The 288,358-nt window shown below is 38.7% G+C and overlaps 4 protein-coding genes and 2 long non-coding RNA genes across 7 annotated transcripts; 3 read left to right on the top strand and 3 right to left on the bottom strand.

The window, feature by feature from the left end:
- Positions 1 to 14,210: 14,210 nt before the first annotated feature.
- LOC309715178 (uncharacterized protein) lies at positions 14,211 to 22,435 on the bottom strand. Its single transcript, XM_082548068.1, has 2 exons — positions 21,761 to 22,435; positions 14,211 to 16,546 (listed from the first exon to the last, which is right to left on the bottom strand). The coding sequence occupies exon 2, from the start codon at positions 16,069 to 16,071 to the stop codon at positions 14,719 to 14,721; it is 1,353 nt and encodes a 450-aa protein (XP_082404194.1). The 5' UTR covers positions 16,072 to 16,546; positions 21,761 to 22,435; the 3' UTR covers positions 14,211 to 14,718.
- A 40,174-nt stretch (positions 22,436 to 62,609) lies between these two features.
- Positions 62,610 to 236,751, bottom strand: pcdh1a (protocadherin 1a). 2 transcript variants are annotated; one of them, XM_082547972.1, is made up of 6 exons: positions 236,560 to 236,751; positions 233,274 to 233,373; positions 167,076 to 167,890; positions 164,308 to 166,494; positions 91,288 to 91,507; positions 62,610 to 66,491 (listed from the first exon to the last, which is right to left on the bottom strand). In XM_082547972.1, exons 3-6 carry the CDS (start codon positions 167,868 to 167,870, stop codon positions 66,121 to 66,123), a joined length of 3,573 nt encoding a protein of 1,190 aa, XP_082404098.1. In that variant the 5' UTR covers positions 167,871 to 167,890; positions 233,274 to 233,373; positions 236,560 to 236,751; the 3' UTR covers positions 62,610 to 66,120. The 2 variants fall into 2 exon arrangements, with proteins under 2 accessions (XP_082404098.1, XP_082404097.1); XM_082547971.1 differs by lacking the exons at positions 233,274 to 233,373; positions 236,560 to 236,751 and adding an exon at positions 175,591 to 176,448.
- LOC309715466 (uncharacterized protein) lies at positions 108,976 to 113,739 on the top strand (the record flags this gene model as incomplete). Its single annotated transcript, XM_082548618.1, has 2 exons — positions 108,976 to 109,040; positions 109,358 to 113,739. The coding sequence occupies exon 2, from the start codon at positions 109,588 to 109,590 to the stop codon at positions 113,737 to 113,739; it is 4,152 nt and encodes a 1,383-aa protein (XP_082404744.1). The 5' UTR covers positions 108,976 to 109,040; positions 109,358 to 109,587.
- On the top strand, positions 115,188 to 117,629 carry LOC309716175 (uncharacterized protein). Its single transcript, XM_082549835.1, has 2 exons — positions 115,188 to 117,138; positions 117,456 to 117,629. Exon 1 carries the CDS (start codon positions 115,420 to 115,422, stop codon positions 116,803 to 116,805), a length of 1,386 nt encoding a protein of 461 aa, XP_082405961.1. The 5' UTR covers positions 115,188 to 115,419; the 3' UTR covers positions 116,806 to 117,138; positions 117,456 to 117,629.
- Positions 232,364 to 233,811, top strand: LOC309715129. The gene is made up of 3 exons (XR_014279153.1): positions 232,364 to 232,429; positions 233,284 to 233,512; positions 233,611 to 233,811. It is a non-coding gene; the product is annotated as an uncharacterized lncRNA (long non-coding RNA).
- Positions 236,752 to 276,122: 39,371 nt separating the features above from the next.
- Positions 276,123 to 283,482, bottom strand: LOC309716332. The gene is made up of 2 exons (XR_014279407.1): positions 282,889 to 283,482; positions 276,123 to 277,237 (listed from the first exon to the last, which is right to left on the bottom strand). It is a non-coding gene; the product is annotated as an uncharacterized lncRNA (long non-coding RNA).
- Between the last annotated feature and the right edge of the window lie 4,876 nt (positions 283,483 to 288,358).

Genomic DNA, 288,358 nt, shown 5'->3' with positions numbered 1-288,358 from the left:
GGCAATGAGTTTACTGTACTCTAGTTTCCACAGCATTGTTGGTGACTGGTCATTGTTGTTGGTTACTTGAAAAAAATAATTAGCAACTAATTACTGATTACTTCTCCAAAAAGTAATCCTGTTATTTTACTGATTACTTTTTCAAAAGTAATTAGTTACTTAGTTGCTTAGTTACTTTTAAAAAAACATGATACACAACCTCAATACGTAATAATGTAATAGACCTTTAGCCCAATTCTATTTTTCTCCATTATTCATCATATAAAAGGCAATCAAATGAATGTGTCTCTTTCTAAAACTTGTTTTCTTAGTTTTAATCTTTTAACTGTATGCACATTGCATCAAGCAAAAATAAAATTATATGCAACTGTCTTTGACTTGAAGAAATGTGTTTAACATTTAAACCTATTTTCTGCATATTCCAGCATAAAAAATAAAATATTTTTTTCTGTTTACACTCACTCTTTCAAATAGATGCAAGTAAAACACAGCAGAAAATAAATAAAATCAGCAGCACCGAGTCTTGTTGTGCTTAAATCTATTTTCATCAGTTTAGCAGAAGTGGAGCAGGCGGAGGTTTGCCCGGTGCCACAGTGGTCAGGTCAGTGGGCGAATCCAGGGGTTTCTCTGTGAATTTCACATTACTTGCTCAGAAGTTTGGGGGGGTTTGCTGTAGAAAGAAGTTTACTTCCCTTGCAGAGTGTACAGCAGACGCTAATATTATCACTTTAATATTAATATTATCACTTTATTCACTTGTTAAAGTAATATCAGTGCTTTCACTCTAAACACTGCAGGATCATACTCTATCCCACACTCTATATATTATCCATTGTTGTCTGTTAGGTTACCACGAACGTTGCACGTGCTTACTGCCCATCTCTGGTCTACAATCAACAGAGTTTAACCCAATATAGCACCTTTTGGATGCGGTTGAGGTGTAGATTTACATCATGAATCTCCAACCAATAAATCTGCAGCAACTGGGGTGATGCTGCCGTGTCAACAAAGTCCAAAATCTTGGAGGAATGTTTCCTGGACTCTTTTGAATCTATGCCACAAAGAATTAAGACGGTCCTGAGACCAACATTAGGTTGAACCAGCTACTCGCAAGGTGTACCTAATATAATGGCTGGTAACTGTATAACTAACAGCTTAGAGAAACAGACCAAAATGCATAAAAATGAGGCATTTAAGTCAACGTAAACTGTTAGTGTACTGAATTGACTCACACAGTCTTGACAGTCTTGAGAAATATTTTTGGCAAAGTGTCTCAGGCCTTTAAGAACACACACACCGTGAAGGCAAAATCCATTAATTCCAATAATTCTCGATTTTTAATGGAAGAGCCTCTGCCTTCACAAATGGAGGGCTAGATATTTTGTCTTTACTCAGAGCTTGAATTAGCTATAAAACTACATGTTTGAAAATTTCACTTTTTTTTTCTTCTGAACTAAAGCATTTTCACAGTCTTGCTTAGAATTACTTTGTATAATTATATGAGCCCAACCACCTCCAACAAAGAGGAAGCCACTAGAATATCTGCACACAGTCAATTATGGATGTCCTCTCTTAGATATACATTTTACTTTGAATACTAAAGTAGTAATCAGGATAATTGCACTCTTCACTGTCTTCAGTATTAAGTGACTGTGAAGTACAAACAATCTGTGCTCTGCCCTCTGGTTCAAGATAAAAAAAAAAAAAGGGTTTCTTTGATTGTATAAAGTTAATTTAATATAACTTGACAAACTGAAATATAAAAAGGAGATTGGGAAACTCTGTTATGGCTCCTTGAAGAATGTAATATATCTTCAATGTAGTACAAATCACGTATATGGATCTACTTTAATGCACTATGCACATCTCCAGTCAGATTCCCTGTTTACTCTTGCAGAACAACAGGAAACACATTAGCAGTATGAGCTGCTCACTGGGTTGGGCACAGAGCAGTGGAGAGGTAAAGTGTAAATTAGCTTTTCGTTACCAGTATGTGTTAGGCAGGCAGCCAAATATCTTTCTCAAGGTATTATCCTGAAATAATCTAATGCATATTGTGGAAACATGATTCTAATCTGACGTTATTATTTTATCATTACAATATTGCTACTCATTCTAACACCGCACATAGTGTTTTCCACTCTAATTAGCTTTCTCTGTTATTACTTTTAAACTATTTTACTATATTATTGACCATTAAAGAAATTAATCGTTCAGGTATCAATTTATTCTTATCATCATACTCACATTATTACCACATCATCACTGTGTTAAAAGGTTACCCACTATGACTTATTTACCAGAATATTTCTTGTTTCGTATAATCTGACTTAAACAATTGCCTGTTTAGGGTGTTTTTCCAATTTATTCAACAGCAAGAAGAATGGGAAACATGTCCTTGAAAAGGGTATTGATGTAAACTAAAGTAAACCAAATATTACTGGGTTCACTGTAGTTCACTTTACTCACACGGTAAAAAGGGAAAACGAATTAAATATTTGTACCTTTAAAAAAAAAAAAGATTCAAATGTAGTTTTCCAGCTAGATGAATATTTCAAGCAGAAAAGCTTTGATAGAGTGCATTTGAGAGTCGGTGCATGTTGTGTCTCTCTACAATGGGTTTGGCTCATGGCTCATGCTTAGAGCACTTTGGCTGCAGTGTGGCAGAGGGAGAATGGCCTCCGTCCAGCTGAGATAATGGAATTGGTGTGTTCTCCCTGAGCTGTGCTCCTGGCTGGAGTTAATTCTGTTAATAGCAGGAGCTTCCACAGTCAAACCCTTTCGCTGGCTCGGGCAGCGTTCAGAGAGCACAAGAGGTGGCTTCTGTAACATTGGTGATGGATGTATAATGGATTAACTGGAAAGTGGCACATGCAACTTGCAATTGTTCTCAAAGCTGCTAATGTGTAATCATAAAAAGGACTTGGCACTCTGTGTTTAAATATTCCATATTCACTCAATGCTGAATGCATTACAGCATTCCTGTATTCAGTGCATCTTTCTGAGCCCACCACTGTTAACATCAGGAGTCTCTTTTTGACAAGATAAGGCTATTTGTGGAATACAAAATTACATATTATACCTTCATGGGATTTTTAAATCCATTACACATGGGATCCACTCTTCTCTCTTTTATCTGTTTAATTTGTCATGGAATAACAAGGGAACAGCTCTCACCTGGCCATTAAAATCAGTTGTCACTCAATACTTCGATTACTTCAGAGCATCAGAGCAGTGCTTCTATTTAATCCCTTAAATTCATGCTGAAAATATGTGCTTTGATCATAATTTAAATATTAAGTGGCAACTTTAACAAAAGAAGAAAAAGAAAAGAAAACTAACTGTATATGTAGGTGGCAATCAGAGCTGTAAATGATCTACAACTCTCTATACTAATTTAATTATATTTATGAATTGATTTATAATGCCTGGTATGATATGATCAGTGATATCTGATGTGATAAAATAAAAATTAGCAATTTCAGCCCTCACTGTCTGCATGGACAGCTTAATTATGGAAAAAGGTAAAAGATTAAGCTAACACATTACTGTTTATATACTTTTCAAAATTACCCTTTCCACAAATGACGATAAAATGTTGTTTTTTTTTCTATTTAAAAATGCACATATATTTTACTAACCTGTGAACTACATTCTTCATAAACACATGCAAGTCTACAGATGAGCCAGCATACCAAACATGTCTGACAAAACAACAGCCTCACCATGACTACCTGAACATTGGCAGTCACAATCATAGGCTTCTTCTGTAGATGTGGTTCTTACAGGGACAATACAAATCCCTCGCTTTGTTCTCTTGCTTATGGTATAAAAGTGCATTGCCATGCACAGTACAGTTGCCATAAATATGTATCGATAACAAATGCCAGCTGGGGAGATTAATATGCAGTTTTGACTGCCGTCACACCCATTCGCTGTCAGTTGGAGTAGAAGCTGTAAATGAGGCTCATTGTTTTGGGCTTAGGTCAGAATATGAATTCTGCATGATGTGTACACACTAGAGAAGAAATCTCCCATAATCTTCACCTCGAGTTAATTACTGGAGACAAACATTATGGAGACCGGAGAGTCTTATCACTGGCTGTTTGAACACAGAGGAGAATTGCCCCACATCTGATATGATTTTAAACTAAATAATCATTGCAACAAAACAATCTGTTTGCCCTATTGTGAAATTTATCCCCTTTTTCATGAGTCGATCTGAAGGAGATAGATGTACATTCTCACTAATTACAGCAATTATTACTAGGTGATGATATAATAAGCTCTCAAACAATTACTCCTTCTCCCCTTACTCTTCTTCCCACATAGTCTCAGAAGAAGTATTTCATTGCACAAATATATGCTTGCCATTTATACTAGCTCATAAGGAAAACTACAAGCATATCATTCATTATTTTTGCATGCCAGCATGGAAACTAAACAAGGCCATCACCCGGGAGCCAAGTTACTTCCTGCTGAGCACAAGATGTTGAGATGGTGACACTCTCTATTCTGCAAATTTACAAGACTGCTGACTAAACTTGTGCTTATGGCTTACATACACAGAAAAATATAATGCCTGGAGTGCATCCACCTTTAAGGTATTGTAGAACTTTAGTGACTGTACCATCATAAACCAGAGTTCTTAGTCCTCTTAGTCCTGATTTAACAGTGTTTACTAAAAATGTTTGACTTTTTAAAGCAATAGCTGTGGAAAGAAGTTAGAGGTTATGTGAACCAGCACTCACAGCTGGGAGCTACCGTGTACAAACAAAAGAGCCTTGTCTTGTTGCCCTCAGAGCAGACGTACTACTGCAGTTTCTCCATGTCTTCTTCAGTGTCCTGCTCAGGGGCATTTCCGCTATGGTGGATGACAGCAGTGAGGTCACTGTATCAGATTCTTGACCATATTTGCTGCTATGGTACAAGCTTTATTTGCAGCACACGCTTGTTTTTAACTGTGACCAGTGTTGCACCATAGATGAATGAGTTTGTTTCTGTACTTTTCTATACGGCAGTACACTGCAAATTCCTTGTAGCTTGACAAGATTTATTGTCTTAATTTTAGCCAGATTATCTTGTCCATCTTGTTTTGAACATTACAAGCTAGTTTCCAGTCTCATGTGTTAGATGATTAGACTTGTTTCAAGTATATATTACTTTTTTTCCTTATTTAGTCTGTATATCTAAAAATGAACCATTTTACATTTATTTCAAGCAAAAATAGCTTTTAGATAGAGTGTAAAACAAAAATTATCTCAAAATAAGAAACATTCACCCTTTTCCTTGAAATAAGAAAGTCACTCATTGGAAGGTATTTATTTCAGGTTTTTAAAGAAAGGACATCTTCAAGGTTATATTTTGTCATAACATAGACACTGTTTCTGAAATTGACTGGGTAATATGACGTAAAATCAAGTAGGTCTTCAACATCAGTCAGTTCAGTTGCTTGGGCAAGGTTGGGAATTGCAATTTCATAGGCAAGAAAGTCTTTGTTGAAACCCAAGGTTTCATACACCTGGTATTCAAAACAATAAAGTACACTATTAACAATAAAAATGTTTTTTACAAGTCCAAAGATAGGGTTTAAACCATTTGCTGAAATGAGTATAAGAGACCTGTCACAGATGTATTTGTTTCCATGTAAAATAAGCCACTTTACTCTAACGGCATGATGTATAGCATCTTCAATCCCCAAAAAATCTACAACCTTTGATTGCAAATGGTCCATATTAGCAACCTCTGATACAGGACCTAGTTCTTTCTCATTTACAAATATCGGATGCTCAGTTCCTGCTTCACTTTGGCAACACTCCAGCAGCTGATTGTGGTTTACAAGAGACTTGCACACATTCTTAAAGTTTAATTTGGATGACCATTGTTTAAAAAAAACTGTGTTTAGACTCGAATCTCATGCACATATGACGTATTACAGGTCCCAGGGCAATAATTTGAGAGGGAAGATGCAGCATGTAATGTTGCTTTGGTATTACATTTTTTTCTGGGAATAGTTGCCTGAATTGTTTAAGATGATCTTCTATCATTTTTTTTAGTTTGGACACAGTTTGTAAAGACACAACTGGGGCAAAAAGTATTTTAACAATTTCAATTAAATCCAAAATAAACTGGATAAAGGGATTTTTCTCTACAACACTGTACAATAAGAATGGCAAAATCTTGATCAATATAAGCATTTGTCCAGAGGATTGTTTGAGTCTGTTGTCACTTGAAGCTAAAGTAGCAATACTAATTGGTGAAGGCTTGTCACGTATGTCCACTGATGATAAAGGAAAGTTCTGCATGGCAGAATTAAACAAGTCCAAATCCAAATTTCCAGATAAAACAAGGTATTTCAACACACACTTAATTTCCATTGGTGCCACTCCTTCAAGAATTACATGCATAATATCCTGTGGCATCTGCTCTATGAGATTAAAACCTGGGAAATCAACTAATTTGCTTTGTCTATTTATGCCAAAAGTCGTTTTGAGCGAGGATTTCAAAAATTCGGTAGTTGCCCTTTCTATTTCAATGCACTGCCTAATGTGTCCGTCCAATGTCCGTCTGGTGAAACTATGTTCATTGAAATTTTCTTGCATTTCATCAAAAGTACACTCACAATGACGACATTTGCTATACGCAAAACCAACTCCTTCCTTAAATCCTGCAAGCTCATGCTGGGCAAGAGTGTCTCCACACACAGCAACAACTGCTCCGTTTAAATAAAATTCCCCATTGACAGTGTTAATCATAACACCATCGTACAGTAACTTCAAGTCCTCATTGATTCTCCGCAGTATTATATCTACCCCACACTCATCTATGTTCCTAGACTTTGCGATTGCGAGAAGTCTGATGGAAGCCAACTTTGATCTAAACTTAGGGTCTATGTTGCCTAAGGTGTAATAAAACATTAGTAGTTTATTTACACTCGCACGTGACCCTAGGGGGTTACACATTTCTATCTCATCAGAATAGAGTATCAGTTGTAAAGCAGAGTTCTTCTTTGAAAACAGTGGGTGGGTTTTGAAAATAATTCCATCATTAATGTCATACAAAAAACTGGCGTTGGGGCAACTCTGAGGTCCAGCACTGAGCATGTCAAATAGTCTTGAATTGGATAAAAGCTGTTTCAAACTTTCAATCAAAGGAATGTAGTAGAAAGACTTGTTTTTGATTGCAAGAACTCTCGATTCTCCCTTTTTAACTCTACAGGCATAATTGAAAATGATGATCTCCTCAGGTGTGACAGGGTTGAAATGCATCTGTGTTACACGGTCCTGTAGGTTTGAAGCTGCACATATGGGAAAGGGATCCTGAAAGTTGTCCAGTGTTGAAAGAACTTCTTGTTGTAAAGGTCCATTGCTGTCAGGTTGCCTTTCAAGGATGGTCTTTATTTTTCCCCTCAAGGACGTCAGAAGAGCTGTTTGATACTGTTGGACACCAAGGACAATGTTGTTGACACTCCTCTGATGGAGGAAAAAAAAACACATCAGAGACATGAAAGCGTAAATAGAAAATATAACAGAAGCAAAATGCAACTCTATTTCTTTAGCTCAAATTAATGAGCCACTGAATGTTGTAATTTACCAGTGGAGCAGTAGAAGAAGAAATCAGCCAATAATTGGCATTGTTTTGCATGACATGCCACATGCATGACTCACGTGGCACAAACACATTGCACCGAGCAAGATGGAGGAGCATGAAAGGTTACAACAGAAAAAGTGAACAAATGATTGCCTCATTTATTTTTTTTATGTAATTCTACTTCATTTGTCTTTTATGCCTAAAAGTGAACACATTTTACACTGTTAAGCCTATTTTAAACTGTTGAGTGTGCCCAGAGTTACATACATTGCAGTGAACTGCACAACTCTTGTGCTTAACTTCTTCGTAATGTACATTTGTTCTTAATAACTTATATAGGTGAAAGTAATAGCTGAATAAAACCAGCGATGAAAAACAATCAATTAATTGCAAAGATAGTGGACAGATTATGAAAAAAAAATCATTAGTTGCAGCCTTACATTGAACCAGACTTATTAACAAGTTAACAATGACACCCCCATAATATCAGATGAAGCAGTACCTGTGATAGGTGGCATTGCTCCCGCACACCAATAGCAAATGCAGCTGCACATCTGGCAAGATCAAGTTTCTCTTTTACCCTACAGGACAAAAAGAAAAACAATTGTGTAAGAAAAATGACTCACTCAGAATGTGTTTCAAATTCCACCAGATGCAAAACAAAACAAAGAAATATTCCAAACTGTTGTACATTTTTGCTATTAAAAGATTCATACTACAATGGATAGCTAATGAAGCTGCAAATGTTATGAACAATTTAAGAGTTATTTAATGAAACTTAACCAATCTTTATGGAATCTACTCTGAAGTTAACTGAAAGAAAAATTTGAAAGCTGCTTGGTTCATGGAGCATCTAACAACAACCAAGGCAGGTACACAACACTGGTAAATAAGTTTATTTATTATGTTTAAGTATGGTAACTAAGCCTACATTGTTGTGCAAGCCTGAATTTCAGCGGATTCATGCATTTGAAATTCAGCACTGGCCTTCATACCTATTAAAATATTCTAATCAAGTAGTTTATCTTAGAAAACACATAACTTTAAAACTATAATTTTCACTTGAACTGAGTACATTTCTGAATTGGGGTAACTGTGCTTGGTTAAGGTTAAACAACACACATACATTTAAAAATTCGCGCGCGTACACACAGAAATACATAAAGTACATTACCTGATTCTGACGAGGTGTTTGAAGCTCAGCCGCGTCTTGCTCCATCACGTTCTGACTTTCCTGTCGCTCCTCCTCCAACACCTCCGATGTTACTGGGGGGTCTAGTGGTGGTGGCTCTACTTCAGTGCCATTGCCATTGCTAACAGTTTGTCTGGGTTCGGCAGTATAGTCGGCAAAAATGGCTGTACCAAAATTTTCGCCTCCTAATACATTTGGTGTGGTAGTAAAGTTATTTTGATTTTATTTGTCTACTTATTTTTTTAAACCTATTGTAGGCGTTGGGTGAGCTTCGCAGAATTTTGGATCCCCACAACAACAAGTTCATCAGTCAAGTAAAACTGAGATGGGAAGAATTCTGCTCCAGGGTAGAGTTCTACGGTGTGTCAAAGAAGGCAATGAATCCACCAATGACCATGGACAAAAGTAAGTTTTACCATTTGAATACAAAGTTCTCATCTTAAAATTTATGTTTATGAAGGTTTGTTTCTGCTTTGTCCAGCTGAAGCCCACCTTGCACTGATGAAGGCTCTTCCTCTTTCCCACACCTGCCCATCCACCAAAAAAGATGGGGAATGCTTCTGAAGCATTTCTACATGTCCTACATGTAAGTTTTATAAAATTTGCTTATAAAGATCTACAGAAAATTTGGCAAACAAAATATTTCGGTCAAACATGACTCAAAAATGCTTTTTCAGTTTCAGCCGAAAGACTTAAATCTATAATTTATTGTTTTCATTAATTTATAACGTATTTAATGTACACGAGTGTGGTCACATAAGGAGTCGCTTGATAAACCATAAGTCAAAACTACTATAAAATGTGTGTAACCAACAAAGAACAGGATAATGACATCTCCAACGTTATGACCAAATCCCAGCAAAAAAACATACAATTAACATAAGATGTTGACTGTCATGTCTTTTGTGTCTTGCAGCCTACAGAAGATCCAGATGCTGTCCTCCAGAAACGAAGCTTGTCATGTCCAGTAGTGATGTTCGATGGCTGCAAGTGTGTCATTGCTGTTGGTAATTTACCAGTTACAACATTTGACAAAGAAAAAATTGGTGAGGCTATGATATATGTGATGGCATACTTTTATGCACTCCATCTGACTTACCCCAAATGCGTGGCAACCCTGCTGTCTGTCATTCAGACAGAAGTTCTCCAGGATGCCATTCATGAGCATGACACTACATCATCTTACAGAAAAGCCCTGGCAGAATGGCATGCATTTATTGGAAAGTAGTGTGTAAATTTCAGATAAGATTAGGAGAGGGCACTTCTGTTTTGTTTTTGTTTGTTTTTTTTTTCAATCTGGGTCTTATTTCTAAAATGGAAAATGTTCATTTACTCACCCAGACAAGTTTTGTGGTATTTGGTGTCATTCGGAAGAAATTAGAATCTTTGTGGTCTTCCTATGTCACTCGTCAATTTTAATGGGGCAATGGCGAAACCTCTAAGGCTGTTGAAATGTTGAAACCACTTAAACTCATAATGTTGGACCTGTACTGTTCAATTGTATCTTTATTATCTGCAGGTTATTGTTAAAATGGACAAATAAAGATGGACACTTTTACTCTGTTTCAGTTTTGTTTTGTCCTTAATCAGCAATATAATCTTAAAGTAGTGTTTAGCTAAATTTAAAAAGAAGAAATATCTTTAAAATGATTTAATGTACTAGTTTTTAGATTATTTGCCTTGATTTGTTTGTTAGAATAAGTGTTTTATGCCTATTTTCAGATTTAATTTCTTCAACATTTTACTTAGAACAAGTGGTTAAAGCTTATTTTAGGTTTCAAGCCATGATTGGTTGCCTGGAATAAGTGTAAAAGACTTATTTTTAGCTTTATTATCTTTATTTGTGGCCTACAATCAGTGGTTAAAGCTTATTTTAAGTTTCAATTGTTCTAATTTGTTGCCTGTAATAAGTGTAAAAGACTTATTTTTAGCTTTATTATCTTATTTGTGGCCTACAATAAGTGGTTAAAGCTTATTTTAAGTTTCAATGTTCTGATTTGTTCCCTGGAATGAGTGTAAAATACTTATTTTTAGCTTTATTTAAATCTAGATATTGTTCTTATTTCAAGAAATCTTATTAAGAAAAAAACACTTACCCCATGGGCAGATAATTTCACTTCTTTTAAGCAAATCTTCACCAAAAATAAGTGTATTTTTCTAGTATTAAGGAGGTGGGTTTTTGCAGTGTATTATTAAACTTCAGCATGAAAATTGCTTAGAAAACAATATTGAAGAAGTGATTCCTCTCTAGGAATACTTGGAATCTCATCAAAGTTTTCTTCTCCACTCAGTCTCTGTCTCCAGCCAGGATTTTGTGTGCCACATGCCAGAGACTGTTGAGGACCCGTGGGGGAGTGAAAAGTGAGTACAATGGACAAAGGCATGTGTGGCACCTTACATCCATTTTTTCTCTACCTTGCAGCTATTATTGTATGAAAGTGCTGTCGACAGCTTTTGCACTGCACCATGACTTCTCAAACAATGGCAAACTTACCTTCCTTTTCTACATGGAAATAGTGATGCCTGCAAACCTAAAGAAAAGATCTTGATCACGTGCAATAAAGATGCCCCTGTATCTTGAAATTTACTTTCGCCACTCAAGAATTTAGGATTATGAAAAAAAATGCTTTTACAACAGCACTAAAATGTGCCAAAGTTGGGTCTGATGATTGCTCATGATTTTACTTCCTCATCACTACAGACAAGTATTGCTGCATGTCAGTTAAAATTAGCACGCAATAATAAATAAAGTCTAATAACTAAATAAATTGGTCCAGGAAAAAATAATAATAATGTAAAATGTACAGTACAGTACAACCAGTACAGTACGCAGAGAAATTTTAAAATAAACATAACCAAGGTGAAAACAATCTTGCTCCTTATAGGAATATGCTTCGTCCTATGAATAATCTCGCAGCGCTTACCGGGTAGCACTTGCTAATACAGCCTGTTAATAATATGGTACTACTGGTGTAATAAGGTAGAAACAGAGGGGTAATAATATGGAAACATAAAGTATATACTAATACCATATGATAATAGTATATGTCAAAATATCAACCAATATTACCTCATTAGGAGGTTACTACCACATAAGGTTATAAAAGTTCTAGTCCACAGTCAATACAATGCTATTGCTTGCAGGTTATTATATTGTTAACAATATGTTGCTATACTATTATTAATTGATTGCAGAATAATTTGTTATAGGCAAATATTATTACATTTTTGCCTTCATTTTCTGGCCTGTCATTACCCAGTTAAATAAATTTCAATGTAATATTACTCATCCATCCATTACTACTTGGCATCCATCCTCTAAATTACTGTCATTTTGCAGCTGCGCTTGGTTGCTGGATTGTAGCTTGACTACCAGACATTTAAACGGTTGTTTCTGTCATTTTCATGAGCATTTATATCTTTTTAAGAAAGGCTAGAAGCCTCATAAGCTGAGAAGGTAGCTGACTGTTTTGGCTGTTGTGCATGTGCATTGTGGATAAAGCTTTGAGAAACTATGCACATGCAGATGTTATGGGTCTATTCTTTTCACATTTTTTGTGCTTATATTCCAATCCATGCATGCATATTTAGGATTATTGTGAATAAAGAATACAGTATGCGCATTCAGACCAGATTATGTGCTAATGTAGTTCAAATCATGAACTCATCTAAATAAGCACATATGGATCTGTACACAAATTGTGATACAGATTCAGAATGACCATGGCTTACTTGGGTGTGATAATGGTTGTCACTGGCAACCATTATTTCAAATGTGATCTCTGTAAAATGTTTTGGGTTTGTTTTTTGTGTTTTTTTTGAAATTTTGAAAATACAATTTCGACAACCACAAATACTATTTATATATCATATTTGACATTCACTTTTGAGTGCATTCTCTCACTGAAGTGATGATGTGAAGCTCATCATTTCTGTTAATGTCACTGGAAACAACTAATTGCCTGGTCAACTTTTGTTGGTACTTAAGCTTCACTTAGGTTTGGACTTAATTTTATGTGGGAACAAAAAAGTAGCTTAGAAATGAGCAAAACAAAAACAATAACAAAAACCACTTTTCTTTTAGGCTTTTTTTTAAGGCACAAAGCACACTGCTGAGTCTCCAACTGTTGCAATGATACTAGCATTTTGATGGAGGTGATGATGGAGATTTAAGTTATCGACATCTGCTCATCCAGTGCTGAGTACTCCTGTTCTAGGATGACTGGCAAAAGAGTGGACTCACATCGATGAACAACTATCAAAATATTGGAATTGATGCTGAAGCCATTTTGCTGCAGTTTGATGGAGAGACACAGAATGCACTTCAAATGGTTGGAAAAACTACTTCATTTTATCTTGTCATCTGACATTTTGCTTTATGTGAGTGCTGCACATAGTTGATATTGTTTCCGTGTCCAGTTTTAATAATAGTGTTTCTGTTACATGCAGAAATTCTCCATATTAGCAAATTAGGTCAACTTTGAGAGGGGAGGATAGGTGCATTATGTGAATGGGTCCTGCTGACACCACTGGTGTGGACTAGCATTTAATAATTATTTTAGCACTTTAGGAAAGTCCTGACAGTGATGATGGCAACATCAACTCTTACCATGGGTTTTATTAAACAGGCAAGTTGAACATGTGCAGACTCCAGCAGACTTTTCAGATTAGACATATGAGAAATTAATTTAATTAACATAGGTAGATGATGCATTTAGCGTTTGTTTTAATTTATTGTGTTTCAAATGACATTCAAATAAAAATGGGCAATTTGATTTTAACAACAGTTTTGAACTGAAGCAAAGGAGCTCTACCCTCAACTAGATTAAAGATGGGGAAAAACTCCTGGGCTCTCTGGTAACTTCTGGCCCCACTAAACCAGTGAAAACCTTGATTCCACTGTACCAGGCCCAGCCCCATGCTTCAGATCCATGGATCACATGGGTGCCAAACTAAAGGTTCTACTAACAGAGCCCTGGACCACAGTCTGAAAAAGCAAGCACTGGAAAAAGTGTTCTAATTCCATCCCATGGTCCCAGAACAACCAGCGGCCAACAAATTCAGATAAAAAGTAGACTTCACTCCACTAAGAAGAACCCTTCAATCGTGTTCACAAAGCACTGCATGGAATTCAACTGGACCAGGCCCTTTTATAAAATTAATTATTTACGCACCAAATGTTTTTAAGGTGGTGGAGGTGAGTAGTTGTGAAACAGCTTGGGTGAACAACTGCAGAAGATTGATTTATTTGAAGCATTTCAGTCAAGATTTAGAGTTCACCATAGCACAGAAACAGACTTAGTGAAGGTTACCAATGATTTTTGTGGAACCAATTCCCAGTTTAAATTGAAAAGACAGACATAAAATGTTAAAGATATTCTATTATCAAAGTACTCAGATGCAATGAAATATCACTCAGACACTTAGAGCAGTTTTAAACGTGCACGGGTGAGAGACTCAGGGAGAGACTCACACACCTCCTTGGTGCAGTCTGGCTTTATTTATACACATCATGAAGCATACAAAAAAGGAAATATCATCCTTATCTTGTCAAGAAAACAGGTGTGGTTTATCAAAAAACTTTGTGTTCTCTACAAGGTTGTTTCTTACTCGTGGGTGGCGGTTTCCTGCTAGTGTGAAGGCAAACAGTGACAATGTGAAGGCAAAGACTGATAATGTGAAGGCAAGCAGTTTCCGTTATAAAGTAGGGAGCCAGCAATTAAAATATGCAGCTGGTTGAGTACAGAACAGAAATATAAACACTCTTAGCTGATTATTATATGAATAATAAAACCTTTAAAAGCAAAAATACTCTGACATTCCCTCCTGTTGTTTAGATTTCTCACATGACAGTACTGTTATTTTTGTCAGTTCATAACCTCTTGTCTAAACATTTTCGGTTTGAACGTCATAAAACAGTCCTGTGTTCAATTAAACTAAACATTACTGTATGGATCATCTTTCAAAATTTCTTCCATTTGAGACGTCATCACATAAGCATTGATAGAAGTTGTCACCATGTTTGATACCATTTTCTTCAGACAGGGTACTACACATGTTGTGAAAACACATAATAGTAAAAGCAAAAATGCTATTCCAACAAGTCCTTTAATCAGTAGGGACTTCCATGAACCACCTAGTAACCATGTCAACCAATCATCAGTGCTTGTGACATAGTCTTGTTGTTCAGCATCTTTAATCTTTCTCAAGGTGTTCAAAGCGTCGGTCATGTTTTGTGAGTGTATGTTGTCTGGGATGTATGTACAACATGTAGTGTCAAACAATACACACAAACCTCCTTTTTCAGCTAGAATCATGTCTAGTGCGACTCTGTGTTGCATCACTACAATGCGTATTGCGTCGATTTCTTCATTTTGCGCTTTGTTGATTTTCATTGAAGCATTTAGGAACAGTCCAAATCGATAGTCAAGTGTCTCGATCCTCAGCATGTTTTTCCCAACTCCTACCCAAGGGAACAAGGAGTGGAGGACTTTCTGACCATCAGTCCATAGTTTGAAGTTCTTGGGCACATCTGATCCATAGACTGAGTCATGTGGCATTACTTCAGTGACTTCAGCAACTTCACGTTTTGCTCTTGACGTGTGTGTCTCTGCTGTGATCTTGAAGGTGTGGTCTGAAATTAGTACTGGTGCACACAGACCGGTGGAGTTCGGTGGGAGCATGAAGTAGGTTTTAGGCCCGCAGGCCCAAGCGGCTCCCTGGACCCAGAAAGTTCCATTTTTGAAGGTGTGTATTCCTTTGGATTGGGTCAGGTCAAGTGTCTGTGTGCAGTTGCGGTTTCGTCCAAGTTTCCTGTTTCCATCGGAGAAGTTGAAACACATTGGGTGCTGTATGTCCGGCGGCAAAACTATGGCGAATGATTTGTTTTTTGTGTTGTTGGCTTTGACGTTTACCCAATGTTTTTCGTTGCAGGTGTAGTTCCAGTTCGTCAGATTGTAGGCACAAGGGGTTGTCTGTTCAATTAGAATACGTCGTTGTGAAAGTGGTTTCGTGACACGTTTGACGTCTGTGTCACTACACCATGGAATTAGGTCTTCTTTCTTTGTGCTTTGACCTTTTAGGGTCAGTCCTGTTGCCATCAAATCTCTGCGTGTGCAATTGCCAGTTGTTGCTTTGTTGAACACACACATCGCTTCGTCAAGTTCAGGTGCCTTTCCATATATTGTTGCGTGTACGGCTGTTGTTGGCATATGTGAACATACATAGCATTCCATGCTGTTGTCGGTGCGTGTTCTATCATACACATATCTATACCACGCGTTGTTCATCCATGGGTGGTTATGGTCTTGGTTCAGGTCACGTAGATGCGAATTATCATTGTGTCCATCTTTTTTGCAGGTGGTGTTGTTTATTTCCTCTCATCTGGGTGAGTGTTAGTAGGCTCACTAGGAGCGCAATGCTGGCCACTAGGAGGACAAGTGTCTTCATGATGACCAGGCACACCTAGACTTCTGGTGAGTAGACTATTGGCGAGAAGTAAAAAAGGGCGGGATATACCCAATCAGCCCTTCCCTTCACCAATAGATCACCTAGAAGCCAGGGGAGCCGGCGTCTAAGCGTCTGGATTGTCACTCACTTTTTTACAGTGGCTGTGGTGGATCCAAGATGGTCTTTCTGCTATTTTGCAGGCGGTGGGTGTGGTAAGTAGGACTTGGTATGGGCCCTCCCACCTTGGTGAACTCCAATTCCTTCTCTGGAGTACTTTGATCAGGATCCAATCACCTGGTTGTAACCTGCAAGACACTGGAGAGAAATCACTCGGCAGTTGGTTGTTTAACACAATCTCTTTATTTTCAAACAGTTTAGTCATCCATTCTGCTAGGGTAGTTTCCCTTATTGATTTATTAATAGGTTCACTGGTAATTGGCAATGGAAACGCTCTCCCGTGGATGATTTCAAAAGGTGTAAGTTTCTGAGAACCTTGTGTTATTCTCATCCACATCTTTACTAGGCCTAGACATTCAGGCCATGGTCTTCCTGTTTCTTCCATGCATTTTCTTAATCTCTGTTTTATTGTGCCGTTAGTTCTTTCCACTAATCCTGCGCTTTGTGGGTGATATGCACAGTGATGTTTGATGCTAAATCCTAGAGCTTCAGAGACTTTGCTGATGATGTCATTAACAAAATGTGTTCCATTGTCTGACCTTATCAGACTGGGAATGCCATATGTGGGGATGAAGTGATTGCATAAACACTTTGCCACTGATATTGCATCTGCTCTTTTTACTGGATAGATTTCTGGCCATTTTGAAAATACATCTATAATTACTAGAGCATATCTTGATGCTTGGCATTCGTTAAGTTCAATAAAATCCATGTGGATTGTATGGAAGGGGTGAGGTGGTGTGGGGAAATGACCTCTTTGTGGTCGGAGGTTCCCCTGTACATTATGTCTTTGGCAAATCATGCATGTTCTGATGAATTCCTTTGCTGAATTTTCAAAATTTTGAGTGTAGAAGTGTTTAGAGAGGACATTCATCATTCCACCCGTTGACAAATGCGTTAAGCCATGTGTCACTAATGCTGCTGTCTTGTGTAGAGATTTTGGCAGTATTGGTTTGCCATTACAGGTCATTAGGTCATTTTCTAGCTGTGCTCCACACCTTAACCATTTTTTCTGTTCTGTGATGGATGCAGCTTTCTGTTCATCTTTAAGTACATCAAGTGGTATTAACGTTGATGTTTCAGATATTAAAGTTTGTATATGTTGTTGTGCTGCCTTTTTTGCGGCTTGGTCTGCAAAGTTATTGCCTTTAGTAATTTCTGAGTTATCTTTTTGGTGTGCGGCACATTTGCACAATGCTAATTTTTTCGGCAGTGTTATCACTTCTAGCAGTTCTTTTAAAAGGTGTGCATGCTGTACTGGATTGCCAGTAGAAGTGACCATGCCTCTGTTCTGCCAAATCTTCGCGAAATGATGTACTGCTGCAAAGACATACTGACTGTCTGTGTGTATGTTTATGCTTTTTCCTTCATTCAGCTTACATGCTCTCACAACAGCTGTAAGTTCTGCACTTTGTGCAGAGTTAGAGGAAGTCAAAGGTCTTGCTTCCAGAACTGTGTCTACTGTGGTTACTGCATAACCGACGCAGTTGCGACCTAAGCTATTTTTAGAAGCTGATCCATCTACAAAAATGTCAGTGAAAGTTGGCTGTGGTGTGCTATATATATCGGCTCGTGGTTTTGTTTCTTCATCTAGCTTTTCCATACAGCAGTGTTTTTCACCATCTTCTGATGTGGGGAGAAGTGTGCTGGGATTTAGCTGACCACACTTCTCGATTGTAATGTGTGACTGTGATAACAAGATGCCTACGTATGAGAGCTGTCTTGCATGTGTGAGATAAGACAAGTTCGCCTGCAGTAAGATGGAGGTTACAGCGTGGGGAACTTTGACGATCAATGTGTGTCCTAAGACGATGTCAGCTGATTTCTTAACTGCCTCTGCTGCAGCTGCGCATGCCTGCACGCACGAGGGCAGTCCTGAGGCCACTGAATCTAGCTTACACGAATAAAATGCAAGAGGGCGTTGCTTTTCCCCAAAGGCTTGTGTTAGAACGGCCTTCATGTAGCCTGCACCTCCGTCTACATGCAAGTAAAAAGGTTTTTCATAGTCTGGCAATGCCAAAACTGTGCGCGTCTGCAGTGCAAGTTTTAGATCATTAAATGCTTTTTCTGCTTCTGGTGTCCATTCTATTTTATCTTTCAGTGCTAGATTTTTTCCATAAATTAAGTTTTGCAAAGGTTGAGCTAGCAGAGCATATTCAGGTATCCAGCATCTGCAAAAATTGCAGAGACCTAAATAACTCATCATTTGTTGTTTTGTGAGAGGCTTTGGAGCATTCTGTACTGCTAGTTTTCTGCTGTCTAACAGTGTTCTTCCCTCTCCTGTGAGTTTGTGGCCAAGGTATGTGACCTCTTGGCTCCACAGCTGTAACTTGTGCTGTGACACTTTATGGCCCTGCTGTGCTAAATGTTTCAACACAGTCATGGTGTTTTTTCTGCAGTTGTCTCGTGTATCTCCCGTGACGAGAATGTCATCAACGTACAGAAGAAATTGCCCTGTGGCAGGGAGCGTGCATAGTGACATAGATTTCTTTAATGCCTCTGCATACAGGGTGGGACTGTTCTGAAAACCCTGTGGCAGTCTTGTATAGGTATACTTTTCGTTATCAAAGGTGAAGCCAAACAGATTTTGTGAATCTGGGTGTAATGGCACCGAGAAGAACGCGTTTGACAGATCTATGACTGAGAACCATTGTTCTTTTTGCGTCACTTGATTTAAGATTGTGTGTGGATTTGCTACCACAGGTGGGATTTGTTCTGTTACTTCGTTTATTGCTCTGAGGTCATGCACTAGGCGATATTTTCCTGTGTTTGCTTTTTTCACTGGAAAAATTGGAGTGTTACAGGTTGCTTTAGTTGTTTTCACTAAAATACCTGCTTTTTCCATATCTGCAATTACTGGCCTGATCCCTGCTTTTGCTTCTGCCGTCAAGGGATATTGTGTTTTGACTGGCCTGTAGGTTGTAGTAGTTTTTACTACAACAGGATCTGCTCCTTTAATTAATCCTACATCTGTCGATCCTGTGGACCATAGTGTTGTGGGCAATTCTTGTAGTTCTGGGTGTAATTCTAATGAGAGTATATGTCAGTTTTCACTATCTTCCTGCACATGCAAATCAGTGCTGTCAGTCATGTATGTGGCTGGGTGGGTAGTGATCACCCACCCTAATGTGTATCTCATGCATCCCGTTCTGCGACCTTGTAGCCATCCTTCATGCGTGTCCTCAGTCTTTTCATATCTGTCTCTTTCAACTTGGGTGAGAATGCGGCCTAAATCTTTCCACTCAGTACTGTCATTGTGTGCTACTGACACATGTGGATTTGGCATCCTATTTACTCGTTGTACTGCCTCAGGCTGCAGCACAGAGCACACTGCATTACCACTTTGGGTGACATATAGGTGCTGTAATGTCAGCATTTGTGGTCCTAGCTTGTGTACTTCTCTCTCCTTTTCGCCCTCCTCCTGCCTTTCCTTTTCCTTTGTAGAGGCCTGGTTTATGTCTTCTGTATTCTCCAGAGAATGCCACCAATCCTGTTGCTGGATCTACAGTAAAGACGCCTCCTTTTTCTTTTTGCTTCTGTATTTTAACTGCGTGTTCGGCATATTGCAGTGCATCTGACAGACTTCCTGTATTTTGTGTGACCCAGTGTTTTTCTACGTGGGCCCTCACTTTTGGGAGGAGGCCGTTCAGAAATGCATTTTTTAGCTGTTGCTGAAATGGTGTTTGTGGCTCCTCCTGGTAATTTAAACCTGAATGTTGTCTGAAAACTGGGCGTAGGCGATCGAGGAAGTCAGAGGCAGTCTCAGCTTCCTTCTGCTTTATCTCGCCTATTTTGCCGTAATCTGCTCTTGGGGCTAGACGGACTCTAATCCTTTCATATAATCCTGCCAACTGAGCCCTTAGAGGCTCAGAGGTGGGGAGCAGGGCTATACCCTGGTCATCTGACCCCGTGAAGTCTCCCTTTACTGTTCCCATTTTTAGACCTAATAAGTCCTGAATTACCTGGAGCATTTCATGGCCATTCAAGTGCCAGTGTGTTCTAATTAACTCAACTGCCTCCCTCCATGGCTCAAAACCTTCATTTAACAGTGGAACGTCCTTTAAGACGTTAAATCTGTCAGTTTGGGACCATGCTCTGAAAACATATAGGAAAGGGTTGTTGTCTCTTTCATTATTATCGCCACCCGTTAGTTGGCCATATCTTGGGTTGGGCGTGGCTATCATTGGAAACAGACCTGACGGTCCTGGGGGGTCAATCTGTCCTCCCATATCCCTACCTGACGGGTCTTTCCCTATGTCTTCCTTATGGTGATTTGTTGTCATTAAATTTAATGCCTGTCTTGCTGAATCATATGGGCCTGGCGCGTCAGTGAAGGGGTTTTTTGATACTGGCTGATTAGACGGGCCGGGGGCAGGCACATATGGAGGAGGTGGTTTTGGGTGTTGTGGATCTTTTAGTTCACTACTTTGTTCATTTTTCTTTTTCTTTTTCTCTTCTCGCACCTTTGTGCGTTTATCATTTTCTGCCATCCAGGCTTTAAAATGTTGCCACTCTGTGAGACGTTTGGCTTTCTTTTTAAAGCTTTTTTCATTGTTTAGTTCCGCTTGGAGGGTCTCTTTTAAAGCAGTCACTGCAAAGGGAGTACATTGTCCCTCCCACGCAGGGCAGTTTAGTTTCTTTGGATTTCTCCATCTATTTGCGCTAATTAGTCCGGCGCCTGGACATTTTTTCTCTAGCCACTGCTCGTCAGCAGTGAGTTTTGTTGATTTATTACCCATTATTATTTTTTCCTCTTGTTATTATTATTTATTTATTTATAAATATATTTGCGTTTACACACACACATACACACCCGTGGTGCTTTCTCTGGCACGAGGAATGGGAGAGGCTATTGACACGGCCTTCTACTTTCAAGCTAGCCTTGAAAGCGGTGTCAATTTTATGTGATGAAACACAACCTTTTCCCGTTCCACCAGAACTCGAGCAACCAACGGTAAACAATTCGGTGGAGTAGTTCAGCCTCCTTAATGTGCTGTAAAATCAACTTACTCCACCAACAAAACAGTAAAACAACAGATTATACGCGTAATGAGTTTTTTATTCTGGGCAACACTGTGTCTTTCTACATTGCTCCAAGCCCTCTTTCAGGCGAGCTGCTTCGTAACCTCTACGAGTCCTTTTTCAGACGAGAATGTTACTATCCTGTCGTATTTTGACATTAAACTTGCTCCAAGCCCTCTTTCAGGCGAGCTGTAACCTCTACCAGTCCTTTTTCAGACGAGAATGTTACTTAATTAATCTGTCATACATTGACGGGAAACTATTTAATGTATAGACCACAGGTTGCCTCAGTCGTTTTGCGCAAGATGTGAGTGAGTGCTAAATATTCACCTGAGTTATTGTGTGGTTGCTTTGGTTTCCTTCATCAACCCCTGAAGTCGTGGACCTCTTATAAGAACGCTGGCCAGAACCCGAACGTCACGTCTCTGGACTTTATCCTCTGCCTGGAGAGGAGTCGACAGCGTGGGCTTCTCACGACGTCAGGACTTGACGAAGGTCTCCTATTGGAGCATTGAAAAAATATCAATGTCCACTCCGGCTCGAAGGACCAATTAAATGTTAAAGATATTCTATTATCAAAGTACTCAGATGCAATGAAATATCACTCAGACACTTAGAGCAGTTTTAAACGTGCACGGGTGAGAGACTCAGGGAGAGACTCACACACCTCCTTGGTGCAGTCTGGCTTTATTTATACACATCATGAAGCATACAAAAAAGGAAATATCATCCTTATCTTGTCAAGAAAACAGGTGTGGTTTATCAAAAAACTTTGTGTTCTCTACAAGGTTGTTTCTTACTCGTGGGTGGCGGTTTCCTGCTAGTGTGAAGGCAAACAGTGACAATGTGAAGGCAAAGACTGATAATGTGAAGGCAAGCAGTTTCCGTTATAAAGTAGGGAGCCAGCAATTAAAATATGCAGCTGGTTGAGTACAGAACAGAAATATAAACACTCTTAGCTGATTATTATATGAATAATAAAACCTTTAAAAGCAAAAATACTCTGACATAAAACTTTTCACTCTGATAAAACTAATAGTTTAAGGTTGGATCAGGTGACGCTGAGCCATTCTTTAGTAATACTATAGGCTCAGACTGTTGCAATGCAGAATGCAATTAGATTTCTGTTTGCTCTGTCACTTAATATGTGTTTTGTCCAAAGAGAGTTTGACACCCCTGCCTTAACACATTTGCACATTCATATTTAAAGCATATCTGTGATTTTAACAGATAGAGAGCATAAGAGTTTACTTAGAAACAGTATGAGTTATATAGATTTAGTAATGTCGGCATACTCAGCCGACATTACTAAATCTGCCGCCAGTATGTTTATTATAAAAGCCAATATAATAGCAAGTTGGACACACATTTTCTATGGCCTTTGGATGCCAAGATGTAAACTGCTGTCTAAGGCCTTGAGATTCACCTCCAGTCTAATCACACCATTAGTGTTTCCCTCCGTGCAAATGTGCCTGTTGATGGGCTGTCTAATGTGAGAACTGTGGCCAGGCCTGGAAGAAGTCATCCACTCGCCTCATTTGTTCGCTTCATTGCACTCTGGGAAATTTTTCATGAGGTCTAAGTGACTAAAACACGCAGTGAGCATTTTTTATCAGATCTTTATAATTTAATATGGTTGAGATATTTGAAAGTTTGAAGCTGAGTAAAGCAACTTACAAAGTCTTACACGAGCCTAGGTTTCCGTGTATTTTAAGAGCGTGTTACTGATAGTAACAATTAAAGCAAGACCCTGATATTGATACACAGTAAATGTCACCTCAAGGTTCTTTGTATTGTAAGGTTACTGAACCTACGATATTAGAGAGAAAACTCCAACAACAGATGGTTTTCTTTGAGCAGGCACTTGGCGACACTAGGAAGGAAGAACCTGACATGCAGTGGTGGTGTATAAACACTTGAGGAGCGAATAGAGGCAAATGGAGAAGAAAGCCTCAGTGCTGCTGGTTTTATGATGATTGTAGGGCCTAGGTTGTCATGTGGGGTGAAACTCAACTTGATAAATATCAGGTAAACAAAAAAACTGCTAATTTTTCCAGTAAAAAATGAAGTGAATTATAATAGAAACTCAAACGGCAATTTGGGTTACAAATCATTTGTTCTGAGAGCTCAAAATAATATGTCAGTCTTAGGCAAAAACTTAAGTACATAGATATATTAGACATATAGGCATATAGAGTCAAGGTTCCTGTATGCAGCCATTTGGGGAATAAGCTCAGGTGAACATGCCTTATTGGTAAACATTATGGTTTGACATTTAACAACTTTATACCTTTGCGATTTCAACTTTTCATCATATTAATGCTGTCCTTAGGGGGCTGGTGTGATTCACTGAAGCCATGGCTTGACGACCCTATTCACCAATCTTATCACCAAGGGAGCTACCCTTTACTGAAAAAAAAAATTGCATTGATATGATATATCATAGACTGCAGCCTTGGTTAGAAGCAAGTGTCTGGGCACAGTGTCAGGTAAGAAAGTCTGTAAGATATAATAAGAGACTTGTATTGCACAGTATGGCTCAGGCACGTAGACTCCCATAATACTATTCACAGGAATCTACTGTATATGCCAGTTGAGTCAGCAGATATCAGATGAACTCATGCGTTTTACAATTGTACAATAACAAAGAGGGCTCTCCACAAGCTCCTCATATTTAAGGGGCTATTAAACCACTTGGGTAAAGCATAAATGTTGAAGCAAGCCACTGATCACTGAGTGATCTTGCCAAATGATTCTTAGGCCGATTATGGATCAATTGCCTTGGACACAGACTGCAACATTGGAAATGAAAGGAACTTGAAGCTCCTTTTGGCTGCTTCTTTATTCACAAGGGGTTAGCACAGTGAGTAGCTGTGCATGTTTGATTTGGTAAACTTTTGCACTGGACACACTTCCTGGCACAACCCCAAAGGGACTTGTGTCTCCTCCCAGGAATGAACCAGGGATGTCTCACTTGTTAGGTGAATGTGCACACCACTTGAAATAACTATGAGAATAGCTGTACATGTTTAAGTAATATCTACACAATGTGTAAGTTATGCATTAAAAAAAAGAAAGAAAAAAAGTGAAACTTGTTGGGGAACTCTGACAGACCTCAAGTAAAATGGAAAAAACAAAAAGTGTTTCTTGAGCAAAGTCAAGCCATGGGGGATAGGTGTAGTTATTAAATGTGGAGCTTCAGTGCATGCTTTGGGTCTTTTCAGGCTGACTTTTTGACTTCTGCAGTCAACCAGATTTATACTTTCTTGTTTTTCGTTTTCTGTTTTTCAATTAACTCTTCAAGAGGTCATCGCGGTCAACAAAATTGTGTGTAACACAGTATGACTCAGCGTGCTGTTAAAATAACTGGTATTTATTCCAGTATTCCAGTGCACTTGTAGCCATAGTAATACAGTTTCTAATGGCCCAGCATTATTAACTGGTTTTCAGCTTAATTATCTTAAGACCATATCTGTGTTGTTAAGCCTGCACCTTTACACATTCATTTAATCTTCATTTCTGCAATGACCTGGAATGTGTGAATGTGTTAAATCAAAACTTTTCCACTTACCATCTTTGGTAAGTGGAAAAGTTACTGGAAAAGTTACTGGTGATGTAACTGGTTATTGTTATTATTATTATTATTATTATTATTATTATTATTATTATTATTATTATTATTATTATTATTATTATAATATAATGACACTTCATGAAGACTTCTAATAATATGATTAATAAAATTTTACTATTTGCCTTCTGTTGTGTGTGCCTTCCATCTAAGATTAAAGAGTTAGTCTGGTCCGTTTAAGAATTCTTTCAATATCTTAGCACTACTTTGTTTCATTTGACTTTTTTGTGTGTCATTTTATGGAACCCCAACAGAAGATGAATGAGTTGCTCCCACATGGATGAATTAGTGTCTGTTCTTTTCTGTTATGTAACTATCTGGCAGAATACCTAGTACTAGTACTCTTATGCATGAGGACCATAACATTGTTGTTTGGGTTGAGAGCCCAGATTTTGCAAAAAAAAAAAAAAAAAAAAATACATTATTCAACATTACACAAAACCTCATGTTTTGGATTTGCTGTTGATCTCAATGAGGACTTAAAAACACCATTTACTGAGATGTGCATTTATAGATGAATTTATGAAATGAGTTGTGTTTCAGTGTGTCAAGGCTATATAAATAATTATTTCACATCGTAATTCATGGTTAGGTTGGGCAGTTAGTTATACCTCAGTAAATACCGACATTCAATACCTATAATCAATCTAAAATCAAAACTTCAAAATACAACTTGAACACAGTACAGAATATGTGGACAATAAATCAATTTACCACTACAGTGCATCCGGAAAGTATTCGCAGCACTTCACTTGTTCCACATTTTGTCATGTTGCAGCCTTTTTCCAAAATGGTATAAAGTCCCTATGGCTGTACAGTGGAAAGGCCAGCATGGAAAGGCATGGTGGTTAGCACTGTGGTCTGTGTAAATCTGTTCTACCCCTGTTTGTATAGGTTCTCTCCAGGTACACCAGCAGTAGTACCCATGCTTCACTGTAGGGATGATACTGAACAAGTGATGAGTGGTGTATGGTTTTCTCTTTGGTAAGAGTTAAGTATTAGTTTCATCAGACAAGAGAAATGGAACAAGTGAAGCACAGTGAAAAATACTATATGCAAAGTATTAATTTGGTGTTGCAATTCTCAGACAGATTATTCTACCATTTTTTACATCAATGCAACTTCTTTTTTGCTTTTTAGCAAGTTTATCGTCACACTACAGTTATCTGCAGTCAGCAGTTACTATAGTATATTTTTGCTTTAATAAATTAAATGGAAATTTGACACATAAATTGCGGCTTTATTTGTTTTTAATGCAAGGTTACACTTGCTACCATTCACACTCTTGTCTGACTTACATTTCAATATTCTGCAAACCTTAAGTGAGTTGTGTTTGTATCTTGCATTAAGTATTTGCGTGATCTGTATCACTTTGTTCTTTGTCTATTTTCTTTTTCTCTTGTGAAATAACTGAGATTAGTTTGTCTAAAGGTTCTTCTGACCTTCTGAGTATGAAATAAGTATTGATACACTGGCAAACAACTAGCTCTTTTCATGTACAGTGTATCCAAAAATGTCAATGCATGCTCAATAAAGCAAGTGAAAAGATTCCTAGAAAGTTGACTCAATTCATTTGTATGCAACATTTCCATCACTGAACGGGCAGGGGGCCATGTACATTTCTAATCCTGTCCATTTTGGTCTCGCCCAATGAAAATCCCAGCATCTTCTTAGCATTGAGCTCTGCATCCTGTGTTTTTTTTAGTACCACCATCTCTAAACGAATGCATCATAGCCGGTATTACTGCCATCTTGTAAACCTTCCCTTTCACTTGCTGCTATCCTTTTGTCACAAATCACTTCTGACATTTGTCTCCTTCCACTTCACCTTGCATGCACTTTCCTCGTCACCCCTCTTGTGTACTGTTAATATGATATATAATTTAAATGGGGGAGGGGGGATAATTTGATTTATATCCGACTCAAAAGTATTGCCACTGTAGGTGGAAAAAGTTGGGTCAGAGTATCCCTGTTTTTTACACAAGGAGATGGGTCAGAGTAACCTGATCAGTCACCTGATCCAGACCCATCAAATGAAGAAAGCTTTTACCTTTGTTTTTTCTCATGGAGCTTTAGTATTAAGGAATTACAATATTCCAGCCTAGAAGGGAGAAGCGCAGATTATTTTTCAGCATCACTCTGACACAGGTGTTGCAGAGATGAAAGAATGCAGTCTTAATATTACGTTTAGAGGACGAGCTAAATGACAAGTTGTGTTCAAATGGATGCAAAAGGCAATCAGTGTGTTTAAATAAAGATAGCAGACTGCAGCCAGACTCGAAAGTTCAAAACTTCAAAACTTAGTTCAAAAACTAAGGTTTGTGATAAGTTTGTACAAAAGCAAGAATAGAACTTACTAGGGTTGGGTACTCTGTCTTCATTTAGATTAGATGGCTGCCCATCTTTCAGCTGTAAGGTTAGGCAACTGTTTCTGACCACAAGCTAACAGGTGACAATCATTTTGTATTTGTTTGCTGTAAAAGATGGGAGTGTCGCAAAACTGGCCCATGGTAATTCACAATCTGTGACTCTGGGATGTCAAACTCCAGTCCTCGAGGGCTGTTGTCCTGAAACTTTTAAATGTGTCATTGCTGAAACACACCTGAATAAAATGGCCACTGGTATTAGACCAGGGCTCACTCTGTATGCAGTTCCCTGACTTTTTTTTATAACAAAGTAGATCTTTCAGCTACTGTGCGCCTATACTAACCTGTGTGGTAGTTTTAGTCATAATATATAGTATTCAAGAAATAGGAATGTAATATCTAAAAGGTCTGTGCTCATCTGAGTCTCACAGCTATATTATACTGATAATAAATCAGATAAAATACTGCAAATAATTATTTCTGCATTTGTGTGATTGAAATGAATTGAAAATGTGTATGCAGTGACACCATTTGAAAGATTTGACCTAAGATTTTTCTACATATTCAAGCTATAATACATGTTTTTTTAAACATGTTATATGTGAGCTTATTAAGCAAGATTAACATTTATATCCATGTTCATAAACATGACTCACTATGCTTGATGAATGAGTGTACATGTTAGATTGTAATGACAAATGAGTTAAAGCGCCCGCCTTTCCCTTTAAGAAAAAACATGTTATCTGTTCAACGCCTTACATAGTGAAAATGTCACTTCGCCTTTGTAACAGCTGTCAAATCATTTATGTGTTCAGAAAGCAGAGAAGAATGTGCAATACTTTAATATTTTTATATAAATGTGCCCAATTATCAGATTGGCTTTTAAAATGGACAGTGGCTTTGAATATGTCAATCTCTATTCCTGGACTCTAATCTCCTTTGCTGCAGTAAATGATTTGGGGTAAGACAGCGTAGTCTCTTCAGTGTTCCTCCTGCATATTTCTACATGATGTAAGAAGAAAAAAATCAGTGTCAGAATTAAGGAAACAACAAAAAGAGCACTGTGCTGGTCTAATGTCAAATGCAATACTATTATACATTACTAAATGCAGTATGACACTGCAAGGTTCATCGCTTGGTATATCTGACTAGCATACAGCATGTGATTTCTAGTATCCAAGAAATCTGTGAATCAGATTTGGTAGCATTTAACTTCGGACTTATAGAGATTAACAAAAAAATATATTTTTTTGTAAGTTCCAATATAAATTCAATAGCAGACGGAACTGATCATAGGTCATTGTATAAAAAAACCTTTATCACGTCTAAGTGGATGTGTTGAAGAAAATATGTCTGTTCTTTTACACTGTCAAATGTCTACAAACAAACAAAAAAATTACCAAATTGTATGTAGTGACTCCCAAATGGACAAAAACATTTGAATTTCAAAAGTAGGACTTCAAGTTGTGGAGGGATACAGAACAAAAACAAACAAAATGTTGACATATTTTGAACAAAAAAGAAAATAAAATGAGTCCAGGCTGAGTTGTTTTGGATTTTTGCAAAGATTTCAATTTCATTGTTACAGCGCAGCCTATGAGTATGTTAGTTAGATAAAAGGACCAACATGAGAAATGTATTAAAATATTTTAGTCGCCGGCAAAACCCCAGTTTAATATATCCACTCGTAAGTTCGATATGTTTTATTGCCATACATCTAACATGTTTTATCCTGGTTTAGAAGCTGGAAATTCTATGTGTAATTCATTCATGACTGAAATACCTTTTTTATGTTCTGGTTTTAGATTAAACATTTTGTCTGTCCTTGACCAATTTTGAAAGACATCTCTGTTGGCAGTACATACTTCAGATTTTATCCTATTTAAATAATCCTTTTTCTGTCCGCTCATTGCACTTTTGTCTTTGTTATATGCTTGTTACATTTTTACTTTGGTGAGTGACTATTTTATATAAAAAATTATCAACAAAAAATTTGAATAAACTTTTGGACGTCTGTCCTTTACTGTACTCACTTGCCATTTTATGTAATAACTAGTACTTTTTGCAATATTTTGCAGAAATAGTGTATATTTCTGAGTAAAAAACACAAACTCTGCACAAAGTATCATCTTTATCATTTTCCCTACATTTAAGCTGTCTCCTTTACTTTTATGTCTTCTTGTCCCTTCTTCTTCTACGACATTTTTGTCCATTTTTCAATGCGACTTTAAATTAAGAATTAAAATTGCAAAATACGTGTAGTCCACATCAGAAAAATGTCCGTAACATAAATAATTGCAATATCACTTACAATACCATAATAATCTTAGAAATTGAGAGCTCTGATGGAACATGAAGAAAAAGTTGCAGAAAAAAGATAGCTTCAATGGGACATCATCCAATTTAAACAGCAGAAATGTGGGGCATTCATTACTGCAGTGCAGTGCTGGAATATGACTTTGATGTGTATATGATGTGCAACTAGAAAGGGAGAGAAGTGACAGTGGAACGGTAACTACTCTGATAGCAGAGCTGAAACCCTGTTGAGAGGCCATTGCTTTGTACACTCCAACTACATAACTCTCATGCGTGGCCATCATGAATCATAGAACAGATCATGATCCTTTAATGGAGACATTGAATTACTGACGAGTTGGGTTTGGTTGTTTTCTCATCCTGTTATTCTGTGCTCAGTGGTGTAAGGAATGGACCGAAATGATTTTTACTTATCACAACTGTGGTATGCAAAGTGAACTGAAGCAGAGGGAATTACGTTATGATTGAGCAAATGATTGCAGGACGAAGGGCAATGGTGATGTAAAAAAATCTGCTGAGAATGACATGGAAAGAAACTGGAGGGCATGTCAGTATTGTAAAATAGTCAACAGTGACATGTGACTGGTGTGTAAATGTCTTTATGTATATTGCACAAATAACTGCATGAAAAATATTCATTAGGGATTTGGTGGCTGCTCAGTCACCATATTTGTCGGCATATTAGGCAGAAGTATTTTTCAGCGGTTGTCTTTGTTGCCTCACAGCATGATGATCCTAGGTTTGAAATTGGCTGTTTCTTTTTTGTGTGTTGTTCATTTGCTCTGTGAGTTTCCCCGGGCTCTACTAGTTTCCTCCTATCCTCCAAAGAAAAGCAGCGCGGTTGAATTGGAAGTCAGTAACTGCGCATGTGTGAAAATAAGTGTGAATATGTTTGTCTATGTGTTATCCCTGCTATCGATTTGAACCCCTCCAGAGTGTTAAAATGTGCAAATCAATGCTTGAATGTCAATATCTTCAACCCTGATGTCTCTTTTTGACTAAAAATATCAATACCAGTATCATTTTTAACAAGTAATTTTAATGTTTTGCAAAGTCAAATGCACATCTGATGCTGAAGACAAAATGAAAAAATGATAAACGTGCCAATTACTGCACTGGAGAGAAGGAGCCTCTCATTCCATCAATAAATAAGGTTGTTTGTTGGTCCTTGCTAAATGCCTTGTATCTAGTGCTTCTCGTACAATATGGGAACAGGCAGTTATATAGAAATACTCACTGCATTTATTTAGACTGCACAAAGGTTTCTATAAACAACCTGTTTAAATTCCATATATATTAAAGCAATATTAAACAACTGATCATTTAAATCAGTTGTTTAAATATCAGAAATAGATATATTTCGATTAATATAAAAAATGTTCTGATTACCAATCACTTCAGCTATTGAAGTTATTATTATATAACAAGCTCTGGCTTATACATAAAGAATAATAAATTTGAACGTAGACTACTATGTTTGAATTCTGTTTTTATATTTAATCTTTACTCTCAAACCCTGAGAGAATAAAAGCCGAAGCTGCCATTCGCAAGTTATGCTCCGAGTTTTGGTTTAAAATTTTCTGGAAGCGCTGCTTTTTCATTTACTTTTTGACTTACAGCATGTTTTAAGTATAATATAGATTCTGGGAGGAAATGTTTGTTATATGCAAACTGTTAAGCTGTACTTTACTAAAACCACTGTCCATTGCATTTTCATGGAAATGTGCATGCATTAATTTGGTGATTTAGCAAAAAACGTATACAATGTTGTTACATTTGATACTAATCTGCTGCTAAGTGTCATGTTCCTGGGCCCGTGACCAGGGTTACAGAATCGGAGAAACTTTATTAATCCCAGAGGGAAATTTAGTTGTCATAGCAGCAAATATACAACAAACAACAAGAACTCATATAAAACGAGTGTAGAAACAGAGTTATGATATAATATATGATATAAATATTAAGATAAATCGATACATATAGAGATATATAAATATACATAAAAATATAAAAAGACAAGTATGTGTTCAAAAGTGACAGGGTGCACTGAAGTGTGATTAATTGTCTTCCACATGTGTGGACCTAACCCAAGTGGATGAGTTAAAGAGTCTGATAGCAGCAGGAAGGAACAACCTCCTGTAATGTTCCCTCAGACAGCGAGGTTCAGGGAACATGTTGCTGAAACTGCTCTTCAGATTGTCCAGTGTTTTATGGAGGGGGTGGGAGTCAGTGTCCATGATTGCCAGCAGTCTTGCCAGCATTCTGTCACTGATCACCTCCTTGGACGATTTGTTTCTGACTTATTTAATATTCTAAAGTTCAGTTGATGTTTCTGGTTTTGGTTCTTACTGTTGTGATTCTGCTCTGTGTAGTATTTGTACATTCTAGTGTTAGTTTTGTCATCTTGTCTTTCATTTTCTGTTTCCATGCCTCCCCTGTGTTCCACATTCCATGTCTGCCACTTTGTCTTCATGTTTGTTTATCTCTTGTGTGGGTTCTATGTTCCCTTCTGTCTCCCCAGTCTGTTGTGTCTCCTTGTCAGGTTACTCCCAGTCCTAGTCGTAAGTTCATGTGTCTTTATCTGTGTCTTGGCGTTGGTTCCTGTTTTACTTTGATAGTCTCCGCCTTGTGTGCATCAAGTTTAGTTTTGCTTCCCGTCTCGTCAGTCTGATTAGTGTCAGCTGTGTTCCCACCTGTGGCCCGTTTCCTCGTTATCCTTTGTGTGTATATATTGCCTGTGTTCCCCTCTGTTCTCTGCCATATTCTCCCTCATTGTAGGTAGTGGTTGTGTCTGTCTGTTTTCCTTCACTGAGTCAGTTTACTTTATGTTTTATAAAAATGTGGGACATGATACTAAAGAGGTAATTAACACTGTGGACATTGGGAGAAAGGGGAGGGATATGCTATCCATTCCTACATAAAATAGGATAATTTGTCACCCTTATCCCAACCATGTTTAATAATAAGAAACCAATCATTAACGAATCAGTAGATTTTTTTTTAAAATTTATATCCCATTGCTTGTTTACAGCAAAAATGTTAATAGCTATCAAATTCCATGATAGGAGACATGATCATGCCCCTAACCACTGATTAATCACCAAACTGCCTGCATTTTTTCATTCAAATAAGCAAAAAGTCCCCCCCAAGAAACCACTACACACACATTTTTAAAAAGTTTTTTCAACATATATACGCCTTAAGATTTGAAGCTTTTACCAAGCTTTTTGTAAAGGTCACATATCTCTTATCTGTGCTCCCTGAATTCCTTTTCACACTATTCTTATCTTCAGCTAAAAGAACATCCTTATATCATGACAGTTCTGTTTGTGTTAGATTCATTCCATTCAGGTTATCCTCATCTTAAATCCAAGCTGTGTGGTGTGTCATTTGTTTGAGTGATGTACTTTTGTGAATTACGTGGTCAGATCTGTACGCTGATGTGCTGCTTTTTGTCATCCTGACATCTCATTCCAAGCATGCAAATGTCACTGTGTAGAACTTTTTCCTTAAAAGGGAAAAAAACTGGAATTCAAGTCAAATCATTAGTTGGAGTGTTCCAAAAAATATTTCAGTGGCTAGAACTGTCAAAATTATTAACCTCTGCTGCATTCTGATTGGATGTGGAGTTTGATGTGGAGCAGATGTCTTCAGCTTCCGGTACTTTTATTTAATCTGCACTTTTAGTCAACAGCTTCCCTGCTGGAGGAGCCATCCAAGTTAAAACACAATGAAGCAAGTTTATTTTTATTTCTTCAAATACATCAAATCATACAGTATATTACATCCTCTCCACTTCAGTACAGATATACATGGTTCTCCCTCTCCACAACCCAATAAACGTGTTATGCCTCTCAGGAGGACTTCACTCCCATTAAGTTCACACACAGTTCACTTTTTAAGGAGATAAGGGAGTCCTTTGACAGGGGGTCATTCCACTCGCAACCACTCTCACTTCGAAAACATCAAGCACTGACATGTGAAATTGACTGTGGATTTGAAAAGCCTACACTGCATGTATGAAATTCACTCAAACTGAGAGGTATCTAATAAAACCAGGCAAATTGAGATGCAACCGAATTTTATGCTTAATTTAAGAAACATTAAAGCTGCACTATGCAGATATCCGTAAAAGGAAAAAGAAAGACAAATTTGAAAGCCCTTACCACCAGATGAGCATGGGCATACTAAAAATAAATCAATGCTGACTTTTGGCACTACTAAAGATCAGCTTTCCCAGGTGAAGGCCTCTGATTATCTCACTGTGCCTCTGTGACTTTTCTCAACGAGGACTTTGCTGCTTATTATATTATTTTATACTGCACGCCTTATCTGGTCTGAAAAGATCTGTGATTGGCTAAAGCCTCTCCTAATGGATTAAACTTTCCAATTCATGAAAACAGACCGCAGAGCAGATTTAGAAGTCTGGTTCGCAATATGCTGGAAATGCCAAACATGTTTACTACCCACTAACAAAATGCAGTAGAGCACTTTTGGACACTTTTTTTGGGGGGGGGTAGTTATGAGTGATATAAATTGACTTTTTTTTTTTTTTTTTGCCCTGGAATTTATGTCGCCATCTTTACTACTGTAGAATCCAGCTATAGATTTCAATGTAATATTCATCTAGGCTGCATAATGTCTCCGGAAGAGCGTACTTGTTCCTTTAGCTTGAAATACAGATGCAATTTTATTCCCACCGTCCAAAGACATGCAGCTTGTGGGGATAGGTTAATTGGATAATCCAAATTGTCACTAGGTGTGAATGTGCGAATGAATGTGAGTGCGAATGTTTGTCTGTCTTTGTGTGTTGGCCCTGCGACAGACTGGCGACCTGTCCAGGGTGTACCCCGCCTCTCGCCCTATGACAGCTGGGATAGGCTCCAGCGCCCCCCCCGCGACCCTGAAAAGGACAAGCGGAAGCGAATGGATGGATGGATGGATGGATGGATGGATGGATGGATGGAAGTCAATCTAATACTTTGTCAAACAGTAGAAGCATTTCTTCGCAGTTAAACAAACTGTTTCACCTCAAACTCTTGCTCTTTTTGTCTGTCAGTGTTTCTGAGAGTAAAAGTGCCAAGTCAAGTGTTGTGCCACTAACAGAATAAGATAAAAGGGTATAAGACAACAAGTTTGGACAACTTTGTGAAGCATGAGATTATTTTTGTCAGCAAAAGTATAATGCTGTAGCAAAAAAATAAAAAATAAAAAAAAATAAAAAATAATGGAAATAGAATGAACAGAACAAACTCCAAAGCCTGTACAAAGACATAAATCAGTTAGAATGTGTTGGGGATGATTCCCAAACGAATTCACCCCCAGACTGTTTATTTCTTTGTCATTCTTGCTTTTAAACATTTGTTTCCTGAGGTTTTTTTTTTTCCTTACAGTGCCCTGGAGGTGTGCATTTCTGTGTGTCTGTATATATCGACAATTTAGTATATTAGTGGTTTTGAATGGAGGAATCCGTTATGCACCGGTGACAGCATAAGACATGCAGTCAGCAAAACTGGCGAATCTTTTTTGTTAGTGTCATAAAATCTCCCAGACATTTTCAGGGTCACACAGCCACAGAAATAGAGTATATATTTTTTGGACAACTCATGCAAGTGAGGTAAATCAGTGTCTCTGTGAATCTGATGGCTGTAAGACTTGTATTGGCCGTGCATTTATTTATTTATTTAACATGTTCTAGTCATAAGCCACACTTTCTGGAAATAATTGCATCCTTTCAAAAACCAATGAGTGACGCATCGCAACAGCATCAGTGAGAGAAAACAAGATGTTCTTTAGTGACAACATTGCTGTCTGGCAGAAGAGTGGGATTACTTGAGCATCTCTCAAGGCTCAAAAATCAATATGTGGTGTTATTTGAGATGTTATTACTTGAAGAAAATTGCCAATAATTAATAACTTTTCCAGCCAAAATGTATTCTGTCTGCCTAAATGGTTAAGTAAAATTGGTGACTTGACTTAGTGTGCAGGAGAGCATCTCTTCCCAACTATTTCTGCAATCAGTATAGTGGATATTTCTTTAGCATGCTCCTCAATATGAAAAACAAATGTGATGCTTGTTGTTGCTCTCTCTGTTGCCTGTCTTAAAGACTTTTTTTTTGTGTTTACCACGGAAGGCACACCAGGAGCGGAGAGAGGAGATGTGTATAAGCTCCTTGACAGAACCATGTAATATTTCACAATTTACCTGTCAGCTGTCAGAGCTTTAGTAGACATCAGGGGGCCGCCGGTATACATGCATGCACAACTTTTCACTCAAAACGTGACTGACATTTTATTCAGAAAAGATTTTAGTGCAATAACCTGTTGGGTTCCAACAATATAAATTTTTTGTCATTCTGAAAAAAAATGTCAACATATTGCCACTTAAATACTACAGTTAATACACAAGTAACAATGAAAGGATATGTGTTGTCGATAAATATGGCTCAGATTACAGTATGCGATGGTTGTGCATGACACACAAAAGCCTTTCCAGTGTTAGAAGGTCCAGACCTTGGGTTTTGCATGTGTGCACAATCTTACTGTGACGGTTATGTATAACATGCGGCAATCTGGTGCAGAGAATGCATATTCTGCCTTTGCGCATACTTGTTTAGCCTTGAAACAACAGTATGATCTATTTTTCCCTTGAGGTCTATAAAAGCTGTTAAGAAAATCACAGTGCATGTAGTAGAAATAAAACAGAAGAAGATGATGCTGAACATATAAGATAAAGTAACCAAAGTTGTAATTTAAGTTTAAAGTGCATACTGACTATTCAATACAATAGCAAGTCAATATGAATACAGATATCTATTATATCAGTAATCCTATTATTTCTTTAGCTGAGATTCTGTTTTGTATGTGGCATTGGTATTACCTAGAAAGGTGTGATTGAGATCTATCTATCTATCTATCTATCTATCTATCTATCTATCTATCTATCTATCTATCTATCTATCTATCTATCTATCTATCTATCTATCTATCTATCTATCTATCACATAGATGAAGACAAAGTATTTGTGTACCAGCTTGTTGGTATCTCATCCATCTGTCTTATTCATTTTCAAGTACACTATATGAGTCTAAGCCTTTGTAAATAAATGACCTTCATTGTTCCAGCTCCTGCAGTCATTTGGGAGAACAGGATATACACCACCTTGCAAGCTTGCCTCGGGATGACTAGCAGTCATGCAAGTAACTTTTTACATGAGTTCTGAGTTAAACAGCAGCATGTTGCTCCATGTATAATGCAGAATGATTCTACAGTTTGATTATATTCCAATTTGGGTTAGTACTTGTTGTGAGTTACTCAGCCCTTTAGAACCGCTTTCACTCAGGAATGCTGCTGATTGGAATTTTGCACAGAAGAGCAAAATAGAGTAAAAATAGAGGCACAAAAATAGTGCAGAAAGTCTCTCAAAGAGATGTATTAGAGCACAGTGTTTCAAGAATTTGTTTTAGAACATCCACAAATTGAACACTTTGAAACACCTGTCAGCGATTCAGTACTTCTGCCTCAGGGAATCAAACTCTCAGTCTCAAGCTGAAAAGCTGACATTAAAGGAATAGTGTTCAACATTGTACACAGCAGACTAGTGAAGGCAAGAATGAGTGTTTAAAAAAACAGCTTGTTGACATATGTACACCCTCAACCTTAGGGGTGTTTATCAGTATAAAAAGTAAGTTGTCACAACACAATAAATTAGCATTTTTTGCCAAATGTCATATATATACTTTTTTCCCTTTCTTTTTTTTAAACTATGTATAAAAAGTGACACTGAACCTGCCCGTAAACTGTAAAGAATTCCTCACCCACGACACTTATACTGTTAAGAGGATTATTTTCAGGTGTGGTGAATGCGTTATTAACCATCTTTTGAGCTATGCTATTCTATATGAGTGAGCTTCTCCAGTCCTGCACATTGTGGGGAGGAGAGCATCATGGGGCTGCCTTGACAAGCTCATCCATCAGCACAGCATGTTCAAGTCCCCATCAAATGCCTGCACCGCTCCATAAAGTGGAGGAGGAGAGGTGTCACTCCCTAAACAGGATATATGGTCTCTCACTGAGACACAAATTAGACAGTAAATACATTACAGTAGAAGTAGCCACTTCCGTGGCAACATGTTTGTGCTGCCGCTGTGCCAAAAACAACACCGCAGGAATATTAGAGGTGGCTGCTTGCCTGCCAACAAGACATATGCATTTGCATTAGATTACCCCCAGTGTCTCACTCACATCAAGCTTCAATGACAGCTTTATCTATAAAGGAGAGACCACTATAAATTAGTGACTCACTTCATAAAATACACATACTCTGATTATTATTACCCTGGCACTGAAACGCAAGTAGAATTATTATTAATTTATTTATTTTTATTTTTTTCTAGTTTGTGTAATATCATAATTATCATCACTTTCAACTCTGAAACTGGAGGCACAGATGGCACCCAGCCCATTGCAAATTCCCAGTTTAGTATGGCCAATTCCCAGCAGTGTGAGTGCCTCTGCTGCTGGCCTGGAGAGGGTGTAGGCAGCCACACATATTTTTTTTTACATACAGTGTCACTGTTTGTAGCTGCTGTACCAGTGAGCAGCCCTAGCATGCATAACCCCTCAACCCCGCTCTACTATCGCATCCACCAAACAACACAAGCTATAAATACCAAAACCCTAATATTCTTAACATCACTACCTGTGCCAGGCATATTTTTCATCAGAGACCACAAATTTAAAAAAAAAATCAAGCAACAGAATGGTCCATGTAACACCTTGGAATTAAAAAAAAAAAAAAAAAGAAAAAAAAAACCCCTGAATAAATAAATGAATAAAGAGCTGACAAAGTAAGTGTATAATTGAAATGGGGCATTACCTGAAGGAGAGAATGGAGAAGTCATGTTTGCTTTTAGCGTTGCTCGGATTCTATGAAATGTGTGAGGACATTACCAGTTTCATGGCTGGTAAGGGAAATGTTTGTTGTAGAGCTGGCGAATAAAAGCAGAAGCAGTTTGTCTTTTCTATGTGTTGTAACAGAGAATTTCCATACCCCTAACATCTAAATGTAACACTGGAAGGACACAAACTGGGCATTCATGAATATGCATGCTGCAGTAAAAGGCACTTCAGACAAAACTGCCTTCACTAGGAGAGCCAAACGCAATAGGAAAGGTACAATTTTAGGAATTGGTTTACAAACCTTGATGCACATAAATAAACTTTTGAAAGTTTTACGAAACCATCTGCAGTCGACGCAAGAGAGAGTTTTCCAAAATACCGACACATAGAGCTGAATTAATTACAGTGGAACAGCCCACTGAGGACCAAGTTTGAATCTCTGGAGGCAAAGGAGTTTGCCCCTTTCATCTCAGACACAATACCACAACTCCGCCTTAAGGCTGCCTGCGTGCTGAGGATGTTTGGAAGCATCTATTTGTGTAAACAAATGTTCTCCGTGATGAGGTTCAACAATCATCTCGCATGTCCGCCTGACAGACAAGAGCAGGTATCTATTTTTTTTTTTCAAAGCTGTCTGTTGTCTCACTACAATGTATTATTTCAGTAACAGCTTTCACATTTTCACAGTTTTTTTTTCTTTCAAATGAGTGATCACAGTCAAGTCTATGCAGTCAAACTAGAAGGGCAGCAGATGCACAATGAGTTATATCAAACACACACACACACACACACACACACACACACACACACACACAGAATACTTGGAAATCATAACAAAAAAGCAGACAGTTTTATTGAATTACTACAGATAGGAAGAAATGGTGCAATGAGAGAGGCTTTGTCTTGATTGATTTGCAAGGAACAATACAAAACAATCTTTATTAAACTAAATATTGACAGCATGAGGCGCACTGTCAGAATGTATGAAATGAGAGAAAGGTCAAAAACATGATTTGGGTCTACATGTTCGACAAAAGGTTAGTGACTGTGTCAGAATAGTTACTATCTGTCAGTCTATAATAAAATAACTGGCCCATTTTAAAATGTCACAAACAGGCTTTATTATCCAGTGAGATTGCGCTCAGTAAAATATCATGCTTTTTATTTTAATATTTATTTTTTTGTGAGGCTTTTTGTTTGTCAATATTGAGTTGACAGTGCATACTCTGTGTGTATGTTTTGGTCTGCTGTGCCAGTCTGAGTCAAAAATATTCAGAGTATTCAGACAACAGTGTCAACATGTCGCTCCACACTCAAAACAGACACAGAGGAACCGAAATAGCCTCAAGATTATAATTAAAAAGAACCGACATCAATCGATGTAAAACACTGGAAATAGCAGGTGAGGAAACACCATGACTCAAAGCAACTCTGCCGGGCATTGTCATCTGACTTAACATTTTATTTTAGTACATTCCCTTTCACAGGCTATTTTTGTTATTTAAATGTAGATAGAGACAATAGTTATATAGTTTGGTTAACATGCAATATATGATCTTAAAACAAAAGACTATTGAATAATTGTAGCATTGTTGGGCTTGCAATGGATATTTTTAAAGGCTGAAAATCAATGCAGAAGAAGCCCATATATTGCCACCTTTTATTTTTTGCATTCATCTGCGTTATAGGATCTGTCGGCAACAGTTTCATTTGAGATTTGTACAAGCACATATTCACTGGAATTCACCTTAAGCTTCCTAACCATCATCCTCTTGTGTTTGGTGGTTCTCGTGCTGGTGGATACTGGACACTCATACAGTAGCAATTTCCCCATAACAGTACAGGCTGACCCTTAATCTTCCTTTTTTTTTTTTTTTTTTTTTTACTTTAACCAGGTCTATTATTTATTAAATTTACTGATTAAGATATGAAACACTCTATTCAGACAATAAACTCTTAGAAAATTATTTCCTGTATACTGTTGCTCTTTAAAATGAATACAGGTTTAGGACACTTGTTGACTGGCTGTGCTTTTCAGACACAGAAACTTGTCCGTGTCCATTTCTTATATACATTTCATATCAGTTTCATTTTAGCAATTCATCTACTCTCATTTTACCAGCTTCAGGCATAGATGAGTAGTGTGCTAAAGAGATCTGGTGAGCTCAACCCATTCTAATTCCACCCACCCACCCAACTGAGTCAGTACATCAGACTCCATGCGCATCCCTCTTTAGCCGCATAAACATTCACATATGCAATAGGTTTCACTGACTGAACAAAACCCAAGTCATAATTTTTGATAGCTTTATTCCCATCAAATCCAATGTGTGTGATAATAATTTAATGTTGCAACGGTATACTGTATTTAAATGCTATTGGCTTGTGAGAGAACACTGCTGTATTATTAAAACTTGCTGACGAAAGGGAGACTTTTATCACCATCTTTATGGTATGGCAGGCATTTGCTACTAAATCATAACACTGACTGGCGAATGGGGGGACTCAAAATTAAAAGTGACAAGTTGTGTGACAGTCTGATCAAGAAGAGAACAGACTGCAGCTTTATTAGTGTCATCCATCAATCAATTTGAGTAAAGCTTAACAGACATCTATATGACACAACAGACATTGTTGTGTTGTGATGGTGATGATTCATCAAACTTATTGAGCTATGCAGTTGGGTGTTTTCACTTGCAAAGATATGTTTCGTTCGCATTCAGTTTTGTGACAAACAATATATCTGAAATTATACTTTTTAAAAAGAAACAAAAAGCTGCTTAATATTGTGATGGATGATGTTACAGGATAAAGAAGGCAAATTAATCTAAACATCCAGGTGGATGTTTGACATGAGACAAGTCCTTCATGTTGAGGTGCGAACTGAGGTTGCAGCATCTAGACCAGTCATGGTCAGATTATGATATTGATAAAATGGAATAACACCTTTGGGGTGATGTGAATTATGTATTCAGTTCTAAAAAACAAAAATGCTCGTTAGATTAGAAATTAGAAAGCACTTTTGTTCTATTCTTTGCACAAATATCATTTACATGTATTTTTCTGTTAGTATTGAACGTGTAGGCAACGAAAAATTACAGCCGTTGTTTATTTTTTTATGAGCACATACAGCAGACTACATTTGAATGCATCTTTGCACATTCAATTGTTTGCTGTAGTTACTTAAATTAACTCATGTAATGTTATTTAATACCATTTGCTCACCTGTATGATAGAATAGAATAATAATCCTTTAATTGTGGATATAATATCAAAATATACACATGCAATGAATTATCAAACAAAATAATACTGCTGAAGAAAGAATATTTTGACAATATTTGAATATTTCTATCAAGTTTCTGATCATAATGGACTTAGTGCCAAAAATCCTGGCAAATTTCTTCTACATATAGAATACTATTTTTGCAAGTACTTAAAATTTGCACATGATTTTCTCAACTGCTCTCACAGAAGATGAGAGACTCTTTGTTGCAATACTAGAAAACACAGACAGATGATTGCATCTGGCTCGTCCTCCTCCGTTCTTTCACTGTATCCCCTCTGGCTACTGGAACAACACACCAACACGCAAAATTGAGAAGGAGGTCATTTTAACTTTAGCCCTTTGACAGAGTCACAGACCTTGAGCTAGAACATTTCATTATGAAGCTACAAACACTGTATTTGTCCTTTTAAACTATCTGAAGTAAAAAAAAAATAAAAAAAATAAAATGAAATAAAACTGAAAACTGTGGTTAACATGAGGCTAAACTAACATCTAGTATGAGTGGAAATTGCTTGCATCCTACACTTGTATGTGTTTTGATTTATTTCTCGTGTGGTGTTAAATAGGACAGTTCTGGAAGAGTTAAAATCTTATTTTATTGTAATACTTGCTTGCTTAGTTTTATTGTGATCACAATTATTTGGCATGGATGCTTTTTTTTTAACATTTCAGTGGATATTTTTGTACTATTCAGTGGTGCTTTTTTTTTTTTTTTTTTTTTTTTTTCCAGAAAACAGCTATTCACTCTCAATATGAATCTCATTTTGGCAGAGAGGCAACACAGCTTTGCATGATTGGCTGTACTGCTGTCCTCTCCCACTCCCACAGACATGCATTTGATTTGTCACCAGCATCCAAAGTCTTATCTAAACACTGCAAAGAATCTCTGAGTAAATGCTCCCTGTTGGCACACTTCAGCTGCACAGAAACCAGCTATTCTTCAGACAGATCCTCTAAGTACCTTTCTTTCGGAGGAAGATTAGAATGGCCTGCAAAATAAAGAAAATAAATGATGTGAAGATGACTTGGCATGTAAAATCATGCGGGGCATGGCACATTATTACCATATGATAAGAGGACTGTAGGAAGTTTTCATTCCGTACTTTCCTGTGAGAGGCGAATGAAAGAAAACAGGCAAAACTTAAGTAATTGGCTTCAGAAGTTGCAACTTTCTTGCCCTCCATTTCTAGGCTGCGAAGAAGAAACCTGCCATGCTTGTCAAATCTTCTTGACTGTTACTGTGATGGCCAAAGACTGTAAAAATGGCCTTCATCTCGTAAGAGTACGGAGGGGAAATACAGGTTTAGCCGAGTGTGAAAGAACGTCTCATTATGAAAGTGAAATATGTCCTATTGGCAGCTATGGAATTGACATTTTTGAAATTCACTACACTGTTAAACAACTTTCTAAACAACTAATCGTTGTGGCATATGGTGTTGATAATAACTTCATACTGTATAATAGGAGATCTTTCAAATTACAGTAAACGTGACAAGATTTGCACTGGATAAAAAATGTTCCCTCTGGCAGTGTGTCATGTAGCCCAACTCTAACAAGATCTGATTTATGGTCTGACAGCTGCAGAATTAGTTTAAGCACTGGTTTAAGAAAAGATCACAAATGAGTAGTTTCTGAGGAAAGATTACCTGCAGAGGGCTATGTTCCTTTTTCTTTCTTTCTTACTTCAGTCTTTAACTGATGCAATACAATAGAATGCTGTGTAGGGCGGAAAGCAACAGCAAAAGTGAAATGTTTGATCTCTTACAGGTAGAGTACAAAAGTCTTCACTGTTTTATTTATACATTTAAAAAGTTATATATATATATATATATATATATATATATATATATATATATATATATATATATATATATATATATATATATATATATATATATATATATATATATATATATATATATAATTATGGAATGCCCTTTAGGAAAATATTATATATATATATTCCAACCAAAGTCTGAATATATAGAGTGATCTTTTGAATATATAGAATGAAACTTGAATATATAGAATGATCTTTTGAATATATAGAATGAAACTTGAATATATAGAATGATCTTTTGAATTTATAACAATTATAACAATAAAACTTGTGGAAAAAAACCAACTCATTTTCCACTTTTTACAGATCAAGCTTGACATAATGGTTTGTTTTGTTTTGTTTTTTTGAAATAAAGCTATCATCTGTGCCTCCGAGCATCTTCACACTGTGCAAAAATCTCTTTCTGTCATTTTCTGTGCACATGTGTTTTGTATTTAAAGACGTTTTGCTCATTTTACAAACTTTCCGTCCGACTAAGAAGACGAGTGAATCTAAACAGCAAATTGTAATCCTAGTAAACAAAGCAGGTGTTGCAGTGAAATCTCTTCAACCACAATCACAATTCCTCCCAGTTTTAAGATTTCCTTAAATACTGTGTAATGAGTTATCATGACTAGATTTTGCTACCGCTAAGCACACACACGAATTCAAAATTCTTGTGTAACCTTCCAGAAATACTCACATGCTTGGCAATCAAATAAGTCTGGATGTCTTGAAACTCAGTGTTTGGCAAGCAGTGTCCCCAACTGTTCAACTTTTCTCGCTGCAGTCCATATTGCTTCTTTTGTAAATTTGCCTTCAGATACGCCGCATTCCCAAAGTTTTGAGAAAGTTCAATCAGAAAAAAAAGTTATCTTTCGATAAGTGGGCAAGCAAATACATTAGCAAAAACCTAATTCAGGCTCATTAGGCAGCACAAAATTAAAACATCTTCAATCTTAAATAGATCCATTGGGAGGAAACGTGAAGTTAAACATCGCACTTGGCAGCCAGATAGACTACATCAGTTTCCTCAGATACTTGCTGCTCAGTAGGAGATAAACAACCAGGCTCAAGGACGTGAGCAGCTGCTGCAGCCCAGCATTACATTCCAACTTCTCAAGCTACAGCTACCCCCGACCATGCCCCCAACACCTGCACAGCAGGAAGTGGAAACCTTGAGGGATTGCTTCTGAGTAAACAAGTAAAAGTTTAGTTGTGGTCAGAGGTGTGCATGTATTCACAAAGCCACTAAAGACACAACTTCTTTCATATACATATATATATCTTTTTTTAAACTAAAATGAAATTCAAAACAAAGCCAAATCCAGCCATGTTATCAAATACATTTTGGGGATAAGTGTTGCAGTTAAAATTGCAGTAAAAGTCACACATGCACACATTTATATTTGAGTAATAAAGAAAATATGGAGTCTATGGAGTCTTTGATAATGAAAACAAAATATGAAAACAGAATCGCTGACAACATCATTTGCATTTCTGTTGTTCCATAACCCTTTTAAATACATTGCATATGTGTTAGAAATATGTATCTTATGTTTCTGTTCCATTAAATCCCAAAAAAAATGGAAAGAGACATCATGCACAGTTAAAATTTGAGAATTTTACATATTGTGAAAAAAATGACGTGTTTTACATTTCTTGTGTTCTTTTAGAGGCTGTACAACGGGGGAAAACTATACAGAAGATGTAGTGCAGTTCAGTTTTCTTCATAGAACAGATTTGCGTCCCATATGTCTAAGGCAACAAAAGAGAGACCTCCTGAGACGCAACCAGAACCTTCTGCAGTGAAGCAGGAAACATATAAAATGTTCAAATCTTAAACATTCTGAAAAAGAACACTAGAGTTGCAGGGAGGAAGTAAACAAGTAAGAAAACCTTACTGGCTGAGAACTAAGGTGAGAAGTATGTTGAAGTAGCTTACTGCATGCTTAGAGCCTAAGGAGGGAGACAGTGATATTCAATTACAGATTTTCTAATTTACCAAAGACATGAAAGAAGAGGAATTGGGTTTATTTAGTTGGGAGCCGAACGAAAAGAAAGACTGAGACCTTTATTTGATGAGTACTAGACACAGGAGGTGAGGGGAAGAATGAGAGACCTTTAATTAGACAAGATTGACGGTGAGAGGTTGTGAAGTCTAATTAGGCATGTCTGAAAAAAACTATTTTGAAAGTGGGATCACTCAACTGAATGAGAGACTTCATTATAGCTGAAAGAAACCAGGAAAGCGATACATGGCCAGTGTACTTTTTAAAACCACTCTGGGCTACATTTTAGATAACAAGCGATTAGTTCTTTTGTCTATTTCATTAGTGAATGAATTTCCTGTCAGTTGAATTTCCATGATACCAATGTCCCTAATTTTGTCTCAGAACAGATGAAGCTCGGTGAACTTGTAAAGTGACAGTGTCTTCATGAAGAAGCAGGTATTTTCCAGTCGACACTTACTTGGTAATTTCACAGCTTTTCGTGACACTAGTATTAGCAAAATATGAGAAGAAGATGATAAAACTGACTATTATGTCTTAGCCACTGGCTGACAGTTTGTGGTGTTTTCTTAACTCCAGCTTAAAAACTCTTTGAAAACAATTATCTTTTTTATGCAAATATGGAAATAATAATGTTCTGCAGTGCCCTTTAAATGAGCTTTTCTTTCATCTGAAACAGTTGCGTAAACAGTCAAATAACCGCTTTATCATCTTCATTAAACATGCTGTTTTTGTGATTATATTTAATCGATCAAATACATTGATATGAAGAAAAAAATAGAAACAAACAAACAAAAAACCCCTAAAGAAACATAATTAGTGAAATGCTGGTTTAAACTACTTATGGTCAGTTGCTGACTTTAAGGCTACGTTCACACTGCAGGCGAAAGCGCATCAAATCCGATTTTTTGACCCTATGCGACCCATATCCGATCATGGTATGACAGTGTGAACGGCACAAATCCGATATTTTCAAATCCGATCTGGGTCACTTTGGCTACGTTCGCACTGCAGGTCTTAATGCTCAATTCCGATTTTTTTATCAAATCCGATTTTTTTGTCTGCTCGTTCACACTACAAATAAAATGCGACAGCAAACGCTCTCTAGTGTGAACGCTCAAAGCGGCCCGCATGCGCAAAAGAAGACGTCACACACAACGCGCTCTGTACACCCAGAGCAAACTATATTGTTTGACTGATGGGCCTTAATATAAAGACTTCGGACTTTACGTTTCCCAATTTTTGCTTTAAGTTTTGTTATTTACATAACAATGTAGATAACCTAATAATTATCTTTATTGCTGTTTTAGAGAGGAGCGGTGCTTCAAAGGATAGTTGCAGATTTCTGTCAGAATCTACAGATTATACAGTACATAAAATATACGTGAAAATAAAATGTTCACGTTTCCCCAACGTTGTCTTCCCAACAGTTTCACTAACATCTACACTTATTGGCCAGGAAGCGTTTGCGATGTCTTCTCCGGAGCTGATAATTGGCATCTGTCTTGTGTCGGTGGCGTAAAAGACGGATTTAATGCGACATGACCATTCACACAGCAGTCGCTTTCTAAAACATCGGATATGTATCGGAATCAGTACCAGATACGAAAGTGACCCAGATCGGATTTGAAAATATCGGATTTGTGCCGTTCACACTGTCACACCATGATCGGATATGGGTCGCATAGGGTCCAAAAAATCGGATTTGATGCGCTTTCGCCTGCAGTGTGAATGTAGCCTTTCGTATGTGGTACTGAATCCGATGCATATCCGATGTTTTAGAAAGCGACTGCTGTTTGAACGGTCATGTCGCATTAAATCCGTCTTTTACGTCACTGACACAAGACAGACGCTAATTATCATCGCCGGAGAAGACATCGCGAACGCTTCCTGGTCACCCAGGCCTGATCACTGTCAAAGCTGTAGAACTTTTTGGAAGGTTTGAGCCCGGTTACATCTGGTGTAAAACTAACAGCATTTCATAAAAAGAACCTTATAACAACAGTCAAACATGGTGGTAGTGTGATGACTTGGGCCTATTTTACTGCTGCAGGACCTGGAGAACTTCAAGTAGGAGAGTATTCGAGGCTGTGAAACACAAATGGTGAACTGTGACTAATGAAACTTGAATGACTTCTGTTCTTTACCAAAAGAATTCTGAAGGACTGTCTGGTCATCAGTTAATTCCCTGAAGCTTAAGCACACATGGGCTTATCTGAAACATACCAGCAAGTTTTGCCTCTAAATCATCTCCACAGCGATGTGAAAGACTCACTGAGAATTGTCACAAATGCGTAATTGCTGCCAAGGCATAACTACTTATTAGGTTTAGGGGCAATTCTTTTTTTTTTTTTTCTTTTTTTTACAAATACAAAGTGTGTTTGAATTTTTTTCATTTGAAAACTGCATTTTGGATTTACTTGGGTTATCTTTGTGTAATGTTAAAAAGTGTATGATGATCTGAAAAAATGTGTAAGAACAATGCAAAACAATAAGAATCAGAATGGGGTGAGTACTATTTCACAGCGCTGTGGGAATGTCACCAGAATATAGTCAGAATATAACTAGCTGAGTTGAGTTCCCTATTGCATAGGTGTGTATCGCAGAGATTAGTGCAGCCTGACTCAGAGTGCAATGTGTTGGCAGTTTTTTGTGTTTAAAAATCAGGCAGCAGTCATTTGCAAACCTTTGCCAACTTGTCCTACAGTCGTTGCAGTCAGTCTGAGGACTGCGAATGTTTGGGGACAGATTGCCTCCTACCAGACAACTGTGCAATCACCTTGTAATAGAAAACAATTGACACAACAATTTGCCTTGTCAACATAAAAAAAATTAATTAAATTTCATAGTCATAATGCATAATGTAACTATGCATTGTTTCTACGGCATGGTGAAAATAGCATAGTGTTTGCCTAAATAATAATGTAAGTTGTGTTAGCGTAATTGGTTTCCCGCTTATTATGAAAATAAATGCATAAATACGTACATCTAGGACTTTCAGTTATACTGGTTTTTGATGCTATAGGTTACTAGTAACAAAACCTGATGGTTCAAAACTAGCTTTTATCCACTATTCCTCTTCTTTCTTTCTTTCTTTCTTTCTTTCTTTCTTTCTTTATTTATTTAAAGCTTTTTCTTGGCTTCTACCATCCCGAGGGAAATGTCTTTCTCTTTATACTAAATGCTCCACTGTGTTCAGCACCTTTTATCTGACTTTGTCTCTCTGTTGTGTATTGCTTAGCTGGTTCTTCTCAGTGAAACAGATGCTTGCAGCACATGAAGCAAAACAGCAAAGTTTCAGATTTTTCAAAAAAAAGGCTAAAAAAGTATAACAATGCTCACAATGAACTGCAGTCTAATAATTCCATGTTGGCCCATCTCTCTGATCAGCCCCTTTCATGCTGCACAGTCATCCTTTCCTTTGCTATTAAATATTAATTATAGTAGCTTTAAACTAGCATCCAGCTGAACATAAGTGCTGCTTGACCTGTGTTGTCTCATGTGAATGTTAAGCATGGGCTGGGGTGTCAAACACAAAACTGGATGACTATCAGTATTATTGTATTACAGTGTTTTCAAACCAATCCTGAATGGTAACTATAAACCTATCATGGAGATGCTTTCTCAAATGGAGTTTAAACAGTGTGAGGCGTTCCATAGAATTGGTTAATGATTAAATGTGAAATGAATCCAGTTCTTCTCTCCCTTGAATACCATTTTGGTATTCAATAAGTTGAACCAATCATTATATGTAAATGAAAGACTGAAATCTTTCTCCAGGGTGATTTTAAAGCAGTGGGTTTAATAAACTTGTTTACTAAAAGAGAATAATATCCCATTACCAGTTGATCATTGTTTTTCCATAACACATGAATGCTGTGAGATTGAAATTTGGGTGATACCACCATCACCACTACCACGTTATACCCAAATTTCTGAAAATTTCAATAATATTTATACTGAATTGCTTTTTTCTCACATAGATTTCAAGATCAACCAAATTTTCTGTCAATATGGAAGCAACTACCTATTTCATTCTCTCCGTGAATAGAGCTGACTCAATCTGTCATGATCCCACTCGGCTCTTATGGCTCCATTCTGTATTGCACATGAAGATGTCTCTCCCAAATTAATTTTGCAACCAGAGCTTACTCACTGCAAAACAAACAAACAAGCAAAAAACAAGCAAAGGATAGTAAAAAAAAAAAAGAAAAAGAAAAAGAAAAGAAAGGCATGGCTTTATGTTCTGCTTTTCCATTTGTGTTTCACAGCCTCGAATACTCTCCTACTTGAAGGGACTTGCAGTATTGCAGGAGGATACAGAAATGCTTGTTTGCTGGCATGAAAGCAGAAAATCAGAAAATGTTCACATACCACACTCTTATAATATAACTCTAACTGTCTATATCTATATATATACACACAGAAAAAGAGAGAGAGTGCACGAGAGAGCGAGCACAAATGGGGTTTCTTTCTCCCTCATCCGTATGAATTTATGTCCGAAACACAATGTTTCCAGTGCATTAAGTAAGTCTAAGGCCAATTAATAAAATCAGCTGCAGTGCTACAAATCCACTGCAATGTCCTTGAGACCAGTCATAAACTACTGACTGCAGCACCAGAAATACATTTCTGATCATACGACCAGAAGTAAACAGCTGACTACACAACTGGAAACAAACAAGCTCCAATGAGACCAGAAATAAACGACTGATGCATGGAGCTGGAACTAAACTGGTGATCACAGGAGAGTAGATAGATGACCAATTATCAAACGGTGAGCCGGCAAAGCTCCGAGGGTTTGACATTCGTGAACTACATGCGAACCAACCCCCATCCAGGCATATCCCGAACAAGGCAGTGCCCTTTTGATGCCTCTTAAAAGACTTGGTCTCCGTGAATTTGCTGTCTGTGCTGACTGTTCCTGAGGAGATGGGTCAGTTCCTCCCAAAGGTTACATTTTGTCACTGTAGGGAAGAGGATGAGGGATTCATGAAGATAGCAGTCAGCTTGCCACCATTGTATGGCAGGGTTGTATGTGGGGAATGTGCAGAATGATGGAGTAAATTAGGCTCTGAATAGGTGAAAATACGTGTTTCACATGCTTTAACTGACAGAGTTACTTTTCACCTAAAATAGAAAAAGTATTAATATCTTTCTTTCTTTTCTTTAGGAGTAAAAGAAATACCCTGCGATAAGTAATATACATTTTGCTAGTATTTATTATTGATCACCTCTGAAAGAGCATCTCAGCACAGATAGCAACTAAAATGTTCAGAAACTATAAAATCCAAAGATTCGTGGACATTCTGCCCAATTACAAATAATGATATTATTTGGACTGTTTTAATAGCCACTTTCACTCTCATCATTGAATTACGAACAAAATCAGCAGTGTTTAAACAGTGCAGTATGTTAGTTATGAGGCTGGTAAGAACTCACAAATTAATTTGGCAATAAAACCCCTGGTGAAATAATAGGTTGCTGCAACCAAACAATGTTAAGCCTCACACAGAGAAAATATTGCGTTAGGATAATGAGCCAATCAATTATCGGGATCTGCTCAAGTTGACAGTTGGCTCTCACCAAAGTCAAACCACTGCCTGATAATGTCACTGAGTCTTTCTGTTTTGCACAAGATTCTGCCATCAATTAGACCAAAATACCCTGAGAGAGAAGAAGGCACAAAAAAGCAAAGAGGAACTACAACATCTCCCCGCTAGAAGAAAGTGAACCACAACCAATTATTCTATCACCTAGAGGCCTCTGTAGAAGGTTGACAGATTGTATGAGGACGGTGATTAGTTTTAAGTGTCAGATGATCGGGCTGTGAACTCTGCTCTTAAAGAACTGTTACAAGAACTAATATTAAAAAAGCTAATAATTCCTTGAAAAACTCCCTAACAAGCTTCCTCTTACTTTTTAGTTAAACATAATGAAACATTTAAAATGTTGAAACAGCCTCTGCTGTCAAATACCTAGAAACCTTACACTGTGCACTCAATGCACCACTGGCAATATTAAAAATACATATTTAGAAGCGAGAACTTCCGCTGTACTTTTATTTTGATAATGACTGTAATATTATGTCATGCTATTTGATTTTACTGAAGGTTTACTCAGATGCTGTGGATTACCAGGAAAGATTCTGCAAATTAGACTTAATATTTAATTACAAACCATGCGTATAAAAATATAATAGACCAAGACTACCTTCCAACAACAGACTATAATGTCCTCGGGCATTACAATGTTCCACACGTAGCTCCTCTTTAACATTTCATTGGTTGTAAGAGTCTTCTTTGAATATGTTATGTTATTTTATTTGCTGGTAATTCTCGAATCCGAGGGGAATACACTCTGAGGAATAACTGCACTCCTATTTCTGTTTCTTTTTTTCAACAATGAGCAATCTTTTTTGTGACTCTATAGCACTGTATTTGCATTAATATTTATGTGTGTGTGTCATTATCATTTGTCTACTTTATGCACATGTTCCCTGCCCTCATTTAACCCTTGCTTTGTTAAAAATAAATATTATTACAAGCCTCTTATAGTCCATTAAAATGTACGTTCTATTCCAGCGTGTACCTGTTTTGAACTGTGACATCAGTCTCAAAAATGTTTTTTCCTGTAATTGCACTTGACAAACAACCCAATGGCCCAAGTAACTGTTTATTGACTTGTCTCTGTACAGAGTGGTGCAGCTTCTCACGGTGCAGTGCCACTGTTTGAGACACATAAGGTGCTGGCTTTGCACCCATCCCTACACGAGTGCCACAGTGTGTAAATGCAATGATCAATTTCAAATTTCTTGAGAGCTGCAGGGAATGCCAATGGTCACACAAACTAATCCATAACCAGAGAATCCAAACTTCTTTGCCTGCAGCATTTTCACTGGGCAGTATCAGCTACTGTTTGTTCCCTCTGTGCTCACATATTCTATGTCCCCCTGGCAGCAAAAGCTAAAAAAAGCCTCATAAAAAGAAGAAAATTGCTGTTTGTATTTGAAAGCATGTGCAGTGTGTACTCTAGTGTGCCTGCCTACTCCAGATTAGTTCAGTTACATAAAACATGTTATTGATACCCCCATTAGTGTTTTTGGATAGTTTTCATGCGTTCACATGAAATAAAATATAAGCTGTTAATACAATGCAATCAATTTTCTAAGCATATATGGATGCAATAGGTTTTGGCGGATTTCTAACAGGATATGAAAAAAAAAATGAAGTGGGTACGTGGGAAAGGAGGAAAAAAAAAGAGATTTCCGCTGTGTCCTCTGATCTTGTTAATGCGAGAAGCCAGGCATCTGGTTATCTGAAAACATATATGTATTTGTTAATGTGTCTCAGGATAATGCAAACTGTGTTAATTCCATTTGGACCTGTAGCAGTGGCTTATTAGATTATTGCATAAATGTCATGTTTATCAGGTTTAGAGATGTAAATGGGAAGAATTAAATATATCCTTTAAGTCTACAAAGAGTTAGTGAACAAGCTCTCCCTGGCTAACAGAGAGCTTGTGTAGAGTTTGGAACAGAATTTGTGGCTGATTGCGACTGGCCCACGTGCCTTTGAGTGTGTGGGTGGTTTATATTAATCTAAGTGAATATTTGGTACTACAGTCATCTCAGAAAGTATTTGGACAATGAAATTGTGTTTGATACTTTGGCTCCATTCTCTTTCTACTTCAAATGTTCAACTAGATGATGCTAATGAGGTTAGTAGGTTTTTCATTTTAGAGTATCTTCAGTTTCAAATTAATATTCAATGAAGCACTCATTCTTTACTTTTTTATTTTATTGTTAGAGTCCTTATCTACCTAGAGGGACACAAGTGCCTCTCTATAAACAAGGGTCTTGTTATGAACAGGGGCCAGAAGCACCGAAGCGCCGCTCACCAGTTCAACCCAACAACCAACTGCACTCCTCTCTGCCCTGCCAAGCTACACCACAACCAGCTGGTGGCAATCTTCAATTACAACACCTGAACCGCATTAACTCGTCAGCCCCGACCCTGAAAGCCAGCAGGTGCTCGAGGGAGACTCGCAGGGGCTCACTGTTACCTGTGGACAAGTCTCAGTTCATGTCACAGGAAAGGGGAGTTGTTTTATTCATTCGCTGCCGTTAACAATGTGGAAATTTGAGATTTGCAGTGGAAAATGGAGCTCTAATCAAAAGACTGAGCCTTCCACCCTTGAATCATGCATGTGCCGAATATACCGTAATTGATTGTCTTTTAATGTGCCAATAAAGTCATAAGCCATTCATGTAATAGGAGTTCCTAGCTTTGTGCAAAATAATAATTCAGATATGATGCAATTCTCATTAAAGTAATAGATGCCATCCTATATTTATGTGTTTCACCCTGTTGGTGAAACATTGTTAAAATGCTTTGCCTTAAAAATATGTCTTCAATATTTCAGTACAATTTAAATTGGTTAAGATATTTGATGTCTAACAAAAAGGTTTTTAATTGTGTAGTTTTTATGCACTTTTGGTACCAGCAATGTTTTCTATCTATTTATATAACAAAAATGCTCATTAGGAAGTTATAATTTTAGTTTATTTTATCATATTTGGTTTAGATGATGAAATGATGAGCAGATGCAAGTTATATTCCCATTAGAATTCTTTGAAAGGCAACACACTTGGGAAGGATAAAAGACATTTGCTTTACAGTAATTGCACAGGAAGTGGACCTATTATCTGATTTAATGTGTACTTTTTCTTTTTTTTTTTTTAAAGAAACGATATCATTTTTAAAAGTGAACCTTCTATCATTCAGCCTCTCAGCCATTGCAAATTTTCCTTATGAAGCAAGTCATTATCACAAACTACAATTAATCTCACTCAGAGAATCTTAACATGTCTTCCATCTTGGTGGCAGAAAACCTCATCTTTTGAATTAATAAAAACGAAAACTGAAGCACTGGCTCTGTTTAGACAAGTAATTGTTCAGGTGAAAAAAATAATTTTTTTTTTCCAGATTTCAACCAGGGAACGTTTGAAATTACACAACTTTGAGGAATGTTAAAGTGGATTATATTTTGAGTGGCAGTAAGTAAATTTATCCTCTGTGTTATCATATAGCCATGTCTAAAGCTAGAGTTGGTGAGATTCTTCAAAGAGCAACAAAAGTGTTTAAAGAATTGTATTGGAGACAGATGTGCGATGGTTCATTTTTGCTAAAATAGCACTGAAATCAACTGCTTTAATTCTCCTTCACATAGAATTAACACGCTGGAAACATTGCTCAAAGATTTTGGTTAAATTTGGTGACTGTGAGGGCTATTTGAATACAGTGAACACACTGCCATGTTCAAGGAACCACTTTGGCTACATTCACACTGCAGGTCTTAAAGTTCAATTCCAATTTTTTGATCAAAACCGATTTTTTTTGTCTGGTTTTCACACTACAAATAAATTGTGACAGCAAATGCGCTCTAGTGTGAACGGTTCATGGCCCTCAAAGCGGCCCGCATGCGCAAAAGAAGACATCGCTCTGTTTACGGAAGTAAAAATGGCGGCTACAGAGTTAGTAGGTGTTGTTGCAGCAGTCTATCATTTCTCCCCATATGCTAATCAAGTCCAAAACCTCAGTTTCTGTCCATTCATGACCATTCAAACAGCAGTCGCTTTCTAAAACATCAGATATGTATCGGATTCAGTACCACATACGAAAGTGACTAGGTCGGATTTGAAAATATCGTATTTGTGCTGTTCAAACTGTCATACCATGATCGAGTATGGGTCGCATAGGGTCAAAAAAGTCGTATGTGATGCGCTTTCGCCTGCAGTGTGACCGTAGCCTTGGACATGTCGTGAGCTTTGTGACAGGTTGCTGGGCGTACTGTGGACATAAACACATGGAAATGGTCGGCAAAAATTCTAAGGTAGATTCTGGCATTCAAACAATGTTCAGGTGAGGGATGCAAAGCATGCCAAGAAAATATCCCCCACGCAATTACACCAACACCAACAGTCTGCACCATTTATATGAGGTAGGCTGCATCCATTCTTTCTTTTTAGTTAAGCCAAATTCTACTCTTCCCATCCAAATTTTGCAGCAGAAATCAAAACTCATCATAACAGGAAAGGTTGTGATGAGTTTTGAATGTCCAATTGTACAATTTTGGTGAGCCCATGTTAATTGAAGCTTTTACTGTTCTTAGCTGGCAGGAGTGGCATTGTAGTATATGCTATAGCCCATTTCCTTCAAGATTTGATGCATTGTGTGTTCAGAGAAAGCCTTCTGCATTTCTTGGCTGTAACAGGTGATTTTAGATACTGTTGCCTTCCTATCAGCTGTCTGGTCATTCTCCTCTGACCTCTAACATTAACAAAAAGCATTTCTGCCCAAAGAGCCGCAACTCACTGCATATTTTCTGACCAATGTCTATAAACCCCAAGAGATTGTTACCAAATGACAATCACACTAGAGCAGCAATGTCTGAAGCACTCAGATCTGAAATCAACAACTATATGGCATTCAAAGTCTCTTAAATCACATTTCTCCTCAATCTGATGCTCAGTTTGAACTTGGGTAGGTTGTCTTGACCATCTCTAGATTACACGTGACGGAGTGATTAATTATTTGCATTAACAGGCAGCTGAAAAGGTGTACTTAATGAAGTGCATGGTGAGGGTTTAATATTTTTTTTCTCTGTTTTTAGAACATGTGAGGAGCTGACGGGCAAGGTTAAATCAATGATGTTGTAGTACAAGAAACATACCAAGTGCACTTCTCCAGAGTACTTTTTCACTTAAAGCAAATGTCCCGTGATGATGATTCACTCTAATTTACTTCATCAATTTTAATGCAATAATAACCTGCTCAGTTAGTAAAAATGCTGGGAAGTAATATAAATTGGAGAGTTTGATCAGACTAAAAGACTTCATTAAGGACCGTCATTAATTCCACCTATATTTCAGTTATCAATCATTTATATAGCAATCGCCTTGAATGGATGAGCAAAAAAACTGCTGTGTGTTTCTGTCTGTACTTGAAATAGAAGTGTACACACATTGATGCAGATTTGCACTGATCATTCAGGCATTTTCTGCTCTTGTGAAATAACCGTGGTGTCTAGAACATTGTTTTGCCTATTTGAGCTTGAGCAAGAAAGGGAAAAACATCACTAGTTACAAGGCGATGTCTGATCCATATTACATTTGTATACACAGTACTAAAAGACAGATTTTTTTTTTTAAGTCATTCAATGGTATAGCAAGCATAGTGTAGACTTTTAGAAGCATAGCTCCCAGGTGCATGATTTATTATATGGAAAGCACATGTAGCTTGGAAAGAAAAACATTGCTATTTGAAAGTATTTAATTGGAGACTGCATTTCAAGACAGCCAGCCCTGCCGCTGGTTTTATTCTAATTGCCAGCAGCTACGCACTTAATGAAGCGAGTGGTGAAGAGTGTGGGTAAAAGAGTGAGAGTGACCAGGTTTCCAAGGCAACAGCAGCGGTAGCTGAGTAGTGTTTTCATCTTGAGGAAAAGGCTACAGGAGAGCAGTGTTTCCCGGCGGTGTTTCCTGCAGCTCCATAATGAATATCTATACAGTAATAGATATATTTGTGGAAATGTTGCAGAGTTGAAAGATGCATGCAAACCTGTAGAGTAAGGCCTTTACAATACACCAGAGAAACAATTTTCCTCCAAACTTCAGGATTAGACTTGAGTAGGACACTTCGCAAGTAGATTATAGCGTACAAGCTTTAAAGTAACTGCACTGGGCCAAAGCTTTGAAAGCCTTCTGTCTCATGGTTTTGAACAAAGAAATGGTCTAGTCATTTTTTTGCCCTGCTTATCTTACTGCTATATAGATCTGCAAACTCTTATGTATCCCTAATCAATTACAGATGTACACAATGGTTCACAATAGCGGTTCAAGTTTTTTTCTTTTCTTTTGCACTCCAGCCTAGGCTCATATAAAAGTTTGGTTATTTTAAAATATCATTTATGAAGAAATTGCTCTCTCTTCCTTTTTGCCAATGGTCCGCATCCATGTGTGTCATGTGTTCCAAGTAGGACACAATATGCCCAGCAGGAAAACAGAGAGATAGGCAGAGCGTAGCCGATGTGTTGCATTAGCCTAACGGTCAGTAATGGATGAAATAAAGCAAAAACTTGCTAAAGGGAATATCCCCAAATCCCCAGTGATTCAGGGATGGCTTTTTCACTGTTTGAATAATATGACCTTGTAATATCCATAATTATGGCTGTATACAGAACTGTCAAGATTTTTAAGAGAAGACACTTAGATTTTAAACAAGCCAGTGTGAGCAATGAGGCAATAATCAGCTTGATGTGAACTAAAACAATATCAAATCTGATTCACAATGTCATTAAGCGTCATAAAATCTCTCATTCAAACTAAATCTATGTGAGAATTAAGCTGCACTCATAATATATACAAATACGGTTTACACAACCCTATTAAAAGTATTCTTTTTTCAAAAGTATTATATATTGCAAAGATTTTTTTATTTCATAGAAAAACTGCATGAGGACATCTTGCAAAACAGCCTTGAGTTTGTATATATGTTTAAATTAGAGAAGAATTATAAGTATGCATCACAATACCCTCAACTTTCTACATTTCACCAGTAAAATACATGCTCCCTATACTTGTGGCCAAACATTACTAACTCATGCCCTGTCATTACTCAAATAAATCTTCTGTCAAATAAATAATTCTTATTAATGGTCATTGCTCAAATTCTTAAGATTTCTTGTGAGTTCCGAGCTTGGTATTCACACTTCTTTATCCCACAAACAACCTCAGATGTTACCACAGGTGAAGCTAGGCTGCTGGACTGTTAAGAGAATCTGATCTGTATAACTGAATTATAAGTCAGGCTGCTCATGAGATATGTATGGAGTTATTGATTCAATTTAACATCTTCAATTTATCATCTTCCTAGCCCCATCTTCATATGATTGTCAATTACCACATGGTCTCGGGTCTCTCCCGTCCAATTCAAGTTGACTTCCCTGAATAGAAAAACACTTCCATGAGTCAAAAAGCAGATAATAACCATAATACTGAGACAGCACATCCCTCAAGTAGGAGGGTCTCCAGTAGAACATAGACACATTATTAATTGATAGATAGATAGAAAGCCAGCATCGCCAGACAATTCTAAGAAGCTCAGTTCCTGCCACAGGAGAAATTTCCAGAAGCAAATAGGTCTTGAAGGTGGCAGTTATGTCATCTTTCACTACAACAGTGAAGGGAATGGCGAGCAGGTTTAATAGACTAATAAATTATAAAATGGAACCCTTACCCTGAGTCAGAATTCAGTGGAGAATGGAAATGTTGTAATGCCTGAGTAACAATTGAACCTGTGCTATTGAGATCACAAAACATCTGTGAAAGGTAAAAAAAAAAAAGCCGCACCAAGGATGTGGATTGTCTGGTTTGATGAAGTAGTTCTTAACTTATTGGTCTATCAAACACTGTGATGCAGTTTGTACATGCCTCATCAAAATGCTTCATTTTTTGAGTTTCTATTGCAGCAGTCCCTGTTGAGCTTTAAGGTTAGATGTTATTGATAATATTGGCTTTCTCTCACTCCCTGGGAAGCTGAGAGCTAAAATTAGCAGCAAGTTGAGCATGGCATCAGACCTGATAAACTCAGCAAAGTTACTCATGCAAGGTCTGTTTTGCACGGACGGTAAAAGAAGAGAATGTTGGAGTAAACAAATGCACATCATAAAACTCTTGCAAGAAAATAAGAAAAATGAGATGGGTGCAAGTTTTAGGTCACGTCAGGTTTGTGTGGGCTTTTTGCTTAATTCTGCATTTGTGTGAAGAAAGCAACTGCCCCACGAGGCACCACATATGCCCCGACACTTTGTCAGCAAGATACTCTTTTGTCAATATTGCATTGTGTTGAAAGGGCTCAGATGTGACTGTAGAAGTGTCCACCACAACAAATTGTGTATGTCAAAGCATTCTGTTAGGAGCTGTATGAATAAATATGCAATGTTGCTCAGAGTTTCCTCTAACTGTGGCGGTTCTTAAGACACCTTAAGACATGCCTTAAGACAAGGTCTTGTAAAATCAGAAACATGAATCCATCTCTTGCCATTAAATAAAAGGCTGTTAGATCTTTGCTTTCTTTGAGCTATGCCTTGTTAAAGCAGAACTCATACTTCATTCCAACATCCCTTGGAGTTTTCTCGAGTCCAGTACGATTTACTTTTCACTTTTAATTCTCCATCTTTGAGAAAAACTTACAATTATGCCTTGCACTTTCCAGAGCATGTAAGATTTCAAGGTCTCTATTAGACTTTATTTTGTGGTTCAAGTCAGGCCTTTCCCCCGTTTTCCAGTGTGCATTGTTCTCAACAATGCCCATATACCTCTGCCTCGGTTTTTGCTAAGCACTACTAGCGAGCTCCACGGGAGCAAAAAGGTTGAATCTACACCATATCCAAGAACATACAGTACACTGCATTCTCAAGAGACATGGACTTGTGATGGCCTGTAATGGTGTGTGTAAAAGGCTTAAAAACTCAAGACTTTAAGGCCCCTGCACAGTGTGTGTATATAGTGTGAATATTTTGAGAGTTTCTACATCTTGACATGGATATATCTTTCCACTTAAAGGCTAAAAGGTGAAAACGGAAGGAAGTAAAAGAGCGTTATGCTTCCCTTCCTTCGTAATTAGCCATTCAGTGCATCTAAAGTATTATACTCATTGTACCGGGTAAATGTGTTGCTTTTTTTTTATTAGATTATAGCATCGCATTCACATGGGTAGATCTAATGTTAAAGTGAATATGAAATTTTACTTGAAAAAGAAATATTTAGGAATGAAAACGGTGATCCTTAACACATCCAATTAAATGTGATTTTATGAAATCAGTGTCCCCCTTTTTTTCTTTTTAGCACAGTTCACTGAGATAATCTGTGAAAAACAAGAGTACAGTTATTCACTTAGCCATGTTAAATGATCTGTTTTTGCATACTGGGGGTGGGGGGCGCTTGTTCGCCAATATCCTCAGCCTCCTTCCCTCCCTACGCTGTGTACTGGAAAAGAGCTTAAAAGTGATGGTCATATCTGAGCTCTCAGAGGGGCAACACAGATTCTGTTGAGGCTGTAGAACAGTGGACCAGCTTTTTACTTTCTAACAAATGATCAAGGGGGCTGGAAGTCTGCCAGTCCAATTTACTTTGGATTGGTTTGCAGACTAAAAGAAGGCTTATGCCTGGGTTACCCAAGGGATTCCATAGCTCTTAAGGAGTAAGGGATGTTAAAACCACTTCTGCCAGCTGTTATATTTGCATTTTAGACAGGATAGGTGGCAAACTTTGCCATTGTCTCAACTCCATTGGTGTAGTTTTTCCAGATGTGATTTAAAGACATAGCTTGAGAAAAGCCAGGAGATCTGCTTTCCAGTGTTTTTCTGTGCCTCTTTCAGGAGGACCTCCAGTGCTTATTCGAATGATTTTCAGCTGAGTGTAATACATCTAAATTTGAAAGCCACTGTTCTGCTCTGCCAAAGGATAGCACTCTCCTTTCTAGTAAAGGGGAATCATATAACATAAAGTATCAAACATTTCTTAAAATACTTGGTCTCAGGGGAAATGACAGCAAGAAAGGATAATGAGACGGTGAGAGTTGGGTGCTGTACTGTGCCTTACTGGTAAAGAGGAAATGTAGAGGTAGTTGTGCCACAAGACAAAGGTCTTGATTTATCATTTGGTCTCAGTGTAAATGCAGTGAGTAGCCATTTGAGGGAGGTTCACCTGATGTGAGTGCCACTCACAGAAGTCTACTAAGAATAGCTAGCTGGGAAAAGGCTGACTAGGCTAGCAGCTGTTCTGGGTTTGGATGGCTATCCCCCTGGAGGAGTTGGGAGAAGTTGCTGAAGACTGACATTCATTGGGCGTCTGTCTCCTCCTTTGGTACCTAAAATGCACTGTGTAGTTTGAAGAGTGGATTCAGAGGATACAGTATTATAGCCTTACAGAGCTGTTGGCATTACTATGAACTATTTGGAGCTTTTCACTGTCTCATCTTTAGGGCAGTCTCTTGTCATCTATATCATCCAACCCCTCTGGTAAATTCAGTAGGATGTGGGCTTTCTGTTTTCAGGTGAAAAAACGCCCCAGAAGAGTAACTAAACAAACAAAACAGGGATTTTTTTGCTGTGCTGTTAGACACAATATTGTGTTTAAACCTTTCTCGATTAAATATGTTACGTTATTGTTGTTACCGCATAATTAACTAATATGTTTCAGATCAGCAGTTGTATTAAAGTAACATACACTGTAGGTACACATAAAGAAAAAGAAAAATAGGATAGTATATTTTTTTTAATATCTATTCTCTCTGACTTCAAGCCATGGCATTTAAATATCTTACAGTCACATGCATATTAAAAACACAGCAGCAACCTTGTTATCCTCGCACTAAATGTGTCGCAACAAGCAATTTGAATGAATGTTCCTTCCTAAGTGCATGACTGGGTCTGTGTACTTCTGGCACATTGTTTTTCTAGTTGAAGTAGTGAACACAGGTCCTGGGACTTTCCTACTTCAACCTCCGGAATGCTTCCCTCTCAACATTCAGAGGCTTCCTGACTGAGAAATAAGCCGCCTGTTCCCGCATGACAAGAATACTAGTTCTTCTTAATGAGCCCAGGTCCTGGAGTGAGATGCATTTTACACAATGTATCTCTAAGGCTGCAAAACCTTTTACGAAAAAGCAAAAAAAAAAAACAAACCCCAAACCCTAACATCCAAACACTTGTTTAGCTACCGGAAGTGATGAATAATGACGACAAACAAAGAAAACACTGACAGTGTTCATTTTTCCCTGAAGTGATTTTATTACAAAGTTCATGAGGACTTACAGTATTACAAGAGAATTTGTCAACATGCTGAAACAGAACAAAGCAGAACACAGGATTTAACAAACTGGTAAGATAAGACAATCCACTGTTCACGATAAACATAAAAACTGATTAAGTCCTCAGGAGGTGGGAGCCGGTGAATGACTACAGTGCAGGCATAGAACGGCCACATTCACACTGACTCAGCAAAGGTCAATCCAACCAAGGCAAGATGTGCACATCTCAAGAAAACATGTTACAATTTTTATATGCCATCGGCTTTTCTCAGTACTTTTAGAAAGCTTCACTTGTATGTACATAAAACTGTACAAAAACATGGCATCACAAGCATTTTATCCTATATAAATATACCAACAATTAGGATAACAACTAGATTCTCTCTTGCAAAGACGTATTTTCAAGGCAATTGTCTTTGTTCTAGTGAAAAAATGAAATGTTCAGATAATTTCAGTTCGTTTGGGAGAGGGCCTTCTGAATATGAACCAGCACTGACATTTCAGAAAGTTAAAAATAAAGAAAAAAGAGTAAACAGTATCTACCAATTATCTTTGGAATTCATGCTAAAATCATTGCCTGCCTGACAGCAGGCACAGCGTTGTGGAGATCTATGTACACTACACCACCAACAGACTTCTTTATTTTTTTCACACAACCAGTTTGCTAAGAGTCTTTGATCAGTAAGAAAAAGAAAAAAAATCTCTTGCCAATTTCAGAACGGTAATTTGTCCATCTGTCCACAGAAATGATCACCATACAATACACACTACAGATAGGCAAAAGATACTCAAGTGAATTCAACATTAAATCAATGTTAAGTACAAATTAAACATTATTCAACATAGTTTCGAGTGTATTTAGGTGCTCCGTGATGTCCTCTTACTTGGATCAAGGAGAACTGTTCTGTGTTTGAGAAAGAAGTAACCACAGTTCATTCAGCATGAGTTCAAAAGAAAGGTCAAACCTGGTGATGTATTGTTCCAGAAGTGAGTAGCAGGAGGTCATTATTGGCTGGAGCAAGAGAGTCCAACTTATCAAGAGAGTGGGAAAAGAAACCCAGGCTTGTTTTTATTTTGGACTTAAATCAAACTCTCGCCATCCATTCGGATCAGCAACCGACAGTTCTGACACATCTGCTAAAAGCCTATTTATTCCATATATATAGATATTTTTTTTGTGATCAAAGACACAAATCAAAACATGTATTCCAAATTTACATCGTGACACATAGGCTGGAGCTGAATCTGAATCCAGTCAATGCTTTTAGACAGATCGAGTTTTGACTGAAGCTATGTGACACTGATTTTATCCCTCATTGGTATCTTTCTCACTTGTTATTAATTCCAGGTCAGTGATCTTACCCGCTGTTTTCAGTTCATGAAGCAGCTAGCCACAGCTATGAGAGGGGAGCTCGGGAGAGCCGTGGGGGTTTAATCACAGTGTATCATGGCTGTTGTTTGAATTTTACGTAAGTCGCTAAATGGCTTTGAAAACAGCATAATGTGCTTTCTCCCCCTCAAGGCAGGATAATCGCCCACCTTATTTAATCATGGCCATGTCCAGTAATTTCCATATGTTTTTGCGTTAATTATTCTAAACGTGGCTTTCAATGGCAGCATGATGAGGTAAGTGCTGATAAAAAAATACCCCCTTTAACTGATTGTAGCTCTGTGGGTGGATTTGCATTATCTGGTGGGTGCCGTGTCCTGGGGTATGCTCACACATGCCCCAGCTCAGGACTTATTACTCACCCTAATTAGGAAATGTCCATTCCAGGCTCTTCCGCCCTTATTCAGAGACACAGTCTTACTGTGGAAATACTATACAGAGGTGAAAGGTATCTACAAATCTAATCAAATCAATGTTTAAATCAAAGACAACGACTAGCTCTTCGATGTTGTAAGGCAGGCTAGTGGAGTCATCATTAACACCCAATTACTGACTAATACATGGTGTCCTTCAGACACACAGTATCCTTCAGATTCACTTGGAAAATCTTTGCGAAGATAAATGAAGCCCATGGGCATGCCCTGTTTTTGTTCTCTACTCAATAGCCAGAGGAGGATAAATGCCTAATAACTTATTAAGCATGTTGTCCTCAATACAAGGAAATATATAATTAACAGGCAGTTGCGGCAAAATTGAGCCTTACTCCTACCACTGTCACTGTATTTGCAGGTATTCATTTACTGAAATGAATTACATATTTATTTCAGCTTTTATTGTTGGAATCTTTCATGTCAGACCAACATTGTTAAATCACTCACTTCAGTGTGTATTGAATTCACCTCTGCAGAAGCCTGTGTCCAGTGAGAGCTGACAATTAACATTGAAAATAGCACATACCACCTATCCAGTTCACATCATATTCACGCTCAATAAGTGCTCTATCTCTCTAGTGTCTCTCAACACTCAAGTGCCCTTTCCTGTAAATAATTCCTTAGGCCTTCATTAGATCAACACAAGTTCTCCTAAGCAGTATGAGTTTTAGAAAAAATGGACTGTGAATTACACAGAGAGCCCATCTGATTGTCACAACAGAGAAGAGCTTTCTCAACCGATACACTGGTATACTGTCATCAGCAGAGTAAAAAGCCAATCAGAACGTGTCTCGCGAGTACTCTGCGTTTGGTCATTGTGACTCTGGGGTACTGTGGCCAAGTCAACCGTTTTCATGATGAACGATAGGTCACAGTGCTGCGAGTCAGTGGGACATAATGTCAGTTTAAATGCTGCCACACAGCTCTCTCCACCAAGTGGAAGAGCTCTACAGGGAGCAGAGGTAAAGGCCATTCTACTATGATTAGGGGTCGAAGGGGGTGCGTGTGTGTGATTGTGTGAAGCGGATAAATGCCTTCCACAATATTGAGCTCCACTCCGGGAGATGGTTTTTAATCAAGTTTAAACAGCAGCATAAAGAAAAGCTTAAATATGCTAAAACTCTGAGGCATTTTTTTTTCAGCTTATGCCAGACAAAAATATATGTAGAACACACCATTCAAATGTATTTACAGCACTGTACATTAAGATAGACCATTTTATTTGATTGTTAGTCAAAAGTGTTAAGCCTTTTGATATGGCCTGACTGGCTGTCTATTAAATTAGATGTAGCAATGGCACAAGAGCACTGATCACAACTTTCAGTTTCAAGAGATCACTTCACAGAATGGGACTTTGCTAACTACAGTAATGATTAGGTTCAATCTGTGTTTCCTATTCATCTGACTGAATTGTATCCCATCAAGATTTCCAATAAATAAATGAGTGAGTGCATCAATTAACTTTGTGGAGTCACTCATAAATATGCTAATAAATTAATATTTTAAGGAGAAAATGAGAAAAGCAGTGATCGAATGGGTCACAGCCTATATTGTTAACTTCAGATTGGGCATTGGCTTCAATGTGTGGACAGCCTGTTTCTCCTTCTTGAGGGGAGTGTGTATTTTCTTTAATTGTGTATTGATCAGATGAATATGTTCCTCACAGGTAAATTTCTCTTTTTGGAGTGTGAGCAGAAGGAGAGGTGGGTGGAAACTCAGAGGCTACGCTCAGGGGCACCTCCTCTAAGGGGCAGTCCTGATTGGCATCATGACCACTGCTGGAATAGGCACTGCGGGAGGGCGGAAGGCGCGGCCGATGCTCCTCACCACCCAGCCTGGCGTTCCCATTAGCCAGGCGTCCCAGGCTCCCTCTGTCTTGGTAAGGCACGAAGGTGGAGAGTTTCGGGGGGTTCCTGGTCTTGCGTACAGGGGAGGGATGCCCAGGCATCCAGCAGGCGTCTGAATGGCCCAGTTCACTGCACTCGGTTGTGCAGTTTCCAGTCATTGCCACATCAGGGAGGGAGCGGATATCTGTGGGCAGGAGAGAGAAGAAAAGCACCATCAGAGGGAGTTTCACAGCGACAAACACTGGAGCAATTTTCATTTAAAAAAAAAAGTTGTAAAAAGGCATTTGTGAACAGAAATGGTGTCATTTGAAACACCCCGTGAAACCCACCCCCCTCCTTGAGATCTTTGCAGCTGTTGCTAAGCAGTAAGCAGCAGTTGCTATGTAGCTGTTGCTATGCACTGTGTAATGAGCACTACTGTGTGTGTGTGTGTAGCCCACGAGCTGATGTGATACATTCAAGAGACGGCATGCTGTGTCTATGTCATTTAGAAGTATCCAACAGCAGTTTGTCTGCTATGTTTGTAATATATCATCGTGTTGTTAACATGTTCAACAGCAGTGAGTTAATTTCTATTAGTTGTGATTTGCATGCTGCAACTGATGCTCCAAGCAGGTGTCAACATGAAAAAAAAAAATACTACAGGAATGGACATAATGGAACAGCCACACATACTGGGGAAGTACAGTGTTTGGTTACAGAGAGAATAGCTCGATCCCTCTGGGCAAAACCATTGCTGAATGAGTTATTGATTGACAGTACTGAAATGAGTTCCCCTGCCCTTGAATAAAAAATTGATGAGAATCAACTGTTCCTAATTAAATAAATGGGTCCACGACCCAGTGACCTCGTTTCACTGTGGAAGCTGTGAAATCTTCCAAAATAAGTTTGCTTCAGCTAGCTCTCACAACTCACATGTTTCTCTCATCCTTGTAAAAGCGACAAAGGCCCCATTTATTTATTCATCGCTAATGTTCAGGTGCCAGGCAGCAGACTGGTTAAGCAGACCACCTGTTGACAAACTAAACATACAGCCCATATTAAATTTAAATACCACTCAATTTATCTTTGTTATCCCTTCAGACTCAGCCTGAGATGGCCAGATCAATGTCTGAAGAGCAGACAGCTGAGATCCGCGTGTGCGTGCAATGTCGCTGATGTGTAAACTTTTGATTGCCGTGATAAATGCATTACTGCAAATGCCACAATAGTGACCACACCATCGAACGAGACATCCGTCGTGGGAGAGCTGTCTTGTTTTGCGGCTACAGGACGGCGCGCGAATGAGAGCAAATGTTCTTGTTGAGAAAGCAGAAAGTCCGCTGCTGAAAGAAGCTGGTGCATGTGAATGATGTAACCACAAGAGGTGACGTATTAGAGGCAGCGGTTCACAGCTAACAGAGAAAATGCCAGTTTGACTGTAAGCCTGTGAGACACAACATCAGTATTGTGCTCATGACCAGTGGCAAGATAATTATCTCACAAAAATGCCAGATCTCTGAGGCTACGGGAAAAAACACAGAGAAAAAAGCACAGCATCTGGTTCAACGAAAATTCAGTCAATCAAAGGCGAAAGTGGGAAAAGCTTGTGTGCTAAAGATGTTAAAAGCTCTGATGTTTACTAAAAATAAAAGCATGGCATTTAGCTTAATTCATTGTCCCTATTTGTGTCTAAAATATTCATTTCCCCTGGGTAAGCTACATACAATTACCTCTTTGTTTATTAAAATAATAATAATAATGATCGGGCATCTATTGTTGCAGTTAATCTCATTGTTCCTGTAATCCTAAACAGCTAGATGTTTAGGCTATTTAATACTTTCACTTCACAACTGAGCACTGTTCTTACTCATGCTTAATTACATCATTATGCTTAAGTGGCAAATTCCTATATCTGTTTAGTAGGTCAGTGTCAGCGAACTAATATTAATTTCATAAGAATGAACAACACTTTTATGGTTGATTAAGAACAAGGAGCTACAATAAATGAGGGATGCGAGCATGTACACGTTGAGGTGTGTGTGTGTGTGTTTATTGCCTCATGCAAGATGACTGGAGTTTCATTTTCTCAGTTCCGCTAAGAGCATTGTCTGTATGCATCGCTACAGCAAAGTGGACTCTTGCTACAAAAAGATGTTCATGGGAAGAGAGCTGGAGAGAGGGTTGAGGAGTCTGTTTCTAAGCGCAGGCACAGTTGTGTAGGAATCTACCCCAAAAGGATTTCACACTTGATTATAACCTCTCCACAGCTTCCAGGAGGTTTATGCCACACCAAGAGGGCCTCGTGTTAAAATCAGCACAGCTCCACATCTACGAATTACTGTACAGGAAAAAGGAAAGACTTCACTGTACTGGTTTCCGAGAGACTTCACATGCCACAACTGGGCATGTTCCTTATAAATTAGGCATTGCCATTATGTGTCTGCATATAGGACCGCAAACTCCTGAAATTCACAAATGTCCTGTTGGTCTGTTTAATTTATGATTTCTCTTTGAACTCAGTAGAGATAAATGCCATATAGGGGAACACTGAATACTGTGACGTCTTCACTCACTGTCAGGTTGGTTATTGACTTCAGGTCGGCTGTATTTTTTATTTTTTTTTACAAAATATAATGTGGAATTATTTAACTAAAAGAAAACATGTAATGTGAAATGATGCCATGCACCACTGACAGGAATTAGAGCACATTCTGAGCCACGCTCATCATCATCAAGGGCCAGAAAATCAGCAGTGACAGCTAAATACACGACTAGCTTGCCAAAGTCTGCCATTTTCTTCCGACGGTGCCAAAGTACATATCACACGTCATTAAGCGAGAACATACAGCAGATACTTTAATGTCAGATATTTTAGTAGGCCATTACCTTGACTGTTAGTGCTTTATCTAAATTTCATATGGTTTTATTTATAATCTAGCTTTGACATACAAGCTGTTCTTAATGCACAATTTAGCGAATAGCAGGGGTATATTCAACTTCAGCTCGCTGTGCTGCTGCATGCTGTCATTAGCACTCTGCAGTGCGTGTCATTCCCAGCCACCCATGTCAGCTCAAAACAGTTTTTAACGTGCAATAATAATGGATTAGTTATTGTGTAGTGATGACAGAATGTTATGATAGTGTGTCTCATTTGTGAAAGCACAAATTTTTACATTTGCTTCTACTGACCTTTCTGTCACACTCAAATCCATTTTCACACACACACACACACAAAATCAATATTGGTAATTATACTTTTGTGTCCGCCTTTTGCTGTGGCCATTAGCCATCTGTAGCTGTACTACAGTCCACTTACAGTGTGGCACAAAACTGTCCACTCTGTGCATCAAAACACACTCCCACGCTTAGCTGAAATGATCATTGTTTGAATATTTGGTGGACACAATGAAGCAAATGGGTCAACCACAGGTTGAAGGAGCAGCCAAAGGCGCAGTGGGAAAATAGGTATTTTCTCACCCACTCAAGCCTGTTTTCTGCTGTACCTATACCTGAAATAAATCTGCTCACAGTCTGGAACAAACCCTTTAGAGTTTATAGTCGTGTATGTCATGGATGGCGAGCCAAGGTGGACAATTGAGAACAGATGGGCAAACCACAGCACTATTATGCCAGTGGCTGAAACAGGCTGACTGGATTTAGAGAGCTTGCGATTTGGTTTTGAAGAGCAGTGACTCAATGACATTGCTTCCTTTCTGCACAGCAGAATCCTTTTCCTCTAGACTCACAGATAGATTGCACCTGTAGCGTTCTCCTTTTATAGTGGGTCAGTCCCATCTGCTTGCTTAAAGCAATATCATGGAAAAGAAAAACAGCAATTTCTACCTTCTCCCAAATTCAGAACCACATCAGCGACTTGAAGTGAACCTTAGCCAAGCTTCTAAAAGCACCTCAGCTGCAGTAGCATAACATGTACTCCACAGTGCAGTTACAGAGTGGGGGTACACACAGAGCTTAACCCCCTGGCTGACAGATACATGTGAGGGGTGGGTTTGCATGCTGCTTGCATCAGGGTGCCAGTGGGAGGTGTTGAGTGTCTGAGGCAGGCTTCCTCATCGTCTGATCCCCTGCCCACGGGTATGGGGGAAGCTGCCTCTTCCTGAGATTTCACACTGCTCCTCTCTGTTTGATTGCAAATGCTGCCTCTCCCCACCGGCTGCTTTCCAGCGTACGCGCCAGACCGCTATGATCGATGGTGAACAAATATGAGAGACCTACAGCTTACGGAGGGATAACAGTGGAAAAAACCCAGCTACAATCATTTGGGAGTGTGCAAGAGATATCAACGGTATATTTGTGGTACCTGCAAACAGTTTATGAGGTAAATGACTACAGAAGTTCCAACAAACAAAAGGAAGAAGAAGAAATATCCCAGATCACAGACGTTAGTGTGTGTGTGTGTGTGTGTGTGTGTGTGTGTGGTGGCTATCGGTATAATAACTGGGTGTGAATGCATAGTGTGGCTGTCATCCTCTGGGAAGAAAAACAAGAAACCAGGATTTTGTATTTCTTTAGCTATGACATGTCAAGCCTTGTTATTCAAGTGTTCTCAGTAAGCACAGTAAGCAGAAGCTACCAAAAACATTTTTTTCTCTCCAGAGGAGTACATTTTTAAAGGACTGAAACTTGCTACAAGTGCACAAACATAGTGTTGACATGCACATTTTCCTTGCTCATTGTAATGGAATCCAGAAGAACAAAAACAGAGTTTGTAACCTCAGACGTGCACTTTCACATCTTGCCAGCCTAACTAGAACATGCAGGCTTGTAAGCTTTGTCACCTTAACTACACAGAAACTGATGGGTGAGATAAAGCATGGTAAAGCTCTTTTTGTTATAATACTGTGGCTAAAGATGATGTAGATTTCTTAAAGCATCGTTTTTGTGGAACAACCCCCGCTTTCAAGATCAGTATGTTTTTCTTTCATGAAATGATGCTCTAAAGATGACGATGTTAAGCATAGTTTAGTTTCTGTTAACGAAAAACTTCAGTCTGTTTGAACTCTTAATGGTTGATTGTTTTGGTGGAGACAGGTTCAGCAATTCTCAGTGAAACTGTACAGAACATGATGGCAGGATAAGAATGTGTATTGAGTTTTAAAACGCATGTCAGAACCTCCTTCAAAGACTCTTTAAGATCTGAATTCTCAGCTTGCTGAGCGGGCTGGCCTCTCGCTGACAGAGGCTGATGAGTGGACATGTCGGCCAGCCGCACGTCAGGAAAATATGCTGTAGATGGTTCATTGGGTGATGGTACACCTCCTGTCAGTTCTCTCACCATCCACCATTTTGTCTTAGAGTTCCTTTATTTGAAAACTGCCTTTTGTGTCACTGCGTCTGACAAAGCCTTAGCACCTGCTGACAGATCACGCTATGCACCAGCTCCTCCAATTGAGAAGTTGATATGCGGTGTGATATGTCAACCAATACTAAGGCTTTGTCAAACTGTGACACATACGCAAGGCGTCTTCAGATAAAATAGATTCAAAACACAGGTGATAGGCTGGGAAAGATAGCAATACGCTTTGTTTCGTGAGTGATATAATTGTTTCTCTGTTAGTGCACAAACATGTGTTTGAAAAATGTGTGTGGAGAAAAGCTTCATGCTTCTGCTGACAGTTGTATGTTTGGCTTGCCGGCCAATTACGGACTGGAGATTGGATCCTGAAACTTGACAGCAAAAGTATTGATCTGGGGCCTGTACTACCGAGTAAGTTCAACATATCATTTCATTATCACGAAACTTAAATTCAAGCTATTGCATTCCTGTAACCAGCAACAAGGTCGCCAGAGACTGGGGAATCTGTTTAATATCAAATATTATTTGCAACTAAGGTCAAATGGATTTTGGAAGAAAGAAATAAAGTTAAAAAAAGGCTTAATCACCATGTTAACCAATCTCAATAAAGAGCTTGCAGAGAGTGACTCTTTGTAAACTGACTGGGGGCATATTTAGGTTAGGACAAAAGCATGATTATTATACCTTTATCTATGAGACATATTCAAAGGAGTAGCATGATATAGCATCTGAAGCAAATTTTGCCTCGTTGGACGTTGGAGTCTCTCATTTCCCTCCACAGTCCAAAAGCATGACTTAACAGATAATTTTAAGTTGGCTGTGAATGTGGATTTAAACATGAATGGCTATTTGTATCCCTGTGATAGATTATTTCTTTAGGCCAGGGTAAGCTAATGTTTCACAACAACTTCTCAGTATTAAAAGGTTGACAGGGATTGTTTAAAAAAAAAAAAAAAGGATTCTTGAGAATTTTATTTTATTTTATCATTACAAATAACCTTTGATTTAATCATTGTGCTTCATATGATAACACTAGAGAATAGCCCTAACCTCAGTCCTACTGAAGAGTTGCTGAATATGCTTAAAAAACAGGTCTGTGCCGAATAAATAAATAAATTAATTAATTAACTCTGCCAATTCTGCGAGAAAGAGCGGTCAGATATCCAGCCAGAAGTTTTGCCAGAAGCTTGCTGATGGCTACCACAAGCATCTGACTGAGGTGAAACTTGCTGAGGGACATTCAAACAAATATTAGTGGGGGTGAAAAAAGAAATGAAAAGAATCCTTAAAAGCCCAAACTTAGCATAAAGTTCATGTCCATATATATGTGGATGTGTCATGCTTGTTACTCTGCATGTTTTACGCTACTAAAGTAAAACTAATTACCTATATCACTTCACCTAAATCTTTTATTAAGGCAGTCAGCTTGGAAGCTTGGAGACTATAAACAGTATTACTCTGTATGCTGTATTCACTCTCATATTCATTCAGAGAGAGCTTCGGGGACAGAGTTGAATGTGCGCATTGAGTTTGAATCACATTAGTTAGACATCAGTGATCTACTGTAAATCTTGAAATTTGCATATGTTCTTCAGGCCAATGCAGGTATTTTATTAATGCTGTTCATTTAAATCTTTACTGTGGGCTGTGCCACATTTGATGAAGGATGTAATGCTAAGCAGGGAGACACTGATTGTGATTAAAATATACAGTTTCAGAAATATGTTAACTACGATGCTAAACACAGTTAAATACAATATAAAGGGACATGAATTATTTGTCACTGTCAATACAGTCGAAGAACATCTTAAATTAAATAAGAATTAAAATGATTACATACACATTTTAGCTTTGCAGGTTTTTTTGCCAGTGCTTTTTGCAGTCTTATAATATATTTATACTTGCATAATTATATTTAAACCCACTTTGCTTCTTCCGCGCTGTGGTTCTCTTACTCCTGAAATAGGAAACCTCAAATTTCCCATTCAGTTTTCCTTATAATTTAATTAGAAATACTCCTGGAGATGCAGACAAAATCCCTGTGGTGTTGGGTTGTGACTGAATGCTCAATAATCAAGTGTTCTTTTTTTTTCCTTGATACAACTATATAACATTGTGACTGTCATCAGCATATAAAAACTTGATTTCTAGCTAATAATCTGATCAACTGCTATCCTTTGTGCTCCTATGTGTCTGTCTGAAGTCAGTTGCTGGAGCAAATTAATTGATTATTAAAAGGCAAAATGGTGTAATGACTGGTGACAGTGCTGAGGTTGGAAGAGAAGATGAAGCCGAGAAATGTGACCACCAAAAATACCTTTTATGTGAAGTTTACGGTTGGGAAATATTGTCATGATAATTAAGCGGAGCGTTTCATCACCCAAGCCATTCTCTGATTACTGTGTGACATTTACTTCAAGAGTCACTTGTCTATTCCTGTCTCACACCCAAACGTTCTTTCTTCCTCTTGTCTGAATGTCTCTTTCTTAGTCCCTGCCTTTGAAGCTTTCCTTTCCTGCTTTAGGCCCTTTCTATGGCCCCTTTCAGAGTGGCAGCACTTCATGGCCACATACTAGCAGGTAGAAGATGTTTCATTTTGTAAATGCTGAAAAGAAAATCTAAACATTGAGTCCCCGGCCTGTTAGTGTTTGTCGAATTCAAGTTCCAAGAAGCACAATATACTTAATGAATATTAATGTTCTGCTTTTCAAATGACAGCAAAAAAAAAAAAAAAGTGGTTGCACTGGAAACATTTTTTCCCTCATCAATAAGAAAATCAAAGCCTTCCTTACATGTGATGTCCATGTCTAATTATCAAAGAGGAATTATTTCCTTCTCAGGATTTTCCCCTGGAGTATATTTCTATGCAGAACTTTGATGCTCACTATCTTTCGCTCATTGATCTTATTGACATGCAACACGGATGTATTCCATAATCCATTTGTTGTTCTTCCTCACCTTTCGATCAAGATGGTATCGCTTTGCTAATTCTGCCTTTGATCTCAGCAGTCTGCAATGTGAGACATGGTTAACTTGGGAGCACTAACATTAGCTGCTAATTAGCCTACACCTGCACAGGGCTTTGAATATAAAGAATAGAAATGATAAAGTCACACACAGAGACTATATCCAATCTGAGGTGATATATTTTTAGTAGGTTACAGAACCTCGCCTACGGCATGTTCCGTGATGACTTTTAACACCTAATCTTAATTCATATCCTTTAACCAGAAACCAATGTGGCACACTTGGATTTATAGCAGAGTATCTTTTCATCTACATGTACTGAAGGCCATGTATTGATGTGATATAAAGCTATTATGAAAAACTTTAAATAAAACATTAACAGGAGGTAAATAATTTCCACCACCAGTATGGACAAACATTGACATAATCTCACAAAATCCGATCTTTAGAATCGCGTAAGCCGCCCATGTGGCAGATAAATAATGACCCAGGAGAGGCAAAGCTTTATTCGACTATTTACTGTAGATAGTGTTGCTGCATGACTGACAATTCTCTGGAAAGTCAGCATACTAACGCAGTGAGATGGAAAGCTCTGTTACCACAATGCTCTCAACAATACAGCTATGTGTTTGGAGCAGGACAATTCAAATTTGTAGCACAGCGGAATATGAAAATTGCCTTTTGTGTAGCAGAAATTCTACAGGAAAAGAACAGCGGCAATCTCCCAGTGCTTCTCCACCCATTTATCCTCTTTTTTTTTTTTTTTTTTTTTTTTTGACAAGGCTTTGATTAGGGAAAGGGGAAAAATAACACATGGAATCAAAAACATGATTGAATATGTAATTATTAAAGGAAAATGAAAATTTCAGTTTTTAAATATGCACGAAGACGGCAGGGGGTCATCAAGCTTTTAACACCAGCTTGATTTGGCCCTCTCCTGTTGTTCTGATCTGTTGCGTTTAGCTGCTACTGTTTGACTTTTATGAAGCTTTTGTTTGGTGAAGAATAGTCAACTTTGATGTTTTTTTGACATTACTGAAGTAATCATCTAATACAATAACAAAATGAACTTAATATTTTCTCAGTGGAGAATCAGGAGTAGTTGTAATGTGGCCTGTCTGGGAGACTGAGTATTTTGGTTACTAGAATGAGGACCACACCTTCACTTAAGTAACATCTAATATATTAAAGGCACTTTTAAAGGAGCACCATTAATGTTTTATCAGCTTAAAATGTCATAAATGGCCAGGACATATACTTCATTATGAGATAATAAAATGAAAATTTAATGCACTGATGGGCAAATTGGGTCATGTACACAGCAGTCGTCTGGGTCTGTCTGTGACCCTGGGTGTGCATGGCATGCAGTCCCTGTTTGGCTAAAACATGTCTTTTTTTTCTTTTTTTTTTTTAGTGTTACATTTTAACTACCATGTAATTATGCTTAGTGGGAGGCAATCAAGTGCCATGGTAATAAAAATAACTAAGTGGTAAATCAATACCTGAAGGAAAAAAGCAAATACCAAAGGCACAACAAGAGTAAACATCTGAAGATTTTTCTTTTCATTAAAGTGTCTTCTCTCGCCATCTGTTTTCTCAGGGCCTGTGGCGGCTGTATGTTTGATGGGTACCTCATCTCCAGGCTAGATACTGTTTCAGTAGACAGCTCATCAAGATGAGTGACAAGTGTTGGGGCCTTGCACATGGCATGACCATCCAAGAGGAAGTTACCCAAAGGGAAATTGAAAAAAAAAAAAGGAAAGAAAAAGATATAATTTCTAAAGTTAAAAGAGGTTGCATGAAAACCAACAGTACATGTCTCTGTTCCAGCTCTGTAGTTGGGAACTAGAAAATATCAGTCACGATTAAACAGCAGAGTCAATACATGCTCTAATTAGACCGAAGATCTAACAGGAATCCATGGTGAGACCGAGCTGCGTAGTCATGCAATATTCTGTCAGAATTACTTTGCCTTGAAACAAGGACTATTTAGGGATAGTCCACTATATAATGTAGCTTTAAACAGAGTTTTGAAAGATCCAAAGAATTTAAGAATTGATTAAATAATCAGTGAGGTGCAACATGGATCAAAAACACGGGCAGGGCCCTGGAAATATCCTGATGATTTAGTTCAGTATGGAAGTAAAATGTCAGTGATGTCACCTTAAATGCACAACTGTATTATATTTGGCCATGAGGGTAAGCAAGACTAATTCAGGTCATTTTATTTAGCTCGAGGCATGTATGCTATTGACTGCCTGATATACCATGTTAACATAAAACTGCAAATTAAGAATTGATTCTTCCACCAGAGGAAAAAGCGAGAGAGATTAAAAAAAACGCACGGTTCCTTTTCATTCTGTGTTCAGAGGACAGTTTCAGTTTCACTGGATGCAGGCCTCATTGAGTTTGTATGGTCCCCGAACTGTAGTGAATTCTGCGATATCTGTAAGAAAGCCTTAAAGCGAGAGCGACTCTGTCCCTGTGAGACTCACTGGAAATAAGGAAATGCATGTCAGACCCATACAGTACAATTCCAGTCCCTCAAGTGCCATCCATCATTGAAGGGCAGAACACTAGTTAGAGGGAGGTTCAGCGGCTCTCAGTCCCCATCACAATATGATGGAAAGATGACCCCCGGGCTTACTCTGATGCCGGCCTGAGCTGCCCAACCAACTGAGGTTGAAGTGGAACTGGCCCCTAGCCAGCCTCTCCTCCCCCCCGATGCATAGCACTCTACCTGCTCTATGAATCACATAGACTGGGTAAGACCCAGTGAGAGCAACAGCGCTCTACCACCACTTTCTATTTCTGCCTCCATAACGATCCCTGAAGTTTCAAGTCAAGATCCCCTGGTTCTGCCGGTGGACACTCAGCTGAAAAGAAGCCACGAGCGACGCCAAGCTAATTAAGAAAACTTTCTTTATGTGCGTTTATAAACTTGTAGTTTTAAGCACAAATTTACACACACATCACCACCTCCAAACCTGCTGCTTCAGCACTCTGTTGCCCAGACTCACTGGCACGGCAAGAGCAGGCAGTGTGCTATCCAATTTTTGCCTAAGTATAGGGAGTTATCCACTTTTGTTAGAGTAATACATGAGCACATCTAAAGCTTAGGGATAGTGGCTTAGGCACACTGGCTCACTCATTCATTTTACAAGCTTAGTGCTAAAACCGGACAATTTCAGTGGCAGCATGGTGTAAAAAGCACTATTTATGGAGCCTAATGTGCGCTTATATGCATGTCCTCGCCTTTCAGCACATAATTCTAAACACTTATCTGGGTTTTCAGCCATGTTATATACATGTGGATAAGAGTTGAGTGGCTTGTGTAAATCATATTGAAGAGGGCAATGGACTTGTCCCTATGAAACAGAGACCTTCCACAAATTCTCATATTTATTTGCTTTCCTTTTTTTTTTTTTTTTTTTTTTTTTGCAAAACAAGCAATAAAACTGGACAAATATTACAATATTAAGAACTAAAGCCCAGATATATTCCAGGTTCTGATAAAAACATACTATTATAAGGGATGTTACCACAGCCTTTGAGTCAGCTGGTCACAATGATGAAACTGCAGAGAAATCACTTTTATGTGTAAAAGAAGGTAGTCTGAAATCAAATGCAAGGGCTAGATTTATTGGGATAATGGGACTTCTGTTCGGGTTCCATCTATTTCACATGTGGCTGCAATCTCTGGCACACAATAAGTCAGTTCACTCGAAGAGACAATAAGCCAACTCTGTACTTTGCTACAGTTAATGGTCTGAGATGTAATAACATGTCCCTTCTGTCACAAAGCCCCTTTCAAAGGTCTGCAGTCATTTGACAAATAGTCTAATATGTGTGGCCAAAGTTTGGGATGAGAGCACGGGGCTCATTGTTAGTGATCACACAAGCGAGAGCACATTTTCAAATTGGGCAAAGGAAAATCTAGACACATTCAAAACTGTGACGTGTTGACACATCATCAGTGCCATTTTGGATTCAGCTGTATTGTCCCATGAAGTCATTTGTAAAAGCGTTATAGTTTACCATTGTCCATGGTGTCAAAGCCACATTCAGGTTATTGAGTTTAATTCTGCTCCAGTTAGGCTCTTCCAGTGACCTATTTGCTCTGAAATAAACCTACAAACAATCAGGGGGTAACAAAATAGCAGCAGCTGATGTGAGCATAGTGTAATGCGTGTGCTAGAATGAGCTCAGGATTATAAGCGTATTACTCATGACAACATGCCTCAGGGGACCGCTTGTAAGGACTTTTTTTCTGCAGAAGCCTCCACAAACTTGCCAGTCCCATGACCTGCCCCTTCTCTGGGTGGTGGCAGTTCCAGCAGTGGCTGGCATAGGCCACAGTGCTGTTGTAGCCTGGCATACTCTAGTCCACTCAATAGTACAAACAGGCAGAGACACTGACAATGTATAATGGCATCAGTTGGAAGAAACTCACACCCCTGCATCAGCATGCTTTACTGGCACCTAGGCAGGAGCCCAAGCAGGCACTCATGGACAAATAGGCTCAGTTATTCCATCTTTCAGTTTTTTGTTTTTTTTCCGTACATCTTTATTTGCTAAATAATAATTTCCATAGATAGATAGATAGATAGAGATATATGGGATGGCTGGTTGAGCTGTCCCTGAATGTCCTCGAGGCGGGAGTAGGCTAAGGCGGAATGTTTAAAATGCCCAACTATTTTCCGTCCCACTGCTACAGCATCAGCTATGCTCCTCTGTGCTAATAAGCGTGGGGGCGGGCACTCAGCGCCTGTGATTAACCCCTTACATGCCGCTCAAACATAGACAGGTCTCAGACCGTGGTATCGGTCCTCGGTATCGGGGGACTTTTAATGAGTACGAGTACTTTAGAAAATGTGGTATCGAGGCCGATACTGGTATCGGTATCGTTGCACCCCTAAAATATACATATATATATATATATATATATATATATATTTTTAGGGGTGCAATGATACACAAAATTCACAGTTCGGTTCGATACTTTGGTGTCACGGTTCGATATTTTTTCGATACAAAAATTATTTTCATGCTTTTTAATTTGTCATTTATTAAAATTCTAAATATATATTTTAACTCAAAAGTACAGTTTTTAAATTTAATGTTGCTGAAACAACAAAGTAATAAAAATAAATAAATCTATCTGATCGAGAAATCACTCATCTTTGGAAAAGAGAGTTTATTACAGAGAAATGGCTCTTTCCAAAATAAAAGCTATACTATCCGCTTCTTCTGGGCTATATTCTCAGCAGCATATTAAACATATCAGGTCCCCATAAGGAGAATCATGTGCTAACGGCTGTCTAAATGACTCGGGTAAAGTTTGTAGCATGCGTGCTTGTTGTTTTTGTCTGCTTCCACTTGTCTTTACACTAGGATGATGTCGGAGTAAATGTGCAGTCATATTCGTTGTGTTCCCACTAGTGCTGTCAGCGTTAATCTCGTTGAAATAATAATAATAATAATAATAATAATAAATTTTATTTATGAGCGCCTTTCAAGTCACCCAAGGACACTTTACAATAGGATAAAACACTTAGTAAAACAATGGCAGAATAAGAACAATAAAATACAAGCACAAGATAAAATGAACAAACAGTGGATTCACAGTGAATATGCAGATTTGAACAGATGAGTTTTGAGTTGGGATTTAAACTGGGGGAGAGAACCAATATTTCTTATTTCAGGGGGCAGAGAGTTCCACAGCCTGGGAGCAGAGCAGCTGAAAGCTCTGCTTCCCATGGTGGTGAGGCGGAAGGAAGCTACAGTAAGCTGGATAGAAGAAGAAGAACGAAGTGAACGGGCAGAACAAGTGGTGGTTAACAGGTCAGAAAGGTAAGAAGGAGCGAGGTTATGAATGGCCTTGAAGGTGAGCAGAAGAAGTTTGAAAATTATCCAGAATTTCAAGGGGAGCCAGTGAAGTTCCTGAAGAACAGGGGTGATGTGCTGGTAGGAGGGGGTTCTGGTGATAATGCGAGCAGCAGAGTTCTGAATCAGTTGAAGCTTATGGAGGGATTTTTGGGGGAGACCATGCAGAAGAGAATTGCAGTAGTCAATACGGGAGGTAACAAGACTATGTACAAGAATGGACGTAGAGTGGGTGGAAAGAGAAGCAATCTGTTAATGTTACGTAGATGGAAGTAGGAAGAACGGGTGAGATTATTGATGTGAGATTTATAGGAAAGTGAACTGTCTAGGATGACACCAAGGCTCTTAACCTGAGGAGAAGGGAAAACTGTGGAGTTATCGATGGTGAGTGAGAAATGGCTTGCCTTCAAAAGGTTGGATTTGGTGCCAATAAGGAGGATCTCAGTTTTATCCTCATTGTGTCACAGTCTGGCGAAGGCAGACTGTAGGTGTTGGCAAAAAGGACCCAAACGCAACTCCATAAACTGAACGTGGCGTAGATTTTAACAGAAAATAAGCCGTTTATTGAGGCCAGCAAAAGGGGAGTACAAACAGCAGGACACAGGTGAACACTAAACCATAACCTAAACTGGGTGAACTAAAGCTAAACATGAAAAACCTTAAACGGGGTGAACTGACATAGACTGCTGAAGTGAGGGTATGGATGAGCAGACGACCTGACAAATGACATGCAAAAACAGAGGACTTAAATACACACATGAGGTGATCAGGGGAAGTGGAGACACATGAGGAAACAGCTGACTAACATGAACCTAATGACAGGAGCAGTGAAGCTAAATACAAAGAACCAAGAACACACGACTCCTTCCAAAATAAAACAGGAAACATAATGAAACGCAGACATGACAACCAGAACTTGACAACGTAAGACACAGACATGAAACACATGAAGAGCAGGGGAGACTTAACATGGGTTGGAAACACGAGGGGGAATTAATAAGAACTAAAATCACCTAGGCATGGTAACAAATGAACTTAGAAAACCTGAAGGGCTTAACATAAACTATAAACATCAAAATGAACTAAAACTCAAAACACTGGGTCATAAGACCCAGGACCGTGACACATTGAGCTTTAGAAAATTAGAGGTAAACCAGGATTTTAACTCGGATAGACATTCTGTAAGGGAAGAAGGTGGGAGGGAGGAATCAGGTTAGCAAGAGAGATATAACTGGGTGTCATCAGCAAAACAGTGAAACTGAAGATCAAATTTGCGGAAGATGGTACCTAGAGGGAGGATGTATATTATAAAGAGAAGAGGGCCTAAAACTGAGCCTTGGGGTACACCAGAGGTGACGGGGAATAGACGAGAGCGGAATGATCTTAGTTGAATAAACTGGGAGCGGTCGAGGAGATATGATTGAAACCAGACGAGGGGTTTGTCAGAGATGCCGAGAGAGGAAAGTCTGCTTAGAAGGACAGAGTGAGAAATGGTGTCAAAGGCTGAGCTCAGATCTAAAAGGACGAGAATGGTGAGAAGACCAGAGTCAGCTCCGATTAGAAGATCGTTAGTGACTTTAAGTAGAGCAGTTTCGGTACTGTGACATGAGCGAAAACCAGATTGAAATCTCTCGTAGATGTTATTATTAACCAGGTGTAAACGAAGTTGAGCTGCAACCACTTTTTCGAGTATCTTAGAAATGAAGGGTAGATTGGAAATCGGACGAAGGTTGTTAAAGTTGTTAGGATCTAAGGAAGGTTTTTTCAGTATAGGAGTGACTAGAGCAGTCTTCAATAAGGAGGGAACGATACTGGTGGTGAGAGAAGAGTGAAAGATAGCAGAAATGAGTGGGAGTAAAGGCTTTGATTTACATATTAACTAGGAAATATCAGATAAATCAAGAAGATGAAAAGTGGAAAACGGCTCAAAAAGGAGAAGAGGTTCTGGAGAGGGCGTAGACACAACATTTGATCTGAGTTGCTGGTGGATGTTATTGATTTTCGTAGTCCAGAACAGCATCAAGGAGTTGCATGTTTCAGAGGAATAGAAGTTCGGTGGTAAAGCGTTGGGGGGTTGAATTAGCTTGTTGAAAACTGAAAACAGAGTCCTTGCATTACCCTCATAAGAACTGATAATACCAGAGTAGAAGCTTTGTTTGGCCTTGTTAATGGAGTCTTTATACTGAAGTACGTGGTATTTATAGATTTCTGAATCAACAGTTAAACCAGATTTCTTATATTTATGCTCTAGCTGCCGAGCTTTGGCCTTCAGAGCTCGGAGGTCAGAGGTAAACCAGGGAGCAGAGCGAGCGAAGGAAACAGAGTTGGTTTTTACAGGAGCCAGAGAATCAAGGACAGTGCGTAGACAATTATTATAATATAACAACAAATCATCAGGAGTAGAATAGAAGTCCAGAATCTGAACATTGTCCAAACTGGTAGTGAGAATGTCCATATCAATGTTCTTGATGTTGCGGAACGAGATGAGACGGGTTGGCTTGGTAGAAGAGCAGCAGAGAGTGAGGTTAAATGAAAGGAGGAAGTGGTCAGTTATGGGGATTTCAGTAGCAGAAAGATTCGAGGGAGTAAGACCAGAACAGCAGACCAAGTCCAGGGTGTGTCCTTTAGAGTGAGTGGGAAAGTCGATAAATTGTTTAACTTCAGAGCCTTCGAGACAGGAGGAAAAGTCTCTGGTGAGCAGAAGGTCATTATTGTCCATGTGAATGTTGAAATCTCCCACCAAGATCACATTTGGGGATAGAGATGAAAGATGGGTTAGTAGATTAGCAAAGTCACTGAGGAAGACAGGGTTAGGTTTGGGGGGGCGGTATACAGTAGCTATGATAGTGGGAATGGGTCCAGTCAGCTCACATGCAAGGACCTCTAGAGAACTAAAGGTATCAACATTAACTGGCAGGACTTTCAAGTGCTGGCGAAAAAGGATCGCGAGACCACCCCCACGACCTGAGCAGCGGGGTTTAGAAAAGTAAACAAACCCCAGAGGAGCAGATTCGTTTAGCTGAGAAAAGTCATCAGGTTGTTGCCAGGTTTCAGTTAAGCAGAAAAAGTCAAACTTACGGTCAGATAGGAGGTCTTGGATGAGAGGTGCCTTACTTGTCAATGAATGAATGTTTAGAAGACCGAAGTTGAGTGGAGTATCTTCTTTTTTGCTAATCGCGGTGGGCGCCCTAGGCAGGTGGGCTAGAGATCGATGGTTGACAGCCCGATCAGGGTTCCTGCGAGGGCGGCGAGTAGCAGACCAGAACGATTTAGTTCCATTGGAGTTATGGAAAATCCTGCGGGACCCGCGATGGATGTATCTCCGGCGAGGCTGGAAAGTGATGCCCGGGTGGTAGTGGAGCTCCGCCGGCGACAGGAGCGATAGCTGCCCGCGAAGGCGCAGGATATAGCGGAACAGTCCAGCTGTAGGATGGTAGACGAGCGTCAGGAGAATCCAAAATAGTGCCGACCAGCTCAGGAACATCTTGGTCCGCATCTTCGATTGTGTGGAGGAAAAGGAGTCGAGCCGGCCGGAGCAACGAACAGGTAGGCTAAAATAGCTCAAACAGTTAAGCTAGTGCTGCTCACTGAGAAGAAGACGTGAGAACACATTCAGCTGAAATAACAGAAGTTGAGGACAAGCGTTGCAATTCAATCCCTGGCAGAGATCGATCTGGTCCTGAGTGTGAATGTCCCTGTTCATTCAAATCTGAATCCAAATAATCCAATTAATCCAAATAAATCCAAATAATCGAAAAATGAACCGGTGAGTAGCGGCAGCCAGACGCGCCAGCGTTCACTCAAGCCGAGAAATGACGTTAACGCCACAACACGGCAAATCTCCGTTAACGAGTTACCGCGGATCACCCCATGCGTGGGACTGGATGGCCAACACGTTAACGAGCTAACTGCGCTAACCACTAGTTCCCACCAATGTAATTGAGCATTGCGTGGCACATCTGACATACTGTTTTACTTTTGTCCATGATGCGCTTACCTTCAGGATCATGCTTCACATGAAAACCAAAATAGTTCCAAACGCCAGATCTGAATTAGGGTGGGGGAGGTTCAATTTGCCATGTTGCAAGGAGAGCTTAACTTCTGTCTCGCTAGCTTGCCCTGTGCTCAGTGAATCTGCGTTCGACTACTCCACCTAGGCTGCACTGTCGAGCGCTGATCCACTGAGCGCTCAACACAGACAGCATCGTCAGAAGGAAAGTTGATAAAATAAATTAAAAATTTTGTATTGTTTGATACATATGCGTACCGAACCGAAAGTACTGTATCGAACGGTTCAATATCGACCCCTAACATTTATATGTGTGTGTGTGTGTGTGTGTGTGTGTGTGTGTGTGTGTTTCAATGTCCTGAGTGAAGACTAGCAAAAACAGTAGTGCTGCCTGTGTGATACTGATATGGCAAGCAGAGGAAAGCAAAGGAAAGCCCCATGACAACAGTTCAAACGGAACAAATATATGACGCTTCATGCATTATCTGTGAGATCTAAGGCAGGGAAAATCAGACAGCATTTCTAAAGAACCTTATTATCATGCAAATGCCATTTTTCCCATTTTATCTCAACCTTCTCAATAGCCCATATGGCAGTGAGTCCGCACAGAGGAAGACACGGGGAGACCTCATGCTGGGCAAGCGGCCACATCAAAATTCCTCCATCTGTGGTCAATTGGGTTTGTGTGTGTGTGTGTGTGGGGGGGGGTGCGCATGTAAGTACCTGTCTGCAATCTACCTATGTCTGTGCTAGCCCTCATATCACAGCCAAGATCCCCATCCACTGATCCCTGGAAGAGTGATTATTGTCTAGGCTGGAGTGAACAAGGTGGGACTGATGGTCAAACCAGTGTCCCAAAAAGAGAGGAGGGCTTATCGTAGGTCCTGGGACTTATTACTCAGAGGTCTGGGATAGGTGAGCCTTTTTTATAGGTTGTATTATGTGACTCCAGCTGAAACACAATATATTTGTTTTGCTTAAGCTAATGTTGGCAAAAATGAACAAAAACTCCAGTCATTCATGTTTTTTCTCCTTATAGTATAAGTGATTGAAAGCAACTGAAGAAAAAACACTTTAAATTAAATCAAGTGAACTCAGGATTAAAGATGATTAAAGATGCCTGATGCTATCTCGTATAACTGAGAGTTTTTTGATACTGATGTCTGTTTATTTATCAAATCCCCAAAACGATGCATTTTCTTTTTGAGCCAATCAGTAATAAATACTGTAAATCACTCTGACATTACCACTAATCAAAATCTAATCAGTAATGTCTGATATAGAGTGGATGGACAGATGGGACAAACAGAGACCAGTCGTCAGTCTATCTGTGATTTCACTGTGGATGACAAATCATGCATCTTGACAGCAACCAGACATACAAGATAAGCAGTTTTCATGCTGTCTGAAGCAATCAATTTAAATGGAATTACAGAGCTCAGTGATTATGATGAGAGTCTATTAAAGTAAAATAGCACTGTAATCAAAATGATTTAGAGATTTAGAGCACGATGCAACACCCGCCACTGCAAACAAATACATCCATGTACTGTATTCAGGTGCACATGCGCACCCACCCATGCCCCCCACATGAGCACATGCATCCAATGGACATTGGATGCATGTGCTCATTTCTGATTAGATTAACAGTTGAGCAATGTGCATGCTACACTGTGAACGTAAGAGTGGAAAATGCACATGGGTAAACTGAAATGGAGTGCACTCTAACACAGCCGGGAGATAAGAATAAGAAAAAGTGGGAGGAGGGAGCAGCTGCTAAGGCATGGGGGGGGGGAGGAACTCCAGAAATTAATTTCTGCAGATCAGACAGCATAGATGTCATATAGCGGAATTTTTTATTACTCTACTTTGAATGAACTCTTAATACCAAAGCCAAGAATCATAACGGAATATGTTTATGCCCACTTGAGCGAAGCTGTTACAGACTACATACACACTTTCCTTTGAGCTACTCAGCCCAGTAAACCAAGGTCATATTACTTTAGTCTGCAAGAATCTTAGCAGACAGGGAAATTTTTTTTCTTTTGTTCATTTTAACTTTCAAAAGGCTTTTGATTGTATTTACACAGACACCTCTTTTAGATTTTTTTTTCTTCTTAAGTATTACATGGCTATGCAGCTGTTATGTTCCCCATGTACAAACTGATTACTCAGTACTCCCATTTAGTGCTGGGCGATATGGAAAGAATATTTATCATGATATGAATTATGGGATCTGCTTTGGTCCTTTTCATATTATCTTCCTTTTATTTTCGATGTTACTTGTTAAGCACCTTGGCATACCCTTGCTTTTAAGTGTGCTTTATAAATAAAGTTTTATTATTATTATTATAATTATTTATATCACGATAACGATATATATCACGATATACCACCTGACCTGCAGTCATCTGGAAAGTACGCGGTCTGTAAACAGCGAGCGGGGAGGGTCCAGTCTTTGTTAATGAAATGGATGGTTACGCTCATGTAGGGATGCATATCTCTGCTTGTCCATAGGTCAATCATCAAGGCATAATGCACGACACTGCAAACATCCTTCTCTACTTTGGCCCAGCACTAGATTAATAGATTCTTGAGTGTTCTTTTTTGTGGACCTTCTATAGGTGATAGATTTGTTGTGTTGCCATTGAGTGCAGGAATAGTTTTATAGCATAGCTTGCAAATGGGCGTCTTCTGCTCCATGTTGGTGCTGTTGAACCCAAAATGTAACCAAATCATAGACGTACCCCCTCTTTTCGGTAAAAGTGCTTTTTCTTGGGCTGCCTGTGTAGCTGTCTCTGCCTGTTGCATGTCCGGGCATGAAAATGCAAACTGTCGCACATCCATGGTTTTGAGTTACCGTAAAGCATGTCGCAAATCCGGGTGCACATAAAGCAGCATCATGTCACAAAACCACAAGATGGAGTTTCTTTCCGAAAAATATCATTTTTCATAATTTATTTTCTCTTGCTAAAGTTAAGAGTATGTATAGTGAGAATACAACACTAATATATTTGCCACAAGCTATTTAATGATATTTTTTATGTAATCATTTATAAAATTAGGTTCGAAACAATAGAAGACAAATGGCACGATAGACACTTTTCTATCGCCCACACGATATATATCTTCATATCACCCAGCACTACTCCCATTGCTGTTAACCAGATTAGGCTCTTGAAAGTAAGAAACTGTAAGTACACATTTGACAATTTAATTCTTGCCATTTTGCCATATGCAGATGATATTGTGCTTCTGTCAGAGGGAATGTGTTAAAATTCTGTTTAAGATGATGGAAATTGTCAGTCAAAGGTAAATGATTTATTTTAGGGAACAAATTTGGGACTGCAGCATGGGAATATACATAGAAACTAGCAGGATTGGTTTAGAGATCATTAGTTGGGTGCCAACACAATAGAAGGGTGTGAAAAAAATGATTACAAGCCCAACATAAATGATTTTTATATAAGCACTCTTTTGTGCTTGTCATTTGTAAAACTCTGTCCATACTCTCTGTCTAATAGTTCTTGTGTAGGTGGTAGAAGAGGTTCGTGGTGTTTGAGCCTGTTGTCATGACTGGCAGAATACAGTTTTCTGGTTTGTATCAGATTTTCACAGTCAAACCACATCCATGCTACAGAGGTAGAACTTCATTTAGGAACGAGCTCCTCGATTTGCCTTGTCTTGTCCGTTTCCTGTTCCGTCTCACCCTCACCAACCATGCTGTTATTCGCGTGTCCATCTGCATCCATGAGGTACCGTGTAAAATTGACATGGCATTTAAATGCTGAAATATATTGTCGTAAACAGTCGTGAGTGCATAATTTGGTCATCCAGTGTATATAGTCCTAACTGTATAAGTTTTGAAGCACATACAATTCAGTCAACAGCTTGATCGCCATATGTTTACTCATAGATGAATGAAAAGACAAATACAAACTTTGGAGGAGATGGGCATTCAAAAATTCAATGTACCTCACCTAAGATTCTTCCAGGAGTTTGCCTAAAAAGTGTCTGAGAGCATGAAGAATTTGCACATCTGCATAAGCACTAGCAGTGATGACCAGGGAAGCCTGGCTGAATGACAGGGCACCTGACAACATGGTGTTGGGTAGCCCTAGGACATCTACAGTAAACTGAGACCTCCAGCACAAGAGCACAGCAGTATTGGGGTCTGTGGTCCCACCAGGGAACAGTAGTGCAAATCAGCAGTAATATTAGAGATGATCTAAAATGCTATCCTTTTTGATAAAGCACAGCTGTACACCACCACAATGTCTTTCTACTCTTCCATTCAAGCTGCAGGCACCTACATTATTATTATTTTATTTCAGCACCATATTAAATTATGTTTTAGTGATAAGGGAATTAAAAAATCAGCCTAAAAGCAACAAGTCTTGGTTAACTCGCAAGCATTTAATCAATCAATCAATCAATAAAAAAGTACCACTAATTATAGATAAACCGAAAAGCTAATATACTTACCTCATAAATTATTTACAGCTTTAATAGCAGTGTTAAAATTAATAGCGACAAGCATAATAGTAATTTTTCTATGTGTAATTTTATTAGTAATAAAAGTGATTCTGTATTTCCAGTTTATTATAGGAATGAAAAACCTGACTACAATCAGAATTTCACTGAATTCCCAAACTGAAATGGACTACTGAACTACAAAGTTTGTAAAAATGTAGATTCGCCAGTGTCAGAGTTCAACTTGTATAATAAAACACACATCCATGTCGATATTTTCCAAGCCCGGTGATGCAAAGGCTGACAGTCTGGGGTTCATATATTGCGTTTTATCCAACTTAAATGGAGTGACACATTGTCCTCGCCTCCCCATTTTTTGCCTGTCAGTCATCTTTACTGCAATGAATAAAGCTCTGTACCAGTACAGCCTGTCACTCAAAATGCTTAAAAAAGACTTCATGTCACTATTCAGGTGAAGCTTGGGAGGAATTCCTCTGTCTCATTTGATTTTTCTGTCTAATCTTTCATTTTATGTAGGCTCCCTGTTATCTCCCTGGAGTGGAAATCACATTTTAATTAGGTCTTTCCTTGGTTAGCAGTTCATCTTCGCATCTCCCTGTCCTATGTGTTCATCCTGTGGGCTTTGCATCCTTGTCAGAGATTCCCTACACCCTGTCACAATCTAACGTTGTCCCCATCCTGTGCCACCTTTCCATTCTTTAACTGCTCTGTCTTCACTTGCCATCTTGCTCCCTTGCTGCTGAGAACAAAGGCAACATCACAAAAACATGTGTTTTCCAGATGGCAAAAATGCAACAAAGCCACAACAATCTAAAAAAGAAATCATACATATCCCATAACATAATTATGTGGGCAAGATAGAAATGTGTTAGTTGACTGCTGACTCCTGAACCCGCAAGAGCGAGACTGTATATGGGCTGACTTAATCTGATGTTTAGTAAACTTAGACCTGTGTAGAGGCAGAAGGAAGTGCAACATTTGGGAGACTTGTCCTTTTTTGCACAACCACTACTCCAGTCTTGAATTCCAATGTCACTAATTGACACCAACATTTGCAGCAGAGATGAATAAACTAACTAATGTGACCCAGCACAAGAAGAGGCAATGCATCACAATGCAAGACGCTTTACTAAAAATGGAACTTTATCATCTGCTGCTTTCAGGTGACAGTGACACATTTTAGCCTTTGATCCTGCAATGTTTTGTAACTTGGGAATGCTTGAGACTGAAATAGTCTTCCTTTTTTTCCCCCCTCTCATCACTTAATCTTTTTCCAACCGTGATGTATACTTGCACTGACAAAAGATGCATCTGGGTCTGTTTCACCCACAGTGTGACACCTTAACTGTCAGTGTTGATCAGCAATTCATCAAGTCCTCAATGATGCATTTGTCTTTTATGGGGCAGTCAAAGGTCTACCTTTAAAATCTATATGCTAACAGAGCTGAGCCCTCACTGCTTTTGAGATAAGACCACATTAATGAAGAAAGTTAACATTCTAGAAATGCAAGCAGGAGGGCGAGGTGTTGTAGGTCAGAAGTGAAATATCAGAATTTACAAGTGTAAGACCGGGCAGCACTGCAACACAAAATGCTACAATAATTGGAAATGCACCATATGTATCACTTATCATAGACATGTAATGGATTGTGTTTGGCAGCGTAAGGCAGCAAAATTGTTATTTTGATGCACTGCTCACAGATTTGCAGCTATGGCCTTAGCTATAAGTCTTTTTGTTTGTTTGTTTGTTTTGGGGGGTGTTCTTTGCAATATAAACCTAATAGTGAGGCCGTCAGTGTTCTGCTGGTGGATTGATTATTAAACCAAGAAATTATGGCACCTGCACGCCTTAGCTGCTGTGTAACTCGTGTCCGACTAGGAGCAAGGAACTGCTATGAGTAAACATAGTGTAGTCTGCACAGATGTCAAGGTTCAGATTTATTTAGAGGGCAAATGCTTCATTAGTTGGGCTTTTTAATTAGCACACTTGTGAGAGAGGGTCATTAAGGATGTCTGACAGAGGACCTGCTGATGAGGGGGATGGAGACACTGCTTACTCCAGCCTTGGTACACTCCCCACACACACATACACACGCACCCACGCAGCACAGATCTGCTCAAAAACCAATAACATTTCCACACAGTCATCAACAACCACAGCAAGTCAACGTCAAGCGTGCCACAACATTTTTGGGCTGAAATGGCCAGGGAGCACAAACAAACCTTCTACATAATGCATGTCTCAACCAAAGCCCGTTAGAGCCATCAACATTCAAATGCATATTCATAAAGAATATGCCAGAATAAAGAGGCTTGTCAGTGTACCATTTTCTGGGTGTTCAGTCTCTCCAATACTGCCATCTGGAGTGGTTCTCTCATAGTGGTCCTCAGGCAGGGTCAGGGGTCCAATGCGAGGACCAGACGATGACTTGCTGCTTGGAGTCTCAGATTCCTCCAGGCCGCTGTCATAGTAGCTGTGCTGAGAGGCATCCTGCAGGTCCTGCACAGGGTTGGTGGTGGAAAAGGTCACTCGCCGATGGGGATGCTAAAACACAGAGAGAAAACAAATGAATTTGTTCAGTATAAAGACACTTTTTTTTTAACCCCCTATAACCCTTTTTTTCTTTTTGTTTCCTTTTTGGTCTGCACAGTTACATTCACAGCTCAAAACACATCCATTTAGAATTATTCTGTAGATTGTGCTGGCCATATAAAGTTCACTAATAAAAAGTCAGAAAATAGTATTAAATATTAAAGACCTTTAAATATTAAATCGTTTTTTGGTCTATTATTATTCTGAAGATTGAATAGGTCAGAATTATATGAAAGGAGTGAAGATGGACTTCAATAACAAGGAACAGAAATGAATTAACTACCACAACATTCCAATATATTCTACAGTAGATTAATAGAGGCATCAAAGTGTGAATGGGGGGCATGCATTTAAATATTCTGACTGTTTATGGAAAGTGATTGAAATTAGTTTGCAACAAATAAGTGCCAATTCTCTTTCGTTTTTGCATCCTTGTAGTGCAAACTGTCAAAGTTTGATTTTCCTTGATATCCATGGACATGAAAGTAAACATTTTAAACAAACGTCTCATGGTGTCATAGAAATTGTAACCGCGATATGTACGATTATTGCTGTCACTGTCATTATTAGTCAGACAAAAGTTTCATTTTCTAAATCTGCCACTGCCAAATGAATTCTGATGACAATGATTGGTACACTAATCAGTAGCCCCAGTGAGCTACTTTCTATCTCCATATTTTAATATTTCTCTTTCCCCAGCTTTTGATGTTTAACTGAGTGGAAAGCTAGACAATATTTCCACAATCTAACTAAAAAGGAATCCAAAGAAGATCTAAATAAGGCTAACAACAAAAAGGGCACTGCAAATAAAGTTTGTGACACACATCAATTTGCCAGCATTAGAATATTTCATTAAATTTGCTTTCAGTGGTTTATGCTGATAAGATTTGATGAAAGATTGTAAAAAGTAAATGAATGAATGAAAATACTGATAGCTTGAAGAGGAGCAGAGCAACAAATGATAAATCATTTGAGATCACACCCTTTATCAAATTGAATGGCTTGTAAATAGAGTTAGGAGACCATTAAATTTCCTCTTCCAAAGATCAGTTTACTAATGGCTACCTACCCGCCGATCCACAACAGAAAGATGACTCCTTGCAGTGCACATGCAATCGTCCCCCACCCCCACACATGAGCACCTCTCGTAAAAGTCAGGAAAGCACTGATACAGCAGAACAGGCCTGCCAGTGCTGCACGAGTCAGCCCCGATCAATACCACGGGTCTGCGCTTTCTACCGTTCAACCACTTTTCTGGCAAACAAATCCATGCTAGAAATCATTCGAACCATCAGCTTTTAGTACATACACACACCAGATATTGAGAAATGCTTTTAGGGCTTAGGTAAGTGCTATCAACAGCATGTTAGCGGGCTCCAAAATGTTTCCAGAAACCTGTTCATCTCTCCATCATCCCAACCCATCATACTGTTTTTTCTCAGTGCACTGATGCATCTCGACTTTTATCTGAATAATGACTATGTGAGTTCGCTGGTGCCTCGTAGTTATTTTTTCTCTTTTTCCCTCTCAAGAAAGCTACAACAACACTACATCAATAAATTATAGTCTCATCTTGGATTCTATAGATTTATGTATATTATTATATACATAAGAAACATAAAAAAGACTTCTATGTCTTTTTTGTTTCAGATATAGTGTAAACAAATGAAGAAAAGGTGCTGGGAGGGTGGGGGTGGAGTTAGGGGGTGTTTGGGTTCTATTAAATGTGCTCTTTGATTGTACATAGACACATAAAATATTTTTAAGCTTCATTTGAAATTAAACATACAAAGCAAGAACACGCTGTTTATTATACCACTCAAACTTCAGCTGATCTAATTCAGTTCTGAAAATATTACTAGTATGAATCGTGGAAAGATCCCACACATGACAAACACACACAAATTCAAAATAGAGACTCCTCCATCACCCTGGCTGCTAAGGATTTTCACTTCTATGGTATTTTACAAACATGACTAGACAAACTATATATTCCAGTGGTGCATTCTTAAAATCCGATTGGTCATCTCTTCGGCTCCTTATATGTTTAAAGTGAGGGGGCGTTTAGTTGTTCAAATATGGATTCTTGCTTATTCTTGCTTACACGTCTCCTCAAGGCATCACTCCTGAGTATGATAACCAGCAAAGACTGCAGAGATGGGAAATAGATTCCCCTTTTAGTCAGAACAAAAATCCTTTGCCAGGCCTTGGGGGCTGCAGGGATGCGGCAAGACGGAAGGATGGAAGGGGAGGCTGAGCAGGAGTGGGGAGTTGGTCAGGCAGACACGGGCGGCGCTTTGGCTAGAGGGGACAAGCAGAAGGATTAGATTCTGGGAGACTGGAGGCGGGAGAGTACGATTGTTTGGGCATTGTTGTAGGAGTAAGAAGCTACAGGGCTGAGAATGAGAGACGGGACATTTATGATGACATCTAGAATTCATAACCCTATTTAGATTTTGCTAAAATGGCCTTGTTCATAATAATGTAGTCCCAAAGCAGATGGAAAGATATTGCATGATTCTGTCTTTATAAGAGGACCAAGATACATTTTTACATAAACAGCAATTGTCCACTGCTTAACTGCCCCCCTCCCCCCGGCATTCTTAGTCAGGCTGTCACAGAACAATTTCGAGCTAAACATGGTTATAACTGAATGAGTTTTAGCTGAACGTACATGCTGATTACTAGTAAGATGATGATGTTATTTCTTCATTTCTTTACAGTTTGCTGACATGACCATGTTCCACTCTTGTGAGAGCAGGCTGCCGTGTGCTTTCTTAAATAGGCTATTTAATTATACATTCATACAGTGCTCCTTTGCAAATACCATAATAACCAAGTGCTTTGTGATAAACACATAACAGATTAATAGCCTTTTCAGTGCATATATGACCTGACTGTAAGGCCTTGGACTATAGCTGAAAACTGCACTCCTTGTTCTTCTCTGCATGGAGTTGCTACTAAATATGAGCAACAGTGAGCTAAATGGCAGGAAACCACAAAACAGACATGAGCTGTCTCATTAGCAGCAAATGAACTTTCAAAATAAAAGCCAGGGAATTGTCCACAGGTAAACTGACTGTGACTGTGAATAACTGTGAGTCCCTTGACAAAATATGGAGTTTTTCCTTCCATCTGATTATTGGGGCTTTTTCTGTGATATTGTAGGATCTTTACCTTACGATATAAAGTGCCTTGAGGTGATTGCTCTTGTGATCTGAAGCTATATAAATAAAACTGAATTGAACTGAATGAATGCTAGAATGGTCATGTGATTTGAACTTTTACCATCTAAATATTTTGAAAAAATGTGTGACAAAGTGGCAAATAAATAAGGATTGTCACAGAAAAGGAAAAAAAAGGCTATTTTCGAAAGACTTTTTATGTGCTTGCATCTGAAGTTGTTATGCAAGCTGGAACTACTTATTTTAATTTACTATCTATTCAACTAATTTAAAAAAATTAATGAGGACTGCACCTTCTCTTTATCTCACCCTTTCATTGGTTTGTAGAAGCAAACATATAACACAGTGGGGACAAATCTATTAAGTTGAATTGCAAGGACCAGACTTTCATCTAAATACATCAAAATATCAAATCAACGGAATAACACAACATTATGTGATGTCTTGCCTGAAACAAGAACTGGTTACGTTCGAACTGATAAGGAGTGAAATAGTCTGGCGCAGATAATCACAAGTGATGATTTATGTGAGTTAAATCTTGAGTGTGAGGTTAAGGGAAGAGAAGCCTGCTGGTCTGAACTCAAGAGTGCATTTTAGGTTATGTTTAAACTGGCAGCCCATATTAAATTTTTGGCAGACTGAGATATCAGAACAAATATTTCATTTTTCAAATCAGATTTAATCCAAATTCCCGAGCGGGTTGCTATCTGATTTAAAAACTGGCTTTCAAATGATCCTTTACATCACTTTGTATTTGACAGACAGCAGTGACGTCACACCCAGAGAACTGCTAGCTCGGTGCGGACTGTCACTAAGGTTTTCTGGCGTGATCGAAGACTTGTGCACTGTGACTAGATATTGCTACAGTGTGAAGAGTGAGAGAATACATCTCCATTATTCACCCAGCTTGTGGCCTGCTGTTTTGTGTCTGCATTGGGAAAAGGCACTACCAGTTTGTGAATGTATTTACGCCTATGCCGTTTCCATAGCAACTGACGCAAATGGGTTATCGTCAATGGTTATATTGGAATAGCGTGGACAGTTTGTCCCAAGGATTAGTTTTGAAATAAAATAATAATAATGTAGGTGCCTGCAGCTTGAATGGAAGAGTAGAAAGACATTGTGGTGGTGTACAGCTGTGCTTTATCAAAAAGGATAGCATTTTAGATCATCTCTAATATTACTGCTAATTTGCACTACTGTTCCCTGGTGGGACCACAGACCCCAATACTGCTGTGCTCTTGTGCTGGAGGTCTCAGTTTACTGTAGATGTCCTAGGGCTACCCAACACCATGTTGTCAGGTGCCCTGTCATTCAGCCAGGCTTCCCTGGTCATCACTGCTAGTGCTTATGCAGATGTGCAAATTCTTCATGCTCTCAGACACTTTTTAGGCAAACTCCTGGAAGAATCTTAGGTGAGGTACATTGAATTTTTGAATGCCCATCTCCTCCAAAGTTTGTATTTGTCTTTTCATTCATCTATGAGTAAACATATGGCGATCAAGCTGTTGACTGAATTGTATGTGCTTCAAAACTTATACAGTTAGGACTATATACACTGGATGACCAAATTATGCACTCACGACTGTTTACGACAATATATTTCAGCATTTAAATGCCATGTCAATTTTACACGGTACCTCATGGATGCAGATGGACACGCGAATAACAGCATGGTTGGTGAGGGTGAGACGGAACAGGAAACGGACAAGACAAGGCAAATCGAGGAGCTCGTTCCTAAATGAAGTTCTACCTCTGTAGCATGGATGTGGTTTGACTGTGAAAATCTGATACAAACCAGAAAACTGTATTCTGCCAGTCATGACAACAGGCTCAAACACCACGAACCTCTTCTACCACCTACACAAGAACTATTAGACAGAGAGTATGGACAGAGTTTTACAAATGACAAGCACAAAAGAGTGCTTATATAAAAATCATTTATGTTGGGCTTGTAATCATTTTTTTAAACTGTTTTGTTTATTATGAATTAATATTTTAACATTTTAAATTAATGATTTGAGCTGACATTCTAAATAAAAAGATAAAAATAATCACATATGAACATGTATGATTCTTTTTTGAGCATGTCATTTAAAATGTTACAAAAAATACACTATTTTACACATTTTCTAAACTTGTGTATGCACTATGTCATGATGTATTGTTATTGGGATATGGGATGACTTATACTGGGATATGAGATTTTGGTCATAACACACAGCCCTATATACAATATGGAATTAATCCATTTTCTTCTACCTATCCAGTTCAGGGTCACAGTGAGTCTTACCGTGAACAGATCGCTAGTCTGTCTCAGGGCTCAGTGACAGGCAAACATTCACTCTATATTCACACCTACGGCCAGTTTAGAACCACCATTTAACCTAACCTACCAAATATAGATTTAAGATTTAGCCTGAGACTAGCATTTAATATAAGCCACATCAAAGTCTGAATTTGAAACCAAAGTGGTTTCAAAATTCTGCATCTGACTACTACCTCTATTTATACTACTCTGTAAGCTTGCTAAAACCTGTCTGGCTCATAGTCCCTTATTGTCTTTTTTAAAATGAATTTATGATAAACACAATCACTCAAGTTTTCATTTAATCCCAGTGATGACAGCAACTTGTACTAAATCAGTGTAGAACAATGAAAATAGATATGCCAAATGCAAGAAAAAGAATCAAAATTTGCCACTACAATTCACTGCCACATTGCAACAATGCTAAAAAAAACAAAAAAGTTCAATCTCTTCATTGCTTCCAAGTCCAATGGCTAACACTGTATTTGTCACAGTTAGTTTGATGCCAAATGTTTTCATTTAAATTTTTTATTACACAGTGGTATTGTTCAAGCTGAGTCACTGTGGCCAGAAAAACATGCTGAATATTCAGAATTTCACTTGGAGAAGCAGAGCACAACAAGAGCCCAAGTTTCATAACTTTGAACAAGACACATGAATGGGGATAATAATGAACTAAACACAATCACTACTGGTTAATAGCATCTCGGGTGCAATTCGAACGTGGAAAATATAGCTTTTGGAAAGATAATTAGGGAACAAGAAGGAGCACTTGTAATAAAAGTAAACTGGTTTAATAGGAGACTTCAGAAGGTAAAGAATGTGGACTATGTTTCACAAAAAGAGAGACGGAGAAAAAAAACAAGGACATTCTTTAGTTTACTGTTCTCAGCTGCATTTGAATAAAGCACCAAATCCACACTTTTAAGCTTAAATTTCAAAACTTATATTTTAACTACTGATTTTATCTAGTGTTCTGATTTTATCTACTGTTTTTTTAATCAATTTTAAATCATGCTTTTTATTGTTTTTGTTTTTTAATGTCTCTGTAAAGCACTTTGAATCACCTTGTTGTTGAATTGTGCTATATAAATAAACTTGCCTTGCCTTGCCTTACTGTGGCATGCTTTTAACCGGCTGTGAGGCCAAACAGCAATACTATACTCCACTAGAATACTCTCAACTTTTCAAGCTGCAGTAAACCTACAGTATGTGGCTCTGTTTATCAATCCTGAGTTGAGGTATATCGTGTGTGTACTGGTGCTGGCAGCCAGACTTTTCCTATTGAATCACAGTTATGTGTCTCTCTGATATTATGAAATGGGTTTTCTGCCCATGTTAAAGGAAACGGCTGATGTCTCAGTGCCCCTGTGATATGAAAAATTCAATTTAAAAGGATGAGAGAAAGAATGGTGCACGGCCTATTTTCATTCCCTCACACTGAGAGATATGAGAATGATGTTCTATTGTGTGGAGGAAATGATGCCAATCGTACTGCGGAGAAATTCCTTCATAATTCAATTCAATTTCTTCTAAATCCCAATGGCAAGCTCCTCTGCCAAAGAGAGGCAGAATGACAGAGACAAAAAGGGAGGGTTGGAGACTACGATGGAAAAAGAAGCACTAAAGACTGAGACTGAAACAATGAAGAAATGGAGACGAGTCAGAGAGAGCAGCCACACTTAGCGGAAGGTAAGAGGAGAAGACAGTAATACAAAGTGGAGGGGGAAGTGGATAGAAGAGAAATGTTTTAGTAATGATTTATTTTGATCACTGTGGCATTTTAAGTAAAGCCAACTAATTTTCTCTAATTACCTCTCAGCAGCATCTGACAGAAGCAGAAAAAGTCATTTCCTGTTGCGATCCAACAGGACAAACTTCTAATTTTGGTGAAGTGGTGTTCGGGGTGGTTCACAGTAAGCCTGCCGTATATGCGCGCCTGATTCTAAGTGTACCATTAGCTACAGAACGTGCATCATTGATAGCCCGGGAGAGCTCTCCTGGTGCGGGACCAAGAATTTTCATTTTGTTACCGTGTTTGTGAGTACATCCTGGCTCTGGCATTTTGGGCGTGTATGCAGGAATCAATGAGCTGCTGCCTCTGAAGGCACAGAAAAAATGAGCTGCACCAACAAATATGACAATGAAGAAGTGCACCTCTCAGTGTATGCAGCAAGCATAAAACCATAAAGACAGAAGCAGTTGCAAAGCAAATGCATATGGAACTGTTTTTATTTTCTATTCCTCCATTATGTCCTCCATTCTCATCCCATCTACTGCTCTTTCTTGCTCTCTTCCTCTCTCTTTCTGTCTCTCTTCACACACACACTCACACACACCCACACACACACAGTTGTTTTTGTAGGTGCAATAGCTCCGAGGCAAGCAGCGTGGAATTGGAGTCTTCAAAGAGTCTTGGATTATCAAAGAGACACAGCTACCAGAAAACTAGGGGACACGCTAGAGAGGGGGAGGGAAGAACATAAGCATGAGGCAGGGAGGGGGGGAGGGAGAGTGCAGAGGAGTCAGCATGGGTTTGGGTGGAGGATGAAGTGATCAGACAGGGTATGGGTGGGGGTGAGGAGTGGTTAAAGACCAGAAGTCCTTTTGTTCGCATACTGTAAGTGGAGAGGGGGGGAAGAAAGCTCAGTGAATGCATTAAAAAACAATCACATAGACCGTAATGGTCTTGATAGGCAAGACTGGATTTGCATTCTTCACTGTCTGTGCTGCTGCCTATTCTCTAGTAGTTTCTTTTCTTTCTTTCTTTTTTTTAATTCAACACAGAATTACATTTCAATGGGAGCACTGGCCTTGAAATACCATAATGTTGTCACAGTAAAACCAAGTATTACTGCAGCAGGACCCACCAAGTGTGAATATAGCTGCCACATCTAATGACAAATCTGACTGTTCATGCCATTCCATATGACAGGATGTGGGAGTGCTGGTGTGAATGCATCACCCTTCGATAAAAAGATCTCCGTCAGCCTCTCTGTCCCACAATGAGCTATGGATGTCTTTTTTTTCCCATTACAAGAACACTTCTTACTACTGAACACATTTCAAGTGAACCTACAAACCTGATTCTGGTAGCTTCGCTGCTGTCAGCCGCACGCCATCATCCAGCAATGATCTTGTCCAAGTGCCACAGCTAACATTAATACACACAAATACAAACCTCCCTCCATCTCTGACCTTATTTGAAGTTAATTACAACCATTTAGCGACATGAAAGATGCAAAATGCTGATAAACAAGTCAGTTTTAAAAAGTCATCTTTTCTTGTGAAACTAGGAACAGAAGTCTTGCCCCTGCTTGCACTCATTTGGTAATTCTGGTGCATGCTAAGACTGCTCTGGTGGTGCAGTCATTTGTTCTGACGGGAAGAGGAGAGCAGTAGAGAATAAGTTGTTGAACTCCTCTCCACACGCCACATGTATAGATGCTCTGCGCCGGTTTATTGCAGTCTATAAATAAATACACGCATTGTGTATGTGTTGGGCTTTCTTATGTGAGCATAGACCCTAAACTGCATAAAGATGGTCCAAAAAATTTAAACTTGACTTTTCCACTAAGCCACAGTTACAGATAAAATGATATTACTGTACAATACCAGCACGTTTGACTATTATATTCAATATTAACCTTCATCTTACCAATATATTTTACACAGAGGAACTGCCAGCTGGACCCTCAAGACTAAACTAACGTAGGAAGTAATCATAATAACAAAATACCACCACCACTAGCAATAATAAAAATAATGATAATAGCAAAACCTAATATCTTTAAGAATTATTAATCTTTTAATTATCTAACATCCATTAATTTCCTTCTCATTCCAATTCAGGGAGGACTGGAGCCTATCCCAGCAACTGTAGGGTGAGAGGTGGGGTGCACACTGGACAGGTCCCTAGCCTGGTGCAAAAAAAAAAAAAGGTTTTTCATGAATATTATTTTTTTGCAGTTTTACAATTAGGTTGATAATTTTATCCAATTGAAATCTATACTTGTCTTTAATACAATTTGCAACTTTCATCCCAAGTATGCTCCATATTGTTACTTATCCTTTATCTCCTAGGTACTATACAGGATGCCTGGAGTTAGTTTGTCATTTTGAATGTAAAATTTAAAAAAAAATCATCTTTCGCGCACTATTTGAATTTTCTCTCATACACCAAAATGGTTGAGGAGTTATGAAAATGTGATGCTCACATGGTAAAATCTGGGCAGAGCTGATTTTTCTGTCTGTATTCAAACAACAATACCTTGTGAATGCTTTGTGCTACCATGATGTACTAAACAACCCCCGTAGAGCTCGTCCTCTCTCCTTTTCAAGAGAATACTCTTGTATCTAGCACAAAACAGCAATGGCGTTACCATCATTTAAATAATAAAATCGGCCAGATGAAATGAATCTGCATCATTTCTATGTATAAAATCACTGAAATAAAGACAGAACTAGCCAGCCCAAAGATCCAGTATGTCCTGGATTTGCCCCGGGGCCTCCTCATCTCCTAGGACATGCCCAAAACACCTCACCTAGAAGAAGCCCAGGGGCATTCTGATCAACTGCCTGTACCACCTCAACTGGCTACTTTGGATGTGAAGGCATAGCAGTTCTTCTGTGAGTCCTTCCCAAATGACTGAGCTCCTCACCCTATTTCTAAGGGAGAGCCCAGACACGCTTCGCAGGAAGCTCATTTCTGCTCATATCCACAATCTCATTTTTTTTTCAATCACTACCCAGAGCTTGTTACCATACGTGAGGGGTAGAACATAGACCGACCTGTAAATCGACAGCTGCTGGGTCAGCTCTCTCTCCATCACAGCAGACTGGTACAGAGTCCACATTACTGTAGATGCTGCACCAATCCATCAGTCATCTTCCCCCTCCACTTTCCAGTCACTCATGAACAAGATCCCCAGATACTCTAGAAGAAGCTCAGGGGCATGCTGATCAACTGCGTGTACCACCTCAGCTGGCTACTTTAGATGTGAAGCTCTTCTGTGAGTGGGCCACTAACTCCTCCCTGACCTCAAGTGGGCACTCTACCCTTTTCCTGGCTGAGAACCACAGCGTCAGATTTGTAGGTGCTCATTCTCATCCTATCAGCTCAACTGTGAGTGGCCCAAGTGCAAGCTGGAAGATATCCCTCAAAGGATCCAGCAGAGCCACATCATCTGCATAAAGCATAGATGAGATCCCGAGTCATCAGACACAAAAGACAATTATAGGATGTTGGCATGTTAGCGGAGTAACAAACAGGTACTGCCTTCCTGTCTATGTTTCAGGAGTAAAGGTACCATCTTTGTTGAGCAGATCTTTCAGCTGAGCATTAGACAGTCAGCAGGCAGAGTTTTGCCCACTCCTAGGAGGGTTATTGCTGCTCAGACTGGAACATGTACTATAGCAGTATCAGGTCTCCTTTTCATGTGCGGCATGGCCAGTGCATAAAGCTATACTCTGAGCAGCAGGCATACCATTGCCTTGAAATAATCCTTTGTTGTGCCGTTTATGTCGCATACAAAATGACCTTATGAGACTTTCGGTTGCTTTGCCACGCAACTTATATGGTACTCGATTCCAATGAAAAATGACCAAAACCGAGTCGAGACGAGCCAAGTAGGTGTTACTGGAAAAGGGCTATATGTGTTACTTTAATGTAGGACCAGCAAGCAACTGCATAAAAAGTTGGACTGACAAAAAAAAGTACCTTTTGAAGAATTCAAGGAACACATTAAGTATGATGTTGGTTAATCAAATATTCAAACAATCCCTTTATTTGTAATTCAAGTCACATGGCAAACTATTTCTTTAACTTTGGGTGGGTTTAATATTAACGTTAATACTGATATATAAAAATCACAGTCAAAGCTTTGAACTGCAAGTTCTGACTATCACACAGACCGAGTTTATAATGCATATTATATTTGGTTAATTAGTATTTTTCTGACATAATGCCATAAGATGATGGAATGGGAAAGCACAAGTGGAATATTCTTTGGTGTCAGATTTGGAGACGGGGGGGATTAGCTTTGGGGAAGCCAGAGAAAGGATCAGTGTTGAAACTTAATTGGGAAGGGCACGGGATAAAAATTTTGATTGGTTTAGGGTTTAGATGGTGTTGTCTGACACACTCATTGTCTTAAACTTCAGAGATTAAATATGCTAATATTATATGGTAATATGATTGAGCTAATAGGAAATATAATGAAGGCAGCGTTTAGTGTTGCGCTTTTGCAAGGAAAATGCTACTATGCACTGGGAAAAAAATGCTCATAAAGGATGAAAAACCCAAAACAAGCGGACAGGTTAAAACACAGGGCACAGTGCAGAAAAGACAAGAGTGAAACGTAGAGATGTAAAGAGAGTCCAGAAGCTCTAGCTTGCCATGATTTTTTTTTCAAAATCTTGTATGTTTTATATTTAATTTTCTTCCACATTGTAATCTTTTGTTTCGAAATATCTGTTTAATGAGTCACGAGCTTGTGATCTCAAATGTGCCTTTATTCATTTGTCCATTGTTTGTGTTTTATTATCCAATACACCATAAGAAAGTGTTATATAACTTAAACATATTGTTTTATTTCCCTCATGTGAAGTTCTCATGGTCACACTGACTGCTCTGACTATTTAGATTTAAACTTTAATCAGGTTCTCTTTGAGTGATTAAGCTCAGTAAGACTGTCCGTTTTCTTGGACCCAGACATCTACACTCTTGAAGTGCACTTGCAACCTGAGTAATTTCCTCTAACGACCACTAATTTTGCATTTAGCCAAGAGCTGTTGTATTAAAGTGACTATATTGTGGCTAACTTGGAAGCCAGGAGAGCATGCGGGAAAGTAAGCAGCAGGGATCGCTTTTAAGTAGATAAATGATAGATGCCTGCACTATTTGCAGCTCGGCATATCTTGGTAATAAATAAATTCTGTCTGGAAATAGACCAGTTTGAAACGATAAATTACAGATGTATGTAAATTGGTTTAAAATAGTCTCAATGTCTATTTTAACCACTATCATATCAATATCATTACAATCCAAAGATTTCAGCTTTTTACATTTTTTGACAATTTCAAGTCAAATTTCAGAAACTTCATTTTCATCAACGGCTGTGAGAAACATTCAATAAGTGTATTCATCAGTGTATCCAGTTTTTCCTGTGCTTACCCAGGATCAGTGATTGTTCTTGCTAAATTTGGTCCAGTAGTTACAAAAAAATGCCACAACATCCATAATATATTCTTTATTTTATCAATGAAATACATCAGATAGTTGTTCAGTCTAGACCCCCCATGTTTTATAACACTGTTCAGTATTTCCCATAATCTTTTAATATTATTTCTACATTATCTAATTGGTCCTTATAGTATTCTTTTTTACTATAGCTTAGTATATTTATTAACTTATTTTTATATCTTTTGTATGTCATTTCAGCATCTTCAGTTCTCTTTCTTAAGAAATCTCTGTATAGTGCATTTTTCTTTTTACTTGAAGACCTTTTCTTATCCATGGACAGTCCATATATTTATGTTTCCTACTATATTGCTTTTTTGGAAGGTTTGTATTACACAATAATATAAATATTCTAAGGAATTCATCATACGTGCCATTAATGTCTTGTTTCTGATATATTTCACCCCACTTCTGTTTCATTAAAAATGTTTTAAATGCATTTATTCATTCCTCTGTTCTTACTCGTCTGTGCTCTTATTTACTGTCCACTTTATTAATCTTGTAATTCCTATCGTAGACTGTAAAAATTGGGAGATGGTCACTGATGTCGTTAATCACACGTACAATGTCATTTGTAATAATGGTGTCTATGAGAGCTGCACAATAATAATGTGATCCTGGTAGGTCTAGTAATGTTAGGGAATAGGTTCAAACAGTACATTGTGTTACTAAATTCCTCAGTGATTTTTATTTCATGGGGGTTTAGCAAATGATTATTGAGATCTCCACAAATGAAAGTTTTTTTGTGAGCTCTTTCTTTATCCAGTCTACTACTACCTGGAGCTCTGTATATAACGCTAATGATTACTTTTTTACTCTTTAAACATTTCAACTGTTATACATTACAGTACCTTATTCAATTGCTATCATCATCTTATCCACCACATTAAATTTCAGGGTTTTTTTTTTTCCATATTCAAGGCCACTCTTCCTCCACCTTGGTTTTGCCAAGTTATAAATGTGAATTAATAACTCTCCAGTTCAATGTCTATTCCTTTTTCCATATTGATCAAGTTTCCAATGAGGCAATGACACTAAGTGGATGTGAAAGCAAGACACAGCAACTTACAAACAACTGGCAAACAGGAAATGACAACGCACGTATAGATTCGCCACTTTCAGGTGAAACTATTTCAATGTTTCAAACCATTCCAAGGTTTTTAGGTCACCATTGATGAGGTTTCAAGAAGAAAATAAAAGACAGGTCTGAATGTTTGAAAATGTTTTGTAAAAATCCTGTAAAGATTAGATGAAAAATACTCAAAGGATCAATTAAGGTTGGTTTATTATTTTGTTAGATAAGTTGAAAAAAAGTTAAACAAGTAAATAGAGGAACAAGGTAAAAAGAGGTAAAAAAAAAATAAAAGGGGAGAGAGAGGAGCGAAACCCCCAAGAATCCCCTCTGAGCAAGCACTGGGCGACAGTGGGGAGGAACAATTGCCTTTAAACGGGCAGAACCAGGCTCAGGAGGGGGCAGTCAACTGCCGGGACTGCTTGGGGGTGAACAGAGGTGGAGGAAGTGGAAGTACTTTTTTTTTCCAGGATGAGAGTTTTCAACTTGTTTGTTTGTTGTCTGATTGTTTCTCTGTCTTGCTTCTCAAGTTTCTTGCATCTTTGTTCCACTTCTTCTAAAGTTACTTGTTTTTCTTCAAGCTTTTCTTTCACTTCTTTGTATGTTGCCTCCTGTGTTAACTTTGCCTTGTGCAGGTCTGCATTTCTCTGTTGTACTTCGTTGTGCATGTCTTCTAACTGCTGAGTTCTTCTCTGGATTTTTTGGAGCATACACTGCAGGTCTTCATGTATTTTGTCTTGTTGTTTCTTTTGCGCCTGCATTTCAGTATGTTCGTGCTTCAAATTGTTGACGGACAATAATACCCCCTTAATGAGCTCTGAGCTGTTTCTCGCCATTTGATTGATCATTTTCTCCATATGTGAACGTTGTTTTTCCAGTTTTTCCTTTTTGTCGTCCAGTTCAGTAGTTTTGTCCTTCAATTCAACAAAATTCTTGAAAAATTAGATTTTTTTTACTCTCAAAGTCCTGGAGAGTAAGTTTTTCTTCTTTCAGTCTTTCTTGCTGTTGCTCTTTCTCTTAAAGGTTCTTTATTTTTGCGCCATGTTTCATCCAAACTTTCAGCATTTTGTATTTTCCCTAAATGCCTTTGAGCTTGCACTGCATGTCTTTTTGCTTTATGTCCTGTTCTTCCATCTGTTTGAGGATTTCTTTAGTTTTTTCCAAAGCGTCATCGAGCTTTCCTTGGAGCACCTTATTCTTATGGTCCATGTATTGGAGATCCCATTGCTTCTTCTTAATAGTAGTTTTCCTGTCTTGAAGCTAGTCGGACATTTATTTTAGTTCAGCACTCTTTTCCTTGTTTTCTTTAATCAGGAACACAATCTGCTCTCGGGCTTGACCAAACTTTATTCCCCAGCCCTCATTAATAATTTTGATGTCGGGCTGGTATAGCTGTCTTTCTTCCAGGTGTTTATTTTGTGGTTCCATTCGTCTGCACTTCTCCTTCAGTTGAAGTTCCTCTTCTTCAATCTGTTTAATTTTGTTCTGGAGATGGTAGTTTTCCTTCCTATTTTTCTGTATTGCCCTTTGGAGGGATAAGACGCTATTTCGGGAAACTGGCCAGCTACGGCAGGAAGGAGAGGTGGCATAATCGTTTTGTCTTTCTTGGTGTTTTCTTGAAAACGTGTTTCTTGGAATTTGTATCCAATGACTCTGAAAAGGTTTCTAAATGTGGAAACATTTGAAGACTGTATGTTTTTTTTTAATTATCGTACTTATACTGTTTGTTTGTTAATTTATTTTGATTATGTAAAAAATACACAAAGTTCATTTAGCAAAGAAAAAAGATGGAAAATTGCTTTACAAAATAAAGCTAATACATTTCAACATTGCTTCAACTGTTGTGATTCAGTTACATATCAAAAAGGAAGGTGGGAAGAAGCACACACATATTTAATCCCAATCCTTTGTCATAAGTCATTGGTCAATATTTAGTCAGCTTCCTTACTGATATAATGCAGTAATAATAAGGAACCTATTTCTGATATAATATATACATCACATCATAAAATGTGCTAAACAGAGACATTCACTGAATTTCTGCATATTTCATGAAGATCATATCTTTATAACCCTTTTTGAACTGCTTTATGGTTGAACACTGCTTTAACTCCATCTTCAAGCTGTTCCAGAGCTTCACTGCATCCACAGAAACACAAAAGCTTTCTTCTGGTATGTGCCTTCACAGCTTTGAAGTTATAAAAACCCCTTAAATTACAGCTTCCTCCTCTTGCAAAAAAACAAAACAAAACAAAAAAAACAAACAACCTACTCTGAATATTAATTGGTAGTTCATTATTTTTTGCTTTGAACAGAATTTGTGGAGTTTGAAATCTCATTAGATCAGCAATTTTCAATATTTCAGATTGCAAGAATATTGAGTTTGTATGATCCCTATAACCTGCATTGTGGATGATTCAAACTGCTTTTTTTGAAGAGCAAAAAGTGAATGTAATGTACTTTTATAGTTATTGCCCCAGACCTTTGCCAATAGCTTAAATATAGTGAAACCAGTGAACAGTGGAGAATATAAAGTAATATCTCATTTAATACCTTCTTTTAGGATTGCAATGCTTCTTGATACTTTGAAATGAATATATCTTATGTGAGCTCTCCAGTTAAGTTTTTCATCTATTATTACCCCCAGAAATGTATTTTCACTGACTCTTTCAATATCAACATCATTTATTTGAATCTTAGCATTTGTACATACAGTAAACTACTATTTCCAAATACCATTATTTTAGTTTTATTAAAATTCAACGATAATTTGTTTTTATCAAGCTAGAACGTCACTTTACTTATTTTATTAGTCATTTCATCCAGTAAATGGTGCAGATCATGACCAGAGCAGTTTGTATAGTCAGCAAAGAGTACCATTTTTAATACTTTGACATTTTACAAATGTCATTGATGTATAAGTAAAAAAAAAAATGGGCCCAAAACTGACCCCTGGGTACACCACAAGCAGTGTCCATACATAAGGAGCAACAACCATTTAATTTCACAAACTGCTTCCTGTCACTTAAATAACTTTAAAACTACCCCTCTGAGCAAAAAGGAACCCAAATTTTACATAAATGTCTGGAATTGGCCCCAAATTTGGTCAGATCACATCTGGTCATAAACTATAATGTTGCTGAGCAGGAGCCCTGGCAGCATTGCAAATTGCAGTATCTGTGTGTGATTGGCTGTGGGTTCAGAGCCCTGTAATGGTCAACTGTAGCTGTATTTTTCATCTAAATAAATGTCCCTAGGGCAAGTTTCCAATTCAATCTCAAAGAGCTGTGGTGCTAAACAAAACTGAATTAAAGGCAAACAGAATTTAAAGGCAATACTTTAACAGAAAGACATGGAATGGAGTAAAGTCAAAGGCCTATTTTATATATATATATATATATATATATATATATATATATATATATATATATATATATATATATATATATGTATGTTCTGTCCCAAGTAAAAGTTTTAAAAAAATGGTTCATAATAATTTATTGATAAAATGTCATATTTCATCTGTGGTAATTTATGTTAAAAAAGAGAGTCATTTAGTTAAAAATATGTTCTATACAGTCAGCATTAGTTTTTCTGTATCTTATTTTGAAGGAGTATCTGTGTTTAAACTTCATCTCCTGTGGCCTGAATCTTTATATACACCATCGAAAGCAATGGCTGTAAGTTTATTATATGTTCTGGTTGTTTTATATGTTTATAAGAGCTGATTTAGAGATCGTTTTGTGAATGTGTTTGTGCCAGGAATTAGCCTTATCCCAGAAGCGGATTTTGCTTAGAGCATGGTCTATTAAAACATAGCAATGATGCTAGCGATCTAATTTGCATATCAGAGGATTGTTAAAACTATTGTTTATCATTACTTAGCAGCTAAGACTAACTTTGATACATGTTTTCTGTCACTAACTATTTCTTTTGTGCATTTATTTCACAATGTCAAAGAGCTAAAGGATATTTTATTTTCTGGTTTATTTTTTAGTTTCACTCAGCACTTTCATCGAGCTATTCAAGCCACAGTTGTAAAAGATTGTAAGCCGTCGAGAAGACTGTAATAAAGGAGCAAGACGCTCAGTTTCCTGGCTCATGAAAATTGAGTTTGGCTTGCTGTTGACCTGCGTTAACATACACAGTGTATCCAACACGTAGCGATAACAGTACAGTGAAAAGCCAGGTCAGCAGTTGGTGGAAGATAAAGTTTATGCCACAGCGATGGATGCCCACGGGGAGAAGGCAGAAGAAATGGCTAACTCAGGAGACAAAGCACCATCAGAGGCTAGCTCCCGATCCAAACACTCTGGCTCCAAGCGCTCATCTTCCAAGTTGTCCTCAAGGTCCAGTGTATTGGAAGCAGCCATCTTTGCAAGAGCTTCTGCTGAAGCTACAAACGCCAAAGCCTTGTACAGTAAGAGACAATTGGAAATTAAAAAGCAGCAAGCAAATCTGGAAATGGATTTACAGATGTTAGAGATAGAGAAAAAAGCTGCAGCTGCTACGGCAAAAGCAGAGGTTCTAGAAGCTGCCGCAGCTGTTGAACAAGAAAAAGGAGAAAGTTTAAAAAGTTCAGTCCCACCACAAGTTATCAGACAGAGAACTATGGAGTACGTGCAACATCAAACCCAGCTAAAGTCACATCCGGCTGAAGAAGGAACACCTCAAGTCAAACTGACAGCAAAGGCGCCATCATTCACTCCAAGGAAACCAACCTCCTCTCCACCTGTACTCTCAAAAATGTACGTAGAGGAGGAAACTTTTGACCCACCAAGAGAGTATGTCGAGCCGAACAGTCACCATGCTCCTCACAATAGTGATGCACCTATGGCTGACTTTGCTAGGTTCCTTGCACGCAGAGAGTTAATCACAACAGGGCTCTTTAAGTTTGATGACACCCCTGAAAATTTTAGAGCATGGCAGTCTTCATTCTTAAATGCAACTGGAGGCATTGATCTTACATACAGCCAGCAGTTAGATCTCCTAGTCAAGTGGCTCGGTAAAGAGTCCTCAGAGCATGTTAAAAGAATCAGGGCTGTTTATACCACTAACCCCAAAGCTGCCTTCCAGTTGTCATGGGATAGGCTGGAGGAGTGTTATGCTACACCCGAAGTAGTAGAGAATGCCCTGTTTAAAAAACTGGACAGTTTTCCTCGCCTTACAAACAGAGACAATGTTAAACTTAGGGAACTAGGAGATTTGCTCCTAGAGCTGCAGGTTGCTAAAGACGAAGCCTACCTCCCAGGCCTCGCTTACCTTGACACACCACGTGGGGTTAAGCCCATAGTGGAAAAGCTGCCTCCAGGCTTACAAGATAAATGGCTCCACACTGGTTCAAAATACAAACAAAAATATAATGTGACGTTCCCTCCATTCTCATACTTTGTAAAGTTTGTCCAAGAGGAGGCAAAAGCGAGAAACGATCCAAGTTTTGTGTCATGCAGCAGTCAACCCCTCAACAAAGGTGAGAGACCACCATTCAAACAAATTAGCTACAAATCACCTCTAACTGTAAACAGAACAGAGGTTGATACAAGTGCTTCTGCTAGTATCAGAGAGGATGATCTAACACGTTATTGTCCAGTCCACAAGAAAACGCATTCTCTAGCCAAATGTAGAGCTTTCCGGATCAAACCACTACAAGAAAGACGAAACATACTCAAAGAACACAAACGATGTTTTCGCTGTTGTTCTCCCATGCACACAATAAAGGACTGCGACCTGAAGGTCAAGTGTGAGGAGTGCCAAAGTGAAAGACATTGCTCTGCCATGCACCCTGACACGGGTCAAAAACCCCAGCCGGAAAATGCACCTGAACCAGAGCCTCAGCCTCAAGACAACACTCTACCCAAGGTAACGTCACGATGCACTGAGATCTGCGGTGAAGGCTGTCCTCCGCGTTCCTGCTCCAAGGTATGTCTAGTTCAAGTTTTCCCTAAAGGTCAACCAGAACGGTCTGTTAAGATGTACGCCATTCTTGATGATCAGAGCAATTGCTCGCTGGCGCGTCCTGAATTCTTCGAGCTATTTGGAATCAAGGATAGCCCTCTGACATACCATATGAGAACGTGTGCTGGTCTAACTCAAATGCTCGGCAGGAAAGCAGTGGGGTTCCAAATTGAGCCTGTAGGTGAAGGCCCACGTCTAGACCTTCCTCCTCTCATTGAATGTGATGAGATAGTATTTAACAGAGATGAAATACCTACACCTGAAGTCGCTCTTGCCCATGCCCACTTGAAACATCTGGCTCCTCTGATACCTAAGCACGACCCAGCTGCCCAGATTGCAGTTCTACTGGGCAGAGACATCATACAAGTCCACAAGGCACGACAACAAGTCAACGGACCCCACAATGCTCCCTTTGCTCAGCGCCTAGACCTAGGCTGGGTAATCGTGGGGGAAGTATGCCTCAATGCTCACAGGCCAACGGTCAATGCCTATAAAACCCACGTGCTCTCCAACGGACGTCCATCTCTCCTCACTCCTTGTCCTAACAGCATGAAGATCAAAGAAAAACCATGCTATGGCGGGGAGCACAAGAGTAGCTTCTTAAAACGCAGTTCGAAACCCAATGCAGCAGAAGAAAAGCTTGGAGAGAAAGTTTTTGAGCGCACAGAGTATGACAACCAGCATGCCCTGTCCTTTGAGGACGAGACCTTCCTTAAGATAATGGAAAAGGAAGTCCACCAAGATGGAAACAATAACTGGATTGCTCCTTTACCATTCAAGTCCCCTCGCTTGCCACTTCCAAATAACAGAGACCAAGCGCTGTCTAGACTCAACTCACTGAGACGCAACTTAACCAAAAACCCTCAAATGAAAGAGCAGTTCTCAGAATTTATGGACAAGCTGTTTAAAAACAACCATGCAGAGATTGCTCCACCCATTGATGATAACACTGAGTGCTGGTACCTGCCTATTTTCGGCGTATATCACCCCCAGAAGCCCGGTCAGATACGGGTGGTCTTTGACTCTAGTGCCGAGCAGTCTGGTGTGTCACTCAATTCAGTGTTATTAACAGGCCCTGATCTCAATAACACCCTCCTTGGTGTCCTGATTCGGTTTAGGAGAGAGCCCATTGCAACCACTGCTGACATTCAGCAGATGTTTTACGGGTTCCTGGTTAGACCAGACCACAGAGATTATTTGAGGTTCCTGTGGCACAAGGACAATGACTTGTCAAAAGAGGTGCAGGAGTACCACATGCGGGTACATGTTTTTGGTAATAGTCCGTCACCAGCGGTAGCCATCTATTGCCTTCGAAGAGCCATCCAGGAAGGTGAGGCAAAGTTTGGAGCAGACACAAGACACTTCGTCGAGAGACACTTCTACGTCGATGACGGGCTGATTTCGGTTCCCACAGAGTCTGCAGCCATCGATCTGCTCAGGCGCACATGTGCATCCTTAGCTGAGTCTAACCTCAAGCTCCACAAAATCGCCTCGAATAGTGTCTCAGTCATGCAAGCATTCAAGCCAGAGGATTTGGCCTCCGGTATTAAAGACTTGAGTCTCGGCGACGATGCTTTACCGGCCCAGAGAAGTCTAGGAATGTGCTGGGACATTAACACTGATTCATTTACCTTCAAGGTAGCCGTCAATGACAAACCCTATACCCGCCGTGGGGTTCTCTCAGTGATTAATAGCATCTTCGACCCCTTGGGACTAGCATCGCCAGTGACAATCAAAGGCAGACTCTTGTTACGCAAAATGTCAAATGGAGTCCAAGATTGGGATGCTTCTCTCCCCCAAGAGGAGATGGACGCATGGGAAACGTGGAAAATGTCCCTCCAAGATTTGAGCCGCCTAAGAGTGCCGCGCTGCTATGTACCAGCCTCCCTTTCCATGTCCACTTACACTGAACTGTGTGTCTTCAGTGATGCCTCAAGCTGGGCTATTGCAGCAGTAGCATATTTGAAAACAGTCAATGCAGAGGGACAATGTGAAGTCGGATTTGTGCTTGGCAAAGCAAAACTTTCACCCCAACCAGAACCGACAATACCTCGTCTTGAGCTTTGTGGAGCAGTTCTAGCGGTGGAGATGGCGGAGCTCATTCTGGATGAACTTTATCATAAACCAAACACTGTAAAATTCTACTGTGACAGCAGGGTGGTTCTTGGGTACATTTGCAACGATTCAAAGCGCTTTTATGTCTACGTACATAATCGAGTTCATCGTATACGCCAGTCCACATCCCCTGAACAGTGGCATTATGTTACATCAGAGCAAAACCCAGCTGATCTAGCAACCAGGTCAGTACCTGCATTGCAGCTCATGGACACTATGTGGTTTAAGGGATCAGACTTCCTTTACAAACTACATGAACCAGAGACGAATGAATCGTTTGAGCTAGGGCTGAACGATTATGGAAAATAATCTAATTGCGATTTTTTGCCCCAATATTGCGATTGCGATGCGATATGCGATTATTTTTTAAGGTATTTGTCTTCTGTATTATTAAACAAAGACAAGCAATACATCATATAGTATGGCCAATACTATATTACATTAATTTTAAACTGTTCTTTCCTGGAAGACAGACCTCTGTTATGATGACATGAGGTGATGCATGAATTGATGACTGACATTTTTATTTAACTTCTTCAATCACAACAGTATATTTGAACATACACAATAGTTTATTTTTAGCTTACAAACATCTGAGCATAAAGTGCTGACAAGGAACCCTGGTGTAAACATTAAAATGAAAGTCAGTACAATGTGCAGATTGCAGAAATATACATAAAAAAAATCAGTGGCTTTACCACACTCAGTTTTTCGACATCTGTGAACTACTAGACAGTCATTCAATTAAAAAATAATATTAAATAAATAAAACTAATAAATAAAAAATACACACATCTTACTGATCTCTGCAGTCAGTAACATTACACATAAAGTGCAAACATAATAGCAATTGTATAAACACACACACAAACACGCCTTTAAAGTTTAAAGGCGTGAAATTGGACGGTCTAGCCTTCTGATTAGCGTCACCGCTGTCTCGGTGGAGTTTAATAAACTCGGCCGTCTGCTTCTTGCTATCTAAAATGTAACCAGACACTGGCGTAAATTCTCGACTGTCTCATACTTCTGTTTAATAAGTTTTCTGTTTGACGTTTAGTCAGCTGTGTGAAAACCAAGGAGGAACCCACCCGGGGGATTAATAAAGTTTTATTTTATCTAATCTAATAACTTTAATCTCAGCCAAACCGATTTACTCACGAACAAACAAAACACTGAAAAAAGCCCAACAATAACATTTTTAGGTTGTCTAAGTGACTTATATATTACGTTTAACCCGAGCAGCGAAACTCCGCGGTGATCTGAAAATGATGTGCCTGGAGTTGTGCCGTTCTCGGCCGCATCAGTAACCCTCGAGCTCCCGGCTAGCTGTCGAGCTGGTGGGTAGCAGACGCCTCTGAAAACGTCGAAGCACTTTTGCAAATATGGGATATCTTGATAAACCGAGCAGATATTTGATGTTTACACAACTACTTTCTCGCCTGAAAATATGTTAAAAGTTTATTTTGTGACCCAGAAAGATTAGTATGAGTAATTTTAAAACTTAGTAGCGGCCGCCATTGCTGGAAACTGGAGTTTGGCTGGGCCGCGCTATGAATTCTGGGATATGGTAGTAATTTGGACAGCCTTCGGCGCGTCGCTGTGACGTAATCGGTCTACAAATGCGGCCTCAGGAGGATGCAGCCCATGAATTGTATAATATAATCGCAGTATAATCGCAGCCTTTGTGGTTAGAAAATTGCACTTGATCATGTCGCGATATTATCGCAAATGCGATATATCGTTCAGCCCTAGTTTGAGCTGATTGAACCTGAAGTGGATGCTGAAATCCGACAAGTTAGTACCTTTGTTACTCAGATTCAGAAGAGCGGATTCACACCAGAACGCTTCCAACGCTTTTCAAGCTGGACCTCACTGGTACGTGCCATTGCTTTCTTAATTCACCAAGCTCGTTCTCACTCATCAAGCAACTCGTCAAATCATTCATGCAGGGGCTGGCATAAATGCAGAGAACCACGCACTCCAGAGGAGATGGATGCGGCCAGTAACCTCATTCTCCAGTCTGTTCAAAGGGACGCTTTTCCTGATGAGTACGCTGCTCTACAAGCCAATCAAACCATCCACGCCTCTAGCCCCATTGTAGCCCTCGACCCATTCATGGGTGAAGACCTCATCAAAGTTGGAGGTCGCCTCAAACATGCTTCATTGGACCCATCGTTAAAGAATCCAAAAATTCTGCCAAGCAAGCATCATGTGTCAAAGTTGCTTGTCCTGCACTATCATGCTAAGGTTGTGCATCAAGGAAGGCAGTTCACAGAGAGTGCAGTTAGGCAAGCTGGACTGTGGATTGTAGGCTGCAAAAGACTGGTCTCATCCATTATCCACCGTTGCGTAACATGCAAGAAACTCAGGGGGAAACTAGAGACTCAAAAAATGGCAGATCTCCCGCCTGAAAGACTTGAAACATGCCCTCCATTTTCGTATGTTGGGTTGGACGTGTTTGGCCCATGGTCAGTGGTTACTCGACGCACACGAGGTGGCGCAGCACAAAGTAAGAGGTGGGCGATACTTTTTACGTGTATGACTACAAGAGGTGTACACATCGAAGTCATTGAATCTATGGACACTTGCAGCTGCATAAATGCAATACGCAGATTCTTTGCAATAAGAGGCCCAGCCAAACAAATGCGGTCAGACAGGGGCACCAACTTCATCGCAGCAAGCGTGGAGCTTGGCATGGCACAACCAAACAAGAACCCTCCCGACATTGTCAACCATCTTCATGCCAACGGTTGCACATGGGAGTTCAACCCCCCACATGCTTCTCACATGGGGGGCGTCTGGGAAAGGATGATTGGGGTAACTCGCCGAATATTGGATTCTATGCTCTTGCAGAACAAACACACCCGTCTCACACATGAGGTGCTTTGTACCCTAATGGCTGAGGTATCGTCTATAATCAATGCAAGGCCCTTGGTCCCTATTTCGACTGACCCTTCCTCACCATTCATACTCTGTCCTGCAATGATACTGACCCAAAAGCAGGGCGTTCCTTCTCCACCAGGAGACTTTTGTGGAAAAGACTTGCTCAAGAACCAATGGAAACAAGTGCAAGCACTCGCCAATGGTTTCTGGAGTCGCTGGAGAAACGAATATCTCAACACCCTCCAATCAAGGCGCAAGTGGCATGGAACACACCGCAATCTTCAGTCAGGCGACATTGTGTTGTTGAAACAAAATCAAGCACCCAGAAACGAATGGACAATGGCTATCATCACAGCCACCTTTCCAAGCAGTGATGGGAAGGTCAGAAAGGTCGAAGTGAGGACATCTTCCCAGGGAGTCTCAAAGACTTACCTGCGTCCCATTTCGGATGTTGTTGTGCTCTTAGAAAAGGAAGTGACTGATAAAAAGTAGTAGTGGCATCAGTAATGCCAGGCGGGGAGTGTTCTGTCCCAAGTAAAAGATTAAAAAAAATGGTTCATAATAATTTAGTGATAAAATGTCATATTTCATCTGTGGTAATTTATGTTAAAAAAGAGAGTCATTTAGTTAAAAATATGTTCTATACAGTCAGCATTAGTTTTTCTGTATCTTATTTTGAAGGAGTAATCTGTGTTCGCAATGCATTGTGGGAAGCAGACGCTGCAGTCAGTCGGGAAAAGCATTGTACAGAAAACCTGCCTATCTGTGTTTAAACTTCATCTCCTGTGGCCTGAATCTTTATATACACCATCGAAAGCAATGGCTGTAAGTTTATTATATGTTCTGGTTGTTTTATATGTTTATAAGAGCTGATTTAGAGATCGTTTTGTGAATGTGTTTGTGCCAGGAATTAGCCTTATCCCAGAAGCGGATTTTGCTTAGAGCATGGTCTATTAAAACATAGCAATGATGCTAGCGATCTAATTTGCATATCAGAGGATTGTTAAAACTATTGTTTATCATTACTTAGCAGCTAAGACTAACTTTGATACATGTTTTCTGTCACTAACTATTTCTTTTGTGCATTTATTTCACAATGTCAAAGAGCTAAAGGATATTTTATTTTCTGGTTTATTTTTTAGTTTCACTCAGCACTTTCATCGAGCTATTCAAGCCACAGTTGTAAAAGATTGTAAGCCGTCGAGAAGACTGTAATAAAGGAGCAAGACGCTCAGTTTCCTGGCTCATGAAAATTGAGTTTGGCTTGCTGTTGACCTGCGTTAACATACACAGTGTATCCAACACGTAGCGATAACAGTACAATATATATATATATATATATATATATTATATATATATATATATGTATGTGTGTGTGTGTGTGTGTGTGTGTGTAGAGAGAGAGAGAGCGAGAGAGACAGAGGGTATTTGAACACATTTAATTTGTGCCTTACCTATAATATACTGTAAAATATAAGTAACTTCCAAAGTGTCTCTGTGAAAGAAATATAGTTAATAGTGCAGGGAAGTAAAGACATACACTGAAGAGGATGGACTGATGACAGAAATAAAGTCAGAACCAAACATGAGAGAAATTAATCCTCAATATCCAGTCTCTGCTGGGTACCTTATTGCCTCTCAAACTTCCCATCTTCAGAGTTTATATCTCTATTGCTGCAGCATCTGGCTGAAAACCATGCATACACTTCCATTTGTTTGAACTGGAACATAATTGGATTTGGGAGTGGGAAAAAAAGCCTTCAACCATACTTAAAACTTCCCCTAATATGTGCACAAGGGGTGTGCAAGTTGGTATTTCAGCATGTGCAAGCTTGTGCATGGGCATCTATGTGTTGCTATAAATAGCATCTCTCATGGTCTCGCTTGCCTTGATTTGTTACCCCACATCCAAGATGTGCCGATTGGCAATACATTCCAAGAGCTAGGCGATTTCAGAAGTGTGTCTGCATCTCATGCTTGCACTAAAAGTAATCGTTCCAATGCAACTGGATGGGGAGCCCTCATGTTCTGCCATCTTATCAGGGAACTGAAAAATCATGGTTAATTAGATTCATAGTGACCTTTTTCATCTCTGGCTACAAACGCCCAGTCACTGCTGAAGCAGAATGTGTTCTCAACATTGATCTTTCTGCAGACTTGGGGATTGAGAAGACCATGGCGCAGTGAAACGAGGCAGAAAAACAACATATCAAAAATATCATCAGATGAAGAGATTACTCTGTTTGAGTGAGCTGCTCTCTTTTGAGGCCTTTAGGAGTTAGCACGTTTTTGTGAGAAGAGCTCTGTAATCCACCTACTGCATCTCAATCACTGTGCAAACAAACTCACACAAGTCCTGCCCTCTGTCTCAAGGCCCATTTGCCAGACATGCACATGTAATCCCACCGCATTTCTCATTATCAAATCCTATGTTCAATCTCTCTCTTTTGTATCCCTGCTGTCCACTATCCACAACAACAGTCTGCAACTGAGCATTGATCTTCCTGGAGGCTTCAAACAAAAGATGACTTACAACTTTCATCCAGACAAAAAAGCCCTTTTGATGATGCCCTGCTGATTTCCACACAGGAGAATGCTTGAGCTGTTCCAAAATTTCAACATACATACATCCAGGCAGCAAATATTACCAAAGCTTGGTAAAGTTCACAGTTATAAGAACAAACAAACAAATAAAAAAAAAACTGTTGAAAAGAGAGCTGCTAAAATTAATGCCTCAACTGCAGCAAAGGAGAAATCACATTTTAAAATCCTGAAAAATATAAACATATTTGTGTCACACCTTTACAGTTTTGGTAACACTGAGGAAGAACCCACTAGACTCTGTTGATACAGATATGGTATGATATTGATGACAGATTTGATTAATCTACTGATGAAATTTTGGCGGATTGCTCCACAATGGGGTTTAGACAGGGCCTCAAAGCAGAATATCTTGTATGAATACTCTATTGCCATATCCTTTCAGAGCTCATTTGAGTCATATCTGACATATTTATGGCTCATCATGTCATATCGTAGCCATCAGAGTACAAGCACCATGAACCACTTAAATACTGTGGGCCATGCTGTCATCTCCTGTTAGTAACATATGTCTGATAGATGCATAAGAAGAGGCACTCAACTTGATTCTTTCACTGTGTTGCAGAGGAGCTGGAGCCCAGGCTTGGCAAATTTACAGGCAGGAATGATTTCTGCAAGAAAGCCTATTTAGCTGAATATTTTTAAAAAAAAGGAGAGAGGAAAAAAAAGAAAAAGAAAGAGGGAACCTGACTGCTTTATATTGAACCGTATGCGAGAAGTGCACTGAAAGCATGGGGAAATGCAACAGAAGCCTTATCAGGATACAGAATGGTACAGTATATTTTAAAAGGAGTACAAGTTAACAGTTGCACCCCAGAAATCTATAATGATCCTTTGTGTGCACCTTAACAGAGTTGCCTGGCAACAGAACTAGAGCTCTGCAGTGAATTAAAGTGTCAAACGAAATACATTTGTAATCCAAAGGCAACATGGATTAAATTTTAGACAGTAGGAGTGCCTCTTGGACAAGATTTCAATAGGTAAGGTGGGCAAAGTGAATTGGGAAAGGCAAATAATTTTCTGCACTTTAATAACTTTCTGAACACTGACTGCTACCTGATATGGATGGCTGAATGAGCACAAAATAAGCACAACTAATTAACTGTACAGTTTTTAAATGGACCGTCTTAATGGAAGCTGTTATTCATCTGCCTTCAGCTAGAATCTATGAACAATCATGAGGGTGGGCGTGAAGCTGATAAATCAAAATAGTATATAGATCACTGTCACATATTTTTCTATGAAATTATTGATTAACTCATACGCAGAGCTGCTGTTTGAATAACACATTTCCTGTTTGCATCTGGCATTTGGCTTGATAAATATCATATCATGAACTGGTTCATGAAAAACAACGCGTCGAAAATGCTTTATGTATAAGCAAGATGAAAAATCTGAGAAACACTTTCTACCCCCCACACTCCGCTTCTCCTTCTCTCAAATGCAACACACACAAATAAGCAGACTGCTTATTTTCCAACAATGTTAAGCATTTAAACAAAGGGACCCAAATGAGCCACTGATTGAAGATAGAATCAGCACCCAAGCAACCCATCACAGAGCCTCTCAATCCCACATATGCATGATTAATACATCAAACAACATCAATTCTCCTTCCTTTTCCACTTGTCAATGAGTGCGCACGCACATACACGCCCACGTACACATTATAGGGGCAAACTTACGCACACATACATGCATATACACTCTCCCGCGCGCACAGACACAGTGTACCCAAATCCTTACAGGACTGCGTGCGAAAACACAGACACTGCCCCCTCCATCATGGTTAATACATCAAACAGCATTAGCTTCCTGGATTCCTGAAGCTTAGACAGACACGGTTCTGACAGCCCATGATTCCTCACTGGCTGCCTCCCCCTTCAGCTTCCCCACTTTCTTTATTCCCTATGAAGTCTGTTTGGGTGGTTACAGAACATGCTGCCAAAATAGATTCACTTACATATTACCTTTGCTTTTTGTAAGCTTGTATAATGTCATGTTTGAAAGCCATCTCTACAATAAGATGACACTGCTGAGGAGCTTTAGAAGCTTGGGAGACGTAACAATAATAACCACAAGCCCTGATCAACAAAATCTTTATTTTATAAGAGTTCCATAGGCTTCTGACATCAGCAGGTATTTATAACTGCACATATCCAAAAGCTGCTTCTGTACCAGCATTGGCTCATGAATGTCTTAGAACAGCACCTAAACCAACAGGCCATCAAATACAATCAAATCTAACCTTTATAATTCAAATATGTCCTGTTTTTAGCTGGTTATACTCTAACATCAGTGAATAGTCCTTAAATGGAGATAGCAGGTGGCTTATTGGATCATAGTCTAATAAAATGGACATTCATTATTATATCTTTAGCAAAGAGTACTGTGTAATTATCGTCAGTGCGGTTCTGCATATGATCTCCATTTGATTTTACAGTTCTTTTAGTGGGTTATTGATTTAAACATGATTTTAGAGATCTAAGCTTTAGTCTTTGCATAAATAAGTAAACAAGAGTCTTTATTTCAGTATCTCTTAATGAATCTCAACCACAAAGGAAGCAACTGAGATAGTTCGTCTCACCAAACACAATAAAGAAACAGTCACATTTTGTGATGCTTTCAACATCAAATGAATACACCTTCTGTTCGCTTTAATCTCCATCTGTTTTCATTCCCCTCTATACTAACACAAACACTATAGCAGTTTTCGTATTTCTGGGGAGAAGCCTTTAAATTTAAAGCTAAATATTTACCTCATTACTGTACAGACTAAAGCTTCTTTTCATCTAATCTGGTTTTCTTCTTTTCGTAAAGTGAACTAGTTATTTATGATTGGTTTTTTTATGTACAAAAGGCAGATGCAATTCTGATACTTCTTCCACAATACTTCCATTGGGCCGAAGTAGTAATGCTAGGGCACTTAGTAGATTGCTTTATAAATTTGAACAGTATCCAATGAGAATAGCTCCTCCATAAATGCAAAAAGATAAAAATTAATAGAAAAAAAATTAATAAACAAACAAAAAAATCAGAAGGGAAAGTGTTTTTATGGATACTCTACCAATCTGCTAAATAGTGTAGCTTAAGTGCAGGGAGACTCATATTGCTATACTGCAAATCCTCAAACAGAGGATAAAGAGGCTTTAAAATCACATTTACAGCATAGGAGCAGTATCCTGCTGATAAATACAGATCATGGTATTTGACCCTGTCCATAAGCACATGGAAAGGCTTCTACACTACAGAGTCAGAACCTTTGTCACTAATAGATAAAGGGCCACACTTCAATAACTCTAAATAATAGCTACGGTTTGCGAGACCTAAAGAGCAACAGGGGTGAAATTAACTATGAGTCCAGAATTTCCTGGTATCTTGCTCAGTTATCTGACCTTTTATTTGATCTATTAAATGAAAGCATGTTCTTCATTTTAACTCTCAGGCTTGCTTTCGAATTGACCAGAGGCCTGTTATGAAATATTTTGTATGTTACACAGATCAATAGGCTTCCTAAAAGCCAGCATGCCATATTTATTTGTTCCTTCATAACATTCAACAACAACCTTAAATGTCAATACTGATCACCATCTGCAAGGCATTTTCAGTACTACCTGAAAGGAATTAACTTCACAGGATTACAGGAATCCAGTAGTTACAAAACAAGGATATTACTTGTCTAGCCATGAACATATTGTTAATAATTTAGCCAATGACCTCCAGTAAGTTCTTTTGACATTGCAGTATGACCTTTAGTGAGTCAATCTATCACTTTTAGCTTTTAGTTAATGCTGTGAACAAGTCCTATCTTTTTTCACAAAAACTCTTTAATGATAGCTGGTGGAAAACATTTTTCTTCTTTCTGAATGATAATTTTAGCTCCATTTTCAGGGGGACAAACACACAAAGCCACAGTGAATAAAGTTAATGGGTTTAAAAGTGGTTTGGCTTTCATCAGACTTGACTTAGATTGGAACTATTTTATTGTCCTCACAATTTGATGTGAGTCAAGCTGTCTATAAACCCACTCACTTAAGACATAAATTTGTGTGATTTTGGCAAAAGAAACGGTGTTAAATAATCAATGCCACAACTCGAAGCATTTTCAGAATGAAGACATCAATGTGGGATAAAGTTTTTAGTATGGTTGGACAATAATCAAATTTTGGCTTCCTGCAATTAAATGAGCATGATTGAGCAATGTTTAAATTTCTTGGTCAACTATTTAAAACACAAAGCAATAGCAAATCAAGCACTTCCTAAATCATTGTCTCACATGCTTGCAGGAGCCAGCTGGTCCCTGCACTGGGTAGCTTGAAGCTTCCTGAACTAATTTGGATGAGTAATGGACAGATATTAAAAGAGAGATACATAACAAAAATCTAATCTAACAAAACAGAAAGTGAAGAGTTTGTCCTTCAAAACAAATCATCATCTGTTTTTTTGAAAATACTTTGGATTTAACACACATGTTAACTATAAGCAAATCAGATCCAAAGAGTGCTGTCTGTGCTGTAAAGCAACCACCTGAAAAGACACTGCAACCAGAGTCGGGGTCAGGAAAAAACAGTGCAGTTTGCCTTCAGCATGCCTCTGGATGTGCCAACGTGTCCATCCAGCTTATAAACATACAATGAAATGATCAACACAATCGTATTCAACTTGGCCAAAGATGTGTCCAACAAACAAAGTAATGAACATTTTAGGAAAATGGACAACATGCTGGACAAAAGATTTTTGATCCTATTGCAATTACTTTCACAAAGTGGCAAAACCTCTGCTGGATCCTAAACACTGCAGAGGAAATGCAAAGAAATCTTGGAGCTCTATTTAATTATTTATATAGCTATTTATATCTATTGCACCTATTTTTTTTTCCATTTTGTTTTGCAAAGACTAATTTGAAAAAGATTAATTAGCACAATGTAAAAGCGAAAGCAGTGTCCATTTTTGTTTAATGTTGTGTTAGATTTCTGTTAGACTTTTTTCTTCTTCTAAGAGAATGGAGGCCAATTTTATTTTGAGGTCTTTGAAAGTCTTTCACAGATCCAAAAGCAATATTCTATTTGCATGACAGTGCAAAAAAAAAACAACCCCTCACTAAAATCAATGAATAATCATGAAAAAAATTCATGAATAATCATGAAAAATCCTCCCAGGATTGAATGAAATAATCGTTTTGGCCACAATTGTGCAGCTCTAGATTTGAAATCTCTTCACAGGACACGGCTCCTGCAGTTCATATGACAGAGCTTGTCGTGCAAGAATTAAATAATTAAAGCAAATGCAGAAACATCATGCATAAGCTGACACTTTATATTTATTTGCTTATTTTTATTTTTTTATGTGACAGAGAACATTCACTGACCTGATGTCTAACTGTTGCGTTTACAAGCTATAGTTTGCAACTACACAAAAATCCATCTCTAATTTGAGTAGAGCTTGAAATAGAAGTGCCTGGGCTACACTTCAGAACTTTAGAAACAGTTTTAGATTTCCTTTGAATGTGAAAGCGAGTAATGTACTAACAAATATAACTACTGTTTAATTGCAGATTTTACGTGTTTGTCTCCAAAAGAGGAGAAGATGTGTGCCCAAACAAGAGTTGATATGGACTCATCTTTGGGTATTAATGTGACTAAAAACTACAAACACATTGCTCACTGTAAAAGCATAGCCACATTGAAATCACCCACTGCTTTTGGATTCTGCACACTCAAAAAAATGAAATTGGGTGGTTGCTACATGTACAAGATTCAAACTTGTAATTGGAACTAAATAATTTCATGTTTCTATGGTGAACGTAATTAAATCATGTAGCATCTGCATGAAATTCAGCAACTTAGTTTGTTCTTGTTGAGATGACATGATACAATCTAGTATTAGTTGTTAATTGCCTGGACTCATTAAATTCACAAGATCACATTAGACGTCAAACTGCAGGAAAATCGCTGGAGTTTTAAGAGGCAGACAATTACACCCACACCACGTGTATGCTATCGCTATTTATTGTGGTTTAACCTGTCAAGGACAAAAACGTACAGAAAAGTTTGCATCAAGCCTTGTAATCATAGCTTTCCTACTTTGGTTAAGCCTGGATTGACAGCTTGGTGGTGTGATGGTTAGTGCTGTTGTCTAACAGCAAGAAGGGCCTGGGTTCAAATCCACAATCTGGCTGGTTTGCAGTGTGTAATTAGAGTTGGGTTAATTGGTGATTCTAAATTATCCATGAATGTAAGTGCAAATGGTTGTTTGTCTCTATGAAATCATCAACCCCCATATTGGTTCATTAAGCAAGACTAGCAGTAATTGCCTTGATTGACAAAGTACTTGTTCAAACAACACGATTTCATTGTGTTTTCCTAAAGTTTTTAACTTGTGTAAAATGAATTAAAGCAAATTTCACTCTACATACTTAAATAAATCACTTCAAGTCAATGCAAGTATAATACGTTGATCCAACATAATCTGATTACATTAAACCACCAAATGCCAAACGTGTTGGTTTGACATGGTCAAAAATGGGTTATTGTACATGGATAAATCACTTGGAAAAAGGTGCCATGATTAAATTGTGTTCATCCAACAACAGATTTTTTTGAGTGCAGTTACCTTACATGGATAAAAGGATGGAGTGCAACTAACTGTTAGTAAGCCTTATTTTTAAAAACTACCGATGCAGTAGACACATATATACTGGATAATTAGCTCTCAGTAACGGACTAATAAAACACTACCTGTGTGGTCTGTACATTACAGTGATCCATCGTATTACTCAAATATAAATCAGAAATGCTCCAACAGACTAGAGCTGGGCGATAGAACGATAACGATATGTATCGCGATATAACTTTTACTCGATAGAGAAATTAAGCTATCGCGATAGACTTCGCCGCTCTTGTCCTCTTAAAATAAAAAATAAAAATAAAAAAAGGTCAGCCAATCCAAACTAAGTAGCGCAGAGCCGAACCAATCACAGCCGCAGCGTCACGTCGCGTGACTTGTTACATACAGCACAAGTGCCAAACCGCACGTGTGTTTGTTTGGGAAGCAGGCAGTGGGTAATAATAATAATAATAATAATAATAATAATAATAATAATGGATTGGATTTATATAGCGCTTTTCAAGGCACCCAAAGCGCTTTACAATGCCACTATTCATTCACTCTCACATTCATACACTGGTGGAGGCAAGCTACGGTTGTAGCCACAGCTGCCCTGGGTAATGGAGCCAGCGCGTAATGGAGGAAATGAGTGTGCCGACTAGAAAAATCTACCGAGCGTGACCGAAGAGAAAACAGATGACGGTTCCAATGCCGGAGAGATTGTCGAACGGAAGAGCCATAGAAGTTCCGTAGTGTGAAGGTATTTCGGCTATTTCAAGTCTGACAAAAAACAGAGTAGCGTGCACTGTAAATTGTGCCGAAAGCAAGTCTGGAAATACAATAAACTGGTGCATGTGTCACACTGTGCGCCACGTTATTGTTTCGGTGAAATGAATTTCTACAATACTGTTACTGTTAATTCTACTCTGCAGTGTTTAAATGCTTACATATACACACAGTTACTGTCCGTCCACACATACGACTCGGGTCTGCTTCTATGCCCCAGCTTTGTTTACTTTTTCCCACCGAGGCTTCTAGACTTCTGATTGGCCAACATTTCTGCACGGTTAGGAATCTAGCGCCACCTGCTGCTTTGGCATGTTCATAGCAGCGTTTTCCTTCATTTCTGCCTTTATGTGTGGACGGGATTATTTTTTAAAACGAAAACGGAAAATCTCCGTTTTCAAAAACACCCGTGTACGTGTGGACGTAGCCTCAGTCTCTGACTGGAAGCGCTAATTCGTCATTCGGCTTTTGTCAGACTAAAGTAACTGTTAAAACTGTTTGAAAAGCTCAGCTATACAACAAGGAGAGATTGAGAATTTCCTTTTAGTTCTCAGTTTATTTGATACTGACAAAAGTTAGTTTTGTCTGTTCTTCTGTAAAACAAACTAAGATTTATTTTTAGAATTAATATTTTGTTTCTAAGTGGAATTGACAATTTAGTCTGTTTTTGTTTGTTCTGTTTTGAAACTTAAACGCTTTAGCGGCTGCCTTTTGTGTAGTTTGCAATATTTGCCTTTATTTATCTGAAAAAGTCTCATGTTCCTTAAGTACATCTACCCTGTTGAACTTATTATGGGAAATAAATATTTAAATAAAAACAAGCTGCTGATTATTTCACATTTTACTTGTGAGCAACGGCACATTTAAATCTTACAAATATAGTTATTTGGCTTATATCGTGATAGATATCGTTATCACCTGAAATGAAAAAAACATATCGTGATATGAAAAAATCTCATATCGCCCAGCTCTACAACAGACACCAATATTCCACAAACACGCAGTGAAGAGGTCCCATCTTCCAGTAGCTGTAGACGAGCACAGTGGCCCTGAGAAGCCAAGCGCACAAAGAAAGAATCCTAGCACACACCAAATGGGTCGAGGTGTTATTATCAGGATAACTGTCAATCAAGGCAGTTAGCCACGCTAAATACAGTATCCAAGTGAAAAAGCTGCAAAAACAATTCACCCCTGTCAGTTCTTTGTTGATGGAGAAAACGATCCACTGAAAGCAAAACCATTAAAGAAAAATCTAAATCAACTTTTTCAATTTGTGAATGATTGCCTCCCTTTTAGATTCAGCCTCAACTGGCACATGGAGAACCTGCAGTGTTTTTTCCATGTTGGCTGTTGGATGCCCCTTAAATAAGACATGCTTTTTTTTCTGCAATTTGCAGTAAATTGTGTGTCGTAAATCACATTTGTTTGATTGATTTATATCAACCCTCCCACTCTGAAAGGGAAACGCATATGCAAATACATATGCAATAAGGCCAGCTGTAAAAGTAACTGTCCGTGCCTTTCAGTTAGAAAGCTGACTCTGCACCTCTTCACTAAAGACCGTCAGTAGTTTTTTGAATGCTTGGTGCAGAGCATAACAAATCCAGTCCTCAGCTTTTGTAGACCAGTTTGTATAGTTTCTTGCTCTTATACATGACAACAGATATATAAAAGAGCACTTTTACCTACAATAACATGTAGTTTCAGTTAAACTGAGAATTTACATTACTTTTGCTGCATATGTAAACAGTTTTTAAACAGTCTTACTGCCATTAAAGACCAAATTCCGCGCATTACCATTTCCATTTTATACGATAGAGATAAACAACTCCTTTTCCCTCAGATATTAGAGGTATTTGAGAAAAAATATTTCTGTTTCCCTGGTGGCATTTTAGTGACATTTCAATGTGAAGTACCTCTGTTGAGTACTTCACATCATAGTAGGCTACACACACACACACACACACACCCATATATATATATATATATATATATATATATATACATATTGGAGCGATCGTGGCTCAAGAGTTGGGCGTTCGCCTTGTAATCGGAAGGTTGCCAGTTCGAGCCCCGGCTTGGACAGTCTCGGTCGTTGTGTCCTTGGGCAAGACACTTCACCTGTTGCCTACTGGTGGTGGTCAGAGCCAGTGTTCGGCAGCCTCGCCTCTGTCAGTGCGCCCCAGGGTGGCTGTGGCTACAATGTAGCTTGCCATCACCAGTGTGTGGATGACTGGATGTGTAAAGCGCTTTGGGGTCCTTAGGGACTAGTAAAGCGCTATACAAATACAGGCCATTTACCATATATATAGATAGATAGATAGATAGATATTCAAAATGTTTTGTTAAAGTGTTCAATTGCTACATCCAAAATCCACATGAACACCCTCAATCAATAAAGGGAAACCTAATGTGTTTTTTGTGTCATTTTAATAGAGTTCCTCTCATAACTACAGTTTGTTTTCACATTCTGGCATTGGTGTCTAATACAGCTCCTGGGCTGATGGAAACGGTGGCAGTGAGGTTAAGTTTTCGAGTAAATACAGTCATGGCCAGTTTTCGTGAGTGTTCGAGGTGGTTTGTTGTGCTTTTCCCCTTTCCAAAACTGAATGAGAACAGACCTGGATGACTCATTGGCACTACAGTAGTAGGTTCCTGCTTTATTTATGAGAGTTGGTGGTTTTCTCCAGTGTGTCTCCTAGGCCCAGTGATTCATGAATGGACTAGACAGCCTGAGCCTGCAATTGTGGAGGTGCATTGGGAGCAGTGGGTATTGAGGATTAATTTCTTTCGTGTCAGACTGTTATTCCCAACCCCCATCAAATCCATCTCTCTTTTGCTCTCTATCTACAATGACTCACATTTCTTAGTTAAACGGGTGAAGCACAATTATTTGTCCTCAATCTGACAAATGGTCTGAATATTACGATAGAGCAGCCCTCTAATATACTGTAGGCTATATTATGTTGTTGTTGGTGGTAATGATTCAGACAGCACCAGTCAAATTCTAGCTTGTTTTTAAGCACATATAAGGTTCCATTACTTACACTGGGGACCAACACAAAGGGAATAGTAGGCCTATTATCCTGCAGGGTGATGCAATCAAGGGTTCAAAGAGTGAGTGAAACAGTATATCTGGCAGTGCTTAATGCAACAAAGCTCAATTATGTTCTATTGCATGCTTCTCCCCCCACCTTTTTTTTCTTTTGCCAATTAAACTGTTTAGTCCTGGTGGAAGAATGGGAATGCCCATCCATTCTATTGGCTTAAAGGACAAAGATCACGCCACATTCTGCCACAGATGGAGATATTAGATAGATCACTTGAAATATAGCTTGTATCTCCAGTTTCAGTGACACAGTAGGTGTCCAGAGAAATTTTTTGAAATAGATGAATATGTCCTGGTTTCAACAGTGTGTGTGTGTCCCAAGATATTCAGTTTTTGGCAGATTGTTAAATATTCCTTTCTAAGTAATGTTCTTCTGCATCCTGACCCACAAAAATCAAACCATAAAACAAACAGCTATAACCCCATGTGGGGTTATTTCTGCAGCTGTTGATGGTTGCTCAGCTGCTGGCATGCCAGTCAATCACAACAGAAATAGTTTGAACCGTCCTCCCGACATAGATTCAGAGGGAGCTCGTACTGTCTGACAGGAGAGACTGCTGACATTTTGCATTTCACCTCACCAAAGACAAAACAATTTATCTAGGGCCTCTGGTGTGAATACCTTTGTCATTTGCTCATACTTAGTAGTCTTAAGACAGGCAAAAAGAAAAACAAAAGTGGATTTTCAAAACACAGTGCATTGCCAGTTTAGTAGTAGTAGTAGTAGTAGTAGTATTTATTTATTGTCATTGTCAAGAACAATGAAATTGCGTTTGGGGCTTCCATACAACCCAAAAAAAAGAAGAAAATAATAAATACCCCTTAAAACCCAAGTGTACATATTTAACCCAGTGTGACTCCAATGCAATAAGACAATCCTTAGCAATAATGTTCGTAGAAATTCAGACAAAGACCTGAGAAACATGACAAAATACAACAATGCAACCCATTCAATATTATTGTACTGTGAGATATGATATCAGATATGATAGTTATCTATTTAAGAAAGAGGGGGGGGGGGGCAGGAGGGGGAAGAGAATAAAGATATGATGCACCAATGCAGACCAGTTCATTGCTATTAAGAAGTTGGATATGGTTATTGTCCGTGAGAGGGGGGCAGAGAGTTCAGGAGCCTCACAGCCTGTAGATACAGGCTGTTGGCCAGTCTGGATGTTCTGGCCTGTATAGACCTGTACCTTCTCCCTGAGGGCAGCAGATGGAAAAGGTGGCGCGCAGGGTGATGTTGGTCCCGCAGGATACTGTGCACCCTCCTCAGACAGCGAGTGGGGAAGATATTACTGGTCTCTGGCAGACTTGTTCCAATAATTCTGCCAGCTTCTTTCACCACTCGCTGGAGTGCTTGCTGATCGGCCTTGGTGCAGCTGGGGAACCACACTAGAAATCCATACGTCAGAACGCTGCTGATGGCACAGTTGTAGAAGTTCAACATCAGAGATCTGGGAATGTGTGCGCTCCGCAGTGTCCTCAGGTAGTAGAGGCGCTGTTGGGCCTTCCGTGCAACTGAGGTGATATGGTTGCCCCAGGACAGGTCCTCGGTCACAGTTACCCCCAAGAATTTAAAACTGCTCACCCTCTCCACCGCCTCACTGCCAATGAAGAGAGGCAGATGGTTGTTATGACCCCTCTTCCGGAAATCTACAATGATCTCCTTGGTCTTTTTGGTGTTTAAGACCAAGTTATTGTCGTGGCACCATGACTCTAGTTGTTGCACCTCTGTCCTATAGTTTGTCTCATCATTGTTGGATATAAGTCTGAGCACTGTAGTGTCATCTGCAAACTTAACAATGAGATTGGACGCGCAGGAGGAAATACAGTCATGGGTGAAGAGAGTGTATAGCAGAGGGCTCAGAACACACCCCTGAGGGGCACCGGTGTTGACCACAAGGGTGGAGGAGGTGTTCTTACCCACTCTGACACTCTGTCTACGGTTAGTGAGGAAGTCCACAATCCAGTTGCACAGAGAGGAGTTAAGTCCCAGTTGGTGGAGTTTGGGACGGAGTTTGTATGGCCGGATGGTATTAAAAGCCGAGCTGTAGTCTACAAAGAGGAGCCGTGCATAGGTGTTCCTGTGTTCCAAGTGCTTCAGTAATGTGTGCAGCACTGTGGCGATCGCATCCTCGGTTGACCGGTTCTCCCTGTATGCAAACTGGTGCGAGTCCAGGGATGGTGGAAAAGCAGCTCTGATGTGTTTAATGACCAGTCTCTCCAGGCATTTGGCGGGAATGGGGGTGAGTGCCACAGGTCTGAAATCGTTCAGACATGTGACATTTGACTGTTTTGGGATGGGAACGATGGTTGCTGCTTTGAAACAGGATGGTACCAGTGAACAGGACAACGAGGTGTTATATATAGAGGTGAAGACGTCCGCACAGTCTTTTAGCACCCGGCCCAGCACTCCATCTGGCCCGGCCGCCTTCCTGGTGTTAATGCTCCGGAACACACGCCTCAGCTCATGAGTACTCAGGACTGGAGCAGGATCGGTTGAGGGGAGAGGGGACAGGACAGGGTCGGTGTTCTCCCTATCAAAACGGGCATAAAAGAGATTTAGATCCTCAGCCAGAGTAGAACTGTCGGCTGAAGGTGATGGTGTTCTTCTTTTGTAGTCCGTGATAGCCCTGATGCCCTCCCAGACCTGCCTTGGGTTTGTGTTGTTCTCAAACCTGGCCTCGATACGCCTCCTGTGCTGCTGCTTGGCAGTCTTGATGCCTCTTCTCAGGTTGGCCCTGGCAGCACTGTATGCCTCCTGGTCCCCGGATTTGAAAGCGTTGTTCCTTGTTCGAATAAGTTGTTGAACTCCGTGTGTCATCCAGGGTGGATTATTAGGGAACACACGGAATCGTTTCCAAGTTGTTACATTGTCCACACAGAAACAGATGTAGTCCAAGACAGTGGAGGTGTAACTTTCCAATGCGACACGATTGTCAGTGTCCTGCACCTTGAATACATCCCAGTCTGTGCAGTGGAAACAGTCCTGAAGCATCGGAATAGCATCCTGCGGCCATGTTCTCACGGTTTTGGTTGTAATCCCAGTGCTCTTGATCTTTTGTGTGTATATTGGGTGTAGCAGAAGGGAGAGATGGTCTGACAGACCCAGGTGGGGATAAGCCTGGGCTCTGTACGCATTCGCCATGTTGGTGTACACCTGGTCCAACGTTCTATCTCCTCTGGTAGCACACTTCACATTACGGTGGAAATTGTGAAGTACAGATTTCAGGTCCGCGTGGTTAAAATCCCCAGCCGCAATAAAGACACTGTCCGGGTGTGCTACCAGGCTGTTATTGATGCTGCTGCTCAATTGTGCTAACGCTAGCTTAGCATTAGCATCTGGTGGAATGTAAACAGCGCAGATGTAAACGGCAGAAAATTCCCGAGGGAGATAGAATGGACGGCACTTTAACACCAACAGTTCTACCTCTGTACTGCACAGTCTTTCCGTTACCGTGACGTTCGTGCACCAAAAGTTGTTAATATAGATGCACAGCCCCCCGCCAGTCTTCTTACCCGAGTCCGCAGACCTGTCGGCTCGATAGGCGGTGCGGCCTGCTAGATCAATAGCCGCATCGGGAATGGCGTTGTCCAGCCAGGTTTCAGTGAAAATCATGCACGAACAGTTATTAAAAGTCCGTCGAGTGGCGATCTGCAGTCGTATTTCATCCAGTTTGTAACGGATTGAACGGGCGTTGGAGAGGAATATGATCGGGAGTGGTGGTTTAAACGGACTAGTCTTTAGCCGTGCCCACAGGCCTCCCCGCCTGCCTCTCTTCTGCCTCCGCTCGCAACGTCTCCTCCTGCGGCTTGCTGTTGCGGGTAGCCCCGGGGGTTGCTTAACGATCTCCGGGGGGATGAGATACTCGGATGTTAGTTGAAGATCTCCACGGCTTAGTTGTAGTAGATCATCTCTGTTGTATTGAAGTAACCCCAGACTGTGTGAAATAATACACAGTACCACCAAAAGTGCAAAAGTGTAGGAGCTCCGGGCCGCTGCGTCTGTGCGCGCCGCCATCTTGGTACAATATTGCTTGCTAGTTAATCCGTTTACTTGAATATGCTCCGTTTCACAAATTGTATAGTGTATTTTAGCGTGTTTTCTAAAGTATAACCACATGCAGTTAGTCTACAGTTAGTCTTCTGTAGTTCTGAAATCCACCAGCAAAAACCATTTCAATAAGGCCAAATGTGTATTTACATTAATTATGAAAGAAGCAAGTGCTGCAGACTTCAAATACTGAAGAGATATTTTCTCCTGGCCCCCTTTCTGTTGTTATTAGGCAGCTTCCTGGCTGATCAATGTGTTAATTTGATTTATAAAGAACAAGATGTATTGAACTTAGCAATTACTAAGGGTGGTACAAAATGACTGCAGATACGTTCTATGCACGCCCACAAAAACCCATTTTGTGCCTCAGTATAGCTTTGATCTATGAGAAAACGAATGCAGATCTGCACACATCCTTTACATTCTAATCCAGTTTCGTGGTATAATCTGTTCTCTCTCTTCACTGTTTCATAGTTCAGCTGTAATTGTTGAACCTCACTATTTTAACTCATGCCATATCGTGGGTCTGTCTCAAATTTCAGCAGTTCAAGGTTGTTCTCCTCAGCTTCAAAATGTGATTTTTGACGTCTTTGAAATGTCAAAAATGATTAACTGGCAACATTAATTTCACAACACTATAGGATTTGAAACTCAGTTATGAAATGGAGTATTCAGTCTTTCTGATACATTTCTCTTGGAGAATAAATATTATAAGATAAGGTAGAGCCTTGCAGGAGGCTGTAGGTAACAATCCTCCACAACAGCATATTAGAATGTGCTTCTTTTGTTATGATATCCTGGTGAAAATGAATTCAAAAGGGCTTTTTTGCTGGGATGCTTATTGCTCAAAATTGCAGAATCTTTCTACAACAGAGACTTAACCACTTAACCTTGTGATTGCTGCTATATTACACAACAACTTTTGATAGACAGATTTAATTTTCACAGTCACCACATTGGAAAGAAAAAAGCTGTGTCTGGGCAATATGTAGGCAATATTGCTAACAGACAAAGGGACTATGAGAAAGAGCTCTTAAGAGCAATGCCACCTTGAAAATGTTATATCTCTGACTTAATATTAAAACTGGGACTGCTGAATATTGGTTATTATTAAATGGATCACAGCTGTCTAGACTACTTTTATGAAAAATTATATTTTGTATAATTATGAGAGCGAGAGAGAGACAGGCAGACGAACTATCTGTCTGTCTGTCTTTATCTTGCTACCTTAGTTATTCAGATCCTGGGTGCTTTCTTTAGAGGGTCTCCATGTTCTCCGAATGTCCAGTTAAAAACGTGTGGATTAGGTTTAACTCTAGGGGTGAATGAGAGAGTGAATAGTGGTAAGTCTCTCTCTGTTGGCCTTGTGACAGATTGGCAGCCTGTCCGGGGTATAGCCTCATCTCGCCCTATGACAGCTGGGATAGGGTACAGCCTTGTAAGGCCATTCCTAAAGCCATGTCCTCAAGCCTAAAATTTGCAGATGATGCTTAAAACCTTGGTCCATGTCAGGAAACCAACCAGTTTAAATGAAATATTTCAGAAGCTTATTTCAGAAGCGAATGTATACTTCTGTCCCTGTGTGTAGTTTTTTCATTGCCAACTGAAGGCGTGTTGTGTGGCAATGTAGCATTTCAAAATAACGTCCGTGCTCAATTTCCTGTCAGCTTTTAATAGCTTTAATAGTGTCACTATCCGATGGCCCCGCCCCTCCCTGAGCCTGGTTCTGCCGGAGGTTTCTTCCTGTTGAAAGGGAGTTTTTCCTTCCCACTGTCACCAAAGTGCTTGCTCATAAGGGGTCATATAATTGTTGGGTTTTTCTCTGTATGTATTATTGTAGGGTCTACCTTACAATATAAAGCGCCTTGAGGCAACTGCTGTTGTGATTTGGCGCTATATAAATAAAATTGAATTAAATTGAATTGAACTATTGTCTTTTTACAGCCGAGTTGCAAATAATAAACCTAATGCCTTCCTTGGACTTTAAGATGTTGAAAGTTATGAGTCCCTGATTTGTTGTCATCTTATGGAATTTCCTTGTGTCCTTGTCCAAATACTTCAGCTTGACTGTGTATGGTAGTCATTCTCTAGCCCTGAGCACAGTTGTTAAGTCTTACTCAGTTCAAACCAACGCCTTTTATGACATGGCAATTTGCAGTGCTGTAGTTCCCAAAGATTCAGACTGACACATATTGACAATAGTTCAGCTAAAACAAATTCAAACTTCCCTAAGTATCTTGAAAAAGTATTTTTCATGTGCGTAAGATAACTCCTGAGAGAAAGAATAGATTTTTGTTATTTTCTTTTTTTTTTTCTTAGTCTGCAGTAGGCCTAACTAAATAGCCAGGAGGGTTATGATGAGAACAAAACCAACAGGACTTGGGTAGCCCTGGAGCTAACAGTGGGTTTATCATAAGATAAATATTAGAAGAAAGAGATGGAATAATTCCAAGCTTGATGGCAGCAGAACAATATGACCTAGCCACTCTTTCTCATCATGACATCTTCTTCTCTACAGCCAAGCAAATAATAAGAAAGCAGACATTTCCTTTCTTTTTCTTTCTTTGCCTCACTTTCCTGCCCTGGTGCTCCGTCACTCACTGTCTGCGGTCTGCTGGATGTAAGAGCATGTCTGACACATTTCCATTAGTGGGGAGACTATTCAATTACTATAGCTCAAGATATTTAAACTTTGCCAATTACTGAACATCTCCCCTTTAAATTATGCATACACAGAGCTGATAAGGTTGTGTGTAGTGATTTCTCCTTTTGACATGTTGCAGAGTGTTCTGCTGTGTCAGACTTGTTTCTTCAGAGAGAAATCTACCCATTTGTCTCAGTAACATGTCCATTCAGTGCTAGTGTATCACAATGATATCGGCCATCTCTGTGTACCAAAGCGAGTCCAAAAATGTTATACCTCTTACCTTAAAAAGAGTTGTTTTTTTTCTGTATAAAGTGTGTGAATGATCCAATGTGATAAACTTGGTAATAAACATGTTTTGTCTATGTTTTTAGGTGGTAAAATGCTGATTTTGCATTGGGCCTTGACATAGTCTAAAATCTAGTAGTCTTCTCCTGAATAAGTACTAATCATTGGCTCTATTTTTTATGCCAAATCCAGTCGACAAAATGCGTATGCTCTTCAAGACCATCTAATCTCTTTCCTTGTATCCTAGCAACCCCCCTACATTTCAAACAATACTGCAAAACTCACACATACTCCTACATAATCCCACGTACCTCTCGCTGCCTACTGTCTCTGCTCTTTGTACCCGACCCCATCCCCAGGTGAGTAGCTTCCTACGATTTCTTACTAGACTATTTCTTCACCTTTACCCTAACCCACTCATTTCAACAGAAACACATCTATGAAAGAATCAACAGGAACCTCAGTGCTCTCTTTTCTTTAATGCTACTATATACATAAACTGTACAGTTTTGCTTTATATCATCTTTGCAATCCGACAGTTAGAATTCATTATGGTATGTTCCTCTTAAGCTACCTCCCACTTACAGTAAATGGAGCCACTGTGATACCTCTGCTTCAGAAACATGTCTTTCTTTTTTACAACTAAAATTAGGGATCTCCATCATTTCTATCAATCATCTGTCATCTATCAATATGATGACAACACTGATTTATAGGATAATGTGCCTAAAAATGTAGTGAAACAAAAAGTTAGTATGGAGATAGTTCTGCTTTAAATTCAGATAATAAATCTGAACAAATTTTTAAGCTTTAGGGAAGCTGAATGATTATCTATCTATATATCTATATATCTATATATCTATATATATATATATATATATATATATATATATATATATAAATAATCAAAATTATATATCCTTGATCTTATCTCAAAGAAATTATATATCAAAAGATCATTTTGCAAGGATTACGTTGATGAAATGTTTTGTCTTGCATCAAATATTGTCATAAAGCCCTGACATCATTTTCACAGATTCTTTGAAAATATTCAAAGAGTGGTGAAGTCTTTACATAAGAGCGATGTTCATCAAGATGCAGATTAGAAGTGTCAAGATGTCTGGAACAGGGCTGTGGCATATTATTAAATAGATGTCAAATTCACACTGAAAGTGTGAAGTGAATTCTCCTTCCCAAACTATTCAGTTGTCCTCATTGTGACTGGCAGGAGGAAAACACTATAAAGGGGTTAAAAGGAAGCAAAATTGCAGTGCGCCTATTTTGTTGTTCTACAAATTACTGGACATGTTGTTAAAGAAACTAAAATCTCACCACAAACTCATAAATAATCTTGTATGACTGATTGAACAATGTCTCAGAGAAAGCAGAAAAAATGATAACATTACCCTTTTCTGAAAACCCTATGTCTTTTATAGAAACTGGGAAAATGAACTCCGTTATGCGTTATTACATGTGAAATGAAGGAAATTAATTGAATTATATTCAAGTCATAAGGGTAATTGTTTCTGAGTCAATAACTGTTTCCGACAGTGAAGCAGACAAGCTGAAAGACACAAACAAGCTCCCAGCTGGAGAGATACATGCACAAAATCATAGAATCAAGCAAACTGCAAATGGCTAAAATCAAATACATATTCTAACACTATAAAATCTCTCTGTGCTATACCTATCTCTTTTATCTGACAGATTTTTATCAGAAGCATAAACCAAATGGTCTATTATTACAACCAGACAGTGTGTCAATCTGTGAAACAAGTTGGCATTGAACAAGTTATCATTATAACTCTTGCTTTACCTTTCAGTAAACAAAAATGGACTTTGTAATTCCAAGCAAACAGCATAGCATACAGAGAAAAAATTAATTAAGATGGCTTAGGTGTTACACTACATATAGATTCAGTATGAGTTTATAAATAATTATATTTTATGACCATATGGCTGTATTCTTTGGTCAGACACAAATTTATCTGACCAAATACAACCGGCACAAAGATATAAGCACAATTGTACTTCACTGATTGTAACAAAATCTCTCTTGATAATATACTCAACTCAGTATAATGCTGCAGACAGATATCCTTAAGCTTCAAGTTAAATATGCAGTGTCAGGATCAAAAACATCCTGTTAAATTCAAGAAAGCAAACTAAAAGGGATGGGCTTATTAAACTCAAGTCTATAGTTTGTTTCTTTACTATGGCCCTCAATAATACTTTGCAGCACATAGGTTAAATACATATGCTATTTCTAACATATTTCTGAGGCTTTCACAAACAGATCTCTGTATATCAGAATCAGGTTTCTGATATATTACATTTGAGCTTATCCACTTCTACGGACAGTCTCCTACCCAGTTAACAAGGTGGGAAAAGTTTAAAGAAGTACACAAGGGAGCCAGAATATAGGCATCCTGATAACAAGCATATTGTTGTGAATATGAGTCACCTTTACACAAACACACACACTTTTTGTTATTAAACATTTAATACTGACCCATGAATCATTCAAGCATACAAAAGTTACCTAACTAAAGGAATGAACCAGTGTTGTGGCATGCCTAAAAAACTATCTGTACCTATCTGTAGTAGATTAACAGTGTCACACCCTGAATAAAATGATGAAAAAATTCTACTAATGCAGGACCTTAGTCAAACGCTGTTGTGACAGTGATGTACACTGTCTTTTTGGTATATGTATGATTTCTATACGTTGTACATCAGATAAAAACTTTGGTTGTAAGATTCAGATAATTATTTAATAAAAGCGAGACATTTTAAATGAGAATAAGAAAGAAAGGTATTTCTTTGTGCCCCCCTTTCACTGTTAATGCCCTACCTGGCCCCCTGGCAAAACTTTGCTAGACCCGCCCCTGCACAGTTGCCAGCTGTCAGCTACTTAGAAAAGGATCCTGGTGTTATTTGTCTCTCAGAAACAGTTCATAACTTCCCTTCAACTCATTCATGTCACCTAAAAGGTAAACCTATTTCTCCATCACCTGTTCAGCTCTGATGATTCAGTAAGGACATCTCCTGGTTTCATCTTCATGTTTCCCTCTCATCACATAACCAAACCGATATCATGACCAGCAGCTTTTACGGCTGTGGCTCCAGCAAACATCAGCTGATACTAGAAAGTAATATTAAATAAATTCTAACAACAGCTGATCAAGCTTAAACGTGCTGCTGTTGTTTAGCGCGACGTCCGCTGGTTTCCTCTTTCTGGCGCAAAGTCGGCGATAAACAAACATGAGAGAAAAGCCAATCAGCTGATCATTGATCAGTTTCATGATTGAAGGAGCAACAGGAGAGAGAGGGAGAGGGAATGAGAGAAGAAGAGGCAGCTGACAGAGTAAAGACAGAATAACTCCAGCTTTGTGTCTTTTTCCATCCTAGCTGAAGTACGGGACAAACTGTGTTCCTTTTCAGCTCAATAATATTTTCTCTGAATACGGGATGATTCCGTTTTTTATGGCACGGTTGGCAACTTTACTAACCAACCTTGTGAATAAAATAAAATTCACTATCAGTAACATCATAGCACCCACCCAGCTGTTTAGAAACTCTGTCATGCTAGCTAGTACGCAGTACGAGTTATTGTAACTGACTGTAAAAACTCAGCACAACCAAAATAAACTCCACCTAAACTTGGTTTATATCTGCCCCAGACAGACTGCAGGTCATAACTTCTTACCTGAAGTTCAGTTCACCTGACACTCGGACCGGCGGCCGCCTTGGGTCTCTCCTCCTGCCTCCCCTTTCTCTCATCCACCTGGCCTCTTGTGGCAGCTCCGCCATATTCCAAACACACTGCTCATGCAGTAAATGCAAACGTGGATAGAAAAAAAACCCCACAATAGAGCACTATCAGTCATGGATTGTCCTCCCCAAAGGCTGGACCCAAACATTACTGAAGCAGTGTGGGATCGTCTTGACAGAGAATGAAACAGATGGCAGCCAACATCCAGAGAAGAGCTTGGGAACGTCATTCAAGAAGCCTATTCCTGAAGACTATATAAAGTAGTAATCTTCAAGAACTGTGTTAGGCAAGAAAATTTCCTTAAGGCAATTTGGATTGTGCTGAAGAGTAAAGGTGATCCTGCCAAATATTAAATTTGAAGCTTGTTAGAATTGAATATTTCTATATATATATTTACAGATATGTGAATAAATTGCTGTACCTAATTCCGATTTTTTCCAGGCAAAAATATCAAGACTTTTTTTTCCCCATATCTTCACATATTCATATCCTGGGAAAGCATTTCTGGCTTCAGCAAAGTGCATGGGGAGAATAGCAAAGCCTGCTTATTTGTTCCTCTAGCCTGTGGAACCGTTCGATAACTTACCACCTGATGGTTGCTAAGACTTTCATGCCTTTGGTAATAACTACTGTGTGGTCCGTAGGGAGTCAGAATAGTCACACAACTGCAACTGATTAAAAAAACAATGTGGACCTGGTACGATGTGTTATGTCTAAGTTTGCTGTTTTCTGCTTCCTAAATTGTAAATGTCTTACATCACTGGTATTTTTGGAGATAACGGGTTTCAAAGCAGATGATGAAATGGCATGTTCCTTGGTTTTTCAGAGCTGTGCTGTTAAATTTTCAGTGAATTTAGTGTCCGAAGCATCAAATGTTTCAGATTTTTTTTTAACTCAAAAAAATTGTTGAATTGTTGAAGCCATAAACATCAATTGTAGGTGTTGATTGAACTGTATGGTCTACATTTGAAATATATAACAAATTAAATGAAGAAGCCTGTTACTTTTTTTTTTTGTTGCTTTTTTTTGCTAATTGAACCATATATATATATATATATTACAAGATGCAATTGAAAAACCTTTAGGCAAAAAAGACCACTTGAACAAAGAATACTGGAAATTTTCATGTTAAATGAAACTTTTATACACCAAACAGTTCATTTTATCCAGTAAATGGATTTTCCTTCTCCTGGTTCATCTCTCCTGTACTTGATTTTCTGGAAATATAAAATGCCTTATGTGAGTCTTAATATGTTTTGCTGGAGTTATAGGAATGGTATGCTTATTATGTTAACCCTTCAGCAGACACTGTCTGCATTTGACAACATGAGATGCATTCTCCTGTGACTGTATGCACAAAATCGTATCTTTTAGTATGCAACAGTGAATGCAGCTGCAATGGATGCATAGTGTCTGAACTGAAGTGGAAGCTGGACAATTGTCCTACTGTAGGATGCCCTGGAGCACACACTGTGCAGAAATGGAAATATCAAAGTGATGTGCAAAAGAAGCTTTAGACACAAACCTAATCCAGCTGTGCTACTGAACTGTTCAGCAGCTGGAACCCTGCATTCAAGACCTGTTTTCTCAGGCAAAACAAGGATAGTTTTTGAATGCATGAATTATACATTATAATTTGCAAAATAAAAAATGAAAAACAAAACAAAAAGATAGGGATTTGAACACCTACTGATCTCCAGTCTATGAACTAAGAGAATTCTACAGATATATTTATCACAGAAACATATCTGATCAGTGCTGTGATCAGAGGATTTTTTTCTTCATTGTCAAGCATAAAATGCAACTGCAAGCAAGACTTCAAAGGGAAAAAAGGAAACATTTCATCATTCTGGATGCTCACTAACTCGAATTACATTGAACTCTTATAATCAGGTCAGTAAAAGTTACAAAGGACAAGTGCCTAAGGGAATGCTCTAAAAATGATATTAAAAAATAAAATAAAACAGCACAGGTTTGCTAACATCTTATAATGAGAATATAGAGATAATAAAAAACAAGCTTGGAATTTGCTTGGCTCTGATATCAACACTGTGTTTAAATTCTTGGCCAATGACACGGTATAATCAGTTTAATAGTATAAGAAGGCTGCCAGTTATTCTGACCTCGAGACAGCAGAGCCTACAATAATTCGTCTGGCAAATAATTAGTTTTATCACACAATGACATGGGTCAGCCGTAAGGGCCTGATTTTAACAAGAGAACAATACAAGAAAATGTGCAGTTCAGTGAAGCTCTCAAAGGGGATTGCTTCTTCATATCTTGTCAAATTCCAGATGACATTTCATATGACTGCAAACCAGAAACAATCCTTCCCTGTATGAGCTGCTGCAGCCTCTGAGAGTCATTATGTTGAGAGCTGAAATTCCACACTGCAATGCTTTAGTCCTCAGTCTAAGTGTTTTGTTTGTACTGACACTTAGCACAAAGCAAGAAGAGGCAGAAATCAGTTTTGAAAATCAATGCCTATGTTAGGTTTGCTTGAGTAACACATGCAAAAGTATATAAATGTGAAAACAAAGTACTGAAATTGCATGACAGTGTTAATGCCAGCTTTGTTTATTATTAATCTTTACCACTAACTGATTGACAGCATTTATGTGAGGTTGTATTATTCATCACACTTTCCATTAACCGTGGCGAGCTGTTCTCTTAATAGCATTGCAAATTGTGCTTGCCCAAAGGAAATGGTATGGCAAACATGCACATTTTGCTATTTTATTTACTCTGTCTCCAATCTTTATGGTATTGACCATATGTTGAATAATATAGCCTACTATTTGTTATTCCAATTACATTCAGTGCACTGTATTTTTTAGCTGTGCCTGATGGATTTGCACTCATCTAACGTGTGCAGTGTACTGCTGCTTAACAGACTCAGAATTTGCATTATAATGATTTAGAACACCAATGCATTTTTAATGCTCATAAACAAGAGTGTGTACTGTGGCTTTTTTTTTTTCACAGAATATGTTTACGCCACCATTTAACTGTGTGCATGGTCGTAGTATTTTGTACCAACTCCTTGGTATGAAATTGCTCTTGCTTGTGCATCAGACTAATCACGACGAAAAATGTATTTTAGCAGAAATACAAAGATGACTGAGATGTGAGCTGCAGCACTAAATTACATGGACTTTGGTCATAGCCATGTAGAAAATGTGATATGTTTGTAAGCTTGCCTTTGAGAGAAATTAATAGTGTGTCTCTTATCACTGTCGAGTGGAACTGTTGTTTAGAAACTGATCAGCTTTCGACAGAACTTGAGGGAATTACCCATGTCACTGCTTTAAATTAGGTCAAGGGGGCGCTAAAGTACAGCACTTCTTCATTCCTCTAGAGTCACACATAATATCTCAGTTACTGGGAAATGAATTTTTTTAAATTAGAGAAATTATTCCTGACAAAACTGTGTTTGAGAATTTTTAGATGTAAACAGATTTGCCTGAAAGAAGTATCAGGCTTGCCATGTGATGCTCCCTATATTAATAACCTGCCACTGTCATACGCTACAGTTCCACAAATTGCACAAGGACGTAGTACGCATGATGCGTTTATCTTGCTATTAGTTACTATGCTATATCATTCATCAATACTATAATAGAACAACAATATAATTAATGTCGGGTACCTTACTACAATAGCAACGTGGCCACAATATGCTCATTACGAGTCAGTCAAACTGTTATTCAATCAGTAAGGAGATTATTCAGTCTATATAAGAAGCAGCAAATCATATAATAGAATGTTTTGACAAGGTGCAGTCCACGGTGTCAAACAGCACCGTGGGGCAACTTAACTCACACAATGCAACCACAATATTGCAAGACAGAAGAGTCTCTTAAGGTACTAGGGTGGCCCTAAGCCTTTATCTTATCAAGTTTCAGTCCAATACACATGGGATGGGGGCGGGGACAAAAGGAAACCAAGCAATTAATTGTCTTCTCTGCTTGGCATCTCATTTCAACACCCCAGAAGGTCTATTACAGGAGCAGGACAGTCATTAAATCTCAACAATAATCACTGCTGAGCTATGCCTTCATCCATTGTGCTACTTCAGTGTTTCTTCGTTAATGGCACTCAGCTATGACAATTCCACTCAAACGAAGTCACATTTTAATACATGGAATGCAATTTATAGTATATAAATGCTATGTTAGTTGGTGACATGAAACTGAAGCAGGGAAGTAATTATGGTGCGCTAGAATCAGTCTATCAATTATATGAACTAAATAATGCAGTAAGATTACTGCATAATAGAAGGCAGCAGGACCTCTTCAGATGCAAAAACCTCCAATACTTCTCAAGCAACAGAGCAAAAAGAGAATGGGGAAGGTAATGGTGGGAGAAGTGAAAGAGCATCGCTGGGAGAACAAAAGAAAAGTAAAAATGTAGGCCAGGGGAAAGTGAGGCAGAAAAAAAAGAGCATGGTAGGTGAGAATGAATAGAATAGGGGTTGAGGGCGCTCAAGAAGAAAATGGTGGTGGTGGTGGAGGGGGGGTACAGGGTAGAGACTGAGGGTGAGAAAGGAGTTTCAGAGACATAAAACTGGCAGTTGGGGAAGCGGAGATGGTTCATTTGTCACTGTCAGATCAGTTTGTTTCTCCTTCATAACTGCAAGGACGAGATCTGGCCCACAACGCAGCCCCGATCTTCCCCGTTCTTAAGCCAACCACCCATCACCATCTATCCTCCAACCTCTGCCAGCACCTGCCCTCTCTCCTATTACTGGTTGGAGGATATAAACTATGCTGCAGTGCACGCAGTATACACACAATTGTGTCTGCCTGTATGGACAAGCTCACTGAGCTTAATCAGTAGCAGTAACAACCTATAGCCTGCAGTAAAATCCTCAATCCATTGGCATGTCTAAAATATATGAGCTCTTCAGATCTTAATAAGTCCTGAGGTATAGCCATGCAACTGTAGTCTTCTATAAACGTCAGACTGTCTATAGAAGATGATTGTTTAATTTAAATGAAACATAATGCAAACGCAGAAGAGCCACTTGCAGCTCTTTTTGACCACAGTCCCTTTTTCTTCTTTATATGTACCTCCTGCAGTGCAATCGAGGCAGCATGCTGATATAGCACTCCTGGATGCATCACAGGCAGAATTCGACAACCCTTTATTGGCTGAGTGTCTACACCAACCTGGGCCTTGTAATGAGCACCATGGTGGTGCTTCCTCAGTAAAAATCTCTCAGTCGGAGGTTAAAAAACACTTTTCTTGGCTCAGAAAGCGTAATGTATTTGGCAATCATATTGCATGTTTAGTCCCCTGTGGGTAATGTGTCTACGCATCTTTCACCGGGTGTAATTAACCTGAACTGTTTGTGGCGTGTAGGTAACTCTGCAATTACTGCTCCTAACTGTGAGATGTTTCTGCTGCTCGTGTAGTTTCCTGACAAGCAGTTGAGTTTTAGAGGTAAAAAAAAAGTTCATGGCTGTTTCCATACGGATTCCATTTCTTACTTTTGACTCTTTATTTATTTATTAAAGGTTTCCTTCCAGCCCTCTCTGGCTTATCATAAACAACTTGTTTTTTCCCATTTGTTGTTTAGCTTTTCATCTTTCATATACATAATTACTTTAAAATCAGTAGGTGAGTGCTGTGTACCTTTATATATACCACATTAAATTGCTGAATTAGTAAAGCTACATATAACAGTTTCAATCCATGTCTGTGAGAAGATATTAGGTATGTAAAGGAATACACAACATGTTGTACATTTGGAGAATGTATTCTGTTTGATCAATACAGAGTATTATAAAATTGCATACCACTGAACTTATTCACTGCTTGTTCTACAACCAACCCTGTAGATCTTGGCATATATTGTATTATTCAGAACTGTAATAATCGCAGTTTGGTTTCATGACTGACAACTGCCGAGTAGTTAAATTAATATTTTTAGTACTACAAATTGTACTGCACTGTTTGACTGACAGAGGAATTGTGATCACAAACGCCAAGCAGCTACAGCTTTGGAGGTTTAAATAGTTGCTATACTATGCTATACTTACATACCAGCGTGGTCAGGAGATGGTTGTGCATTGCTGAAATTGCTGAGATATACTCACAGTATATCAGTTTTTTACACAAATGTCAATAGGAAGGGAAAGTTCTTGCAATAGATAAGTGAAAACGTTTTAGAAATGATATAGTTATAGTTATAGTTATGAAATAGTTTATGAGTGAATCAAGCAGCAAAGTCTCTAAACGCTAACAGAAATTGCATTGTCTTAAACATCTTGATTACAGTAATTTGTAAACTACTACTGACTGTGTATAAGAAACTTTGGATCCCTCAAGTAGACCTGTTGAGGTAAATTAAAGCAAATTGTAAAATCTCATCTAGCTATTAGAAAACCAACAGATTAATAAAAATAAATAAATAAAACATCCTTTTTTTTTAAATTAAAAGCTGTTTCCTGTTATCACATTTATGGGATCTGCTCTTACACTTCTCATGGCTTTTACAAAAGTTACTAACTAAATGGGACTGGAACTACTTACACCACTATCTGAATCTAAAATGAATAACTAATTACTTAATAGCTGTTGAAATATTCTCCAGTTAAAGTAAAAGATTGACATAATCAGACAGGACATGCAGATTCACAAATGTTAATTGGAAAGGCAAACTCGTTCCACTAATTAAGTGAAACCTTTATGAGAAATTCTGATGTAACATTGTTATTCATATTTAAATTCTGCACACATCAAAATTAATGACACTCTTTCCTTTTGTAAATGTTCATCCTCTGTCTTTTCTCCTTTCTGTTAAGAACCATATGACGAGTAAGGTGTCTAAGCACATAAATGGCATTGTTAGATTAGCCCTATTAACTAGCTTGCAGAGCTCTTTTAAACTGGTATTGATAATCACAAATCATGCTCGTGGATTACATGTTACGTGAGTTACACACTATTCAGTACAATATTTCTAGGGGTAGTCGTTATTATTCTTATATCAAAGGCTAAATACACATAAAAAAAATTAGTATTTTCTACAAACTCATCAACAGGCTTTTCCCCAATCAAATATGTATTATAAGTTACAACATGAATAAAGGTGTTGTAAATGCAAAGCAATAAGGCAGATAAAAAAGGTTTGAAAATATATATTACTTGCAAAAGACATTTTAAAAGACCTATCGGGTGTGCAGGAAAAGAAGTGAAACACCAGAAGAATATAATGTGTGTAAAGAGAAATTTGCTCAGTGGGATACTTTAGGCAGAGAAGTAATTTCCCTTATTATGCTGCTTATCTCAATTTCTCTGGCACTGTTGTAGAAATAAAACAACAATAACAAAAACTCTCAAATATATAACTATATACATAAAAGATGATGGATCTTTAATGGTGAATTTTCTTTTCATAGCAAACGCCATAGCTTGCCCCAACCCCACCTATATTAGGATTATCCTCCTGTGATCATCACTTTAAATAAGATTGTTGTGAGATTTTCATTAAATACAGGCACAACCAACAATAACCAATACTGCATAGCAGAAAGAATTGTTGATTCATTGATTATATGAGTGACAGAATTAACTGCCAACAATTTTAATTCTTGATGGATCATTTAAGTCACTAGTGCCCTACCTGTTCAGAACACGCCTGTTCGGATCAGGCTGATTGCGAATTGCAGTGAGCGATTGAAGTCATTTGGAGAAATAGGAAGTGTCAGCAAATGCACTGCTGCCAACATTTAACTGCAATGATTTAATAACGCTGGTCTTATCCGAACTGCATTGCAGATATATGACATTATCTAGATTGACATTATGTGCCTAGACACCATTTCATGTTACCTTGCAGAGTTTGTCTTGTGTGCGTTACTACGGTTATAAGGCACATGTCAGAGCGGGCACGTGTCTCTGTTAAAAGCTAAATTAATTACATAAATTATAAAATTATACTGCTAACTCTTCCTAGCCAAACAGAAAATCACTAAAAAATATGTAAAAGTGTCTCAGAACACAACCAAAATATGAACACCTGTCATAGTGACTTCATACTTGACATATGAATCCCCACATAGGAGAAAAGCAGATTAGACCCCAGTCATACACGCCTAGAGACTCGTTGGCAACTGCCTGGCAAACACTGGTTGCTTGGGAAAAATTTGCTTTCTTCAACTGATCGTGAGCGTTTGGGGGGGGGGGTTTACATATTAAGAAGTTTAATTATCAGTGAAAAACTGGTTGCAGCTTTACATGTATTCTAAATACCTTGATCTGAGCAAAGTTACAAACAATGAAGGTCTTAAAAATAGAATTAAACAACAGTCTACAGCAGATGGCACAGAAAATAGTAGTAAACCTGAGCATTTCTGGGGGACCCTGGGTAGTTGGCTTCTCTTCCCATTTGGTAATCAAACTGTGCCTCCAGGCTATAGTACACACTCAAAGCTGCAGCCATGCAATGGAAATCTAAGCAAGAGAAGTGCAATGAGGAGCTATACACTCTTGGATGTATAAAAAATTATATTAATTAACTTAAAAGAATCCATTTTCCTTCATGCTTCCATGTCAGATCTATGAGTTGGCAAACAAAGCACGAAAAACACACAATTAATCACGACTTCACAACAGTTTGTCACAAAGAGAAACACTCCTGAAGCTAGAGAAAAAAAACATTCATTAGGCAATCCTCCATATGGCAAACTTTAATGGTTAATGAGGTCATAATACATCAAACTGCTTTAAAATTAGTATTCTTATTTTTGGGTGCTGATAACATTTATTAAATGTCATGAAACCCTTTGTAAAAACGAATTGGTAGACAGCATGTCATGGCGAACCTTTTATGCCCAGTTCTATCCCGAAAGGTGTCAGAAATGGCTATTTGTGGCCCAGCAAAGGATTCAACTTTGACTTGATCTAGGATTTAAAATTTCAAACTCACTTTGGAAAATGTGTCTGCCTCTGGAAGATTTGGGTCAGGCTCATCAAATGTAATAAGCAGCACTCTAATCACAAGAGAGGCAGTATGCTGGAACCTCACAGCTGTATGCAATTGTTCCAATCGGAGCAGGGTGGAAGAGCTGCCATTTGCTGGAGAGCTTGTTCAAGCATTTACAAAAGAGTGAGTGAAATCTCAGCTGGGATCTGCTTGGGCTCAATAATGCTTATGCTAATTTATATTTATAGCTATACTTTGCATTGTGTACTGGTTTGCAAACTGGAAAAATAAAACACTATATATTTAACTATATTTTTAAAGCAGGTGCCATCAAACATCACTGCACTTTAGGATGGTTAGAATTATTGAGAAATGAGTCTTTCAATACAATTTCTGAAACTATGTCAGAATCTTGTGGAAAAATACACAACTTTTACCACATCGCCATATGGGCCGATGCTTTTATGCAACCTTATCTGACACATGGCTTTGAGTAAATATCCTAAGGAACACATGGCATTCCAGTGACAAATCAAATTTTACACCATCTGTAACTGTGCACCTTTGTGGCTGACTGGCCTTAAAGGTGTCTGTGGACCAGAGCACTTCCCTAATGGATCTTAATGGGTTTTATGGTGAACTCCAGGCTTCTAATGGGGTAGTATGTCTGATGGGGATGCTGCTCCCTTGCCCTCTTGGGCCCTGTCTAGTTTCCTAATGTGACCTGAAGAGAAGAATACATAATGTATTGCTGTTTGTCTGAGTCAGAGGGTAATCCTTAGACCTATAGAAGAATTTTTGGGAGAAAGGGAGGAAGGTTGAAAATAAGGAAATGTGAGAATATGAGAATATGTAAGTGCAAAATACTTTTAAAAAGAACCCCAGGAGTTAAAGCAGCGGGAGAAAAAACATGGCATATTATTGAGGAACACTTTGGTGCTAAGCTGCTTATTGATAAAAGCACTAATCTGCCTGGCAGAAGGTAAGGAGGCTGGGTTGTGTGGTGATATAATATCTCAGCTAAAGGCAATGCCATCAGGGAGCTGAGCCTCCACACAGCTTTACCTAAAGAAGAACTCATTTTATTTTATTTTATTTTATTTTATTTTTTACCATAAAAGATGGAATCTGACCATGTGCCACTCACAGAAAGCATTTGAGCCTGAGGGAAAATGACAGCAACCAATAGCTTTTCATCAGATATTTCATTAAACCTGATCAATAGGGAGACCATCACATTTTAATGCGCACATGGATCACCAGCATCACTTTAATCAGGTCTATTTCCCCTCTACATCAAAGAGCAAGTCAGCAGTGCTAAGCATCTTGATGACATCAAGAGGGCTGATGGCTGGCAGTCAGGACTTGCTGCACAAAAAGTTGCAATTGCCATCCATCAGGAAGAATTTGGCAATTGCTCATTCTACATAAATCAAGAACTTGTTACATTATTAGAAATGTTTTTAATGAATAATTACTACATGAAAGCTGACATAACAAATACAAGAGTGTTTGTGAGAGGTATAAAAGGTTAGAATCTTGCTATGTTCTCATTTAGCTGAGATTAGTAATGTTGTTGTTTTATGTTGGCGTGCTACAAAAGCAGTGTTACAACATTTGCCTTTGTTGAAAACACTCCACATGGCGCAATGAAAATGTTGAGCTACCTCGCCATGTTGTCAGTGTACAATCCAGGATAATCTAGAAAACACATGTAAAAGTAATATATATCACCCTCACATATAGTATAAAAAGGTATAAAAGATGGACATAACCACCAAGAGATCACCTGCTGGTTTTAGGCCACCACCATGTTTGTATAACACGAGTGAAAGTTACTTTATCTGCTAACACTAGTTACCTTGGTTGTATATAGGTGTAACACACATATATCAGCTAATTAGTGCAAAACAAAAATACTAAAAAGTAGCAGAATTTCACTGGCCAAAAGTGAAGCTCAGACTTTTTGGATGGTCTGTACCCTTCAGCAAGCCATAGATAATTTATTAAAAGTACTCCAAAATGCTCCAACAGCACACACAGCAATGATATAAGGTTAAATATCTCAAAGTAATGGATGGGACCTAGGGCTATAGCTGCCTGTGTTGGGACACCCGTCAGTTACAGTGACCACGCACCTAATTCAATTATTCTGGTCCATAAGTTACAGAAATGCAAAAGAAAACTAAAAACATGCAAGCTAGTCAGCATTATTGTGAAGGGAGAAACTGTCTACAGAGGCCAAAACAAATTTTTATACGAGGCTGTAAATATGATTTTAGAACCAGCCTCATTTTTCATTTTGCAGCTCCCGAGGTTGCCCTATTGTTCACATTATGTACTTCGTAGGCACATTTTCCATCTTTTGTAAAACCTTGATTAAGGAAGAAAGACTACCTGAGAAAAGGAGATCTCCAGGTAGCATTTTACAAATAAGTTTATCATCCTTTGCAAACTAAAATATTTACTTCTATCCAACCCACACATAAACGTTGCCTATTACCCACACCTGTCATATCAGCCGCATCACACTTCAGGCAAACCGTTTCAAAGGGCTAACACTAATAATTCAATCTAGGAAATGCAAATAAAATCAATCCCTATGTCCTAGTTGAAGGGATGGTTGTTAATTAGGACAAGCCTGCTAATTGAATGCACTTGCCTCTCTGCTGTCTCACTTGCCCTTAAAGGGTTTCATGCAGAGCCTTTGGAATAAATGACTCCTTTGTAACCTACTGGGAAACTTTTATTATAATATAATTATATTACATTGAGCTCAGAGTATAATATTATCTACTCACAAGAGTGTTCATAAAGAATTTCTCATTTCCATCACTTTTAACTCTGATGATATGATTCACAAATCCACGCTACATTAAGTACATCATTTCAAACTTGTTATATTTTCTAAAGTGTATTTTGTGAACAATGCAGAAGATCATTGTTTACAAAACAGTAAAACAGTGGATGGTTGTTGTTTTGTTTTTTTGTTTTTTTTTTTTCCTCTTTCTCAATCAATTTAGCACATTTAAACAAACAACACAGGTTGACCAAAGTGTTTTACAAAGTTAAAAAAAAAGTGCAGTTTAGGTGCAGAATATGTTCCATCTTTACATCATGATACGTGTTATACAGTAATATTCTCAACCACCTGGAGCCCTTTAACAAGCCCAGAATTCAATGCAAAGACATAAATATGCATATTAAGGAGCACTGTACACAATAAAAAGATTTCAATTAAGATTCCATCTTAGTTTACTTATAAAAACTTAAAGAAACAATATAGATCCAAGGTCTGACAGCTGATTGGATAATAATTAGGATGTATCCTGGACTTTAAGTCAGCCTTTAACAGTACATGAAACAGAAAGCATCAGAAGGGTGCATGGAGGGTGCCAAGAAACTGTAAATGTGCTCAATATGACAGGCAGCCTATACATCAGTGTTTCCACATAAGCCTTGATTATTGAGGTGTGCCATCTTTTTTACTGTGCTGAGCCAGATCGCACAGCTGACATCCATCTCCGTCTACAGTAACTCAAGGTAACACACCTTCTCTATCTTGGCAAGACACTTCAAAGGATGTCTGAGGATGTTATGTGAATATTATTGGCATATATTTCAGCCTGCCTAGCACAATTTTTTAACATTAATTAGCAGACACATCAAAGAAGATTGTCATGGGTGAAGTTTAACGATTTTAGGCAACTGCCCACGAGCTCCATACAGTGAAATGATTGCTGGAAATAAGAAGAATAACGTAATAGTCGACAGATCAAATTGTAGTGACTTATTTATGTTATTAAGGTTTATTTTGATCATCGGCTAAAGCATTTGAGCCTTCTTGTCAGCTGCCTTGCTTGTGCACATTTTATAGAACAAAGTATATAATTGAGATTGCACACCTCTTGTTTTTTTAGACTTCCAGTAGGCAAAAGCACCCCACTTTCACTCCCTACTATTTAGAATAGATTTTTCTCCAGTCACTCCATGCAGCCATCAAATGTGCATGCATTCACTACAACCCATATCTTAATCTTAGTGTTATCGAACTTAAATGTTATATTTTTTAGATGTTTAAATATTAATGTTTAAATGTTATATTAGATCAGTTTAGGATGACCATTAACATCTATACATTTGTAAACTGCTGTGAGATTGAGTTGTACTGCTTAACGTGTATTAGCCCCAATTAGTTCAGGTATTACCATCTTCATAGATGTTGCCCTTAGCTGCAGCAGTTTTCTCAACATTGGATTTTCTTCTTGTTGATATTCATTAACTTGGTTTTTTTTTATGGGTTTTTTTGTTTTTTTGTTTGTTTGTTTGTTTTACAGCCCAATCAAAAACAAGTGTTTTGTTCCAAATAAAGAGGATTTCAAAGAAAATAAAGTGGGGAACTTACTGAAAGTGTAGATGCTAGTTTAATAAGCAATCAAGTGGTCATGCAAGGGAACTTGCATGAGAACACAGATGTATTCCTAACAACTTGGCATTGATTTATCAATTATATCGCAAATTTTTAATCACCACATCCCAAAGGTGCTCTACTGGATTATGATATGTGACTGTGGAAGCCTTTTGAGTCCATCCCCCAGATCATTACATCATCTGCCTGAACCACTGATACAACAAAAGGGTTGGTCCATGTTATCATGTTGTTTACGCAAGATTCTGACTTTACCATCCAAATGTCACACAAGAAATCAAATCAGCCTAGTTGTTAAATTTTAATGGGTCTGTGTGAAGTGTAGCTCCAGTTTCATGTTCTTAGCTGACAGGGGTGGGACTCAGTGTGGTCTTCTGAAACCCATCTGCCTCACGGTTCAGCATGTTTTGTGTTCAGAGATGCGCTTCTACATACCTTGGCTCAGTGAAGCTATTGCTTTTAAACAATAGCTTAACTGAGTTACTTCTGACATCCTGTGAACTCAAAGCAGTCTGGCCATTCCTTTCTGACCACTGGCCTCCACCAGGCATTTTCAGCACAGAAAACTGCTGCTTACTGGATATTTTCTCTTTTTCTAATCATTTTCTGTAGATAAGATGATCGTGAATGAAAATCCCAGGAGATCAGCAGTTTCTGAAATATTCACACCAGCCCATCTGGCACCAACAACCATGCCACATTCAAACTCACTTAAAATCCCCTTTCTTTCCCATTCTGATGCTCACTTGAATCTTCAGCAGGTTGTCTCAACCATGTCTACATGCTAAAATGCACTGAGTTGCTGCCATGTGGTTGACTGATTAGACAGTTTTGCTAATGAGCAGTTGAACAGTTGTACCTAATATGCGGGCCAGTGATTGTATTCTCTTCATACTGCAGAAAATGCAATAAAGTTCTGAGATTTGATGCTTATCGTTTCACTTTTGTTCAATAAACATGCAGTAATACAGAATGGTCGCAGTCCAAAGCCCACAATTTGTGGCAGTAAGTTGAACTGTTGAAAAACTGCAATATAGAAAAGTGAAAAGCAGTTAATTAAAATGTCAGGTTTGTATGTGCTGTTTTTTTTAAGTTATTTTTGGCAAAACAGTTATATGAAGTTTTGGTGTGAATATTCTTTTTTATGTGTACAATAGCCCTAACCGTTTTTGGGATGCATGAAGAACATTTTATTATGCTTTAATTTAATTATCATTCCAAGGGAGGTTGCCAGTTGAGTCTTTGTGTTCACCCATCCTAAACAAAATGAAATTATAAGCACACTATCTCTTAAAGCAATGCTTCAGCAAAAAATAACGAACAGGCTCTGATGTCTCTGAATTCCTTCTCTAACAGCAAAGACAGTATGGAAGTAGCTCGAGTGTTTACAAAAGACCTACTGTATGTATCTGGGCAAAAAAAACTGCATGGAATTTGGTATTTTCTGTTTTCCTACACTAAACTGGAGTGCAACACTTTGCTTATTATTGTGCTCATTCAAATGCCAAGTTCACATTCAGTCAAAACTCTATTATATTTTTGTATTTTTGTCTCCTCTCTATTGTATTTTTTGTCTCCTCTGTAATACAGTAAGACCTGTGAGTCCTTACCTAGCAGTTACATAGGCTTAGAGATATATTTAATACACAGCCTTTATATATCCTATAAAGTTGTCTCACTCATACACCCACAGCTTAGCTACACATAGGAAAAGTCATAGCACCTTTTGCATCATCTCATTCTCTGTTCAGCTTCAGAGACACAAATTCAGACAAAGCCTCTGTTTCTTGCTTTTCCCAAAATTCTCCTATGTTTGTCAATTCCAACTGTACATCACCTTGTGCTGTCACCTGTTTGCCAGGCTGTTTTTTTTTATCAGCAATTAGTCACAGTATAGGCAGAAGGCTGCATGCTACCAGGCTATGTTACCTTCCTGACTTTGACCATTTTTCTTGTTGCGTGTTTGCCTTTTACAGTAACTGCCTGTACCTGTCACAGTGAATAGATGTCTAAAATTTAGGTGATCTCGAGTGCTATAAAGCTACAGATTCTACTGTGAATGTCTAGACCACTCTCCTTGTTGAGGACTACCTGCCTCAAATTATTTAAGCCAATCGTGTCAGTATTTTAATCAAACTTACTATGTGGACTCAAACACAGTAATGTATTGAACAAAGAGAATAACAAGAGACATGATGGCTAATGTGGTTATTCTTAGGTACGCGTAGCCAATGGGCTCCCCTTGACTATCTGGGCCTGGCATGTTTAAACTTGAGCATTTCTTTCAACAAACTTTTTGGTCGACATTTTAACCAACCATTATTACCAAAAAATGTAAATATTAAAAAATATTTTTCCACACTGTTAAGAAAAATGAATCAAATAATGAGAAATTGAAATGATAATTAATAGAGCTCACCAGTTTTGGGGCTGGGTGGCATGTACATGTACATGTTGTACAACTTCCCCATCCATCCCGAAAAAAAAACCCACAGGAAAAACTATGCTTTATAAAAAGGTAGGTGCAAAATTATACACTACTGCATTTCTTAAGTAATAAACTGCTCTGAACTAAGATCACTGTGGCATATTTTTTTCTTTATTATCTGGCTGTATTAAGTTGTGAAGGAGCAGCACCAAATGTGCAGTGCTTTCACTACAATGCAATACTGATGCAGTGTATTGAATCATGCATTGACACTATAAAACAGTAAGAAAACATGCCGTGCAGGCAGGGCAAATTACTCCACCATTACCTCACTTTCCTTCTAGCCTTCTTTTTCTGAGTAATCAGCCAGGGCAAATATGTGGTGCACAAAGAGCTGTTTGTGTGTTTGTGTGCTTGCCTGTGTGTGTGAATGAGAGAGCTGGTCTGTGGGTGAGTATGTCTGCGTGTGTGCCTGTGTCTGTTTGTAAAATACTGGGAGGCAGATTGGAAAGTGAGATAGGAAATGATAATTTAGCAGCACGCCATGCTTTCCCAACTATTCAGTAAAATGCAGATGACAAATTTTCAGTGATTTCATGGTTCCAGGCTTGTCTTCAGTAAAAATAAGCATAAGACAAATCTGCTAAATCGTGCATACGAACATATCACACACAAATCGGTGATTTATCACTATTTTCGCACCTTAATTTGTTTGTGCTTCACAATTGAAAACTGCCCCTAACCATGTATATGAAAAAATGAAAAAAAGCCGAGGTTGTTTTAGCAAACATACACACAACTCGTTAAAATGAATACATCCATCACTACTACTACTACTACTATGATTACTATGACTACTACTATAATGAATCATGCTGACTATTATTCTTATGATTATTTATAAAACTTGGATTCCCATTAGCTTCTCCATTGTGGTTGCTAGTATCCTTGGGGCCCGAAAATGTTCCTATGTCAAATGTATGTATTATATATTTTTTAAAGTTACAGTGAAGTCCGTAAATCGCAGACTGTGGTCAACTGAATTCTTTTTTGTTACCCTCCCAAATTTAAGTGAATAATCCTAGCTACGGTGAATGCTGTAGGACAAACATATTTTAGTCTCCCTGCTGAGATCAAAGCATTAAATAACATTCAACTGTACCCCATAATGCAACTGCCAGCCTATTAAATGTATAGGATTTCCTTATATTATTAATCTATTACTTCTTTTTGTTATAATACAATTTAGTTGACATATTTCTTAATCTACACTAGCATCTTCTGTCAGAAATACATCATCATTTCTAAGGAATCTCTTTAGCCTTATCTCAGTAAAGCATTGCTAATCTTAATTTATCATCAAGACAGGGTTCCTTCACTGAGCGCTTCCTAAGTGGAACCCTTTCACGCATAGTGGCCACTACAGTGGACAGCTATTCAAAGGCTGTTTTCTTATATTTGTGTCAGTGTTGATGGTATACTTGCACATAAACCACTACATTGGGCACTGATGTGTCACTCCATACCCTGCCACCCACTGGTTGTTTAATGTTACTATAGATGTATGACGTATTTCATTGTAATTATTGTTATTTAACCCTTTCATACATGAATTGAAAAAACCTCAATCAAGATTTTTTGCTTAAGTATTTTTATTAATATTTTCATGGCTAAAGATTAATAAAAATACTTAAGAAAAAAATCCTGATTGAGGTTGTCATAATTCATGTATAAAAGGGTTAACAGATACATTAGATCAGGGCTGCCCAATCCCAGTCCTCGAGAGCTACTATCCTGCAGCTTTTAGATGCATCCCTACTCCAACACAGCTGAATCAAATGTTTGATTACCTCTTCAGCATGCCATCATGTTTGGCAAAGGCCTGATAACAAGCCATTCATTTGATTCAGGTGTGTGGGAACAAGGATGCATCTAAAAGCTGCAGGACGGTAGCTCTCGAGGACCGGGATTGGGCACCACTGCATTAGATCATCCATAAACACGGTTACAGCCCTATTTGCAAGATTTCCCCACATAATGGGGCGATTGTGGCTCAAGAGTTGGGAGTTCGCCTTGTAATTGGAAGGTTGCCGGTTCGAGTCCCGGCTTGGTCGTTGTGTCCTTGGGCAAGACACTTCACCCGTTGCCTACTGGTGGTGGTCAGAGGGCCCGGTGGCGCCAGTGTCCGGCAGCCCCACCTCTGTCAGTGTGCCCCAGGGTGGCTGTGGCCACAATGTAGCTTGTCATCACCAGTGTGTGAATGGGTGGATGACTGGATGTGTAAAGCACTTTGGGGTCCTTAGGGACTAGTAAAGCGCTATACAAATACAGGCCATTTACCATAATTCTGACCAATTTAACATCATTCAAAAATAAATCCATATCAAATTTCCATAACTTCTACAAAGGACAATGCTATTTTACAGATTTTGACAATTTTGTTTTCCAAGTTTAAATTATGAATGTTGAACCCAACTGCCACCAATACAGACCCTGATCATATTATTTTATTATTTACAAATGTGATTAGTGCACATAGAGATTTTATTACTACGGTTATTTACAGAAACTGTTGACCTTGTCACAATTTGAGGAAAGTTTAGAGATCCCTGTAATTCAGATAAGGTTTATTTCTAAATGAGCAGTACTTATTAAGAAATTAAGATTCATTAAGATTGATAGAAACCAATAAAAGTTCAGGTCACCAGGAAGAAAAAAAAATTCTATTCTGTTACATTACACTTAAATTTTCAAAATACTGTATATTAGAATTAGGTGGTCTGTAACAACAGCCTATAAAATAGGCATAAATGTTAAAAACAAATCTTTAACCAAAAATTCTCAATCTCTGGACTCATTAAACATTTTTTATCACTGTTCCTGGAGATAAAAAGCAACGCCTACACCTAATTTATTTCTGTCTGCCCTGTACAACTTGTAACCACTTACAGCCAGCTCAGAGTCATTGCAGCTTGAATCAAGATTAATTTCAGGCAAAGCCACGATGTGAATATTATTTCACTGATACCAGTGACTTCATCAGTCCTATTTCTTCAAATGTGCAATAATCAAGCCCTTTTCAGACAGGCTTGTTGAAAAATAGACATTATTAACTTTACCTACAAAAGGAATGGTAATATATGATGATATGAAGATACCATGCCATTGTTGTTTGTAGACAGAACGATTAATTTTGGCTAAATGCTATTATCACTGCATCTAAAGGACGAGATCAAAGACCCAGGGCTAATTTGGCCAGTACTTGCTGTTTTCTAAAACACCATAAGTCGCAAAATGTTCAGAATTACAATTAATCAAAAACATAAAAAAAAAAAAATCTCAACAGAATACTAAATGGAAAACTGTAGGCTTCAACGGTATTAAAAATGCCATATCATTCCTGGATGACATCATTACAGTCATTTTCTTAAGTCAGTTTCTTGGCACTATCACATTTTTTTTAATTAATTAATTAATTTCATTTTTCATTGCAGTGAGGTTCTCATCTTGAGCTGACAGATTACGTGCTCCTTCCCCTTCACTGTTTTCTTCTTTTTTATAGAATGTTTGATAGCCAAACTTTTTTTCCCCGAGTCACAGTGCCTGTCTCAGGGGGAAACAACATTCCGAACCCCCATTATTTCAGCCACAGACTTTTTGTTTTATACAATCCTCAGTCTGGTGGAAACATTTGTGGGAATCTGTGTCTTTTGACTTCCTCTTTGCACAAAAATGTTTCACTTTCTTCATTTGGACTTTCTTTTGCTTCCTTGCTTCAGTGAAGCGTACAGGGTTTTCTCTTTCATTCTTTCTTTCTTTCATTCTGTGCTTTCATTGCCACTAATTTCCCCACTTAACCTAGAGGTAAATGCATTTTCTTATATAGATAATGTCGTGTGCAGATAGTATGCGTGTATACAGATTGTACCAATCTGTTAGTTCAGAATGATTCTGTTTTGCTAACATGACTATAGTGATGAGGGCAAAAAAGGGCAGTGCACATGCTCGATTAATCTGATAGTAATTTTACGCACTTGTTTTTCGTGCACGGTAAGAAGACTTCCAAACACACCTAAGTAATTGAGGGCCAGTGTGTCACAGTCTCAAAGAACAAATTGTGCTTCCAGCCTCATCTGTAATATACCTCGGCTGACTTCAAATACCCGCATTGGACTAAATCGGGCTAATCCCAGCTCAAAGGGATGCCTAAAGTTCACAAAGTGTGGGCCCTTCTTAACAAAGAAGCAGGTTAATTAAGACTCACACTGACTCACTCTACTACAGGTGGGCATGGAGATGAACAAGTAAGCCAGAGCTGGACAAAATTCATCCTCATTGAATGAATAGAACATTTTATCAGCATGCGTTGATGCATAAAAAATACAGTGACGCAGTAATGATTGTTGTGTAACAGATGATTTTCAGTCCTTCCTGACTTTCATTTTGCTTTTTGTTCATATGTAAGATTCTCATTAAATGAAGTGTGAAAAAAGGTGCCAGCTCTTGGACCCAACAGAGCTAATTATCAGGTCTAATGGCTAACGTGAGTCACTGGTTTCTCTAGCAACCATCATGCAATATCACACATTCAAAGGTGATGAGGGGGTAAACTACAAAAGGTGCAACCTTTAGCAGCCTGGATTTAGAAATGTGCAGCTTACAATGTTGTGTTTTCAAAATACAACTATGTACCAACATTTGCTTTGCTATGTTACTTTCGTGACTACTACTATTCATTTGCTTTATTTTGTCCAAATGGATGACACTGGGTAAAACACACTTATTTAAAATATTCATATTCTGTTAATAAAATAAAAAGTTTCCCTTTAAATCTTAAGAATCAAGGAACCACTATTTGTATGGATGGTAACTTCACATGCAGTAATTAGTACAATATATTGTTTGCCCAAGAATAAAATTGTGGCATATATCTAAAAATGGCTTAACTTGCCAAGACCCTGAGGAAAATTCCTAGTGTCCCTACTTTAATTACAACAATACCCAAACAGGTGCAAGCAGAAACTGTAAGAACCTCTATGCATATTCAGTACAGTGAGGCTATAACACCCCACTATTTGAAGTCTCCCACATGTTTGTTTGAATCTAGTATAGAACCATTTGGGCTGACTATGATGCTACATTAGTGCTCAGTAATTTTCCTTGATCTAAAACTTTCTAGTTTAGCATTTGATGAGTGTTATTCTAAAGGGTGTTGACACAGACCACAGAGGAATGAAGCTGGGCTTCTTTAGTGCCTATCATCCTTTTTCCACCTCTGATGCAATGGCTCTCAGAAGCTTTGGAGCTAGTTGGCAGCAAAAGCACTGTCCATGTTACTGAATGTTATTGCTTGTAGACACATGGAATGCAAAATTAGAAGTGTGATTAGTGGCGTTGAGTGTCTGTTGCTGTTTCTTTTTTGCAAAACATTACATCCTGGAAACAGCATTTTAGGAATATTTGCAGAAGTGGGTTAATCTAAAACAATTACAGGGCTGAAACATTCTCCACAGAGTCTTGGGAAAAGATCAAAATGTTTCTGAACTGATAGCAGTACTAGCTCCTGGTGTAGGAAACTAAACAAATATTATTTTGCACATATAGCTGGCACATGCTTAGGTAATATGATGATCTAATTAGCACATCTGAAACATCTGTTCGGGTTCTTGAGTAATATAGTACTTTAATATTCTACTATTCAGCCTTGGGCTGTTCATTAATCTAGCATATTTATGTAGAGATGCTTCTGATAAGTTCAAATAGAGAAGATGAAAAAGTAATCATTTTGTAATGACCAGCTCCACAAATAAGTTCAAAATGAAGAGTTAAGTAGGTGCAGCAAACAAGACAATATTTTACCTGCAAATAAATACTAATGCATGTATGACAGTCTTTAATTACACTCCATCTAATTTTACATTATCAGTCTATTTGCACCTGCAATCTAAACCTGGGAAAATATTTTCATCTTTTAAATATATCTCTGCAATCAACGTCTAATACCACTAACACACTCACAAACACACTCACACACTTTTTTATATCGTTTTTTTGATCAATTTGTTTAATATCCGCTCAGATGCCACCTGACAATAGATTTGTGTTCAGAAGGAAACTGTCTCTAATTAAAGCCTAAAGCATGAAGATACTGCTAAAAAATATCATTAAACGCTTGTAATGTTTCATATGCTCATAATCCCTGAACATGCACGCTGGAAATTTGAGACTTTGAGATTTGACAAAAAAAAAAAATAGACATCTGACCATATTGGGGAAACAAAAAAACAAAACTAGTTGTTGAGTGCAGCACAGTTAATTAAAACAATGGCACCACTCTAGATCTGTCGCATCACTTGGCAGTTGCTTTAATTATATATTTTGGTCAATCTGTTCTTCCTGATGTGAGAGGGGATGCCATACACAAGACAACATCTGCTGAGGTATGTCACATGAGCTTCAACATCTGTCCATGTTTTTAAACAGCCTGTCACTCACTTGAGTCATGTTGCATATGTATTTATGCGATCATATTGAGAAAGCGCACACACAATACTGTTAAATGCTGAGAGCTTACATCTGTGCCAGACACAATTAACACTCTTAGATTAAGGAGCAAATCTACATACAAACAGAGAGATTGGCACTACACACAAACACCCAGACACACCCTGTGGCTTGCAGTCATTTTGGTCCCTTATGTTGTCCATCAAGAAGACAGTGGTGACTGTTCTCTAAACTGACTCCACCCACAACGGCTTGTGATCACCTAAGCTGTCAACTAACATCTGCTAAAACTACCAACAAGCCAACTGTGAGACTGGCTCTGAAGATATCTCCACAGAAAATGTGTCACCTACACATGTTCAGAACTCAGCGGCATGTTTTCCCCTTCTATTTTTGCTAATTTTTATGTGGCAAACGTTATCTGCAAAGCCTTGGAGAATGTCAAACTGTTTTGTACGGCTGAAATGTAGGAAGTGTCTTGAAAGCTCATGTTAACTCGTCCTGGTTGAAAATAAATTGTTTACATCAATGTCAAATATTTTCAGTACTAAATAATAGCCATCCTTTGAATGCCACAGTAGCGACATGAATAAAGTATTGTTAGATCTAGTTGGTGTGTGTTTCACAAATATATCACTTTTCACTCAGTGTGGTTCAGAGGAATCAGTCATGTTAGGTTGCTAATCATACCCTGAGTTTTTGAATTTGTGGTTGTTTGTGATGGAATGCCCCTGCGCAAAGCTGTCTTTGGTGCTGGGTATTCTTTGAAGTTGTCTTATCAGCATCTTACCTCTCACTGACACTAGCTGTTTTTTTTCTGTGTTGAATGTGAGTTCAGCACATATTTAACTAAAAAAGTAAATAAATAAAAACCACAGATCCATTTCAGTGGCTCAAGCGTGGCTGTGTAACTGGTGGGATCAAGACATCTGGACATTTTTCTGTATAATAAGGGATGTTCTACTATATAAGGATAATGATAATCTGCCTTATCCCCTCCTGCACACAAATTTATATTTGTGTAGTCCAAGACACACATTTACACAGTTGCAGATGACACAGAAACCCAGAGACACACTAGCTTTCTAGCCTTACTCTCTAAAATCTTTCTGTTCGTAATCCCTTCTGACTCTATTAATATTTCTGTTTCCATGGTGATTCAAGCCCAAATGTTGTACAGATAAGAGGAGATAAGAGCATAAGGAGCAGGGAGATAAGAGCAAATGACCTGCCGAGATCACTACAGAGTACTAGAGGTCAAGCAGAAGAGCAGAAGTAAGTGAGAACAGACCATCCCTGCTCAACTCTTCTGCCAACCTGACAAAATCTTATTTTTTAGCAGTGCCACAATTGAGCAAATACTTGCAGCAACTTTCTTTCTGTCTATGCAATTTTACATATATACATGCCTTACCCAGAGAAGCAAAGCAGACAGTTACTAGTAAGAGAAAGAATGGATAATATAATTTTGGAAATGATTTGGTCTGTTCTTCGTATATCATCACACACAAGCCAGTAACAAATTTGTACTAAATTTTTAACTATCGTTTTACATTTTTACAATCCAGATAGATGGCACAATGACAAAAATGGCATTCAGATAATTCAAATTTGGGACTGTTATTGTCAAAGTAAATCATATCAAATTACTAGAACTGCCAAAGTAGTCATGAATGAGAGTTGTTGAATCTGTGATTTTCAGGACTGTAGATAATAAGACTAAAATATTGCAAGTCTTATAATGAAATCACTGCTTTTCAACATTCTCACAAAATCCACCAAACCAATCACCCATTCCTCAGACAGACCTTACTATGCGCTTGAGATAACTGTACCTGTTTGTTGTTATACTTCGGTTGGCCCGTCTTGTAGCTGTAATCTGAGTACTGGTCTGAGCCAGTGGAATTGTCGTCTCCTCCTGTTCCTACAAAGGTGTTGGTGGCAGGGAGGTCCTGGACCACCTGATGCTTCTGTGAGGCAGATGGCGATTGGGCTTGCAGCTGGATGGAGGGTAAAGGGGAGTTGGAACGGTAGTGTCTGCCTATATCAGGGCTTCCTGGTGAATATGTTAAAGGCAGATGTATCCTGGGGCTATCATTGACTCCATCAAGATTGAACTTCAGACTTTTTTGAAGGCTGACCTCTTCGTCTTCCCCGAGTGGTTTTGGAGACTTCTGAGGTTTGCCTTTCCGTCCACGTTTGCCTTTGGTGTTTTTTGGGGCCTGTTTGGGTGCATATAAGTCCTTGGTTTCCTTTTTGCCAGCTTGATATCCACTCTTGGTTTCTCTTTGGATGCGGTGGCGAATAAATACCACCACCAAGATCAACATTACAACACCTGCTACACCAGCAAGGCTTCCAAACAATATATTACTACGCTGAGCAGCAAAACCATTGTCGGGATCACCAGCAATGTCCCTGTCCAGTGGAGTGTAAAGACTGTGTCCCACTAAGGCTTCCACTAAGCTGACATTTGAAATGGTTTCATTGACATAGATGTGGACCAGGGCAGTAGCGTGGCGTGCAGGCTTCCCCTTGTCACTTACTCGCACCACTAGGCGATGTAATCCACCATGTTTGCGTGTCATCTCCTTTGCTAGAGTGATCTCTCCACTTGAGGGGGAAATGCGAAATAACTGGTAAGGGTTTCCACCAGCGATACTGAACACCAGCTCTGCATTAGGGCCATTGTCCAGGTCCTCAGCTTCCACTACTTCAACGTGGCTATCTGGGGAGGCTAGAGGTGATAAGCGTCTGAAGGAAGAGTTGGAGGGCTTAGTTATCACGGGATCATTGTCATTTTCATCCAGTACATTGATTGTAACACCCACATATGAAGACCTGGGTGGCTCTCCTCCATCCACTGCTTTTAGACGGAAATTATAGCTGCTTTCTTTCTCCCTGTCAAACGAGATGCTTGAGAGAATAGTTCCTGTTCCATTTTGAACAACAAACTTTCCTTCATCAGGCTCTACAGAGAGGTGAACGTGGGCATTCTCGCCTTTGTCCATATCTAGGACTGTCACCATACCAACTGGACTCAGAGGTGGCATGTTTTCCAAGACTGAAAAACTGTAGCCACTAAGCATGAATTTGGGATCATTGTCATTGCGGTCTATTACTTTTATTACAACAGTTGCTGTTCCTTTATGGACAGGAGACCCTTTATCTGCTGCAGTGACACGAAACTCATATTGTTCTTTGTGTTCACGATCAAGAGAGCTTTTGGCTCTTACTTCGCCTGTATTTGGGTCAATCTCAAACAAGCCTTTGATGGATGAATCTGGCAAAATATTATAGAGAAGTTCGGCATTAGTGCCGCTGTCAGCATCTGTGGCTATAACATCTAAAATTTTTTCTCCTGGTTGGTTTTCTTCAGCAAAATCAACCTCAAACAAGGTAGGGGAAAATATTGGAGAGTTATCGTTCACATCAGTCACTTGAACCTTCAAAGAGTTTGTACTAGAGAGTGCTGGGTTTCCAGAATCTACAGCCACAATCTCTACTCGGTAATCTCTAACTCTTTCATAGTCGAGAGGTGTGGTGGTCTGTAGGAAATACTTCCTCTTGTTGTCACTGGTTGAGTCACTGGCAGGGCGAAGCTGAAATGGCACATCACCTGCTACCACACAAGTGACCACAGCGTTTTCTCCCTCATCTTTGTCAGATACTTGAACTAAAGCAACAGCTGTTCCCACTGGCATGTCTTCGGAAATATTTGCCACTCCTTCACTGTGCGTCACAAGGCCAATCCCACGAATCTCCACAGCTGGAGCATTGTCATTTTGGTCAGTCACTTCAATGGTTACAAATGTCTTAGAGCTTTTAGGCTGAGGGCCTTTATCCCTTGCTATCACATAGAAGGACAAGCTGCTGATTTCCTCCCTGTCCAGTGGTCCTTTGACATAGATGATGCCAGTGGACCGATCAATTCGTAAGAGTTTCGGCACTGGGTCTACTGCCTGGTGAAGGGTGTACTCAATTTCTCCATTCGGGCCCATGTCAGAGTCGTTTGCTTTAACCTGTAATCAAAACATATTCAATGGTTAAAGTCATTAAATATGCACAACAGTTAGTGTTGTAACTAATGTTATTTACAACACTAACAATGAATGTAACTAATGAATCATTGGTCACTGAATAAATTAATCCAGGAATCTGTGTGGGTCTGATCACTTTAAATCACAGCATGTAGATAACTTTGTTTTGGCTATTGCTTTTCCTCTGTTTTTTGATAGTTACATCACTAGCCTTCTTTTCTCTTTTTTCTAGGATTCAATGAAAGGTTGTAAATTATTAGGCCTGACATTTCCTTCATGATAATCAGTGTAAATCCGCAGCAACATGCTGTGAAAATCCTGCACAGAGCAATTTATACTCCGAAAATAATATCTCACACTGTTCTGCAACTACATTGTCAATACAAGATATAAGCATTTATTACCTGTAGAAGGATAATGAGCTAATGCTCTCTTCAAAAATATATTGAAAAAGGTAAAATCCAAAATTTAAAACTATACATTTATTCAGAAAGACATTGCTGGTTACAATTTAACTTTGCAATCCAGACTACAACATTATACAAAAAAAGTTTTTAAATTACCTGCAACACAGAGTGTCCGACAGGGCTATTTTCCGAAACCTCTGCCTCATAGGTGGACTTTTCAAACTTGGGAGCGTTATCATTGGCATCAGTCACCACCACTCTGAGTAATGCACTGCTGTAGCGCTGAGGGTTTCCTCCGTCCACTGCCTTTATGGTGAGGTCATAAGAATCCTTTAACTCACGATCTAGGTTGCCCAGGACAATGAGCTGTGGGAGCTTCCCTCCCCTGTCATCAGCCACTTGCAAACCAAACAGGGTTGCAGCATCTGGCCCTGCAGTCAGCGCATAGTCAGCTACCCCATTCCTGTCAGAGTCCCTGTCTGTAGCTAGAGGTATGGAGAATAACGCTCCCATGATCGTGTTCTCGGGGACTGAGATGGTAAGCACAGAAGAAGGAAATTGGGGGGTGTTGTCATTGATGTCCTGTACTTCAATGCGTCCTTCAATAAGCCGTGGGCTCTGGTTTTGTATCAGATCAGTCACTGATACTTCAAATTCCAGGTAGCAGGGTTTACCCTTAGCCAGGGAGCGACAGTCCCTCAGGGTTTCTCTGTCTATAGGAATCTCTGTGGTGTAAATGTCCCCTGTCTTTCCATCGACACGAAGATAAGGGGCACCCACCTCTAGCTTGTAAAGGTGACCTGAGTCTGGCAGTCCCTGGTCTGCTGCCAGGCTACCTATAAGAGTATTTGGAGGTTGCTCCTCCTGGACCCGGTACAGGATACTGCCTTCAGCAGAGCCACAATGCAGCACCACGACCCAACACAATATCACTTGTAAATTCAGTTCCATTAGGTCATCAGACGATCTGCCTGTAAAATGAAAAAAACACAATATGGGTTAAAAAGCTGGTTCCCTTTCTGCTGAAACCTAGCTCCATAAAGCAATATTTACATAGCTGTTACTTTTTATTTAATTATTCAAAAATGAAAAAAAAAAACTAACAGAGGGTCAAAGTGAAACATTAGACAGGGGAAGCAAGCAGCACTGTGTTTTTGAATAATGACTCTACAGCTATAAAATTAATCGTTTTTTTTTTTTCAATAACTTGCAGTAAAACATACAGCATACCTAGAAGAACAACACAATAATTAGACAACAACAATAACAAAGAGAAAATAGGGCATTTAAAAAAATGCAATCATAGCTATCCCAGCATGGCTTCTTTTCAGTCTCAGAGCTTCAAGAGTTTCAATGAATATCTCAGCTTTATGAAATTCATGGAAAAATGAATGTAGGAACAAGAAATTATATCTTGTGAGCTTACATCCAAAACAAACTTCAGGGCCAGTGTGGATTGTTTCAGCTGAATAATCAAATAAAAATGTAATACAAAAACTCACAGCCTAAGAGACTCATTATTTCTTTATTACACAGCTAGACATTGAGTAGGGAAGCAATGTAGCTCTAAAATAACCTATGGTTTGAAATCCACGCTCAAGAATACACCCTTACGAGCGAAGATTTTGTCTGCTGAGAGAAATGATATATTTGACCAATTTGTTTACCCAAGAGGCGTCTGACAATGAACACTTGCATACTAAAGGTCATAGAGTCAAATTTCTTTCTCATGCCAATTATGCAACTTTGCTACTATCATCACATCCAGCTTCCACCTGGCATTGCACAATGCAGACATTTCCACACTCCATTGCCACTGGCTAGCTCAAACACTGTAATTATTGTGTTTGATTTTGAACCTTTCAACTCTACAATTGTGACCCATTATTTTAGTGTCTTCTTTGATCTTTACTCCCTCTAGCAAAAGACTTCTGTTTTTTTCATGCTGCAATGATTTCAGAGTATAATTATTTCCCCTCTCTCTCTTTCTTTCTTTCTGTGTGTGTGTGTATATGCATGTGTGTGTGTTTGAGTCCTATTGGTAATTGAAATAGGAGCAATCATTGGGGTTAAGTATCAAGGTCTCATGCTCTGGAAAACTTCATCGTGAAAACAGTTTAAAAAAATTGTGTGTCTGCTGAATCAGTGAGTGTCCACTTACTAATCAAGTAGAGTTCATTTCAGTGCATCCGATTTTATTGTGCTATGTTTGTGTTACTAATGCAAAACTTCAATATGCTGATCAATACCAGCTTTAATGACTCGGGTTATAATTAGACAACAGCAGTCCATGTCGCAGTCACTGTCTCTTCAATGCTGCACTGTTTTACAGCATTTCTTTATTTTCACAGGCTTTTAAAGAAAGTTACAGCGAAAACAAAATGCTACTTCTAGTTTAAAAAGTTATGTAGAAGTAAATCATTATGTTAATCCAAACACAGGTGAATAGTTCCAATTATTTCCACAATAGTTTTTCAACTGAAACAGAAAAGAACACAGGTGCTCAGTCTAGTGTGGGTCTATGTCGTCAGTTAGGGATTAGGAAAAGAACAAGAGGAATCAATGCTTCCCTAGTCAGTGTGGGTGAGAGCTGATAGAAATATACATACACGACAGCAAATGGAGTTATTTAAAATGCAACTGCATGCCGCAATGTTCCATACAGGAGTAAGGTAAATGAGTATTAAGCTAGACAGCAAAACACAAATATACAGAAATTCAATGAAAAATCCAATTCCTTTTGAATACATTAAAATTGAAAGTGCTAGTTATTGATGCACTAATTGCTCAAAAATCAATGTCTCCCTTTTTACATTTGTGAGGAGAACCTGTAGTCAATGTGGCATGAACAGTGATTGCGCTTTCTCCAGTTCATGTTTGCAGTATAAAAAGGCAGGAAGAAGCAAAAACGCAATCAGCAGATACACTTTTCTTATACCCAAGACTGACATTAACAGCATCCCATGGGATATAATTTTAAGGGGAATTATAAATCACACTGTAAATGTTTCATACTGCTGCCTACCATTCCATTAAACACATGCTTTCAACAAGATATGTGAGGTGTGCATGTATGTATTGCTTCAATTAAATTGGTATTTGGAGAATTCAGTAAAAATTACTTTAGCTTACTTGATATGTGCATCATCTTTTTTTTTTCATTTCTATTTTAAAATTCACTGTTAAATTTCAAAGTTTTCAAATGTATTTATACAATGTGGCATCTAAAAATGGCATACCGTAGCTGATTTTATAATGGTTTGGTTGTAACTGCTCCCCTGATATTATAGCCACTTCTGCAATGAATAGCCATGCTTTGATAGTGACATGATTGTTATGGTTGATGACACTCATGACTTAATGTTTTCCAGTTGGCCTCATGCCTGTCTTCCAGATGGCACCATGCCTGACAGTCTAGTGAATTAGTGTCCTTTTTTTTCTTTGTTTACATTTACATTAAAATTCATGTTGTTCGTAAAATATGCGTTTTGCTATCACTCAGCGAGAATCTCTGCTGAATATCATTGACACCACGCCTTTGGGTTTTATCTCACATTCCTCAGCTTTCCCACAAATATTTTATCAAAAGCTTGACAGTGCCAGATTTCCTTTTCTCATCTCAAAGTGCTCTGAGGTGGTGGCAAAGGGAAACAGGAGATTTTTCCCTACTGGAGGATGTGAAACTTCTTGGACTACTGGATGTCTCACTGAAATTTACTACCTGAGCAGCAAAATTGATAAATTAGAAGTGCTGAACACAACTAGGAGTGACATTCCCTGCATCTCAGCTCTTTTTCTCCAAAAAACTTAGTTATCATCTGTCATCCCAGATGGTAGACCCACAAGACTACAAGCTGATTCAGGCAGATCGCGATACATAATTCAGCAGAAAATCAAAGGGAGGAACAAGAGGTTAGTTCTCTCAGAGTGATAAAATGTTTTTGTCATAGTTGAGTCCTGTTGAACTGCTCAAAAAATCAAATACTTTTCTTAGTCATTTCCAAAATTAAGATTTTAGCTTCCTTAATGAATGAAATCAGCTATAAAAATGCCAGCTCTGGAATAAAAATACTGAACTGGATCAGACATTGCAAGACTGCAATATTGAGAAAGTGCTAGGCTGAGAAAATGAAATCTTTTTGGTTATTAAAATTCACCCTGTCAACAACCAAGTATTGTGGCAGCACTGCTGTAATAAACTAAAAAAGAATCACTGAATATAAACTTTTTTTCATTTGTCGTCTGAACAACCAATTATAACTCTAAAATATGTTTTGCTAGCTGCTCCACGGGACAACTTTGACATTGCTTGCTTGGGTAACTCTAGTACAACTTGTGTAAGTCCAGGAGGCAGAACTGTAGAGACTGTGTATTGCCTAGGTGACTCTAATTCCCTTGAGCACTGTTTGTTGGAAAATACACCATGTTCAAATAGACAATCCAAATTAGCATACTGAGCCAGAGACCTTATGAAGGTGATCCAGAGCAACACATATTCTTAGGGAAAAAAACAAAATCCTTCCAAATACAATCAAGGCATCCACTGTTTGACTGAGGAGGGAACTTTAAGTCTACCAGTGAAGCAGCACTCACCACAAAACCTCATGCTGTGATCACGCAATGGTCCAGATGGTTGCTATGTTGAAAAAACTGAAAAATGAATGCTGAAGGCAGCCTGTACCACAGTATGGAGGTGGACTTTCAAAGAGAGCCTCAAACTGCCCGATGGGTCTAGTGTCTGTTGTTTGTTTTGTGTAGATGTTTAACTTTGCAACAGAAAACGCAGTCGAGGCAAAACTGCTTAGCAGTAGAGTTTAAGAGCCCAAGGTTTATCTGGATTGACCTGCCACACAGCAAGAACTCTGCCTGGCCAAACCTTAGCTTATTAAGACCATCAGGAGTGCCAACTGTAAGTACAAGTCCAAACAATTGAGTCAATGTTTTATGACTTATGTTCAGTTTGGCCATCATTACACAGACTCACAATTTGGTGGAGAAGCTCACCCAAGCATACTTTTTCACCTGTCAATGATCTCTATAGATAAGAGTGTCTCTAAGAGGGGAAGAAAAGTGGTTCTCACTCATGCCCACTTTCACACCTGGGAGGTTGTTGTCACTTATGTTCAAGTTGTAGTGTAGAGGTGTAGAGGTTGCTATTTGACTACACAACTCCTTGACCTGAAGGCAAAAAAACAAACCTTGAAAAAAGTGTCTGGTAAAGTACTGTGGTACTTTTTGCTGCATTATTTTTATAAAGAAAAAGAAACAAATAGAACTATTAAATGTGAAATTGTGTTATGTGTTAAATTTAGTTTGTCTTTTCTACAACCATAGACCTTTGTAATAATTAAAAGAAATGACCATTGCTTATTTGCCAGAAAAAACATGCAAAAGGTGCTGTGGGAAAATATGCTGTTTTGATTAGAATTTCAGCAATATATTCAGAACAATACTGTTGTCTCCTAACAATATATCTTCCATCATTATCCTTCTGATGTCTGCGTATCATAGATTGAAGAAGTAATAATCATTGATGCGCTTCACCATGTTCTAAAATAAATGAATAGATAAAAATGCAGGACTCCTCCACTCCACCGCTGCAATTTTTTGTTCTTCATTGAGGAGAAGGTGAAAAACTTCACAGGCAGCTAAAACATCAGTCAAACTACGAGGTCTGATTGAGCCTCCCACTGAGCCCTCACACAGTGCACAACCCAGTTGACCCATCTGTTCAAGAGAACTTTTCAACTTCTGCGTGTCTACAATCAAAGTGCCAGCCTAGGTTGTGTCAGGTTGTGCTGCGGTTCCCAAGGAAACAAGTCCCTGCCTCGCTAAGGCTGTGGTTGCTGAACCCAGTCATAAAAATGACCTCTGAAAAATTGGTACCATCCAAGCCTATATGACAGATCCAGTCCTGAATCAACTGGAGAGAAGTGCAGAGATATCTTTACCACTGTTTACTGCTATAAAAGATGGTGCTACAATTTTCATTCTGAGGACACACACAATATACATATATATATATATATATATATATATATATATATATATATATATACACAAACACAGAGAAAGAGAGACAAATGAGAGACAGAGATAGAATTAGCACTACTTTATTTACTGTAAGTAACTCTGATAAATATAGGGAAGGAAATACAAGTAGGAGGGTGAAGTTTGATTAAACAGAAATAATTGGTAAGATAAATGCTAATAAAAAAGTTAATGCAGTACTTCAGCTAACAATAACATTGTATAAAATATGGAGTGATTATGTTGTTTTTCATTTTTGTAATTGAAAAATAAATAACACATCTTTTACGTGCCAGTATGTAACAATTTATTGCAAAGCAAAAGTAATTTGCATTGTTTGTGAAAGATTTAGAACAATGTTTGGCTTAAAATGAAATTATTTTAAAAAATGATAAAGGAGTTTGTGCCTGATTATGTAAGTGTTGGTATTATACATAAAAAAAAAAGGTAGTTATAAAAATGAAGAACAATATAATTGTGCTGCGGAGCATGTGCGCCTGCTCTGGTTGCCATGGAGACAGACTATCTTCTGACTGAGTCAACTCAGAGACTGACTGGGTGACATTTGCTCTTTAAGTTGGCCGCTCCACAGGTCCAGCAGAAATGACTCACATGCAGAATTAACTGAGGCATAATAGTAAATTACTCATAAGAAAAAAGGTTAGAGTTGTGCCGGGAAGAAAAAAAATCATCAGAGGAATTAAATAGGATATTTTGTAGTAGCTGCTTGTTTTGCAGCAACTGATAAAAGCAGGACCTGAATTTTCACCTGTTACATGCTGGGACTCAGGTTCATGAATTTGTGCTGTACAACGCTGTTCTGTGCTCCTTCCTGCTTTGCCAGAGTGTGGAAAGATAACAGATGATTTAATGATTTTCTCAACTGATGTGATTTGATGTATTGGCTGACTCTGCGCCTTTAGCTAGTATAACAGGTAAAATCCATTACCCTCCCACGGGCATGATTTATGATAGGTAGTATCACAGCTATGGGTCTCTCCTTACACTGCTGATCTACCAATGGAATTTACTGCCAAATGTAAGGCTGCACTCTTATACTGACTGCAAACTGTGGGTTTCGGTAATGAGAAAGCAATAGCCTTTGGTTGGAAACACTTTCTAAAGGCGTGAGCACTGGAATTATCCATATGCATGCTGAAACACAGAACACTCTTGTGTCACTCCTGTCACAAAGAAGTAAAATTAAAAAAAAAGAAATACACTGAGATCAAAAAGGCCACATTCCAATATTAAAAGGTTCTTTATATAAAGATATAAAGAAACTGGCAGATCGTATAATTTGGATTCCTCACTGCTCTGTGTAACATGATTAAAACAGAGTTTAATTTCCTTATAGGGGTTATTGTACTGCTTTTGTGCAGTAAAGGTTCACTCCCTCAAGCTCAAATACCTGCTGGAGAAGTCAGAAAAAAATCCTTTTGTGCCCTTTCCACAATTTGATCCGTTTACCACACACTTACCCTTCCTTCAGCAACCCCATTACATGGCACATTGCATGTTATTGTACAATATTCAGAGGAAAGTTCCCTACTGGTAATAATTCAAAAATAAAATCGGCAGAGGAAATTAGCCTTACAGTCTATTCTTATGTGGGATGGATAGATAGATAGATAGATAGATAGATAGATAGATAGATAGATAGATAGATAGATAGATAGAAGTTTCATTCACTGAATGATTTAGATAATAACATTTAACAGGTTCATGTCTTACAGACAGTTTCTCAGATCTGGGCTACAAGTAGGTTATAGGCCTGTTTGATCTGCTCTGTTATGACGGCCTTGTAGCCTAAAGTATGTGTGGGAACTTAGACCGACATCATTACGTAGAGCAGACTATTAAAATGTGCCTGGTGGTCGGTGGAGTGGCGAGAAACAACACCCCAGACTCTCACTGGAGAGCACAGGAGATTAGGGGTTAACCCTAACCCGACGATCTGATCAAAGATTTCACCCCCCAATTATAATCACGAATCTCTCCATATTAAAACTGTATAACAGTTATGAACACGACAGGCTGCAGGAGAAGTCCGAATTGTTTGCAAGAAATTGTTTAGAGTAAACAACGCCAAATCAAGATGCACGAATAAAGGCAATTAGTATGATGTTTGCAGCTAGTATGGGATAAATGGCGAAAGAAGGATGATACAAATGGTTCACATTTTCTGCTTCACAGAATCATAATGGTGCAATAAAATGCAATTAGCCGATCGCCGGTACAGATCAGCTTGAAAAGCGCACGCACTCATATTGTCGCTGAAGTGCAATGACATGCAGAGTTAATGACTTAATACCAACCCCGACGCAGGCTGGAACTCGTGTCTACTCGCATAGGTTTTAATTAAAATGCATCGTCTAATTTATCATGCAGAGGATCCTTATTGCGGGTGGCACATCTAGCCTTTGTACCGCCTATCAACCTGTAACACCGAACAGCCAGCTGTTTTGTGCTCTGTGTGTGTCTATTATAAAGTGCAACTTGTTGTATAAACGATCTGTTTGAGCCACGGCCTGTGTTAAGCGACAACACTTCAGACAAGTCCGAAATGCATTCCTATAAACTTCATTGGCATTGCATCATGAATCAACTTTCTTGATTATTTCTGCAGTAATTTCAGTACCTGAGCCAGAGACTTTTTACGTGAGCGCTTGTCGCGTAGCCAATTCTTCCCGCGGCTGATATGTCCAGCGGTGCTCCCAGAGGCAGGTGTCTAACCCTCAAACCTCCGTCACAGTGCTGAGATCAAAAATCACTTCAGCGGCCACAAAATCCATAGACAGTACTCAGAACTTTCCGCATGAAAATTCAGAATCCTTCGTTCACCGCCGTCCCACAGTGTGAAGAACAGAGACAGTTTTCAGTCCGTGAGAATATGCGGCTGTAACTTATGAGCAATTATATTGTATAGACTGTTTTATGACAGAGATGGGAAACCAAGAATCTCATTCCATAAAGATGCCCTACTGTGTGCCATTTTCAATCCTCAGTAACTGATCCTTGGAAAGATTTGCACTCGCTGTCGCATCCCTTTGGTCCAAGTTTCTCCAGCCCTGATCTAAGTAGCTTAGAGCGCACTCTAAGGACGCACTGGATGTCTAAAACACAGCAAAAGAAATGTCATTTTCGCAACGTGCAAAAAGAAACCGCTAACCGGTCCTAAACAAGAAGCCCATCTGAAGCATTTCCAGACAGCAAGTGGTGAGATACAGTGGGTACGTTAGTTGCTCCCCTAGCTCCCTCTCTCTTTTCTCTCTCTACTCATCAGAGCGTGGGAGGAGGTGGGGCTCCCATCCACCGCAGCACACAGCAACTTCATACTCTACATTATGCCAAGGCTGCCTACCAGGAAATTATGTGATGCCTACAGTTTAAGAGGATCTTATTAAAGTGGGTCAGCTCAAACAGGGGGATGCACCTTATTAAATAAGCTTATCAAGAAATCACTCCGCTTGCCTTGCACTATTTTAATTCGTGTCAGTCTTTCCTTTCCCCTCAAAACTGCTCACTAATCGCACAACGTGTCCAAAATTGATGTAACAGGTAGCCAGTGCCGGCGGTTTACTTGTTGATATGCATTACATGTAGCAAAATGAGCGGCCTAAAATGGAAGCTGTTTGGCCACTATTTATTCATTTGGCGCCACCCTCAGGCGGTTATGATAGGGAAGAAGAGAAGCAGCACATATATCTGCTGAGGAAACTGTTAATAATGCTTGATGTAGGAGTAATATGCGCTACACTGTCTTGTTCTTGGAGACAATGACTATCAACCGCACGTGAAACAAACTGTGCTGTTGGTGTACAATGGAATAAACTAGTAATGTGTGGCATCATCTGTTAAAACTGCAGCAGTGTAATTAAAAAAACAATGCTTTTGCTCAGGGCTATAAATCAGCATGGCTCAGCAGGGAGAGAAATTCATCCCACGCCACAGTTACTCTCTTCCTTTCTTCCTGAACACTGATGCCAGTGATCATAACTGCTTAGGCATAAAGCAATGGACCAGGAGTAATGAGTCAAATGCAGGGTTTTGTCACAAAGGAAAGCCTTAAGCAATGTCCTCCGGAGAAAACTTGATTTCCTATCTTCCCAAGCCATTCAGAAGCAAGAGTTTATCAGAGTGTTTCCAGTCTGTGATCCTTTACTCCTCCCCCATCTCTCATTAGCTGCAAACACACAGCTGTTGGGTTACCTCTCCAGGGCTCCCATTAAGGGCTGCCACTCAGGCTTACAGTGTCCCTGAGCCAATCATATTAGAGCTCCCGCCCACGCATCGCCACCGCTATGCTGCTTTTCAACAGCCATACTAATAACATTTAAGTAATTTCACAGGTGGCCCAGAAGGCGCCTAAGAACACTGCGAGGTAGCCTACAAAATGAAAGGGTAAATGTTGGAGGAGAAGAAATAAACATTTTATGCATACAAATGAAAATCAATTACGAAATAATTAGGAGATTATGAGTCAGTGTTCCAACAAAGTGACCAACCCACTTGAGCAAAATTATTATATTTCATTATAGATGTGTTAAAGAATCATTTTTGTTATTTGGTTGTTTGCTGATCTTTTCCTGTCTAATTAAATAGACAATTGGAAATTGAAGGCAGTGTTTCAAGACAGTTAAAGTGAAACAACTGATTACATGTATGGTGACCTTGTTAAAGCTTCACTCAAAACGAATTTATAAGGATATCTGGCATTCATATTCATGCGTTTATTTAACCAGAGAGCTGAGGCAGACCAAGGCCATGATTTAACATTTCTATTGTCTATTTCAGGTATAACTGCTTAAAACACTGCATTTGATGTCTTTAAAGAGCGCAGGCAGGTTTGATTCCCATTCTCTTTTTCCTGGTGGCCATATTATGATGTGAGGAAAAAACGAGGACAAGGGAAGGGTAATAGGTGCATCAGAAGAAAGGCAGATTATGCCCTCAAATTTCCCAAAAGGGCCTGCCCACCATGCACAATCTAGCCAGCACATTGTCTGTGGCCAGCACCCTGAATACTACAGTCTCATACTTGGCTTTATCTGATTTATTTCAAAACTGACCTAGTCCAGCCAGCACATTCAACAAACATCAATTAAGAACTTGGCAAGTACTCCAGAAAATTTGTTTTCAGGACCCATTTCCAATTACGTCAACTGATGCTGAAAAACTTGGAAGCTTTTGTAAGCTTGAATACTCTAAGGCAGATGGAATGTTAGAATTCTAAGCTTGTGGTTTGTTTGCTCTCACAAGCACACAGCAACACAGCATGTGAATGTGATCTGTATACATTTACATCTATTCTCTTATCATAAACCACACCTGGAGCACCGTCCCTCCTCCCACAAACACATACTTTCGGAGGAGGCATACACAGAGAAACGACAAATACAGACTCAACAACATGCAGAAGCAAGGTGGCACACACGCAACACAAATGGACATCAAAAGCAGAAAAAATGAGGTGAAAATGCTGTCAGTATATACTTTGATGAGCAAATCCATACTGAATGATAATGGGCAAAAAAAAGAAAAGAAAAAAAAACTTTTCCCACAATGTTCTCTATAGATACAAATGTTCAAAGTTGGGGAAACTCTTGTCACATCCCAGTCAGTTTTTCCTTTTGACAGATGATTGAGCAGACACGCTGTGCCATCACAGGGTGTGGCCAGACATACTACAAGATTTAAGCCCATAGGCATCAGTGCAGCAGTAGTTCTCTGCCATATGTGATCTGGAGTGACTTTACTCTCTAAATGTCACTGCAATAAAAATAAAGTGAGATATGTCAGCTGTGGGGAAGAGCATCCTTTATCTTTCTTATATTTCTTTTCTTTTCCTTTTCCTTCTTGGGCTGACTCAGTTGAAGAATATGATGCATTCAAATATTTAGAAAATCTACTTGTGGAGCCAAAGCATATGGGTCAACTGACAGATAGAGGGAGCACTGATGCGAAGAGAAAAAGTTCACTGTTCTTTAGCCATTCAGCCCAGAGAGACAGACAAGCAACAAACTTATAAGGCAAGATTTGACCAAAAAAATGTAAATCTGATTTGTTTAAAGATGTATAGTTTCTGATTTTTGTTGAATAGATTCATAATTTTATAGAAATAAGAGATAAATGTTAAAACAATTCTGCAGTAATGCTAGAGGGATGTCTTAAGAATATTTACCCTCAAGTAATAGATACTTGGTTTCAACAATAAAATGGTGAAAAAGCTAAAAGTAATGAATAAATAGCAAAATTGATCAATTGAAGCAGGTGCCTAATAAAATGAATATATAAGAAAAAATGGTAAATGATTATGCTGATGGATGAAAAAAAAGTTGACACAATAATTAGTCATGGAGAAATGGTTAAAATGTTAAATTGCAATAAATATGTCACCGAATACCAAAACGAATAAATAAATCAAAAATAATTTACATGAACCTATTTTCATTTGTTGAAGGTGAACTTTAAAAGATGTAAATATTTTTGACTGAGATCATAAATAATTAAACACATTTTTTACTTCTGTGCACATCAGTTGTTGGAATTAAAGAAACCGTCCATCACGTCCATCAATTTGCTGTAACAGTAACAGGTTGATCATAGCAGCAACTTTATTAACCTCGCAAGTATAAAAATGTTGGGGTTTATGTTTTGTTGTTTCTTAATATATTGCTAATCCATTATATTTCTTTATTCTTCAGTTCCATAATCTGGTGCAAATTATATGAAGATCCCTAGTGATGTAATTCTGCATGGTCTAATCCATTTTTTTTTTCAGTTTAGCCAAGAAAACAGTTTTAGAATATCAGAAAATATCACATATTTGATTTTGACGTTACTGATTCATTACACAACTTTAAATCCCTCCTTTGTGATGAGTGAAAAGTGAGGATTATATATAATATAATGTTCCTATATCATTGCAGACATATTAATACCTCTGCAAACACACAATACAAGCCACAGTTTGTGGTAAAACTCTAAATTTGATGTTTTTCATGTCAATAGGAAAGACAGCTCAAAAAATGAAATAAATAAAAGAAACAATATTAGTCACGTCAGGTGGAAATGATCTAACAAGTAAAATGTGGTAATGGACAGCTGATTTCCTAATGGCAGACAGGCATCAGAAGAGACTTAAAAGATGTGTGTTTATAAAGCTGTCAGCACCACATGAACAACTCACCGTCACTCCTGTCAAGATTTACCTTGGTGTCTGAGTGTGTGGGAGAGGCGTTGGGTGTGGGAGAGAGAGTGTTTGTGTGTATGTGTGCACTTAAGATCTGCAGTTAAAAAGACTGAACAATTTAGCAGTAATATTTTCCACCAGCAGCTCCTGATTCTGTTCTGTTGTCGTTACATATAATGTATAATTCCTTTTTTCCCCCTCACACAGTGACATACATGAAACCAGCGAGGAGCATTAACACGGGCGCTATATATTCTTGAAGGGAGATACAGAGATTGTCAGCTCAGTGACAAAGCCAAAGCATCGGTAAAAAGTCAAGACTGGCTGCAGTCATTGGTTAAGGCTTTGCTTATTCTTGTGAATTTATTCCTTTTGTACAAAGTCTGACCCTCACCCTCACCTTTGTAGAATACCACAGACAGTATATGTTGGTAGAAAAATAACATGCAGACTATGCTGCTAGGTTTTATTCAGTGAGGAGACTCTACAGTTAGAGAAGACACTTGGACTTGTGTTTAGACCCATGTGGTTTGGTTAATTAACAGAAAGAGCTCTCTTGCAAGCAGAGTATTGAGAGGCAGGAAGATCCACATAACCCGTCCCTTGTGTAAATGAAATGTATGAAAACAAGGTGCTATGGAAATAGCACTTTCATTTTCACCAGACTGGACTCAAAACAACCAACGAATGGGGAGATGTTTTAAAATTAATTAACACTTTAGTGAATATGATGAGTATATAGCACTGTGCGAGTGAGTAATCCTGTTACTGTCATGAAAGCATGTCTTCATGTCTTATCCTAAGGCTTTCTTATCATATTGAGTAGGCTACATTTATTCCATGTGCTATAGGGATGTCACTGTTCCTCTTATTGGAGCATGCTGGTTTGCTTTGTGTTTAGGAATTCCAAGAGCTAGAGCAGTTTGCATTTCTTCTTCGTGTTCATTGTTTTTGTTTGCTACTGGGTTTGGATTATATTCACATGATTAAAAAAGCAGCAAAAATAACACTTCTGATAGAGAAAGAGTAGGCTTTAAACATCCCTCCAGTCATTTGTCACACGGCACAGTTCCTAACCCTAAACCATCTACAGAAACTGGGAAAGAGATAGTGAGATTAAATTAAGCTACTAAGCATTTTGATTTTTGATTTTTTTAATAAAGATTCAAATTATGTAGAAAATCGTAAATAAAGACTGTCTAGTTAGTCATAGAGGTCTAACATGGATGAAATAGATAAAAGAAGCTAGGCAGTGCTGTTACTACTAATAAAACAACACAATAGAAGAAGCAGGTTGGTATTTAGTTACTCTGCTTTAACCTGTTGGCACGGCTGCAGAAGAGAAATCTGAGGAAAAAAATGCTTGTAAAAAAAGACTTATTGCAAAAATACTTCCTGCATTTTGATTTGGGTATTCATTATCTCCCTTTAACATTTTAAATTAGCTGTTCATTTTGAATTCCTATTCCTTTTGCCAGTTGGTTCAAACATTAGAGTGAGGCACTTAAGCAAATTAGACTATGATCACATACACGTATTATCATGTATGGCTCTTGGGGATCATTTTTGTGTATTTTCACATGGAAAAAGATCCATAACCCTTAAATAAATAGTGCACTATATTTTGAGGGATAAAAGAATTAAATGTCTTAACACAAAATAAAATACTGAAAATCTGTAAAACTTCCAAAAGGTCCAAAACATAAAACTTTAAATATAAATATAATATAAATTGGAAATATGTGGGAGTTACACTGAGAAAGACAGTAGACTATATTGTTGTTTTGATTATGTGATGTTGGTAAAAATGGTGTCTAAATTCCACATTTTGATACTGGTCAAAATCAAAAAAAATTTGTTATCATGCTTAAAATGTGAAAGTCTACTTAACAAACACCATATTTGCAACAAACATGAGATAAAAAGACAGTAGTGTTTGTGTGTACCTGACTACATAAACCACTGTTGCTCACCTTGTCATACAATATTCTTCCATATGATGGTAGATGGGCTGTTTCCTTAGAAACAGACACATTTAGACCTAAGTTACCAATGAAATCAACTGAACCATTTACTGATGAATTTGTTTTGTGTTGTTTTTTGCCTTTGTCTTTTTAAATGCTACAGCCACTAATTTCCTCAAGCGGTGGTAGATGTTGGCTGAAATAATCTTTAGAATGAATTATTAGAACATATCAGAACTCGCACACACAACTTTATTTAAAGGCACTTTATTCATTTTATCCTGACATTACTTTTGTAGTTTGAAAAAAATCCAAGTTGATATGGGTTTTGCCATCATAACAAAATACTCCCCCCCCCCAATAACTGAAGTTAATTTTACTAGTTTTGCAAAGTCTTTGTTGTTGACTATACAGTAGTCCATTGAAGCAAAGCTAAGCCTTTTCCAGCTGAGCTACCACTGCCTGAAAACAAAAGTAAATGTGCAACCTAGTTAATGTTTTTGAAATAGCATCATATTTAACTTCAAGAGTAACACATTAATTTGAAAAGCACATTACTGAAGCATTTTTTTAGACTGTAAAATCCAATGTAGTCAGTAAAACGTCATTTACTAAGCTTTATATACTCAGTTATTTATTTTTATTAGCAATTATATGACTGCATCACAATTGTAAAAATAACTCAAAAACACTAAATGAATCGCAACAGTTTCTAAATTCCTCATCAGTGGTTGAGTAGCTTCAGTTTATGTCTAGACACATCTCAAGGTTTTTAACAGGTGTTCAAGAGTTCAATGTCTAAATGTTTTTCATAAATGAGTAAATTCTAGTTACTGAAAACGCTAAAAAAAAACACTCTTTAAACTGTCTGACATGAAATGACCCAACAAGTAAATTTTTTTAACAGGTTTATGACAGTAACATATACCAAGACATTTACTGCTTGACACAATAACATATGTAGCCAAATTTCTTTGCCACAAACACTGTCTTGATACAGATACTATTTTCTTCTACAAGAGACAGGATGCTATATTTGATTTGGGGTTTTATAAAATATTTGTTGTATTTTATCCAAAACCTGTAAATTGGGCTGATCATCTATTTATTTATTTTTTCCGTAATATTAACAGTTGCAACAGTATTTATATTATTATTATATAATATTTCTGAGCTGCAAAATCAATGAAACCATGAACTCTTCTCTCTACAGCAAAGTGCTGGAGAACAATGCCCTGACATCAGATCATGTCCTGAAGCTAAAGAGTAACCAGTAATCAGAGCAAGACAACAACTCAAAACACACCAATAAGTCCACCTTTGAATCCTTCAAAAAAAAAAATTAAAAATTAAAAGAAGGTTTTGGGGTGGCAAAGTCAAAGTCTGGACTCAGATTTGATTAAATGCTTTAAGATACACTTCATATGTTGCCTTCATATGTTTTTCTGTAAAATCATCTCTACCTCAAAAGAAAACAGCACAGGTTAGTTGTGGTTAAATTATCAGTGCTTAATTAGGGGACCTAATGCAGTCATATGAACAAGTATAAGTAAAATATCTACTGTCCTCATCAGCTGTAGTTCTTTAGTTGCAGTGTGATACTCCACCAAGACACAGCAGAAGTTTACTTTCAAGTCCTTCTGCCAAGAAGGCGCTCTAACATGTGGTAAATGTTGTGAAAGGGTCTATTTTAAACCCAGACCATAATGTTTTCCTACAACTAAGCAAGCATTTTTTGTATGTGCCTAAACCTTTACAATCAACACCTAAAAACAAATTCATAAGTAAACCTGAAAACTATAAATCAACAATCTAAAGATAAGGATGAAGAAAGGGAGAAAGGGATACATTTGACTATGCTGCCAGTACAGGTTTAAAAAGCAAACTTTGTTGCATTTCAGTCTGCAAGCACTAGTGTTGTTGTGTGAGTCATGTCCATTTCGGCTATGCTGTCATTTAGGAATGAGAGAATGTCCAAATAAGAAAAATAAGATAAGATAATCCTCATCTTTAAAGTGCTGAGAATGAAAGAAATAATAACATGATAAAACATAAGTGTTTCAGAATTACCTATAAAAATCTCATGGGTCAATGAACAAAAGCCTTGGCATGCTACACTCAACAAAAATATAAACGCAACACCTTTGTTACTGCTCCCATTCCCCATGGGATGGACGTAGAGACCTAAAATTCATTCCAGATACACAATATAACCATCCCTCCCAAACAGTGGTCACAAATCAGTCCAGATGTGTGGTAGTGGGCACATCTGCCATATTGAGATAATCCATCCCACCTCACAGGTGTGCCACATCAGGATGCTGATCTGACATCATGAGTAGTGCACAGGTGTACCTCAGACTGCCCACAACAAAAGGCCACCCTGGAATGTGCAGTTTTTTGCGCTATTGGTGGTCTGGGGACCCAGAACCGGTCAGTATCTGGTGTGACCACCATTTGCCTCATGCAGTGCAACACATCGTCAACACATGTGCAGAAATTGTTTGGTTGTGCAAACCAATTGTTCCAGCAGCTGTCTGGGTGGCTGGTCTCAGACGATCTTGGAGGTGAACCTGCTGGATGTGGAGGTCCTGGGCTGGTGTCGTTACACGAGGTCTGCGGTTGTGAGGCCGGTTGGATGTGCTGCCATATTCTCTGAAACGCCTGTGGAGACGGCTTATGGTTGAGAAATGAACATTCAATGCACGGGCGACAGATCTGGTTGACATTCCTGCTGTCAGCATGCCAATTGCACGCATCCTCATTGCTTGTGGCATCTGTGGCATTTTGCTGTGAGACAAAACTGCACATTCCAGGGTGGCCTTTTGTTGTGGGCAGTCTGAGGTACACCTGTGCACTACTCATGATGTCAGATCAGCATCCTGATGTGGCACACCTGTGAGGTGGAATGGATTATCTCAATATGGCAGATGTGCCCACTACCACACATTTGGACTGATTTGTGACCACTGTTTGGGAGGGATGGTTATATTGTGTATCTGAAATGAATTTTAGGTCTCTACGTCCATCCCATGGGGAATGGGAGCAAAAACAAAAGTGTTGCGTTTATATTTTTGTTGAGTGTATATTGGATCAGCAGTGGTGAAACAATTGTAAAGGAAGAAATAATAATAAAAATAGTGTTTGCATTCATTTTTTTATGTGATGCAATGTAGCATATAAAGAAGACACACAAATCCAGTGTTTTAAAGTCTTCACTATGCTGGTAATAAAGTAGAAAATGATGATAAGAGATCAGGCCAGTAAAACACACATTGTGGACTGAAAGGGCATTTTTGGTTGAAATATTCAGCAAACACCATCTATATATGAATACCTACTGGCTGAAAATGAAAGAAATGTTTCTTGCTTTATTGTGCATCCAAACAGCTTCTTGAAAAATACAGAGACTAGAGGCTGCCAATATAACACTGTGGGGAAAAGACTGTAGCAAAACATCTGGCCTCCAGTTTTTAATTAGAATTACAATTGGGATTTCTATCATTTTACATACTGTACTGGGGCATTTCTTTTCCTTGAGGAATACTTGACAACATGATATGAAATCAAATATAAAGCATTTGTTTCAAGTGGGATACCATTTATTTAGGAAATAATGCTAGTTTAGCATTAATATTATACTGTGACGAATTTTCTAGAACAGAAATTCTAAAAATAGTCATATGCAGTAACAGAATTTGCAAAGATTGGAGTATTAGACTAGTAGATGTTATAAGTGGCTTGGTTTTGTGAGCCTGCTGTATGTTTTGAGGTGGAGCTGGAGTTTCTCTCTCCACCTCTGATCACCTGCAAGCCATCAAACCCGTTCAAAATAACCAGCACGGCCATTAGTCTTTGCGAGATTATCAGATCACCAGCCTGGTAAACAACCCAGCTAAGACACTTAGTCAAATTGCAAAAAGTACAAATTAGTCAAAGTACAAATTGCAAATTAACAGATTTCTCCTTGTTTCCAGTGTCACTTGGATGAGTGATGAAACGTTTCTCCTACTGAAAATGTTAAGTCCAGACGAACAGAATCAACCTTTTGGGATTTACTTACCTGGATGACTGAACAGGCACCAAGACATACCTTGCTAAATTTGACAGTGTAATCTGATCTAAACCTATGGACTCACCAAACCTGGTCAAAAGAGCCGTGGATAAGCGGGAGCCTTTTTGTGGGAATACATGCCCGCCCTTCAATTCCTTGGTGCCCAACATAAACTCACAACTCAGTGACTAGACCATGTAACCCAGTTAACTGAATAAAGTGTGTCAAAGTTAGTAAGTTTTTTCCCTTCGCACTGCCCCGTCTCTTCCACTGGAGCTTCAGAGGGAGCAGCATCACTGGCTGTTTTTGTGATGCCGTTTTTCCTCCATTTGAGCCATTTTCGGGAGAGGTTGGTTGCTGTGGATGGTTTCTGCCCTTTGCTCTTTGGCTTTTGTGCGCTCCCCTCTCTCTTTCTGAGATGATGGTTCTAAGGTTTCTTTTGTGATCGGTTATTTGTAAAGCGTTAATGCGGGCAGAGGCTTACCTGCTATCCAGAACAGTTGCTGCTTGTTCTTATGAAACATTTATTAAAGAGCTTAAGGGACATTTGACCATCCTCTTAGTGATGTCATGGTGCCTATGTATCTAGCTCTTAGGCAGAGTAACAAAAGTGCGGTGGAACACATAATTGAATCTCACACTCTCATCACAAGTTCAGGTTGGCCAGCTAATGTGCTGGTGTGTTTCTGAACTCTTTGAATGATCATATGATAGATCAGTTAACATCCAGGGATAAGGCCTCCTCTTTCGAGGATCTCATTTTACAATTACATAATTGGCTTTGCAAGAGAAACAAGGAAAGGTCAGTGCTTCCGGTCTACCGTCATTGAGTTTCCGGTCCGTGCTTGCACTGACGCCCTCCACTTCTGGGATTCCCAGCTTCGAGTATTAGTGGATTCAGGGGCAGAGCAAATTTTGCTAGATAGCAGTCTTGTCAAGTAATTAGACATCCCTCCCTTGCCTCTTGTCTCATGGATTTATGTAAGCAGCTTGCATGTATTTAACACAATTGCCTCATCTTTTAACTCTTGAGCCACGATCGCCCCGTGGCTCAAGAGTTGGGAGTTTGCCTTGTAATTGGAAGGTTGCCGGTTCGAGGCCCGTTGTGTCCTTGGGCAAGACACTCCACCCGTTGCCTACTGGTGGTGGTCAGAGGGCCCGGTGGCGCCAGTGCCCGGCAGCCTCGCCTCTGTCAGTGCGCCCCAGGGTGGCTGTGGCTACAATGTAGCTTGCCATCACCTGTGTGTGAATGGGTGGATGACAAGTTGTGTAAAGCGCTTTGGGGTCCTTAGGGACTAGAAAAGCACTATACAAATACAGGCCATTTACCATTTAAAGTTAAATGTAACTATATAGTATAAAAACTACATGATATGCAGAAAGGGTGTATTAAATTGTTCATATCATGTTCAGGTGAAGTAAGTCAATAAGATAGCAACATTAAATCTCATGAAACCACGTGTGATTTCATCTCGCGGGCTTTGGATCATGGTTTAAAAAAGGCATCCATCTCAGTCACGTCGAGCAGCCAACTCTACGTTTTTTGGTATGTCTAGATTTTTTGAATTAATATTTACCATATTTCAGCCAAATGTAGTTAAACGTCTAGAGTGTCGCCATGTAACATGCTAAAAAAGAGCCGTTAGCTTATTTGCTGTTTTATCTGTTGTCAAAGAATTGGTGCTTTTTCATTTGAATTTGTCTTTGGCACAAGAGCCGTAATATCACATTAAACCTAATTACGAGGCACTCATAACATAATTTGGTTTTCTGTGTGAATAGATTTGCCAACTGACTCTTCAGTTACATTGTGTATTTACTGCACCGTGGTGTTAGTGAGATTTTGGACATTGAACAGCTTTAGCTAATATCATCAGCGGCATTATGCTAGCTTACATCCCTACCCCTCCTGCCCTCACCTGCTGTCCTTTTGTTTTTGTTTTTTGTTTTTTGTTTTTTTTGTTGCACATTGAGAGACGACCTCTATTCTGCATTTCACCAGGAGTCAGCTGATGGATTGTGGGTTCAAGGTGTTATGGTGAGAAAGTATATTCTATTTTCGCTTAAGGTGTCTGTAACTTAATTATAATAGATTTTTTTTAATTATTAGGTGCATGCATACTCAAACAGACCACCCTATTAATACAACTGAGAAATCCAAAATCTGCCAAAGGTTTAACTTATACCTATATGTATTGTCAGAAAGGTGATTACTGGACTCACATTAATGCACACTTGAACTAAAATGAGCTTGTAACTTGTGGATTGTTGGGTTGCAAATCAGAAACAAACATCTTTGGATTTTTTAATTGCATAAGATCTGGAAACACAGGTTTTATTCAACAAAACATTAATGATTAACCAAGCACAGTGCCTGCTGTTATTTCAAAATAATTTTATGTCATTTCAGATAAAATGCAGCATTCCAGTGCATCCCAACCATGCCTTTACAGTCAAGGTTTCTGACGGAGCTGAGTTTCTCTCTGACAGTCTGCTGAAAGTGTCTGCAAAGTGATCGGGGGAACAGGCCACAAAGCTAAAGGATGTAGCTGCCATGATGACAGTAAGAACTTTAAAATTCTTTAACTACAAATTGTATATGTATTGCATTAGGTCAGTAATGCTGCATCCATTGAAACAGTCAACTATTACCTGTGAGTACTGATTCCAGGATGCCATAATTTTCATCATGCATTTACTGGCCCAATGAGAAAAATTTATCTTTTTTTAAAAATATATGTTCTGGAAACTATAAAGTTGATGTCAAACAGGAACTTTTGATATTGCTTTGTAGATGCTGGTGTTGCATGTTGACTGGTTTAAAAAGTCAAGAGTTTTTGTCTGGGATCATTTTCTTCTGTGCTACTGAAAAGTTCACAAATCTCTGTCTTGCTGTTGAGCTCAAATTACTTCATCAAAACATGTTTAAGTCACATTTTATCAACAAAAATTGCACAGGTTTATTGAACATGAATAAAATGTGTTAATTTAACTCAGTTGTTTAAGTTGCTGCCAAAGCAAAACATCTGTGTGCAACCAATGTCCACTATTGAATTAAGTAAATCCAACAACATATTTTTTTTCAGTGTACAGCACTCTGTATCAGCCTCGGCTTTAAATGGTCAGGTAATTGCCATCATACTCAATGCTTGAACCAGTGCATTTAATAGTTTCAGGTAACCATCATGAGCATGTAAACCTGTTATCTGTTGACTGCCTCCACTTGCTAAATTTGCCAATAGATTGGGACTTTGGTTATTATTTTGATGCCTGAAGCTACACTGTAAAAGTAATTTTGTCAGTTTAAATATTTGATTTATGACTGTAAATAAGCAAATTAGACTAGTTCAACTGAAAAGCAACAGCAAAAACCTTGAGTTGTGTAAAAAAATATCCTAGTCTGAGTTTAGTTTCACTACTACTTCACTGCTGTAAATGGGTTCAAAGATTCTTCAGTCTTTACCTATTTTTGGGCACTCCTTCTTTTTTTTACTATTCATTGTCAGACTGCCCTAACTTGAGCTCAAGAGGGATATACTTTTTACTTTTTAAAATGAAGTCACTGTTTTTTCTCAACACTTGGTTGTTCTTGCCTTTATTCACAGTAAAATGTAAAGCTTGGCAGTTACAAGTTTTTTCCCCCCTTTTTTTAACTCCTTAGCTTGGACACAGAATAAAACATTCCCTTTTTCTGCCCACTGTGTCATGACCAGTGAGAACATTAAGTATGCTGTAGAACTTTTGGGTTTGTTAAAAGAACTTAGGGTTGTGAATCACACACAAACAGAGGTGAAATGAAAGATGCATTTAAAAAAGTTAGTTCCTAGGTGTTTCTTTGTTTGTTTGAATTTGAAATTCCTGTAGTTATATTAATTTTTCTTCAGAGATTGTATTTCTCCACAGTGTGTATTTGTGGTATGACAATGCTGTTGATTGTTATTTCAGTGGTACAATACCAGTAAGTGGGTTGTACTAAAAATAGTTTGTTATATCATTTTATTTCCAACAGCCACATTGGCAGGTAATCAGTTGGGGGCCGAACATTGCTAGTTTCTTAGTTCTATCTGTGATTTGAGCCCTCCCTGTGTTAGTCAATGTTGTGATTAAAATTGCAGGGTAACATACGCTATGCTGAGGATTCAGGGCAACTTCTTGCAGTGAGTTTTGACAGTATCATAATTTTCAATCACCTCTACCACCAAAAAGAGAAATGTAACACTAGTTAATACAAGAAAAATGGAAGCCACTTAAAGAAACCAAGAGATACATACATTTTACCATCTGACGTACTCCATACAATATCTTTTAGGCGATACTGCAAAATTGCCAGGGGGATCCTGAAGTTGCTTATATACTTGTTTGTGTTAAAAGATTAAAGCCAGTATCCATCTTGCCAGTGTTGGAGATGATAACTACTGCCTTACCACAAAAAAATACAAAGTTAGAGAAACTAAAATGTGGTTTGCCATGTGTGTAGTTTTATTCCAACTTTTTATCTCCAATCTAAAAACATACAGCACTCTTTTGACACACTACCATTTCTGTGCATTGCATTGTAATTGCCAAAGATATAGATATCAGCATTTACAACAAGTACAGTTCCACCTTATTTAATTAAATAAGGTGGACCTGGAAGCCCTGTGTGCTGGACTGGGAGACACATTCTCCCCTTATGTCCCACAGTCACACCATATGTCAAATGGGTTTTTTTATACCTTGGTCCAATAGGTGACGGGGAAAAATCTAGGCAACGATTTTCTGAAGGTGTAATTTATTATGCCACCTCTCAAAGTGCACAAAAGGACGATTTGTAAACAAACAAAGAAACAAAAAAGAAAAAAAATACACTATTTACAAAGTCAAATCCTCTAAACTCAGTTCTTCTATAACTCAGCCATCCTAAAACCTATCATGACGGCTTGACCACAAGTTACCCACAAGTAACTGTAATCGCATTTAGTCTAATGATATAGGCCTCCTTTACCCATTTCCTCCTCCCACTGGGCATCTTGTCTATCAGGGTATCTTTCCCCATTAGGTAGTATGTCGCCTTGCTCCACTAAAAGGGATAAAGGGTTAGCATGGTGTGTACTCGAAATTATGGATTAACTGGCAAGACACAGCGAGAAGTTTGAGATCAACCTGCACAAGGCTCCAAAAAAACAAAAGAACTGGTGTGACCAACAGGCACAGCACCATGAATACCAGCCCGGCCAAACGTTTGGATGACCAAAAGTTTGGTCAAAAGAATGGATGACCCATCTGGCATCATCCTTACTGGGTTCCACAACAACTGGTGAGAAAAATTGCAACAGGAAGTTGAGAAGATGTTAAAGATTGGGGTGATAGAGCCTTCCCACTCAGAGTGGTGCATTCCAGTAATCTTCAAGAAGGATGAGTTGCTGTGAATATGCATTGAGGATTTGTTAGAGAAGATTGGAAATGCCAGGTACATTCCCACTCTGGATTTGTGTAAGGGATACTGGCAAGTGGAAATGAAATAGTCCTCTCAAACATACACAGCCTTCCAAACACCAGCTGGACTCTCCCAATTTACTGTGCACAGGGTAACCCCCACTTTCAGGAGGGTGATGGAGCAAGTACTGCAGTGCAGGTGATCTTCTGCAATACATGGGAAGAGCACCTGCAGCACCTGTCAGAGGTCCTTGGAAGGATACCAAAGGGCGTGACTGACACTCTTCTAAATTTGAGTGTGCACAGCAGGAGACACACTACCTTGACTAACAAGTGGGGTGACGCAAAGTGTCTCCACAGGTGGATAAGGTAGAAGCCATCCAGGAATTCCTCTTAGCCTCGTACAAAAAGGGAGTTACGTTCCATTCTAGGACTGGTTGAAGATTTACCCCAGTCCCTCTTTCAGCAATGACCAAAAGAACCCAGTAACATGTAATAAATGCCTTTGATACTCTGAAAGCCTACCTGTGTTCCCTCTCCAGTCCTCAGGAGCCCTGACTTCAGCAGAAGATTTCTGCTGCCAGTAGATGCTCCCTCATTCAGCCTTGGAGCAGTCCTGGCCCAAGGAGAAGAACATTTTCTAGTTGCCATGTGAAATTACATATTTCACTGTGGAGAAGGAAGACTTAGCCAGCAAGAGGGCACTGAAGAAACACCAATATTATTTATTTGGATGGGAATTTGATTTGGAAGCCCACTGATTCATTTACACCATTTCCGTGGAGGGACAACCAGTGGTACCTCTCATTTCAGTCTTTTAGGTTCACCATCCAATACTGACCAGGCAAGTCTAATGTAGTGGCAGATTGCCTCCCCATGTAGCTGCATATTGCCAATCTCCAAGAGGATTTTCTGCAGAAGGCATTTGGCCTACGAATGAATATAGCTGCAAATTTCAATTGAGCTTTTCTAGCAGTTTCCAGTTCATGGTAGTCTTCACCCTTGGTGGTTCCTGGATAGTTCATTTTTTCTAAGATCTGAGATTGACAGTGCAGGTCTTCAAACTGACCTTGACAAAGTGGTGACATCTGAATAGCTTGTACTTCTGCACAGCTGTTTAAACTGAATCTGTAGTTTTGTTTTTTTTAAATACCTCCCAAAGAGCTCTCCAACTTCTGTAAACTATAATTCTTCTTAGATGTTCACTGAGTTCCTTGGACTTTTCACTTGGTCTCAGTATTGGCCCGTCCAATGTATACTGTCAAACAAATCCTTTTTAAGCTGGCAAGGAGAAACTAGCAGTTGTAGTCAATCATGATCACCAACAAGAAATGAATCGGCCTTAGCCTTGTCAAACTAAAAGAAATTTTAGAACTTTCAGCACTACGTAATTATTATGCATAATAACACATAGTTTTTACCCTGTGTCGATTAGAGAAAGTCCAAAAGACATTCAGACTTGTGCACCCACCTCTTGTTTTTCCAAAGTAATTAAAGATGCATGCTGCACAATCATTCCACCATAGAAAAAAAAATGTTTAAATAAACAACTTAAAGCCTAAAATTACTGTGACATCCATTGCCATAATAAGTGTATCTAAACTTCTGACCACAGCTGTATCTATTGCTAGTTTGAAATTGTTTTGATATACATTTGGCAAACTATCTACTGGATGGATCACCAATAGGCAATGAAAAAGACAATTACCAGAAGAGTGTGCCAACCATGGAAAGTGTTTGGAGTACGCGTGTGTTCAGCAGCTATAATGCTTGCATTTCCTTTTGTTTGTTATTTCACAACTCTTTATTTTGCTGCCACCTTCTACACTGCTACTTCATTTGTTGCCAACTTTTTGTGGTACAAACACATAAATGTATTTGGGATAATGTGGCTTCTGTTGTGAACAGCAACACAATTTGTGTTTTTTTCTTTTCTTTTCCTCTGTCACTGTCATGTATATGGAAGCCCGTTTCCGCCACAAAAAAAAAAAGGATCCATAACTCAAAATTTTGAGTTATTTTCTCGAAATTCCGAGTTATTTTCTCAAAATTCTGAGTTATTTTCTCTAAATTTTGACAAATTAACTCGAAATTTTGATTTATTAACTCAAAATTTAGAGAAAAGCAACTCGAAATTTCGAGTTAGCGCTGCCAATCAGTAATCTACATGATTAACGTCATTTCCTTGTTACCCGGAAGCTGAAGCCCTCAGCTACAAATGCTACAGCTAAGCTTCCGGTTTTACATCCAGTCGTGAATGCACAGATTGCTGAGTGTTTTCAGCCTGGCTTCACAAATGATGAAAGCCCTGTGTTATTAGCTGAATCACATGGTGTTACTATCAGCAAACGTACTCGCGAAAGCGCCAATTTGTTAGGATCCGTTTTTGAGTGCGCATTCCTCTGCGCCATATGCTTCCGGGTAACAAGAAAGCGACCTCATTCACGTATATTTTTGATTGGCAGAGCTAGCTCGAAATTTTGAGAAAAGTAACTCGAAATTTTGAGTTATATTTCTCGAAATTTCGAGTTACTTTTCTCGAAAGTTCAAGTTAATAAGTCGAAATTTCGAGAAAATAACTCAAAATTTCGAGAAATATAACTGCTTCTTTGTATTATTATTTATGTATTTGTATATTTATTTGTATATTTTTTTAATTTAATATAATATGGGGTTTAATTTACAATAATGCCATAAGATAATTTAAGGCTTTTCATTCTCATCATGTGGTAATAAGTTGTATTTAATGTGCACTAACTGAAATCAAGGCCAGACTCTGCCAGTATGCCAGATGGCCTCTACAATTGTGACTCTACATGATTTAGAGGTGACAGAGAGACAGAATTAAGATGGTTTTAAAAGTCGTTTCTTTGAAATGGTAAGGATGACAGTGCTTCAGCTTTGGACTGAAAATGAATAGTTGTGAATTTCACAGCCTTCCTGGGTGAACCTAGGGGATACAGATCAACAGTTTTTTGAGCAGCAGGGTTTTTTAATCCATTGCTGGAGTCCTCAACCACATATTGTGATACTTTTTATTATAATGTTTTAAAGCACTAGTGTGTTCCACAGGGTCACATTGGGCTAGAAGTTCACACAGGTAGTTATTTTGAATATTATGAATGAATATTTCGGAACAGCTGACCTTACAACTCAGTCATGAGTCATATTATGAGCTGATATTTTGTATGGTTCAAGTTTCCTAGATTTTGTGACATAGTTATCGCTTATCATGATGGAGATTTTTATGACCATGAGAACTGTCACTCTATGCTGTTTTGAAGTAGACGCCAAGATACAGAGGAAATGAGAAGCTTTTCATGTTTAATTAATAATGCTAATGAAACTTAATTAGAGCAGCTTATGAAAAATGCATTCAAATGAGAGATGAGCTTTATCCTTAAATAACAAGCCTCCTGTGCTGGATTTAGTGTCCTATTACATGCTAATTAGACTGCACGAGGGACTGTTAATGAGCATAGATCATCTCAATCTTTAGCACAGCAAGGCCCTCATCACCTGCTTTTGACCATATATGTGGAAATGTTTTTTTTCATAAGAATGTACAGATTGTGGTATAACTGTTTATTGTGTGCAATAAATATGTCTGTGCAACTGTCATTATATAGATGAGTGTTCGATTTCAAAATAGATTAAAACCGTTATTTACTATGTAAATAGGATTCATTTTTTACTTGTCTTGACTGATCTAAAATCTTTTGCAAAGCAACATTTTAATTGTAATAATTTGTTTTTGCTACCAGAAATTTTGAGAGTGGCAAGTGCATTATAAATCATACAATGAATATTCCTGCCATTCTTTGGGATTGTTTATTAAAAATACTTTTGCAGATTGCTGGGTATCAGTTCATAGTTTACAGATCCCAGAAAAAAAAGTCTTTTGAAGGTTGCACTGTTCATTTTGTGTTCACGGAATCCAATCCAAAATCACACTGCCAGATATATATTTTAGAATTTTTGCATGCAATTTTATACGTTAGTCATAGCAGTTACTCACATCTGTGTTTTGCTCTTTTATCAAAATTCAAAATGTCAAAAATAATAGATTTAGAATGCTAAAAAGCATATCTATTGGTGCATGCTGTGTGCTGAAAGTACATAGATGGTCTTTATGTAGCGAGACAGCAGTGAACTGTCACAGCATGTGTCATCTCCAGCTTTATAACAGCTTACTAACATCACAGCTCAATTGCTGAAAATGCCTGTATACCCTGCAGGTAAGGGTCTATTAAATCCTCCTACACTCTGATCCTGCTCCTACGCCTGATTCTATCTCAACCTGTAAGGCTTTTGGTCAGTAACACCTATTGCAATTTGCTTCTCTTGAATTCCAACAAATTAACCCTTGGAAATGGGGGAAAAAAAACATCATTGATTTTATAAGCAACGTATGGTAATTTGTATCAAGAGATAAATCACCTCTATGATACGTATATGTAAACTAATTAACTATATACGCACCATCTCTGTGCCAAAGAAAGAAAGGGGGTTGGATGAATGGGTGGATGTGTGCGCTCTGTTTTACACTGTCAATTTGGCAGACGCCTGCAGGGGCTGGTGTGTTGCCATGGTGATATGAGCAAGGCATGAAAGAGCAGCAAGGTTTGCCTAACAGAACCAGTCTTATAAGGACTGATAAAATAAGAACCTTTCTTTAAGACTCTTGCATACACTCGCATATGTCTATTCAAGACAGCCTAGAGCATAACTCCTAACCACAGCACAGTTTTTTAAAAAAAGTGACTGCTGCCCATGTTTCAATTATAAAACATTTTCTTTTGTGAAGATAAAAATTTGCTTTCACTTCAGTAATCTACAGAAGTTGATATTTTTATTCTCAAATTACAAGAGGTTATGTCATTGGCCAAGTATTGTCATTAGAAAACAGACCACGTTTTAAATAAGAAAAACTAATGTTCACAAAACCCTGAAAATGAGGATTTCCACATTTAAAATATGCAATATTGCCTTCAGTTCCTTAAAGACAAAGGTTTGAAACGAGACGTCTGTATTTGAATATCTTTTGTGCATATTAATTGAGATAGTTTTAATAGATAAATAGTCCTTTAACAGAATTAATTATTAATTGTTAGTAAGCAAAATGCTATTTACTTTCAGGCCCTAAACAGTCAAATAGTGTCTGCTTTATCAAGTGTCACATAGGTTCTCAAGAAGAAATGGTTTTGGAAAAATGAAGGAAACGCAGCAACACAGAAAATCACACGTTTGGTCTGTTGCAATATGTACTTTAAGGCATTCCGGCAAAGAGGCCTGATTTATTAATGCAGACTGACCACTGTGAGAGAGGAAATTGTGTCTGACATTTTGTGTCAGGGGAAAGCAGGTGTAAAAACTGAAACATTGTGTCAGCCACACTTGTACGAAAAGACAAGCTAGATCGAAAGAAACAGTGAGATAGACAGTGGAAGCCCACACAACATATAATGGATGCATACTTTTGCATTCTTCTGCCTCTGTTGCACACTTTTCAGGTAGTTTAACAGAAGTGATGCACAACCTTTTTTTTTATTAAAAAAAAGTATGATGTTTTAAGAAACTCTAAAGTAGTTGGAGAATCTAAAATAATTTTAACATAATTTTCTTCTCTTGAGTAGTTCCACCAGGCCCTTGCTGAATGCCACCTACAACTAGAGCTCTTTTGTGGATCTTTCTGCCTTCAGTTTTTGCTTTCCAAAAAGCATCCATTATTGGTAACTCGGTATCCCATTTCTTTGCTTTGAGAAACTTACACTTCAATATGTATGCTGCTACTTCAATCAACAGTCACATCATTATTATACACTCACAACCCAGTTCCAATGGCATCCTTACTAGCCCATAACATAAGTTTGTTTCAAGGATGATGTGGCGTGCTTAGTAACATGAGATACAGTAATAAAAATGTAAATTCTAAAATCGATATAGCAAATTCAAATATACCAAAAAAATAAATCAATCTCCCTTATCATTTTTGAGAGCTACTGTATGTCATAAAGCTCCTGCCCTGTTTGGATCCATCTTTATATTATTGCCCTCTAGTGGCTACAGTTGGCTACAAGCGCTGCTTGTTTCATGCTCCCAGGGAACTGTAGCTCTCTCCAGCTGAGATGCCAGCACTTTATTTTTCTGATGGTTTGTGTATGTATATTGTGGATAAACCTCTTATCTTTTATGGTGAACTGATGGGAGACTACTGTACTAGACAAGCTGATGCTGGCTCTGCATTCACTGCTCTGAGATTAGTTATGATTTGCACGTGCACAGCTAGGATTAGCAAGTAAACGACCTTCAGTGATTGATTTTCTTGACTAACCACTCTGGCCAGCATGTGTGATGTAGAGAAGATGGAATGTGAAAAAAAAAGTCCTAAAAACTGATTTATTACATTACCAAGGAAGCTTTGATTGTGATGGAGAGGGCATCTCCTACCAGGTCTAATAATTAAGGCAAGCTGACCGGATGCTGGCTCAGCCAGAACTTTCTGATAAGCATGTATGAGAATGTCTTAATAATACATTTAACCAGTTGGTTTGCCAACCTTAATTTTCTATTAATATTTTTTTAATCTCCCCTGTAGGTATTGGCATTTACCTACACTATCAGTACCTACATTCCTTCACTTTTCAAGCCTTTAATTTAACTGATCTTTTGGTATTAATATATTTTAATGTTTTTTTTAATCAAGATTTAAACCTGTGCTTTCGAGCTCATGAACAACTTGTCTTTTTTTCCCCCTAGGACAGCCACTACAAACATATGATTTATACAATATGATGCAGGAGAGTAAACAGACTGATAAGGATGTACTCTCCCTTTTGTTGTTATGGCGACTTTGTTTGTGCTGTTTCCCTAATCACTTTATTTCTTGGTTTTTCAGCCTCCTTCACTTCCATCAACATGTCTTTTCACCTCATATTGGGAGTTTCATCAACCAGCTACCAAATGCAACTTAAACACATTAAGTCCAGATCTTTTTAACTACTTAATTTGTCATGATAATTGAACACCTGGCCGTGAAATTGCTTATCAGTCAATTGTCAATTACTTTTCTGCTTCTAACAGTGCAGGATTGTGTACAACATGGCTATATGTCCTAAACAGTTAACCTAGGACATTTGTGATTGACTTGAATTAAAGTCTATTCTCCAATCATATTCTCACTGTTTAATTTAAAATCCACTGTGGTGGTACAGAGACAACAATGCAAAAATTGTATTGTTGTACAGATATTTATAGTCTTAAATGCATGAGTTGGCATATATTCTCAGGAGTTATCATTTGGTTGTGCAGGATGACAATCACTCTACAAATAAGTTAAAGACATTTGACAAGTTGGGATTTCATCTATAATACATCCATAATGAAAAATTAGAAGTGACAGAAAGTCGTATTTCTTTTTTTCACACAACACAGCCTGTGTGTGAGTAACAAACCATAAGAACAACGCTGGGCAGACAACTAATTCAAGGGGCCAGCTTCTCCCTCCTGTCTGCACAACTGTCTCCACTGATCAAAGTAGCTGGAAAGATAAAGAGGTGAGAGCTTACACTCACAGACTGCAATCACCAATCCAAAAAGATTTCTGTAGTTGAAGTGAAGCAAATATTCATATCCCAAATCTAACTCAATCGCTATACTACAAACAAATATACAACAAACTGAATATTGACAAACTCTACCACCACTGTTTGCATTATCGTTTGCTTTTTGATATAGATTGAGTGAACTAATAGTGAATTAAGCTTCAAGTAATAGCTATTTACCATTTAAATATGACATGAAAATAACCAGTGATAATGTAAAGTTAGAATTTATGCTTATGCATTTTTCAAAATGGCTATTAAATGCTGTGTAGTCAGTGCATATTATTTGTGTGTCTATTTAAAAATAGAAATTCTAGAAATATTAAAGAGCCTTTAAGTGTGGCATGTGGAGTGCTGTAAATCACAAGACTGTGAACTAGTCGTGTTTTTTCTTATTTTTTCATATTAAATTGCCATTTACTGCAATTTGCTTCGAGCTGTTTGGTTTAGGCTTCGGCATCAAAATAACTCCTTGACATCATTGAGTTTAGAATGAGTTTAGAACAACAATATGTGTTAGACTATACCTGCTCACATTGATAACATTGTATGCAAAAAAAATAGTGCTTCAAGGTACAAAATTAACAATAGGCGTTCATTTGAATTCTCATATGTTGACCTACTGTGAATTACAAATCAGCTACAATGCATTTATTCTAAAATAACAACAGCATTTAGTAATCATTAACAAATACAACAGTAATAACATGATATGTGTGTCAATCATGAGAAAATGTCATAAAACCTGTGGCAACTGTCAGTTTTCTGATATCAATAATAGTTATTAAGAGTTATTCAATTGGGTAAAGCATGTAAAGGGTAAGTCTGTTACATATGTCATTATATTAATTTCTTAAAAGTACCTTTTAAATTACTAAATTACTCTTTTTCTTGTTGTAGCAAAGGCAACATACAGTGTCACAGGTTTAATTGGAATTCTTCTGAATAACATTCTGAATGATCAACAATATGATAACTGCTGTTCTGCTGTTATAACCTTGTGTTCTTCACTTTTTACTGCGTTGCAGTTCAACCAGGGTGTTGTACAACTTCTTCTATCTTCTGGCCATGCTATAGAACAATTGACTGTTTACTATTCTCATTAGTGATCCGCTACAATCCAGTCATTATTCCAGCTGACAGGTCAGTGTACCCTTTGGGCGAGACTAATTCGTTTTCATGCGTGAGCCCAATCATTAATTCAGCCAACAGACATGGCCTAGAGCTTAGAGAAGACAGAACAGTGAATACTTTATGCCGCCTTTCAGCAACCTCAGCCAAATCCGTAATTAAGAACTTCCAACCAGGACAGATGCACTGGATTGGTCTGCAAAACTGAGTAACAATCACTGACAAAGCGTCTGATAACATGATTATGGCAAGGTTTTACAAGCTTTCAACCTGTTCATTACATGTAGGAAACACCTACAAAAGCAACTACAAGTAAGGACTGGATATTCTGGGTTTAGTAAGTATGTATCGAGGTGCATTTAAATGATGGATCCAATAATCCTAAGCAGATCGTACCAATTAATACTTCCACAGATTTTGTGCTTGAACAGTACCAGAATTAAGACCCAGTTAGCGCTGATACTCTGTGAGTGTGCATCAAAATCAAGCTCTATCATATTCCAGAAGGAGCTGCACTGTGCTCAACCACCTCCTTGTAACAGCTATTTTCAGCTATGTGCATCTAATCAAACCAACTGTCACAAAAGTGGAAGAAATGGTCTGGGCTTATAAGACCCAAATGCTCCATTTTTTTTTAAATTATTCATTTTTCAAAGAAAGAAAGAAAGAAAATGAAGACAACAGCAGTGCTTCAGATACAGGTTGTTTTTACTGGTACTCACAAGGACTAAAATTACTTAAGCAGAGTTTAGGAATCACTCCTCCACAGGCTAAAGGAGCATGTTTTGGCAGGTGTTGTTGATATATCATCATCATTTATCTGTGATCAATTGGGGAAAAAAGCTCATAAATCTTGCCAGTAAAGCAGTGGCAACTTTAGAGTTACACATTTTTATCACAGATATTTTTAAAAAAATATTTTCTGCTCCATGTTTGTCATTATAAATTCCCTTGGGTGTTTGACCTTCAGTGTGTAGATTGATGTGTGTCAAATTTGTCACTAGAAGACTATTTTCTGATTGCTGTGATGAAGTGGGAAAGTTTCTTTGTGCTATCATAAAATTACAGATGAATATATATGCTCATGAAGAGAATATATCCATATTATGTATCCAATAAGTGAAAAAAGCTTTAAATATCCACTCTGACAATACTTTTTTTAAGACGTTCACTCGACGATCCTAAATCTATTCCAGGTTTTATGATATTTTCATAAAAGTAATCCAGTCGATGCTTAGAGACATTTATTTTCCTACTTATTACACTGACCACTCTTGTGCTATTTAAAATTACTTTTGCTCATGTTGACTTATCCCATTGGGGTTTTAACTTATGCTATAGCCTTGTTTTTGTTGTTTGATATTTTTTTCATATCCATACTTTCTATACAATTTGCATATGCCCGTAGTAATCTTCCAGTACCCACTCGTACTTTAACGTTATGCACTTTTTCAGCTTTCTTTTGTTTCTTCCTATTTTATTATTCACCTTGTATCTTTCCTTTGACTCTTCTCTTGCAACTCTCTTTCCTATTTTGTGATTCTTTTGTGAATCTTTGCTACTCTCATTTATTCCTGTCCTCTAGCTCCCTTTGTGTTCATTACTGTGCGCCTAATCCTGTATTTCCTCTGCCCATCTTTTCAGCTCTTTATGTCTCATTTTTAGTGCCAACTATATACACTTAAATTAACACAATTAAAATAAGCAAGAGCAGTGTAACAGCTGCACTGGCTTTTAAGCCTGTTTTCTTGGCCAGTAGCACTGCAGGTAAGGCTTGACTGAGAATTTGCAAAGCAAACACAGCGGCTCCTCTCTCAGATGCTGAACAAAATCTGATTCCAGAATCTTTTTATTAACAGTTGAGAAACGCAGACTCTTTTACTGCTTACTGTGAAATAGCTCGCATATTATGGTAGAAATTTAAAGTCGGGTTTAGTACATTGAACTGTAAGTATTTTCAAGAGTTTCAAATACATAGGATTAGGGCAGTTTGATCAAGTTAAATGTCATTTTGCAATGTAACATGCAGTATTATGTAGCACGGAGGATACATACATTTTCTTAATTGTGTATAAAAAGGTAATTTATACTTATTAATCTTTGCCCTCACTGATTTTGCAAATTTGCAGTCTGATGTCAATTTTATTGTCAAAGCACAATAATGTTAATGCTTAATAGTTCTGTCACTACTATTCGTTCTGCCACAGTTGACAAGTATTAACTGTACTGATGTATGGTTTGAAACAGTTTACCTATGATATTGTTTTAACTTCAGATACTTCAGATTATATCAAGGTAAAATTACTCATTTTCAGGCACTTTCATGCAATAGTTACCTGCAGTGATCTGGATTGCCAACAAGCATTTTAGAGGTAATAAAAAACAACTTTGCCTCATATTATGACAACTTGAAAATCTCAGCAGGAGCATTAAGATTTCTGAAAAAGAAAGTCTTTTTATGTTGTCAGAGATGTTTCAGAGACAGCAAAGCAAGTGATTTCATGTCTAGGTGAGTTAGTGCAGGCTGGGAAATTTCTGGATTACTGAAAGACGTTTCCACATACCAGAAAACAGACTATCTTGATGTTTAATATAACTTATAATATAACTTAACTTTAATATAAATTAACTCTACTATGCATTTAAACTATATCAGGCAGGGGCGGAGTTTCCAAGGGGGTTAGGGGGGTTATGCTCCCCCCAATAATCAGACCCAACCAATATAACCCCCCGAATAAAATTATGAATTATCTTGCATAAATAGGCTATTGATTTTCTTTACTCATTTCAGTTATTACCAGCAAAACAGTTGCATGTTTAATCATCTGGGAATTTACCCAGATTTATTTATTTATTTAGACAGAGATCTTGCGCGCCCCCCCCCCATGAAATGTCATGGAACATATAATCCCAACAGCAGATATATATTTTCAGCACTCATATATTATATTATATATTTGATTTAAATCTAAGTTAAGTGCATCAAATATGCAGTGCAAATATGCACAAACATTATTCAAATGAAATTAATTTTCTAGTTTCTCTACAACTATTGATGACATTCTACCTTTATTTAAATAATATCTGAGTTGCAACAGAGTTGTCAAAGTAAACATAACTACATTAAATTGTGAGTGAAGGAAAAAAAAACAATGCCACAACCAATTACATAGACATTTCTCCCATAACCCTGCTGTTAGCATTACTTTAGCAGTACAGACACACACACAGACACACACTTTCTAACAGCACCAATGTGCTTCAGGGTGATAGCCCTATAACTATACCAGTGATGTCTGATAAAATAATAGCAGATAACAGTCTAGAGTTTTGTAGAAGCTATAAGCATCCCACTCTGTCTAAAGGGGAGGTGAGCATACAAGCTGGGATGTCAGCTAACAAGCCTGTAAGTAATTGGTAGGAGTGCTGTGGAGCAATCCATAGACTCAATAGCAAACAATCAGATCAGTTAAGTAGAGTTTGTCTGTCCTTTTTGCAGTTTTCAGCAATAAAGCTTGCTTTTTTACAGAGACAATAACAGATATCTAATTTTATCCATTTGACCTCCACATGCTTTCCATTTCTTCTTGGAGAAATTTCTACATTATTTTCCATTGTAGCATGTTGAATTAAATGTAAGTTAGTAATACTTCACTTTGTAGCTTAAATAACAAACAAAATCTCAATGGACATAACAAAATGGGATGTTTTCTCCCTTGAGATGTTCTGCCAGGCTTTTACTGCCACCACTTTCAGTTGCTGCTTGTTTGTCTCTCTGCCTTCAGTTTTGTATTAAGTAACTGAGAAGCATGCTCTATTGGGCTGACATCTGGTGACCAGTCATTGAAGAATATTCCATTTCTTTGCTTTGAAAAATTACTGGGTTGCATTTGCAGTATGCTTTGGATCATTATCCATTTGCACTGTGAAAAGTAACTATCAGCAGTGACACTAATAAACACTAATGGCTTACTTCCAGTAGCAGCCCTAAACACTCATGCTATAACATTGCCACCACCATGTTTGATAGGCGTATTTGTATAATCATGAGCTGTTCCCTTACTGGTGTCATTTGTCCATTTCATTACTCTATTTTGTTTTTATTTATTTATGGGGTTTTTTTTCCAGAATTAGTCATGTGAAAAGGAAAGTTTCCAATAACTCTATGCAGTCATATAAAAAAAAAAAATATGTATACCAAATGATTAATTAGGTTGTACAACCACTTCTAAGCAGCAATAACTTAAAATATGACTGGCTTTATTTGTCTCTTGCATTTAATTTTCGCACCTTCTTCTTCTTCCACTCTTTTTCAATTCATTGCGGTTTGCAGGCATTGTTTATGCACAGCTCTCTTAAAGTCCTGCCACATCGGGTTTAGAGGTGAACTGCACCTGGGCTATAGCAACACCTTGATTCATTTCTTTTTCAGATTTGCTGATGTTCTTGAGACCATTGTCCTGCTGCATGGCCTGATTTGAAATAAGCTTTAGTTGTTGGGAAAAAAGACCTCACATTTGATTTTAGAATAATTTGATAAAAAGATGAGTTTATGGTCAAATCACTGCCTGCAAGGTTCCAAATCATCACTCCTCCAACAAACATAACATGTCTCATAAAAACTGCTTGACAGTTGTTAAATGGTGCTATGCACATTTAGAACAATATTTCCAGAGAAATGTAGCCACAGTTCTAAAAGTGCAAAAATTGCAGAGGCAAAGCAGGAGACAAACAGTAGAGATATTTCCTGTAGGTGAAGAAGTGGCTCAGTGAACTAACCACACACTAGGGCAGTTGACTGAGACGGCACAATGTTCTTCACACATTTCCATTTGTTTTGCAATTTTCGAGTAGGGTCGTGCTTTAAAACTAAATGCACAAACTAATGAATGACCTCTTTTCTGACCTGCATTGGCCCAGTAGCTTCCTCAGGCATGCTGGTTACCACGATTGTTGCAGTCAAGTACTAAACTACTGTGAACAGAACAACTAAACTGAGTTTACACTGCATTATTTTATCGGTGATATAGGTCTTGTGTTTTTCGTTGCCAAACCGATGAATTAGTCTAACTTATAGTTATTGAGTATCAGAAGAATTCAGCTGAAGCCCACGGTGACTGTATTGGGTGGGCCTAGACCCTGTGGCCCATCTGTAATGCTGATACTGCATGAATGGAGCAGTGACATTATCTTTTCTTTTTATTACACAAAAGGACAAGAGCACAATGGTAAAGTGAAAACTGCATTCAGGACAGAATAGCTGAATTTTACTGTTAGCACAACTTCCACTTTTTGCAAACATTTGTACAAACAGCACACTAATGCAAAGCTAGTCAAGAACCCGGAGTGATATTAAAGCTGAGTACATCCCGACTCTGATGTTCCCTTGTATTGTCTTTTTCATACATGTGAACTAAAAGAAAGATCATATGTGTGTCCTCATTAGGATAGGGACTTTTGTTGTTGCATGGCACTGTAGCTTAAGATTTATATTGTTAACTGGTGTTTTTAAGGGAGTGTGTTTCAGGTCATTTTGCAGAGTAATATAAGTAAGTAATTTAGTTTAGTTAGCTTTGAAGCAAATAGATATGGAATCAGTTTGCTTTGACTAGCCAGTGGTGTGTATACCCGTACTAAAGTCTGGAACCATAATCTCAATTCTTTATATTTTGCGAGGAAATAAAAACAAAGAGATGTGATGATTTATTAAAAAAGTGTAAACATGCATGCAATTATAGAATACAAGGGGAAAACAACACAGTCACATGTCGCGCTAAACAACAGCGGCACGTTTAAGCTTGATCAGCTGTTGTTAGAATTTATTTAATATTAATTTCTAGTATCAGCTGATGTTTGCTGGAGCTGTAAAAGCTGCTGGTCATGATATCGGTTTGTATATGTGGTGAGAGGGAAACATGCAGATGAAACCAGGAGGTGTCCCTACTGAATCATCAGAGTTGAACAGGTGATGGAGAAACAGGTTTACCTTTTAGGTGACAGGAATGAGTTGAAGGGAAGTTATGAACTGTTTCTGAGAGACAAATAACACCAGGATCCTTTTCTAAGTAGCTGACAGCTGGTAACTGTGCAGGGGCGGATCTAGGAAAGTTTTGTCAGGGGGGCCAGGTAGGGCATTAACAGGGAAAGGGGGGCACAAAGAAATACCTTTCTTTCTTATTCTCATTTAAAATATCTAGCTTTTATTAAATAATTATCTGAATCTTGGGAACAAAGTTTTTATCTGACATAAAATGTATAGAAATCATACATATACCAAAAAGACAGTGTACATCACTGTCACAACAGCGTTTGTTTTCATTCAAAGGCTTTATGGCTTTAATACCTGGTGGGCCAGTTTCTAGTCAAAATGCCCAATTTTTTTGTCCCAGTCCAGCCCTGCAGGTTAATACTGGCAGGGTCACTATGCCAGCTGACTGTATTTCATCATCAGCCAGTCTTGTTCTTTATACATCAATATTACCAAAGTTTACCATAAGGCAGTATAGAAAGTATTTACTTGCTTTCAGGTTTTATTCAAATGTTAGTCTTTTCAGTTGTTTCCCCTCTTTTTTCCTGTTTCAAAATCCAACAACAGCTTGTTTTTTATGTTGATGAAAATGAAGTTTTTGAAATTGTCAAGAAATGTAAAAATCAGAAATCTTTGGATTGTAATGATATTGATATGACAGTGGTTAAAAGAGTCATTGAGGCTATTATAAAACCATACATTTGTAATTTATCATTTCAAACTGGTCGATTTCCAGACAGAATGAAAATAGCAAAAGTTATACAGTACCTCTATACAAATCTGGAAGCAAACACCATTTCACAAACTACAGGCCTGTCTCTTTACTACCTCAATTCTCAAAAGTTCTTGAAAAACTGTTTAAAAACCGACTGGAAAAATTTATAGATAAACATAAACTACTCACTGAGATCAAGCAGATCAACATCATTGGCACTATTAGATTCAATAGAATACATCACAAATTCCATAGACAAAAAGCAATATGTGGCTGGGTTATTCATAGACTTGACAAAGGCATTTGACACTATAGATCATGATATATTAATAAGAAAACTGGAACGTTATGGTGTCAGAGGGGTAGTTCTAGATTGGGTCCGGAGTTATTTAAGTGACAGAAAGCAGTTTGTGAAAATAAATGGTGGTTGCTCATTATGTATGGACATTGCTTGTGGTGTACCCCAAGGGTCAGTTTTGGGTCCAAAATTCTTCAACTTGTACATTAACGACATCTGTAAAGTGTCCAAAGTATTAAAAATGGTTCTCTTTGCTGACGATACAAACATTTTTTGCTCTGGTGATGATCTGCAGAATTTATTGGAGGATATGACTAATGAAATAAGTAAAGTGAAGTTCTGGCTTGATAAAAATAAATTATCATTAAATTTGAATAAATCTAAACTTATGTTATTTGGAAATAGTAGTTTAAATACAAATGCAAAGATTCAAATAAATGGTGTTGATATTGAAAGAGTCAGTGAAAATAAATTTAATAAATAAATAATAATAAATAGAAAATAAATAGATGAAAAACTTAACTGGAGAGCTCACGTAAGATATATTCATTCCAAAGTATCACGAAGCATTGCAGTACTAAACAAGGCAAAACAGGTATTCGACAGAACATCACTTCATATTCTCTACTGTTCACTGGTTTCACCATACTTAAGCTATTGTGCAGAGGTCTGGGGCAATAACTATAAAGCCACATTACATTCAATTTTTACTCTTCAAAAAAAAAGCAATTCGAATCATCCACAATGCAGGTTATAGGGAACATACAAACTCACTATTTTTGCAGTCTGAAATATTGAAAATTGACGATATAGTGAAATTCCAAACAGCACAAATTCTATTCAAAGCAAAAAATAAAGAACTGCCAGGTAATATTCAGAGTATGTTTTTTTTGAAAGAAGGAAGTTATAATTTAAGGGGTTTTTGTAACTTCAAAACAATGAACGTACGTACTACAAGAAAAAGCTTTTGTGTTTCTGTTCATGGAGTGAAACTATGGAACAGTCTGAAGATGGAATTAAAGCAATATCCAAACATAAAACTGTTCAAAAAGAGTTGTAAAAATATGATCTTCTCGAACTATAAAGAAAAGGAAAATATTTAAATTAAGTGAATGTCTCTATTTAAAAACAAACAAACAAACAAAAAACTCATGATGTGATATTATAGTATATAGTATATCAGAAATCTGTTCACTATTTTTATTACAAATTATATCAGTAAGGAAGCTGACTAAATATTAACTGATGATTTATGGCAAAGGGGTGGGATTAAATAAATGTTTACTTCTTCCCACTCCCTTTCAACATGTAAATTAATCAGAATGTTTTTTTGTATGTAATTTGTATAGTATTTTTTTTCTCTCCTAAATGTACTTGTATATTGTTCACATGTTGAAATAAATTACCAATCAATCAATCAATCAATAATAGGCAGATAAAGTTTTGCATTGGCATTGGCTAATTTGCCAATTGTATGTTAAAAATGTTCGTATTTTAATATTCAAAAATGTTTTTGCCCAAAACATATGTGCACTATATGTCAGTAAAAATACTATGCAAATATTGCTGTCCTTGAATGCTGAGTAAACACTGACAAAGCACTGATTGTATCTCTTGTACTTTATCAACACAGTATCTAAAAACTTTGCACCGTAGTGGTTAAAATCTCATTCTAATAAGAGTTAAGAGCGCATTTGGTTATTAGGTTTATAGGGTTATTGAATTATCTTTAACGGTTGGTAGATTTTTTTTTAACATTATCTGCCAATTACATCTGCCACCTTTCTCCAAATCTGTGCCCCTAACTGCCCCCCCCCCCAAAAAAAAATTTCTAGACATGCCACTGACCATCAAGTTTCAAATTTTATCAGTTACAGTTGTGTGACCATTTATTTTGACTCCCCATTGACCACACAGTAGATACACCACAAACATGAAGGTTTTAGGAACCGTCAGGTGGTAAGTTATTGAAAAGTTTCACAGGCTAGGAGAACAAACAGGCTTTGCTGTTCTCCCCATGCAGTTTGCTGAAGCTGTAAATGCTTTCCTAGCTTGTGAAGCAAGTATTCTAACCTTTGAGTGAACATTAAGTACAAAAATAAAAATACAAAACCATATACAATATTAATTCTAAAAAAGCTGTAAGGGCAATACAAAAAACATACTTGGTTAAGCAAGTATCTGTCTTCTCTAAGCATTACACAGTCATAAAGCTGGACTTCCAATGAACACCAGACGCATGCGGCACACACAGAACTCACTTGTTTGCAGCACTGAAAAACATACTGCTAGACCTCTAGTACAACACTATAGGTTCTTAAGGTATCTTTATGTCAAAAAAATAAACTTGATTTTTTGTGATTTTAAATAAGGGAAAGGACAACAAAATATTAAAATCTTGCATATTAAAATATTAAACTCATTCATCTTTGGTGTTCTTTTGGTATTTTGTATGAATGTATGCTGCCTTCTAGCGTCAAGACCGGCAAGGAGGCAGTTATAATCTGTCAAAAGTATGCTGAAAGTTAGAAGACAAGTAAGGTACAAAGTAAGTGTTTAGTAGTTAATTCGTTGCTTGGGTTAGAAAATTAATTGGGGGCAAGCGTGGCTCAGGTTACAGGGCAGGTTGTCTACCAATCAGAAGGTCAGTGGATTGATCCTTGTCCATGTCTTGAAGTATCCTTGGGCAAGATGCTGAACTCCAAGTTGCCCTTGTCACATTCATTGGGTTTGAGTGTGTGAATGTTAGCTAAAAGTGCTTAGGTATAGATCAAAACACCCAGTGTGTGTGTGGCTGGGTGAATTAGACTTGTAGTAGAAAATGGTTTAAGTGCTCAAAAGTCATTAGAAATGTAAGCAGTGTTGGGAAGGTTACTTTTAAAATGTATTCCACTACAGATTACAGAATACATGGCCCAAAATGTAGTTTGTAAAGTATTCCGTTAAGTTACTTAATGTGAGTAATGTATTCTGAATACTTTGGATTACTTGATATATTGTCATGCTTTTTACAAATACATGAATGTACTATTGCTATGTGATTTATTACTATTACTGAAAGCTACTTGCCACAGAGCTAACATTGGTAGCTGGGATGCCTGGGGACGCCATTTGCTGTCCGCCAATTTGGCATTTGGCGTACAGCACTCTCGCACACGGCCCTGTCATTACCCCAAACCGACATTACCTGCTGATCTGTCCGCCACTGACTGATGTCCCCCTGGTCACAGTTCCTATATTTGTTCCACTTTTAACAGTAATACACAAAACTCTGGACTCGGACCTCTCTCTCCCACAGTCAACACAATACGCGTCATAATCACAAACAGAGAGCAACAGAATTATCATAAATCCAGTAACTGCAAAAACATTAATAACCTCCGGCCCCTTCAAAAATGTCAACATCCATTGAACTCTACTGTCAAAAATCCACCAGTCTCGATCAGTATGGCACTTTTAAATGTCCGCTCTCTGTTGAACAAGTCTTTTATTATTAATGATTTAATTTTAGATAATAAACTTGACTGTTTATTTTTAACAAATTTTATTTGACCATTTTACCACTTTCGAATTCCATGCTATTGTTTTTAGCAGCCCTCCAGTTTTATCTGTCACAATTTATAGACCACCTAAAGACAGTGCTGCTTTTATCAAGGAATTCTCAGAATTTTTAACAAAGATACACTCAAAATATAACATGATAATTTTAACCGGTGATTTTAACCTGCACATAGATAATCCTTCTGACCCTGCATCAAAAGAATTCTTAAACATTCTTCACTGTATGAATTTTACCCAGCACGTCACGCAGCCAACTCACAACAGAGGACACACTCTGGACCTGGTCATCACCTATGGGATGTCCACCAGTGTGTCCTCTGTTATTGACTTGGCTGTCTCTGACCACTACTGTGTGTTTTTTAACATCACCGGTTTTATTCAGCGGGTGCGAACTGTGAGGAGGCGCTATCTAACCTCTGAAGTGGCTGCAAATTTTACCAGGGTTTTAGACGAATGCCCCCCTGTGATTTTTCCTGCACCCTGCGATTTTATTTTTAATTATTTTAACAGCAAACTGAAGAAAAGCCTTGACTCCGTTGCTCCACTCACCACCAAAAAGATTAACGTAAAACATGTATCACCCTGGAGAAACGAAGAAGTCAAAAAACTCAAAAGAAATTGCAGGGCAGCAGAAAGGAGATGGAGGAAAAATAAAAATGTAATCAACCATCAAATACTTTGCGAGCAACTTAAAATGTACAATAATACATTAAGGAATTCAAGAAATTCATACTTCACCAAAATAATCAGTATTAACAAAAATAATCCCAAGGTCCTCTTTTCCACCATAGATCATTTATTTAACCCTGATTTTAACTGCTCCCAAAGAACCCCCACAGACTCGCTCTGTGAGCAGTTTGCAGCCACTTCAGGGGAAAAATCAGCGCCATCAGATGTGATATTTTATCTTCTCGTGATATGATTTTAAACACATCTGAGGGCTCGATTGTACCTGAGGAGACACTGGACAGGTTTGTCCTGGTTAATGCTGAGAACCTTAAGAAAGTTTTCTCCACAGTGAGACCCACCACATGTCTTTTAGATTCAATCCCCTCTTCACTTTTTAAAACACTTTATGGATTTTTTTGAAGCTGAGCTTTTATACATGATGAATTGCTCTCTTCAGTTGGGTGTCTTTCCTGCTGCCTTTAAAACGGCGGTGGTGAGGCCCCTTCTGAAGAAGAGGCTGGGCACGCAGCCTCCTGATGTGTATGTATGTATCCATGTTTATGTTAATGAGAGTGTGGGGAGTGAGTTGGAGGGCGGGGTGGGGTGGGGTGGGCTGCTTTTAACCGTGTAAGGCACTTTGTGCTACATTTCTTTATGAAAAGTGCTTTATAAATAAAGATTGATTGATTGTCGTTGGTTGAGGTTAGTTAACTTGATGGATAGCATTAACAACCTGCTAGCTGCAAATAATCATGTGCAGTTCTGAAAGCAATGCCAACTAGATTTATAAAACTTACTATAAAATGAGTAACAGTAGGGTGGACATTAAGTAAGGCTGCACTTTTTGCAGTGATCTTGTATAGAAAACTATTTCTGTACCAGTAACATGTTTTCTTTCTGTCTGCTTTCAGAACTGCACGTGATTATTTGCAGCTGGCAGGTTGTAATGCAGCCTTCATTAATAGCAATAAAATCACACCGCAATAGTACATCAAAGATAGTGAACTGGTACATAACCCAGGTAGCTACCACAACTAAAAGAAGGTAGTTGCAGTAGGCTAACATTACTTTTAAAAAAAGAACTTACTTCCAGATGTTTCTTTATGTTGCAGGTGGAGTCTTGCTTGCTGCTTGGAGAGCAGGTTGGTTGCATTGCACGGTCAGATTTCCAGTCGGAACCTCTTATTGCTATAGTTGGTACAGTTACTCATACTTTGTTTTTTAAATATGTAAAGCTGGTACGTGTATTCCATTACTCCCCAACACTGTAGCTGTGTCCCAAAACGTCGGCTGCATCCTTCGGAGGCCGCATTTGAAGGCCAATTACGTCACACTAAGGCTGTCCCAATTCGTCAACTCCTTCAAATGCGGCCGACAAATGCAGCCTTCATTTCCCCGAATTTGAAGGATGGGTCGGGTGTGTCCTTCGTGGCCCACCATATCCCAGAATTCATAGCGCGGCCCAGCCAATTTCAGTTTCCAACAATGGCGGCCGCTACTAAGTTTTAAAATTATTCTTATTAATCTTTCTGGGTCACAAAATAACCTTTTAACACATTTTCAGGCGAGAAAGTAGCTGTGTAAACTTATCTGCTTGGTTTATCAAGACATCGCATATTTGCAAAAGTGCGCCGACGTTTTCGGACATGTCTGTTACCCACCCGCTCGATAGCTAGCCGGGGGGTTCAATGGTCACTCGAGCCGGCGAGAGCTGCAGACTCCCGCCTTCATCATTTTCAGACCCCCGCTGTCTTTCGCTACTCAGGTTAAACATGATATATAAGTCACTCAGATAACTTAAAAATGTAATTGTTTGGCTTTTTTCGGTGTTGTATTTGTTCCGGAGTAAATCGGTTTGGCTGAGATCAAAGTTATTCGATTATTAGATTAAATAAAACTTTATTAATCCATTGGGTGGGTTCCTCCGGGATTTTCACACAGCTGAATAAACGTCAAACGTCAAAGTGTGAGACGGTCAAGAATTTACGCCAGTGTCCTGTTATATTTTAGATAGCAAGGAGCAGATGGCCGAGTTTATTAAACTCCACCGACACAGCGGTGGTTATAAATCTGAAGGCTAGACCGTCCCATTTCACAGCCTCGCACTTCCGGCCTTCTCGGTCTTCGAAGGACCCGGCCCACGTAGACCGCGAAGGCCGAAGGATGCAGCCTACGGTTTGGGACACGGGTTGTATGTACCAGTACATTTACTAATAGTCTAAATAATATAGCGACGGCTATTCCAGAGTTTCTCTGGTAAGACCAAAAAATATATTGATGTCCTATGACAAACCATGGGACATCACAACTTACTTGTAAATTAATACAGTATCACAACTGTGTTACAGAGGTTTGAGCTTTGCATCAAATCAAAATTGTGGAACATATAAGATACTGAGCCAAAGTGTTCTTTAGCTGGATAAGCTGAATGTCTCAGAGTAAAGTGAAGTCAGTATGCCAGTACTGACACACCTACTGGACAGAAATAGAGATTGATCCAGTGGGAGCAGGCAGTAGCTGAAGTGGAAGTGACCTCAGCACACCGTAGGGTCAAGTAGGCGTCCCATTGTCGTGTGCTTCATTCACTGAAGAGCAGTTCAGTAGTTTCCAAAATATGCATCCATAAACTGAAGCTTGAAGTTAGTGTGAAAGCTGTGAAGACTTTTGTCTATCTGCAACTCATCCAGGAAGTCTGTGGTATAGAGTCAACTTTTTACAGCAGATGCCTCTCACAGATTTCAGGCAATTCATTAAATGTCTCAGTCTGTCAAAAGACTGAATGTTTTTAAAAATACTGTTACATCTACGTCAAATCATTTTAGGCCAGCAATTATTTTTTAGCTGTGTCTTTATTGAGATGTACAGATCAAGGAGAAAGAAATTCTGCATAATCATCATCATCCAGAGAATTTTTGAAAACAATAAAATTGTGGTATATACATTCTCCAAGAACTGACATCCTATGCAGATCAGTCAAAGCAAAGCAAGCGGCCATCAAAAGCTTTGATTAGAGAAACATCACAGATATACTCAGGTTAATCCTATTTGTTAATTGCATATTAGAGCTATACAATAACACTTAGAATTGCACTGATCTCTCTTAAAATTATGCTTAGCAAAATTTTTAATTAAAAACATAAAATAATCCAGTAGAAATTAGGCACGATACCACTTTTTTATGTTCGATACCGATACCGATATCATAAATTTGGATATCTGCCGATACCGATATGAATCCGATATAGTGGGGTTTTTTTTTATCAATAAAACAGTTTTTTTTTTTTAATATCTTGCTGCATTTTGTATAAGTTCATACTCAAGTTTAAAAAACAACAACACTAAAGCTATTCTGTTATACCTGTATGTAAAAAAAATATTTCATAGTTCAGCAATACTGATCAATCTAATAAACTTAAACCTACACCATCCTCCCTATTCTGGTATTTTAAAGAGTACTAACTAATAGGGTTGCAAACTCCCAGCAACAACAACAAAAAATAAATAAAAAATAGGGAACCACCCCTCACGCTCCACCTCATGATGCTTAATCGACGTAATCAACCTTAATTTGATGCAGTGTGAAAAAAAATGCACAGAAATCGATTAATTTTTCAAGAAATATTAAATAGATTCAACATCTTTCTTTAACAGAATTGCAGACTGCACAGGTGGTGCCTTCCCAAAGGAAAAAGTAGTATAGCTTACTAGGGTATATTAGACTTAACAGTTACTATATACAGTAACGGACTTCTATTCATTTTTACATCAAATTAAAACTTTGGGTGTCAGATAATTATTTAATAAAAGCTAGACATTTTAAATGAGAATAAGAAAGAAAAGTATTTCTTTGTGCCCCCCTTTTCCCTGTTAATGCCCTACCTGCCCCCTGGCTAAACTTCACTAGATCCGCCCCTGCACAGTTACCAGCCGTCAGCTACCTAGGAAAAGATCCTGGTGTAGAAAGTAATATTAAATAAATTCTAACAACAGCTTATCAAGCTTAAACGTGCTGCTGTTGTTTATCCGCTGGTTCCCTCTTTCTGGTGCAAAGTGGGCCAAAAACAAACAAGAGAGACGGAGTCGCAACAGAAAAGCCGATCAGCTGATCATTAAGCAGTTTCATGATTGAAGTAGCAGCAGGAGAGGGAGAGAGAGAAGAGGCAGTCGCTCCATAAATCGGTTGTTAAGCTTAACGTGGGAATGCTTTACTAACATTCAGAGATGGACTTACACACTTGCTTTACTTTTCTCTGGGATAACTTTGTCGGAGATGAAATGCCAGGTTGGTAGGAAGCTCCAAATGCTCAACCAGACCACCGACAGGTCTCGCATGCCACAGCCGCTCTATCACGTGATGCATACTGCTCCGACGTGCTAACGTTCTGAGGTGAGTTACGGCTTGTTGCAAGTTTTGTGAGGTGCTTTCATGATATTTCATTTCATTTATTTATTTATTTCACACTTGGTACAACAGTTCAAACAAACCAACCACACTTTCTATCAATAAATTTAATGGATCGGATTACATTTTTATTTTTCTCCGATATCCAATCCAGTAATTTAGGTCAGTACCGGACCGATACCGATACGTAATATCGGATCGGTCCATCTCTAGTAGAAATAACTCTGGAAGAACAATGCACATCAGGACCAACACCAGATAGCAATACAGCAACAAAATAATGGGTTACATCATTATATATTCGGAAATGAGAAAAAAACAAGGAAAAAACAATTCATCCTAAACTTAAACATAGGTAAGATTAACTATAAGTGCAGTTCCTATCAGATTTTTTAATTAGTATTTTTTTGTGATTACTTTTTTTGTGTTAAGCTATTATTACTAGTGGAAGTGGGTTGCATGTGGAAGATGTTGGCCCATCCTTGTAAAAAATGTATGGCTTTCTTTTGTAAGTGTGTGAGACAGAGAGATATCCAAACAACAGGCAAAGGTTTTAGTGTAACAGTGTTCTAAGTGTAGCGGCTTTCAGTGAATAGTGTTTGCTGTCCCACAAAATGTAATGAAGGTCAGATCCATGCAACATTAACTACAGTATATCGCTGCCTCCCCTTATTCCTGCAGCCTCTTTATGGATTTATTATAGACTGCAGTAGCTGCATCACCTTGTCTGCATGAACTTTTACAGTGGCTGTGGCTATGTTGTGGTAAAGTAAAAACCCTACATTAGTTCAACAGTTAAAACACTTGTTACATGGTTACCTGTTACCTGGTCTGTTAGCGATATCTCCACGTGTTAACTCCCACAATTGTTTATAATTACTAATTTGATTATCATATCATTTGATAATGAGTTAATCAGTTAATGTCGAAACAAAATGGAGGGTAGCGTAGTCCTTTATCCTCCAGAATGCCTTTCCAAGTGGCAGTCTTTAGGAGAAAACATGACTACTTTCTTTTATTTCAACATGATTTATTCTAATATACTTGGAGAATACAAAGGTATAAGACTCAATTATGTTTAGATGAGAAATTTAAATTAGTCATATATGAAGTGAATTTGCAGATTTAAAAACCACCTAATTGCTTTTTTTTGTTCACTATTGTACTTGCTGGACTGAAATTTAATTTTACTTTTCTGTTTGTAATTAAATTACTTTTAACAAGATCCCCAACCCAGTGTTTTTGTTTAACAGCTCTTTGGGAATCTCCTTGTTGGTGCAAAAATAATATTTTCTGCCTGTCAAAATGTTTTGCATTTTTCAGAGATTTACCTCAAGAAGGTTGAAAAAATTTAGTGCTTTTGTGAAATGCTGGTAGTAAGAAAGTGCCTAAAGATAGATTTTCAATTTTCTGTTATTCATAAACACAAGACTGGTTCATTCCTTGAGTTTAGTGCCTTTATTATGCTAGAATGAGTCATTGGTCACTGTTAAATTGTCTAACAAGAAGAAAGAAAGAAAGAAAGAAAGAAAGAAAGAAAGAAAGAAAGAAAGGAAATAGTCATGTACAAGGACTGGACTAAAAGTGAATGAAAAAGAAACCACTATCCAAAATATATAAAAAAAACTAGGGTAAGGTTTCAAGACAGAGGTTTAAAGCACTTTTTTGCGCCACGGACCGGTTTATGTCAGACAATATTTTCATGGACCGGCCTTTAAGGTGCCGCGCATAAATACAACAAAATAAAACCAGTACCGATACCAAAAAAAAAAAGAAAATCGATTCATAAGACACGGGAACCCAGGGAAACCGAGTTAACGATAAAACCCTGAAAACCATAAATTTCACACCCGGGCCTCAACTCTTGTGGCCAGGTACCAAACAACTCCAGTCCGTGGCCTGGGGGTTGGGGACTGCTGGTTTAAAACACTTTAATGTTAAAAAAAAAAGAGTTTATCAGATCTTCAAGCAGAATCAGGTAAAGAGGGACACACCATGAAAACAAAAAAAACCCAAGTCGTTTTCTAAAAATGTCATTCTTCACACTTAAGCAATGTCACATATTCACACCTGACAGTTGGCAAGTACAGCTGCGCCTGTGTGGTGACTAATTGCCACAAAAAGAAAATGGGTATAGTAAGAGCTCTATGACAGGACACTTGTTAAGAAAATATTTCGGAGTTTCTTTACATTTCAAATGATTCAAACTGTGTTACCTGCTAATGACTGACTTAGTTAAAACTAAGTTAAAACCTAAAATATTGTTCTGGGCTTCCCTGTAATTTCATCTTTTCCAGTGTTTTGTATTATTATCTTGCTATAAGATGAACCACTCAATCTGTGTTGCTTCAACACTGTCTTTAGATTTACAGTGGCTCTATATCATCAGCAGAAGTTGTTCCACTTTAAACCAAATTAATATTTTATTTCATTTCATTTGTTTGTGTTATGAAGTTTATATCTCAATCAAACGTTTAAGACCACTTGAAAAATGACAAAAAAAAAAAAAACCCAACAAAAACCAAAAAAACCTCACTCCCGTTTCTTCTTGTTGCATGTTGAAGCTCTACTTGGAGCCTTGTTAAGATCCAACCATGCAAAATATGATTTTTTACCATTTTTCAACTGGTCTTAATCTTTGGATTGAGACTGTATTATTGTGCTTGCTTTGGTACCATTTGAAGTTATTCACTCGCATTTACATTCTTACATAAAAATTGGATAAATGAGTTTGTACTAAGAGTTTTGACTGATCGTGTGTGTACGTTATGTCTATGTATGTATAGTAATTACTGTAGATCTGTATGCACACATGTAAATAAGTATATGTACACACACGCTTCACAAGCACTTACTACAAACTAATCTTCCCCTTTTGTTATCTGTAAAATTAAATGGCTTCCTCTAAATATTGAACCAACCAGCATTACAAAGCAGAGTGAGGAAATGAGCGCTAATCACTGCATTTGTCAGTCAAGCCTAATGCTATTTATGAGCACAGCTTTACATGTCCTCTCTGCGGGGGTATCATATCAGGGCATGCATTCTGTGTATTTTCACAGTGTAAGGCTATGTGCCCTCACTGGTGGGGATATGTCTGTCACTGGCTCTCTTGAGGCTATATCAGGAAGGAGACCATCTGTTTATTTTGTCCTGGCATCACCTCTGCTTACAATATGTCATAAGCTTATATTTTCTAAAAAGGTATAAAATGATGTTTGGAAACATTATTTGTTGTTCCTTGATTTTTTAATATCATGCCTTTTGTAAAAATCCTGTTCATGTTTTATGAAGGATATTTGTTACAGTATTGTTGCATCAGCTGGTTCATGCTCTATGCATTCATGGTGTGGAAAGGTTAACCTATCCTGTGGGACGACGGCAGTGTTAAGTTAAAAGCAACAGTTTTAATGAAATAAATTCCTCATTCATCTAATGTCTTCTTTCATTTTCCTGGAAAGTTGGACTAACATGGGTCCCTGTCCTTTCTCATTAAGACAATATTGTTTTTTAATTCTGGGATTATGATTCTGACTTTGATGGCTGATTAAAATCACTCATGGACATATTGTGCATGTTTACTTTAAATGTGGAAAGATAGTTATTTCAATGAACAGTATACAATTACAGTCCTGTTTGCCTCTAGTGCTGACCTGCCTGTTCCTTTCTAACTTTCTGCATGAGCTCTGTTTGTGTGCACTTCTGTCTCTGCAAAGGTGTGGCCACTTTCTGGTTTCCTGGCTGGTGCACCTGTCTGCACTCTACTCATCACCCACCTGCTGCATTTAAATACAAATTATAGCATTACACTCACACTTTTAATGGAAAACTTAGCTTCTTTGATTGTGTGTTTTTCTTCAATGGCTAGCCATGGGTCTCGTCTGTGATCTAGATCCCTTCTTGTTCAAAAGCTATGCATAGTCCCTGATTTGGATTCACTGCTTGCCCACTCCCTAACCATTTTCTCACAGACCTCTATTTCCCCTCCCCCAGACTCCTCATTGCACATTCTGAACTTCATTAAAATAAGGCTGTTAACCTGATTCCTAGTGTTCCTGCTTTAGAGTCCTCCAGTCCTGTTTAAATATAACATATGGAATTATGGAAAACAAGGAAATTTGACTGCATCGAAAGTGTCTGTCAGATTATTGTAACCTGCCCCGTTATTTTTATATGCTTGGAATATTTTATTTCACAGATAAAAGTCACAGTGTTAACCCCTCTGTTTGTGGTACCTTACAAAGCATTTCTTTTCAACAACTGTCAGTGGCTTGTAACTAATGAAAATTTTCTTCCAAAGGAACAGAAGACAAAAGAAAAAAAAACATCTCTGCAAGTCACATGCGAGAGCAGTTATAGGACATAAGTGGTTATCTTGAGAATTTGAAATGGATGATGTCCTTATTCTTAGAAGACCTCTATTAGACTGCTAAAAGTACAAAGATTGCCAAAGATGATGAAAAATGAATATTAAGTTCAATACATCATTCTTGTCTGGCTAGTGATATGGCAGTCCTGATGGAAAATTAATTTGATTTCCACTGGCAGACATTGTGAGATGAGGAGTGGTAGCAGAGTGATTTTAAATACACATATACATACATACACACACACACACACACACACACACACACACACACACACACACACACACACACACATACATATATATATATATATATATATATATATATATATATATATATATATATATACATACATATATATATATATATATATATATATATACACACACACACATATATATATACATACATACATACTGGTGGTGGTCAGGGGGCCCGGTGGCGCCAGTGTCCGGCAGCCTCGCCTCTGTCAGTGCGCCCCAGGGCAGCTGTGGCTATAATGTAGCTTGCCATCGCCAGTGTGTGAATGTGTGAATGGGTGAATGACTGAATGTAGTGTGAAGCGCTTTGGGGTCCTTAGGGACTAGAAAAGCGCTATACAAATGCAGGCCATTTACCATTTACCATACATACACACACATGTTTGTTTGTTTTAAACATAAAAGTCTGGGAAATCACAGATTTTGCTTGTAGTTGTGCGTATCTGTGTGTGTGTGTGTGTGTGTGTGTGTGTGTGTGTGTGTGTGTATTTCATTTTCTATTTTTTCAAGTGAAAGGAAACAAAACTTGTACTGACAAAAAGTTAACCACTAATCATGGCACATGCAAAGATTTGTGCGCCCTATTAAGTCAACACTAATAGTTACACTTCTGAGTTATTAAAGCTTTTAATTGCTTTTAGTAGCCAAGTAAGATTCTTATTTAGATATTTGTACACACTTTAATTTCCAATTAACTTTAAATTCTGAGATACTACCTGCCATTATCCACTCCATCTGCATAATCAAGCTCACAGCACAAATTAGTGCACTACTAATAACAGGTAACTCAAACTGTCCAACACACGACAAAATAATCCTGATGATGAAGGATCCCCTCAAGCAACAATTTCAAACTTACAATGACCTGCCCAAGACCTCCCCTTGACCTGCCAAGTTGTAACACTTAAGTAAGCACATAGGTCGAAAAATGTTATTCATCACTTGCATGCTATACCAAATCTGCACAGGCTTCAACCCACTCTTGTAGCTCATCACAACAAGTGGATAATAATATAGATCCAGAAGTGGAGCGACCATCACTGACCGATCACTGAGTTGATGACACCAAGCTATAAACCGGGAGTGAATGAGCACTCAGGTCATTTTCCCACCTCATTAGATTTTTACAGTGAAGAAAACAATGTTATGTAATTTGGAATGGAGTGTGCTGGTAAAGACAGTGAAGGTGATCAGGACCAAAGGAGTGGAATTACCAGAAAGCTGGATAGCATACAGGACCGATAAAAGTAGCTGGGTATTTCACAGAACAACAGGAACTGTGGTCAGGAAGGAGCATAGCAATAGCTAAATACTATTAAAGAGTAGGAGAGGTGCTAAGAAACCAGCTTAGTTTTAGAAATAAGATCGGCAATATCAACAAGTAAGTCCTACCAGTCATCAAATACCCATCGGGGATAGTTAGGTGATTAAATGAGGAGATTCACGATGCTCATTCAAAAACATGAAAACTCGACAGCACACAAGGTCTCATGCAAAGTCCACACTCTGAGACTCTCCAAGCAATGAAAAGAGGGAGGAGGAGGATATGTGAGTCAGAGTCACACTCTGGGAAGAAACAAGGAGCATCCATGAATGCATCAGGAAGACGCACCCCTGAGATGAACTGCTACAAGAGCGCTTCAGGCAACCGAAAACAGGCAATGATGAAGAGGAAATATCATGGAAGACTGGGTCTCTTCAAAATTTTTAAATTAATTATACATTTAAAAATTTGAGGTTATCCGAGGCCTGGTCTGCCATCAGCTTTGCAATCTGCTGGCATCAACCCTGTGATTGCTGCGTTCACTGAAACTTGTCAGACATTTCAGGCAGTGAGAGTTGCTGTACTGTGGTGTATAAATTTTGATATGTTTTTAGCTTTTATGTTCTTTGTAGGCATTGGCTTCATTTCAGTTGCCTGGAGGAAGAGCCTGTGATTACTGAGTGCAACAAGGTTTAAAAGGTCAGAGTATTTACCAGGCTCTGAGTTATCTTTAGCTGACAATTCCTCCTTGACCTACTGCAGTTCAAATTACTCATTCAAGCCTTACTGAATTAATAAAATTCTACAGCTTTATAAATTAAATGGGTACCAAAGGTTTTGTAAATACAAGTACTAGTTATTTTTTTCATGTGTTTAGAAGTAATTTATACGTTAAATAAATAAAAAGTAATAATAACAATTAAACATTACCAAGAGTGTGCCAAAGGGGAACAAATAAATATCTGGATTTATGGTAATGACCTGCCGACTAACAAAAATGCTATCAGTTTGGGACATGTTGCCTTTAGTTTCAAAGTTTAAATCTAATTGTCAGGATTTTTTTTCTATATTCCAGAGACTTTCTGACTACCAAATGGCTGAATATACTGTTGCATCTGTACACTTAGGATCCGTATCAAGTGTTATGAATCTCATCTTCAGTGTGGATTATGAACATATGTAACCTAGTTATTTCTAATTAAATTCTGCAAAGTGTGCATCAGTCTGCAGCAGAGTGCTTCTTGACAAAATAAGTGTTAAGTGCTGAGCGGGAAGTGAGTGTTAGTTACATTTAGAGATGCATAAGAACTTGGTAACTTGCTATGGCAGTTTTGAGTTTTAACTTGTGTCCTTCAGCCTTGAGATACAAGTTACTTGTTACTTATCAAAAGGATATTAAAAGTACTTGTGCTAAGTGTAGTTTACACTGATCTAAAAGAATTTCCTTGAATAATGAGAGCAATAAACAAGACTGTTAACTGGCGCTTATCTTTCATACTATGTGCTTGCTCAGATTTGAAGTGGAATTTTTTGCTGTAGAAAGAAGTTTTCTTCCCATGCAGAGTGTACAGCGGATGCTAATGTTTTTTTTTGTCAAACTCAAAGTAATGTCAGTACTTCAAAGCTATAATTGATGCATGGTCGTACTCTCTCCTGCGCTTCATGTTATCCATTGTTGATCTACACACGTCTGTTGCTGCCACAGATGTCACACGCTCGTATGTCATTGTCATGAGACACTCTCACAAACACAACAGTTTAGTAACGCAGTAATCCAGCATGCTTACGAGAAAGTAACAGTAATCTAATTAGTTATATTGTTACTTGTTACAGTTATTTGATATTATATTTTGCACTATCCCACTGTATATTACTGCACACTTGTATTCTATTGTACATATTGAATATCTTATTCCTCTGCTCCTCTGTCTCGCTTGCTGCATTGAGCATGTGTATGACAAAAGAATTTCCCTCGGGATAAATAAAGTTCTTCTTATCTTATCTTATCTTATCTTATCTTACTTTTTTGCAATAGTAATCCCTTACTTTACTCGTTACAGTTAAAAGTAATTGGATTACAGTAACGCTGCCCATTTCTGCTCAAGGCTGATAGGTAACTGGTAGTGAAACAAGAAAAACATAATTAATCAGGGAATCAGAGCAGGACATGATTCAAACGATAAGTACTCTTAAACGACAAACAAGAAGTAACAAAAATACAAATACTGAGGACAAATAGTACACACTGAAATAAGAATACTCACATCACAAATGGAGTGTGAAAGCATAACCTCAGGAATATGAGACAGATCGATAGGGAAATAAACTGAAAAAACCAAAAAATACAACTTGAGCTGAATGAAAAGCAAGAAAATGAAATTCAACCTCAGTTATATTAGGACCATGACAGCTCTAAGTTGCCTTTTTGGGGAGGTAGGTGGTTCTGGCATTGATTCCCTTCCCCCAGTTTGGCGTTAGCAAGCTTCTGTGCATCTTTAATTTACACTAATTAATACTTGTTGGAGAGATTGTGTTGCAGGCTAATGAGCTCTCATCAGTTTGAGTAACCCTATCTTCTCTTTTCCAGTACTGCACTCAGGGCTTTGTTGTGCTGTTGTCTCATGCACATGGTGACAATCATAAACTGAAGTCTGGTGACAGCAGCAGAGAAAAATTAAGACAGAAAGTAGCATGACCATAGATTTTATCAACCTGCAAAAGAGACACTGCTGAAATAAAAGAAAGGCTTCAGAAATTAGGTAAGAAAAAAAAATCTTAAGTAAAGTTGTCCAGAGTTTGCTTATCAGCTGTGCTTCACTCAGCAGCAGGGTCAGCAGGGTCTTTATTGCAACAGTCTAGTTTGCATATTTGATGCCAGAGACCGGCTTCAATTAATTTCAAAGAATTACTCTCTCCTTATTGTGCTATTTGTGGAATACTAGGACACAGTTTACCAATGCCTGAAAACAACTGTGGTTTCACATCACTATTCTGTCCATCAACAATGCTGATTCCAAGTCTATTATATAGGTACTGCAAAAAACAACTAATAATGCAGATCTTAATTATGATTTCCGTTGCAGTTGGTTATTACATCTGTTGTGCAGGAAAAATATAGAATCATAGGAAGCAATGTGTCTGTGTGCGAAAGCCATAAAGAGTGAACAATTAAAATGCTGAAAATGTATCTAAAATTAGTCTCAATAAGAGCACATATTTCTGACGAATAAGTGTGCTTCTTTGTGGCAAGCTAAAATGCAATTACCACTTACACAATCAAAGGGAAACATATCAGCAAACCCAAAAGAGCAGAGACTGATTGCAGAAATTATGTTTATTGTCATTAGAGGTTGGTAAATTAAATTACTTCTTTAGAGCAGTTCTTCTGAGCACCTCAAAACCCAGTTCTCATTCAACAAAAACACATCTAAAGGTCTAATCATGCCAGACCCACAGCCTGCAGTCAGGGAGAGCCACTCCATTCACATGGTTCTTAAACTGCATCTGTGACACTAGAATCCCCAGGGCGTGCTCTCCACAGATGCTGCTGCCAGACTAGCTCTCTCGTCTACATTCCCTATTTGGAAGGAAGAGATATGCAAAGAAAAAAGAACACCCTTCTTTATATCCTTGACAGCTCATTACCACGGAAACAACCCTGGGCTGGCATCACTGGCCAGCCCTTCTCACTGGAGGAAACAGACAATAAAAAAAGGGAGTGCTGAGGAGAAATGAGAGCGCAATATTATATACGATAACTGGACCTTTAATTAAAAAATGCTGAGTGCAGTCATCTGCTATATTTTAAGCTAAATCAGCTTGACTCGTGTGGCATTAACCCTACATTTTAGTAAAGGGCAATACCAGGTGTCACAAAGAGCTTCTGACATATCAGAATAAGCAAAATTTTCGTGAGCAGTATCGCTTTCTGTGTCCTATTATGGTTTGGGACACTCAGTGTTTTAGATGCTTTTGTTCAGGTATGGAAATAAAATAATGAGGGGGAATAAGGGATAAGACAGACAGGTGGGGAAGCCTTGCATTGGATTTATTTCTAATAGACTGGGAGGATGGGCTTTTCTGCATCCAAGGAACTTTAACCTTGATTATGTTTGGGCAAACAAAGAAAAATCTGTTTAATTATCTATGTTCAAGTCATGCCCATAGGTATAGGAAGCATTAGCAGAAACAACTGTAATCCCTCCTGTTTGTGGTAACCACCCAAGAAGTTCTTCTCTTTGTTTTGTTTTGTTTTTTGAATGAATGAGGTCAGAGTCATACACATTAAGTCAAGAACTGGTTTTCACATTTTACATGTAGTCTCGCAGTTTAGTAATATCAAAATGGGACATGTAATACGGCATAAGAAAACAACATATATATTTGCACTTCTATTGTTTACAGATGATTAATTTAGTGCCTTTAGAAAACTGTGAAAGTTCCTTTAATTTCCTGAGCCTTCTTTACAGTTTGAATGATAGTTAGGTGTCAGTTAAAGTTTAATGGTAAGCACATGTTTTAGTTCGTTTCTTTGTCAAGCTTTAGCTGAGCTTGGACTAAACCTCTGAGACTAGCTTAGCTCTGAGTACATTTCTAGAAAGTCCAAAAGACTTAGAGATGGATAGTTTCTCAGTCTGGAGTTTCACACCTACACTGTTCCAAAAAATAGTAATGTTTTTTTATTTTACTGTGTATTTTACAGTTGAGTACTGTTTTTCCACAATATCATCAAATTTACATAAATCGACTGCGATTTCACATGTGAAATGTAAAATAACATAAAATCACTGTAAATGTAATAAAACATAATCTCCTTGTTACCCAAATATATTTCTCTGTACATATGCATAGTCAGATTGTGAAAATACATTGCACCTGAGGTGATGGCGCGGTCATGAAAACAATGTGACATGCCATTGGATGTCAACGGCATGACCATAAACATCGGCCAATGAATTAGAACCACAAAGTCGCAGGTATGGCTGTGGAAAGCGCGGTGGAAGAGATAGATTGAAAGATCATCCACGCAGTGCTGCAAGGCAAGTATATCAAACTCAGCTCAGTAGAATCAACTTGGCATTGCTTGACCATTATGGCTCGTAGTTTACCGAGACGGTAAAAGGCATGGAATCCCTAGCTATGAAGATAAAGGACGGCGTCTGTCAGTTCAAGGTGCAGTTAGCGGCTGGTCTGTATACTAACTTTCTGGCTAGCAGAGTTGTTGTTCGCTAATTTGTTAGCTGTCAAATTTCTGTGACCGTGTAAACACAGCAGTTGCTACGCGGATAGTTTCTACACCACTAATACCCGTTAGGGGGCCCACGATGACAGTGGCCACTGATGCATTTGTCTTAATGTGAAAGTAAGTATGCAACATAAGAGCTAATAGGCGACCTGTTCCACTCTAGCAACGCACCTGCACTCTTGTAGAGAGCTCGTGCGTGCCAAGATGTGCTGTAAGAGAAATAGGAAATAGAAATAGCCCACTGTGCTAGCTTTGCCCTGTAAAATGTAATGGACATGTAAGCCAAGTATTTCCTTCTATTTTGTGGAAAGGAAGTAGGGCTAAAGCAGCTGGGGCGAATTATTTGACTACATTTAAACGTACATTGCATACACGTATTTGAATTTTGGCAGGTTTCATGATTCATAAGGTTTTGTTTCTTCCCCTGCAGATTAGTAGCGTGAGTTCTCAAATTTATTCAGTAAGCTGTAAAGGTGAGTATTGTGCTGCATTTACCGATGTCAAAAGATTACACCTGTCGCAGTTATGGTGCTTTAATGTAAATGTTTGGGCACCCATGGTCAAAATTTCAGTTCATGTGAACGGTTAAGCAAGTAGAAGATGAAATAATCTCCAAATGGCTTAAAGTTATAGATGACAATTAATTTTAAATAAAATCATTTTCATAATTTTTTAAACAGAAAAGGAAAAGGCCCACAGCAAAAGTTTAGACACCTTGTAGTTGATCGTAGGGCCCAAACTGCATGCCAGTGTATGTAATTGATATACATCAGTTGTAACATTGCAGTTAGTTGTTTGAGTCATGTGTGGATTTGTTTTTTTGTCCCCTTGTCTCTTGTTCATGTACACAACAGGAAACTCTACTTTGGTAGCCGAGCACTTCATGTTATCTGTGGACCAGGCAATTGTGAATGGCCATATCACTATCTTCAGCAACGCACTTATCCTGATGTTTGGCTCTTACTACTGCACGAACATTTCTTATCCAGTAGCCCAGGCAGCAACCTTGGAATTCTTGCAACGGTAAGGCAGCACCAGTCAATTTTATGCATTGAGACATAAGAATGATGAGACAGTGAAATCTAAAGTTATGCAATCCAAATCAAATCATCAGATCTCCTTTCATTTGCAGCTAAAACACATAAGAATGAGCAATGCTTGAGTGTTGAGATGATTTGCAGATTGATAAATCAACAAATAACTAATATTTATGTTTCAGATGGCTGTCTCTGAAATATCCTTGATTCATGCTCATGTCAAGTTATAGAAAGAGACCTTTGAGTAGTAGATGTTCACAGATGTTTCACTACCCTGAAACAGCATTTGCAATAGACTCACAGGTTAACCAAACATCTTTGCATCACCCCTCTGTTCCACAATGACCTGTATGTCCAAACGCGCACTCAAAAGCAAGCTCAATCTACACTTAGATTCATTGCAAATGTAAAAAAACACATACAGTCCAGTCCTCAGTTTCTTAATGAAGTTGTTGTTTTTCATTCGACAGATTCCTTAAGCTAAACCCCGACAAGGGATCCAAAGTGGAGTGGAACACATCTAAGAAAAACCTTGCAGTCAATCCAAAGGTTCTGACGTTGATTGCCAAAATTGCGGACTATGAGTGGAGAGCATAAAAAGTTCTTATTTTTATCCTGAGGATAACTATATCTGTTGTTCAGTAACACTGGTCTCTGGTTCATGGTCAATGTCAACAGCACGGGTGGCCCGGTTGATAGGGGAAAAGTGAAATATAGGCTGCAAATCCTATTCACATTTAGCTAGCATTAGTGCTAGCCAGTTGGTATGTTACTGTCTGCTGACAGGCTCTCTGTCACTCTGTCCTGCTTTAGGTGTAGCATTGTCTTAAGTATTATCTTCATCTCAGTTCATTGTAATAGGCTATTCATTGACACTTGTGGTGCTTGCTCTGCAAACACAGTCCCATTCGTTCAGTTATTTTGGTAAAAGTTTGTGTTAAAGTGACAACTTACAACATATCAATACATCAGTTAAGTATAATCAGCATAACAATGAGGCTTTTGTTTTACTCGTGTTGTTCTTTGCATATGATTACTTTGAAAATTTCTCCAAGGGAACCCAAATGGCCAGCAGCAGCCCTGAATGTGAGACTTTCAGAAAGCTAGAGCTACTTCTAAACCTGCAGGTTATGTGCCTCAAATATACCCCTTTTCGTTGCTCCAGATGTGGGGAGGCAGATGAACGTTCGAGGTGGCATCGCCCCCTTCTTTTGTACTCAAATGTGCGTTTGCATTACATTCTTTTTTTCTGCGTGCCTTTGTTTATGCATAAGTGTTAGTTGTTCTTGGATTGTTCCAGGAAGTGTTATCTTCTTGTCAATAAAATCCATGTTAATGATTGAAACCATGTCTCATGTCTTATAAGTAAAATAAACCTATACAAACTGCTCATACACAACATATGATCAAGAATTAACATAATCTTGATGTAATTATAATCAGGGGTTTTGTTTAATAAGGGTTCTTTGGGTGTTTTGTGACAGATAAAACCCACAATCTTACAGGGAGCATTTAATTAGCACTTAATTCAAACTGAAAGTCCAGTAAATATTCAGGAAATTTAAGTTAAATTACACTTAAAATCTAAATTTACATGTGATATTATGTAAAATTGACAGTGAATTGTAATTTTAAAGCCAATATCTAGTTTTCTGACCTGTTTTGAAAGATAAATTATTTTGTGCTGTATAATGTAGTATTACATCAAATATAATTAAATATACAATTTTTTTTACATAAAATAATGTTATTTAACCCAACTGTATATTTCTGTAAATTTAAGCATTATTATTCATGTTGGCACATTCATTGACCTTGCTTATAGGTAATTTCATTGTTTACTCACGTTAAAATGTTCCTAATTCAATGTCTAAAAGCACTTGGAAAATGTAAAATCCCATGTAAAATTAGCGCAACAAACTCTATTTTCATTACTGAAAATAACTGTATTTTTATGAGAAAGTTATTTTCTGTTATTTTACGGTAGTATTTTGGCGTCCCAGCTGCCGGAATATTACTGTTTTTTTAGGATTTGTTTTTTTTTGTTTTTTAACAGTGTAGCATTAGGGGTTTTAAGGATGAGATACTGTCATGTGGAATTCATAAAACGTGTCAAAATTATTTTGGGTGAACACTGGAAGATTCAGATAGAGTATTTGTTTGTCAATGGTCTCTGGTTTTAGCATTTAGACTTTAGAAAACAGTCACGTCTGGTACTTGTGGAAGTAGGTCAGTATTTTAAAATCAAGACACACATTTCTCTTTACAGCTCTGAGCAAGGAACCATGGATATACAGTTTTTCAGTTACATTTTAAATGACACTCCCTCAGTGACTTCTCTAATTGCTCCTCTTTTTAAGATGAGTGAGACCAGAATGTGACTTCACAGAATGGTTGATATATGCTTAGTCCATGCACTGAGACAATCAGTCGATCAGTTGCATAAAGAGATAGACATACACTCATATATAAAATAAAAAATGGAGAAAACATGCAATGAAGAAATTTCATTTCAGTGGAATTTTAAACAAGTGGTACTTGGAGAAATATGCTGGTGTTTTTAGGTGCTTTTTATTAAACTTCTTGGGATGGAAATTTTTGAAATTGCTTCAATATAGAGTGAGAACAATGCAATCACACTGTATTCAGTTTTTAACAAAAACAGTATCATATTGCTGTGTGATAAAGAAAAATGAGTGATATGACATGGCTGTCTTGCTAACTTTATTAAAGATCTCTTTCTAGGGTACTTTACAAACCTAATTACACACGTCATCATGTAGGTTTGATGACTCATTTCCATGTAGAATTGTGGATCGTTCAGAGACAGTAACAAACCAGGAAAATTGCTTCTTGTTTAAGTCAGTGGCTCTGCTGGTAGATATTTCCAATTTATTTCTTTAACCAAATTTTTAAAAAGCGATGTGCTGATTTGGCACTTCACGCTTACTGACAAAATATACTGTCTTGTGAAAACAGTTTTCATGGAGTCCTGTGAAAAATTAAATACACTTCACAATTCAGTAGCTTGCAGAACCAACTTTAGAAGCAATAACTTGAAGTATGTCTGTATGACTTCATCAGTCTCTCACATTGTTGTGGAGAACTTTTGGCCTACTCTTCTTTACAACATTGCTTCTCGTAAGGTCCCACCGTAACATTTCAATCAGGATGAGGTCTTTTTTTTTTGGGGGGGGGGGGGGGGGGGGTAGCCATTACATTGAGGATTTGCTTGGGACTATTATATGTCCAATTGTGGTTTTTTGATGCAAAATATTCTAGAGATGTTGTACCTTCCTGAACATTAGCATTTAACATGTTAATGGAGGGATGTGGAGTTTGAGACGATTCTCTGGGCTTTGATTGTCCTGGAACCTTGGGAAGATTTTGTTGGGCTGTCCACTCCTGGGAAGACTGTGCCATTGTATCAACACACCTGAATGTACCAGACCAACTCAAAATGCACCGATGATCAGTTAATCAGGTCAACTGGATTAGCGGGATCTGGCTGCTACTCACCCTTTGAATTTCTATGCAAGCAATAAATGGGTACATACTTTTTTTTTTCAGGACTGAACTGTGTTAGATTCTGATATGACAAACAATAATATTAGTTTTATCAAATACATCATTGTGAAGTGTGAGCTGACTAGTAAATAAATTGATGCACCAACTATTATCATATTACATATCCTCACAATCAAATATGTGGTCCGACACAGGAAAGTCCAATAAATTTGGTAAGAGCATGCGGCAAATACATATTTTTCTCCTAAAGAAAAGAAACACGCTGCTCTATAAGTTGAGGTACCACTGTAAGTAAAAAAGATGGCCTGGGCAGTTTCACACTGAAGTCAATTACTATTTAACTAACTTTAAGACACATGCTGAACTGTTGCGTATAATTTGAATTGGTTTTAAGCTCTTCCACATCAATTTGCTATTAGCCTAACAAGCACCAGATGTCTGTGTAAAACATGCCGGCTGCAAGATGCGAGGAAGCAGCAGGTTGACTGCTGGGGAACAGTCGAAGATGACGCATTTCTGCAAATTTACGCTGTGCTTGTTTAACAGGTGCTGATAAATTGCTCATATTTTACACTTACAGGGATAACAAGCCACACCATTGTCAGTCTCAGCAAGACTCTGAGGTCTTTATCATAATCTTGGCTTTGTGTCCTCATGTTCTACTCTGTCTGAAAAGTGTGACAGCAGAAAAGACAACATAAAGGATTGTGAAAGAAAGGCAAAAAATCCCCAGAAATAGCCAGGTATGTACAGAATGATGATCTTAGAATATTCAATATTCAGTTTTATTTGTATAGCGCCAAATCACAGCAACAGACACCCCAAGGATGCAGGGTTCATATTATTTGGTTATTGTGTCAAATTCTGTCATCTTAACTTTATTTCCTTGTTTACCATTCATATGCCAATCTATTGTATATGCGTAATTCAAAGAGGGCTTAGAACGGAAAGAACTGCAAAAGATTGCTAATGATCTCATAATTTAAACATCTTAAACTTGTCAGCATGCTATTTGATTTCACACTGACTCAAAATGTTGCCCCCTGCTACACAGCTATAATAGTAATGCCTTCAAACAAAATGAGCTACTCCTCGGTAACATCAGTATGGTGTATTTTCGCTCTCTCTTTCCACTGTCTAACCATATTGCAAAACAGACATAAGGGGCACGCATAAAAAGTTGTTGCTATTTTATTTTTATTTTGCTTTCCCTTAAAAATGTACACATCTTAAAGTGCATCAGTTAGCCTGAGGGGGTTGTTTGAAAACACGGAGAGGAGATTTTTCCAGGTAGGTGAGCAGGAAACAAGACAGGAAAACAAGACCACAGCAGGCTATCACACACTGCTTTAGAGTGAAGTGGCACAGCACACACACTATAAGTAAGATCACCACTCTGACAGAGAAGCTAAATCTTCTTTCAGCCTCTGCTCGACCACCCTGCCACCTGTGACTGAATTGCATGTGTTCACTGTTGCAGAGTAATATAGCTCGCATGCTCAAGAAATGTGAACAAACTATCATTTTGCCTTTATTAACCATAGGTACACTAAAACATGCAAAAATGATACATATGATGTTACGCACCTTTTTTCAGAGGACACCGAGGAGATGAAGAGCAATTGGTCGGGTTGCAGAGTGCTGAAGAAGCATCAGCATGGATAACCTAAGGGTTGTTCTGAAGTTCCTGGTGCAGCAGACGACATAGTAATGGAGCAGAGTTAATTCAAATGCTGGAAAGGTAGATCAGAAAATTCACAGAAGAAAGGGCAGAGGTGAGCACCAGCGAGGCTGGGTCAAACTGAAGCTGATGGGGTAACAACACTGTGAGTGTGACACTGCTGGTAAAGGAGGTAACTGGAGAGAGGTGTTGCAATGAAAATATGGCTAAATTTTTTTCTTTCTTTCCTTTTATTTTGCACAGAGAGACTTTTGATCCCTGACATTTGTTTGTAAGTATACTGAAAGCAATGCGCAATATTTGGGGGACAGTGATGGGATGCATTTATATGAAAATATGATAGCTTTCTACAAGCAAGATTCTCCGTGTACTTAAGTACTGTAGCGGCTTCTGAATTTCTATAATGTCTCCTTTTTTGCTGCTGTTGACTAGTATTGTCAGCAATGTGACACACACAGAAGTGTGTGGCAGCAGTACATTTACTCAGTTGGATTTTCTTGAATTACTTTTGTTTCACAAAATTGCACTTCATTTGTATGGCAGGATGCTTTAAACAAATAAAAGAGATAAATGTTTTATTTTTATTCATTCAGCCTGACTTTTGTTTGACTCCAACAATTTGATTCAGTGCACCTCTAGTTGTTCTCTCTCTATTTTTCTCTCTGTGTGTTCTGCTCTGGATGCAACCCAGTCATGGTGGATTCAACTGCCAGCAGCCAATCACACTGGAAGGTCGTTGTTGTTTCCTTTCCAGCCTACAAAATTCCATGGCAACAAAATGCACTGCTGTCTTTGTTTACCTAAACATTTGGACCCTTTAGTGTAATAATAATAATAATAATAATAATAATAATAATAATAATAATAATAATAATAATAGGGCAATAAGTTACAATTTACTTTACGTAAGTAACAGTTAATAAGCTATTGCAATGGAAGATGGTTTTATAACCAGTTCTATTAAATCAATCAAACAAAATATAATTGAACAAATAAAGTAAAGTGGTAGGTTTTAAATATAATTTAAAGTTTATTAGATTGCCCGATTTCTTCTTGCAGGTCATTTTACAACTGAGGGATCCAGTCAGTGCAGAAGTCAGGCATGGATTTATCAGTATGGCATCCTGCCAAGACTTCTCTAGCCACTGCTGTTATATGAAGTTCTAATAACCACTGTGAAAGGCTTTGAGCTAGACATCAGCTATTGGCCAATTCCCCCGCAAGTAGCTGGGCATACGAGTCCAAGCAGCACTGGACTTTTTAGGCACATCAACAATATGCAGCTTCCTTTCACTGTCTTGACAGAGGAATTGGAGGTCACTCATGTCATTTAGCTGCTTCTTTATATAGAGACCCTTCAAAGTTTCCTCTGCAGGAACTAAATTTTAAACTCGGAGGAAGTGGGCAGAGAGTGCAGTGAAGTAGGCAGAAGCAAGGGTGAGAGACGGCATTCTGTTCTGTCTCTGTGGCACATAGATGAGCTTGGTAGCTACACAAGAATTTACAATGATAAAGCCTCGGGAAGGGGTAAATGCCAGTTGATCCATACGAACTAAAGATGCTACAGTTTCTTCAACTGCTCTGCTTCTGGACTAACTGGTTGAGCCATTGAGCAGGTCAATGCTTGGATAGAAGCCTGAGACTTATCAACCTCACTTAGGTTGCTAAGTGTGCTAAGATCCAAAAATACTAAATGATCCTTGGTTTGTCAGTGATTATATGTCCAAGTTGCATCATCTGGGTGTTAAGAAACTTGCCAAAAATAATTATTTTGGCAAGGACTTTTCACTTACACTTAAATCACAGTTGTCTAAAAGCAAATATGCTTTTACTTGAGTACAGCTGGCAACTGTACCCACCTCTACAGGGAAAATACAAGCAAAATAGCCTTCCATTTTATAAAATATCACGCAATTATGTATGAATTCAAAAATCTCATTCAGAATCTTTGGCATGAAGTTATACATGTCAAAGGGATATGCTAAGTAAATAGCAGCAAACATCTGGCTCGCTAATTTTAATTAGTCCAGGCTTATAGCTGGGCTCTGCTCTATGTTGTCATAAGGAATGTTCTTTCTAAAAGTTCTTTAAAAAGCCACGAAATGCCTTGGATAAGAAAAAATATCAGATTAAATTTTGAAACAGGTGCAGAAACTAGTAAGAAGTTCACCATTAAATATATTTTATGTGTTCAAGGTGCACTATAAAACTTTGTCTTTGATGATAAAGTACTTTCTCCTGTCACTCACCTGAGTAAGTGTATGAAATTATTCCAGTGCAAGTTTCAGTCCTTGTGGGCCTCAAAGACAACAAAGCATTACTTGGTTACTATAGACACTGAGGCCAAGGAAAAGCTTTTACATAAAAAAGCAAAACTAAAATTAAAAACAATCTGCTCTTGAATTGTTGTGTGAGACTTCTTAGTCTTTAGTCACAATCCAGAACAGTTTTTTTTTTTGCCATTACAGGTCAAAATCACTTCTGATATATCAGGAGCAGAAGGCAGGTTCATTACCTACTACTGGGAAAGAAGGTGTGTTCTCCTTTCTGATAATCAATAGACAAAGTAATCAGCATTATGTAGGTGAAATCTTGCAGTTGTACTCGCATGTAAAATCTCTGATAGATAATGATGAATAATGATTGTTTCTAAACTTAAACCAAGAAGTTTTAGCAAAAAAAATGAACCTCGGAAATTTTATAAAACGTCGATATATCACATGTTACACCAGCAAACACTTAGTATTTCCAGTTGGTGCACAGATTCATAACAATCCTCCTTTGGTTTTCTATTAAATATATTCGACTACCAGGAGTGGAAACATGACAAAATGTGTATCTTTGTGCTGATTTCTGAAGATAAGATAAGATAAGATAAGATAAGATAAGATAAGATAACCTTTATTAGTCCCACACGTGGGAAATTTGTTTTGTCACAGCAGGAAGTGGACAGTGCAAAAGTTATGAGGCAAAAATTAGAATACAATAAGAATAAATACAGTACACAACTGTACAGAATAGAATAAAATAAAATACTATATACAGTAGAATAAAATAAAATAAATATACAATAAGATAAAAATAGAATACAAATACAAATACTATATACAACTGAGTAAAAATACAACGATGACAGAAAGGATTATTGCACTTGGTATTATTGTCCTGCATTCTTTTTATTTCATATCTTACCTTGTAGTCTCATGCATCACAGTACTAGTTACGGGGTTAGAAAACCAGCATCTCCATGGTATTCCAGTGATCCATTTTGCCAGTGTAAACAGCCTGACTGCTCCTTCACCTACCTATCTTTACCTCTTATCTGCTTCTACCCTTTCCTTCTCTCTACGTCTATCTTGGTCTGACTTCGTCTGCCTCTGTCTCTTCAACCTGTCACACACAACTGCACACCTCATCAAAAAAAGAGAGAAAAAAACCCCTCTCTAAGCTACTCACTTAACCATCTATCCCTCACTTTCTCTTACTATCACTCTCTATTGAGTAGTTTCCAGTACTGTAGTCATGAGATAGCAAGCCAGGAAGAGTTTAAAAAGAGTTTGACTTATTTATTTGTTAAATTTAGTTTGTAATTTAAGGAATTTGATTAAATCAAGTGTGACATGAGCCCAGAAAACCTATCAACACAATGGCTACCTGGTTTATCATTTGCTCAGCAGTTTGAGGCATAGTAGGAATGCTTTAATAAATCATTTGGTAACATAAAGGCTGCCTTTAACAGTTTCTGCTCCAACTTTTAAATTTGTCCTGGAAAGACTGCTTTATTTTGAAAAGTAATTGGAAGAGAAGCAGTTGCAGACAGAAATACATTTAACTTATGTTGCACTTAGTACCATTTGCTACAAGTTTATTTCCTTTTCTCTGTGTTTTTTATTTTGCTTGATTTTTGTTTTGTTTTGTTTTTTCATTTGACCAGACACGTGATTCACTTTGAGACACATGTTATATAGTCTTTGCCACCAATTGCATATTGAATGTGGAGATATCTAGCATAATGCTGACTCTGTGTCCCTGTACAAAATCTCAAAATAATCATTTTTTTTTACATGGTCAAAGCCAGAAAGCCATTTTTTATAAGCACATGCACCAATTACAAAATCCATTAATATCTGTCACTTTCTGTCATAAATCATACAACTCAACAGCTAGTCTCACTGTAATTATTGTAAAGCAAGAAGCAGAAGTCCATGATTAGGTTTAGTCATTATTTCCCTCCATGTGATTAATCTCAGCTTTGAAATAATAAATGGGAAAAATGAACCAGTTCTATGTCAATGTTTTTGTAATTGTGAATTTGAGCATGACATACAATTAAACCACAGAAATCTGTTCCTGACAGTCTCTTCTCCCTTCTTTCTCTCTGTGACAAATGCAACAATCAATGCTCTGTCATGTTTGTGCTTGTGTCAGAGCATCTAAAAATATCATGAAACCTACAAATGTCAGATTGAAAACTATTTGCGTGTCTCTGTTCACTCAAATGTCATTTTTCCCCTTACACAACAGAGGAAAAAGCCTTAGATAATGCTATATATTTCTGTTAGCAATATTAACTAGAATAAAATACATTTCTATTTCTATTGCAATATTTCAGTGTTGATTAGAAGCACTGCTTGTAACATTATCCATAGTTTATTTTCATAATTATTCCCTCTACGAGAGGACCGTTTTATTTCCATTCAGAGTACAAGTTTAAATGCACGCACATCATCTCAATTCCCTGCTTTATTTAAACTCTCATTAAAGCAGTTGAATTTATACACGTTTTACAGAATCACATGTGCTTCAGTCTTTGCCTTCAAGCTTCAGTGAGCAGGTCGTATCTTAAATGCTAATTGTTAAAGGTTTACATTCTTGCCACTTAGTACTAAGAACTCTCATTTGGATTTTAAGATATAGCTAATAAACACTGTTCAAACATAGGTCGAATTCAACATCAAAGTGTGGATTTCTCCTGGCTTCTCATGATTTTCTCATGATTTCTCATCACTGCTAAATTTTATTGATCACTTTGTTCAGCAGTTCTTCTTTATTATGGGAATAATCAGATTTAATGAAGTTATATGAGATTCAAAACTATCCTTAACCTTCCAACATAACATGTTTAGCACTTTCCTATGTATGAACTGGCTCCAAGACAATGCTGACTAATGTTTTCTGGCACACTGTGTTTTAGGGGAATCAATTTTTCCACAATAACTCGGCCAGGCAAGAATCTGCCCTGTGGAATGAAGGAAAGCATATTACTCCTAATGCAAACCCTATTATCAAAGACACACAGTCATACATTATTTAGCGAATGCCAGTTTCACAAGGCTGGTTCAAAAACAAACATGAATTATTCATCCATACCCAGATTTTCCTGGTTTTCTGAATCGAATTAATATTAAGAACAATCAGCTCACCACAAATCAAACACAATAACTTTCCCCCCGTAATGGATGAAGTTTATGAGGAAGAAGACAATGGCAAAATTTCATGACTGTTATGTCTAATAGGTGTCCAGCAGTGTTGCTTATTCACAGTGGCGGTAGAATCCTGCAGTTATATTGATTCAAGCCAAGGTTAAAGGTTTAGCTATTATTCTGCAGCTGAAAAGGGATCACCCTTTTTGCCCTGAGATCAATGAAGAGCCTGCAGCTATAATTACCACGAACTTGATGATGTTATTATAATGTTGGCATACAGTTGTGAAATTGATTATATAGCCCCATAAAATGCATGTCAGCGCACCCTGATATATAACCACTGTATCAATATCCCCACTAAACGTGACGTAATAGATACCAACACAAAGATATTACTGTCATGTTTGGGGTTTTTTTTTAAAATTTCAATTCAATTTTCAACTAACCACAGCAGAGATATACTGCTTGATTTAATCATTCTCTGGGATTAGTTTCAGTGGGGGGAAAAAAAAGGTATTACTGTAAACAAGTTTCCACAGCTGGCAGTGCAACTGCTCATCAAATCCTTATACAAACAAGCAGCTGTTTGCTAAATTGTCCAAACAGGCCAGCCTTAATAATAAAAAAGTCATAATCACATGGTCAACATTTTAAATGAAATTAAAACCAATAATACATGGTTTTAAGCATCATGACTACTTTTTTAAGTGAATATTCACAGATATTCCCATACATGAGCTCCCCCCCCCCCCCCAAGAAAAAAACCCTACAAGTGTTTTGATGGCTACTGAAATTGCTCCAACTGTTGTCTAAATGTCACAGGTTACAATCCAGATGCCAGCTCATTCACACGAGGCCTGGAGGGAGCGTGATAAAGGTTGCAAATGTCAGTTATGTCTGATAAAGTTTGGAATGGCAGATTTCTGCTCTGTTTGCACCGTTAGTCCATCTATAAAAACATATGCACAGAAAAAAAACATGCTGATTAAAAAAGAAAAATGATAAATAAGAAAGTAATTACTTATGCAGATGTGTTTTCTTCATGTTTATACTCTTCATGTTGCAAGGTCCTATTGCCTGAGCAGCTTCTGACTTATGTCTTACTCATAATTGTATTTGATCATAGCCATTTCTCTAATATATCATGTGAGTTTTTCAAACTCAGATTGCCAAAAACTGAATTTAAAATTATCCAAGTAAATGGATTTCAGTTAAAATAAAAAGCACTTCAGATTAAATTAGTGAATTCCTCCATGCATCTATTTTTTTCCACTTATACAATCCAGGGCAAAGGGGGCTAGAGCCTATACCAGCACAACTTGAACAGGTCAACAATGTATTGCAGAGCAATCAACTTCCTTCTGTTAACCAAGACTGTATAAAAAGGCATAAAGCTTCTTTTTCACAGAATGGATAAGTGTTGCCTTGTTCAGAAAGCAGAACTGGTAACAGGCAGTGATTGAGAATTTGAGAAAATAATATATTAAAAAACACAACAAAGGTCCTGCAAACAGACCAAGAATTAAATCACAGCTGGTCTAACCATACAAGTTCATTTATGTTGTCTCTCAGTGCTGCTCTTTATTTCTAACAAGAGAGCAGCTGTCTTGTTAGAAATGATACACTTCCAGCTCAGTCCATTTTAAACATAATAATAAAGTTGTAGTAAATGTTAAATGGCTTGAGTATTGAATCATCCATACTGTTAGCATTCTAGCATGCACTAATAAAGATAATCACTAAACATTACTGATTTGCTGGCTGCTGAGAATGTTGTTTGTTTGCAAGATCTAAACAAAAATCGATATTGAATGTCCATCCATCCACCCATCCATCCATCTTCATCTGCTTATCTGAGGCCGGGTCGCGGGGGTAGCAGCCTAAGCAAAGAGGCCCAGACCTCCCTCTCCCCAGCCACCTCCTCCAGCTTATCCGGGGGAACACCAAGGCGTTCCCAGGCCAGCCAAGAGATATAATCTCCTGGCTGGCCTGGGTCTGCCCCGGGGCCTCCTCCCGGTGGGACATGCCTGGAACACCTCACCCAGGAGGTGCCCAGGAGGCATCCTTGTCAGATGCCCGAACCACCTCAACTGGCTCCTTTCGATGTGGAGGAGCAGCGGCTCTACTCTGAGCCCCTCCCGGATGGCCGAACTTCTCACCCTATCTGTAAGGCAGAGGCCAGCCACCCTTCGGAGGAAGCTCATTTCTGTCGCTTGTATCCACGATCTCGTTCTTTCGGTCACTACCCACAGCTCATGGCCATAGGTGAGGGTAGGGACGTAGATCGACCGGTAAATTGAGAGCTTCGCTTTTACACTCAGCTCCCTCTTCACCACGACGGACCGGTGCAGCGTCTGCAGCCCCAATCAGTCTGTCGATCTCCGGCTCCCTTCTCCCATCACTCGCGAACAAGACCCCGAGATACTTGAACTCCTCCACTTGGGGCAGGAATTGAATGTGTGCCACAAAAACCATAACAATTTAACCCACCGCTGTTGAGACAAGTCATTGAAAGTTGCAAAAGTAAAACTAATGTCATAAAAGGATAAGTCACAATATCACAAACGTCAGTGGGATCAATCCTCTGGAGATATTAAAGAATAATTAAGACAAATTTTAATTTCTGTTCGTGAAATAACTGTTCCATGATTACACTGGCATCCAAAGGGTCACATGAATATAAACAACAAAGTAATTTTATGTATAAGTAGTAATATGTTTGCAATATGATGTACACGAGCAATGAAAGTATACAAGGTAATGGTAAGACATTAATTATAAAAAATGGCTTCCAGCCCAGTTGTATATCATGCAACAACACATAGAGACATAGAGACAACATTAAACTAATCCCAGAGCAAAGACGATATACAAAGATATCAACTATTGAATGATCCCACTGCTTGTGCTGCTTCGTAAGACTTCCAAAGCTAACATCAAAACAGGACCCTACAAAAAGAGAATTCGTTATCAGCAGGGCCTTGTGCTCCAACCCAGTTCTCTTTCACTCTCTCTAATGGATTAAATCAACATTAAAACATGATTCTTTAACTGTTTAATTATGAAATAAGTACAAAGATGAGAGTGTGTTGATTTTGTAGACTTTTTAAATGAAAAATTCATTAATCTATTCCCTTATTCATTATCTTCAAATAACAAGAGAAAGATCTCAAAGCCGAGAACCCAGTTAAAACTAAAACTCTATTATTAAAGCCTGACGTCAAAAGTAAACTGTCTACTACTATGGCTATTAAAGCCATATTGCAATACATCTGTCCAAAGGCTAAATTGAATAAGCATAATATTGATGAAGGAAGGAACACCAACCTGAAGATTGGTGGGTGGTAAGCACTGCTGCTTGTTGGTTTTGCTACATCAGACATTTCTGTGCATTTTGTAATAATCAGAACTGAACACTAGTTTACCCAAATCTGCTTCTCTGACGCCAAATTGATTTTATGTCGTGTATTTAATTCAACCCCAACCCCCGGGCCTCGGACCGGTCCGTGAGTCGTTTGGTACCGGGCCGCGAGAGTTGAGCCTCAGGTGTGAAATGTATGGTTTTCAGGGTTTTTATCGGTTTTCAGCATTATTTTGTTATCGTTTTTATCGTTAACTCGGTTTTCCTGCGTCTTTTCACGTGTGTTATGAATAAATCTTCTTTTTTTCGGTACCGGTACTAGTTTTATTTTGTTGTATTTATTCGCGACACCTTAAAGGCCGGTCCCTGAAAATATTGTCGGGCATAAACTGGTCTGTGGCACAAAAAAGATTGGGGACCGCTGATTTAATTCATTGATAAAAAGAGTAATGATTATAAAACAGTTTTAGAATACCTGAAAATTTGTATATTTTTTTCTGTTAATAGGTCAGAGAGTGTCTACATTATTTCTTAGATTCTGCAGCCTCCCAACCCTTTTTCAAAAAAAAAAAAAAGAATATGTATTTACTTTTTTACATACATCATAGTTCTGGATAATATACTGTTTAAATATTCTCTTTCATGAGTTTGTGTGAGAGAATGCCTTGATCACATGTGAGTTAATGGGGAGACCCTCCTTATTTATGCCATAAGATGCTGGTGCAGGAACAACACTGTGTTATTTATCTTTTTCCCCTTTGTGTTTGTGGGTAAGCAATTAAAATAACTGGGTCACTGATTATTGAACTTGTGCTTGCACAGAGCAGCACACTGGTATCATACAATATTGGATCTTTCTTTTGATAGCTCACTGTGGGGGAAGGTTCATGTTTCTTGAGGAAAGGAGGAAAGACGAATAAGGTGAGGAAAGGATGTGATCTTCTGTTTGTTGTAGTCCTGATCCTTGTACTAAAGAAATGGAATGAAGAATGGATATCAAGTAGGTAAGGGGCCTATTGCCCCATAAATAGTATCAACAAGAAAGCTGCATAGGAGAAAAAAAGTCTTGCCAATGTTTTAGAGATTACTCGACAGAGAGTCAGTCTCAGCGAGTACTCATAACCTCACTCACAAGCCCCAGTGCCACACCACCATGAAATAACACATGGGCCCTATGTCTGGAGTTTGAGATGACTGACAGCCAGTGGGACCTGTAAAACAGCCCAAAGCAAACTGATTACTGCCCCCATCAGTATATGGGCTGTCACTGTTATCGAGAGACTGTCAGACTCATTCTCGGTGTGATCCAAATCAAATATGAGCATCAGTCATGTAGGGCAGCTGGGGGCATCAAACATCCTCTGTTGTTAACCAATTAACCTTGTTGTGTGATGTTAAATAGTTACGGGCTTTAATTTGAAGGGGAAACTAAGTAGTTGCCGCTCACTGATCCCACAGGATGTGGTTATGTTTTCTTACCTGATGAATACTGTAGACAAGTAGGGTGACAGATAAAGAGACTAAAAGACAGATAAATAACTATTTTATCGCATCTTCGAGATCTTCAAGCTAATAGCATATTCCCTTGATGCCTGGAGTACAGGCAGCTTCTTTGCTGTTATCCAAACAAACAAGAGCTTACATCTCTTCTCAGCTTCCTGTCTCGCAGCCTTGTTTCCTAGGTAACCATGTCAGATGAATTGAGAGGGGGACTGACGCCCTCCAGAGAGCCAATCCTCTCTCATCCAAAGTTTGTCTCACTTTAGGTCATGTGACATCTGTTCCCATGACAACCAGGTTGGAGGGCAGTCTGGATATCTCTTTGATCAAGGAAAAATGCCACACATGCCAGGAAGCAACCTTGAAATCAAGGAGGAGATGCAGATATGCACTGGCTCTTTATGGAGATGTAATAAGCTCCTGTCAGCTCATTCACAAAAGCTTTTGCTTACTTCTAGCACAGGAATAGCAAACATGCAATTATTTATTTTCTATCACCAAATCACAAAACAGTAAAATTAGGGCAAGTCTATAGTAAACCTATACAGAGTGTCACTGAACAGGAAAAAATATATATAATTAGCTTTATTATTTATTTATTTGTTTGTTTATTGTAATCCAAAGTATAACCTTAGTTAAAGCAATGCCACAAGAATAAGGTAAAGATTGAGTGGATGCCCCTCTTGTCAGCTCACAGAAACATTAATCACCAGCAGCAGTCACAAAACAGATTTTATTTTGTGAGCAGGTGGCCTTAAAGCCTTAAAGGTCTTTTGGTCTATGATAAGCATTTGGCCTTTCTAAGCCTTTGAGCTCTCGCAAACAAAGAACCATCCCAAACCTCTGGGCTGAGGTAAATGGTTGACTTTTCCAAGCCTTTTAGTCTGCACAAAGCTGTTGGAAAGCGTCCATCAGATAAGAGGTTCCCATGGGCATCCTTTCAATAAAATATGTGGCGGGCAACAAATTGGCTTTAGACACCTGTCGTAATATAGAAAGGCCAGTCATTTTTCTGCTCCACACTTGTCTCAGAACATTGGTATTAACTGGTAAATTGAAAACTGGTTAATTGGTACGAATAGTAAATTATTACAAGCGAGGACCGCAGAAAATAATCATTTAAGAAGAGCACTGATATAAAAAGGCTTCTTTCACATCCTATACTCTAAATCATGAGGTCAAATCTCATCAATGAAAAGAAAACAGGAAAAATCACACCGGATGTGATTTCTTGCAATTGCTTCAAACAGCAAACTTTGAAAAGGCAGGCAAAGAGAAAACATATTCTGATCTTTGGCACAGCCGTTTCTTAAAAAAAGCAAAGAAACCCTTTAGCATGGGCAAAGTGCAAATTCTACATAAATGAAGCGCACAATAAACTCCCACAAATGGTCTCAAAGAAACTGGACTTGCCTTTAAAGCATCCATATTTAAAGTCATAATAAAAAGAGACATTCAATTGAATTTTAAGCACCCTGAGGAAAGGCTATGTATGATAAGGTCGGATGTTTGGCCTATGCTTCTGGCCAATTTATCAAGAAATATGCCCGAACTCTGAATTATAATGACCACTAATATGCTACTGTCTAACTTTTTGATAGGGCGACTTTTATGAATTTACTTTTAGAGAAATGTTTCATTAAAATTTAAATAGTAATTTAATGATGCATGGCATTTCAATAACATAAAATGCCAAAAGTTAATGATGTAATGGCAATAATAAACTAATATTACTTTACTTTTTATTTTATCTATTTACTTATTTATTAATTTTTGTTATTATTATAATTTTTTTATTTGCTGCATGCAAATTAATTAGCCATTTTCTGCATATTGGAGGATGATTAGTAGACAGTCTCCCCCAATCCAATCAAATGGCCTTACCCTGTAGCACAGTTACACTCGGCATGTACATGACTGAATAAAATGTATAATCATTTACTTGCAGTAGATTGTGAGCCTTAGGGACAGTATGGCTTAAAACACTGTATAGGGTCCCAATTAAAACTGTGTGTACAAAAAAGGCAGAAAAATACATTAATGCATTTGTTTTTGTCATGTTGTATTAAGCAGTGTGTAAGTCATTAAAAATCTTAGTCCGTCATGAAATTTAATACATACGCTTGTGACCCCAGTTCAAGTTTTTTCATTTGCTTATTATCTTGTGTTTTTAAATATAGGAATTAAGTCATGAAGTCAAAAGCAAAAGAAAAGTGCAATAACAAATTAACAATCTGAGACGTCACACCTTCACAAAGACATGGAGGAGTTTTTTTTCTTTCCTTCATACATTAATAAGAGGATGAATATTTTTAGTTACTTTTTCATCTCCCTGCAGTCTGACAGCACACAGGTGAACAACAGGCAAATCTTTTAATAAAGAATTAGCTTATATACCATCTTGCTACTCTTCCAGTGTTGCTGTTTCCTGAAATAGCCAATGCATACACCACAGACACACTCTCTGACTAAACTACTTCTTTGTTGTGTTGAAAGGACAGACACTGGCCAACCACCTTTAAGTACCTGGAGCAATAAAGACTGCTCCCCTGACAAGTTGCATGTCTCAGAGTTATTCTTCTGAAAGAGCTAACCACAACACAAAGGTGAATACTTTTTGAACTCAGTATTTCATAGCTTCAGATAGGAGTACATTAAAGCAATTGCTAATAATAAGGGTAAGATGGCGCTGGCACGGCTGGCAGCCTTAACCCAATTTCCCTCAGGATGAATAAAGTATTATCAATCAATCAATAACAAAAGTGTTATTACATTTGCAGTGTAAATATCACACCATTGATATCAACTTTTTAAAAAACATGTTACATACCAGAAGAAAATACAGGAGGATAGGACACAGAGTGCACCTCACAAAAAATAATAATAATAAAAAAAGAAACACACAAAAAACCCAACAGGCGGCAAACTGACTCACAAGTCAGTCAAATGCAGTGTTTGTGACTCATTTCAGCATATTAGCAGGTACCTGCTGTTGGCACAAAGAAAAAGTCAGGGCATCACTAAAGTCATTACTATTCATAGAAGCATGCTGCCAGCATGGCTAAACATGTAAAGATAATAGCATCATTTCCTGCACCAGGTTCCAACTGAACACGGGGTTAATTTATCCATCAATATCCTGACCATTCCTACCCTGTAAAACAGTCAAATTTAGAAATCACATTACTCTTTTATCTTGTAAGTAGCATTGTACTTATCTGCATCATTACAAGGATATTATATTTAATGGACAAATATGAAAGCGCCATCAGTCTTCTACCTTTGCTCCTCAAAGTGAACAAGCACAGTTACTAAAACAGAAAAACTGTTATTTGAAAACAAAAACACAAACTATCAGTGCCATAAAGAAGGTGCTTTATTTAACCATTACAAAATGCCTCAGACATGATACTACTCCATTGTGCATAGAACACTACTTCTGTATTCATGTAACTTTTTATTATCAAACTATATGAATTCAGTTTTTCTTTTGTTAAAGGAAAACTCAAATAGTGTGAATTATGCATCTAAAATCATTGAATCACTTACACAAACATTTAGAATAAATCAAATGGAATAATATTTGTCGAGAGTCACTAATTAAAAAGTGTTATCACATGTTAATTGATTATAGTCACCTGTGTCTTTCAATTTCAAGCCACATATACAAATGTACAGTAAGTTTGTGTGATTTAAAATGAAGACTTGAAGTATTATAAATAGATGGTATTCCCCTCTGCAGTTCCTTCCCATAAGATAGTTTAGCTTTTCAGTTAAAATGGGTCACATTAAGAAATAAACAGATTATGTTTAGCAAGATGCTGCTGCCTTAACAGAGGCAGGAAATTATGCCTGCATGTAGTTTCAATCAGGAAAACACTTTTTAAAAAGAACAAACAATAGTGACAATAAAAAAAAATGTAAGTTTAGAGTAACTACGGTCTTTAAGAAAATCCATTCTCATTGAAGGTTTACTTGGATTGGTTATGTGGTCTATCTTTTAAAATAATTTACCATTTAAAATAAGGATCTATAATTGTTCTTCCTTTGAAATAATACATCATTTTCTACTGGATTAAATATGCAGGTAATTACATGGTACAAATGTTAAACATTAACATTGAGCTTTGTTTGGTGCAGAAGAGTGCTCGGTTTAGAGAGAAACTGCAAGTTTCAGCACTGTTGAGGTAAATGCCAAGTCAAGACAAGTCTGCGACTGATTCACTTGTTCAACTTATTACAAATGCCTCAAGCACAACTATAAAACAGGCAACCAGGCAAGCAGGGGTTCAGTCATTATAAAGACAGACCAGCAGCCAAAGGCCCTGGATTGAAGCCTCTCTGTCGACCAATATCTACTCCACTGAAATGTCAATGAGCAAGGTGCTGACTCCTTACCACATCCTAAGCTGCTGTGTATGTAGATATATTGGATGTACCCTAATTTAAGACTAGTGGCTTTTTTGCGGGTGCTGGCTTTTTCAAAGAAAAGTAACTGGTGGTGAAATGGACTGAAGTGTGACCTTTCTATGATTTCTCCATTGTTGGCAGCTTTTCCCCTATCCAGCATTTCCAATGTCATATGCAGCATAGACCTTCAAAATAGCATTTTATTTCTCAAAACCACACTCTGCTGAAATCTCTCCATGACTCACTGACCTATTTTTATTTTCATTTCATTTTCATTTCATTTTTCATTAAAAACAAATCAACAATTGCAACAAATAAGAGAAATACTTTCAACATATGATTAAGTATTCAACATTCCAACATACTGTAATCTTTCCATCCATCCACAGATCACAGGTCTATATGGGGGGTGGTGGAGGAATTGTACTTTGTAAAGGTCAGCACAGGCTATACTACTGCAAAAAGGCAGACAATCACTTATGCTCACATTTATAACTGTGGTTATTTTTGAAGCACCAGTGAACACTTTTCCTGCCTGAGTGTTTTCAAAAGTATTGTTTTGACCTCAGCAGTGAGTCATGATGCGGTAATCATTCATGAGCTCCAAGATTAATTTGTATATATGAATATATGTTAATATATATCCAACAAGAGAGAGCAAAGAGAAAAATAAAAGTAAAAATCAGTGTTTCAAACTGTTGATGTGAAAGCACTGATTGCTAAAATATTTTGTCATTAGCAGGGATAGTGTAATCCTAACAAGCGTGTGTTTGGACCGTGAGAGGAAACCAAAGGGCCTCAAGAGAACCCACAAACATCCAGTGCCTGCAGAGAACCTTCGTTCAATGAGGCCCTGATTTTTAAATAGTAGCGCAAACAAAGAAAAATCCACTCAAGTCCAAGGATTCATTTCAATTTCAACTTCAAAGGTGAGATCTGCAGCTTTTTTTTTCAGTTTGTTGAATTGCAGTTATGTACCAGGGCTGTCTGCTATGAAGTGTGTCTCTGAAGAAATGCTAGGTAGGTGGATTGTTGGTGTTTCAAGTGACATACTGGTGGCTGTAATGGGGCGATAAAAGTACATGGAGCCACACCCCTGTGTTGCAATCTCAGTAAATAGAAAAGGATGCCTCTCTTCCTATCTGGAAATCTACAGATGGATAATGCTCTGGAGGAAAGCAGAACAAATCATCAAACCAGATGTTTTTCTTAGGAATCTACTGTAGTGGAATTTTTTTTTTAATTCTTAATTTCCTTAAAGAGACAGAATTTTTTGTTGTTGCATTCTGACATTATTTCATATTTATTATTGAAGTTAAACCTAACTAACTGATCAAAGAGCACTAAGAGGGAAAAGAGGCTTTTAATGGCATCTCTAATGTTTGATTCATGAGAGTAGTATGAAGATGAAGTAGTATGAAGTAGTATGAAGACGAAAAACCAGCATATACATTTCAGTAAAAAAACAAAACAAAAAAAAAAACTCTTATTGTAAATAAGAGTAAATCATGTAATATAAGGATTACATGATTTACTCATGAAAGTGGCCACTTTCTCATTACGTTCATATATTCTTTTAGTAAGTATCCAAAACATACAAGTTTCATTATATAATTTTTCAAGGGATCTTATATCTGTTTTCACTCTTATATGCTTTTCATACAAGTTTCACACAAGACAGATACAAACTTTGTAAGATTTATATATATCTTTTCCATATGGGAACTAATGAAAACCCTCCCAGGCTTCAGAGCAAGTATGTCCACTGTATATACAGACATATGACCTGAACTGTTTTCATGGAAAAAATAAAAAATAAAAATATCCTTGGTAAGATGTGAAGAATCCAAAATCAGAGTCTAGCTTATGTCCGCTGTGGTAAAAATCACAACCCCTTACAGAACACAGTCTAACCTTCTAAATTACAATGCTGGCATTAAGTGTAAATGATCATTTTAGAGAAGACGTATTACTTGATCCTCCATTAGAAACAGTAGAATGATAAGATAAGATAAGATAAGATAACCTTTATTAGTCCCACACGTGGGAAATTTGTTTTGTCACAGCAGGAAGTGGACAGTGCAAAAGTTATGACGCAAAAATTAGAATACAATAAGAATAAATACAGTACACAGCTGTACAGAATAGAATAAAATAATATACTATATACAGTAGAATAAAATAGAATAAAAATATACAATAAGATAAAAATAGAATACGAATGCTATATACAACTGAGTAAAAATACAACGATGCCAGAAAAGATTATTGCACTTAGTGTTATTGCACATGTGTGGATGTGTGTGTTTGTTCAGTTAAAGTTAAAATGATAATCCAAACTTCTTTCAAAGCCAGCAAAACCACCCACAGCTATTTTCAGTGCACTTTTATTTAAATGTTTTCTAAACTATATATGCAATATGATAAACTGTTCTAATGCATAATTCAATGCAAGTTTTTTCTTCTATTTATTTATTTTTGTTGTTGATGGTTCTTTGTCATCTTTTTTATAACTAGGTTTAATTTATTAATACAAATATGATTATATAAAGTGCCTGGTTGTATATGTACAGATACAGACATTTTCCTATTAAGGAACAGTTACAAAAAAAATGAGAAAGAATGCTTATCTATTTTTAAATCTAACGTTTTGCTATACCAGAACTTATTCACACTACTAGAAAAGTTTAAGCCCTGATGGAGGGTAGTCAGACACCCATAGCTGAAAGTGAAAGGAAAACAAGATAAGAAAATAGTTTCCTTAGCTATACCTGGAGAAGCTCACCCCAAGTCTAATGTGAAATGTTTACACCCTTCATTATGTTGTAGTAGTTAGTAGTTAGTTTAGGTACTGTGTGCTCAACAACACCTGACCACAGTTTTTAATATCACCATGGCCCTTTATTAGCCTGCTTAGATTGAAGCAGAGATGATGTGTCAAATTCTGTCTTTATGCTACACCAAAATATGGAGGGCTGTGTCAGTAGGAGTATTAGTAAACGCATCAATAAGTATCATTATCAGTAAAATCCTAACACTGGCCATCCATTATCCACATCTGTGTTGTATGATATTAAAAAAAGGTAATAATGTAGCTCATTTTACTTATCAAATGATGTCTCCCCCACTACTTACTCTTCCTGTTAGTACATGATGGCACAGGATGGATGACTCATGTAGATGATTCAGAAGCTTAGGTACTGCAAAGGAAATAAGGGAGAGACAGAGAGAAATGGAGATAGATAGATAGATAGATAGATAGATAGATAGATAGATAGATAGATAGATAGATAGATAGATAGATAGATAGATAGATAGATAGATAGATAGATACTGTACTATACTGTACTGTATTGTACTATTCCATCTAAGTCATAGGAAAATATAGAAGACAATATAGAAAACCCATGCTATATGGTATGCTATATGCTGCTTTGCATTCTTTTGCTAAAATAATATGCTGTCCTTACAATGTGTAAATAGTATGCAAGGTTATGGAGTGTGTGCTAGTCACAATACACTGAAAAAAAGCCATGAGACACTTGCTGGGTGTTTGGCAGTATTTACATTTAAATGTTACTTGCCTTATCATCATAAGAATAGAAAACTATTCGACAAACCAGCAATACAGTTTCTTGTTTAAAGTCTAGCAATAAATATTCATGTGTAGGTTCAGTCGTTAGGGTACAAAAAAAGATGCTTGCTTTAGAGGCTCAGAGTGCCATGCTCTACACATCCCCTAGCAACTGGAATCCCCCTGGCAGGCACTAACTGTGGTGTCAACAAGCAGCTACTGATTGCCAGTTTGGTACAGATACTGATATAGTCAGCCCATAGCTAGGCTCTGCACAGGAGGAGAAATGTGGATGGAGGCAGGCATTGAAATTGAGTCTCGCTGTAGGGGGGAGCCATTCTGAAATGAGCTCACCTATACAAAAAATATGCAAAATAAAAAGTTTGTCTCCTTTGTTCTTTCCATGTTACATGGCAATACATATTTTTCAAATGTAAAAAAAAAAAAGGCTATAATGCAACCCTACATTACTTAATTATGTTTTAGTGATAAATGAAGACACATTCAAGGAGTTACATAAAAATAAGTGAACACAGAAATAACATTTTCACTTATTTATTTATGTATTCCATGAGCCTTTTATTAAAACTCTAACTACATCTTATTTGATGAGTACTAGTAGTGGTACAATGATAGTTTTTTTTTCATCAATAAAAAATACATCTTCGCTAAGCTCTGTCATGTGGCAGTGTGTATGTGCACTGTGTGATATAGCATTTGTTCATTTACAAGTCCTGGCATGTCAACATCGCAAACCCTGTCTGTAAAAGATGTCTGTAAACCTGTTTGTTAACCTACCCAGACAAACGGTGTAGACACATACATTTTTGCAAAGTTTTGTTTTTTACTGACATTCCCATTTTTTAGTATTTAAGTCCTGAGTTCTATTATTTATTATTCTTTTACTCTTGCTTGTCTTAGGTTTCTTGCAGTGGTGTCTGGTGTGTGTCTATATGAAGAATAAACTATCTGATACGCTTGCTTATCTAGAATTTTAGGTACCTATGTATCAGTATCATCACTGTGATACAGTGACAATACTAGTAAAGGTCTTGAACAGGATGTACACAGGATTTTGTTGTCTTTCGGTGAAAAAGGAGCCACTACCAGAACTAGACTAGATGAGACCATGCCATGAAAATGTTGAGTAAGCATCTGATATTATCCAAAAGTTTCAGGGATGCTTTATATTCAAAAGAAAATCTTTTCTTTTGTAGTATTTTTTATATATTTATCTTAGACCCAAAAATCAAAATAGTCAATCTAGAAAATTATAGAAAAAATTCTCAAAATTATTACAAAGATAAATACTGGTATTATTATATTAAGCGATTAAAGCCAAACATAATTTTATAGGCTGTACTAACGTCTACGTTGATGTGGCTGGAAAACTATAAAGTGCTGCTGAGTACACTGGCAGTGATTGGGACGTAGGACGTGGGTAAAATGCTCTAATGTGATTTAATGACCCAAAATTTGTCCAGCTGCCAAAGGAAAGGATGGTTGGCGGTGATTTGAAAGGAGCATGAGATTAGGCCACAGAAGTAATTTGGCTCAGAGGGACAAACGAAAGGGGAGATCTATGGATTCAGAAGGATTGCATGTGCTCAGGTAAATGGTGTGACTTGCTAAAATAAGGAGAAAAACAAAACGGTATGGGATTTATAGTGATTAAGAACAGAGAAGGAGGCAGGAAGGGATTTTGATTCAGCTTGGTTCTCTGATCTGAAAGGATGGAGTTGAGAAGCTGAATTAGTGGGAATGCAGCGTTACTGGGGACGGATAAAGACTTTGCAATTTTCTCAAGGTTGGGAACAAAGTAATGTTCTTATGGAAATAAATTGTTTGGAATATTATTTTATTTCAAGATGGTTAATAGAGAAAAACTGTATACGTAGCAACTGTAAAGCTTCTGTCAATGAGCCCAAGCTCCTATTTACACTACAAGACAGCAGTTTTTCTGTCTCAGCAGCTTGGGCAGAATACTTTCTCTGTGTTACTGCTGATCAACGAACAGGAAGGAATGATGCCAGAGTGAGAAAAGGGTCAGGAAGAGCTGTCACTGTTCCTGTCCGCCTGAGATACTGTGTCTACCACAGTCTTTCCTCTGGGACTGAGGTAACACATCACCTCCACAGTTTGATCCCATGAGATGTCACACTTCCTCAAATTCACTGGTAAACCCCTGCAATCTCTTGCTTCCCTAAACACCATACGCCTGTCTTATACTTAAAAACCCTTTGTTCGCTGTTCTATTTTGAGTTTTAAAGCTTTTACTGAATCTTGCAACACTTTAAATTCTTACCTTCATAATGTATGACCAGAATCAGAATCTTTAGTATAGCTAAAAAAAATATGGACTCGAAGTTAATGTCAAAATCCTGTTAAGTCAAATTTAATTTGCTTGCATTTTTTCCATATGCTTGTGTGGGTTAACTGGTAAACAAGCACATTATAAAGCTCAAGTTTCTCTGAAGAAGATTCAGAGATCGGTTTCTGTATGTGTTATATAATCTTGAAAATATGTGCTGTAAACCTGTGAAGCATCTAAGAACTATATACAGTTGTTCTGAGTAGACTTCTGTGTTCAGGATTTCTGGTTGTGATTTGCATGAAGTGTGAGAAATCTGATCTTTTTTGATTGTGCAGCATAGCATTTGTACATTATTATGAGCTAGTGTCATATTTCCCATGACTCTCAGGTACCATGAACCTTAGCCCCAGTTTATGAATAGGATGTGTTCTATGCAGTGTTGGTCAAGTTACTTGAAAAAAGTAATCAGTAACTAATTACCGATTACTTCCCCAAAAAAGTAATCCCATTACTTTACTGATTACTTATTTTCAAAAGTAATTAGTTACTTAGTTACTTTTTAAAAACGCAATTTACAACCTGAAAAGGTGATAACGCGATAGATCTTTCAGCCCAATTCTACTTTTTCTACATAATCCATCATACAAAATGTAATCCAATGGAAAAGTCTCTTTTTAAAACTTGTTTTATTAGTTTTAATCTTTTAACTTTATGCATCAAGAAAAATTTTAATTATATGCAACATTCTCTGACTGGAAGAAATTTGTTTAACATTTAAACTTATTTTCTGCACATTCCAGCACATAATTTTTTTTGTGTGTGTGTTTACACTCACTCTTTCAAATAGATGCAAGTAAAACACAGCAGAAAATAAATAACATCAAAGACTAGCGGTCCTGTTGCTCTATTTTCACCTGTAAAGCAGGAGTGGCGTAGGCGGAGGTTTGCCCTGGTGCAGGTGTGCCGCAGCGGTCAGTGGAAGAATCCGCGAGTTTCTCTGTGAGTTTCCCATTACGTGGTAGCGCACTCCCAGTGCTTGCTTGGAAGTTTAGGGGTTTTTTTCACTTTAAAGAGAAGTTTTCTTCCCACGCACAACGGACGCTAATGTTTTTGTCACTTTTTATGCAATCAAACTCAAAATAAGGTCAGTACTTCCAAGCTTTAAACGCTGCACGCTCATACTCTCTCCCGCACTCGATATATGATCCATTGTTGATCTGCACACAGCTGTTGTCACGAACGTTGCACTCGCTTACGTCACTGTCATGAGACATTCTTGCAAAAAAATCACGGTTTTAGTAACGCAGCGTTCCTACGGGAAAGTAACGGTAATCTAATTACCGTTTTTGCAATAGTAATCCCTTACTTTACTCGTTACCTGAAAAAAGTAATCAGATTACAGTAACGCGTTACTGCCCATCTCTGGTTCTATGTTCTTACATGATTAAAAGGGGGAATTGATTTTCCCAGGGGCCACATGAAAAACTTGGACTGATGTGGAGGGTGGCAGCAATGAGCTTATAAAGAGATAAATTAATACTGAGCAGAATCATGTTCAGCTTATTGGCATCATCCTCTAAACTAGTACCAGTTTTTTAAGTAGTCCCTTGGGAAAATTAATTGCCCACCCATTATTTTGGGGGAATTTCCACTTAAGTAAAACCATTGGGTGTCATGATTTAAACATTAGGTTTCCATCTTTTTTACATTTTTTTTTTAAATAGTCCGTTACCCTATACCAGAATATGACATAATGATCCTAAATACATACATACTACTCTTTTCTTTTCTCTGGAGTTTTTTTTTTACTGCCTGACCTCATGCCAGTAAAGTTGCAAGGCCTTAGGCTTTTTGGGGGCTTACCTGGAAAGCGGGCAGCAAAAATCTGCAATCAAGTCAGACAGTTGCCAACAGCTTTCACTCTGTACAGGACAAAAAAACCCACTGACATCCTGTTAGAGCTGGATGTTATCAGATCAATCTATCAGTTTGTGTGTGTTAATACATCCAGGCTTTAGGCAGACGGTGGCCTAGGAAAAGTGATGTTCTCTCTCTGCAGTATGCAAATTATATGCAGATTCTACGGAAACCATGCTCTTGTCAGCCCCTCAAGCCTTTTACCAATGCCAAAACAGTGACAGAGAGTTGAAACTGAAAAGCTCTGACACTGAAAAGAACCTGTCAGCACAGAAGGAAAAAGTCAGAGTGAAAAGACTGCCAAGAAGAAAAAGCAAACCTGAAGTTGGGGCTTATAAAGGGCCCCATTTATGTATTTGTTTCGTCAGGTTAAATAAACTAATAATGATAAGTTCATGGTCAAGTTCATGGTCCAAAAAAATCTAACTCATTTCCGATTTCTTCTTTGAACAGTGACGCTAATTATTATTTTCTTGTGTATTTATTCATTGTTTTGGGTGGCAGTTCCATGGGTGGCTGGTCAGACCAAATAGTTACATCTGAATTACAATTCTCCTGACAGATTTGGCAAAAATCATGTGAAACCGTGTGATCCCATAATTATGCACCCATATAGTTGCCTGGATACAAAGCTTGTCACGTTTACTCAAGGCAAAAGGTCCAACTCACAGATCTCTGCATCATATTTTCTCCCTAATTTTATTCGGACAGTTCTAACCAGAGGTGGTGATTCATATCTCTACTGGTTTGACGCTCGCTGTCTGTCATGCTGTTCTCCCTTTTCAAAATAAACTACTCCTTAAAGATGTGTATTACATCTAGGGAGCAATGTCTTATCACATTTTTGTTTTTACCTAGCTCTTGTGAAATATATGAGCATTTGGACACCACTGTTACTTTTTCACTTAAGTATACAATCTGTAGGATTCCTGTAAAAAGCAGATTATACCCTAGATACAACCGCCCACCCCAACCTTTTTTTTAGTAGTACTGCATCTTATTTTCAGCTTCAGCATTTCTTTGCCAACAAGCCTTTTTTCAGTTTGGCTTTAACAAGCCAGATTTTATTTCTAGTGCACATTAGTAATTCTATAACATGTAAATTAAGCCTACATAAACTCATTTTCTTCTCTCAGCCCTTTTTCTTTCACTGTTCATATAACTGTTCATATAACTATACTGTACTATACGAACACATGAATAGGTGAATTCTGTTGTAATACAGTGTAAAAGACCTCTGGTCCAACCAGGGGTTCATCCAGTGCCACGTCCTTCTTCTAACTAACAAAACGGACTTCCTTATATCTAAAAAGTAAAGTTAGCTTGATGCACACCAGGGTCATACTTTGTGTTTTCACATTTGATAAGATACTGAAGCTTAATAATAATAATGTGTATGTGTTAGTCCCCGTAGGAAAATTACTCCTCTGCAATTAACCCATTCACCCCAGTGTTGCCAACTTAGCGACTTTGTCGCTATATTTAGCGAGTTTTCAGACCCCTTAGCGACTTTTTTTCTAAAAAAAAAGTCGCTAAGGGGTCGTGAAAAAAGACGTGAAAGCGCGTATTGCTTTTACTCTCAACAAGCAGCGGGTGCTGTAACCAGTGTTGGGACTAACAGTTACAGTAACTACGTTATTATTGTGGTAACGAGCACGGTAACTAGTTATTATGCCAAAACCAGGAACGCGTTACTCGTTACTGGGATTTAGATAGGCTCGTTATTCGTTACTTCTTGCAGTGGCTATCGCAGAGCTTCCACAGATTCAGTAACATTAGCAAGTGGTGGAAGCCAGCAGGTGGATGAGAGAAAGGGGAGGCAAGAGGGGAGGCAAGAGGAGAGACCCGAAGCGGCCGAGTGTCAGGTGAACTGAACTTCAGGTAAGAAGTTATGACCTGCAGTCTATCTGGGTCAGATATAAACCAAGTTTAGGTGGAGTTTATTTTCGTTGTGCGTGCTAGCTAGCATGACGGGGTTTCTATACAGCTGAGTGGGTGCTATGTTACTGATGTTGAACTTTATTTTGTTCATAGGTTAATTATTAGAGTTGCCAATCGTTCCCTAAAAAACGGAATCGTCTCGTATGCAGAGAAATTATTACGCGTTTCGTATTTAGGTGAAAAGGAACACAGTTTGTCCCGGACCTCAGCTACAATGAAAAAGACACAAAGCTGGAGTTATTCTGTCTTTGCTTCACAGCTGCCTCTTCTTCTCTCATTCTCTCCCCTCCCTCTCCTGTTGCTACTTTGATCATGAAACTGATCAATGATCAGCTGATCGGCTTTTCCCTCTTGTTTATTTATCGTCCACTTTGCTCCAGAAAGAGGAAACCACCGGATGTCGCGTTAAACAACAGCAGCACGTTTGATCAGCTGTTGTTAGAATTTATTTAATATTACTTTCTAGTGTCAGCTGATGTTTGCTGGAGCCACAGCTGTAAAGCTGCTGGTCATGATATCGGTTTGTATATCTGGTGAGTGGGAAACATGAAGATGAAACCAGGAGATGTCCTTACTGAATCATCAGAGCTGAACAGGTGATGGAGAAACAGGTTTACCTTTTAGGTGACATGAATGAGTTGAAGGGAAGTTATCAACTGTTTCTGAGAGATAAATAACACCAGGATCCTTTCTATGTAGCTGACAGCTGGTAACTGTGCAGGGGCGGCGCTAGCAAAGTGTTGCCAGGGGGCCAGGTAGGGCATTAACAGGGAAAGGGGGGCAAAAAGAAATACTCTTCTTTCTTATTCTCATTTCAAATGTCTCGCTTTTATTAAATAATTATCTGAGTCTTACAATAAATGATTGATAGATTGATACATATATACCATCAAGACAGTATACATCACTGTCACAACAGTGTTTGTTTTCATTCAAAGGCTTTATGATTTTTGCTATAATGGTGGGCCGGTCTCTAATCAAAATGCCCGGGCTGATTTTTTTGTCCCAGTCCAGCCGTGTATGCAGCTCATCCACAGTCTGGTGTTACCTACATCTTCCTATTCAGAAGGCAGAATTTCTGAGTACAATCAAAAGCACCACGACTGCAGTTTTTGTGTTGGACATAAAAAGCGCACATGACGCTGTAACATAGGCTAGAATCATGGCGGCGGTCAACGACGGTCCAGGCATGGGATTTCTCTCGTGGAAATATGCACATTATTTTTTCCTTTGGTAGGTGGCACAGTGCACTTGTGGCAAGTAAACCAGCTAGAAGACTGGCACTCTTGCTGGGTATCCAGTTAACAACACATTAACAAGAGAAGTCTGAGTAAAACCAAAGTTACTTTCCCTAGTAACTAGTTACTTTGAAAGTAACGAGTAACTTGAAGTAACTGAATTACTTTTGATGGAAGTAACTAGTAATGTAACTAAGTTACTAATTTAAAGTAACTTGCCCAACACTGGCTGTAACGCAGTCAGTTCTTCTTTTACTCTTTTACTCTTATGCTGTTTTGTGGATCACAAGGTTTATAATTACTTATAAACACACACACACAAAGTAACTCCACCAGAGTGCCTATTTCGGGTCACTTTTGCCGGTCCAAGCCCGGGTAAAGGAGCAGGGTTGGAACTGTGACATTAAAAAAAACAATAATTGCTAAAAGAAATTTAATTTGTAGTTCTAAATAAACTCTAAATGCATTTAGGACATTTTTTACTCACTTTATGTCTCTTCCACAATGTTATTTCTCTCTCCAACAACATAGGTTACAATTAGATTAGCATGACCAATTATGCAAATTAGGCGATGACATCATTTAGCGACTTCTAGCGACTTTTAGGACGACCAATAGCGATTTTCCTTACTGAGGAGTTGGCAACACTGCATTCACCCAGTGAAGCAGTGGGCAGCCACCAATGCAGCGCCTGGGGAGCAGTGTGTAGGGACGGAACCTTGCTCAGGGGTACCCGTTCAGTGGAGTCGAACCCCCGACCTTCCGATCATGGGGCAACCACTGTACCTACTGAGCTATCCCTGCCCTTGTGCAGTTCCTTGGTAATTGGTCAGGTCCTTCACACTTTTTTCAATGTAGCGTCAGTTTGTAAGACAACATGGGCTATAACTGATGTCATCCTTTGGCATTTGAGATGTCAGCATTAATCCTACTAGCATTAAATGGCCAATGCTAGTTTGTTATATCCTTCAATCTGACAGAACAGTTTACTGGGCTTTCATTTGAGAAAATTGTTGTCTGTTACCATCTAAGACTGTCCATTTACCAAGATACCTGCCATGTACCTACTGATAAAATTAACCCTCTGGGGTCAACAGTGTAATTGGCGTTTTTTGACTACCATTGACATTGATTTTGTCAGGTTTATATTGTTGGATTGTCATTTAGAAATATATATTTATATATTCTTAGAAGTTATGTATTTGATTGCATATTGAAAGAATGTCTCATCCTAGGAGGTCTGTAACAACTCTGTGTAGCATGAAGGGGGGAGTGCGTTCACTCCTCTTCAGAGTGTTCTGGCATAGATCACACACCTCCTAGGAGAGGTTGTATCTTCTCTTGCTGATATATGGTATAGCAAACACACGTATATCTGTTTGAGTTTAAGAGCCCTTTGTTTAGATGGACCGCTAGACTCCTGGCACCAGCTTTGGGCAGTCTTCACAGGTTCACATCTTGAACACACACACACACACACACATCTACACAACACACAGACAAGGTACTCTTGGTTCATATGTATACCTATGTAAGACGTCATATGTTAATGAACCTATGCATATTCATGTAACCACAATAAAAGGAGCGCTACAGGGAACCTGGCTGAGAGTCTGACGGAGGTCAAGTGGGCAGAACGACACTTGGCTCCAGTTGGGTCTCCCTCATGCATGAGTAACACAAAGTACTTTGCCTACTTGAGTCTTGCTTTTGCTGTGTAGTAGAATTGTCTTGAACGTTCCAGCGAATAGGTTTATGCTACGAACCTATCAGATTTTACCTTCATATTTCACCTTTAAAAACTGTTTACCTTTGTTAAGTATCATTTTTGTCAGTACAACCTGGCTTTACAATTATTTTTTCATTTTGATATACTTTATTAATTTGTCAGTGATGTGTGTTATTCATTCTATTCCAGAATAGTTTTTGTTTAGTTGCTTGTTTTTTTTTTAATTTGTTTTTTGTTCTCTTCGACACTCGGCAGGGTAATAATTGGAGGCGAGTGATCTCTCATAAAAATATGCTTTTTCTACTGCCTTAATTCAATTCAATCCAATTTCAGTTCAGTTTTATTTGTATAGCACCAAATCATAGCAACATGGCATGAATGTCTATATCTGACATTGTTTAAAAAACAAACAAACATACTCTAGAAATATTTTACAGCAGCTCAGCCATGGTGCATAATAAGCATTTCTAGTTATTCTTTAGCATAAATCATTCAGCCAAAACCTCCACTTGAGGACTCTCTATAATTCTTATAGAGTGTTTATCTTGTTAAAGCACTCTAAACTTACAAGTACAATCTCTTTAAACATCCATACACCAAATGTAAGTAATGTAAGTACTACTGAGAAAGCAGTATCATAGCATAGAGAATTCAACAGCATCATGTTTTTGTACTGTAGGAAAACCATTGTGGTGTTGTAAAATTGCTACACAAGTATGCCTTTAGAGCACAGAAAACAGAAGCAAACAAACCAAACTGTAATCAACTTCAAATATTGTAGCTGGTGTAAGCGGTGTAATTTTTAGCACAGTAGAAGCAATCAGTATACCAATCAAGCAGCGTAAAAACACTTCAGAACATGCTTTTGAGAAAAATCCATATTCTTGACTGCCATTTCAAAAAATTGCTAAACATGATGTAGTTGTGTTAAAGCTTAGTAGGCACAAATCCAGAAAAAGCATGCACCAAAAAAAATCAGTGCTGACTACTTTACCTGAGCTTTAAAGTCTGCCAGGCTAAATTGTCTCGTTAACCACATATTGCTGAATATGATACTTTGTACACATTAATGCATTATCTTCTTCTTGTTATGGCCTCTTTTTATAACTTAACCTTTTGCGAGATGAAAAATTACAGCAGTTTTTCCAAACTCCAATTCCAATTGTGGATAGTGAATACAAAAAACATTATGTGCTCTGGTGTTCAAAACATTTTGTGTCTCTTCAAATAATCACAGACTGACTTAATATTTTTGAAGTGGAAGTCAGTCATGGGGACTAAACCATGTATTGCAGCCGCCTCCTTCTTGTCACTGAAGACTGTTCTTTTATGGTTTTCTAAACATGTTTGGGGGTTATGATTGTGCATAAAGAATTTAACAGCAATCAGCCAAATGCTATATTTTCAAGATGGTACTATCCAGTGTAGACAGGAATTCGCTCTGTATATCTGTCTGTTGCTTGACTATTTTTATGTAAACTACATTAATCACTTGAAGGCATTGAAGCTAGTGGGTTTTTTTTGGCTAAGAACATGGAATCTTCATCCCCCCCCCACCCCCCCCTTACAATGTATTTTATTCTTAAATGTTTGCTCCTTGGTTCACAAGCATCATCAGCTAGCCATCCTTTCAGTAGTAGACAGGATATTACACACTGTTCCCTACTATGCTTCTGTGGCTTGGCTGATGTTCTGGACTCAGCAATGCACCAAGAGAATTCTCTCTATACTAAATCAGCTGCACCAAGATTTCATCCATCCATCCATCTTCATCCGCTTTATCCGAGGCCGGGTCGCGGGGGTAGCAGCCTAAGCAAAGAGGCCCAGACCTCCCTCTCCCCAGCCACCTCCTCCAGCTTATCCGGGGGAATACCAAGGCGTTCCCAGGCCAGCCGAGAGATATAATCTCTCCAGCGTGTCCTGGGTCTGCCCCGAGGCCTCCTCCCGGTGGGACAAGCCTGGAACACCTCACCCAGGAGGCGCCCAGGGGGCATCCTTGTCAGATGCCCGAACCACCTCAGCTGGCTCCTTTCGATGTGGAGCAGCAGCTGCTCTACTCTGAGCCCCTCCCGGATGGCCGAACTTCTCACCCTATCTGTAAGGGAGAGGTCAGCCACCCTTCGGAGGAAGCTCATTTCTGCCGCTTGTATCCGCAATCTCGTTCTTTCGGTCACTACCCACAGCTCGTGGCCATAGGTGAGGGTAGGGACGTAGATCGACCGGTAAATTGAGAGCTTCGCTTTTACACTCAGCTCCCTCTTCACCACGACGGACCGGTGCAGCGTCTGCATTACTGCAGCTGCAGTCCCAATCCGTCTGTCGATCTCCAGCTCCCTAGGCGCAGCCAAGTGGCGGAGGGCTTTCGCTTTGGTGGCCTCAGAATCTCATCTCTGATTTTTGCGGATGATGTGGTTCTGTTGGCTTCATCGGGTGAGGGCCTCCAGCTCGCACTGGAACGGTTTGCAGCCGAGTGTGAAGCAGCGGGAATGAGGATCAGCACCTCCAAATCTGAGGCCATGGTTCTCAGCCGGAAAAGGGTGGAGTGCCCACTCCGGGTCGGGGATGAGTTCCTGCCCCAAGTGGAGGAGTTCAAGTATCTCGGGGTCTTGTTCGCGAGTGATGGGAGAAGGGAGCCGGAGATCGACAGACGGATTGGGGCTGCAGCTGCAGTAATGCAGACGCTGCACCGGTCCGTCGTGGTGAAGAGGGAGCTGAGTGTAAAAGCGAAGCTCTCAATTTACCGGTCGATCTACGTCCCTACCCTCACCCTCACCAAGATTTCACACTAAACAAAATAGGTCTGCATTACGATACTTACTTATAAATGCGTACCAAGCTATCCACACGAGGACCGCACTTTTCTCTGACAGAATGCTACATGAACACCTCCCGACTCAGCAGTGTAAACAGTTGCACATGAAAAGCTCACAATGTATAAAAAATAAGTGGTGTACAATCCCATTATATGTCCACCAAGCTTTACTGTGGCATACGGATACTCATTATGGTTCCCTACGACTTTGGCAGACAACCCATCTTCTGTTAGAGTTAAATGTTTCAAGTTTTAATTCAGCACCTGCTCTCATTTATCTGCACACTGCTCTTCTGTTTTTGTGCATAGGTGAGCTGTTTGCCTTTCTTTCACACTGGATGAATGGCTTTTTGGCTGCAAGTGTTCCATAGAGGCACTTCTGACAAGGGTTCTCCTGGTTGTAGACTGTAGGGCGTACTGGCATCCCACTGATTTCTGCCAGTTCTAAGGTGACGGCACTGCTGGAAATCTTCCAAATTCAAAGGAAAGTCAGCTTGATGTGTCTGTCTTCCAATGCTCTCGGCTTCCGAAGCTGACCCCTGCATTTCCAGTTCTTAACCTTGCCCGTGTCTTTGTACTCATACAAGAGAGCCTAGGCAGTATATCTAGAAACAACTATTTCCTACACAATTTCTGTTTCTAAGACACCTTTGCTAAAGAAGGAGGAACAAAACATGACCTCATTGCTCATAGCCCTGTAATATCTGTAGATCAAAATTACTGCTTCTTCTTCTTAGGTTAACTATTCTTTCCCCATTTTGAGCCTTTTTTTAGTTCTGCTAATGACTTAGTTTCAATAAACATATCACTGCACTGTTGACTTGCCCCTATTCAGTATATTTAAAAAAAACAAAAACATTTGGGCATATTGCATGCCTTTAAATGCTTCAGGGCAGCAGAAGCAATTTGTGAACGACGCATTCATCACCTTTCAAGTTGCTATGGCAACTTGTTAGAAAACAGTTGCTTATTTTCACATCCTGCAGTTACAGAGCAAAACGATAATTAATTTGAATCTTGTGTTTCTAGCCACCTGGCAAATGTAAATTAAAAAAAAGAAAACATTCTCTTTTAGCTCAGTTTTTAGTCTTCACTGTGGTCACTGAGGTAAATATAACTGCTGAACATGGAGTCAAATTGGTGGCCAGCTGTGCAAATTTGTTTTCATAATAATATTTAAAGTAGTAGTAACTACCGCTTAAACATCATGTAGATATATCAAAGGGGGAGACTTTAGCGATAGATTGGGTTCTAAGAAGTATTTCCAGTGATCAAAAATGTAAAATGTACAGTTTCTTATTTACACACTAATGTGCACTATGCAGCACATATAAAAACATAGAAGATAAATGGAAGTGTGATACATCTAAAGTTCCTTAAACTGTATGAAAAGTTGCAATTTCATAAATGCAGGAAAATTTCTATTATTCTCTATTATTATCAAATTCATATTATGTTATGAGTATTCACCTGAACAAGATAATTATCTTTCTCTAATAAATTTATTTTTAATGAATTATATATAGTAGCATGCATACTATCATAACTTATAGAAGCCTCCCCAAAATTCCTTAGACTTATTAGACACATGTAGCATTTTACTTACTATATCATGTACTACTTAATAATTACTACGGCTTATTGTTGTTCTGAGATGAAGATTTAATCTGTCAAATACTGGAGTACATAGTATCGATGTGACCAGGCAATACAATAATTATATAATTCTTACTATTTCTTGAAAGGATACCTTAAGTAGTACACAGCATAATGTATATAGTATAATAGACAACTATAATACAAGTCTTTTAATGATCTGATTAACCTGTCAGATACAGAAAAACACTATATTAACATAGCAATGTATTTTTTTTTAAGTGTAAGGTCTAAGACCACATTATGATCGCCAATGCTTCTCTCCAAAATTAAGGTATAAGCTTTGGGCATATTGGTAGACACACTTTTTTTTCTTTCTCTCCACTGCAGAGATTGTTTCTGAAAAACTCCAGTGTAAGATCTCATACTTTCATATTCTCATGGGCTATAGTTAGCCCACATAGGAAACATACCATTTAGGGTAAACAGTTGTTCTACCAGCTGTATCCAATTCTTCTTCATAGCATAGCATAGCATACTCACAATTAAGCAAACGTGGACAAAAATGTGATCTTCTCGGTTAAGAATTGCTCGTCTAATGAGGAAGTCATGAATAATACAGTACACAAGTAATAACGTAGTCATTATTAAGCACTAATGGCCTTTAGGAGCTGTTCCAGCACTGCAGCTAATGCTGACCATAAAGGCTCACTAACAGTCAGCCAAAGGCCTGACCTGCTTTCATTTCTCATTACAGTATGCCTTATTATATCCAAGTCTTTTTCCTTTTTTGTTATGATTGATGGGCATTTATATCACTGATCTTCAGAGACAGTTTTTGACGCTTCATTGTCACCAGAAATACATGATAAATGATGTTCATTTGGTGACTGTTTTTCTAATCTTGCTTTTTAATCTTACATGATACAGACAAATCCACCCAACACACACAGAGCTGATAGATGCGTTCTGAATCACAGTGCTCTCTAAATAAAAAAGAGGTATTGTTTGACAAGCAGATCTTTTGATATTTAGCATCAATGAGATAGAATGCAAGCTTTTAATATGTTTTGGGGGGTTTTTTAAATATGAAATTAAGACTTGGTCTTGGTATTTTTTTTTCAAGCACTATGTAGAATTCTGAAGTGACTACTGATGACAAATGCAGTTTCTGACCTTTCAGATTGATATGCAACTTCACAGTATTCAGGTCTGCTGCCATGGATACTAGGTATGGCATCTAACCAGAGATCAATATAATTCAGCTTCCAGCGCCAGTCAGTCATTAATCTTAAAATCAAACACGACAAGTCATTTTAAAGCCTCAGAGTGACAGTATCCAATGAGGCATGGGCTAATGGTGCACAGATATGATGATAGTGAGAAAGCAGGCAGACATAATCATCCAACTTTCTTAAGCAAAAATTATTTACATTACAGGGGCTTTGGGTATAAATAGCCGATGAAGACCATTTTCAATCCTAAAATTTACAATCTGTGGTCTGCAAGGGCATTTTTTTTGTACTTTTTTGTCTTTTGCTCCCATCAAATATAGCACCCAGGCACTACATTCCTCTTCAAACACTAGGATCCAGTTTATTTCCTTCTTAGTGTGTTAGAGATGTGGCAGTGTAAAGTGGCAGATGCAAGTATTTACTCCACTTTACACTCAGGTTAATTGGACTGTTCACAGACTATAGCATGGAAAAAGCAAAACAACAAGGCAAAACACATTTAATAAAATAATGCGCCAGGATAGCTTGTCTGCTTATCTCCAGAAATACATGCATGCATTTCAAAATATGGAGAAATTAGAAAGGATATATTAGAATCTCACAAATGAGAATAATGAAGCTTTTAAAAATGTTTCTAGTGAAATGTTTGTCGATGCTGACAAATAAAAGCAGAGTCAAAAAGAAAACAAAAATAGATATAATCTGTATATTCTTTGGTTCTGCCGTGCACATAACTATCCTCTGGGAGTTTAGAACTAGCTCTGAGCCTGGAGGTTTGCTATACAGCTCATTGCAGCTTATACTGAATACACACATCCACATCCTCACCAGAGCATGGCTCACAGTACAAGTGAGAAATGGAGACACAGTTAAACTTTATGATCACAGTTTATGACAATGGTGAAGCGAAACATTCTTTTTTAGAACAGGGTTTTGGTTGATTTGGTAATGTACTGCAAGATGGGACTATACTGACGCTGGGGAACATTAATTAGATAACTTTAAATGTGCTTTGTGTAATAGGGATCAATATTTCCTTGCTTGTATGGAGCTGTGTACCCAGTTTGGATGGCACAGTTGCTACATTTTCTTCCAGAAAAATATTTATGTAAAGCAAGGCTAAATTCTGATTTTGATCAAAAGAGACAGTTGGCGACCACCTCTACGGGAGACAGACTCTAAACACACAGGAAGAATGGTGAGAGCAATTTTTCCCTGTGCATGTACTGTAAGAGCAGAATTGATATCTTGTTGATTGCTTGCTATCACAAGCAATCAGCAAGACCGAACTTGTCTTCTTATTTCCCAATCTGGCTGTTCTTTTTTTTTTTGTCTTACTTTTCCATTATTATTTTCTTTTCTTTTTTTACACTTACTAATATTGCTCAGTTTAAGCCCTCTGAGGTTATAAGAGCATCTCACTCATGCTGTTCTATATTTGAGAGAGCTGTGTGAGCCCCTGTGCTCTTGGCATAGTTTTCTACACAAATGTAAACACCTGCATCACTGCTGTGTTCCCACTAATTAAAACTCTGTCTGTCTAATGAGAGCCATACCTGTCAGGCCCCTGCACACACTCAATAAATCACCCCCCTTCAGGCCTGCTTCATCCTACCGTACGGAGAGGGACGTGGGCATCTCAGATATATGCAACACGGATAGTCCCTTTTGCTATCCTGTTTGTTCTCAGCTTTGTCCATGAGAATGCACTGTCTTCTCAACTACATCACCGAGTCATAACATGGCCAGTGTAGAGTGGAAGCTCCAACTAAATCTTCTCTGTTGGTGGCTGTGGTTACTAAAATCATTCTGCAGGCACAATGAGACAGCTCTTGTAAGTAACTTATAAAAGTCCACTTAAAGGGTAGAAGCTTAGACTTATGTAAACATATCTCCAGCAATTTCATTGATCAACGATAAATGAAAGAAAACAAAACAAAGAATGACCTTCATCTCTTTTTTCTTACAGCGCTACATGCAGTCCCTGTTAAGCTAAATTCAGGTCATCAATTCTCAAATGGTTTAACACTGAAAAGGAGAAAGTATTTTAGAGAACACTGTGTGAACACAGCAGTGAAAATATGTTTAAATTAGAATAGAAACTCTCTCTATCTCAAAGTAAAATATCAAGAGATGTGGAATACAAAACACAATCGTAAATACACTAAATACTGGACACTTTTATTTAAGGCAGAATTTTGTCATCTTGGCTTTACATTACATTGTTTACCTTTCTGGAAGAATTTCCCTGGTTTATTTTCAGTAAACATTCATTGTATATTTTGTTGTTGTGTAGATTTGTTTGTAATATGTATTAGTTATATTTTATAGTCTCATTACCATTTCATTGTTGTGTAGCACAAACTACTAAGTTCCAGAGGTTGCCATCATTACAAAGTACTTATTCATTCATTTTTTGTTACAAAGTTTAGTATGGATGAATTCACTGGTGCAGCATAATGTCATCTGTGAAGATGCTAAGGTTTAGAATTATTAAAGTGTTTCATTTTTTATAAATTCTCAAGGTTTATAAATGAGTTTGCAACACAAGCTGCACCAAACAGGTTTTCTTCCCAAATTAGCATTACAGTTGTCGTTAGCGATGTGTGGATTGATCCTGAAATATCGATTCCTCCGATACCAATCATCTATGTTCTAGAATCGATTCTCACATTAAAATATCGATATTTTAGTAATTTAGAAAAAAATTGTAGTTTATCATTAACAGGAACAGAGTGGAAAGAAACTATAACATTCGGATTGTCTACATTCAAAGGAACTACTTCCTCTTCCGCCTTTCATAGCCTACGGCGAAATACTTATTTTACCTCCACAAACAGCTGAGACGTGGTTTGCGATACATGTGCTCCAAGAGTGAGGTGTTGTGGCCATCAGTGTTGGTCAAGTTACTTGAAAAAAGTAATCAGTAACTAATTACCGATTACTTCCCCAAAAAATTAATCCCGTTACTTTACTGATTACTTATTTTCAAAAGTAATTAGTTACTTAGTTACTTTTTAAAAACGCAATTTACAACCTGAAAAGGTGATAAAGCGAGAGATCTTTCAGCCCAATTCTACTTTTTCTACATAATCCATCATACAAAATGTAATCCAATGGAAAAGTCTCTTTTTAAAACTTGTTTTATTAGTTTTAATCTTTTAACTTTATGCATCAAGAAAAAATTTAATTATATGCAACATTCTCTGACTGGAAGAAATTTGTTTAACATTTAAACTTTGTAATGGGCTAAGTTTCCATTCAGCTTAAACACTCCCAAGAAAATCTCCAGGACTCAGACGATTGGATTCCAGAAGTTTTTACTGGGCACTTTTATGCGAAACTGTAAACACAATACAATGAAATATACTGTAAACACAATACAATGAAATATATGAAATGTATTATAGATGCAATAAGCTCAAAGCATCTGGCTAATTATCACAGCTTGACAGCCTAGCCGCATAGCTTATATGAGACACAATAAGCTAACCGAATAACAGACAACGGTTCAAAACGCTTCACCGCTTAATTGTACAAAATGAATTATACTCACAGACTATGCCTTAGCGAAGAGAAAAGGATTAATCCTGTAACGGCGGAGCTGGCGGTTGAATGAGCCCACACGCTAATATCCCGAGTCACACAGTAGATTCACTTCCTGACTCTCAGCGTAAACTGCTCTCGTGTTGTCATGGTTACGAAAATACACACACCGCTCTAAGCTACGATAGCGAGATAAAGAGAACACAAAGAACACATTTCTGGGGGCATAACACTCCCCGCTTGGGGTCTTTAAGAGCCCACATCAATTGGCAGAGTCAGACTTTGGAGAAAGAAGCAGAACGTACCCTAAAGCAGATGACTCGTAATCTGGAGAGGAAATGGCGTGTCACAAATCTAGAGGATCATCATTTAGCCTGGAGAAATAGTTTGCTGCTTTATAAGAAAGCCCTCCGCAAAGCCAGAACATCTTACTATTCATCACTGATTGAAGAAAATAAGAACAACCCTAGGTTTCTCTTCAGCACTGTAGCCAGGCTGACAAAAAGTCAGAGCTCTTTTGAGCCAACCATCCCTTTAACGTTAACTAGTAATGACTTCATGAACTTCTTCACAAATAAAATTTTTATCATTAGAGAAAAAATTACCAATAATCATCCCACAGATGTAATATTATCTACAGCTACTCTTAGTACCATTGATATTAAGTTAGACTCTTTTTCTCCAATTGATCTTTCTGAGTTAACTTCAATAATTACTTCCTCCAAACCATCAACGTGTCTTTTAGACCCCATTCCTACAAAACTGCTCAAAGAAGTCCTGCCATTAATTAATTCTTCGATCTTAAATATGATCAACCTATCTCTAATAATCGGCTATGTACCACAGGCCTTCAAGCTGGCTGTAGTTAAACCTTTACTCAAAAAGCCATCTCTAGACCCAGCAGTCTTAGCTAATTATAGGCCAATCTCCAACCTTCCTTTCATATCAAAAATCCTTGAAAGAGTAGTTGTCAAACAGCTAACAGATCATCTGCAGAGGAATGGTTTATTTGAAGAGTTTCAGTCAGGTTTCAGAGCTCAGCACAGCACAGAAACAGCTTTAGTGAAGGTTACAAATGATCTTCTTATGGCCTCTGACAGTGGACTCATCTCTGTGCTTGTCCTGCTAGACCTCAGTGCAGCGTTCGATACTGTTGATCATAATATCCTATTAGAGCGATTAGAACATGCTGTAGGTATTACAAGTACTGCGCTGCAGTGGTTTGTATCATATCTATCTAATAGACTCCAATTCGTGCATGTAAATGGAGAGTCCTCTTCACACACTGAGGTTAATTATGGAGTTCCACAGGGTTCAGTGCTAGGACCAATTCTGTTTACATTATACATGCTTCCCTTAGGCAGTATCATTAGAAGACATAGCATACATTTTCACTGCTATGCAGATGACACCCAGCTCTATCTGTCCATGAAGCCAGATAACACACACCAATTAGTTAAACTGCAGGAATGTCTTAAAGACATAAAGACCTGGATGGCCGCTAACTTTCTGCTTCTTAATTCAGATAAAACTGAGGTTATTGTACTCGGCCCTGAAAATCTTAGAAATATGGTATCTAATCAGATTCTTACTCTGGATGGCATTACCTTGGCCTCCAGTAACGCGGTGAGGAACCTTGGAGTCATTTTTGACCAGGACATGTCCTTCAACGCACATATTAAACAAATATGTAAGACTGCTTTCTTCCATTTGCGCAACATCTCTAAAATTAGAAATATCCTGTCTCAGAGTGACGCTGAAAAACTAGTTCATGCATTTATTACTTCCAGGCTGGACTACTGTAATTCATTATTATCAGGATGTCCAAAAAACTCACTGAAAAGCCTTCAGCTAATCCAAAATGCTGCAGCAAGAGTCCTGACAGGGACTAGAAAGAGAGAGCATATTTCTCCTGTTTTGGCTTCCCTTCATTGGCTTCCTGTTAAATCCAGAATTGAATTCAAAATCCTGCTCCTCACATACAAGGTCTTAAATAATCAGGCCCCATCTTATCTTAATGACCTTGTAGTACCATATCACCCTATTAGAGCGCTCCGCTCTCGCTCTGCAGGCCTACTTGTTGTTCCTAGAGTATTTAAAAGTAGAATGGGAGGGAGAGCCTTCAGTTTTCAGGCCCCTCTTCTGTGGAACCAGCTTCCAGTTTGGATTCGGGAGACAGACACTATCTCTACTTTTAAGATTAGGCTTAAAACTTTCCTTTTTTCTAAAGCATATAGTTAGGGCTGGACCAGGTGACCCTGAATCCTCCCTTTGTTATGCTGCAATAGATGTAGGCTGCCGGGGGATTCCCATGATGCATTGAGTTTTTCCTTTCCAGTCACCTTTCTCACTCACTATGTATTAATAGACCTCTCTGCATTGAATCATATCTGTTATTAACCTCTGTCTCTCTTCCACAGCATGTCTTTATCCTGTCTTCCTTCTCTCACCCCAACCGGTCGCAGCAGATGGCCGCCCCTCCCTGAGCCTGGTTCTGCCGGAGGTTTCTTCCTGTTAAAAGGGAGTTTTTCCTTCCCACTGTCGCCAAAGTGCTTGCTCATAGGGGGTCATATGATTGTTGGGTTTTTCTCTGTATCTATGAAGCGCCTTGAGGCGACTTTTGTTGTGATTTGGCGCTATATAAATAAAATTGAATTGAATTGAATTGAACTACTTCTGTAATGGGACGAGAGAATCCTCTTCTATTTCCATCTTTAACGACCTCCACTTCGACTCTCCGGACCAGACCGTCCTTCCCTGGAAAGGCTTTCGTGATGATGCCCATGGGCCACTCATTTCTCTCTGCCCGATCGTCCTTTAAGAGAACTACGTCCCCTTCTTGAAGATTCGGCTGTTTCCCTTGCCACTTGTGTCGAAGTTGCAGTGTTTTGAGGTATTCACGCCTCCATCTGTTCCAAAACATGTCTGCCAGGCCCTGAACTTGTTTCCACTCCTCCCTGAAGAGATCTGCTTCCTCGAACTTGCCTGACGGCAAAGGAGGCGCGGAGCCTGTTTTGAGAGTCAGGAGCATGGCTGGTGTGAGGATGCAGGGCGACTCGGGGTCGGATGACACTGGAATGATCGGCCTTGCGTTCATAATTGCTGCTACCTCGGCCATAAGCGTGGTCAGAACCTCGTGCGTCAGGCGAGACTTTCTCTGTTCAAGCAGCATGCAGTCCAAGATACGGCGGGCAATGCCGATCATCCTCTCCCATGCGCCACCCATATGGGATGCATGGGGTGGGTTAAACACCCAGGTGCAGCTCTGTTTACTGAGGTACTTCTCCACCCTGTCGAACCCTGAGTTTTCCTTGTCCATCCCCAGCTCACGGGAAGCGCCGACGAAGTTAGTTCCGCAGTCCGAGCGTATCTGCTTCGCGGGGTCCCTGACCGCAAAGAATCTCCTCAAGGTGTTAATAAAGCTGCTGGCACTCATGGCTTCGATCACCTCAATGTGCACTGCCCTGGAACACATACACGAGAACATCACCGCCCATCACTTGGAGTTCGAAACTCCTTCTCTTGTGCGGCGTGAAACGATGCCCCACGGTCCAAAGACATCGACACCTATGTAGGTGAAGGGAGGTGCTACTTGTAACCGTTCTGCCGGCAGGGCTGCCATCCGTTGATGTTCGGCCTTCCCTCGCAGCTTCTTACAAGTGATGCATCCGTAGAGCAGACTGCTGATACAGCGTTTGGCTCCCACGAGCCAAAAACCTGCGGCCCGAACGGCACCCTCAGTAAGATGTCTCCCCTGGTGTTTTACTGCTTCGTGATAGTGGGACACAAGCAGAGTTGCGAGGTGATGCCGGCCAGGAATGATGATGGGATGAGTCTCGTTCATGCCTAAGCCTGACTGCTCGATCCGACCTCCTACCCTGAGTAGTCGATCCTGGTCCATAATGGGATGCAATCTCCACAAGCTGCTGGAAGATGGTATGTCGACTCCAGAGCCGATACACTTGAGCTCTTCCGCGTAGCACTCACCCTGGACACTCTTTACGATGCACACTTTGGCTTTCAGCAGCTCCTCTTCTGTAGGACGACAGATGTGCCAGCCTCGACATTCGCCCTGCGTCGAGCGAGCGAATGAGCTGGCTACGTGGATCAAATGTGCGATGGCTGCATGGAGTGTGCTGAACTTGGAGAAGCGTTCAAAGCGTTGAGGGCGTACCACGCCTTTAGCGACATGGGTGAGTTTCGTCGTCACCTGTGGACGCACTTCGGCGTCGATGTCGGGGTCGACAAGATCGTACGTCTCTTGAAGCTCGGATGGATGCCCTGATGCGTCGCAAAGAAAGGCTGGTCCTTTGAGCCATGGTGTACTGCTGAGCAGGGCTGATGCTACAGCTCTTGACCCAACGTCAGCTGGGTTAAGATGCATTGGAACGTACTTCCACTGGCCGGGACAGGGTGACTGAAGGATACGTTGGACCCTATTGTGTACGTAGACATAAAATCTCTTTGACTGGTTATGGATGTATCCCAGTACGACCTTACTGTCTGTGTAGTAGGTGATGTTGTCGTACGTTGTGTCCATCTCTGCGACTATCATCTCTGCGATCTCGACGGCGAGCACAGCAGCACAAAGTTCAAGTCTAGGGACAGTTAGGCTAGGTTGGGGAGCCAACTTCGATTTCCCAAAGACAAACCCAATCTCAGTTTGTCCCTGCTTGCCAGTTACCCTGATGTAGGCTACGGCCGCTATTGCTCTGACCGATGCGTCGGCGAAGACGCAGAGTTCTCTCCTTAGGGCGCCTGTGGTGGAGAGGGACGTATAAGGCCGTGGTATTTGGAGCCCCTCCAGGTCTTGAAGAGACTGTTTCCATCTAGTCCACTCGGTCTCCATGTCTTTGGGAAGGGGTGCGTCCCAATCTTCCGCTTGCAAGGTGAGTTCTCTTAGGATCCGTCTTGCATCAACTGTGATGGGTGCTAGAAACCCTAGAGGGTCGTATAGACTGTTCACGGTCGAGAGTACCCCTCTGCGGGTGAACGGCTTCTGATCGATCTCGATCTGGAACGTGAAAGTGTCCGTGCGCATGTTCCAGAACAGTCCCAGGCTACGCTGGATAGGCAGATCATCGATGGAGAGATCCAGGCCATTGAAATCCTGAGAGCGATCCTGGGAGGGGAATGCTCTGATGACCGCAGAACGATTTGATGCAACCTTGTGCAGCCTGAGGTTGGAAGCCGCGAGCATCTTCTGCGCTCGCTGGAGAACTGCAATGCCTTCTTCCTCTGTACTGAAAGACTTTAAGGCATCGTCGACGTAGAAATCGCGGTCGACGAATCTCCTAGCATCGCTGCCGTAGTCGGCCTCTGCTGCCTTAGTCGCCCGCCGCAGGCAATACACTGCGACGGCAGGCGAGGGGCTGTTACCAAAGAGATGCACCCGCATCCTGTAATCCACGACGTCAGAGGTAGGGTCATTGTCTCTATACCACAGGAAGCGGAGAAAATCCCGGTGGTCTTCTTTCACGATGAAGCAGTGGAACATGTGCTCGATGTCGGCGGTGATCGCAACCTGTTCCTTCCTAAACCTCATAAGAACACCTAGTGCGCATGCGCCAACCAGCGTGCAGCCTGTTACAGTCGCTCCTGCTTTTCTCTTAGTTTAGCTCTTTTTTCTTACGTATTCTTTTTTTTTTCTGACTTGTATTTTCCTCCGTTTTTCTATCTCTTACTCAATCATGTGGATTGAGAGAGTTTTTGTTCTTCTGGTGGCCGTGGAACTGTTACTTTTATCATGGAACGGGACCGCGGCACATCTCCTACACGCACGGACTGTTTACTCCAGAGATCAGCTGATCGCCCTGATGCCGGCCGGCTCCCTAGCCAGGCCCGCAGAAGTGCCCGCAGAAGTACCAGCTGAAATTTGGAGGAAAACACATCGGGGATGCAGAGGTCAAGGACAGAAGAGAAGAAAAAAGGTGACGGTGAGACAGCGGAGGCTCGAAGCGAGGAGGAGGTTTAAACCGTGTCTGCCGTCTATCGTGATGGGAAATGTGCGATCGTTGGCAAGTAAAATCGACGAGCTCTCAGCACTGGTACGGAGTCAGAGGGAATACCGAGAGTGTAGCCTGATGTGTGTTAAGATTCAATATTGAGGAAGGGTACAAGAGGTGATCGAAGAATAACCACACCGATCCGGCCGGGTGAAGTCAAACGATGATTTTAATGAATACACGCGTGGGAAGACAACTCTGTACGCAGACAGGAAGTAGTCTTCGACTTAATCAAAGCATGAACAGATATTTTATAGCATCAGGGTTTGTTTACTGACGCCCCTTCATGCGTCACAGATACATTTTATACATAGATCAGATCAACATCATCATGACTTTTCACCTAGAAAATCATCTTCTATTTTCATGGCTAGCCCTTCCTGTCTACCTTTCAGTTCTTGTCTTGTTCCTCTTTCTTGCCGAGACACCAAGAAACGGTTCCTCTTTTACCAAGACAATTTTGCAGTTACAGCCAAACATAACTAACCTCTCCTCTAAATAAATCTAATTTAAAGTGTGTGTGTGTGTGTGTGTGTTGACCTCACATGCTCTTTGTGTCACCTCTTCACCTACTGTCTGTGTCTCGTCCTCAAATGCTCTTTCTCAATTCACCTGTTGCACTTCTGGCCTTTTACCAGACCAGAAGCTCACTGAGACTATGTGTATGTCTTCTACTAAATAAATGTTTTAATCAAGAACCTCTACTAAAACCTTAATATAAAATGATCTGATATATAAGTGTTTTGTAAGCATGTATTGCAATTCCTTCTATGGCTCCAAGTCACTTGCACAATAGATTGTCCGAACATCGCGCCGAACAAAGCTTCCGACCCCCAATTAATTGACCGAGCTCCAACTCTTTAATAAGCACAGATATGCATTGTGTATAAAATAGTCATAGCTGCTTAAAGCCTTCTTAAAGCTATCTGTTACATTGTTAAAGCCTCGTCTTAGCCTGCGGCTCAAAATAACTTCCTGCTTCTTTCTGCATACAACTTCCTGTCAGCCTGCAACTCAGTCTTTCTGAAAGAGACACTGTTTAAACCTTGGAATGCAATATCCATGCTGCAGATTATATTATTAATGCAATGACAATTATTTAACAATAGCAGTAAAATAATTTCCCTCCTCGACACTCCCCCTTTTGACCTCTGGAACACCAGAGGTCACAATACATTGTGTCCTCACGCAGACCCTTCTCTGGTGGTCTCGAACCTCGAGATCTCCAGGATCCTCGCCCCTCCTGTGGTCGCCGAGATCGATCTTCTGCAAAGGAAACAAAACACCTTTTCTTGCCTCTCCCTAACTTATCCTATCTGGGACTCTTTAATCAAAAGCCTGATCCTAATTACCTTCTTAACTTATTGACTTGTATTTATGTATACTCTTCAACGTTACTCATCACTTTAAAATTCTTTTAAGCGCTGGTTTCACGTCCAGTTGCTCGCTCTACTTTCCCTTATCTGATCATCAACATCCTGTGCACAAGTTGTCGCTGCTGCAAGTTAATCTACTCCAAAAGAAAACAACCACTTTAATCAATTATGTTTAAGCATATAAGCAATTACTCCTGTATACATTTCATCATAGCTAAATGCTGCCTTGAAACAACTCCTATGTGTTAACACTAACTTCATTTTAAAACCTCACATTTCCTATGTTATCACCTGTTTTGGTATAACCTTTTTATTTCATTTTGCTCCCTTAATGTAACAATACCTTCTAATTCTAATGTATCAGACTTAACCAAAATATATGCTTTCCTTCCTCTTTGGTCCTTCTTTAAGTTCAGTTAAAAACTAAATGAATTTAGGGCCTTTTGCCTGGAATCAATACTGTCATGTGTGTTTCTTAACTCTGTGTCTGTAAGCGTGTGCAATCCTTCATGAACTCATATTATCCTCACAGTAGATTGGCTAATCATAGCGCTAGCCAAAGGCTCGTGACCCTCCAGAGACAAATTTGAGCCACAACTCCTTTAAAAGCACAAAATGCAATATGTATAAAATAGTTATAACCGCACCTGAAATACAAAGTTAACATCATCATCAACATCTTATAGTCATCAAAGCAATGGGCAGGGCTGCGACCCAATTTAGCCCTGTCTGCGCACAAATTTTAGCCAACTTGTTTTTCAAATTTAGGTTCATCCTCTCTACCTTTCCTTGAGATTGAGGATGAAAGACCGTCCCGAACTTATGTTGCACTCCCAACATCCTCTCTACCTCTTGCAAATCTTTATTCTTGAAGTGAGTACCATTGTCTGATCTAATTCTCTTGGGAAACCCATGCCTTGGAATGTAATGATTGATTAAGCACTTAATCACACTTTTCGCATCTTCACATTTGGTCGCCCATGCTTCGGGCCATCCAGTCAGAACATCCACACACACCAACAAATACCTCACCCCACCTGGGCCCGTATCAATCATGTCGGTATAATCAATCACGACCTCTTCTCCTGGCCTTTCTGGCATGAGAAACTTACCAGCTTCAGGTTTTACTGCTGGCTTTGGGTTGTGTGCCCCACAAATTAGGCACGTTCTGGCCTTTTCCAGTATCATCCTTCTCAAATCAGGATGCCACCATCGGCACAAATTTCTCTCCATCTGTTTCACTCCCACGTGACCAAGCCCGTGAGCCTCATTCACCTTTTGTTCCGCCATTTTGGCCGTTAAAGCGGGACGCCCATCTGGCCCCCTCCACAAACCGCCATCTTGCCAGGCTCCTTTGTTTTCCCACACCCCCTTTTCCTCTGGGGATGTCTCCTCCTGAGCCTTTCTAACTTCTTCCATGCTGTTAGTGCTAACCTCCTCTTCTGGGGTTACCTGCACCAGTTGTCTCTCTCCTTTCTAGCCCGCTGCTTCCTTTGCGGCTTCCTCAGCTTTCTGATTTCCTCTTGCCACCATACTGTCTGCTTGTGAGTGGCCTTTGCATTTTATAATACTTACCTCGTCTGGGTCCTCCAGGGCCTTTTTGTGACAGATGGGTGCATTAGTGGCCGTTCTGAACCCGGCTCTCTTCCACTGAGCCAGTTCCACATGAGCTGCTCCAAACGCATATGCTGAGTCAGTGTAGATGTTCACTCTCATGTTTTTAGCCAACCTCAGGGCTCGAGTTAGGGCTATCACTTCAGCTCTCTGGGCCGACTGTTGTCCCTCGATTTTTCCTTCAACCTGGGCTTTCTTAATACAGTCATGTGGTTCTCCTGACCCCATTAGGTCTGCCATATTTATTCCTTCATGTGTGAATATCAAATTTGGCGCCTCTAAAATTTTGCTGAACCTTTGTTGCGTCAGTGGAGTCATTGTGAATGCCTGTGAGTTCACATAGGCCACTACACTGTGTGTAGTAAGCACTTTCAGTGGGTGTTCCCTCACTATATGTGCTGTTTTCTGAATTATCTTTGCTACTCCTGCTGCGTGTTGTGTGCATGTGGGATGCCTTACTTCTGTTGAATTTAATCTTATACTAACATACATAAGTACATCCCTACCTCCCCCTTTTTTCTGAAACAACACACCATTCACAACTCCCTTTGTTTCTGAAACATCAAGATAAAATGCCTCATCATAGTTAGGTGTGGCCAGATCTGTGGCTCTTGACAAATCCTGTTTTAGTGAAATGAACGCTGTCTCTGTGTCCGGCGTCCAAGGCAATTCAGCCTTCAGATTTCGAACACCAACTTTCTTGATCAGGTCCCTTAAAGGGGCCGTTTTACCCGCATAGTTCGGAATGAACTGCCTGCTGTAACCTGTCAAGCCAAGAAAGGAAAGCAACTCCTACACAGTTCTTGGTTCTGGATGTGTCAGAATTTGGTCTCTGTGTGTGTTCATTAACCCCACTGATCTGTGTGCGATCACCCGGCCCAGGAATGTTACCTCTGGCCGGACCAACTGCAGTTTTTCTTTGCTCACTTTGAAGCCACACTCCGCCAATCTGTTCAACACCACGAGCGATGCTGCCGTACAGGCCGCTGCTGACGGGGCTGCAATAAGAAGATCATCAACATACTGTATTAATTTACAGCCCCCTGGCAGTTGACATGGGGACAATGCCTCTTTCAACACCTGATTAAAAATTCCTGGTGAGAGTGCAAAGCCTTGTGGTAGGCGTGTGTACCTAAATTTGCGGCCTCTGTATGTGAATGAGAAAATGTCTCTGAGTGACTCGTGCAGTGGGAGACAAAAGAATGCATTCGCTAGGTCAATACATGTGAACCACTTTTGGTCTTCAGTTTTGTGCTTCTATTATGGTCTGTTAAATGGTATGTCAGACTTCAGCTGGAACAGGACAGGCGAACAGTTAGCTAGACCTACATCTGTGGGCCCTGCGGACCACAAAGTACCAGGCAATTTTGAGAGCTCAGCTACTGCATCAGGATGATCCATTCTTTCCCTGCCATGTATTCTGGAGATTTCTTTATGTTCTAAGATCACTGCATCGTTGGACAAACAAGTTATGCGATATATTTTACATTTTGGTGCATACCAAACGTTTGGAATTTGGGTGCTTTGCCAGCATGCGTCGTCCAGCGCCCGCTTGACCATTGGTCCCAGATCTCTTGGCCCATGACCCTCGTGGACCGCCAATGTAATGTGAGGGGCTAAATCCTCTCCCACATTGTACCAAGGCAGTTGTTCATCAGTAAATTTCACAGCCGCGGCCACACCTTCTGGTCCAACATAAATGTTATGTGTTTGCACATTCCACGTCTGTCCCTCAAGATCAGACTGGAACTTTTCCCGATAGATATCGTTATCTTCCCTATCATAAAAGAGTGTAACGTGGAAAGGATCTCGCGGAGGGGAATAGACGGCCAGGCTCATTATCCAGGGTTTCCATAGCTGATAATGTCTCAGAATGCCTTCTTCCACTAGCCTCCCCCAGTAGATTTCGGCAGTGGGTTGTTCAGAGTTCTGGACTAGATATTGAGTCTTTGAAGGTGATCCCAGTTTCACAAGCAGGTCCCTGCCCATGAGATTTTCCAGGCACCTGTGAGGACACCACATATTGGTGCTTCAAAGTCTGTTTTCCCAGCTGTGTCAATGCTGGATTTGTCAATTGCAGTGTCATTGGAATCCCGGAAAAGCCTACCACATTAACTGTGTGACAGGAGAGTGTTGCACTGTCTGGTGTGTCTTTCAATGTTGAGTATGTTGCTCCAGTATCCACCAGGAAGGGCAATTCAGTGCCTTCCACGGTCATCGACAGCATGGGTTCTGCCGTTCCCACCCTGTTCGGTTTCTCCGGGCTCCGTCAGTATTGCTCCCCCTCCCAGCCCCAGTCGGCTACTGGGTACTGGGGGGCTGGTGCTGCATTCGGGTTTGGAGCTTGATGTGCTCCCCTGTAAGCAGCTCTTTGTCTTGGGCCTCCTCGTGCCTGGGATTGATAGCCTCGCCCCTGATAGTTCTGCGGCGGTTCAGGGCAATCTCGGGCCCAGTGTCCTTCTGCTCCACATCTCAGACACGCAGTCCAAGACACTCTGCCAGGATTCCCCGGATTCCGAGCCCTTTGTCCTCCCCTCACGGATCCACCACGCCCTCTCTGCGGTCCACCGGTCCCCCAATTCCCTACTGGTTGACGCTGCCTTGGTGCATTGGCGGGCCAACGGTCATCAGGGTAGAGACCCGGATCCTGATCTGGCCAGTCAGGCACAGGATCGGGCTGAGGCCTTGCCACCATTATTTTCCTTGCGCTCTCTTTATCCTCTTTCTTTCTGTCTCCTGCTTTGTTTTTTGCTTCTGCCAGCTGCAACTTGACCAGCCACGCCTGGGCTTCCTCCAACTCTTTCTTTTGTTTGTTTGCCAAATCCTGTTCCTGCTGAAGTCTGTGGGTCACATGTCTGTCCCACTGCACCGAGTCTGCAACGGCAAAATCTGGGTTCTTTTCCAAGTCAACTGCAACCTGATTGGGCAGCCCTGCCAGCACTGCCGAACGAAACCACGCTCTACTTTCACCCTCCTTCCCCGGATGTATTCCTGTTCCTAACAACCATTGTTCCTTTGCTTTAGCTAAACACTCTCTGGGTGTGTTTTTGGGATCCCAAATAATTTTTGGAATGGCTCCAGAGTTAGGAGTTGGGTCCTTCTCCCGGACTGCATCTGCTAAGTCATTCTGCACCTCATGATATTTCAGGTCATTTGCATATCTAGTTGTTTGAGCTATCTGCTCTACATCTGCTAACCCACCACCCAGCATACAACGTCCGGCCAAAGCGCGAAAATCGCCCAGCGCTAATTCTTCTCCTTCCCAATGTTCTCCCTTGGTTATTGGTGGAAGTTGTTTAACCAATGCTTCCAAATCTCTCACCTTATAGGCGCGATAAACTGGTTCGTTCTTTGGACCTGCTATTAGAGGCAGACTTAAACCAGGGTCAGGAGCTCCTTGTTCAAAACTCACTTTTCTACTCTTTGAGCTCTTAAATATGGGCCGTCTCTGTGCTTGGTCTCTCTTCACACTTCTTTTCCTCAAAATTAGGCTTGTACTTGGTTGAGGTTCAGCTCCTCCATCTTCGTCCTCCTTATCATCCTCTTCTTCTGATGACGTCGCACGGTCTTCATTCTCCTCTTCTGGCCCTCCCTGCATTACTCTCTGCTTTATAACCTCCAATGCCGTTAATGCCTCTATGGACGCACGTAGGGCCTCATGCATTTGTCCATACACTTCTCCTTCAGTTTTTAACACCAAGCTCAGAGGTATTTTATCACCCAGCCCTTTCTGTTGGGATGTAATAAGTTTACTTACCTCAACCTCCATCGCTTGGCACTCTTTCTCTGCTGCTTTTAATGCTCCAGGTGAAGCCAAACGAATAGCTTTCTTAAGCTGTTCAAGCTGATCCTTCAGAGGTTTGCATCCCCTTTTCCCACTAGGTGTCGCACCCGAGGTGTCAGCCATTCTCTGAAACACAGAATTACCTCTTCCAATGGCGTTGGTCGACTCCACCTTCTTGGTCTAGGTCACCCAGACACGCTTAACTTTCGGTTTCAGTCTTCGTCTCGCTGTTCTCGCAACCACTGGCTCCTCTTCCCCTGCTCGGTGATACACAAAGTTTAACCCAGCCCTTTAGACGCTGTCCTCGCGTTCTCAAGCGTTGACACTCAATCAAAATTATTCGCCCTCAAAGTGTTAATATATGACACCAGCAACCCTTATGCGCAACGCGCTCACCTCCGTATACTTACCTCTCCAATAGTTCCTCGGATTAGTGTTTTTTCATTTATTTTAAACCCATTAACGGCGCTGCGCGTCCCTTATATACTTTACAGCAACACACCCTCAAGCATCCCGTACTAATAAATCTAAAACCACGAAATCACCTTTATGTCATTATGTCAAAGCTTTCTCCATGTTGCACAGCCTGCCACAGGTTTAACAAAAAAATCGCTGCCCGGGAAGGCTCCCACATATCAAGGTGGTCGTTTTCACAAACTTCCAGCAGACCCTCAAATAAACAAAAACAACGACCCAGGCAGGCTTCCAGTTCAGCCTCCTCAATTTCTATGCACACTGAAAACTCATGGGGAGATTCTTCCGTCTCCCCGTGTCCTACACAATTCACCTCCAAATGATCCCCTACAATTGAAATTTCAGTGTGGAATGACGCAGAGATTAACATTTCCTTATTTATTCACTATATGTAACCTGAATTTTCTCTCTCTCTTCAAATAACAAAGGTTATCTTTCCAATTTGTTATTGAACTACTAATTAAGTTGCTTTTTATGGTGTCAGTGATAAACTGCCCCTAAAAAGTCCACTTTATTGCATGCTCATTGAGTTACTCCTATCAAAACTATTTAACAAGTTCAATTTACACATACTCATTAATTTGTCACGCTTATTAGTGGCTCATGGTTGCTTAAAGCCTATGTCTGACTTGACCACAGAGTTAGAGCATCATTCAATCCTCTCAGGATGACCACTCCACTTACTCTGCATCCAGTCAGCTCATGAATTAACAACCCTTGCAGACTGTAACCCTTTTATTTTTTGTTTATGCCTTCAAATCCACCTTAAATCTTCTTTACCTAAACGTTGGTTTTAAACACAAACCATTCTTATATTCTATTTTGAAACGCTGTCACCATTCATATATTTACAATGTTGTTATTTACTAAGCCAGCATTTTAACTGCAGACATTTATCCACATTTGCAAACAATGGTTATAGAGCTGAATGACACACAAAACCGAAAGCATAGTCCTCTCATGCGCTCTGCATCAGCTGCCTCATTTGCATGCACATACACTCTTCATCTAAGAATAGCAGCAGGCAGTCAGTGCATTGCTGACTCGACCCACAGAGATCTTTTTTAATACAGAGACGTCTTATATTTACAACTGCACAGATTTTAAACCTTTTAACACCTATCGAATTTCGACAAATTTAACATAACCGTTTTTTGCGATCAATTAACCAGTATCAAGACTTTAACTGTTTCTGGCCTCATTTCTAAAATCCCTAACTCAATTTAAAAGCGTCAACCAACCCAAACTTTTTGAAGTTTTAGGTTAAAGTTACACGCCCGAAATCCACTTCTGCTGGCCAAAAAAGCGCAGATACCGTTTCAAACGGTAAGGAGACTCTAACTCCTAGCTATTTTGGAGGTTCCCAAGTTCTCCCCGGTTGCCAACCGTACTAACCCTATTCGCCGATAGGTCAGGGCCAAGCGTCCTTGGCCGGGAGGGAGCATTACCTCCGAGAACTGCGCTTCCTAGCAGACTCTAACTGCCGTTCTAGAATAATTTATAATACTTTGAAACAACAATCAACACCCAAAACAAGTGTATAACTGAGGCAGGTGCAACCTAGTGGTCAAATGGAGACTCCAACTCACAAAATGACCGCTCAGGTCCACTCTTATGACCAAATTTGGACTCTAACCAACACAATAACCAATTCCCTACCAACTACTTGAGACTCTAACTCAATTTCTTTGGGACTTCAACCCAATATTTAAACTTTTTCCTGGCAGACTCAAACTGCTTTAGCAGACTTTACTGCTTTCATTTCTTCATTCTTCTTAGCAGAACTCTAACTGCTTCAACTCATGAGATTTTTCATCAAAATCAAAACAGACATCCACCAGTAACTTCAGTGAGTAGACTTAAATTTTATCATGTCCAATTTGGCACACTTTGGAAATAATTCAACAGGTAGTGCCTTACCTTTTGGATAAGCCGGCTTATGCCCACTCACTTAGACCACTGGAATTCATGTCTGCCCGTCAGACCACCCAAGACCCCGGATTTCTCCGTCCAAACCTCCAACTCTCCCTCCTCAATAACCGGACGAAGCCCCCAAATGTTAAGATTCAATATTGAGGAAGGGTACAAGAGGTGATCGAAGAATAACCACACCGATCCGGCCGGGTGAAGTCAAACGATGATTTTAATGAATACACGCGTGGGAAGACAACTCTGTACGCAGACAGGAAGTAGTCTTCGACTTAATCAAAGCATGAACAGATATTTTATAGCATCAGGGTTTGTTTACTGACGCCCCTTCATGCGTCACAGATACATTTTATACATAGATCAGATCAACATCATCATGACTTTTCACCTAGAAAATCATCTTCTATTTTCATGGCTAGCCCTTCCTGTCTACCTTTCAGTTCTTGTCTTGTTCCTCTTTCTTGCCGAGACACCAAGAAACGGTTCCTCTTTTACCAAGACAATTTTGCAGTTACAGCCAAACATAACTAACCTCTCCTCTAAATAAATCTAATTTAAAGTGTGTGTGTGTGTGTGTGTGTTGACCTCACATGCTCTTTGTGTCACCTCTTCACCTACTGTCTGTGTCTCGTCCTCAAATGCTCTTTCTCAATTCACCTGTTGCACTTCTGGCCTTTTACCAGACCAGAAGCTCACTGAGACTATGTGTATGTCTTCTACTAAATAAATGTTTTAATCAAGAACCTCTACTAAAACCTTAATATAAAATGATCTGATATATAAGTGTTTTGTAAGCATGTATTGCAATTCCTTCTATGGCTCCAAGTCACTTGCACAATAGATTGTCCGAACATCGCGCCGAACAAAGCTTCCGACCCCCAATTAATTGACCGAGCTCCAACTCTTTAATAAGCACAGATATGCATTGTGTATAAAATAGTCATAGCTGCTTAAAGCCTTCTTAAAGCTATCTGTTACATTGTTAAAGCCTCGTCTTAGCCTGCGGCTCAAAATAACTTCCTGCTTCTTTCTGCATACAACTTCCTGTCAGCCTGCAACTCAGTCTTTCTGAAAGAGACACTGTTTAAACCTTGGAATGCAATATCCATGCTGCAGATTATATTATTAATGCAATGACAATTATTTAACAATAGCAGTAAAATAATTTCCCTCCTCGACATGTGTTTCACCGAATCATGGCTGCACCAGGTCATTCCCGATGAGAATGCTTCCGTGGAAGGCTTCCACACTGTTCGGGCGGACAGGGACAGCATCGCTAGCGGTAAGCGTAAAGGAGGTGGGCTTGCTGTTTTAGTTAACAACCGGTGGTGTAACCCTGCCAACATAACAATCAAAGAAAGGATTTGTTGCCCGGACACTGAACTGTGTGCTGTTGGACTCAGGCCGTATTATTTACCCAGGGAATTCTCTCACGTCATCTTGGTGGCTGTTTATGTTCCCCCCTCTGCTAACCCCACAGCTGCATGTGACACTATCCACTCTGCCATAGCTCGGCTACAGACTCAGCACCCGAGTGCCTTTATTGTGATCTCGGGTGACTTCAACCATGTATCACTGGACAATACACTACCAACATTCAAACAATATGTGGACTGTCCCACCAGGGGAGAGAAAACTTTAGACTTACTGTATGCTAACGTCAAGGATGCATACAGCTCCTCCTCCCTCCCCCCACTTGGTAGGTCAGATCATAACCTGATTCACCTCACCCCCCGCTATGTGCCAATTGTGAGGAGGGAACCTGTGACCACCAGGACTGTTAGGAGGTGGTCAGAGGAGGCAATAGCGGAACTACAGGGCTGTTTCGAGGTGACCGACTGGGAAACACTCTGTGAGCCTCACGCCGAGGACATCAATGGGCTTACTGAGTGTATCACAGACTACATAACTTTCTGCACCGACTCCATTGTTCCAGCTCAGACTGTTCATTGTTACCCAAATAACAAGCCGTGGGTGACTAAGGACATCAAAGCCCTCCTCAACAACAAGAAGAGGGCTTTCAGAGGGGGCAACAAAGAGGAGGTGAGGAAGATCCAGGTGTTACTAAAGGACAAGATCAGAGAGGCTAAGGACAATTACAGGAGGAAGCTGGAGTGGAAACTCCAGCAGAACAGCATGAGAGAGGTGTGGAGGGGCATGAAGACCATCACTGGATTCAGGCCAACCAACAGCAGGGGAGCTGAGGGAGGTGAGAATAGAGCCGACGAGTTGAATCTGTTTTTCAATAGATTCGACACCACAGTGTCTGCTCCCACCCCCACAACCTCACCTGCAGTCAGCCTGGAATCCAGAGCCACACCACTGTGCCAGCCTCTCTCTTCACATGTTGCCTCCTGTGAGATTCCTGACACCCCTCCCCCACCCATCACCTTCACTCAATACCAGGTTGAGATGCAAATGAGGAGACTTCACTCAGGCAAGTCTGCTGGACCAGACGGAGTGAGTCCCCTTGTCCTCAAGGCCTGTGCCCCCCAGCTGTGTGGAGTCTTTCATAAACTGTTTATGCTGAGTCTGAGTCTGCAGAGGGTCCCGGTGATGTGGAAGACATCATGCCTCGTCCCTGTACCAAAGACGCCTCGTCCCAGTGGCCCCCAGGATTACAGGCCCGTGGCACTGACCTCCCACATCATGAAGACCCTGGAAAGGCTCATCCTGGACCAGCTGCGACCCATAGTAAGACCACATCTGGATCCCCTTCAGTTCGCTTATCAGCCTCGTCTCGGAACAGAGGACGCCATCATCTACCTGCTCAATCGTGTCTACACCCATCTGGACCAGCCGGCGAGCACTGTGAGGGTCATGTTTTTTGACTTTTCCAGTGCTTTCAACACCATCAGGCCGACCCTCCTGGGTGATAAGTTAGCAGCGATGCAGGTGGATGCTTCTCTGGTGTCCTGGATTGTTGATTACCTGACAGGAAGACCACAATATGTACGTCTCCCACAGTGTGTGTCTGACAAGGTGATTAGCAACACAGGGGCACCACAGGGGACTGTCCTCTCCCCCTTCCTCTTCACCCTCTACACCACAGACTTCAGCCACTGCACAGAGACCTGCCATCTTCAGAAGTTTTCTGATGACTCTGCGGTGGTTGGATGCATCAGCAGGGATGATGAGACAGAGTACCGGGCTGTGGTCGACTCCTTTGTCACGTGGTGTGAGCAGAATCATCTGCAGCTCAACGTGGCA

This window comes from Aulonocara stuartgranti (genome assembly GCF_965226115.1).
Source record: "Aulonocara stuartgranti genome assembly, chromosome: 10".
Classification (NCBI taxonomy): Eukaryota; Metazoa; Chordata; class Actinopteri; order Cichliformes; family Cichlidae; genus Aulonocara; species Aulonocara stuartgranti.
This window is presented reverse-complemented; position numbering and strand designations above follow the sequence as displayed.

Bases quoted from the DNA above. Each gene is read 5' to 3' on its own strand.
- LOC309716175 (XM_082549835.1), top strand. From the start codon at position 115,420: ATGGATGCGGCCAGTAACCTCATTCTCCAGTCTGTTCAAAGGGACGCT.
- pcdh1a (XM_082547972.1), bottom strand. From the start codon at position 167,870: ATGGAACTGAATTTACAAGTGATATTGTGTTGGGTCGTGGTGCTGCAT. The intron at 166,495-167,075 runs GTAATTTAAAAA...TTTTGATTACAG, and splicing joins TCGGACACTCTGTGTTGCAG to GTTAAAGCAAACGACTCTGA. The intron at 91,508-164,307 runs GTACAGTTATCT...TCTGTGTTTTAG, and splicing joins CGAAGTATAACAACAAACAG to CATCCCCATCGGCGAGTGAC.
- LOC309715178 (XM_082548068.1), bottom strand. From the start codon at position 16,071: ATGAACAACGCGTGGTATAGATATGTGTATGATAGAACACGCACCGAC.